The sequence below is a fragment of the Panthera pardus genome, unplaced genomic scaffold (genome assembly GCF_024362965.1).
Source record: "Panthera pardus isolate Hobbes unplaced genomic scaffold, ASM2436296v1 HiC_scaffold_17, whole genome shotgun sequence".
NCBI lineage: Eukaryota > Metazoa > Chordata > Mammalia > Carnivora > Felidae > Panthera > Panthera pardus.
The window spans coordinates 146,628,289-146,870,756 of NW_026526732.1; the positions used below are offsets into that span (position 1 = coordinate 146,628,289).

Sequence of the window (242,468 nt, forward strand, 5' to 3'; positions counted from 1 at the left end):
TCCCTCATCTGTAAAAGGGAGACAATAATAATACCTACGTCATGTGATCATGGTTGTAAGGACTGCATAAGATAATTCTTATAAATCACCTAGCACATGGTTAGGCATGCAGTAAATGGTGAACAATGTTTGCATTGTCAGTAATAAGAATCACTTCTAAAAACCCAGCTCTCTTGAATTCCACACACATCCGGGAATCCTTCCAGGCCTCTTCAGGGTCACACAAGGGATGAGCTCTGGAACTCAGAGTCATTTCCCCTCTCCCTTCCAATAAGAGGCTTCAGCCCCACTTTGCAGCCATCAGTGGCTGCTGACTCTTCTATCTACTAGGCACCTTTCGGAAGCCACAATTCTTATTCCCTTCACATACCTAGGGGCCCTGAAAGGCGGAGTAGAAGCTGAATCCCAGAGATGTACTTGTCTCTGCACTCTGACCCGTACTTCCAGCTCAGAGAGGGCTGATCTGTTGATAGATGCCTCTCTGGGGAGGGTCATACAACTATGGCTTTATCCCCTACCTTTTCTTTCTGAACTGAGACCTCACTGCCATAAAGTAGATTCAGAAGGCGAAAACTTGATCTTTCTATTTGGAAACAACAGCAGGACATAGGGCACCAGCTTTAGAAGCTCACACCAGGTCTTCCAGGTGGTATAAACATAGCTATGGCTGAGAACTCATGACCATGGCTGGTGAGAAAGGGAGATCCTCCTGAGGACTTCACCCAATCTTTAGCCCACTCTACCCTGCAAGCGAAATCAACTGAGAGGCGACCTAGCTGCTTCTTTGCAAGGCCTGGAAATAGGTCTTTGCCACCCAGCCTGGGCAACCCTAGGACCTCAGGTGCCCATTTGGCACCTTCAGGATAGCAGCATACCTCATCCATTTTTGTCTGGCTGGGTGGGGAGAAAATGATTCTTCGTTAGTTCTGCCGTGATTGTCTTGCCTCCCTCACGGTAGACAGAGGGTTCACTGCTGGGAACAGAAAAGACCAAAACTCCAAGGTCTGGGGGACAAGTTCTTTTTCTGAAACTCTTTATTAATCTAGGGCAGTTGCATCAACAGGTCATGGTAGCAGGAAGAAGCCTGTTCAAGCACAATCAACAAGGCAGAACAGGTTTGGCAGGGTGGTTTCGAGTAACTCTTTACTGAAAAGGAGCAATTACTCATTCTTGAAATGTCTTCTCTTAGATGTATTTTCTCTTTGAGCCCATTTTATTAGCACGGGAAGCTTTCAGCCAGACTCTAGGGGTGCCAAGTCGGAAAGCTGGAAATAGAAACATAAGTGGCTTTTTTGTTGCTTAATACTTTCGTAGGAGCTGAGCTCATGGTTTGGAATGGTGTGCACAAGCACGAGTGTATGCACACGCGCGGACACGTCATTCTGCCATTCTGCTGCCCCAGGGCATGGTGTCTGGAGTGACTGGCTGTCACTGGAGAAAAGGGAAACACGTTTATTAAGCTCCAGTTCGTGTTGGCACTAGACAGTGTGCTTTCATTATGTTATCTGATGGGATTTGATTTTGAGGGGTTTTTTAACTGATGAGGAAACTGAGACCCAAAGAGGTGACACAATCTGAACAAAATCGCATAGTTAATACACGGCAAAGACAGGAGCCCAAATTATCAGATTCCAGAGCTTACATTCTTTCCATTGAACACACTGCCTGTATATATGAGACTTTTGAAATCTTGGCCTGAGTGTAACCTGCTCCCTGTAACTCTCTCACTGCAGTTGATGAGCCTGAGTTTTTCAAATAAGTAAGCACCAATGAGTAGCAAGGCGTTCCACATACAAGGGACAGCTCCATGAGAAGTTAAATCTCATTGTATGCAATTTATTCTTCAATAAACGTGACTTTAAAAAAAATGTTGGGTATAGGGACGCCTGGGTGGCTTAGTTGGTTAAACATCCAACTCTCGGTTTCAGCTCAGGTCATGATCTGACGATTTCATGAATTCAAGCCCCACATTGGGCTCCATGCTGACAGTGTGGAACCTGCTTAGGATTCTCTCTCTCCTTCTCTCTCTGCCCTTCCCCCACTCACGCTGTTTCTGTCTCTCTCATAATAAATACATAAACTTTAAAAGAAGAAAAAAGATGTTGGGTATAAAATGCACCTAGAAAACAATAATAAAATGATCATCAACTCAATTAAAAAGTACAAACGAGGGGCACCTGGCTGGCTCAATGAGTAGAGCATGTGACTCTTGATCATGGGGTCATGAGTGCAAAGCCCACATGGGGCATAGAACTCACTTGAAAAGTGATAACAATAAAATATAAATCTTTAAAAACATACAACTGAAAAGGAAATATAGATGTCCATTAAAGATCTGAAAGGATACTCATCCTCACTTATAATATTATCAAGCCAAACTAAAAGTCACTGAGATTTATTTATTGCTTATTGGATTGGTAAAGATCCAAAAGATTGATAACATGTAGGTTAGCCATAAGTGTGGGAAAATAGGGGCTTTCATACATTACCGGCATTGGGATAATTCCTATTAAGGGCAATTTGGTCACGTCTATCAAAACTCCATGTGTATATACCCTTTGACTCAGCAACTTTACTTCTACGAATTTATTTTACAGTCACAGTTGCAGGTATGCAAAATGATGTACATACGAGGTTTTTCACTGAAGCAATGCTTGAAAGAAAGAGCAAAAACCTGAAAAGTTAAATGTCCGTCAATAAAGGCCTGGATGAATAAATCAGCACGGGAAGCTTTCAGCCAGACTCTTAGGGGTGCCAAGTTGGAAAGCTGGAAATGGAAACATTAAGTGGCTTTTGTGTGGCTTAATACTTTAGTAGGAGCTGAGCTCGTGGCTTGGAACGGTGTGCACAAGCACGAGCGTACGGACACGCACGTGCACGTCATTCTGCCATTCTGCTGCCCCATCCGTGCAATGGAATACTATGCAGGCGTAGAAAAGAATGAAAAATACTTTTATGTACTGATATGGAAAACACTCCAACGCATATCACTGATCGAAAAAAGCAAGATGAGAGACGCCTGGGTGGCTTAGTTCATTAAGCGTCCCCCTTCAGCTCAAGTCATGATCTCGACCTGCATGTGGGGCCTGCCTGGGATTCTCTCTCTCCCACTCTCTCTGCCCCTCCCCCACTCACGATTTTTCTCTCTCTCAAAAATAAATGAACTTAAAAAAAGAGAAAAGCAAGAGGCAGAACAATGTACACAGTAGATACCATTTATATAACAAAGAAGGGAGATACTCCATATGTATAATATCTTATAAATGCTTCCAAAATCTCTTAAAGGATACACAAGAAAACCAATAACAGGGGTTATCTGTTGTGGAAGGTAAAGATGGGAGGGATATATTTCACTGTGTACCTTTTCAAAATTTTGATGTTTACACTTCATGAGTTTTTAAAATTATGGTTGCCTTTAAAGTAAGGAAAGAAAAGAAAAACACTGAGGCACTGGGGCATACCACATGAGCTGGCTGCACTGTGGGACCGTGTCCCCAATCTATGCTCTACAGCCTGCCTTCTTGAACAGATGGACTCTTCGTTGAATGACTCAAATACCATGCAGCCTCCTAAACTGACACCCTTGAACCCACTCCCCCCAAATCCTTGTGATCGTGGGAAGGAGTGCGGCGGCTTTGTTAGGTGTTCTCAGATTGCAAGTGATTCACCCTGGTTGATGACTCTAATCTAAGCTCCATCGACAACATGTGAGGCTTATTCCACTTGAAAAAGCGACTTTTAGTCCCGAGATTTTAGTCCTAAGAACCCAACGCTCTCGTTCCTTATCTCTTAGATGTCCTTTAAAATGTTTCATTTGCTCACCAGAAAAAGTCTGTTTGGCTCTTGGCCTTCTGAGTTTAAAGGAGAAAAATTTGCTGGGGCGCCTGGGTGGCTCAGTCGGTTAGACGTCTGGGGGCACCTGGGTGGCTCAGTCAGTTAAGCGTCTGACTTCGGCTCAGGTCATGATCTCACAGTTTGTGAGTTCAAGCCCCGCGTCACACTCTGCTGTCAGCTTGCTCAGAGCCTGGAGTCGGCTTCAGATTCTGTCTCCCTTTCTCTCTGCCCCTCCCCCGCCCACACTCTGTCTCTTTCAAAAATAAATAAACATTAAAAAAATTATAAAAAATAAAAAAATAAACGTCTGACTTAGGCTCAGGTCATGATCTCCAGCTTCCTAAGTTTGAGCTCCGCATCAGACTCTGCACTGACAGCTCAGAGCCTGGAGCCTGCTTTGGATTCTGTGTCTCCTTCTCTCTCTATGTCCTTCCCCTACTTGTGCTCTGTCTCTCTCCCTTTCTCTCTCAAAAGTAAATATTTTAAAAAGTCTTTTTAAAGATTAAAAAAAGAGGAAGAAAAATTTGTTCATTTGATTCCAGCATTAATGTAAAGTACTTGAGATCCACAACCTGGAGGCAGGAAAACATTTCTTTGGATATAGAAAGCAAATAGCCACTTAAAAGTTTGACAAATTAGGGATGCCTAGGTGGCTCATTCGGTTAACCATCGAACTCTTGGTCAGCTCAGGTCATGGTCTCAGGGTTCATGAGTTCGAGCCCCACATTGGGCTCTGTGCTAACGAGGTGCAGAGCCCGCTTAGGATTCTCTCTCTCTCTCTCTCTCTCTCTCTCTCTCTCTCTCTCTCTCTCTCTCTCCTCTCTCTCCCCCCCCCCGCCCCTCTCCCAATTGTGCTCTAAATCTTTCTCTCTCTCTCAAAAAAATAAACTTTTAAAAAATTTAAAAAAATAAAAGTTTGATAAATTAGCTTTGTCAGAATTGAAAACTTCTGCTAATGACAAGACATAGTTAAGAAAACGAATAGGAGGGGCATCTGGGTGGCTAGGTCAGTTAAGTGTCTGACTTCAGCTCAGGTCATGATCTCATGGTTGTGAGTTTGAGCCCCACATCGGGCTCTGCAATGGAAGTGTGGAGCCTGCTTGGGATTCTGCCTCTCTCCTCTCTCTCTGCCCCTCCCCTCGAGCTTTCTCTCTCTCTCTCCAAATAAATAATAAAAACTTAAACAAAAGAATAGGAAAGGGACGCCTGGGTGCTCAGTCAGTTGAGCATTCGACTCTTGATTTTGGCTCAGGTCATGATCCTAGGGTCTTGGGATTGGGATTCTCTCTCTCTCTCTCTCTGTCCCTCTGTCCCTCTCACCCACTCGCACTTGTTCTCTCACTGAAATTTAAAAAAACTGGCGCCACCTGGGTGGCTCAGTCAGTTGAGTGTCAGACTTTGGCTCGGTCATGATCTCATGTTGTGGGTTTGAGCCCCATGTCCAGCTTTGCACTGACAATGTGGAGCCTGCTTCGGATCCTTTGTCTCCCTCTCTCTCTGCCCCTCCTCCCCTCACACTCTCTCCCTCTCAAAAATGCATAAACATTAAAAAATTAAGTTAAATTAAATTTAAAAAAGAAAATGGAATGGAAAACCATAGACTGAAACAATATATATTCATGAAACATTTATTTCACAAATGACTTGCACCCAAAATGTATTTTTAAAGACCAATAAGAAAATGACCTCAAAATATTTAATGAGCAAAAGACTTGGGCATTCACAAAAGAAAATATACAAAAGACCAATGAACCCATGAAAAAGTGCTCAAAAGTGTTATGCATTAGGGAAATGTACAAATTATAATCACAGTGAGATACCATCCCAAACTCACTATAATGGCTAAAATTAAAAAGACTGAAAATACCAAATGTTGGCAAAAGTGGATTAACTAGGATACTCCTCTGTTGCTAGCAGGAGTGAAAAATGGTACAACTGCTTTGGGAAAATGTTTGGCAGCTTCCTATAAAGTTAAATACCCGATGACTCAAGAATTTCACTCCTGAGCAATTACTTCAAGCTAAATGAACAGTATGTCTTTGCAAAGACTTGTACAAAAATGTTCAAAGATGTTATTTTCCATAATAACCTCAGGCTGGAAACAACCCAAATGGGCATCCCAGAATGGTTAAACAGATTTGTACAATAGAAAATTAGTCAACGGTAAAGAGGAACAAACTACAGATATACACAGCAGTGTGAATGAACTTTGTAGATACAAACGTTATGTGGAACCAAGAATGCCAGACATAAAAGAGTTCAGTGTTTTCAATTATATAAGGACCTAGAACAGGTAAATCTAATTTATGGTGGAATAAAATGAAAAAATTGGTTGCATCTGGGGGTGTCAAATTGCTGAGGCAATGAAAATGGTGAAAATATTCTATATTTTGGTAGGGATGTGAGTCTCATCAATGAAGGCATTTGTCAAAAGTCATCAAATTATGCCTTAAAAGGTGTGCATCTCGGGACACCTGGGTGGCTTAGTCAGTTAATCGTCCAACTTGGTTTGGCTCAGGTTATGATTTCATGGTCATGAGACTGAGTCCTGAGTTGGGCTCCACACTTGGCTTGGAGCTTGCTTGGGATTCTTTCTCTCTTTCTCTCTGCCTTCTACCCCTGGCTTGTGTTCTCTTTCTCTCTCTCTCTCTCTCTCTCTGTCTCTCTCTCTCTGTCTCTCTCTCTCAAAATAAATAAACTTAAAAAATTTAATACTTATTTTTGAGAGAGGGGGGAGGGAGGGACAGAGAGAGAGAAGGAGACACAGAATCTGAAGCGGGCTCCAGGCTCTGAACTGTCAGCACAGAGCCCAACACAGTGCTCGAACCCACGAACCACAAGATCTTGACCTGAGCCGAAGTTGGACACTCAAAACCAACTGAGTCATCCAGGTGCCCATAAATAAGAAAACTTTTTAAAAAATGTGTGAATCTCACTATCCATCCTCCTTCCCCCCAAATCTGTAAATAAATATTGACCTATACTTGGTAGATTAGGCTTGAGTAGATGAGAAAATACACTGAAGGTAATGGCAGCCAATTTTCTCACAGTTCAAAAAAGGGAATTACAAAAAGAGGGAATATGCCATGTGATGTTGGATTAGAATTAGAGGTATCAGTAGGAACTTGTGGTTTTACACAGATTTCCTGGCTTTGTCCACTGAGAGAGCCTAGAGAAGCAATGACATACCACTGACAATGGGCATCTTGGTTTCTAAATGCCATTCTCCAAAAAGGGGAACCAGGGTTTCTTGGAGAACAGATTTGGCAAAGAAAGAATGAGATGAACCTGAAATCTCTTCTTGTGCCAGAAAGTAGGAAAGTAAGTGCTCAACGAACACTGGGGTTATATCAAAAGAACACAGGAGCCAGCCTGAAGGGGCTCCCGGTGGCCAAATCTGGGATGATCTGAGCATCAAAAATAAATAATGATGTTACCGGATTATAACCTATGGAATCAAATAAGAATCCACAAGTCTATTCTGATATAAATTTAAAAAATGAGTAAGTAATGGAAAATAAAGAGATCTTCCTGAAGAACAGAATCCTATCTGCTAATATAGAAGGAATGACAGAGTTAGAAAATCATCATGGATATGGAAACTTGAGGGTTAATGTGTGATAAGGAAAATTCTCAAAGTATCTCTTCCCAAATTACTTTTTAGCTATCTAGGGGAAAATAATAAGTTTACAGTGGAGAGTTCTGGCAGCCTCCACCACAACCAAGTGATCAAAATAAACATTATTAATATTGGAACAGACCAACATCATGTACCTCCTGCAATCATATTATATTCCTGTCAAAATGCATAATCTGAATTCAAGGTTGAGGGAACATCAGCCAAACAAAAAATGAGTGATGTTCTGCAAATAAAAGGCTCTACTTTTCAAAAATGTCAAGGTCAAGAAAGACAAAGTAAGGCTGAGGAGTTGTTTCAGGTTAGAGGAAACTAAACATTCAAGACAACCGAATAAATGCAAAGTATAATTCTGAACTGGAGATTCAATTGAGAACCAAAATAGGCATAATGGATACTATCTGGGCAAATATTTTTAATATAGGACTGTATTAGTTTCCTATGACTGCTGTCACAAGTTACCACAAATTTGGTACATTATAATAAGGCACATTTATTATCTGACAGTTCTGAAGACCAGAAATCTGAAATCAGTTTCACTGGGCTGAAATCAAGGTGTTGGCAGTTGTGTTCCCTTGGTAGGGGTAAAGCATACAATGTCCCCAACTTACTTTTGAATAAATCACAAATGGGGCAAGATATAAACAATTAAGGAATCTGGGTGAAAGGTGTACAGGAGCTCCACAATTTGAACTATTTTTGGAACTCATCTGTAAGTTTGATTATGTTAAAAAAATTTTTTTAAATGCTTATTTTTGAAGGAGAGAGAGAGACAGAGTGTGAGCAGGGGAGGAGAAGAGAGAGTGGGAGACACAGAATCTGAAGCAGGCTCCAGGCTCTGAGCTGTCAGCACAGAATCTAACGCGGGGCTCAAACCCACCGAGCGGTGAGATCATGACCTGGGCCGAAGTCAGATGCTTAACTGACTGAGCCACCCAGGCACCCCTGATTACGTTATAATTTAATGGTACCAATAGAATAACTAGTAGGGATCACAGAAGCAGGGCTATAAGACTAAAGTTTCATGACAGTTCTAAGGTCACTGGGATAGATTCCTAATCAGAGGCAGGAAAATGGGTTCGATACTTCCTTGCATTTGTATGATGTTTGTTTTTTAAATTATTTCACAGCAAGGCCTGATTTGATCTTTGTAATAACCTTGTGGGATTAGAAGGGCAGGTATATTTTTTAAATGTTTATTTTGAGAGAGAGAGAGAATGTGAGACAGAGAGAGAGAGAGAGAGAGAGAGAGAGAGAGAGAGAGAATTGCAAACAGACTCCATGCTCACTGTAGAGCCCAACACAGGGCTTCATCTCACAACCATGAGATCATGACCTGAGCCAAAATAGATGCTCAACCGACCGAGCCACCCAGGTGCTCCAGAAGAGCGGATATCCTATTCCCAATGGACAAATGAAAAACTGAGTCACTTAAGATCCACATGAGGTTAGTGGCAGACTTAGAAATGAGAGTAACTCCTGACATGCTGTGCTAATTGTAAGAAAGTGGTTAAGAGTGGCTGAAGTCAGACAGACCTGCACTCAAATCCTGGCTACAACTTTTCCAGTTGTCTTACTGAAGGTAGGCAGGTTATGCAAATCAAACCTGAAATGTCAGCAGCTTGGCACAACCAATCTAATGTTTTTTTATTGTTCCCATTACAGTGAAACGTAGGCCAGTTGGTTCCCTTGATGAGGCTCTCCTCCAGGCAGTTATTCAGGGATCTAGGCTCTGTCTTTGGGAGGGAGGATGGGGTGAGGTAGTCCTTGGCTTCCAGCTGTGTGGATAAGGAAGAGAAAGTAGAAGTGTGGGTGGGATGTTTTAAACTGGGAAATGGGACATATCACATCTACATTCGATTGACCAGAATTCAATCCATTAAATGCATGGAGATCTGGAAAATGTCGTCTTTCTGTGTGGCCAAAAGGAACATAAAACAGTTGGGTAAATACCCAGCTTTGGCTCTGTCATGCTGGCTATGTAAACTCCAGTAATTTAAAACAACAACAACAGATGAAAATCTTAAACAAAACAAAACCAAAAACCTGAACAATTTATTTAAACTCTTTCTAGATTTTCTCCTTCATCAAATGAAGGCAGTAAGACTACATAGGGTTGTTGCATTAAATGAAGCACCTAGGGGCCCCTGGGTGGCTCAGTTGGTTAAGAGTCTCTTGGTTTCGGCTCATCATGATCTCATGGTCCATGAGTTCTAGCCCTGCCTCGGAGCCTGCTTGGGATTCTCTCTCTCTCTCTCTCTCTCTCTCTCTCTCTCTCTCTCTCTCTCCCTCTCTCTCTCTCTCTCTCTCTCCCTCAAAATAAATAAACTTTATTTAAATTTTTTTTTAATATTTACTTATTTTTGAGAGAGAGAGAGAGAGAGAGAGAGAGAGAGAGAGAGAGACAGTGTGAGCAGGGGAGGGCCAGAGAGAGGGAGACACAGAATCCGAAGCAGACTCCAGGCCCTGAGCTGTCAGCACAGAGCCCGATGTGGGGCTCGAACTCACGAACCGCGAGATCATGACCCAAGCCGAAGTCGGACGCTTAACCGACTGAGCCACCCAGGCGCCCCTTAAATAAACTTTAAATGAAGCACCTAATGCACATGGTATGTAAAACACAGCGCCTCCTCACACGTGGTAAACCACAAATGCTTGTCATTGGTATTCTAAAACTTCTCATGTCTGTTACACTCCTAGTTACATTAATTCCCTGGCTGGGGGTGGGTTATTCATGCCAAACCTTTCCATGTGCTGCCCATTTGTACCTTGTTCTCTGCCTACAGTGTAATGGAGATTAGTCTCCCCAAAAAGAAAGATCAAGGCCTTGGAGTAGGGCCCACATGGCAGGACATAAGGTGAAAAGCAGTGGGTTACAGAGTGTCATTTTGCAAAATTTACCGTCATGGAGATGCATGGGGGGCATTGCAGGCACCCCTGAACCCCCTGGGGTTGCTGACATGGCCCTTCTGTTCTAAACAACAGGTGTGGACAAACTTCCAACAAAGCTGGCTAAGGAGTCTATTCTCAACTCAGGAATTGAGAGGGAAAAGAAGGAGTGGTATCCAGGAGAGGTCAGATGTTACATCTGTTGGGAGTTGACAACTTTCCCCACACTCAGTGCCACAGTAGTTTAAGGTGGCCCAACTAATGCCATCTAAAGAGACCTAACTAAGGACACTCTGGGCTTCCTGGTGACCTAAGAACAGAACGCTGGAATTCATGAACAGGAGCAGGAGCCTTTCTTTTCTCCCAGATGGAAATGTCCTTTTCATTCTGGAAATGGGCACCTAGGGCCGGAATTTGAGACCTGCAGCTTACATAGACCCTACTCCATTTTCTACACACAGCGAAACCAGAATTTGGCCCACCACAGAGGGTGGTTTAACCTACCACCAATCTTCCAGAGTTGAGAAGTTTGGCAAATTTGGTACACAGTGTAATTCATAGTGGTATAGCCAAAGTATTCCTCTCTTGGATTAGATGACCCACATTTGAGAACACAGTAAAGTAAAAACTCAAGACTCCAGATCAAAATCTGAATCCACTGGGGCTTAGTCGGTTGAGCGTCGTACTTTGGCTCAGGTCATGATCTCGCAGTTTGCGGGTTCAAGCCCCTCATTGGGGCTCTATGCTGACAGCTCAGAACCTGGAGCCTGCTTTGGATTCTGTGTCTCCCTCTCTCTCTGCCCTTCCCTCACTCGCTTTTTCTCTTTCTCTCAAAAATAAATAAACATTAAAAAATATATAAAGAAAAATGAATCTACTTGAAACAAATAGCAACTTTCACTGAAGCCTTAACTCAAACATGCAACTTTTGGTCATTCTTTCTTTATTTTTTTAATTTTTTTTTTAACGTTTATTTATTTTTGAGACAGAGAGAGACAGAGCATGAACGGGGGAGGGTCAGAGAGAGGGAGACACAGAATCTGAAACAGGCTCCAGGCTCTGAGCTGTCAGCACAGAGCCCGACGCGGGGCTTGAACCCACAGACTGCGAGATCATGACCTGAGCCGAAGTCGGCCGCTTAACCGACTGAGCCACCCAGGCGCCCCAACTTTTGGTCATTCTTATGAGAAGCCCTCCCAACATCGCTAGTGGTTAATTGCAAACCTTGAACTTCTTTATTGCTCAAATCAACATGAGGGGGTTCAGAACTCCTCTCGTGGCGCCTGGGTGGCTCAGTTGGTTGGGCTTCTGACTTCGGCTCAGGCATGATCTCACAGCTTGTGAGTTTGAGCCCCATGTCGGGCTCTGTGCTGACAGCTCAGAGCCTGGAGCCTGCTTTGGATTCTGTGTCTCCCTCTCTCTCTCTGCCCCTCCCCCACTTGTGCTCTGTCCCTCTCAAAAATAAGATAAACATTAAAAAAATAAAAAAAAAAAAGAGAACTCCTCTCATCTCCATGTAAGACCAAAGTCCAGACAGCCTTCCCCCGAGATCAATGTGAGGCCCTGCTTAATTGTGCTGTGTTTGCTGACTGAACTAACTCCCTGACCTCTGGGACTCTGGACCTGTCTCTACGGTCCTGTTTTGTTTCTCCCTTACCTTATTTATTTTGAGTTTTATTTATTTTTTTAAATTGAGAGAGAGATTGGGAGAGAGAGTGCAAGCGGGAGAGGGGCAGAGGGAGATAGAATCTTAAGCAGGCTCCACACTCAGTGAGGAGCCCCACAAGGGGCTTGATCCTGTGACCCTGGGATCATGACCTGAGCCAAAATTGAGAGTCGGACACTCAACTGGCTAAGCCACCCAGGCCTCCCACCCTTTTACTTTAGTGATCTTGGTGGACTTGATTCCTTTCTGCCAGTATGTGCCAGATCCTGGGAAGTCTTGCTTTCCTACCACTTATCAAAGGTGGCTCCAGAATTTCTGTCATGGGGTTCTTAAAAGGGACAGGCTGTTTGGAAGGTGATTAGGCATGTCTCTCTTGTTGTGCATTTCCAGGGGTATCCCTTACCCGGTATTTCACATAAATGATACCCCTTAGAGCTATGGGACTTAAGGGCTCTGAATTTCAGGAGTTAGGAAGCTGAATTTCCCTAGTACGTTTTCTACTTAAACTGCCTGTTTATTTGGAGTGTCTTGATGAGTAGGGAGGCTAAAGCTACTCTCAAGCCACCTCTCAGTGGCTACCCACTGAGTAGCTACCCCCGTTACCCACCCATGACCGGAGGTGAAAATAAATGTGGAGAAAATTTGAAATCAAAGGTTGTGGAGTCTGCGGTTACCTCCGGCGCCTTCTGAAGGGTCAAGAAGCTACACGAAGTGAGCCTAAAATGAAAACTAGAGGAGGAAAGAAAAAAAGAGAAAAAATTTTCCAGAGGCAATTCTACATATATAAGCTCTTAATTCCTCTCTGCTGGTTCCAGGAATGATGGCTCATGAAACCATGGTGGTTAAAACGCTTTTCAGGGTACCTGTGTGGCTCAGTGGATTAAGCGTCTGACTCTTAATTTCAGCCCAGGTCATGATCTCCCTGTTCATGGGTTCGAGCCCCACGTTGGGCTCCACGTTGCCTGGGATTCTCTCCCTGACCCTCCCCCGCTCTCTCACTCTCTCTCAAAAATAAAAATAAGATTAAATAAATAAAAGGCTTTTCTGAAGAGGAAAGTAGTGTGGGGTCATGATTCAGGTGACTCAAGTTCACATTCCAAGTCCTGCAGCTTCAGTTCTTTAATTCTGTGAAATCTGCTTCTCTTTCCCAGTCAGTCTCTTGCTGTAAAATGGGATCAGTGACCCAGACCACCTCACAGGTTTCTGTGAGGCTCAAATAAGATAATGATATGAGAGTGTACAAAGGGATTTGGTTTGCTACGAATTTTAAGTTTCAGTTTATCTAAAATTTCTGACCTTCTTGGAATTTCCTCAAAAAATTTTAGGGAACCTGACAATCATTTCAAATGCAACTTGTTTTTGTAAACTCCCCTTCTTCCTCCCACATATTTCTGTCTAGAGTATCTGTAAAGTCCCCTTTTATTTTTTTAAAAAATATTTTTGATGCTTATTTTTCACACACACACACACACACACACACACACACACACACACACACAATGTGAGTGGGGGAGGGGCAGAAAGAGAGGGAGACACAGTCTGAAGCAGGCTCCAGGCTCTGAGCTGTCAGCACAGAACCCAACGCGGGGCTCAAACCCACCAACTGATAAGTCGGAAGCTTAACCAACTGAGCCACCCAGGAACCCCTAAAGTCCCCTTTAATAATGCAAGTGCCCTGGGGCACCTGGGTGGCTCAGTCGGTTGAGCATCCGACTTCGGCTCAGGTCATGGTCTCACACCTCATGAGTTGGAGCCCCGCTTCGGGCTCAGAGCCTGGAGCCTGCTTCAGATTCTGTGTCTCCCTCTCTCTCTGCCCCTAACCCACTCGCATTCTGTCTCTGTCTCTCTCAAAAATAAAAATAAACATTAAAAAAATTAAAAAATAATAAATAAAGATAAAATAATGCAAGTGCCCTGGGGGAAAGTCATGGCTGACACTCTTTCAGGTAACACCTTCTTTGTCCATGAATGCTTCAGCTCTGAGCAGGAATGAGATGTGGGCTGGGCCTTTGGGAAGGAAGGAAAGACCACAGCTTGGCAAAGAAACTCAGAGACCTGATAGCAGATGGCAGAAAACAAATTTACTTTGTCTCCTAATTCTGCTGAGGGGAAAACCCAGGCACGGCTACCTGTCATTTGGTAATGTGTGCCGATGCCTATCCAAAGGGGGGCGAATCATTTGTGTTCCTCTCTGTGATAACTGTATACCTTTGTAAATGTGTAAGTATAAATTATATTTAACCCCACCCCTTAACTGACAAATGATAAATGGCTGGATTAGAGTTGGGATCTGAGGTTCACCTGGAATCTGGGGTTTCAGCACTGTATCAGCCTTCATTTCAGTTCACCCACGAGAAGTAGAATAGGACAGGACTAGGAAAATAGTGAATTTTCTCGGGAGAAAAGCTTAGATTTGTCCTTTTGTACTGTGAAGGGAACCTGGCCATTTTTTTATGAGCTGCGTTTTTCAAACTCTGAATTTTTAGTCTTAATATTTATCATCCAAACACCAAATAAGCAGCTTTCCTCTTGCTGCTCTGACACCTTTTAATAAAACTTTTTTTTTTAATCTGCATTTTTTTAAGTTTATTTTTTTTAGTTTGAGGGGTTGGAGAGGGGCAGAGAAAGAGGGAGAGAGAGAGAATCCCAAACAGGCTCTGCACTGTCAGCACAGGGCCTGACATGGGGGTCCATCTCACAGACGGTGAGATAATGACCTGAGCCGAAATCTAGAGTCAGAGGCCAACTGAGCCACCCAGGCACCCCATTTTTAATAACATTTTAAAAAATTAAGGTATAATGAGGGGCGTCTGGGTGGCTTAGTCGGTTAAGCATCTGACTTCAGCTCAGGTCATGATCTCATAGTTCGTGAGTTTGAGCCCTGTATTGGGCTCTGTGCTGACAGCTCAGAGCTTGGAGCCTGCTTTGGATTCTGTGTCTCCCTCTCTCTCTGCCCCTCCCCTGCTTGAGCTCTGTTTCTCTCTCTCTCGGTCTCTCAAAAAATAAACATTAAATTTAAAAAAAAAATATTAACATATAATGATAACCAGTAAAGTGTGAAAATATTAAGCTTGATGAAGTTTTACCCATGTATATACCTGTGTAACACCAGATCACGTTACATTGAATGTTTCCAGCACCTTAGAAGGCTCTCATGGTTCCACCCAGTCAACAGCCTTGTTCTTCCTCCCCATCTTCCCAGAACCAACAATCCAGCCTCTATCAGCAGAAGTTAGTTTTGCCCATCTTATCAATACAATGAGACAGAATATGCGGCACGTATGTTCTTTCAACATTATGTCTGGGCAATTCATCCCTGTTGTTGCATATAGCAGGAGTTCGTGTTTGTACGCAGCATCCCGTTCTGCGGATAGATCACAATGCCAACGGTTCATTGGCATTGCACGTATCCAGTTTTTAGTGACTATGGATTGTAGTGCTGTGGGCATCCTTATGTTTCTGATAGTGGACATAAGCCTTCTCTTCCCTTAGATACATCTCTAGGAGAGAAATTGTTGGATTGGATGGTAAGCATGGGTTTAATTTCAATAGGTAAAGACGAACAGTTTTTCAAAAGTAGTTGTACCAGTTTATTCCCACCACAACTGTATGAGAGTTCTAGTTGTTCCTCAACCTTGCCAATACTCAGTATTTCCATTTTAAATAATTCGTGTCATTCTAATGAGCATGTATCTCATTTGTGGGTTTTAATTTGCAACCAGTGTCTTAAAAGGTACATAGGCTCATTGGGAATTTTGGATGTTCTCTTTTTTGAGTTTAAGAGCCTGTTTAAGTCCCTTACCCATTTTTTTTCCTTTGAAAATTTTTTATTTTAGAGAGAAAGAGCACATGTGCATGAGCAGGGGAGGGAAGAGAGAGAGAGAATCCCAAGCAGGCTCTTTGCTGTCAGTGCGGAGCCTGAGTTGGGGCTCAATCCCAAAACCCTGGGATCATGACCTGAGCTGAAATCAAGAGTTGGACGCTCAACCAACTGAGCCACCGAGGCACCCCAAGTCTCTTACCCATTTAACAATTGGGTTGTCTATCTTTTACTTAGTTATTTGTAGAAGTTTTTATAATATATATTTTGTATTTGAGTCCATTGTTGGATGCATGCATTATGAATATACTTTTTCAGTCTGTGACTCACCTTTTCACTCTCTTAATGGTGTTTTTCATAATTTTAACATAGTTCATTTTATCAATTACTTATTTTATGCTTGGTACTTTTTGTGTCCTATTTAAGAATCTTTTGCCTACTCTTGCTTTTTTTTTTTTTTTTTTAATTTTTTCTAGTGAGAGAGCACAAGCCAGGGAGAGGGGCAGAGGGAGATAGAGAGAATCTTAAGCAGGCTCCACGCTCAGAATGGAGCCCGACGTGGGGCTTGATCCCATGACCCCAGGATGATGACCTGAGCCAAAGTTAGTTAGATGCTTAACGGACTGCGCCATTCAGGCACTTCTCTCGCTTTTTCTTTTCTTTCTTTTTTTTTTTAAAACTTTATTTATTTATTTATTTATTTATTTATTTATTTATTTATTTATTTTGAGAGAGAGAGAACCAATGGGAACAGAGGCAGAGGATCCAAAGTGGGCTCTGTGCTGACAGCAGAGATGCAGGGCTCGAATTCATGAACCATGAGATCATGACCTGAGCTGAAGTCTAACACTTAACTGACTGAGCCACCCAGGCACCCCGCCTCTCACTTTTTAAAAACTAGACAATTATTCTTGTCAAAAGTAAATTGTAAACCTATTAGGGCAGATAGATTTTCACAAAGAAGAAAAGTAATCACCTATAATGATACCATCCAGCGAAATCTCTGCTAACATTTCAGTATATGTTTTAGTATTTATAAATGTTTATGCATATGGTTTTTGTTTTCTAAAAAAGTAGGATTATGTTGTATATACTTTTTAGCTAACCTTTTAAAACATATTTTATATAAATATCAATAAATATTCATACTCATCACTTATTGATTGTATAATAATTCATCATATGGAGATGCTAGGAGTATCATTTTTAAGTAGTTAAGTTCACATAGTAATTAATATGTGAACAAGCAATATCAGTAACACTAAACGGAACTGTCTTAAGGACTGAGAATCCTTTGGAGAAATCTATGAAGGCAATGATATCCAGTGTCAGAAATTTAGACTCAGTTCTGCTACTAGCTCCATGGCCATGGGAAAGTCACTTAACATCTCTCTACCCTGGAATTCTCCATGACATTCTCAAAATCAGAACATATTCTGTAAGGTTTTCTCAAACTCTGAATGTCTGAGGATTTACCCATCACAGACACGGTTGCTATGTGTCTTCCCCTCCTCTAGTATTTTGACTGACTCACTTGTCCAAATGATCTGTTAGGTCAGAGTAAACAAAAACCTTTGGGAACCGTGTGGCAAGGTAATCATGTCCTTGCAGCAGAATGAGTGTAGGGGATATCCATCACAGCTTTGCCTAAAATCAGCTGCGGGTGTGTGACCCCAAGGGACTTCCCTGGAGAGAGGAGCTAAGAAATGAAACTTTGCTTTTTATCAGAAAAAAGGTGGCTTAGAGAGTTAAGGACTTTCAGGGGGGAAATCACTGTTATGTTTAACTCTCAAAAATTGGGGAGAAAGAACCCTAATTTAAAAAAGACACCATAAAAGGTAAAAGCATAAAGACCTTATATTAAGACAGTTGAGCAGAGGAAATGCTATCGGGTGGATTACACTTGGAAATATCTCCTTGAATTGCTGGAATGACAGTTACGAATCTGATTTGGAGAGGGAAGGTCAGAAAACGGAATTTTGGTTAGTGTTTATTTGTTCACCATACCACTGTGGACCGCTCATCTCTCTGAGCCTGTGTCCTCATCTGCGAAATGAGGAAATGATAATATCTCGTAAGGTTGTCATGATGATTAGGGGACATAAGTGGTTTGACACAAGTAAAGCCCTTTAGCCACTCTTAGTACATGGCAAGTATAATTTCTTTTCTTTTGCAATTTTTAAAAATTGAGGTAAAATTCACAATCCATAAAAGTCACCATTTTAAAGTGTATAATTCAGGGGTATTCACTTTCGAATGCCCTCTCTCTGTAAAGAGAGATTTCCTACTATTCTTACTTTCTGATGTTATACTCTAATAAACTTTTGCCTGCTGCTCAAAAAAAAAAATAAAGTGTACAATTCAGTGGTTTTTCATATATTCACAAGGTTGTGCAACCACTACCAGTATCTAATTCCAGAACTTTCCCATCACCTCAAAAAGAAACCCTGTCCCCATTAGCAGTCACTCGCCATTACCCCTTCCCCACAACCTCTGGTAACCAGTAATCTCTGACGATTTACCTATTCTGGACATTTCATATAAATGGAATCTACAGTATGTGCTCTTTTGTGATTGGCTTTCATTAGCATAAAACATTCAATATTATTGCTATTGTTTTGTTTTCCCATTTCCTGTGACTTAAATAACATGAGAAGCAAATGGCATAATGGATATGGAACCTCTTTGTAAAGAAGAAATTGCTCTGGAAATCTAAGGATTGACTTATCCATTTAGGTATTCACTCTTGTGTGGGAATGGAGAGATGGCCACAGGGACTTCCTAGAGGGAAAATAAAATCATAAAGTTCAGAGATATGACAGAACTAAAAATATCTTCTGTTATCCAAAAATAAATTACCCACTTGAAAAATGCTCGGCTAACTTTCCTCCTAAAGCTTTTTGCTTGCTCAGTTAAGTTCTCTTTGCTGTGAGGCTGGCCACCACCAGTCCAACTCATCAAACTCCCCAAGCCTTTGAGCCATGCTATGCCTGGATGTGGAACATGGAGGCAGGGCTGTGGAGGATCTTAGGAGGAGGCTGTTGGCCATTTCCCACAGGCCAGCTGTCCATAATGGTCTCTGAACCACCCCACAGTGTTGGCGGAAAAGATCTGGAAGCAGATATTACATTTGATTTCTAATCTCTTCTTAATTGTGCTCTTGTGTAATCTAGCAGAAGCTTGGAGCCCACTTTTATTTTATTTGTGTAGATTATAACTCATTTGGGAACTTGCCCATTCAAATGGTCCTGCCCAAATGCAGATAGTAATTTAGTGACATTCAAAACTCTCAGGATCATTAGCTCAGACTCCAAATAAAAAATTTCTTCACTCATAGAATTAATTATTCTGCTTTGCATTGTCTCTCAGAGGATTTCTTGAAGACTTGAGGCCTCCAAAGAGGCTTCTCAGAGTTTATTGTCGGACTTATCCTCCTCATCCCAAGTCACAGATGACTTGGCCTTTACCGTAGCATCACCACAGTCTGCTAATGTTGGATGGTCTGTAGGTCTAGGTAGGGCTCGCTGGCTTTTGTCACGTGGTATGGTGGGAAATTGAAGTATTTCCTACCAACAGCAGAAGAAGGTGAGGAAAGACTGTCGAAATGTCTCTTTAGTGACCTGTGTGATGCCACAGGGTTTCACCTCCCTGTTTGTCCTGCCTCCCTCTTATCTGATAAAAAAAAATTTTTTTTTGAGGGGCTCCTGGCTGGCTCAGTTGGTACAGCTTGTGACTCTTGGTCTCAGGTTTGTGAGTTCAAGCCCCATTTTGGGGATAGAGTTTATTTTTTAAAAACTAAAATTTAAAAAATTTAAAAATTAAAAAAAAATTGAAGTGTTTCAAGAGGCAGTAGGGTGTGGTTGTTAAGAGATCAGACTCTGAGGCCAGTTTGCCTTCAAATACCAGGATCACCACTTACCAATACTATGACATTGGGCAAGTTTTCTCATCTGTAAAATGGAGGTACTCAGAGTAACTACCTTATAGGGTTGTTGAAATGATTACATTAATTAATACAAGCAAAGAACCCAACAGCGCCTATGACATAATAAGACTGTGTTTTCTGCTTATAAACATATACATCTATACATATAAAGAATAATATAATAAATATCCAAATCCTTACATGCAAATTCTAACATTATGATATATTTACTTTAGATATTTTTCAAAAAATTTTTTTAAGATTTTATTTTTAAGTAATCTCTATACCCAACATGGGACTGAAATCTACAACCCCAAGATCAAAAGTCTCACACTCTAACAACTGAGTCAGGCAGGTGCCCCTAGATACGTTTAAAGATATAAAATATTACATAAAGAGGGACGCCTGGGTGGCTCATTTAGTTAAGTGTCTGACTTTGGCTCAGGTGATGGTCTCACAGTTCATGAGCTTGAGCCCCACATCGGGCTCTCTGCTATCAGTTCGGTGGTCGCTTTGGATCCTCTGCCCCCCTATCTCTCTGTCCCTCCCTCCATCTCAAAATAAATAAATAAACTTAAAAAATTACGGAAATAATTACACACACATGCACATGTATACCTCCCCTATTACATTTCCTTCTTTTTCTTTCTTGAGATAACCATCCTCCTGAAATTATTATTTATTATTTACATATTTTTTAAGTTTATTCATTTATTCATTCATTCATTTTTAAGTAATCTCTACACCCATTGTGGTGCTCAAATTCACCACCCCAAGATCAAGAGTCACATTCCCTTTCAACTGAGTCAGTTAGGTGCCCCCACTTATTATTTTTAAAAGCTGATATATATAATTCCATAAAAATTGTATTCTAGTTTTACCTGTTTTTAAACCTTATAAAGGGGCGCCTGGGTGGCTCAGTCGGTTGAGCGTCCGACTTCAGCTCAGGTCACGATCTCATGGTTGGTGAGTTCGGGTCCCGCGTCAGGCTCTGGGCTGATGGCTCAGAGCCTGGAGCCTGCTTCCGATTCTGTGTCTCCCTCTCTCTCTGCCCCTCCCCCATTCATGCTCTGTCTCTCTCTGTCTCAAAAATAAATAAACATTAAAAAAAAAAAAACCTTATAAAAATTGCACCAGGGGTGCCTGGATGGGTCAGTCAGTTAAGCACCCAACTTCGGTTCAGGTCATGGTTTCCGGGTTCATGAATTAGAGCCCCACATAGGGCTCTGTGCTGACAGCTCAGAGCCTGGAGCCCGCTTTGGATTCTGTGCCCCCCTCCCCCCCCCCGTCTCTCACTCACTCATGCTCTTTCTCTCAAAAATAAATAAACATGAAAAAATTTTTTAATTGCATTATATTGTACAAATCCTTCCACCACTATTTTTCTCCTTCAACTTCATGGTTTTGAGATTTACCCATGTTGCACGTGTAGCTACTTCAGTCATTTTAATTGCTGTAGGTGTTTTGTTTCATGATTATATCACAATTGATTTATCCATGTCCCTGTTGACAGACATTTAGATTGCTTCCAATATTTTGCTCTTATAAGCATTGTTGCAATGAACATTCTTGTGTCTGTCTCCTTGTCACACATTTTCTAGGGCATCAACCTAGACGTGGACTTGCTGGGATGTAAGGAAAACTGCCTCTTCAGCTTTCCTAGGCATTACCAAATAATGGCTGTGCTGAGTGGTTGTCCTGATTTTCACTTTCCTGGTAGAGAACAAGCAGTTGTCTGACTCCACACCCTCAGCAATACTAATTAAGCTTGCCAGTTTCTTCATCTATCAAAGGGAAATCAATATCCATGGTTATGCTTCTTAAAGGTCTTCTGTAAATGAAGGGAATATCTTGTAGGATGTCATTGCCAATTCACTACGTGTTGGGCATCATAGTAAGTGCTTTATATACACTCTCCTACTTAGGTCTCTTACTGTCTCTAGGAGGTAGAATAGAAGATTTAGAAGGAGTAATTCATTCTTCCAACATCACATGGCTCATAGCTGACAGGGCTGGAATTTGAACTCAAGTGTGTCAGGCTTCAATTATAATTACCCCAATGCTGAGCTCATGCACAGTCTTTAGGAATGGCATTAAATCAACTCTTGGTGGTGGTGTTGAATTTCTGGTAGAATGCCTTCCAAGAATGAACAATCTGGAGAGATAATATGGTTGGCTACTGTTTGGGGGTTTATTTTTTCCAATTTTAAGTGGTATGTATTATGAATCATACAAGACTTTAATATAAATCATAGAAGGTTTTCGTGTGTATTGAAGGGGGAAATGTCACCCACAAACCCATGACCACACTTGACATAATATTGTCATTGTTCACTCTCTAGTTGATTTTTAGTGAGTGCTTTTTTTTTAAAGGAGGGTTTGTAGCCACTTTGGAGCTTGAAGTGACGACAACACCATGGATGACAAGTTACCCATAATGAGCCATTTCTAAATGCCAGACATTTATGCTATTTATGCTAAGTTTTGCACATATGTTAATTCCTGTCTTTTTTTTTTAAATTGAAATGCAATTCAAGTACCAGCAAATCCACCCTTTTAAAGTGTACAATTCTATCTTTTTAGATGAGGAACTAAGAACTGAAATATTCTTTTCTGTACGTGAAAGTTACAGAGGTTCAATGTCAGTTTAAAGCCTGATGCTTTGTTAATATGGGAGAAGGGAAAGTGGGTGGCGGATATAGCTAAAACAAGATTGGCCCTAAGTTGATAATATTGACACCAGGTGATGTATATATGGCAGTTTATTGTTGTGTCCAGTTTTTTAATATTTAAATTTTATTTATGTATTTATTTATATTTTAAAGTTTATTTTTTTTTTAATTTATTTTGAGAGAGAGAGAGAGAGAGAACAAGTTGGGGAGGGGCAGAAAGAGAGGGAGACAGAATCCCAAGCAGGTTCATCATGACCTGAACCAAAGTCAAGAGTCAGAAGCTTAACTGACTGAGCCACCAGGCACCCTTATTTATTTTTAATTTTTTAAGTTTATTTAAATCCAAGTTAGTTAACATATAGTGTAATAATGATTTCGGGAGTAGAATTCAATGATTCATCACTTATATTTAACACCCAGTGCTCATCCCAACAAGTGCACTCCTTAATGCCCATCACCCACTTATTCCATCTCCTCACCCAACACCCCTCAGGCAACCCTCAGTTTCTTCTCTGTATTTAAGAGTCTCCTAAGGTTTGCTTCCTTCTTTCTTTTTATCTTATTTTTCCTTCCCTTCCAGTATGTTCATCTGTTTTGTTTCTTAAATTCCACATAGGAGTGAAATCATATGATATTTATCTTTCTCTTATTTCACTTAACATGATACACTCTAGTTCCATCCACATTGTTGCAAATGGCAATATTTCATTCTTTTTGATTGCTAAGTAATATTCCATTGTATATATATACCACATCTTCTTTAACTATTTGTCAGTCGATGGACATTTGGGCTCTTTCCATAATTTGGCTATTGTTGATAGTGCTGCTAGAAACATTGGGGTGCATGTGCTCCTTCAAATCAGCATTTTTGTATCCTTTGGATAAATACCTAGTAGTGAAATTTCTGGGTCATAGGGTAGATTGGTTTTTAATTTTTTGAGAAGGGTTCATACTGTTTTCTAGAGTGGCTTGTACCATTTTCCATTCCCACCAGCAGTGCAAGAGGGTTCCCCTTTCCTTGCATCCTCACCAACACGTTGTTTCTTGTGTTGTTAATTTTAGCCATTATGACAGATGTGAGGTGGTATCTCATTGTGGTTTTGATTTGTATTTCACTAATGAGTGATGATGAGTATCTTTTCATGTGTCTATTAGCGATCTGGATGTCTTCTTTGGAAAAGTGTCTGTTCATGTCTTTTGCCCATTTCTTCACTGGATTATTTGTTTTTTGGGAGTTGAGTTTGACAAGTTCTTTATAGATTTTGGATACTCACCCTTTACCCATTTGTAAATATCTTCTCCCATTCCATTGGTTGCCTTTTAGTTTTGTTGATTGTTTCCTTCGTTGTGCAGAAGATTTTTATCTTGATGAGGTTCCAATAGTTCACTTTTGCTTGTTTCCCTTGCCTCCAGCGACATGTCTAGTAAGAAGTTGCTGCAGCTGAGGTCAAAGAGGTTGTTGCCTGTTTTCTTCCCTAGGATTTTGATGGTTTCCTGTCTTACATTTAGGTCTTTCACCTATTTTGAGTTTATTTTTATGTATGGTGTAAGAAAGTGGTCCAAGTTCAGTCTTCTGCATGTTGCTGTCCAGTTCTCCTGGGTCTACTTTTTTATATGTTTAAATTTTTCCATAATAAGAAGTAAAAAATGTTTTTTAAAGAAGTCTAGCATTATGCTTAATGAGAGATCTTTGTGTATTATATTTAGGTATTGAATGAATTTGGGTCTTTGATGTGAAAATCAACACAATACACTAACTTTATAAAACATAGTTTACAAACATTTCTATGTTTTATCTCATAACTACTCTCTGAGGTGGACAGTGTACGTGTTCCCATCTCCATTTCAGAGAAAAGAAAAGTGAGGTTCAAAGAGGTAGATCTGGGACTTTAACCCAATCTTCTCACATGGAATTCAGTGGTCTACTACCTTTTATTTGAAATGAATATAGCCTGCAGGGCACCTGGGGAGCTCCATCACCTAAGCATTGGACTCCTGATTTCAACTCAGGTCTTGATCTTATGGTCATGAGATAGGTCCTGGGGTGTGAGATTGGGCCCTGTGCCAGGCTCTGTGCTGGGCATGGAGCCTGCTTAAAATTCTCTTCCTAGGGGTACCTTGGTGGCTCAGTTGGTTAAGCGTGTGACTCTTGGTTTTGGCTCAGGTCATGATCTTGAGGTTCATGAGATCAAGCCCCGAGTCTGGCTCTCCAATGAGCGCATAGAGCCTGCTTGAGATTCTCTCTCTCTCTCTCTCTCTCTCTCTCTCAAAATAAATAAACTAAAAAAAAAAAAAAAAAGATTCTCTCTTCTTCTGTCCCTCCCCCCACACACATACACTCTCTCACACAGTTTCTCCCCCACTCCCCCTCCCCAAAATGAAATGAATACAGCCTTATTACTTTTTGCACATTAAGAATAATGTATCTTATTTTGGGGCACCCAGGCAGCTTGGTTGAGCATCCAATTCTTGATTTTGGCTCTGGTTGTGATCCCAGGGTTGTGGGATCAAGCCCCCCATCAGGCTCCATGCTGAGTGTGAAACCTGCTTAAGATTCTCCCTCCCTCTCTCTCTCTCTCTCTCTCCCTCTGCCTCTCTCCCCAGCTCCTGGTCTCTCTATAAAATAAGGTAAAATAAAACTTATTTGAAAACAATTTAGAAAAGTTACAAAGAAGAAAAATGTAATTACTCTTAACATTTTGTTTCTTATCTGCCAAATTTTTAAATTTTGTATAAAAATGAAATGTGATGAAATTTTCAAAATCTTTTTCTCTTGAACAATAAGGTATTGTAAACATGTTTCCATGTCAATAAATATTAATCTGGATTTATTATATGATGCTACCATAACTTTTTAAACTAGTCTTTTGTTGGACATTTAGTTGGTTTCTAATATTTCACTATTATGAACAATGGCAAAATAAACATTCTTGTACATGTTTCTCAGCTCACTTATTAAATTATTTTCATAAGATACCTGACTAGGAGCGGAAAATCTGGGTCAAACCATTTGTAAGGATTTTGGTACATATTGCAACCAATCTCACAAAGGTTGCAGTGGATTTACATTCTCAACCATCCAGTGTTTTTGGGGGGGTTTATTTCTTCACTGATTCATAGTTGCTTTTCTTGCAACAGATGTAATTCAAATGTACCAGTGAGAATACAGTTCAATTTTTGAAGGTATAATCAGGTTGAATTACTGAGCAAACTATCAATGAACAATTAACTGTTTAAAGTAACAATGTTCAAGTTTTAGTGTACCTAAGAATCACCCGGTGATTCCTGGGCTCCATCCCAGTCACAATGACTCAGGATCTAGGTTCCTGGGACCCAGGAATGGACATTTTTAAGAGTCTCCCTCCCCTCCGAGTGACTCTGATACAAGTAGTGCAGGAAATTACACACAGAATCACTGGCTTAAGAATACACGCAGGGGAGGGGCGCCTGGGTGGCTCAGTCAGTTGAGCATCCAACTTGGGCTCAGGTCATGATCTCATGGTTCATGTGTTCAAGCCCCACAGCTGGCTCACCGCTGTCAGCGTGTTGCCTGCTTCAGATCCTCTGTTCCCCCCTCTCCCTGCCCCTCCTGTGCTCATGCTCTCTCTCTCTTTCTAAAAAAAAAAAAAAAAAGCAATAAAAAACAAATAATAATAATAAGCATTAAAAAAGAATACACACAGGGGAAGGTTGGGAGTTTGTTGGTTATGGACTTTATTACCTTTTGGTCATATGAGGTCTGGTAAGAAATGAAATCTTTACTTTCTCAATCTCTCTCTCTCTCTCTCACACACACACACGCACACACATACACACACATCATGCTGTTGCAGAGAAAGCAAACATTTTGCTTTGGCTGCCATGATCAGTCACAAACATTTATTTATATAGAGATTATTATTCTTTAGGGATTTCAGTTTTGTTGTATTTTGCTCTTTTCCAAGCAAGCACCTCTGACGTTCCTAACCAACTAAGCACCTGAAATTTCATTTAATTTCCTCTTTTCTGTAGAAACTGAGATTGTCTTGAAAGTGGTCTCTGAGGTCTGCAAGAAGTGGGCAGAAGATAGACTGAAGGAGGCCAGAAAATTCTATTGCCTCTGAAAATTCTAAGCCCTTGAGATGCTCTCACCCTGGAGTTACTACCACGGCCCTTTGAAACTCAAATTAGCTTTTGAGGCGTTTAACTTTCCAGGAATTGCTCACCTTTGCTCAGCTTCAGGAAACAGCTTTTATTTTTCTCCTTGGAAGTTTATTTTGAACACAAGGTTTCTTTCTCATGGAACCCTTCAGCTCTTGCATGTGTGGTGGCGTGGCTGGCGCTTCACACATGTGGCCCTCTTGTAAGCTGAGGGGAGGGCTGTGGCCCTGAGGTCTCACCCCTACCCAGATGCCTGCGGCGGGCCGACTGTTGAGGACCCTACTGTCTAGGGCTACCGTCTGGCCGCTCAAGGAGGCAACACCTACAGGCACCTATGGCTGAGCAGGGGCTCATCACTTCAGGGTCAAGTCCATGAAGACAATTTATTCACCTGATAAGTAGAAAATCCCAGGGGGCGCCTGAGTGGCTCAGCTGGTTAAGCGTCTGACTTCAGCTCAGGTCATGATCTCATGGTCCGTGGGTTCGAGCCCTGCGTCGGGCTCTGTGCTGACAGCTCAGGGCCTGGAGCCTGTTTCGGATTCTGTGTCTCCCTATCACTCTGACCCTCCCCTGTTCGTGCTCTGCCTCTTTCTGTCACAAAAATAAATAAACATTAAAAAAAATTAAAGGGGCGCCTGGGTGGCTCAGTCGGTTAAGCGGCCAACTTTGGCTCAGGTCACGATCTCGCGGTCCGTGAGTTCGAGCCCCGCATCAGGCTCTGTGCTGACAGCTCAGAGCCTGGAGCCTGTTTCAGATTCTGTCTCCCTCTCTCTCTGCCCCTCCCCTGTTCGTGCTCTGTCTCTCTCTGTCTCAAAAATAAATAAATGTTAAAAAAAAATTAAAAAGAAAAAAGAAAATCTCTGCTAGTGTGAAAGTAACAAATAAGTGTCTTTCATTCTCTTCTTTTAAGTGGCAAATAGAGTCATTCATTCACTGACAGTCACTTATTACTTATGCCAAATGTTTATCGTTACCACATGCTGTACACTGGCATGGAAACAAAATCAGAGGGTCAGTTTTAAAGAAAAAAACTTTATGAGGTGCCTGGGGGGGTTCAGTCCATTAAGCATCTGACTTGGGCTCAGGTCATGATCTCACAGTTCTTGAGCTCAAGCCTCGCGTCGGGCTCTGTGCTGACAGCTCAGAGCCTGGAGCCTGCTTCGAATTCTGTGTCTCCCTCTCTCTCTGCCCCTCCCCTCCTCACACTCTGCCTCTCTGTCTTGCTCTCTCTCAAAAATAAACATTAAAAAGAATATTTAAAAAAGGAAAAAAAGCTTTATTGAGGTATAATTTACATACAATAAAATTCACCCATTGAAAGTGTACCATTTGATGACTTTTGACAAATGGATACACTCCTGTAAACATCACCACAAATAAAATATAGAACAATTCCATCAATCCAACCCAAAAAGTCCCTTCGTGCCACTTCCCAGTCAGTTCCTCACCATCCATGCAAATTTCCCTGCAGCCCTAGGCCTCATTGGTCACCTTCTAATGCTATAGCTTACTTTTGCCTAATGAACTTCATAGAAGTGAGATATGCAGTTTGTATTCCTTTGTGTCTGGCCTGTTTTGCTCAATACGATATTTTCAAGATTCATCCATGTTGTACGATCAACAGTTCTGCTTTTGATTGCTGAGTAGTATTCCATTGTATAGATATAACAGAATTTGTTTAGCTATTTTCCTGCTTATAAACATATTTAGGTTGTTTACATTATTTGAGTACTAGAAATCAAGCCGCTATCAATCTAGTTTCTACAAACAATTATATTAAAGAGTGGGGGTGGAGGATTGTTAAGACTTAAAGGGCTTTGAAAGGCGTATCCCCAAATGTAATGTGTGGAGCTCTTTGGATCCACACTGTATTGGAAAAAAATATCTTAGAGACAATTTAAGAAAACTGAATATGAAATAAGTATTAGATAATATTAAAAAATTCCTATTAATTCTATTAATTATGATAATAGTATTGTGGTTTTTCATTCTTTCTTCACAGTCCCTGTCCGTTAAAGACACAGTATCCAGAAGTATTTACAGGTGGAATCATATGGTGTCTGGGACTTGCTTTCAAATACTACAGCGTGCGTGTGCATGCACACGCACATACACATACACACACACGTACATACTCACAGGAAAAAGGTGAAAATAGCATGGCAAAATGTTGATCATTGTTGAAGTTAGATCTTGGGTGAATGGGGGTTGAGTGCACCATTCTCTCTAGTGTATGTTGAAAATTTTCCATAATAGAAAGGTTTTTTTTTTTTTTAAGTTTATTTTGAGAGGGATCCAGAGAGCAAGACAGGGGCAGAGGAGAGAGAGGGATAGAGAGAATCCCAAACAGGCGCCATACTGTCAGTGCAGAGCCCGATGTGGGGCTTGAACTCACTAACCGTGAGATCACGACCTGAGCTGAAATCGAGTCAGACGCTTATAACGACTGAGCCACCCAGGGGCCCCAGACCTGGATTTTGAAAAAGGGGTCCTATAGCTTCTCAGAGCTTCAGTTCCCTAATCTTTAAGTGGGGGCTAACAATTTATTACAACGATAAAAAATTGGAAGTAGTCTCAGAGTCCATCAGTAGGAGACCGGTCAAGTAAAATACATTCCTAAATACGAATACTCTATAGCCATTAAAAATGATGTATCTGTATATTTGTTGATGTGGAAAGCTGTTTTCAACATACTATGAATGAAAAAAGCAGGCTAGAGAGGCAACTGTGGTAAGAGATCATTGAGGCAAATTATACAAGTGGACAGTTATATGAAAGATATATTTACTAAAATATTAATAATGGTTATCTCTGGGTAGTGAGATTTAGGGTGTTTTTAAAATTTTTCTTTATAATTTTCTATATTGCTTAATTTTATTTGCAATAAGCATGTATGAGTCTCTGCAAAATAATGAAGCTACTAAAAATAAACTAATACAACCTGTTTTTCTTGAGAATGACATGAGAGTGGATGGATATGTTGAGAAATTATAAAGCGTTATTACATAAATTGAAGATATTAGGATTAATGTTAGTATTTATTACCCCAATCTTTTCTGGCAGTATCCTAGAAATTTTCAAAGAAACACAGTAAGAGAAAGTAATGACAGCTCCATAGACACACAACCAGCCTGACCATGGTGAAAAGGTAAACTCCTTAGAAGTGAAAGAAATCTGGAGTAAAGTGGAGGGCACAGGTTTCTTTCAGAGCCTTGGGCTTAAGTCCTGGCTGTCTCAATATCTGTGTCTCCTTGGATGCATTATTTAAACTCTCACTCTCTATTTCTTTATCTGCAAAAGGGGAAGAATAATAATAACACTGATCTCATTTGGCTATGAGAATTAAATGAGTCTAAGTACTAAAGTACTGGACATTTGGGGGCGCCTGGGTGGCTCAGTCAGTTGAGCATCCAACTTAGGCTCAGGTCATGATCTCGCAGTTTGTGAGTTCAAGCCCTGCGTCAGGCTCTGTGCTGACAGCTCAGAGCCTGGAGCCTGCTTCTGATTCTGTGTCTCCCTCTCTCTCTCTGCCTCTCCCCCGCTCATGCTCTGTCTCTCTCTGTCTCAAAAATAAAGATAAACATTAAAAAAAATTTAAAGTACTGGACATTTGGCATATTGTAGAGTTGCATTACATTTTTGTTCCCCTCTTCCCCTTTTTCTTTCTTACCACTAGTGTGGATGCAGATGGCAAGATGCTTTACATATTGTGAACCCACTGGAGAAAGAGTAATTATAGTAAAACCAAAGGGGTTGTGAAGTGTTTGTAGTTTTGTGGGTTTTTTTTTTGTTTTGTTTTTTTTACATGAGGAAGAGATAAGGAGTTGGCATTTACTTAGATGATGTTTTGACTCTGGTAAGCTGAAGCGGTCAAGAAAAGAAGGAAGAAGGAAGGAGAAGAAGAAGAAGAAGAAGAAGAAGAAGAAGAAGAAGAAGAAGAAGGAGGAGGAGGAGGAGGAGGAGGAGGAGGAGGAGGAGGAGGAGAGGGGAGGTGGAGAAGAAGGAGGAGGAGGACAAGGAGAAAAGAATGGACTACTTCTGGATGTATCTAGGTTGAGAGACGGGGGGACAGGAGATCAAGACAATCAGGTTTTCTTTTGCATTGTCCCATTCACCACAGTAGGAAAAAAGACCCAGGACATCAGATGCTCTGTCCTGAAGAAAAGATAGTGTAATAGGTTGGTGCCTCCTGTTTTTTTTTTTTGTTTGTTTTGTTTTGTTTTGTTTTGTCTCTCGAGTAGGGAAATAGGGTAGAGGAGGTGGAAAAACCCCAAATGTGCGGGATCTGGTTCTTTCCTATCATGCTCCAGGTGGATGTTCAGAGCAGAGGTACTGCTCACTGTAGTAGGCTGCTCTTGAACCTCACCCATTCACTTCCCAGAGAAAATTCCCCCTCAAGTACACCTTAGATTTTAATTTTATTCCCATTACCTGGATTCACTTCTAGGTATATTTCTGTGATCAGAACAAACAGGAGGCAGTAAAAAGGAGCCTGGGTCTTGTAGCTGTTAAAGACTCCCAAATGCACATAAAAGAATGGAGTTGTATCCTTATCTTACAACATATATGAAAAATAACTCAAAATGGATTAAAGACCTAAATGTAAAACCCAAACTATAAAAGTCCTAGAAGAAAACACAGGGAAAAAACTTCATGACTTTGGACTTGGCAATGATTTTTTGGATCTGACACCAAAAACACAGGCAACAAGAACAAAAATAGACAAATAAGACTACATCAAACTTAAAACTTTTGTGCATCACAAAGAGATAAATATTGTATGATTCCACTTATATGAAGTATCTAAAATAGTCAAATTCATAGAAGGGTGCCTGGATGGCTCAGTCGGTTGAGTGTCTGACTCTTGGTTTCCACTCAGGTCATGATCTCATGGTTTGTGGGTTCAAGTCCTGCATCAGGCTCTGTGCTAACAGCTCAGAACCTGGAGCCTACTTCAGATTCTGTCTTCCTCTCTCTTTGCCCCTCCCCCGCTTATGCTCTGTCTTTCTCAAAAATAAACATAAAAAAATTTTTTTAATCAAATAAAATAGTCAAAATCATAGAAACAGAAAGTAGAAATGTGGGTGCCAGGAGCTGGGGGGAGAGGGAAAGGGGAGTTGTTGTTTAATGGGTACAGAGTTTCAGTTTTATAAGATGAAAAACTTCTAGAGATTCGCTACACAACAATGTGAATATGCTTAACACTACCAAACTGTACACTTAAAAATAGTTAAGACAGTGGAGTGCCTAGGTGACTCAGTCAGTTGAGTGTCTGACTCTTGATTTTGGCTCAGGTCAATATCTCATGGTTTGTGAGATTGAGCCCTGTGTCAGTGTGGAGCCTGCTTGGGATTTTTTCTATCCCTCTCTGCCCCTCTCACGTGATCTCTCTCTCTCAAAATAAATAAACATTTAAAAATAGTTAAGATGGTGAATTTTGTTATGTATTTTTAAAATCACAATTAAGGGGCGCCTGGGTGGCTCAGTCGGTTAAGCGTCCGACTTCGGCTCAGGTTGTGATCTCGCGGTCCGTGGGTTCGAGCCCCGCGTTGGGCTCTGTGCGGACAGCTCAGAGCCTGGAGCCTGTTTCAGATTCTGTGTCTCCCTCTTTCTCTGACCTCCCCTGTTCATGCTCTCTCTCTCTGTCTCAAAAATAAATAAATGTAAAAAAAACTTTTTTTAAAATCACAATTAAAAGAATAAACAGACATCTAAATGACTTTGGTGTAATGTGTCCCCTCACTAGCCTGTTCCTCAAACCTTGTGGAAAATCATCAGGGCCTGGATAAGGTCTCCTAGAAGGCTTCTTTGGGCATCTCAGCTCACCCTTTCACTCCTCCCTCCTCCCAAGTCCTACTCACCCTGTCTACTGCTCATTTGGCACTTGAACACATGTTGCTTTGTACTGTTAGCTACCTTTATATAGTTATTTGTAGAAACGCATGTCCTTGTATCTCCCCCATTGTTATGTTATACTTCAATATTTAACATTTACAAGCACTTATGCCCACCTCATTTGAGCTTCCAACCCTGGAGAATAAGCACAGAATGGAAGTTTGGCTTATGGGTATGTTTATGTGAATACTAATTGTAGCTGTAGGTTAAATTCCAAAAAGTTTTTCTTTTGTTTGACATATTCTTTTGCTTCACTTCAGTGATCTTTTTGCAACGTTCCCTATATTGAAATGAATAAACTGAGGTCTACAGAGAAGCTTAGTCATTTGTCCATGGTCACATAGCACAAGGATGAAGGCTCTCTTTCTGGGCCACTGTCCCTAACTCAGCCTTGCTGATAGTAAGTCAGCAGACATTTGCTTGCTCAACTGGGTAGCTCATTGGACTGTTAGCTGCTGCCTAGGTTTTGCAGCTTACAAAGTTTAAGACAGCTAACATGGGGAAAAGAATGTCAAAAACTGAAATGAATTCATGTTTGATAAGCCCCCAGGTCACCCAATTTTCGTTTCTTCAAAACGAAGGGTCTCTTAATGTTGTATGACATGATTATTTTATTAAAAATCCTAAAATACAGATAAAAATGTAAAAACATCCATTATTCCCCACACTCAGATTGTCATCATCAACACCTTGAAGTATATCCTTCTAGACATCTCCTGCACTTATTCATGCATCTGTTAGAAATTAGAGCATAGGTAATACTGTTTTCTCATAGCTTTTTATCATTTAAGAATACACTGTAGGGGCACCTGGGTGGCTCAGTCGGTTAAGCGTTGACTCTTGATTTTGGTTCAGGTAGTGATCTTATGGTTGGTGGGTTTGAGCCCCTTGTTGGGCTCGCTCTGTGCTGACAGCTCTCTCCCTCCCTCTCTCTCTGCCCCTTCCCTGCTTGTGTTCTCTCTCTCTCTCTCTCTCAAAATAAAAAACTTAAAAAAAAAGGGACATATTGTAAACATCTTTGTATGTTAGCAGAGATAATAGGTCCGTCAATTAAAGAATCAAGTTGATCTATTTCTTTAAATATAAAAAAAGGATAAAAAGAATTAAAATGATCAATTCTCTATTAATATTTCCAATCTTTTGCTATATAGTTAGGTTTATACAATATGCTAATTTTACATCCTGTTTTTTTCACTTAACATAGGCAAGTTTTATTCTAAAAATTCTTCAAATACACACTTGTTAAAACTTTGGAAAATACAGAAAACTGTAGAAAGAAAAACAGAAATCCCCTGCAATTTTCCTGTGTGATATAATGCTATAATATTTTGATATATTTCTTTCCAGTTGTTTACTCTGCTTATTTTGTTATTTAGTGTGCTTACTTTAATGAGTTATAGCTATAGTCTAAAAAACAGGATTATACTGTATTTACGATTTTGATGCAGCTTTTAAAAATCGACACTAACATCAGGATTTTTTTATATCATTAAGCATTCCTCAAAAATGTGTTTTCAAAGGAGGTATATAAAATTCTACCTTACCAACATAACTTTAAAATGTTATTCAAAAATTTTATCTTTTTATTAATAATTTTTTTTGATGTTTATTTATTTTTGAGAGAGAGAGAGAGAGAGAGAGAGCAGGAGAGGGTCACAGAGAGAGAGAGAGGGAGACACAGAATCTGAAGCAGGCTCCAGGCTCTGAACTATCAGCACAGAGCCTGATACAGGGCTCGAACTCACAAACAGTGAGATCAGACCTGAGCCGAAGTCGGACACTCAACCAACTGAGCCACCCAGGAGCCCCCAAAATTTTACCTTTTTAAAATGATTACATGCTTAGTGTAAAAACTCAACTAATACAGAAATTTAACATTAAAAGTGAATGTTTCCCATAAATTGGGTTGCTAGATTTAGCAAATAAAAATACAAGATACCCAGTTAATATTTGTGACCACTTACATTAAAAAAATTGTTACTGGGGTGTCTGGGTGGCTCAGTCGGTTAACAGTCTGACTCTTCGTTTTGGCTCAGGTCATAGTCTTGTGGTTGGTGGGTTTGAGCCCCACGGCAGATTGTCAGTGTAGAGTCTGCTTGGGATTCTCTCACTCCCTCTCTGGCTGCCCCTCCCCTGCTTCCTCTCTCTCTCTCTCTCTCAAAATAAATAAACATTTTTTAAAAATGTTGTTTACCTGAAATCAAGTCTAACTGGTTATCCGGTTTTTATGTGGCAACCCTACCATAACCCCACCTTCCTTAACCATTGGTATATATTCCCCCAGATATTTTGCTATGCATATATTCCAAGCACATACATAAACATATACACTTACTATACTTTTTATATAGATACAAAAGAGATCATGGTATATATACTGTTTAATAATTTGTTTTTTTAAAAAAACTCAATCTTCTGTATCTTGTCATGTTAATTCATATAGGCCTATTTCATTGTTTAAACGGTGGTGTAATATTCTATAGCATAAATATAGGCAAAGCCTTATGGTTGGTCATTCAGATTGTTCCCAATTTTTCAGCATTACCAAAAATTCTGTAGTGATCATCCTACATATATCTTTGGTCATCCTTTTTAGTTATCTGTATGATACCTAAGATGCAAGGTGCACATTTAAAATTTAATGGCCTTTACCAAAACACCCTCCTGAAAGGTTTTTACGAATCTGTAATCCTATCAACATTGTATGAAATTGTGTTTTTCTTCACATCTTGTAGAATACTGGCTATGATCAATCTTTGCCAAATTGACAGATAAAAATGATATTGCACTTTTGTTTTAATTTGCATTTCTTGATTATTCATGGTATTCAAAATATTCTCATACATTTACAGGCCATTTATATAATTTTTCTTGTCAATTGCCCATTCATGTCCTTTACCAATTTTTCCTTTAGATTGTTTTTTCCTTGGTTATCCTAATAGCTGTTTGTTTGTTTACTTATTTATTATTTATTTTTAAAATTTTTATTTATTTTTTATTTTTTTTTAACGTTTATTTATTTTTGAGACAGAGAGAGAGACAGAGTATGAACGGGGGAGGGGCAGAGAGAGAGGGAGACACAGAATCAGAAGCAGGCTCCAGGCTCTGGGCCATCAGCCCAGAGCCCGATGCGGGGCTCGAACTCACGGACCGTGAGATCGTGACCTGAGCTGAAGTCGGCCGCTTAACCGACTGAGCCACCCAGGCGCACCTATTTTTAAAATTTTTTAAGAGAGAGAGAGAGCATGAGCAGGGGAGAGAGGCAGAGGGAGAGAGAGCGAATCTTAAATAGGCTTCATGCTCAGCACAGGGCCCAGCACGGGGTTCGATCCCATGACCCTGGGATCATGACCTGTGCTGAAATCAAGAGTTGGATGCTCAACTGATTGCACCACCCAGGCGACCCAAGAGCTGTTTATTTATTAAATGATGATATTAGTACTCTGTCCTGTGTATTATAAATATTGTCCTTGAATTATCCTTTTGTCTTTTGATTATGCTCATGGTATTTTTTATTTTTATTTTTTAACTTTTGAAACAAAGAAGTTTTAAATAAAAAAAATTTTTTTTTAATGTTAACTTATTTTTGAGAGAGAGACACACACAGTGCAAGTGGGGGAGGCACAGAAAGAAAAGACACAGAATCCGAAGCAGGCTCCAGGCTCTGAGCTGTCAGCACAGAGCCCAACGCGGGGCTGGAACCCATGAGATGTGAGATCATGACCTGAGCTGAAGTCAGCCGCTTAACCAACTGAGCCACCTAGGTGCCCCTTAGATTTTTTATACAGGCAAAACTATAGATCTTTTCTTTGATATTATGATTGGAGATTTCTTCTTCTAAGATTATTGAAATATTCATTCAGGTTTCTTTCTAATTCTTTACTTTTTTGGTCATAGATTCATGTAAAAGTATATTGGTGAAAAGAATGAATCCACTCCTGCCCACATATATTTTTTCAACAATTCCCCTATTGGTGGACATTTGGGTTATTCCACCTTTTTACTATCATATGTATTATAGTACTTCTAACAAAAAGCTTTTTTATAAACTTAAGATTTGGGGGCTATTGTATATGAACATTATTAAGGTTACTCACATTAATTCATCTGAATTCACATCCACTCACTTTTAGGAAAAATTACATCAATTTATATTCCCAGAAGCAGTGCTGTTTGAGAGCACCTGTTTCTCCATATTCTTGCAACTAAAGCTATTATAAATGTTTTTGAAGCTTTGACAATCTGATTAGGCAAAATGTTGTTGTTTTTGAGAGACAGCACACAAGCATGCAGAGTTGGGGAGGGGCAGAGGGAGAGAGGGAGAGAGAGAATCTTAAGCAGGTTCCAAGCCCAGTGCAGAGCCGGAGGTGGGCTCATGATCGTGAGATCATGACCGTGGGATCCTGAGCTGAAACCAAGAGACAGATGTGTAACTGACTGAGCCACCCAAGCGCCCCTACCTTATTGCTGTTTTAATCCATTTCTTTAATATGGGTGGCATAATACATCTTTTAATATGTCTATCTGCCATTTGTATTTCTTCTTTTGTGAATTGCCTTTTTGTGTCATTTTTTTTCAATTGGAATTTTCATTATTTGTTTTAAATTCATTTTTTTTAGTAATCTCTACACCCAGTGTGGGGCTTGAACTCATGACCCTGAGATCAAGAGTCACACGCTCTCCCAACTGAGCCAGCTAGGCGCCCTTAAGTTTTCACTGTTTTTAAGAGTAGGACGTGCATCCCTATCTAGAAATCAAACATTGTATTCACATGATTTTCTTAATTTTTTAAAATAACTTGACTTTTTTTTTACTTCATCTAAGAGATAATGTATTTTGAATGGAATCTGGAGATTCTTTTTTTTTTTTTTTCAACGTTTTTTATTTATTTTTGGGACAGAGAGAGACAGAGCATGAACGGGGGAGGGGCAGAGAGAGAAGGAGACACAGAATCGGAAACAGGCTCCAGGCTCTGAGCCATCAGCCCAGAGCCTGACGCGGGGCTCGAACTCACGGACCGCGAGATCGTGACCTGGCTGAAGTCGGACGCTTAACCGACTGCGCCACCCAGGCGCCCCGGAATCTGGAGATTCTAACGGAATCTAAGAGAAGCTGAATAACCAGGACTCAAAGTAATAGGAACTTCTCTCTCCTAAGCCTTCAGGTCTCTCATCTTTGTTTCTCTCTGCCTTGTGGCTCTCTTTCTGCAGATGGGCATTATTTTGTTTTCAAGGGTGCCCCACAAAGATAGTCTCTTTTCTGTATTTCTATCACTGACTTTCAAGTAAACAGCCCAGGCCTGTTCCACAAACTCATTGAGTTCAGTTCCAAATTCCTGAGAGAGAGAGAGAGAGAGAGAGAGAGAGAGAGAGAGAGAGAGAATCTGATTGGCTGATCCTAGGTTGAGCATATCCCTTTTGTCCAATCAAATGGAGGCTAAAGGAAAGGGCAATATAGGATACATATGGCTGCTGGAGGCCACATAGAGGGTCATTAATAGTTGGCAGAAAAGAGATCATCACAGTTTGGATATATACCCAAAAGGTTTCTACTACAAGTTGCTATTATCATATAATGTAGCATAACATCTATTTGGACTCTGTCTGTTCCTTGCATCGGTTATGCTGTGGCATAATCTTAGTACTAGCCGGGCTTGGCAATTCTGAATCTTAGGGACTTAGAGGTTTGGAACCAATCAAGGCTGCCCTGGTGAGATGAATCACTTTTCTCCCAGACTTTTAACTTCTAAAGATTGAATGGCTTAACTCCTTTAAGAAATTTTAAACTGAACTAGTCTGGGGATCTGGGGTTAATTTAAATTTCTTATATGTGATCACCAGCCCAAGAAATTCAGAAAGAAACTGGCTGGTTGTATGATATCCCAGGCAGCGGCATCTCTGGGCAAAGTACCTGACATAGTTCTGAGATAATACCTAGAAGCCCTTTTGGAATACTGCCATCAATCAGCTTTTTGTCCTTAGGGTGGTGTTCAGCAATTTGTTCTTTTGTCTCTCAACTAGTCCTTCTGCATGTCCTCTTTCCAACAAAATAAAACAAAGCTGCAGAGCCATTATAGCAGAACCATGCATGTTAATAATCCCCCAGATTCAAGTGGAGATTCACATTTCTGTGAGTATCCTGACGGGTAACACCTCATTTTCTCCATTTAATATCTCATCCCGCAAAAGAACAATTCAATGGAAGGTGGAGCGGCTGGTTCTTCCTTCACACCTAATGTGCCAGCCACCTTGGTCAGTGTTTTTGCATAGTGGTTAGGGATGGGTCAGTCTTCTATTGTGTGTGACTGTCCCAAGATTTGCAGAAGATTATCATCCTCAGTCCTCAGGGAATTAATGGCCAGGGTACCACATCCAATCTCATGAGAACCCCAAATGTCCCCACAATGTTCAGAATTCACTTTAGGAGTAGTTATACTCTTTTGAGATAACTTCTGTCATAAACTGAAGTTCTGGGCCACTTGGGTCTCTTATTTGCAAGGATCTCTTTGCATTATGTGGGCTGTTTATGAGTGAGTCAAGACTTTAATACTACATGGTGTTGGCCAAGAGTTGTTAGTTTATCTTGGGTCAGCATTCTTTTTTTTTTTTTTTAATTTTTTTTTTTTTTTAACATTTATTCATTTTTGAGACAGAGAGACACAGAGCATGAACAGGGGAGGAGCAGAGAGAGAGGGAGACAAAGAATCTGAAACAGGCTCCAGGCTCTGAGCTGTCAGCACAGAGCCCGACACGGGGCTCGAACTCACGGACCGTGAGATCATGACCTGAGCCGAAGTCGGACGCTTAACCGACCGAGCCACCCAGGCGCCCCTCTTGGGTCAGCATTCTAATGGAGTTGTCAGGTTTATAACAAAATAACATTTTCTTCTTTTGGGTCCTAGGTCAACACAACATTAATCCATGGATATTGCAAGTTAAGACACTTAGTTTTAGTTAATAGAGTAATATCAATTTCTGATTATTTTGTATGTAAGGCCAAACTGAACTCAAAGTATAAAAGGAATTGTAGTAGGATATAGTGGGTACAGTGCTAGACTGGGAGTTTGAACACCCCTTACTGGTTGTGTAATCTTGGGTAAATCAGTTCCCCCCTCTTGGTTTCAGTTTCTTCATCTGTAAAATGGGGGAGGTTGGGCTAGGCAGTCTTAGATTTCTTTCAGTTCTAATACTGGGATTTTTATAATCTGTGTTCCCATTCCACCATCCATAAGATTGGGACAATATGTGTTCACCCCTGAAATAGAATTTTCCTCAATATTAGTAACATATTCCAATATTGTGGTCACCCAAAAATTAGGCCTTGGCAATGATTTAAGTTCTGCTCAGGTCTTAGAGGCCTAAGAACAGTTTCTTATAAAAAAAGTTCAGAACTATTATATGAGTTTGTAAGTATTCTAACTATCTGCTGTTAAAGTTATCTCCCATAGTATATCACTGGAGAAGGGTGGTCCCTTAGTAGGAAAAGAGAAAGGGCATATATTTCATATTGTAATAGAGAACAAGGAAGGGAAATGAAGTAGAAGGGGAGTCAGGTAAAGAAATATCCTGGGCTACTTGTATCATTGTTTATTTCCAGAGTCGTCTTATGTTTATGGCCACAATACTAGTTATCACTTCTTGAAGTGTTTTTTATGGAACAGGCGCTGTGTTGAGTTTACATTTTTTATCTCATTTAATTCCTACAGCAGTCCTATCTGGGCAGGCACTATGATTATCAATAACTGGCAGAATGAGAATCCTAAATGTGTGTGATCCAGAACCCAGGCTTTTAAAGATATTTTATTTTACTAACAGAAAGAGAATACTGTCCCTTTGTAAAACCTCCTAGCAACCCAGACACTACGGTTCACTTATTCTAGTGCTGTGTTGTTGAAATTGTTATGGAAAACATAACCCATTAGGAAACTGAAAGCTGGTTTTTAGTTTGGCTGCTCTGTATTTTTGGACAAGACATATAAGCTTTCCGGATCTCACTTTCCTTATTAGTAAAGCAGGGAGCTACTTGAAGGCAGAAGACCATTTCTTCCTCATCTTTTCCTCTTTGGATGTGGCGGTGTTGAACAAATAGGAATGCAAGGGGGTAGACAAAATGGTCCCTACGCTGCCTTTCTCATTCTTTGATCTCGAAATGGGGCCTTCACCAGGCAGGTGTACCAAATTTACAGCAGTATTTTGCTTCCTATTTTAAAAACAGAACAAGGCATGCCAAATCCTCGTGACTTACTTAACCTTTGTTTTGAGAGGGCTGGTCTTGACAGAGTGGGTGGGAGGATATGTATGTTGCTGTCTGGACTTCTGATTGATGTTTGTGTCGAGGCCTCCTTAACTTCCGAGACTTGACATTGCTGTTGCATAACAGAAACGGCACTAACAAATTGTAGTAACCATCGCCGAGGATGGCTGGTAACCAAGCGTTCACGGCACTTACCGACCCGGAAAAACAGCTCTTAAAACTTGTGCAATCAAGCCCTTCCAGGACAAGGGGCAAAGCCCTGGCCGAGAGGACTGCGTCCTGCCTGCACTTTGGTACTCGACCTTGCCATGGTCTCTTCTCCCGAACTTGTTTTCTCACCTGCAAAATGGTGGAGTTGCGGTGGACCAAGATCCCGGAGCTTCTCCCCAAACCCCGGACTTTAACTCCTCCCCTTGAAAGTGGGGGCGGAGAGAGGAGAAGGTCAGGCCAGGAGTCACCCTCAGCCGCCGAGCGGTCCCTTTCCTCTTTGCCACTCCCCGCCCCCTCGCTCCACCTCGGTGAGGTCACGCGGGAGACGTCACGAGGTTGTGACGCCACTGAGGGGCGGGACTCCGGGAGAGGAAGGGGCGGGGCCCAGGCGGGCGGCGCTTGCGCAGTGGGCGCGGCGCGGGAGGAGGCGGAGGCGGCAGAGAAGCGAGAGGCGGCGGCGGCGCAGGCGGCGGCGCTGGGGGGGGTGGGAGGGGGGGGGAGCGAGAGAGTGAGTGAGTGGCTGAGTGAGTTTATCCCTATGAGGCGGTGAGAGGCCCGGGGCCTACCTTAAAGGAGCGGGGTCGCGGCGCCAGCTAGCAGCGAGCCCCCTCCCGGTCCCCGGGCCCGGCGGCGCGGCGGCGGCGGCGGCGGCTCGGTTGTGAGGAGGCGGGGAAGCGGGTGTCCGGCCCCAGCCATGGAGGGCATGGACGTGGACCTAGACCCTGAGCTGATGCAGAAGTTCAGCTGCTTGGGCACCACCGACAAGGACGTGCTCATCTCTGAGTTCCAGCGACTGCTCGGCTTCCAGCTCAACCCGGCCGGCTGCGCCTTCTTCCTGGATATGACCAACTGGTGAGCCGGCCCCATCGCGCCAGCACTGGGGCCCGCGGGGAAGGGAAGGGACACCCGAGCCCAGCGGCAGGGCGGGCCGGGCGGGCGGGCGCTGAGGGGCACCCTCTTCCCGGGGCGTGGAGGGAGAGTGGGGGAGCCTTAGGGACATGGGAGAAATTTGGGGGCTGAGCAAGAGTAGAGAGGACGTACTAGGGGAGTGGGGGGCCACGGAGTGCAGGAGGGGCGGAAGGGAGACTGGGGAGGGCTTCCCGAGGTTCTGCGGAGAATTAGGGGCCGAAGAACATGAGAAGAGGAGAAAGACTTGAGTATCGAGACCATAGGGGTGGACCTGTGAGCAGGAGGGCTGTGGTGTTGGTGAAGAGTACACAGCACAGGAAATCTGAATTTGGGGAGTGGGGGGAAAGCCTGGGGTATGGAGTTAGGGTCGAGGAAGACAGGGATGAGAGGAAACTCCGGGAGAGAATTAGGTGTTCTGGAAGAACGTGGGGCACTGGAGAGACTTGGGAGTTAGGAGATGAGAACAGATACTATGCGCGCGCGCGTGTGTGTTGTGTTTCTTCATTCGAAGACAGGGAAAAAGGAAACATATTTTGGGGAAGGACAAGTGAGTACGGTAAGAGAGCTGACTTTCCGAACAGTTGTGCCAGGGAGGAGTGGGATCTGCTAGTAGATCTAACGGAGGACCGGGAGTGCTTGGGGGCAGGGTCTGGGAAAGCCTTAGGAAAAGTGGAGGAAAGGAGATTATCTTGGAGGAGGGAACTTTCTGGGAGAACTGGAGCCCTGGACTCCAGAATGCCAGAATGGAGAGGGGCTTATCTGAAATAAGACTGGGTTGTTTGGGAAAATGGAGAACTTGGCTTAGGAAAACTAGGAACCAAATCTTTTGGCTTGGAGTCTCCTTGTAGAATTGGGGCAGAAGACCATGGCGCTTAGACCAAAAGGAGTGTTTCTTGGCTTTGGATGTAGCCCTCGCTATTTTTGATAAGCAAGGCTTTCTCCTTGTTCTCTGAGGAGGGGTTGTTGAATTCACTCACTTAGGGTGAGTGGTAAAGTACAGACCATTAGACTTCTTCTGAAAAGATTTCAGGTGAAACAACTCATTTTTCTTTGGTCGGAAAGCCATGGGATGAGTGCCCTTTGCTCTCTGTGTTTGGGCATTCAGTCCCCTGACATGTGGAATCTTGTTTCTCTTGGCATCACTTATACAACCAGCTTCCCCTTTATTCCATGTCCACTGAATGCCTCAGGCAATGCCAGAAAAAAGAGGCTGTAAGCTTAGTCTTTATCCCATTTCTCATCTAGTCCTGTCTGGAATGGTGCTCGTCTTACTTGTAGCTATGGTCACACCAAAGATGATGTGTGAATTTTTTTTCTGTGTAGCATCATTGGTGGGTCTTACTATTTTATCTTTAAACTTGATTGTTACAGCAAGAGTGGGATTGAATTGCTAGATGTTTAGAAAACTTTTTGAGGCATTGAATGCGAGAGATAGTCTTTATAATTAAAGAAGCATTTATGATCCCCACTTACATCTTTTTACATCTGGGAAGAGAGGGACTACAGCCTGCAGTAGTTTTCTGAACACCAACTTACGGTGTTTAAATAGTCCTTGATAGGGGTTATTGAAAACACTGAGAACAGGTATTACCCTAGTGAAATTTAGAAGTAAAGCTATATCTTGACGAGGGTTGTTCTCTTGCCTGCCAGCTTCCCACCCCCAGCTCTTTTTCTTCCTTGTTTACACTAGTTCAGCATAGGAAACTTGGCATATTGTTGCTGCCAGTTTGGTAGGGGAGGATCATTATTTCTCCCCACCCCCTTGTGAGTCGTACCATTTAAACCCTGCCCTAATAAGTTTTTAGTTCTTTAGAGTCAGTATTTATTAGTATAATTATTGTGGCTACAAAACCAGTGTAATGAATTTTATGTGTTTGAGGTGTGTGTGTTTAACATCTAAGATTGTTTTTAGGTTTTGTGAAAGGTGAGGCCCAGTGTGGGTAAGAAAAAAATAACTTAAAAATTATAGTTGCGTTATAAAAATTTTATTTGAATTTTTTATAAAAAATTATTAAGCTCAATGGCACAGAGTAGCATGTATTCTAATGATGTAGCATCTCTGTATGAAACAAGGTGTGATACATTTCTGAGCAAAGTAGTGAGCCATTAAAAGATGTATTCAGGTTTTTTCTTCTTTTTTTAATTTTTTAATGTTTATTTATTTTTGAGAGAGAGATTGAGAGAGTATGAGCGGGTGAGGGTGAAGAGAGAGTGAGACCCAGAATCTGGAGCAGGCTCCAGGCTCTGGGCTGTCAGCACAGAGCCCAATGCAGGGCTCAATCCCACGGACTGAGAGATCATGACCTGAGCTGTGGTCTGACGCCCAACCAACTTAGCCACCCAGGCGCCCCAGATGTATTCAGGTTTTAAAGCAGTTAGAAGTTAGTAGCTTCTTAGGAATGCAGGCAATTAAGTGGTAACTCAGCTTTAAGCCACCTTATTTTCTGGTTGTAAAAGTCATATTCTTTGTCTTTGATTATAAAATGAAAAATTTTTTGTGAATTGAAGGAAGTAAAGCTTACTATTCTTTTCTTTCTATTGAAAACAGTTAGCCCCAGTATTATATTTCGATTTCTATTTTGACCTGGTTAAGTTCATTAGATTTTTGTTTTAAACAAATGCTCATCTTGATTAATACAATCTAGTTAAAATAAATATAGTCATGCATGTGTACTTGGTCAAAACATTTGTCTGTGTTGTTTAAGAAATATGTGGTCTAGAAATGTATTGTTTTTAAATGTCATTTAATGTCTAACTTTGTTGAGATGGTCCTATAATATAGGTTGGCAAAATCTCTCAAATTGCTGTGATTAACCTGTTGAATTTGAGATGATTAACTTTACTGTGACTTCTTAAGTGCCTCCTATTGGTTGTAATAAATAACCACCATTCGGTTGTTTGATGACTGCTAGAAAATACTATGGTAAATTAAAAATCATTATTTTAAAACGAAGGCCATGAGTTTTCTAAAATGAAACTCAAGTTGGAAAGACTTTGCTTTTATTTTCAAAAGTAAGTATTAGCTTTTTAAGAAGCTGTCAAAAAAACTAAGTTGAATGTTTTGGCCTTGTCAATTATCTACCCTATAAACTATTTTTTTCCCCTAGTCTTTAGTTCATTGTGCATTTTGTAGATATTTCTAATTTTTAATTTGGAATGAAGTATTGTTTCAGCTTAAGCTTTTTTTTTTTTTTTAATTTTTTTTTTTTTTAACATTTGTTTATTTTTGAGACAGAGAGAGAGCATGAGCAGGGGAGGGGCAGAGAGAGAGGGAGACACAGAATCCGAAACAGGCTCCAGGCTCTGAGCTGTCAGCACAGAGCCCGATGCGGGGCTCGAACTCACAGACCGCGAGATCATGACCTGAGCCGAAGTCGACGCCCAACCGACTGAGCCACCCAGGCACCCCCAGCTTAAGCTTTTTGTAGTGTTTATACCTGAGTTGGCAGCCATGCTCCTGGGATACTTAATAAAAGTAGCCAATATTCAGTTCCTCAGTAAGTACAGAAAGTGAATAAGTGGTGTGATTAAAAAAAAAAAAAACCCAGTATGCTAAGCCAACTGAAATGATTTGTAGATTAGTATAACTTTCTATAGGTGGAATGTCTTGCAGAGACACTATTGGACAGTGAGTATAGAACCTGGAATTCTAAAACTGGAAGTTGGCTTAAGAGATTCTCCAGTTCATTCCAGTTTTTCCTGAAGAATTGCATATAATCCTTCCAAGACAGTTTATTTTTGCATCCCTGAGGGCAGAGATTTGCATGGTACCTTATTATAGTGTTTAATTACTTTTCTAGTTAGAATTATGTCAAAACTAAATCTCTCTTACTTACTACAGTTTAAACTTTTTCATTGCTTATGCCCTCCTTGGAGATGGAGACTGTCTAATAAACACCTTCCTTAAGAGGTCAGAAAGTTTCTGTTAATTGAAATCACTAAAATTTTTTCACTATTTATAATTTAAACACATTCAACTTAATGGTTTCTCATCCTTTAATGTAGTCTAATACACTTATCTTTTTTCCAGGGGAAACCGACATGATTCATAGGAGAATTTACATATGATTTTTAGAAAATTTAACATAAAACATATACCATTTTAACCAATTTTAAGCGTACAGTTTAGTGTTATGTAAGATTTCAAATTCTCTTCTGGTCCTCAAAATCATTTGTCTCTTATGTTTTTAAAGTGAGTTTTGTTCTTTAGCATTTGTGACGAGGCAAGTAACACTTCTAGATTTTATTTTTTAACACTTCTAGATTTTTAGAGGGCATTAACTTAGGAGTCAGTATTGGCCTTATTTCTCAGTTATAAGTATAAATAATAGTTGACTAGCATATAGACACTGTTGATTACTTATTTGGCTGGCCCTTTGCAGTTGTGGTGTTGCAACATTCTAGATTACCTCTTGGTGTCTTCAGGAAGTAATATACATTTTTTGGAACATTACATGTGCCCACAGTGGATGGAACAGATGTGTTCTAGAAAAGCAACTTGGAAAAACATTTTTGTACACTCATGTCCTGCTGACTTTGTCAGCATTGTCAGAGGCACCCCACTGGATAAAATAAAGGTATAACTGATGAAGTGAAATCAGGATCTAGATGTAAAAATCAGTTGTACCTTGTATTTCATAGTACCTCCCCTGCCTGGTCTTAATCCATTTTTTCAGTCACCTGCATGGTAAATGAGTTTCTGATCCACTCTCTAGTTTATGTGTATGAGTCTAGGAAAAGCCTGGCAGCCAGACTTTTGTAACATAAATCATGATATTAGTACTGGGTTCCTTGAAAAAAATGTGTGCCAAGCAGCAGTTTTAGGAAGAGGGTAGGGAAGGATTGCATAACACTCAGTGATAGAGTGTTGTACAGTCTGTAACATTTTTAAGAAGGTTGAGAGTTCTTTGGATATTCTTCTCCACTTTTTTTCTATCTTTTTTGAGTGGCACATAGAAGTTTTGGACTCTGGGTATAAAAAAAAAGTTTATAAATAGAGTATTTAGATTCATTTTAGTTTTAAAAGGAGCACAGTAAAAAGTATGTTATTGTCCTGCAGGAAGTCTTTACAAACAGTATTGCTGTGGGCCTTGTATTTCTGATCACAGATGAAGTGAAAACTAATCTCCATTATAGCTAGGATGGGTGGAGATGGTTTCTTCACCATTTCTTATCTTCCCACTCCTTCCACACAAAATTTGTGTAGCACATAACACCAAAAACTATCAACCAGACAGTATTTAAATAAATGTATTTTGAATAGCAGATAGTGTAATACAGAAGCAGAAAACAGCCTGTATTATACTTTGTGTTCTGATAGGAAAAGAACATGCCTGAAATGATGAGAGAAAAGTTTTGGAATAATGAGGAAACATTCATATGTCAGTACTGAATTAGCTGAATTTCAGAACAGGTAGAAATGGACTGAGTCAAGTAGAAGGAATGATTCACAAAGATGGAATGACTGCTGTGGGCAGGTTGCTTTCTTAGAAGTTTTGAAATGATTAGGCGATTTGAACTGATGAGAAAGTAGTGTAATACAGTTAGAGGATGTTTCCTAAGTGAAACCAGGAAGGAGCAAGTGGAGCAGAACCATCTAGAATATTGGCTTGGCTATAATGCGGTTAATGGGATCAGGAGTAACAAGACATGGAGCTTATTTTTATTTTTGGCTTGGAATATTGCTGATTTTTAAAAAATTGAGGTGAAATCGACATGAAGTTAAACCATGAGAAAATGAACAATTCAGTGGCATTTAGTGTATTCCTAGTGTTGTACAACTACCATATATATCGAGCTGAAACATTTTCATCACCCCAAAAGGAAACCCTACACCCGTTAAGCAGTTGTTCCTCATTCCCTGGACACCCAAGCCCTGGCAACCACCCAGGTCCATTTTCACCCTTTGCCTTTGACAACTACCAATCTGAATTCTTTTCCTATGGATGTACCTATTCTGAATATTTCATATAAATGGAGTCATACAATATTCGCGTCCATTTGTGTCTAGTGTCTTTCAGGCTTCATCCATGTTGTATAGCATGTGTCAATACTATGGTTGAATAATGTTTCAACAAAGTATGTGTATACCACAATTTATCCATTTGCCTCTTGATGGACATTTAAGCCATTTCCAACTTCTGGCTATTGTGAATAGTGCTGCTATGAAAATATGTGTACATGTATTTGTTTGAATACCTGTTTTTACTTCTTTTGGTTATATACCTAGGAGTTGAATGTGTAACTTTTTCAGGAACCACCAAACTGTTTTCCACAGCGGCTGGATTATTTTATAATCCTCCTAGCAATGAACAAGGGTCTGTCCCAGTTTCTCCATACTTTGCCAACCACTTGTTATTTTCATTTTTTTAATTACAGCCATTCTTATGGGTATGAAGTGGTACCTCACTGTGATTTTGATTTGTGTTTCTCCCATCCAAGTACTAACCAGGCCCGACCCTGCTTAGCTTCCGAGATCAGACGAGGTCGGGCGCATTCAGGGTGGTATGGCCGTAGACTGATTTGTGTTTCTCTAATTACTAATGATATTGAATGTCTTTTTCTATGCTTCTTGGTCAGTGCATACTTTCCTGGAGAAGTGTTTATTCAAGTCCTTTGACTTTTTTTTTAGTTGGATTGTCTTTTTTGTTCAGTTGTAAGAGTTATATATTCTGGATACTAGACCCTTATCAGATATGTAATTTGCAAACATTATTCTCCATTCTGTAGGTTGTCTTTTTATTTTTTTTGATAATGTTCTTCAGTGCACAGGTTTTTATTTTGATCAGGCCCAGCTTATCTAATTTTTTGTTGTTGCTTGTGCTTTTGGCGTTATATCTAATAATCCAAGGTCGTGAAGATTTACCTGTATGTTTTCTTCTAAGAGTTTTATGGTTTCACTTCTTAAACTTAGGTCACTGATCCATTTTGAGTTAATTTTTGCATATGGTGTGAGGTAGGAGTCCAACTTAATCCTGTGGAGCTTAGTTTTGATCATGTCACATGCTCTGGGACTGGCTTCTCATTGACTGCATTAAATATATCCTTTACTTGTATTAAATACATATTTTCTTCAGAACACCCCTAAAAATTGGGCCAGGAAAGTGTGCAAGGTTTCCTAATGGGGGAAAATATTAGGGGTGTTCTATTAGGAACCAAAATTAAATGTGTATCAATTAATTTATTTATTTTTGAGAGAGAGATAGAGCATAAGCAGGGGAGGAGCAGAGAGAGAGAGAGAGAGAGAGAGAGAGAGAGAGAGAGAGAGAGAATACCAAGCAGGTTCTGCACTGTCAGCACAGAGCCCAACACAGGGCTTGATCCACGAACCAGAAGATCATGACCTGAACTCAAATCAAGAGTCAGATGCCTAACCGACTGAGCTACCCAGGTGCCCCTAATTGTGTATTTACAAGATCAGTTTATCCTTTTCCCCATCTTACCAGCCATTCTCTCTGATTTGTCCCTGTTAATAGCTCCATTGGTCTCCTAGACATTAGGCTTGAACTGAGTTCTATCCAATGCCCTCTCTTTCCTGGACACCTCAAATCACTTGCCAAACCCTGTTCGTTTCCACTCTACAGTGCACTTTCCAACTCTTGTTTTCCATTCCCTGCACCACTACCCTAACAGGAATACTCTCCAAATTGTTTCTCTACATCTGGCTCTCTTCCTTCCAATCCATTTTGTGGACATACCACTACCAGACCAATCTTTCTAAATCACAGCTTTGATCTGGACCATTTTTTTTTGGTCAGAAACCTTTAATAATGCCCTTGTTATGTACCACATAAAGAACAGGGCTTTAGCTTGACATTCAGGGCCTTCCAAAGATTGGTCCTGGTTTATCTGCCTCTACCTTTCCTGCATACCTTTATGCTGGATATCTTGCTTCTCTCTGCTCCATTCAAGCTGGTCTGCTGCTCATTTCCCGCATATAGTTTTGCTTTCCCAATTTTAAACTTTTTTCTTCTGCCTGGAATGTTGTTCTTCCCTTTCTTATGCCTCATGAAATCCTTTTGTTTTTTTGAAATTGGGACACTAATTGTTCGTAGTAGTGCTGTCTTCTCTGAACATTGCTTTTTTGATAATATTGATCACATACGATATATACCCTGGAGAGGAAGATATACCCTAACAGCCTTTGGTTCTCCCTAAACATCGGATTCAGTAAGGTGTGAGAGTAGATGGACTAAAGACTTCATATTTAAGGAGACTTTGTGGTCCAGTACTGTTAGAAGAAACAAGTCCTATAATCTAAGCTCTTTTTCAGGCTTTTTTGTAGATTCAGTTTGCCATGAGATGTAAATGTTGTCAATATATGTGCCATGAAAGAAATTAAAATTTAAGTTAACGGCAAGAATATTGTTTCTGGAAGCAATTTGAGCCCTCTAAAGGTTGGCCCCATCTTGGGGTGCCTTGGGGCTCAGTTGGTTAAGTGTCGGATTTTGGCTCAGGTCATGATCTTGCAGTTTGTGAGTTCAAGCCCCGTTTCGGCTCTGTGCTGACAGCTTGAAGCCTGGAGCCTGCTTCGACTCTGTGTCTCCCCGTCTCTCTGCCCCTCCCCCACTCTCTGTCTCTTTGTCTCTCAAAAATAAATAAGCATGAAAACAATTTCAAGTAATTTTAAAACACTGTATGGACCACATGAAGCTCATCTATAGGTAGGATGTGTTCCTTGGACCACTAATTTGCAACCTCTGGACTAAAAGTGAGAAGCAAAAATCTGTTCTTCTTTCCAGATGTAGCCACTACTATCTATTTTTCTGTACCTTTTAGAAAATTTCCATGCCTGTAGAATTTTGTATGTGTATGTATACTTACAGAATTTTCTGTGTGTGTGTGTGTGTGTGTGTATTTTTTAAACAGCAGTGGTATTGCAATTTGAATAATTGTTCTTCCTATCCAGAGTAGTGGGTAACACAGCCCTTGTACTGAAGTAGTTGTCAAGATATTTGGATAGGATGATCAAATAAATCTATATTTTACTAAATAATAGCGTAGTGGTAGATTTTATCTCTTCAGATTTGATCTCTTCAAGTACAGTAGAATTCTTTCACTGTATTGAGCAACCAACTCTCATCCAGTAATTACATGTAATTATTAAAACTTGTTTTGCTGTATTAAGAGCAAAATGTGTTAAGTAAACTAGTGAATCCATCTGAATTTGCTTATGAGATATTTTCAGAGAACACATTTTATAAGGTTTTTTTAAAATTTATTTATTTTGAGAGAGAAAGATAGAGAAAGGGAGAGAGAGAATCCCAAGCAGGCTCCACACTAATGGTGTGGAGCCTGATGCGGGGCTTGAACTCCTGGAACTCTGAGATCATGACCTGAGCCGAAATCAAGAGTTGGATGCTTAACTGACTAAACGCAAGGGACCCAAAACACAAGACTGAAACTGAAGAGGTTTAACTCTTATGGAATTACCTTGTGCAGATGAAACTGATACATTTTTCACTTGTAAGGGTTATTGATTTTGTGAGTGGTTTTCTCATGATTAGCCAGAGTTAATGTATGTCTTTGGAGAGGAGCAGTTAATTCCAAATATGGAACTCAGCCCCACTGAATTGACTATGTACTGGATTTTAAAAGACTCACTTTAAAAAATGAACAGTTGTGTTTTCTTATGTGTGAACCATGGCTCTATGAAGTATTTCCAAGGGTTCACACTTGAATTATTGTGCTTGAGGTCAGTGATTCACAACCTATTATGGATCAACAGCCTACTACTTGATTGATTGAATGATACACAGTGTGCTTCTAAAATGCTTTCTGGTCAGGATTTACTTTCTGAAGTAAATTTTGCTTTTTAACTAAAAAAAAAACTTTGATAACGGACTTTGGGACAGTAGAAATCATTGGCTGAGGGATGAGGTTTTGCATACAGCTATATAACTGGGAACCAACTGTGTTTAAAATTTTTTTAAATTTAAAAATAATAACTTTTATTATGATATAAAATTTTATTATGACTTAAATCATTGCAGATAAGCTAGAAAGTGCCAGTAAGCAAAAAGAAGACAAAAGCAAGCCATACTCACAGGAGCCAGAGATAAACAATTTTAACCCTTTCATCTGTATTTTTCTAGTACATACTTGCATGTGTTTGTGTGCGTACCTGTGTTTGCTTTATGAAAGTGGAGTATTTGCTATATTCCATGTACTGTTTCAAGTGATTACTACATAATTTAATGCTCACAATTATTTCAGGAAATAAATACAGTTATTCTTACTTTACAGAAAAGGAAAAGAGGCTCAGTAAGGTTAAGTAACTTAGTAAAGTTACATGGGTAATAAGTGGTAGAAATAGAATTCAGATGTAAGTAGTCTCGGACTAGAGTCTGTGCTCCTGATTGCTGTGTATACACTTGGTGGGTTTCTAGGGCTGCCATAACAAATTACCACAAACCGGATGGCTTAAAACAAAAAGTTATTCTCTTACAGTTCTGGAGGCTAGAAGTTGAAATCAAAGCATCAGCAGGGCTCTGCTCGCTCTGAAGGTTCCTAGAGAAGAATCCTCCCTTAACTCTTTTTAGCTCTTGATGGCTCCCTTCTTTTGGCATTTCTTGGTGTTCCTTGGCTTGTACTACGTCACTCCAACCTCTGCCTCAATAGTCACAGGGCCTTCTTCCTTGTGCCTCCAGATTTCCCCCTCCCCAGATTTCCCCAATCCCCAGTCAGTTGGATTTAGGGTCCAACCTGATCTGACCTCATCTGAACTAATTGCATCTGCAAAGACTATTTCCAAATCAGATTGCATTCTGAGGTTCTGGGTAGATGTGAATTTTGGTGGATACTCTTAAACCACTACAAACACAATTTGTAATCTTTCACTGAAAAATCTCTTACGATTATTCATTTTTAATAAATATGATTCTATACTTTTAAAGGCTTCATGGTATTAAGTGTATATAAAATAACAATAATCCTTTTTTGTTGGATATCAAGGTTATTTTTATTTTTTTGTCACTGTAAACTCAGTATTGAAATTCTTGTAGGTAAATCTTTGCTTGCATCCTTAATTGTTTCCTTAGAGTTTTTTCATAGAATTAGATTGCTGGGCTAAAGATAAACGTGGTTTTTAATGCTCTTAATATTTAATTGCTAAATTGTCTCCCTCATAAAGGTCAGACTAATTTATATTTCTGCCAGCTACTGTGTGAGTAGCTGTTCCTTTAATACCTCATCAGTGCAGCATATTACAATTAAAAATGTTTTTCTTTTGTCAGTTTGGTAGATAAAAAGTGTGATCTTGTTTTAATTTGTATTTTGTCATTTCTGAGGAGTATTATGTCCTAAATGTCCACTGTATTTATGAATTAGCTGAACATGCCCTTTGTCCATTTTTTTAATAAGGAAGTTTGCCTTTTTGGAAAGTGGAGTTTTTTTTCCTGACTGTAAAAGTAGTGATACTGAATACAAAAAATCAGCCAGTTCAGAAATATTGAAGGAAGACATATTGCTTTATAGCCTGCTTTTTCACTAAACGTAGATATCTTTCCATGTCTGTTTTTCATGGCTGCTAGTGTTCCATTACTTGGGTATTCTGTACTTTAGTTGAGAAGCCATTTATTGGTTTTTGTTGTTTTTTGCTATTAGAAACATCTTTTCATATTTGCCTGATTATTTTCTTTTCTCTTAGTATTTTAAAAAACTGTGACATATAGCCCATGTATTTATTTTGGAGAAATTCTTAGAAGTGGAATTGCCAGGTCAAAGGTATGGCCTTTTGAAGGTTCATGAACATTGCCAGATTGCCTCCATGAAGGATGTAACAATTGATAATACAAACAGTTTAGGCATTAGAAAACTTGGTTTCTGGAATGTCGATTTTTAATTTTTGCTGAATAGATTTATCTGATAGATAAATGTTTGTTATTCTAGTTTGCATTTCTTTGCTGGTGAAATCTTAAGTTTTATGTGTGTGTGCTGGCTATTTTTTTATAGGCCTTTTTATTTAAAAAAAAAAAAAAGGTTCTAATGAACCCTGTGTATCCATCATCTTGATTTTAGTCATTAATTTTTTTTTTTTTGTCTTTTTTTTTCCCCTCACTAAAGAACAGTATTTTTAAAGCAGATTTCAGCTATGTGGTGGCTACTTGTTTTGGTGTTTAAAATGTAACAACTTTATTGAAATACAATTTACACATCCTAAAATTCACCTATCTTAAGTGTACAAATTCAGTGAGTTTTGTAAATTTATAGATTTGTATAACCATCATCACAAGCCAGTTTTAGAACATTTCTGTCACTCCAGTAAGATTTATGGCAGTTTGAGGGGCATCTGGGTGGCTCAGTTGGTTAAGCGTTCGACTTCGGCCCAGTCATGATCTCACAGTTTGTGAGTTTGAGCCCTGTGTCAGGCTCTGTGCTGACAGCTCAGAGCCTGGAGCCTGCTTCAGCTTCTGTGTCTCCCTCCCTCTCTCTCTCTCTCTCTCTCTCTCTCTCTCTCTCTCTCTGCCCCTCCCCCATTTGCACCTGGTGTCTCTCTCTGTCAAAAATACAACATTGAAAAAGTATATCAAAGAAATAATTAAAAAAAAAAAAGATTTATGCCCATTTGTGGTCAGTCATCCCCAGTGCCAGGCAACCACCATTCTGACTTCTGTCTCTCTGAATTTGCCTTTTCTGTATATTTCATGTAAATGTAAACATGAAGTATGTGGCCTTTGTGACTGGCTTCTTTTCTTTATTAGCATAATGTTTTCAAGGTTTATCCACATTGCAGCATGGATCATTGATGGAAGTTCATTCTGTTTTATTTTACTGCTGAATATTCTACAGACATTGAAAAATAATCATTGTTATTAAAAAATCATTATTCAAACAGTACCAGAGATTTTTCAGTGAAAGGTAAGTCTTTTTTTGATTCTAGATTTTGTGTCTCTTCCCAGAGACAGTACCTATTACTGATTGGTCTCTTGTGTACCTTTCCAGATGTTATTCTACATAGCTTTAATACCTGTAAAGGTCCTTGCTGTTTGGTATCTTTGTCATTTTTTTAATATATTTTTGAGAGAGGGAGAATCCCAGGCAGTCTCTGCACTGTCAGTGCAGAGCCTGATATGGGGCTCAATCTCACGAACCATGAAATCGTGACTTGAACTGAAATCAGGAGTCGGACACTTAACTGATTGAGCCACCCAGACACACTTGCATCTTTGTCATTTTAAAAATTGATATTTGTAAGTTAGATTTTGCACATGTTTTTCCAGTTTCCTGTTTGTGTTTTAACTTCTTAAAAATTTTATTTAGATATGTACTTATAAAATGGATATGTGTTTCTTATGAAAAGTTTAGATAGTACATAGATCGCTGTGTTTCCCTCCCTCAACTCACTCTGCAAAAGTAGCCATTAGTCTATTTTTTCAGAGACACTGTGTACCTTTGTAGGCCTGTATTTGATCAGAGAGTCCATATGTATGCTAGTAAGTTATTACTATACTTTCCTCCATTCTACATGCAGATTTAAATCCCTCCTCTTAGTTTTTTTTTTTTTTCCTGAAAAAGAACTGTCTTCTACATAGATACTTAAAATTTTGTCAGTGAACGTAGTTCCTGATAGATGTCTTTAGATCTTAAATGTTAGGTCTTTTTGGGAAGTTTTTTCCTCCACAGCGCCTTAAAACAAACTTTGATATATTGTTAAGTACGGACTTTAGGCCAGGTCATTTCAGATCCATCATCTACTTCAGTTGTCAAGAGTTTTTCTGAAAGCATGATCTGTAGGTGTACCATCTCTTGTAGAGGTCTTCTCTCCTCCCTTACACTTGAAAACTTGTGTGTGCGCATACACACACACACACAGAACCTAGGTATATGTATTATATATAGTATATATACGTTAGCTTATTTAACTTCACAGTATACTGTGGACATCATTTTTTTTAATGGGTGCATGGTATTTATTCATTGTGGCTGACTATATTTAATTTAAATATTTCCTTAGTGATGGACAGCTAGTTTCCAGGTAGTATTTGCTTTTATAAAGCTGCTCTGGTACAGGTATCTTTGTATACTTGTGGGTACAGTTTTAGAAGTGGAATTGGTGGGGCTGGGTGTATGGGCAGTTTAAATTTTGATAGGTAACATCAAATTGACTCCAAAAATATTGTAACAATTTTCATTTTTACTGTCCCTGCACAAGAGTCCTTGGCTTTTTAAAAAAAAAATTTTTTTTGAAGGTTTATTTATTATTGAGAGACAGAGAAACGGAGTGAGCATGGGAGGGGCAGAGAGAGGGAGAGACACAGAATCTGAAACAGGCTCCAGGCTCTGAGCTGTCAGTCCAGAGCCTGATGTGGGGCTCAAACTCACAAACCGCAAGATCATGTCCTGAGCTGAAGTTGGACACTTAACCGACTGAGCCACCCAGGCGCCCCAAGAGTCCTTGTTTTGCCACACTTTTATCAACCAGGAATGATCTTTGTCTTTACATTGTTGCTGGTTGACAGGTTAAAATGTATTCATTTTAATTTGTATTGCTTTAATTATGAATGAGGTAGGACATCTTTCCATATCTTTATTGGCTATTTGTATTTTCCCCCAGCTTTATTGAGGCCATTTGTACTTTTCTGTGACTTATTTGTGTTTTCTTCTCTGTCTCAACTGGAGTGTTATTCTTTCTCTCATTAACTTGAGTTGTTTATATATTAAGGAAATGGACTTCTTATTAAATACTTGCCTTTCCTCCAGTTTCTTTTAACTTGGCTTATAACGTTTTGTTTTGTTTTGTTTTTTTTAACTCTGTGGCGCTTTCTTTGTGAATTTTTATGAAATTGAATCCAGCAATCTTTTCTTTTTTCATTTCTGCTTTTGGTTTCATGTTTATAAATCTTTTCCCCACATAATTGTTACATAATTATTATTTACCTCTGTTTTCTTTATGATTGCATAATTTACATAAATCTTTTATATAGTTAAAATGTATTTGGCAGTGTTTTGGGAGGTCCATATCCTAACATGTTTTGCAAATGATTAGTTGGTTTCCATTTTTTTGAGAAATTCATATTTCCTCCCAAAGATTGAAATGCTACCTTTATCATGTATCAAATGTTTATACACACACACACACACACACACACACACACACACACACTTGGGCTTGTTTTTGCACTTTTTCCTCTGTTTATGTCCAGTTTTCTAGGGTTGAATAAGAGTTTTAAGGTTTGCTTAAAATATTTTTAAAGGCAAGTACATCTTCTTGTAATTTTTCAGTTTTTCCAAGTTATAAATGCACATAGTTTCCAAGAGTAAAGTAAATTTCTACAGGCTTGTTAAAAGAACCAGGAATTCTAGACCCCCTTTTCCTTCTTTCAGTTCCCAGAAGCAATCTTTTTCAATTCTTTCAACTGATTTTGAGATTTTTGCCTCTCTATTGATTTTTTTTTCTTCTGTTTTAACTATAATCTGTTTATTTCCCACAGGGAGATGAGGATTTCATTCTTTGATAGCCAGTGTGGTGGTAAAGAGCAAAGTTCAGAGTTTCTGCTATGTACTGTCTGTGTGACTTTGGCAAGTTATTACCCTCTCTGTGCCTTGGTTTCCTCATATATAAAGACAATATCCTTTTTTATCTGAAGATTAATTAATTAACATGTGTAAAGATTTAGAGCTGTGCCCTGGCACATGGTAATTGTTAGTTTCACTTACCCTGTCTCCCATTCTCCCATTTTAAGTGTTTGTAATTTAGAGAAGTCCGTTTTCAGCGTCTATGTTGTTTTAACTGTTTAAATGCTTACTGACACTCGAGCTATTAGTATACTTAGATTCATTTTCCCTTTCTGTACAATCTTTTGCTGCCCCAAGGGTAATAATTGTGTAGGCTTTTGGTTTGTTCAGTCTCTCAGATATTTTTTTCCTAAGTCATTCTCAAAGTCCTTACCAACCATGAATCTCTTCTTCATAGGTTCAGACGGTGTTGTATCAGTTTAACCTTTTTGAAGAACTTTCTTCCAGAGCATTTGACCTACTCTAATCTGGACTGGTTGAGCTCTGAGTGTGCTGCACAGCTCTTATTCTGGGTACCCTGGGGATTTCTTTCACACTCCTCCTACTCCCCACCCGTTGTTGGAAACCTTGTTTCCTGGACCCCATTTTTTTAAACTTCCTGAGAGTGCAGAGGAGATAAAATTTGAGACTTTTGTATTCTGAAACTATATTTTACTCTGATGCTTAGTTGATATCCAGGTTTGCTTAGGTAACAGTTTTAAGGTTGGAAATATTTTTTTCTCAGAATTTTGAAGGCACTGCTCTTTTGTCTTCTTTTTTTCCGTGGAAATGTTGAAATGTGATGCTGTTCTGATACTTTGTTCTTTGTATGAATCCTGTCTTTTCCCTCTCTGGAAGCTTTTGGTAACTTTGCTGTGTGTCCCTGGTGTTCTCAAGTTTGATGGGGATACATTTCAACATGTATTTTCATACCTTGTGCTCAGCTTTAGAGAGCCCTTTCAGTCCGGAAACTGTCTTCTTTTTCTTGGGAGATTTCTTAAGTTAATCCTTTGATTTCTTTCCCTTCATTTTCTGTGTTCTCTTTTCTTAGGTCTCCTATTTTTCAGATAGTGGATCTTCCGGTCTGGTCCTCTGTCTTTTCTCTTTTCATCTTTTGACTCTTTTTTTTTTGCTCTGTTTGGTGGGAGATCTTCAAGTTGCCATTTTTGTTTGCTTACTTTTTAGTCTTTTTCTTTCATATTCAATGCTTTACCTTAAGTATTTGGTTGTTCTTGGCTGTCTACTCCTATTTAAAAGTAGGACACAGAAAGTGGATTGGAAGCTGTGGACCTGATTGTAGTTTTTAAGTGAAAGCTTTAAAAAGCCCCACCCATTTCCTCCAGGGTGGGGCATTCACCAGGCTACGTGTGCAGTGTTTAGACAGATCTAACGGTTGGGTTTAGGCAAATGCATAACCTCTCCTGTTTTTATCCATATCTTCACCTTCACTTGTAGGGTACCCGGTGCTGTTAATTCCTGAACCTTTTGGGAATCCTCATTTTAAGTCGGGTTGCTTCTCTACTTTTCCCCACTGCTGGCTGAGGAGGATTCAGCTTTCTCAGGTTGGCTAAGTCATTTACCACTTGTTTGTCTACCTTCCAGAGCATCAAATGTTGCTTCTTCACTTGTTCACTTTGTCCTCATGAATTTATGACTTTTCTCCCCATTTGTCTCAGTTTGTTCGGGCCGCTATAACAAAAGCAACCACCATAGACTGTGTGGTTTATAAACACCAAACATTTATTTCTCACAAGATCTAGAGGCTGGGAAATCACAGATCAGGGTGCCAGTAGATTTGGTATCTGGTGAGGGTCTGATCCTGGTTCACAGATGGCTGACTTCTCATTGTAACCCCACGAAGTTGAGGGGTGAGGGAGCTCTCTAGGGTGTCTTTTATAAGGACACTAATCCCATTCTTAAGGGCTCCACCCTCATGACCTAATTATCTCTAAAAGCTCTACCTTGTAACACCATCACATTGGGAGTTAGGTTTCAACATGTGAATATTTGAGGGCACAAACATTCATTCAATCTATAGCATCATACCTGTATTTTATTTTATTTTAGCTTTTTTAATGTTTATTTTAGAGAGAGAGAAAGCAAGCAAGCAAGCCAGCCAACCAGTCGGGAAGGGGCAGAGAGAGAGACACACAGAATCCGAAGCAGGCTTCAGGCTCTGAGCTGTCAGCACGGAGCCTGATGCAGGGCTCAAACTTGTGAACTGCAAAGTCATGACCTGAGCCAAAGTCAGATGCTCAACTGGCTGAGCCACCCAGGAGTCCCTGCCTTTATTTTATTTCTTTTAATGTTTACTTATTTATTTTGAAAGAGAGCAAGCAAGCAGGGGAGGGGGCAGAGAGAGGAAGAGAGAGAGAATCCCAAGCAGGCTTTGCACTGTCAGTGTGGAGCCCAATGAGGGACTTGAACCCACGAACGGTGAGATTATGACCTGAGCAGAAACAAAGAAGTCGGGAAGCTAAATCGACCAAGCCATCCACACACCCTGCATACCTGTATTTTAGGAGGGATTTTGGGGGAGAGTTGACGCGAGTGCATGCAATTTTTCATTGGAAACTGAAAGGAAACATTGGATTTGTCTCTAAAATTTTCTGTTTTGCCTTTTCATTTTTATTATGATTTATATGATTGGGATGTGATATAAAATTTCAACATGCCAATTGAATAATTGATCAGGTTGTAATGATGTTACATATATAGATAGCTTTTCTTTGGTGAAATGGAACTGTTTTACCTGAAGGATCAAGAACAAATTATAAATCGTTATCATTGGCTATGAGCTTATAGTTGGCTTTTATTTCCTTTTTTATACTTTCATTTCCTTTTTATACTTTAATTCTTGATCTTTTTCTCTTTAATTCCTAAATTTTCTACAATAAATAAATGTAATTAGGAAAAAATAACACCTAAGTTGAGAAAAGTTGTTAATCAAATCCTTGTATAAAAATTGGCTCTAGATCCCAGTGTTCTTTACCTCCTTTAGGTAATCTGCAGTTAACGAACACTAAATTTGGGGTGTGCGTGTGTTTTGCGGAGTTCATTCTGATCTCGCAACTTTTTATTTTGAGGAATTGAAAGACTAGCACAATGAATACCTATATAATCGCCATTTTACCACATTTGTTTTATTTTTAAGTACCTTTACTGAAGTACAGTTTACACAGCATAAATTATCCCAGTTGAAGTGGATACTTGAATGATTGTTAGTAAGCTTACAGAATTGAGGAACCATCACTAGAATCCAGTTGTATAATATTTCATCATACAGTAAAATTTCTTCTGCCTGTTTACTGTTAATCCCCATTACCATGCCCCAATATCAGGCAACCACTGATCTTTTTTCTGTCTTTAAACAGTTGTCTTTTCTCCACCTTTAATATCAGTAGAATCATCTAATAGGTGGTGTTTTGTATCTGGCTTTTTTTACTTAGCATATTGTTTGTGAAGCATTCATGTTTTTTAATTTTTATATATTTTTAAGAATATTTATTTTGAGAGAGTGAGCATGCAAGAGCAGGGGAGGGGCAGAGAGAGAGAGAGAATCCCAAGCAGGCTCTGCACTGCCATCACAGAGCCTCACACAGGGCTTGAACTCACAACTGTGAGATCATGACCTGAGCCGAAATCAAGAGATGGTGGCTTAAACTGAGCCACCCAGGTGCCCCATATGTTTTAATTTCTTTTGAGTAGATACTTAGAAATTAATTCCTTTTATTTTTTTAAATTTTTTGTTTTTAAAGTTTATTTTTGAAAGAGAAAGAGAGAGAGACAGCATGACGGGAGGAGCAGAGAGAGAGGGAGACACAGAACTTGAAGCAGACTCCAGGCACCAAGCTGTCAGCATAAAATCTGACATGGGGCTCGAACTCAGAAACTGTGAGATCATGACCTGAGCTGACTGAGCCACCCAGGCACCCCAACTTTTTTTTTTTTTTTAAAGGTTTATTTATTTTCGGAGAGAGAGAGGGAGAGAGAGAGAGCACACGCAGGGGAGCGGCAGAGGGAGACAGGGAAAGAATCCTATGCAGGTTCCATGCTGCCAGTGCAGAGTCCTGTGGCTTGAACTCAATAACAGTGAGATCATGACATGAGACAGAATCAAGAGTCAGATGCTTAACTGACTGAGCCCACCCAATCCTTAGATTGCTATTTTGTATTTAACTTTTTTACGAGTAACTACCATTTTATATTTAATTCTTTTCCAAAGCAACTACCACTTACATTCCCACCAGCAATATATAAGAATACTCTGTCTAGATTTATATATTTTTTGTTTAACCATTTGAGATAAATTGCAGAGAGGTTGGCATTTCAGCCCTTAGCCCTTCAGTAAAGATCTTCTAAGAACAGTGGTCTCATCCTGTATTACTGTAATATTATTGTCACTCTCTAGGAATTTAGCATGGAAACAATAGTATTATCCAATATACATTCCGTATTTAGATTTTCCTATTTGTTCACAAAATGTTTTTTATAACTTTTTTTTAAATCCAGGATCTTCTCATACATCTCATGCTATATTTGGTTGTCATGTCTCTTTACTTGCCTTCAATCTAGAGCAAGTTTCACTCACCTTTGTCATTTGGATGTTTTATGACATTGACATTTTTTGAGTCCAGCCCATTTGTCCACTAGTATGTCCTATATTGTTGATTAGTCTGATTGTTTCCTCACAGGTTCAGGTTAAACATTTTTTTGTTAGAGAGAATACATGGATGATCCTATGTCTTCTCTTGCATCACATCAGGAGGTAAATGTTGTAGTTTGTCCCATTATTATGCTAAATTTGAATATTTGCTTAAGATAGCATCTACCTCTTTTTTTCCTTTGTAATTAGTAAGTAATCTGTGAAAGACTGAGTGTATCCTTTTCCCCAGCAGTCTTTCTCCCAACTGTATTAGTATCCACTGATGATCCTTGCCCTGAGTCATTTATTGCTTGAGTGGGTTGCAAAAAGGTAATTTTCTAATTTTGTTGTTCCTTCTTCATTTATTGGCAAGTCTTTTGTAAAGTTACTGTTGATATTTAAGTGGAACTTACCAATTCGATCATGAAGGATTTTATGGGGAATGAAGATTTTTGGTTGGTTATTTATTTATTTGTTTAGTTTTAGAGAGAGAGCATGCATGAGTGGCGGAGAGGAGCAAAAGGGGAGAGAGAGAGAGAGAGAGAGAGAGAGAGAGAGAGAGAGAGAGAGAGAGAGAGGGAGGTTGAGAGACAGAGAGAGAGAATGAGAATCTGAAGTAGGCTCCATGCTCGGCTTGGAGCCTAATGCGGGGCTTACTCCCACAACCTTGGGATCATGACCTGAACTGAAATCAAGAGTTCTATGCTCAGGGTGCATGAGTAGCTCAGTTGGTTAAGCGTCTGACTTCGGCCCATGATCTCTCAGTTTGTGAGTTGAGTTTGACCTCGTGTTGGGCTCTGTGCTGACAGAGCCTGGAGCCTGCTTCAGATTCTGTCTCCCTCTTTATCTGTCCCTCCCACTCATGCTCGCTCTGTCTCTCTCTCTCTCTCTCTCTCTCTTTCAAAAATGAATAAATGTTGAAAAAAAAAAAAAAAGTTGAATGCTCAACCAACTGAGCCACCCAGGCACCCCTATGCTTATTTTTTAGCGTATCCTAATAGTGTGGAAGTAAGTGTATTTATTTGCCTTACCCTCAGCCACAGAGGATCCCAAGAAAAGTACTGAAGAGAGAGATCTCCTTGACTTTTGTGAAGCCTGAAATATATAAGCTCCTTTGCTGTGTTTCCATTATTTTGGGATGTTTGCTGCTCTTCTCTCTTTGAGAGACCACTCTTTTTAAGGAAGAATTAGCAAAAGCTATAGAACATTTTTTTCCTCAATTTTTAGTTTTTCTTTGTAAACCAAATTGGATAGTTTTTTTTCCTGTTTTCTTTTGGATGGATTTGTGATTTTTTGGTAGTAATCTAACTGGTGGTAAGTATGCAGTGTCATGTAAGTAGCTATTTTTTAAAAAATCCTCTTCTTCTGTAATGTATAAAAATGCCATAGTTGGATGAGCTATCTAGACTATTTGTCATCTGTAGCTAGTTGCCGAGAACATGAAAACATTAAAGAGTATGTGAGATTGTTTGCAAGTGTCATAGAACTTTTAAAGGAAATAGTTTTTAAATGTTGTCTTCCTTGTTTTTTCTCAGTGGTTACCAAAAATGGCAGCAATCTCTGACATATTTATACTGTCATTTTATTAGTGTGTAAAAAAGGGGGGAGGGGCTTGTTCCTCTCAGGTTTGTGAGCTATCATAAAATCTGCATTTATTGTATTTCACCAAGTTTCATCTAATTTAGTTTAGTCTCCTAGCTGTAAGTATGTAGCTTTTTAAAGGTACCTATCTCATGTACCAGAGAGTAGCCAAATATAACCATAGAGTATTTGGAGATGGGTTGGCTGAAGAATGAGTAGAGTTGGCATTAATGCCATGTGGCATTATTTGGTAGTGATGATAAATCGCATTGGCTTTATCATATTACATAGAACTTGGTCAAGGTTTATTTACCTTTTTGTTAAGGGAGAAAATAAGATTGAAAACATAAGGGTTTTAGATTCACTCTTAGACGTGTACCATAGTACACATTTTTGGAGATGAGGTATACTGAGGTTTACTTTTTATTATCTCCAAAGATGGTGTGGTTGGCATTGTTCTTTAGGGGAGGTGAAACTGAAGAGGCTTTGAAGCAGGCCTCTGTAGCATGCCATCAAGAAATTGCAAAGGTAAGACACTTAGACAGGTATAGAGCATTTTAATCAAAGGTGTAGAGTATTTCTTTTCAAAGCTCATGCATTCTTCTCTGTATGCGGAAACATTTGAGAATGGAGTATTTGTTTATAGTTTAGCTTTTAGGCACTTTGTCCTTTTTTAAAAAACAACCCCCCCCCCCCCCGAAGTTTCTAGTGTTAGCTCTCTGACTAGGCAGCAGGATAAGATGCATTTGACCATTGCTGGCTTATTGTAAGTTTTCTGTTAGGTAAACATACTTTTGAAAACCATAATTATAGATTTACCTGATCATTTCGTAACTGCTACTTAAAATTATGTCCCAAAGAAAGTTTCATGAACAACAATAAACCACAGATGTTTTGTTTATGAAGATAGCTTTTTGTCTGAATCACGTTTTCGGTTCGTCATTCTGGGACTTTTTGGGTATCATACGTTTCATGTCTCCTCTGGGCCGTTCTAGTTAGTATTTTAAAAAATTTCAGTTGGCACTGAACCTAGTGATTGTTTACTTTTTAGGAAATATTCATGACTGTTAAGTTGGGAGTAAGAAAAATGGGAGTTATTTCTAAATATGCATCTTTAATGGGTAATTGGGTTCTTAAAAGTGGAGTTATGATGAAGGAAATGACTCAGCACTTTTTAAATTGTGATCCTTCTTTAGTCTGCTTCATATTCATAGTTTTTTTTTCCTTTTGTGATGAATATTTTCAAATATATAGCAAAATAGAATATAACAAATAGACATTCATAGTTTTTTGCTGCTGTAGTAAATTACCACAAACAGTGGTTTTAAAAAAACCACCAATTTATTATTTTATAATTATGGAATTCAGAAGTCCCAATGGGTCTTACTGGGCTAAAATAAAGGTGTTATCAGGGCTGTGCTCTTGCTAAAAGAATCCCTTTTATTGTGTTTTCTTGCTTCCAGGGGCTACGTGCATTCCTTGGCTTATGGCCTAATTTTTCCATCTTCAAAGTCACTGAGTCCTCCTGTTGCTATCTCCTTGGTTCTCTCTTCCAGTTCCCTCAGACCACTCTTAAAGAAGTGATCACATTGAGTTCCCTGGTATAATCCAGGATAATTTCCCCATTTTAGGTCAGCTGATTAGCAGCCTTAATTCATGTACCCTAATGTTTACATGTTACGGAGAGTAGGACATTATGGGGTTGATGAAAATGTTCTAAAACATGGTGATGGTTTTACAATTCAGTGACTTTACTAAAAACTCATTGTAAACTTGAAATGGGTGAATTTTATGCTATGTAAACTATATTTCAATAAAGTTTCTTTGGTAAACTTTTAGATGCTCTTTTTTGCTTTTAGAAGTCCAAATTTCTTAATGAAACATATTGGTCCCATCCTGATTAAATTTTTTAAAAGTTGTGGTAAAGTACATATAACCTGAAAGATGCCATATTAATCATTTTCACATGTACAGTTCAGTTGTGGGAAGCATGTTGTACAACCAACGTTCAGAACTTTTTCGTCTTGCAAAACTGAAACTCTACCCATTAAACAGTAACTCTCCATTTCCCCCTTCCCTCTGCCCCTTTTAGTCATCCTTCCACTTTCTGTGTCTATGAATTTGATTACTTTCATATAGGTGGAACAATTGTGACAGCTTATTTCATTTAGTATAACGTCTTCAAAGTTTAGCTATGATTTTCCTTTATTTTGTTTAAAGTTTTATTTAAGTAATCTCTACATGCAACACGGGGCTAGAACCCACAATCCCCACAATCAGGAGTCGCATGCTTTTCTGACTCAGCCAGTCAGGCACCCCAGATTTTCCTTTTTTTTTTTTTTTTTAAATGTTTATTTTTGAGAGACAGAAAGACAGAGCGTGAGCAGGGGAGGGGCAGAGAGAGAAGGAGACACAGAATCTGAAGCAGGCTCCAGGCTCTGAGCTGTCAGCACAGAGCCTGACTACGGGCTCGAACTCCTAACTGTGAGATCATGACCTGAGCTGAAGTTGGATGCTTAACCAGCTGAGCCACCCAGGCGCTCCCAGGTTTTCTTTTTAAAACTGAATAATATTTTAGGGTGCCTGGGTGGCTCAGCTGGCCAAGCATCTGACTCTTGATTTCGGCTCAGGTCATGATCTCAGGGTTTGTGAGTTTAAGCCCTGCATCAGGCTCTGTTTTGTCAGAGCAGAGCCTGCTTGGGATTCTCTTTCTCCCTCTCTCTCTGCCTGCCTCCCCCCTCTCCATCTCTCTCAAAATAAATAAACTTAAAAAACAAACAAAAAAAAAAGACTGAATAATATTCCATTGTATGTGTATACCATTTTATTCATCTGCTCACCTGTTGATGGAGACTTGCTTTCCTCCACTTTTTGGCTGTTACGAATAATGCTCTAAACATTGATGTGCAGTTATCTCTTTGAGATTCTGCTTTCAGTTCTTTGGGGGATATACCCCAAAGTGGGATTCCTGGATCTGAGTTAAGTTTTAATTTACCTTTCCAGCTCCTCTTCTGCCTCTTATAATAGACTTTGCACCACATGTACAGACTCTATCCCTGGAACTCACTATGTAATTTTGGATTAATCTAGACCTATTATGTTGTAGGTAACAGAATCACTCCATTTTTATTTTTTAATTTTATTTACTTATTAAAATTTTTTTTGAGTTTATTTTGAGAGAGAGAGAGAGAGAGAGAGGATGCCAGTGTGTGAATGGGGGAGAGACAGAGAGAAGAGGGAGAGAGAGGATCCTAAGCAGGCTGTATGCTAACAGCATAGTGCCTAACATGGGGCTCGATCCCATCACCCATGAGATAATGACCTGAGCTGAAATCAAGAGTCAGATGTTTAACTGACTGAGCTACCCAGGCTCCCCTGTTTATTTATTTTTAGAGAGAGAGAGTGCAAGCAGGGGAAAGGGGCAGAGGGAGAGAAAGAGAATCACATTCAGTGCAGAGCCTAACGTGGGGCTCAGTCCCACAAACCTGGGATCATGACCTGAGCCCAAATCAGGAGTTGGGCGCTCAACCAACTGAGCCACCCAGGCACTCCCAAACTCACTTCAAACTGGATAATGCTAAAGGTGTGTATGTTGGAGTCGGGGGAGGTATCTTAAAGATGTTGCTATGTTACACAGAACCCAAAGACCTGAATATGTTTGGGCTTCAGGAAAAACTGGACTTTAAAATAACTCAGGTTTCTGGCACTTGGGTGGCTCAGTTGGTCAAGCATCTGACTTCGGCTCAGGTCATGATCTCATGGTTGGTGAGTTTGAGCCCTCCCATTGCGCTCTCAGCTGTCAGGGCAGAGCCTGCTTGGGATCCTCTGTCTCCCTCTCTCTCTGTCCCTCCCCTGCTCATGTGCACATTCTCTTCCCCTCTCTCTTTCAAAAATAAGTAAATATTAACAATTTTTTTAATATTTCTGGTTTCTTTGTATGTTCTATGTAGGTGTTTGCAGTGGTCTTCTATCTCTGCTGAATGGAACTGTGACTGTCCAAAGCTCCCAAATATGTAGTTTATAGTTCATATACTATGGGAAAAACTTTCACTTCTAAATTCTGGGGTGCCCCCACCGTCACTTAACTGTGGAATGACCTCGCTGTGTCCTGAGGAATCCTATGTGGAAATGAGAGCATTGTCTCAACAAGTAACAACTACAAATGCTGTCATATCTCTCCCCAATGGGATATGATTCTAGCCAGGTCCAGCTATCATACTTTGACTTATTGTTAAAGGTGCCCCATCCCACCAGCTGAAGGCCTCAGGATGATAGCCGTGCTTTCCTTGTTTTGTTCTTGATTGGTCCAGATAAACATTTGCATGATCCTGCAGCCTGTAGGCTAAATGATAGTTTTTTTCTTTTATTGTTATCCTTCCTCTACCCTCTCTAATATAATCCCATCATGAGAGGAAAAGCAGATAAAAAGGAGAAAGGAAAAATACTATATTTTGGTTACAGTTTATTCCATTTATTAGGCACCTTCTATGTGCCGGGCACTATTCTCAGCTGGGGGTTATAAGCAGAAAGAATACAGAGCATGTGCTATCTTCTACAGGACAGGAGCAGTAAAATACAATCAACAAGTCTCGTGGTCACCTGTTAACTCATTTCACTGTTAGAAGATTGAAGGCTTTAGCCTGGCTTGCCCCCAAAAGATTTACCATGTCTGATATTACTCAGGACCATCCTTGAGAGGAGCACAGGGGACAGGATGGGAGATAGTTCTTTTTATGAGGGCTGTGCTGCTTTAGCTTTCTCCTTCCAATAAGATGCCACTTTTTGGACCTAGGGTTTGACTAGGAGTGTAATAATTACAGCCTCCTAGAGTGCCTGGGTGGCTCAGTTGGTTGAGCATCCAACTCTTGGTTTTGGCTCAGGTCGTGATTTCATGGTTTGTGAGTTTGAGCCCCACGTAGGGCTCTGCACTGCCTGTGTGGAGCCTGCTTGGGATTCCCTCTCTCTCCCTCTGCTGCACGCTCTTTCTCTCAAAAATAACTCACGCTTAAAGAATTACAGCCTCCTGATGATGGCACTCTTTTCAAACTTCAGTTCACTGCTTATCCATTGCATGTTGGTGCATTCCCTTTGAAACCCAACCCCAGTAATATTTAGGCTTTTTAGTCTCTAAGATTGCTGAAGAGAATACCTGGGACCAGGTTAATTCTCTTTAGTTTTGCTTATCTTCCTGGCTTAAAGGTCTCTACCTCAGGGCAGGTGGAAAATTCTGGATTTAGAGCTTTCTCAAACCTCTGTGGAATGTTATCCCCATAAATTTACTCCCTCCCCAGCCTTATTTCTGTCAGATATACTTTATAATGAGGGGAGGGAATGGCAGTTTGGGGGAACCCTATGCAAAGGTTTTGAAAGGGATTATCTACATCCTATTCATCAGGGTCTCCCTGTTTCTTAGTGGCACAAAGAATTCACTTGGTGAATTTCAGCAGAGTAATTATCTGATCAATAGAGGTTTCGGATCCATGGCTTTAGGGCAGAAAGGCCTTTGCTTAATCATTATATTCTTGTCTTATTTGTCATATCTCCCCTCTAGGAGACTGGATTGGACAGGATGGTGTTTTGCAGATTAGATTGTTTTGTAGAACCTTACTGAAGTTAGCATAGTCTTCTGTGGGCAATTTCTTTTTGTCGCCCAAAGCTCCTAAAGCATCATGTAGCTTTGGAGTGCATAAGGAGTGTAACCAACTGCTTTGCCACACACAAGGACTGCTGGCTTCTCAGCCCGAGGTGGGAGAGGCCTCTTCATTTTGTCACACACTTAGGGTTTGTTCCTTTTGCAATACCTCAGTCTTGTATCAGTTAGGACTTTTTAGAAGTGGTGAACAGAACTTTGTCACACTAGCCTGAGTGAAAATGAGAATAATGAGGATACTGGGAGGATATCTTAGAACGTAAGAAATTCATTTGGGCTTCAAAAACAACCAGAACCAGGGACTTGAACGTTGTCAGTCCTCTCTTTTTCTGGCTGCTTGTGAGTTTGTGGTCTTTTTTCTCTGAAGACTGCTTTTCTGTGTCTTTTAGTCCCATGGGCAAAACATGGCACTAAAAAGTTCCCAGTACAGGGAGAGATTGCCATCTCTTTCAGCTCCAGTCCCAAAGTTCTCGGGGAAGCGTTCAGATAGATTCAGCTTTGGGTCAGGCATTCATTCCTGGACTATCAGTTGTGGCTTAGAGCAGACTGATTTATTAATATGTTATGTTCTTATTTTATATGTGCTCTCCTGTGGACAAGGACAGCAATCCCAGAGAGAAGAAGCAGCTCTTCTTCATCTGTGGGCCTTTGCACGCACTCTCCCTCTAGTTAACTGCTCCTTCATTCCTCTAGGTGGTTAACAAGTCCATCAGTTTTGATATTATCTTGTTAATGAAGCTTTCCCTCAGTTACTAAGTTTGAATTAGGTGTTTCCTCCTCTGTACTTTCATATTCCTTGGTTGTTTCTTCTCTGACATTTATCACATTGAGTTGTGATTATCTGTTCCCAAATCTTTCTTAATAGATTTTACATTCCTTTGTAGCAGACTTTGTCTTATTTATTTTTATGCTTACAGTACCTATAGTCGTGAATGAGTTAAAACTTAAAAAAAAAAATGAGTAAATGTTGTATACTTACTGATTGGCAAAGAATGAAAAACTTTGTGCTTATAATATACTTTGACAGATTCTAAGATAAATACTGTTGGTTCCTTTAGTCCTAGAAACTGTTTGGTGGGATTAGGAGATATCATTTAGGGTGATCGTGAGCATACGGATATACCACACTTGAGGTATGGTGAGGTGCCACGCGTGTCTCAACTTGCTCTCCCACTTAACCCAAATCTGAGCTTCACCATTGATTGGACTTGACATGTAAAGTGTCACCAAGAGTCACCAAGAGCTAGGGTCTTAAATAGCGAAGGATCCTATCCATACCCAAGATTTGTCTGGCTTGTTTTTTTCCCTCGAAAATAGTTGATCTTCTTCAACATGCAATGCTGGGGCAGCTGGATAACCACAGGCAAAAGAATGAAGTTAGACCCCTGCCTTACTCCTTATACAAAAATTAAATAAAATGGGGCACCTGGGTGGCTCAGTCGGTTGAGTGTCCGATTTTGGTTCAGGTTATGATCTCGCGGTTGACGAGTTCATGCCTCGCGTGGGGCTCTGTGCAGACAGCTCAGATCCTGGAGCCTGCTTCGGATTCTGTGTCTCCCTCTCTCTCTGCCCCTACCTCTCTCATGCTCTCTCTCTCTTTCTCTGTCTCAAAAATAAATAAACATTAAAAAAATTAAATAAAACAGATAAATGGCCTAAATATAAAAGCTAAAACAATCACACTATTACAAGAAACATAGGGATAAATCAGCATGACATTGGATTTGGCAATCGTTTCTTAGATTTGACATCAAAAGCATGAGCAGCAAAAGAAAAACTAGATAAATTGGACTTTGTCAAAATTAAAGCTTCTGTGTATCTAAGGACATTATTAAAAAAGAGAAAAACCAGCTTATTTGTAAGTTGTCTATCTGATAAGGGTCTACTGTCCAGAATATATAAAGAACTCTTACAACTCATCAATAGGAAGATAAACGGCTCAGTCAAAAAATGAACAAAGGATTTCTCTGAAGAGGATATACAGATGGCCAACAAGTAAATAAGATGTTTATGGTCATTGGTCATTAAGGAAGTGCAAATCAAAACCACAGTCAGATATTACTTCACATCTAGTAGGAGGCTATAATTGGAAAAAAAAAGTGTTGGCGAGGATTTGGAGAAATAGGAACACTTGTACATTGCTGGTGCAAATGTAAAATGGTTCTGCTATGGAAAACAGTTTGGTGACTCTTCAAAAAGTTAAGCATGGGGTGCCTGTGTGGCTCAGTTGGTTGAGTGCCTGGTTCAGGTCATAGTCTCAAGGTTTGTGGGATCCATCCTCCCATCGGGCTCTGCACTGAGCATGGAGTCTGTTTGGGATTCTCTCTCCCTCTCCTCTGCCTCTCCCCCTCCCCTCCCAACACAAAAACAAAAAACAAAAAAAATACACACAAAAGTTAAACATAGGGGTGCCTAGGTGGCTCAGTTGGTTAAGCGGCCAACTTCAGTCAGGTCATGATCTCATGGTTGGTGGGTTCGAGTCCCACATCAGGTTTTGTGCTAGCAGCTCAGAGCTTGGAGCCTGCTTCAGATTCTGCATCTCCCTCTCTCTCTGCCCTCCCCCTGCTCATGTTTTCTCTCTCTCTCTCTGTCTCAAAAATAAATGAACATTAAAAAATTTTTTTAAAAGTTAAGCATGGAATTACCATATGACTTAACAGTTTTACTCTTAGGTGTGTATCTAGAGAAATGAACCCATATGCTCACACAGACAGTTGTATGTGAATGTTTGCGGCAGCATTACTCATAATAATCAACAAGTAGAAATAGCCCAAATGCCCATTAACAGATGAATGGGTAAACAAAATGTGGTTGTATACATTTCATGGAATATTATTCAGCCATAGAAAGGAATGAAATACTGATCAACATACTACAATTTGGGATGAATCTTGAAAGTATAACACTAAGTGAAAGAAGCCAGACACACAAAGTCACATATTATATGATTCCTTTCATATAAGTTATCCAGAATAGGCAGATTCGTGAGAGAGATTAGTAGTTGCCAGGGAATAGGGGGAAGGAGGAATCAGTAATGATTACTTAATGGGTGTTCTTACTGGGTATGAGGTGATGAAAAAGTTTTGAAACTAGAGGTAGTGGTTGCACAACATTGTAAATACACTAAATAACACTAAAGTATATACTTTAGTTAATTGTATGTTATTTGAATCTCACCTCAATTTTTTTTAAAAAGAGAAAATAGTTGATCATGACATATTATCTAAAGGCACTTAGAAACTAAACTTCTGTAATGCCAGTGTTGAATTTGCAGTGTCTTTAGAATCTTTTTTTTTTTTTTTAAACTAACAAGCTAATTTTATTATCTCCGATGACAAGAATTACCCAATGTAAGTTGGCTCTGGGGTTGCCAGATTTAATTTAGTGGTTTATATCATCAAGCACACAACAATTATTTCCCTCTTCCTGATTGATCATCCTTAACATATCAACCTCATCCCCATCCCAGTAGGTCTCCTCATGTTTCCAAGATGAATTCTACTTACTGAATTTTCTTGATATCTTCCAGTGGCAGGAAAAAGGGTTCCTTCTCTCTTTTTTTTCATTTGCCTTTTTATTAACTTTTCAAACCTACAGAAAAATTTAAAGAATTGTAGTGTTTACCCTTATACTTACCACCTAGATTCAGCAGTGGTAAACATTTTTGTCATACTCTGTTTTCTCTATATAAACATCTTCTGAATCATTTGAAAGTTGTAGGCGTCACAACCCTTCATCCTTAAATATTTCATCATGCTTCTCCTAAAAATAGGCATTTAAAAATTTTTTTTTTAACTTTTATTTTTGATAGAGACAGAGCATGAATGAGGGAGGAGCAGAGAGAGAGGGGGACACAGAACCCAAGGCAAGCTCCAGGCTCTGAACTGTCAGCATAGAGCCCAATGTAGGGCTTGAACCCATGACCTGTGCATGACCTGAGCCGAAGTCGGACGCTTAACCGACTGAGCCACCCAGGTACCCCTAAAAATAGGTATTCTTTCAAGTAACCACATACTGAGATACAAAAATAATTTACAAAAATTTTTACTAATAAGAAATATCTAATCTGTGTTTAAGTTTCCCTAGTTGTCTCCAAATGTGTCTTTTATAACCCTTTTTTTGTGTTTTTAATAAATCAGAATCCAATCAAGGACCTCAAAGACCGTGTATTCCTTTTGGTTGTTATATCTCTTTAAATCTAGAACAGTGCCACCACCTTGCCTTTTCATGGCAGAATGCTTGGTTTTTACTTTCTATTTGGAAAAGGTATAACTGCTGATGGTAGGTAGAAAGATCAATTCTAGGGGCGCGTGAGTGGCTCAGTTGGGCATCCAACTTCGGCTCAGGTCATGATCTCACTGCTCGTGAGTTCAAGCTCCGCATCGGGCTCTGTGCTGACAGCTCAAAGCCTGGAGCCTGCTTCGGGTTCTGTGTCTCCCTTTCTCTCAGCCCCTCCCCTGCACGTGCTCTGTGTCTCTCTCAAAAATAAATAACAACAACAAAAAGGATAAATTCTAAAAAGTAATAAAAATAATGGATCAATAGATAGCCAGGAAAAGAGGAGAGAAGAAACAATCTTGGACTTGCTAAGGCTCTAAGAAGTGGGTAAATGTTGGTGTGAACTTGCTCCTCTTAATGAAATGTTCACAAGTTCTTTTTTTTTTCTCACTGTGTTCACATACTAAATAGTGTCATCCGCAAGTTAACTTTTAGGTTTGAAAATATGGAGTCTTCTTTAGCCCACTCCTGTTCCCTACCTGCAGTCATCTTTTTGGTTTAATGAATTTTTAGTTTCTTCACAGTAGTCACAAGTACTTACTTATTGACTCTTCTGGTCTCCGTGTTTAATTCCCACTGAGTTGACATTGGAAAGCCCTAGTAAGACCCTTACCTATTTTATTGATCCCTTTTCTAGTCAGATTTTTCAATCATTCAGAGATAATTGCAGTCACACTCGTGGGCTTGTGGCCTTAGTAGCAGTATCATTGGCATTGCAAAGGTGAGAGAAACTTCTTGTGGTTTGGAATAAGTATTGCTTACAGTCCAAAGATGCTACTGTTTGTGCTTAACTGGATTAGTTCATTATTCTGATTTCCCATTTGTGCCCAAAATTTGGGTAGTTTTCTTTTTCTCTTAAATAATTTGGATCTTTTTAAGTTTTTTGTTCAGAGAATGGAAAGAAAAGATACCTAATTTTATTTTCCTGGGAATCTGAGCTAATACTTAGACTTTTGATACTCCCTCTTGAATTCTGATTTCCTGAATTTCTTAACTCTTTTCTACCTCCATATTTTTGGATGATGTTCCTGACTATATATTCAGCACATAGATGAATTTTCTTCATAATATCAGTAATCTGACCTATGTATGTATATACATTGTACGAAAATAAATGTTCTGTGTTTGTGAATTTTTGCAAGGTTAGATACTTGACCATTTTCAGTGGTTCAATTTAAGGGAAGGTTACAACTAATTTGTTTATAGAATTTGTGATGGTAATTATTATGTTCTTAAGATCAGGTGTTCAGGGGCACCTGGGTGGCTCAGTCGGTTAGGTGTCTGACTTCGGCTCAGGTCATGATCTCACGGTTTGTGAGTTCAAGCCCCACATCAGCCTCCATGCTGATAGTGTGGAGCTTGCTTGGGATTCTCTCTTTTCCCTGCCCCTTCTGCTCGCTTGCTCACTCTAAATAAATAAAATAAAATAAATAAAATATTATTTTTTCACATATATATAAAAGAAAACAAAGTGTTCAGAGTGTTACTAGGTAATTGGAAAGTTCTGGATAAGTTAAAAGTTTTATGCCTTTGAATAAATTCTCCTAATAATTGACGGTCTAGCCTGGGGCAAATTATTTACCTGTCAGTGCATTAAGGCCTCCTCTATAAAATTAATGTTTGGCAATATTGCTTCTGAGTTACAAAACTGCATTTCATGAGAGAACACTTATCAACATCACCAAATTCTTCTACACTGAATCAGGTTAACCTGATTATCAGAATAGTTGAAGCTGTTGTGCACCAAGCCCATTTTTTATTCAAGTAGGAAAAGCTGCCTTGGGCTGATAGCCTCAGTATGAGAGGCAGTTGGTGTTACCCTTTTTGAATGTCCCTGGTTTGCTGCAGTCTGCTGGACTATAGGCTTTGTAAAGGTAGGGGCCTTGCCTGTCTTGCTAGCTGTTTTATCCCTAGTCTCAGGTTGAGTGCTTAGCACATGAATAAATGCTCATTATTAAATGTTGGTTGAACACCAACCCTAAGGCATTTACACACATTGTCTCATGCAGTCTGCACAGCCAGCCCTATAATGCCAACTTGGTAATATAAAATATAAGTCAGCCTTTTGATACAAAAAACTCAGTTTTGTAGATGAGTAAATGGACATAGATGCATAGCCCCTTGTTCAAAGACCCACAGCCAGGTGTAGGAGCTGCCTCCAAACAAAGCCAATGTAAAATTTTACCATTTTAACCATTTTTCAGTGTACAGTTCTGTGGCATTAAGTTTATTCACAGCCATCACCATCATCTTGGCCTGTGCCCTTTTCCCCGTTGGTACACTGCCTTCCTTTGTTCTTCAGGGTGCTTTTGGTTTAATCTGAAATCATGTTAAAACTTCTTCGAGTGCAAACAGTGAAGGAACCTGGAAGCTTAAACTTTCAGACTAGGCTGAATACAGAGTCTGTGTTCTCCCTTTTCCCATTTCCTCAGCCAACTCTATTTCACGTAGAATTTCTTGTTGGCTAATAATAGCTGAGTATGTTGATTTGAACGGGAATACATGCTATCATATCTACTTGTTCTCACATTGAATTGGAGCTGTTTGGTCTATTTCTGCCGTTGCTTGGTCCAGTCAGGCAGTGATCTAAGTGGTCCAAGTGGGAGAAACTGTGTACCCACATTTTGAACTGTGTACCTGCCATATGGGTTAGAGCACCACTGGGCTAAAGTCCACTCTTGGCCTTGTACTTGGGAAGTTAATTTGCTTTGTCATCCTCTACTCCTGCTTCCTGCCAGGAGTCCAGTTTAGTACTTTCATTTTCACTTTGGGATTTAAAAGTGTTTCTTAATCTTTCTCTGGCTGAATTATGTATATAATACAGGTACAAAGGAATGGTTTTGTTGACTTAGCTGTGGGATGAGTTGGTCTGTGTGAAACAAGATTTGAGTTAGGGGGACAGATTTGCGTAAGGTAGTTGAACTTATTCATGTTTCTGCTGCAGTGGTCTTGAAGTCCTTTCTGATATCAGGCAGAGCCAAGTGGTGAAATATGACACATGCTGGGGATGAGAATTGGCAATTGTCCTGAGTGCACAAATAGTTTCTTCCCTCCCAAGCATATTTTACAGCCAAGTGAACAGAAAACAATTCAGCAGGCTACTTGCTGGAGTTCTGTGGCAGAAAAATCATCTTTATAAAAGGGTGGACACATAGCTTTTACACAGAGTTTTCAGAAGAACAAAATGCAAACTAGGCTTATTTTCCTTTTCCTCATTTTATCCCTGATTCCTAAGTGTAAGACTGATTCCAGATACACTCCTAAGGCCTGTTTGTGGGTGGTAGAGGCTGGGCGTCCCCAAGTTTGACCAGTCACGTATTACTCATTTTGGATCACAGTCAGCTAGCGAAGGAAGTTGCTGAGAAGACTAAAGTCCAAGCCTTCCTATTGAATAGTCAAGCAAACAGTTTGGCCCCTGGCCCAGCTCTGCTGCATGTATATTTTATCTAGTACACACACAACAGGCAGGCAGTTGGTGGTGGTGTAATTCCAGTCAATACGACTAATACGACAGGCCACCAATGCATGAGACTTGACCTGAGGCAGCTGCTCTAAATATAGACCTCCTTTCTGGCAGCTGCAAACACCTGGAGGAGCAGGCAGGCCCCCAGCAGAAAAGTATTTGCTGTTAATAGTATGTCTGTTGAACAGTTGTATACTCTCAGAGCTTATTTCATGCTATGTTTATGTATAATTAAAAACAACCCACTGGATCCATTGGCTTATGTTTGGGTTATGTTTAGAAAAATGCAATTTGTGTTGTTGTCTACTGTGGGGACTGGAGATGATGTCACTAGTTTAAGTAAGACCTTAAGAGGAGCGGTTAATGTAATTACTAACAATTTCTTTGATCTTTCTAATGAATACAGCTTGCTCAAACCCCTTAGTGGCCTTTGGTTTCTGGCATGGATGAACACGCTGTCAATCATGTGTTTCTGTTCAATTAGGGACTCTGGTTTGTATGCTTGGTAGTTCCTTCTGACATAAGGGGGTTTATGAGTAATTAAAAAGAACACCAACATTTACAAAATGGTGCTTCCAAAACAGAAACTACAAAAGCTTATAAAAACATGTAAGAGATACTTAACCTTTCTAGTAATAAGATAAAACCATCTTAAAATAAGAAACATCAATGTTTTAATTTTTTATTTATTTTTAAAATATTTATGTTGAGAGAGAGAGAAAGCGCGTGTGCACTAACTGTTGAGGGGCAGAGCAAAAGGTAGAGAGAATCCCAAGCAGGCTCCACACTCAGCACAGAGCCTGACACATGGCTGGATCCCATGACCAGGTCATGACCTGAGCTGATATCAAGAGTCAGGTGCTTAACTGACTGAGCCACCCAGGCACCCCAAGAGAAAACCATTTTAAGGCCTTACTGAGATCTTCCCTTTTACCTGTCAGATTGACACAGATCTAAAATTTTGGAGGAACACTGTTGATGAACAAATGAGGGAATATACACTCATACATTCTTGGTGGGAGCATTCATTAAGTGTACAGCTTTATTGAGGGAAGTTTAGATACATCTATTAAAACCACAAATCCATGCTCTTTGACCTAGCAGTATCCCTTATAGGAATTTATCCTACAGATGCATTTGCATATACATATATATATAATATATATATAATATATATATTATATATATATATATTGCATATATATATATAAACGATATGTGCTTAAGCTTATTTATGGAAGAATTAAAGATTGGAAACAAACTCATAAGTGGACTCGTTACATAAGTAATGATGTATCTGTACATTGGATACAGCTATAAAAAACAATATTCACTGTGTACTGATAGAGGAATGTCTTCATGGGAATAAAGGGAATAAAGCAAAGGACAATGTATAATATATCACTAATTGTGTAAAAGGGGAAGAAGAAAGAATATCATTTGCTTGTATATGCATAAGGAAGTTCTGGAAGGGTATTTAAGAAAGTGATATGAACAATTATGGGTATGTGTGTATAGGAAAGAAGAGATAAGATGGCTAGTTTTCACTGTACAAAACTTTCTGAACCATCTGCATGTACTGCCTTTTCAAAAAATTAAGTACTTGGAATGTTTTTTAAAATCGAGCTTTTTTGAATTCCAGGCACATTTATAGAGGAGCTCTCTTTTTCTTTACCCGTACTTGCTATCCTTGTGGGTAAAAGAGAGATTTCTTCATATTGTTGTTGATGATGCTGATGTTTCTTACTTTTTATGTGGGCACCTTGGGAGAAAAGTGTTGCACAGGTTTGTTAGTCCTGGGTTTTTCCCTGTTGTTCCTCAGCCAGAATCGGTGGCTCTGAAGATTTATATACCAAGAGCCTTCGGTTTGATAACAAGTCCTGAGAAGTAAGCATTTTCCATTTGTTTGACAATCAGGATAATATACTCTGGACAGGACTAAAGTCTTTTGTCTTTTCTTTTTGTTTGTAGGAACCTACAAGCAGCAATTGGCGCCTATTATGACTTTGAGAGCCCAAACATCAGTGTGCCCTCTATGTCGTTTGTTGAAGATGTCACCATAGGAGAAGGGGAGTCGATACCTCCAGATACTCAATTTATAAAAACGTGGCGGATCCAGAATTCTGGTAAATGGATAACAGGCAATTCTTCATTGCCCAGTTTTTTTGTTTTGTTTTGTTTTGTAGTTAAAAGAATTAGGGAAATGTTTTAGCTTCAGGAATGTGCTTTGGTAATTCTGAGCTTTTTCATATACATGATACAGTACTTTTTTATGCTGGTGTGATGACCAAACATCAGTGAAATGTCCCCTGCTTTAGATCAGGAAAAATAATTTAGATCTTTCATCCTTTTTTTTTTTTCCTTTCAATTTAAGTGTTGATGCCTCTAAACAATTCAATATTCATTTGATACCAGGAGCTAGGCCTGTGTGTAGTGGTGGTATTATCTTCACCTGTACAGTTCTACTCCATCATTTTAATTCTGCTCTAATTAATCTTCCAGTTCTTTCCAGCAGACTAGAGGAGGTACATCCTTGAATAGAACAAGGTAGTTAGAAAGAGCTGTGAGCATCTGCTCTTTTGAAAGCTCATTTCTTTATAACCATAAGGATGATTCTTTATGAAATTTCCTTGAGGTATCTCTCTACAACATTAATACCACTTTGAAAATAGGGTAAGAAATGTGGGGATTTGTTCAGAATGGGAAAGATGAAAAGATTGAGAAGTTTTTTTTTAAAGCATTGTTTTGATGTACTGCTGACTTTAAGGAAAATTAAAAATAAGTTAACAATAGTTCTTTGAAAATGGTATCTGGTAACAGTTAATTATCTTTTACTTGTTATTATAATGACTTTTTAAATTTGAATGGGTTTAGTATTGCTAGTTTCGTCCAGTAACAATGCTGCTGACTGGATGAGGATGCTTTAACTTCCTTGTTGCTAAGGACTGAACAGGGAAATTCTGAGAGATGGAAAACTAAGCAAAAGGCATATTTAGCTAAAAATCTGTGGGTGTGGGGGAACCCTATCTAGCAAGGTGTGATGTGAGCTGATTCAACTCTTGGGACTCAAACCTGTAAAAGTGACCTTTTATTGACTGTTTACTTTTCAGTTCTTTAGACTTTAATTTTTTTATGATGGGAAAAAACTGACTACACTAGCCTTTTATATATAATGTACCAAATTGTGATTCTTAGTTTTTCTGGCTTATTTAGAAGTAACTCTCCCTTGGATGGAGGTTCAGTATGCCACTGAGGAAATGCATATAGTCTGGATTGACCCAGTGTTGTAGATGATAGGGGACATTCGTGGCTTTATAAAATTTTTAGTAGCTTCTTCTCCCTTTTGGTTACAATGGTGTGGGGCATCGTTAGTTTGAGAAGCACATGGTAATATGGAAAAATAGCCATGTTTTCTATTTTTTTTGAAATTCTTTTTTTTTTTAAAGGTCGTTTATTTTTGCCTAATTTCTTTCCCTTTTGAGAGGGTCTGATTTCTTTCTCACTTTTCTTAATGTTGTGGGCTTTTAAAAATATAACAGCCTCTTTAGTTCAGCTTCTGTTCATCATATTTCTGCTCTGAATTACTAAAACCTGCTGTGTTGCTGGTCAAAACTCCTTTTGAAACTTATACATGAATAGGTTTTATTTCATGAAAAAATTTAATCTAAGACCTCTTTTATTTGTACTGAAAACACTGAAAACAGTCAGGCTTTCCGTGAGTTCTTCATTGCGTTTTTAAATATTGAAAGTTCTTAGAGTACTGTTGAAATATTTAAAATACTGTTTGGTTGCAGAAACCATTTTGTATTTCAGAAAGGCTCTTGATACATCCACTCACTCACTAGACAGTTCCTTGAGTTAATGGGAGATTGGGAGAGATTGATCTAAAATGGCTAGAATGTCAAATCAGAGCCCCAAAGAGCCTGCCTTTCATCTTGACTTGGAGAGAACCTGTACTGGTGGGCCTGGCTGCATTTTTCTGCCTACTTTTGTGTAGTATCTCCAGTTTAAAGTGGCCTCTGGGTCTGCAGTCTTTCTTCCTGTGAAAGGACATTTTTTGCCTGAACACCTCTTGAAAAGTTGGACAGCAGTTGGCTGGAGATTTTACCCTTCAGGTTACTTTAAACATGTAGATTTTTGTATCCTTCTGGAAATTGTTCAGTTGTAAAATAGTATTGTATCTGTACACTAAATGCTTTCCATTTGATTAAGGAGAAACTGGCGTCCCATAACTAAGGAATCGGTATGTTATTAAAGAGTAAGAGGGAAAACATGCACGTGTACTGGTTCTTTAGCATCATTCTAATCTGGCCTGAGTTCTTTCTGGAAATAGAGTAACGCAGAAGAAGGGCAGGACTTAGCTATTTCTCCTCTGACTCTTTTCCTCTCATTCATAACCTTCTCTAAGAGATAAGTGCTCACTGAAATAGTTTCACAAATAATTTTCATGGTATCTTTCTGCTGTTATGTTTTAGGCATGCCAAGCATTCAAATATACAACAGGTGAGATTGATAGGAACTGCATATAGCTGTCCCAACAGTTTCCCCAAAGAAGATGGACATCACACATTGTTTAAAATTCAACTTTTAATACTGTTTAAATCCTTGGTTTCAGACCGTAGAAAAACAGAAGCGAGACATTTAATGACAGACGCAGAATCCCAGGATCCAAACCTTTGGCACTATATAAGTACTAGAAGCTTGGGAAACTCAATCAGGAAATATTACCATTAAAATGGAAAGTAAAAATTTGAAACTGCCCTCCATGGTGAAAGTAGATAATTTTCCTTACCAACACTTACAGCTTCCCAGTACAACTGGGATGTATACAGCCATGCTTTATTGTCCAACTGTAGTGAATGTTAAGCTGAGCATGTTATGGTAAACTCTGGTGTTCGTGGACTTTGGTGAAGTAGTTGAGATTGTGATGTGAGAAAGTGGCTTCAGAGTCAACTTTATTTTTTGTGAACACAGAACAAGGGTTAAGAAAAGTCCTTGAGAGAGAACAACTGTTTTATCCATTTTTCTTTTGACTCCTTGAAATATTTAATTTCTACCTTTCTCTTCAGTATGACTATAGAGAAGGTAATTCTGCTTCATCCATTCAGCAAATAGTGACAAGATCAATGAAAGTCCCTTTTTGCATGTAGCTTAACTTGAAATGTAATCTCCAAGCTTATGGGGGTTAAAAAGAATAGAGGAGCTTCACTGAGGTTTTTTTACTTCCTCATTGCTCTTTGGATGTTCCTTACTGTCTCCAAACTATTTCTATAATCACTTATACCTAGTAAGCCCAGGCTTTCTGGAACTGATAAGACTTTTATCTCATTTTTGCCATGTTCTCTATCATCTCAAAATTGCCATATTGCAGAATTTTTTTGTTTCGTATTTACTTTTTATTTGTTTGAATAAAATTATACTCCACAATAACTGGAGAATCACAGCCTTGATCCTATACGTGCTTATGGTACTTGGGAAGTTATAAAACACAAATTAGTCTTTCTTTTCTTCTAGATGTATCTATCCCCCATTAAGCCATTTTGTAACTGAGACTTAATTTGAAACCCTGTTGTATTATATTTCTCAAATCCAGATTTTAGGTATGCTGGTAGTCGATACAGGTCACCAGTATTTCTCTTTCCTCTGTATTAAGAACCGGTATCTTTGATCTCTTTAGAGTTTACCTATCCTAACAGGCTGTAAAACTGTATGTTGTGGTTGTGAACTCTCAGAAGGGAAATGATTGGTTCTTCACTTATAGCAGATTAACACTTTGGAGTTGATGGTGGATAACTCATCCAGTTTTTTCTTCTACATGCCTCTAGGTAACACATTACTAGAGTATTTGGTATACTAAAAAAGATGAGGACTGTAACTGTATAGTTTGTTGATCATTTACGGTTTACCAGCGAACTCAGTTCCTCTGGAGTATGGCAGCACTCCCTATTTCGTGTAGCTGACAGATCTGACTGACTGGGTTGTTTGTGGTTGTCTGCTCAGGACAGCCCAGTATGTCCCACATCCAGACAGTCTTGTTTTCCTTATTTTCTTAGACATTCAAAAACAGATACATTCTCGGGTTTTCATACAAATAGATGTTGTCTTGTTTCAGGTGTGTGTGTATATGGGTGTGTGTTTGAAAGAAAAATTGTGAATTTGACCCTAAAACAGTAGTGTAATTTTCCTCTTGATCTTGGTCTTTAGAGAGACTGACATTTTCCAAGGTGCTTCATGCCAGCTGCTTCTATTCTCGACCTAAGACAAATATGCTTTTGCCAAGGCCATAGGCCCCAGAAATGAAAAACAGAATTTGCATGTATTGCCAGGGTATCATCTACAGCCTTTCCACCGGCAGCACCTGCCCTTTGTGGTGTTAACTTGGGAGGGCACTTTGCCGGCAGGTGTGTTTTTTAGGAGTGTGTGACAAAACATAGCGCCCGTTGCTTCATCTGCTACCCCTTAAGACCCAGGAACCACGGAGTGTGCTATTCATTATGGGGCTGAGGTCTCAGCAGTGGAGCTGTAGTTGCTTTTTTCTCTGGTTCCCTTTTCGATCGTGAGTCATCAGGTATATCAAAACCAGTCTGGCACTTTGAGAACTAGGTACTAAGGCATGCTAGAATACTCTTAGAAGAGAAATTTCAAGCGTGCTTTGTCCTGAGAGTCTGGCCATATCTATCTTTTCACAGTGGTATATTTTTATAATGAATGTATATATCCCCCCAAAAGATATATAGAGGTTTCTGTCTACAGCAAAAAAAGGAGTATATTGGAGAAACTTCACAGGAAAGATAACCTCTAGTCACTGTGTGGCCCTATGACTTGTCAGAACAAAGTATATGGATTTCTCATTTTGAACTCGTTTTCATGAAAACAGGTACACAGGAAGAGGTACGCAAATAAGATCTTTGTCACTTCCAAAGGAGGAAAGATATTCCAGCTAATGCCTTTTCTCTGTATTGCCATTCCTATCCTTTATACAAGTATGTCTGGCTGCTGTCATCCCCCCTGAGACCACAGTTCATTGTGTTATTAACGAGGGGAGTTACCTGTTCCTATTTTCCCCACTACTATTAGATTCTGAAAAAGAAACTTTCACTTGACTCCTCTGTCTTGTATTTGCAGAGTCTCTTGAACCTTGGTCTTTTCATAGTTACGGACGCCAGAAGAAAAGTCATACATCAGGGGAAATGTTTTCAAATGAAAATAATACAGAAATTATTCCTCATGTGTTTCATCCTCTTGCCTTGATAGAAAAAGTAGGGACAATCAGATGTATGTATTTTTACTTTGAATGTCAGCTTAAAAAGTTCAAGTGAAAATGGGCATGTGTTACCTCTTAGTAAAGAAAGCAGGCCTCCGAAGATGTGGGCCTGTGCTTCATTTCCATGGCTCTTTGTGGACATCATTCTTAGGTTCTATGGATTCAGTGTGACGTATGGCCTTCCCTGGGGTCCCCTGAAACACATCTTCTTGAGGAACTGCCTTGCTTTGGTCATATGTCCTTTATCTTAGGGATAGACTGTTGGTCAGAGGTTGTTAACTCTGATAATCCTTCTGATCAGTCTTGTGACATTATCTAGCTCAAGGATATGTGGCTAGGTTCACGTATGTGTGAAAGACCGAGAAAGAGGCCTCTTCTACAGTTGTGTAATGAACTGCACCCGGCATAGGACCACTAATTGCCTAACATTTTTTTCTTTTGCTTGAACTCAGGGGCAGAGGCCTGGCCTCCAGGGGTTTGTCTTAAATATGTCGGGGGAGACCAATTTGGACATGTGAACATGGTGATGGTGAGATCGCTAGAGCCCCAAGAGATTGCAGATGTCAGCGTCCAGATGTGCAGCCCCAGCAGAGCAGGAATGTATCAGGGACAGTGGCGGATGTGCACTGCTACAGGACTCTACTATGGAGGTGAGTATGTCCTTGTGCAGCCCAGGGTGAAGGAATTAAGGTAATATCTTCCAGCATTCCCAGTGTTGCTCACAGAGCCTGTCAAATTACATAACAAGGCATGGCCTCTTTTAAACAGTCACCCCATGCAGGTAAATGACTTGAATTTAATGACTAATTGATTCAGTCTAGTGCTCTCCCTGTTACACTAGGAAGTTAAAATTTAGCAAAGTGCATGAGATATATATATATCTTGCATTCTAAACAGTGATTTAGTAGTGCTGCTCTTTTTCTTATATAATCTAGTAGGTGCTGTAAGAATACTGAAGGCAGTCCTTGCTCTCAGAGTCTCTAGATAGAAGTCATGTGAAAAGAGGTAATGCACAAAATGTGCACTCTTCTCCCAACCTGAGGCCCTGTCGACACCTCTCACTCCTTCTCGTTATTGCCATACTTTTTGAGCAGAGTGAGCTACACTGTCTCTTCCCTTTTTCATCTGTTCTTCAGCCTAGTCTGTTCTTTACCCGCTCCAGTGAAATGAAATCAGACTACCCAGTTTACAAATCCAATAGGCACGTAGTCTTCGCACTAACTGACCCTCTGTCGTTGGGCACCGTACTCCAAATGTTTTTTGAATTGTGGACCTTCCTAGACTCACATGATATCAGTCTTGTTTCTCCTCCCCTGAATGATCTTTCTCTGTCTCTGTCTAGTCTCATCTTTGCCCTGAGATTCCTAGATTCTGAGCTGGGTCCTGTTCCTGCTCAGTTACCTCATCCATCCACACGGGTTCAGCTGTCAGCAGTACAGCTTACATGGCGATGTTCAGATTCATATCTGTGGCTGCAGACTCTTTTTGGAGCTCCAAACCTGTGTTTGAACTGCTTATGGACAGAACACTTGGACATCCTGTAGGTTTCCGAATCTTAATATTCCTAGGCAAAACTTACATTCTTCTCCTCAGCACCCCACTGAGGTGATCAGGCAGGATCGTTGGGGTCTTTTGTTCTGTCTTACTGTCCTTCATTACAAATCAGTTCCTATTGGTTCCACTATGTCCTGTGTCCTGGTAATCCAAAGAAAAATAAATGGTAAATAGTTACTGCCCTCAGGGAGTTCCTAAGTGGACTCAAGGCCAGTTGGATCTTTGGAGTGTGTTCAGGGGGTCCTGGAATCAGTGTTCTTCTATGTGTTTTTGCAGCCAGTGGAAACTTTATATATTTTTATAGCCTCAAGAAATTTTAATGTTAGAAAGGGTGTCTCATAGTGCTTATGTGACATCATTCTTTGCCTAGAACCTTCATGCCTACTGTAATGGAGCCAACTCCCTTGGCATGGGGCTTAAAGCTCCTCACGATCTGGCCTCGTTTTCACTTTCATCTTCGGTCTCCTCTTCACTCCCCCACAGCCAGCCCCCAAAGACGCCACATGCTTTCACTTCTCCCTGCTCTTGCTCATGTTCCTATGGCCAGAAATCCCTTTTTTCTTCTTTCCATTAAACTTCTGCTCATCCTTGGGGCCCTGATGAAGTCACCATTGCTTCTTCCCCCTTCCTGCCTTGCTCACTCTCCCCACTGCTCCATGGAAATCCATCCCTCCTTTTTTCATTAATATTATGCACAGGCTTGGTTATACTTATTAACATATTGTATTTTAGGTGTTTCTTTTTTTTTAAGTTTATTTTTTTATTTTGGGAGAGAGAGAGCGAGAGAGCGAGAGAGAGAGAGAGCACAAGCAGGGGAGGGGCAGAGATAGAGGAATAGAGAGAGAATTCCAGGCAGAGAATTCTGACAGTGCAGAGCCTGATGTGGGTCTCGAGCTTATGAACTGCAAGGTCATGACCTGAGCCGAAATCCATTGGTTTAACAGACTGAGCCACCCAGGTGCCCTTAGGTGTTTGTTTACTTACCCTTTTCTCCTACTAGACCGTGAATTATTTGTTGGATAACAAATGAATATGCAATCATATATTAGAATGCAGAAACTATTTGTCCCTTTCCTTCTGGACTCTCTTTTCAGGCCACTTCTAAAAACCTTTGTACCTGCACAGTTGGAAATACAGTTGACCCTTGAACAACGTGGGGGGTTAAGTGTGCTGACACCCCCACACAGTCGAAAATCCACGTGTAATCTTTGGCTTCCCCAAAACTTTACTAATAACTTTGTTGACCAGAAGCCTTACTGATAACATTAAAACATTAAGTCGATTAACACATATTTTGTAGTTATATGTGTTATATACTGTATTCTTACAGTAAAGTAAGCTAGAGAAAAGATGTCATTCAGAAAATTGGGAGAGAAAATACATTTACAGTAATAAAAATAAGTATATATATGTGTGTGTATGTCTATATCTATATCTATATCTATATCTATATCTATATCTATATCTATATCTATATCTATATCTATATCTATATCTATATCTATAAAGAAATCCACATATAAGCGGACCCACACAGTTCAAATTTGTGTTTTTCAAGGGTTGACTGATTTCTCCCACTGCTGAGCTCCCATTGCATTTTTTTTTCCATTGCATTTTCTCTTTACCTCTCGCTCCCTTACCTCTCTTTGGCACTTTACCTCTTTCTACCCAGTTAATTTGATGAATGTCTCATATCACCTTTAAAACTTAAGGTGATATATGTCTTAATTTATCTTTGTAACTTCGAAAAGCTGAGCCCAATGCAGGCGGAGTGGAGTGGAGATTTTTTTTTAAATGAATGTCAGTGTTTTTAAGGGAGGGGTGTGACTGCATACGTGACTTAAAAAAAAAAAATCCCTTTGATCCAAAGATACTGCTTCTTACTGTTCTCTGGTGTTCGAGAATTCTGTGTGTGTGTGTGTGTGTGTGTGTCTGTGTGTGTTTTATTGTTAAGATAAAAATAATTATCTCTATGTGGGACATTAAAATTTATACTTGTAACATTCCTCTCAAATTCTAGAAGTTGGTAGAGTATTAATATACTAGCTTTGGAGACAGTAAAGAATTTAAAGCTTTTCTTGGTCATATAATCTGTGAGTTGTTTCTTAGGACTTTGTGAAATCTAATATCTTCAAGAGATCTTAATAATTTATCTGGTTCCATGATTTTCAAAGCATTTTTTTAAATCAGTAGAATGCTTTCCTTTACAAATAAGCATATATGAATGCCCTCTCAAAAAAAGGGGAAATATAAAAGTGAAACTGGTTTTAAGGCACCTGGGTGGCTCAGTCGGTTAAGTGTCTGACTTTGGCTCAGGTCATGATCTCACAGTTCCTGAGTTCAAGCCCTAATGTTGGGTTTGCTGCTGTCAGCGCGGAGCACACTTCGGTTCCTCTGTCTCCCTCTCTCTCTGCCCCTGCCCCACTCTCATGTGCTCTGTCTCTTTCAAAAATAAATAAACATTAAAAAAAAAAATGAAACTGCTTTTGTTAAATTGGGAGCCTCCTTAACCACTGCTTTGTGGAGTAGTCTGCAAACAATTCATCTTCTCTAGTAAAGAATTTAATTCCATTGTACAAACTACCACATTTCATTGAATCCAGATTACTGTTGATTATAACACATTCTGATAGCAGAGATGGTAAATTACTGGCAGAATGTGAATATAATATACATAAAACCACAACTATGCACATTAAAAAAAAATAAACTGCCTTGTTAACCATGATGGGCTCTTCTCATTTTTTCCGTTCACTCTTAGTTTGTGCACGCTTAGTTTGCAAACTCATAGAGTGTATTATAGTGGTAAGAGTTTGGAAAGTAAGCCTAGGTTGCCTGTGCACAAACTTGGACAAGTTAGGTAACTATTCAATAGCGTTTCATCTTTCTGTTTTAATAACAAAGCTTTTGTTTTTGGTGGGTGATCTCTTCTATAGTCTTTAGATGGTCTTCTCTAGAAAGAATCCATTCTCTTTATTTTTATAATAACATGTTTCAGTTCATTTCTCTTCCTCAAAAAGGCTTTTTGCCATATTTAATAATTTATAAAGTGGACCCCCTTCCCCCATTTTAGATTCGTTGTACTCTCTCAGAGTCAAGAGAGGTGTTCTTGGCATGTTGTGTGGACAGTTCTTCCCTATGTGGGGCATGTTTATATGACCGTTGGCCCTCTCTCACTAAATACCTTAGCTTTGCATATTCATCTTTACCAGCGACCTTCTTCAACCACACATGTTTCTAACTCCCTTGGTTGATTACCACTAAGTATCTGATTCCTGGCAGATTTATTTTCAAGCTCAAACATTTTCTTTTACTTTCTTTTTACAGCCTTTTGCTTCTTAGATAAAAGCAACCTGTTATCTAATACCTGCTATATGTTAGGCATCGTATTGGGCTCTATACATATAAATCACCTTATAAGGGAAGTATGAGCTACATTTTATGATGAGGAAACTGAAGACCAGATATAATTATTAATAATTTGTCTAGGGTTCAGTGAAAGTTATAAATTATAGTTATAAATTAAGAAAAGTAGTTTTACGATCTTTGCTAATGAATTTGGCTCTCACTACTACATAGGGTTTGTGAAGAAACTTTGGCCCAGGGTGTTGATACTTGTCCGGGTTTAGGCAGGATGGGGTTTATAGTCGCCACATCTTCTCCACATTTCCAGAGTGAGTTGGGAATGAAGGCAGGGTTAATATTGGTGGGGAAACTCTTAGGTAGTTGGGTAAATATCAGTTTATCAGTTGCCCAAGAAGTTCCTGCCTGCTAGGAGACGCACAGTTCTTATAGGACACTTGACTCTGGGGAGGCAGTAAGCAACATGAGGGGTTGTCACCATTTTAGTCTTGATACCAACAGTAACATGTTTCTCTCCTCCTAATCAAGTGCCCTCTTCCAAAATTCCACAGGAGAGATTTATCCCTGCACTGTGATGGTTCCTTCTAAATCAGAGGTGTTCTAGTTGTGAAGTAAGCTAAGGTGAAGTACTGGTCTGGTCATCACATGCCGATGAAGATTTCTCCCACTTGAAGTGGCTCCTCTTGTTAAATAGTTCACATGGGTCCCTGGGGACATTGTACGTGTACATTAAATACTTATACATAATTCATTTAGTTTCTCAGAGGTTAGGAATGGAACGTCCCTTATTAAGCTGCTAAATCATAATAGGTCCCATGTAATTAGGAAACGTATTGGGTGCTAAATATAAATATAAATATATAAATATATTATATATACATATAATTTTTTTAATGTTTATTTTTTGAGGGAGAGACAGAAAATGAGCAGTAGAAGGGCAGAGAGAATGGGAGACACAGAATCCAAAGCCAGCTCCAGGTTCTGAGCTGACAGAACAGAGCACAGAGCCTGACACAGGCCTCAAACTGACAGATCGTGAGATCATGACCTGAGCTGAAGTCAGATGCTTAACCGACTGAGCCACCCAGGCCCCCCTTGGGTGCTCTATATAAACCACACTGTTTATTTCCTAAAACCTTGCTAAGTTCTTCTTCCACCTTCCCCTATTATGGAATGTCCTTCCTAGCCAGGTGATGCAGGATTGTCCCTCTTCATTCTTCTCCTATATTTTAACTGATCGTTGTTATATCAAGGAAGCTCTGATTTTATACAGTCAAGATTCCACACTTGTGTCTTCTATGTAGATGCTGTTCTTCTTGGCGTTTCTGCCAGTTCTCTTGCCCTCTTCCATATTGAACCCACCTTTCTTTCTCTTTCTCTTTCTCTTTCTCTTTCTCTTTCTCTTTCTCTTTCTCTTTCTCTTTCTCTTTCTCTTTTTCTTTTTCTTTTTCTTCTTCCTTTTCTTTTTCTTTTTTTTTTTTAATGAAGAATAATTAGCATAATCGGTATTGTTTTAGTTTCAGGTATACAACATAGTGATTTCATATTTATATACAGTTGCCACACATTTATGTACCGTTATTTCTTTGTATCTGTGGGTCTCTTTTGTTCGTTAAATTGTTTTGTTTTTTAGATTCCACGTATAAATGAAATCATATGATACTTGTCTTTGACTTATTTCACTTAACACAGTACCCTCTAGGTCCATCCATGTTATCACAAATGGCAAGATTTCATTCTTATGGCTGAGTAATATTCATTGTATGTATATACCACATCTCCTTTATCCATTCATCTGTTGATCAACATTTAGGTTGCTTGCATATCTTGACTATTGTAAATAAGGCTGTGATGAAACATAGGGGTGTGTATGTCTTTTCAAATTAGTGTTTTCATTTAAAAAAATTGTTTTATGAATACCTGCTGGTTGTATGGTAGTTCTATGTTTAATTTTTTTTTAATTAAAAGAACATTTTTTTTAAACATTTATTTATTATTGAGAGACAGAGAGGCACAGAGCATGAGCAGGGGAGGGGCCGAGAGACGGGGAGACACAGAATCCGAAGCAGGCTCCAGGCTCTGAGCTGTCAGCACAGAGCCCGACGCGGGGCTCGAACTCACAAACTGTAAGATCATGACCTGAGCCGAAGTCGGACGCTCAACTGATGGAGCCACCCACGCGCCCCTGTTTAATTTTTTGAAGAAACTCCATACTGTTTGCCATAGGGGCTGCATCAGTATATACCGGCAGTGTATAAGGGTTCCTTTTTCTCCACATCCTCATCAAAACTTGATATTTCTGGGGGCACCTGGCTGGCTCAGTTAGTAAAGCATGTGACTCTTGATCTTGGGATTGTGAGTTCAAGCCCTGGATTGGGTGTGGAGCCTACTTTAAAAAACAAAACAAAAACTTGATATTTCTTGTCTTTTTGATAACAGCCATTCCTACAGGTGTGGATGGTATTATATTATGGTTTTATTTGCATTTTCCTGGTGGTTGGTGATCTTGAGCATCTTGGCATGTGTCCGTTGGCCATCTGGATGTCTTCTTTGGAAAAATGTCTATTTAGGTGACTTGACTTTTAGAACCTCCCTTTTTTGTATCTTGGACTCAAAAGGTTGCCTCATTTGCTTCTAGAAGATCCTCAATAAGGCACTGTTTCAGTTCTGATCTCTAGAATTCTGCACTATCAAAAATATGAGGGGCGCTTGGGTGGCTCAGTCAGTTAAGTGTCCATCTCTTGATTTCGGCTCAGGTCATGATCTCATGGTTTGTGAGAATGAGCCCCATGTGGGGCTCTGTGCTTACAGCACAGAGCCTGCTTGGGATTCTCGGTCTCCCTCTCTCTCTGTGCCCCTCCCCCGCAGTCTTTCTCTCCATCAGTCTCTCTCTGTCTCTCTCTCACATAAATGTTAAAAAAAATTTTTTAAAGAAATAAGAGCAGCCCTTGAAAACAACAGATTTCTTTTTTGATAAAGAAATGCTAGCCTAAGCTGAATGTGACTTGTATGGGAAATGTTTTTATTTTTAGAAAGGACATTTCAAAATGTAAATGAGATCTGAAATCCTTAAATATCTTTATGTTTAAGGTTTATATTAAGTCTATAAGGTGATGTGCTATTTCAGCTTCAGAGAAGGAAGCCTGCTGTTGGTAGTGGTGCCTCACCAGATGGAGTAATTATTTGTGTCTAGGTAGTTCTACATGCGTTGACGGCAATGTGAAATGGCTGTACTGTTCAGATTAACTTCTAAAATGCACATATGTGGGTCATGAAACTCTATGGAACATAGAAAATCAAGAAATAGGATGAAACAGTGATCAATCCATAAAAGATAGTAAATAAAATATTTGCATGTCCAAGTATGAAGCATCAAATGTAACTACTTTGAAATTCAACTGCGAGTCGTTTTAATATGTGCTGTTATTGCTAACAAGTTGCTTCATAATTAGTTTTATTTTTTCTCAGTAGGCCTAATATGTACATGTAAGGATTTGATAGAAGGGCAAAAATATAATTTGAAAGCAGCATCTTTTTTTCTTATGGTAGGTAAAGCCCTTTTGTTAAAGAAACTTCTCTGACCTGGAATGTCAGTTTCTAAGGATTGTAAATATGGGGATTGACAGTTCCTTAAAAATGTTTTTAACCAGGGGCACCTGGGTGGCTCAGTCAGTTAATCGTACCATTCTTGATTTTGGCTCATGTTGTGTTCTCGCAGTTGATGAGATCTAGCCCTGCATCAGGCTCCATGCTGACAGCATCAAGCCTGCTTGGGAATCTGTCTCTCCCTCTCTCTGCCCCTCCCCCACTCTCTCTCTCTTTGAGACACACACACACACACACACACACACACTCACTCTCTCTCTCTCTCTCTCTCTCTCTCTCAGATAAGTAAACATTTACAAAAATGTTTTTAAGCAAATCTGATTCTTCATTGAAATATTAATATACTTTTTGATAAAAAGAAAAGTAGTTATAAAGTAACCTTTATATTGATATAAAATACTTAAAATTTTTAAAGATTAAACAGTTAAGCATAATTTGCTTTTAAAAATATGCTTATGTAATCCTTTTTTGTGTGTATGCACTGGTAAGGGCTATAGCTGAGGCTGGAGCTAGTTAAAAAGTGTTTAGTTAACTTAGTATATAGCCCTATCATAATAAAACACTTAAAAACTGTGCCTCTCTGATTATTAGGTGACAGCAATTTTTATATGATTAAGGGGAGGGGTAGAGCCATTACATTAAATGAACACATTTGATTGTATGATTTTGATTTCAGAAATAATAAAAGTGAGGAAAAAAAGAACAATGGAGGAGATATAGTACATTTCTCCTTCACAAAAAAAATGTTTACATATATGCTGAAATTGTTTCACATGAGAAATTCTTAAAATTGTACTAAATTGTTGTGTGATGGAAATTGTTAGTAAGTGCCATTGTATATACTTCCATCTGAATCAGGCCAGATCATACCTCTTATGAAAGTAAGGAAGCAAGCATAATTGCCTTCCACTCAAATCATGGTGAATACTTAATTTGTCAGTATGTGCTGTAAACCTGCTGAAAATTGTGTGGTTATTTTTTAACAGAATGATGATTAGTGTCTAAAATGATCAGTGTATTTGTTTCTTAAGCTTTACCTGAGATCTTAGTTTTTCACATGTGGTTTATATTCTTTATTACTGCTCAGAATGTAGCCATTACTTTATTTTTAGAAACTTCCCATTAGTCTTGTAATTAAAGGTGGAAATCTGTGAGGAGGATGGCTCCTTATTGAAAAGAAAATTGCATTCTGTTCCTGTAATGATGCTTTGACACTGGCCACAAAATACTCGAATGGGTTTTTCCTTGAAATGGCAAAGATATTTATCACTTAGAAATTAGTTCATTCTATAATCTTTATCTTGAAAAAAATACTTTTTTTAAAAGCTCTCTTATTTTTCTCCTTTTACGTTTAAAAAGCTTAGGCTTCCCTTTATTTCCAAAGAGAATGTCAGTATTGGACATTTGGGCTCTAGAAAGGAATGCTGTGTGAGCCTGTTAACCTCTGGATTTTGCTTTGTAGTGATCAGTGTCCTTCCACTTCCCTCTTGTTTTCTAAAAGTTTTTGCTTATACTTTGTTTTGAGATGATCTTGAGAGCAATTGAATTCTAGAGTGGGTTAGGCTGTGGTTTAGTAGCCACTTCAAAGTCATTTTTCCTTTTCAGTTTTAGTTTCTTTTTTATGTTTAGAAATCAGAAGTGGTTAAGAAAGCAGATCCTACTTCTGACCTAAGTCTTATTTGAGGACTTTAAAAAATGTTTAATAATATGTTAGTATAGCCAAAATATGATCATTTCAGTACTAGGCTTTAGCCACATTTCAGGTAATCAGTAGCTACATGTGGCCTCATTGTTCAGCACAACTCTATAAACTCTAATATGTTGTATTATTTCTTCTTTAAGAAATTATATAGAATTGGTGGTGGTCTTCTTTTAAGGAATTTGCCAGTGAAACCATCTGAGCCTGGAGGGTTCTTTTTTGGAAAATTTTGGATTACTAATTTGGTATTTTCATAGTTATAAATCTGTTCAGGTTATCTATTTCAGTGTGACTTTGGGTAATTTCAAGAAATTGGTCCTTTTTACTAAATTGTGAAATTTTTGTATGTAGAGTTGTTTGTAGTACCCTTTGTTATTTAAAAAAAAAAAAAATTTTAATGTTTATTTTTGAGAGACACAGAGAGAGAGAGAGAGAGAGACAGACAGACAGAGCGTGAGTGGGGGAGGGGAGAGAGAGAGGGAGACAGAATCCGAAACAGGCTCCCAGGCTCTAAGCTGTCAGCACAGAGCCCGATGTGGGGCTCAAACTGGGCAGACCTCGAGATCATGACCTGAGCCAAAGTCGCGCTTAACGGACTGAGCCACCCAGGCACCCCTGTAGTACCCGTTGTTATTATAATGCCTTCTGGGTCCATAGTGATAATCTCTTCTCTCACTCTTGATGTTTTATGTTTTCTCTCCTTTTTTCTTGATAGATTTCTTAATTTATTGGTCTTTCAGAGAACCAGCTTTTGGTTTCATTGATTTTTCTGTTTTTCTGTTTTCAGTTACATGGATGTCTGCTCTTATTTTTATTTGTTCCTTCTGCTTGATTTGGGTTTATTAATAGTTGTTTTTCCAGTTTCTTAAGATGGAAGCTAAGGTTGACTTGAGACCTTTCTTTTGTAATGTAGGTGTTTAATGTTATTTTCTTAGCCCGTTCAGGTGGCTGTAACAAACTATTAGAGATTAGGTGCTGGGACACCTGGGTGGTTCAGTCGGTTGAGCATCCAACTCATGATACTGGGTCAGGTTGTGATCTCGTGGTCTTGGGATTGAGCCCTGCTCTGAGCATGGAGCCCTGCTCTCTCTCCATCTCTCTCTCCCCTTTCTTGCTTGCGCACCCCTCTCGAAATAAATGAACATTTAAAAAATTAAAAAAAAAAAAGATTAGGTGGCTTGTAGACAACAGAAATTTGTTTCCCACAGTTCTATAGGGTGAGAAGTCTAAGATCAAAACTCCAGCAGATTGGTATCTGATGAGAGACTGCTTCCTAGTTCATAGTTCTTGTGTGCTCTCAACATAGCAGAAGGGGTAAGGGAGCTCTCTGGGGTGTGTGGTTTTTTTGGGGTTTTTTTGGTTTTTTTAAGGCAGTAATCACATTCTTGAGACCTCATGACTTAATCACTTCTCTAAGGCCTCACCTCCAAATACAGTCATATTGGGGATTAGGTTTCAACATAAAAATTTGGGGGCTGGGGCACAAACACTTAGTTTATAGCAACTGTAATTCCCCTCTAAGCACTATTTTTAGCTACATAGCACAAATTTTGAAATACTGTATTTTTAGTTTCACTCAGTTGAAAATATTTTCTGATTTCCCTTGAGCCTTTGTCTTTGACCCATGGATTATATAGAAGTGTGTTAAATTTCCAAGTGTTTGGTGATTTTTATGTTATCTTGTTTTGTTTTTTTTAATGTTTATTTTTGAGAGAGACAGACTGCAAGTGGGGGAGGGACAGAGAGAGAGGGAGACAGAATCCGAAGCAGGCTCCAGGCTCTGAGCTGTCATGTCAGCACAGAGCCTGAAGCGGAGCTCGAACCCATGAGCCATAAGATCATGACCTGAGTTGAAGTCGGACGCTTAACCAACTGAGCCACCCAGGTGCCCCTCTGTTATCTTGTTTAATCATTTCTAGTTTCATTCCATTATGGTCAGAGAACACAGTTTATATGATTTCAGATCTTTTAAATTTGTTAAGATGTTTTTGATCCAGGAGATACTATTTTGCTGGTGAATATTTCATGTGTGCTTCAAAAGAATGTCTATTTTGCTTTGTTGGGTGGAGTATTGTATAAATGTCAGATCCAGTTGGTTGGTGATGTTTAATTCCTCTATGTCTTTATTATTTGCTTGTTTCTTTGGTCTGCTAGTTCTGTCTGTTACTGAAAAAGAAGTGTTGAAGTCTCCAACTACAGCTTTGGGTTTGTCTGTTTCTTCTTCCGGTTCTGTCAGTGTTTGGTCCATGTATTCTGAAGCTCAGTTGTTAGGTGCATACATATTTGAGATTATGTCTTCTAGGTGAATCACCCATTTGTTACTGTGTAATGTCCCCCCCCTTTTCCTGGTAATTTTCTTTATTCTGAAGTCTACTTTGTCTGATATTAATACAGCCACTCTTCCTTTCTTTGATTACTGTTTGCATGATATATCTTTTTCCAGCCTTTTACTTTCAACCTAACTATGTCTTTGTATTTGGAGTTTCTTGGAGATGGCATATAGTTGGGCCATTTTCCCCCCAACCTGATAATCTCTGTCTTCTAACTGGTACGTTTAGACTATGCAAATTTAATGTAATTATTTATGTATTTGAATTTAAACTATTTTATTTGTTTTCTATTTGTTCTCTTATTTGAGGGACTTGGGAGTCCGTTACAGTGCTAAACTTATTAGTTATTTGTGACTAAATTCTTTTAAAAGTGTATTTGTCCTGACAATAAAAGAAATATAAAACATAGAAAATAGAAAAAATATGAAGAACAAAGCAAAACATTTACTGTTCTATATGAACACTGTTAATGTATGTGTCCAAATATTAAAAACAAAAATTTTTATTTTTCAAATTTGACCTTGTGTTACATATAGTTGTATAATCTACTTTTTTCCTACTCACTAATATTTTAGGATCTTTTCCCCTGTTATTAAATACTTTCAGAAACTTAGTAGTTGAATACCATTCCATTGGATTACTATAACCAAAATATTATAGATAATTTTTTTATTGGGGTAAATTTTTTTTTTAATATTTATTTATTTTTGAGAGAGACAGAGACAGAATGCGAGTGGGTTGGGGCAGAGAGAGAGGGAGACACAGAATCTGAAGCAGGCTCCAGGCTCCAAGCTGTCAACACAGAGCCCGACACGGGGCTCAAACTCATGAGCTGTGTGAGATCATGACCTGAGCCGAAGTCAGACGCTCAACTGACTGAGCCACCCAGGTGCCCCATTATTGGGGTAAAATTTTAAAGTGTACAATTATGTGGCGTTTAGTACATTCACAGTATTGTGCAATCGTCATCTATTTAATTCCAACACATTTTTATCACCCCAAAAGGAAACCCCATACCCATTACAGTTATTCCCTATTGTTGTAGCCTCTGGCAACCACTAATGTGCTTTCTGTCTCTATGGATTGGTCATTAATTCTTAGAGATTGGGCAAAGTGTATAAATAGTGATCAACTAATAAATGTATTAGACAGCCATCTGAAAAATAGAATCTGGGCTGCTTGCTAAGAATGAACAAATAATAACTTACTTGGCTCACAAATTCATTTTTTTTTTTAAGTAAAATAGGGCAATAGAGTAGTAGGATGAGCTCTGAAGTCATACCATCTGTAGTTCAATAGTAATTAGCAATGTGACCTTTAGGAAATTATTTAATCTTTTAGTGACTCTAGTTTTTTAATCTACAAGGAAAACATTACCCTACATCATAGTGTTTTGAGGGGATTAGAAGAGTTAATGCACATAAAAACTTGTAGAACAGCATGTCATGATAAGCTCTGATTAAATGTTAGATGCTATTATTTTAGCATTTTTATTATTAAAAGATGAGACTATATTGTGAAACCTTGTGTAGTAATCATTCCTCAGCTGTTAACCTGTTGTGTATTAACTTCTTAGTAAAGTTTCCGTAAAGCTTTTGTCACCTCATATATCCCAATGATCTGGGTTTTTTAGAGTCCTAGTGGGATCTTGAGGGTAGAGTCAAATATTCTAAGTCCTAAAACCAGAAAGGTGTTGAACATTTGTGTGGAGTACCCAAGGCAAAAGAACATTCAGCTTAATGTGAAGAAAGTCCTAAAATCTATAATCTAAGCTTCCACCTTACGAAACTAGAAAATGAAAAGGAAATTAAATCCAAAGTAAGCAGAAGAAGAGAAATAATAAAAATTAGAGCAAGAATCAATGAAATTGCAAACAAAATCAATAGAGAAAATCAGCAAAACCAAAAGCTGGTTCTTAGAAAAGATCAGTTAAATCAGTAAGCCTCTAGACAGGCTAACTAAGAACAAAAGGGAGAAGACCCAATTTACTAAAATAAGAAATGAAAGAAGGGACATTACTACAGATCCCATGGACACTGACAGAATAGTAAAGGCATATTATGAGCAACTCTGTGCCTAGATATAATGGACCAGTTCCTTGAAAGATACAGTCTGCCAAAGCTTACACAGGAAGAAATAGGAAACGTGAATAGGCCTTTATCTATTAAAGAAATTAAATCAGTAACCTTACAAAACAGAAAACACCAGGCTCAGGTGAGTTTACTGATTAATTCTACTAAACACTTATGAAAGAAATTATACTACTTCTCTAGAATCTCTTCCAGAAGATAGAAGCAGTCTCATTCTATGAGACTAACATTATTCTTTTTTTTTTAATTTTTTTTTTTAACGTTTATTTATTTTTGGGACAGAGAGAGACAGAGCATGAACGGGGGAGGGGCAGAGAGAGAGGGAGACACAGAACTGGAAGCAGGCTCCAGGCTCTGAGCCATCAGCCCAGAGCCCGACGCGGGGCTCGAACTCACGGACCGCGAGATCGTGACCTTGAGCTGAAGTCGGACGCTTAACCGACTGAGCCACCCAGGCGCCCCGAGACTAACATTATTCTAATACCAAAACCAAAGCTATTACGAGAAGAGAAAACCACAGACCATTAATTATCTCTCATGAACATAGATGCTAATATTCTTAACAAAATAATAGCAAACTCAATCCAAATATATAAGAATAATTATACATACCATCGCCAAGAGGACTTTATACCAGATATACAAGACTGGTTCGCCATTTAAAAATCATTTGGGGCACCTGGGTAGCTCAGTCGGTTGAGCATCTGACTTCTGCTCAAGTCATGATCACACAGTTCATGTGTTCAAGCCCCACATTGGGCTCTGTGCTGACAGCTCGAAGCCTGGAGCCTGCTTCGGATTCTGTGTCTCCCTCTCTCTCTGCCCCTCCCCTGTTCGCACTCTGTCTCCCTTTCAAGAATAAATAAACATTAAAAAAATTTTCTTTTCTTTTTTTTTTTTTCAATATATGAAGTTTATTGTCAAATTGGTTTCCATACAACACCCAGTGCTCATCCCAAAAGGTGCCATCCTCTTTTTTAGTATATGTGCTGCCGAAGCGAGCACGAAAAGGTGCCATCCTCAATACCCATCACCCACGCTCCCCTCCCTCCCACTCCCCATCAGTCCTCAGTTTGTTCTCAGTTTTTAAGAGTCTCTTATGCTTTGGCTCTCTTCCACTCTAACCTCTTTTTTTTTTTTTTTTCCTTCCCCTCCCCCATAGGTTTCTGTTAAGTTTCTCAGGATCCACATAAGAGTGAAACCATATGGTATCTGTCTTTCTCTGTATGGCTTATTTCACTTAGCATAACACTCTCCAGTTCCATCCATGTTGCTACAAAGGGCCATATTTCATTCTTTCTCATTGCCACGTAGTACTCCATTGTGTATACAAACCACAATTTAAAAAAAAAAATTTTTTTTTAAATCAGTAAATGAAATCCATTACCTCAGTAGGCTAAGATGAAAAATCACATGTTCTTATCAATAGATGCAGGGAAACCATTTGTCAAAATTCATGATTAAGCTGAGGAGAACTAGGAATAGAGGGGGATTTACTTGATAAAGAGCATGTACAAAAATCCTTCAGCTAACATTATAATGGTGAGAAATTAGAAACGTCTCCTCTAAGATCAGAAATAAGGCAAGAAAAAGACCACTGCTTTTCAGCATCATACTGGAAGTTCTAGGTAACACAGTAAGGCAATTAAAGGAAATAAGGTATATAGATTGGGAAGAAAGAGATGAAACTGTACTTTTTTGCAGATGACATGATGATGTAGATAATCTGAAAAAAAAAAAGTGACAAAAACTCCTGGAACTAATAAGCAGTGATAACAAGGTTGTAAGATACAAAGTTAATATGTAAAAGTCAATGACTGTCCTATATACTAGCAGTGAATAGCTTGATTGTGAAATTAAAGGAGCACCTAGACGCTCAGTTGGTTGAGCGTCTTGACTTCAACTCAGGTCATGATCTGTCTCACAGTTTGGTTTGTGAGTTCTGCCCCTGCTTTGGAGCCCACTTTGGATCCTCTGCCTCCCTCTCTTTCTGCCCCTTCCCTGCTCGCTTGGTCTCTCTCTCTCTCTCTCTCTCTCTCTCAAAAATAAAAACATTAAAAAAAATTGAAAACACATTACTGTTTATGTTAGCATCCTCCCAAAATGAAATACCTAAGTATAAATCTATCACAGTATGAACAAGATTAATATGAGGAAAACAGCACAGCCTTGATAAAATAAATTGAAGAACTAAGTAGAGAGGTTTTCTATGTTCACGGATAGGAAGACAATATCGTCAAAATGTAATTTCTTCCCAGCTGATCTGTAGATTCAACACATTCCCGATTAGAGTTCCAGCAAGTTTTTGTGTGGATATCAACCAATTAATTCTAAATTTTATACGAAGATGCAAAAGACCCAGAATAGCCACTTCATATGGGAGAAAGACAAAGCTGGACAAATGACACTCCCTGACTTTAAGACTTAGTATATAAAGCTACAGTAATTAAGACCATGTGGTATTGGTGAAAGAAAAAACAAATAGATCAATAGAACAGAATAGAGAGTCTGGAAAAGGACACAAATACAGTCGGCTGATCTTTGACAAAGAAGCGAAGACAATACACTGGAGAAAAGATAGTCTTTCCAACAGATGGTACTGGATCAACTAGATACCTAAATGCAAAGAAATGAATCCAGACACAGACCTTACATTCTTTGAAAAAGTTAACTCACAATGAATCATAAACCTAAATGTAAAATAGACATAGCACCAAAGAAGATATACAGATAGATGAAAAGATGTTCATTATCATGTCATTAGAGAATTGCAAGTTAAATTAAAACAGGTTACCACTATCCACCTATTAGAATGCCCCAAATCCACAACATTGACACCACCAAGTGCTGGAGAGGATGTGGGGCCACAGGAACTCTCATTTATTGTGGGTGGGAATGCAAAATCGTACAGTCACTTCAGACAGTTTGGCAGTATCTCACAAAACTAAATACTTTTGCTGTGTTTATAATTGTTTTATTCATAATTGCAAAAACAGGGAAGCAACCAAGATGTATAGCAGTAGGTAAATGGGCACATAAACTATGATACATCAAGATAATGGAATAATTCCCAGCACTAAAAAGAAATGAGCATTCAATCCATGAAAAGGCATGGAAGAACCTTAAGTGCATGTATCTAAGTGAAAGAAGCCGATCTGAGAAAGCTACATTCTGTATGATTCTTATGTGACATTCTGGAGAAGGCAAAACTGGAGACAGTAAAAAGATCAGTGATTGTCAGGGGTTGGGGGCAGGAGGAATGAATAAGGCAGAACACAGGATTTTTAGGGCAGTGAAATTATTTTGTATGATACCAGAGTGGTGGATACACATCATTCATTTATCAGAACCCATAGAAGGGTGCCTGGGTGGCTCAGTCAGTTAAGCATCCGACTTCGGCTCAGATCATGATCTCACAGTTGAGTTCCAGCCCCAAGTCAGGCTCTGCTGACAGCTTCGAGCCTGGAGCCTGCTTCATACTGTGTCTTCCTCTCTCTCTGCCCCTTACCCACTTGCACTCTGTCTCTCTCTCAAAAATAAACAAACATTAAAAAACAAACAAACATAGAATGTACAACACCCAAGAGTGAACCCAATATAAACTATGGATTTGGGTCATAATGATGTGTCTGTGTGGGTTCATTGATTATAACAAATATATCACTTTGGTGTGGGATGTTGATAGTGGAGGAGGTTGTACATGTGTGGAGGCAGAATATACATGTATCTTCTCAGTTTTGCTGGGAACCTAAAAACTCCTCTAGAAATAAAGTCTTAAAAGATAAAAAAGTCTACTAAAAATGCTTCTCTTCAATTATAAACATTAGAAAATAACTTTCTAGGGCAGTACGGGTGGCTCAGTCAGTTGAGCATCTGACTTCAGCTCGGGTCATTATCTCATGGTTTGTGGGTTTGAGCCCCACGTCAGCTCTGTGCTGACAGCTCAGAGCCTGGATCCTGCGTCAGATTCTGTGTCTCCCTCCCTCTGCCCCTCCCCCATTCACACTCTGTCTCTCTTTCTCTCTCTCTCAAAAATAAACATTATTTTAAAAACAAGAAAAGAAAATAACTTTTTAGGCCAAGTGGTCTAGAAGGGCTTTCCCCAATCTGCAATATTTTAACTAAATAGATTCAGATTGGTAACAAGGGAGAAGGTACTGCATTTTCAGACTGCAATAAATAACATAAACTCTGGTGGAGTGTGACTTGTGCAAGTGGCATGAGTGAGGGTGCTGTGTGGGAAGAACTGGGAGATGGATTGGAGGTCATAGTGCTCTGAGGAATGTTTACACCACTAGTCACCGGGAAGAGAGATGGGTAGCAGACTCTCATAGTCCAGACTAAGAGGCCTGTGAGGGGCATCTGTGTATTCCGTGCACCTCAGATGTGAGGGAGTGGTGAGATTGACTTTCTCTGGTAGGATTGAGAAGTTGAGATGGCCATGAGTGAGCCCTGTGATCCTGTGTGTGTGGATGTTGCTAGACCCACTTCAGTTTAGGATGAGTACTCATTCATTTCTGCAAAGCTCTGTGCCCAGATTCGAGCCAGGCAGATAATTTGGTCTAGTAAGAGCCTGCAGTGGAAATGGAGAGGAAAGGGTACTTGTGCAAGTTGTGTAAGACCAAAGAAATGAAGAAAAGGAAAAATGGGTTAGGGGGAGAATGAAGAAACATTTAGGAGGTTCTGCTTTGTCACTGCCTTTGACTCTGACTTCTCAGTGAATGTGATGTCTGTAATGTAATTCTTTTTGGAGAGAATGTTGAGGGGGAGGGTGTTGTTTTGCTAGTTCTTGCATTGGTCTGGCTTGGATGGTGATGTTGACTTGCAGCAGTTTCTCTGAAGCCAGAAAACAAAGCCTGTCCTCTTTTAGGAGGAGGGGGAAGGGACAGCAGAGTTAATGTAGTGCATTACCAGATCTCTAGGACAGAAAAGCTTTCACCAGGAGTAACTAATTACCATCCGAAATGCTCTTTTATACTTTCTGGCCATAATTATGTTGAAGACAAGGCTTAAATTTCTAAAAAAGGCAAATGGGACCCCTGTCTTGTTGATATGCTTTTAAGTATTCAAAACATACATAGTAGCTTTGTAGAAAGGTAGCACAGTCCTAAGTTAAACTTCACCTTAGAAGTATGTGTACCGAGAGGAGCAGTCTTTTTTATTTTTAATTTTAAGATGTGTAAGTTTGAGTTCGGTAAATCAGTTGATAGTCTAAAATTTTTCTTTCTGGTTGTTGAACTAAATTCTTGGAGGTACTTCTGCTCAAATATTCTATTTTAACTTCTCCTTTGATGAAAATACTGTTGATACCAGCAAATACCAAGTGTGTCCCAAACAAACTGGTTGAGAAATTCAGCAGTAGTAGTGGAAAAAAACAAAACAAAACAAAACAAACAGCCATCTTTCTACCTGTTTGCATATAGAATGGGTAATATTTAAATATTAAGTCCTTCTATCCAAGTTTTTCTTTATGTGGGCTCTATGCCCAGCATGAGCCCAGTGCAGGGCTTGAACTTACAACCCTGAGATCAAGACCTGAGCTGGGATCAAGAGTCAGATGCTTAACCGATTGAGCCACCCAGTCACCCCTCCAATGTTTTATTTAAGTGCTTTTCGACATAACTGCCAAAATGATTGTGAAGATGTCAGTTTAATCTGTATATTATGCCATTTGCAAAAGTTTGGCTATTAATGTGCTCATAGCTATAGTTTGAATTCTCTGCAGTATTTTTAAACATAATTGTACTTTAAAATTTACTATTTATTTATTTATTTATTAATCTCTACATCCAATGTGGGGCTTGAACTCACAACCGCAGGATCGAGAGTCACATGCTCTACTGACTGGGCCAGCCAGGCACCCCTACTTTAAAATTGAAATTAGGGGTACCTGGGTGGCTCAGTCAGTTAAGTGCCCGACTTTTAATTTCAGCTTGGGTCAATGATCTCATGGTTTGTGGGATCGAACCCCACATCGGGCTCTGTGCTGGCAGCTCGGAGACTGCCTGGGATTTTCTCTGCCCCTCCCCTGGGCTTTTGCATGCTCTCAAGATAAATAAGCATTTTAAAAATAATAATAAAATTTAAATATTTTAAGTTGCTTCAATGTACTTGCAACCTACATTAATTTTCTGTAGTTGTGCTGTTACCCACTCAGATTATGCTTTATAAGTAGGCTATAGAAATGTAAATAGTGAGGATGTTAATATTTACATATTTTCTGTCAGAAATAGTTGTCTCCATAAGTATTATCTGTTTCCTGATTGGTGGAACACTCAAAACTGACTAGCGGTGGGAGTGCTGCATGGTGTTATAGATAAGCACTAGATTAGGATTAAAAAGAGCTGACTTCTGTTTCTGTTTTTGATTCTGCCACATAATATATTCATGATTGACCTTGAGCAACTAACTTAAAGTTACTGGGCCTCAGGGTATTTTTTGTTGGTTGGTTGGTTTTAATTGTGGTGAGATACACATAACAAAATTTACCACCTTAACCATGTTTAAGTATACAGTTCAGTGACATTAAGTACTTATTACACAACCATGGTTACCACTTATCTCCAGAATTCTTTTTATCTTGCAAAACTGAAACTCTGTACCCACTAAATAATAACTTCTCATTTCTCTCTCTCTCCAGCCCTTGACGTCACCACTGTTCTGTCTCTACGAATTTGACTCTTCTGGTACCTCATATAAGTGGTATCATACAGTATTACAATATTTGTCTTTTGTGATTGGCTTATTTCACTTAGCATAATGTCCTGATGGTTCATCCAAGTTGTAGCATGTATCAGAATTTCTTTCCTTTTTAAGGTTGAGTAGTAATCAGTTGTATGTATATACCACACTTTTAGGTCTATTCATGCATCACTGGACACTTGGATTGCTTCCACCTTTTGATATTATGAATAATGCTGCTATGAACGTGGATATAGAAATATTTCTTTGAGAGCCTCCTTTTAGTTCTTTTGGGTATACACTTACAAGTGGAATTGCTGGACCATATGGCAGTTGTATTTTTAATTTTTTGAAGAACCGCCATGCTGTTTTCCATAGTGGCTGCACCATTTTGCACTCCCACCAACAGTGCACCAGGGTTTCAGTTTCTCCACGTCCTTGCCAACACTTGTTATTTTATTTTCTGTTTTTTGATAGTAGCCATCCTAATGTGTGTAAGGTGTTATGAGTTTTGATGTGCATTTCCCTAATGATAAGTGGTGTTGAGCGTCTTTTCATGTGCTTGTTGGCTATTCAGTTTATCTTTTAAAGTTATTTTTTAAATCAGGTTTTGGGTTTTTTTTAGGTAGGAGTTCTTTATATATTCTGGGTATTAACCCTTATCAGATACATGATTTGCAGATTCTTTGTGGGTTATCTTTTCACTCTGTTAATTTTGTCTTTTGATGCACAGAGTTTTTTTTTTTTTTTTTTTTTTTTGAGAGAGAGAGAGAGACACAGAGCACGAGTGGGGGAGGGGCAGAGAGAGGGGGAGACACAGAATCCAAAGCTGGCTCCAGGCTCTGAGCTGCCAGCACAGAGCCCAACGAGATGAGATTGTGACCTAAGCGGAGGTCGGATGCTTAACCAACTGAACCACCCAGGCACCCCTGATGCATGAAAGTTTTAATTTTGATGTAGTCCAGTTTATTTTTTCTTCGGTTGCCTGTGCTTTTTGTGTCATATCCGAGAAATCATTTCCAAATCCAGTGTCATGAAGCTTTCCCTCTATATTTTCCTCTTTTTTTTTTTTACCCCTCTATATTTTCTTCTAAGAGTTTTATACTTTAAGCTGTTATGTTTAGGTCTTTGATCCATTTTTTTATTTTATTTTTTTAATGTTGATTTATTTTTGAGAGAGAGAGAGAGACAGAGTGCAAGTGGGGAAGGGGCAGAGAGACAGGAAGACAGGGCTGTCAGCCCAAACCCTGACGCGGGGCTCAAACCCATGAACTGTGAGATCATGACCTGAGCCAAAGTCGGACCCTTAACTGACTGAGCCACCCAGGCACCCCAGATCCATTTTTTTAAAGTTGTATTAAGTAATCTCTGTGTCCATGGGGCTCAAATTTACGACCCCAAGATCAAGAGTCACATCCTCCTCTGACCGAGCCAGCTGGGCACTCCGGTCTTTGATCTGTTGTGAGGTAATTCTTGTACCTATGTAGTGTGAAAGTAAGGTTCCATCTTTATTCTTTTGTATATGATATTCAGTTTGAATATGATATGATATGATATTTAACAACGCTTGTTGAAAAGACTGTCCCTTCCCTTTAAAAAATTTTTTTTAACATTTTAATTTTATTTTTGAGAGTGAGAGAGACAGAGTGTGAGCTGGAGAGAGGCAGAGAGAGAGGCAGACACAGAATTCGAAGCAGGCTCCAGGCTCTGAGCTGTCAGCACAGAGCCTGATGCAGGGCTCAAGCCAATGAACTGTGATACCATGACCTGAGTCGAATTCGGACGCCCAACTGACTGAGCCACCCAGGCGCCCTGTCCTTTCCCTTTTGAATGGCCATGCCAGCCTTGTCAGAAATCATTTGGCCATATATGGGAGGGTTTGCTTCTGAACTCTCTCTCTTTTCTTCTGTTGATCTGTACATCTTTTTACCAGTACCACACTATTTTGATTACTGTAGTATTTTCGTAAGTTTTAAAATCAGGAAGTGTGAGACTTCCAATGTCATTCTTTTTCTTTTTTTTAAAAAAAATTTTTTTTTTTTAACGTTTATTTATTTTTGAGACAGAGAGAGACAGAGCATGAACAGGGGAGGGGCAGAGAGAGAGGGAGACACAGAATCTGAAGCAGGCTCCAGGCTCTGAGCTGTCAGCACAGAGCCTGACGCGGGGCTTGAACTCACAGACCGCGAGATCGTGACCTGAGCCGAAGTCGGCCGCTTAACCGACTGAGCCACCCAGGCGCCCCAATGTCATTCTTTTTCAAAATTGTTTTGGTTTTTGAAAATTGTTATGTTTTTAGTGATGCCGAGAGCGATGAAAGGGTTCAAGTAGTGACTGCCTGATCCCTCCATTGCGGAGGTCCTCCTTCTCAAGCAACCTTTAGCCAAATGGCTTTCATTCATTGATGATTATTGCCTAAGTCATTTCATCAGGGGTTACAAAGTGATTATTTCTTCCACCCACATTATTAGCTGGAGTAGTTCTGGGATAAAAAGAAAAGTTTTCTTCATCAACAGTGATATCTTGCAGTTCAGTTTTACAGTCAGGCTAGACTCAGTGCTTGATTCTTTACCTTTACTTGCCAATTTTTAGAGGAAGGAGTTGGTGCTCTAGTTGCTTTCAGTGAAACTAATGAATGAGGAGGAAAAGTTAAAGGTTAAATACCCTTTTTATAGGTATCATAAACTCTTAGATTTTATATATGAAACCTGTTTTAGTTCATTGCAGTTAGGGATCCAGGAATCTGTTTTTTTCACACATAGCCCTCATGTTCTTGATGTAGGTGGTCTGCAGAGCAGTCTGCTATAAAGTAATATGCTTGATTGAAAACTGGCTACTATTTTGTGGTGTTGTCTTCCATACCACAGGTGGTGTTCACTGACAAGTTAATGCCCAGTCTTATCAAAGTAGTTGATTTTTAAGTTACAACATTAAATGTTAACTTGCCCAAGTAAGGAGGCCTTTTCTGCTTTTTGTTTACCGTCATTGTCATAGTCCTCTAACTAGACATAGCCAGTCATCAGACATTACTCTTAACATTGACTAACTTCCAACATGGCAACACCGTAAACATATTTTGTTTGTTTTTTTAATGCTACTTAAGTGGTGCTACTTAAATTGTGCATAGATAATTTGCTATTTATTGTGCACCTATCCTATGCCAATCACCATCCTACAGAATTGATCTCCAGTCCTTACTGTGTTTCCCTTTGACCTAGGTTGTTTGTTTTTGTTTTCTTTTTGTTGTTGTTGTTTGGCTGTTTTTTTTTTTTTTCTTCATTATCTAAGACATTTCTACTATTTCTAAGTCACAATTTAGGAATATTTAGAGAAGTTTCCCATTACTGCCTCCTTCAGCCAGTCCCTTCCTCCCCCTAAGATACTCATTTTTATTTATTTATGGTTTATCTGTTCAGTGTTGTTTGTTTTGCAAATACTAGCCAACACATAGAAATTTGACCCTTTTCTTACACAAAAGTATCATAACTAAAGATACTGATCTGCATCTTACTTTTTTCCCCCCACTTAATAATATATTCCAGAGATCACTCTAGAAATCCTCATTTCTTTTTATGACTGTGGAGTATCCCCTCTGGTAGAATGTCATCATTTTTACAGCCAGTCACTATTGATGGACATTCAAGTTTTTAAAAAATTCTTGCTGTTACATATAATGCTATTATTTTCCTCCTCCAGTTTCTTCCCCATTTCACTGCTCTCCTTCATAGAAAAATTCCTTGGAAAATTTTGTATCAGTAATGGCTGTCTCCACCTCCTGATTTCTAGACTCTTGAATTCTTTCCATCAGGCTTCTGTCCACACCACTTCACTGAAACTCCTCTTTCCAAAACACCAGTGACCTGCATGATGCTATATTCCCTGCTTTGTTCTCACTTCTCAACTTACTTGAATTATTAGTTGCACTGGACCCAATTGATGACTCTGTCCTCCTTGAAACATTTGTGACTAGGCTTCTACTTCTGTGTTTTCTTTGTTCTTTTTTTATTTTTTGTTTTTTTAATAAGATAAGAAAGTAAGAATAATAGGAAAGCTGTCTTTACAGAGAGGGGACATTTGAAAGCGAACGCCCCTATTCTTTTTTTTTAATGTTTATTTATGTTTGAGAGAGCACAAGTGGTGGGGGGGGCAGAGTGAGAGGCAGACCGAGGATCCGAAGTGGGCTCCAAAGTGGGCTCCGTGCTGACAGCAGCAAGCCCGATGTGGGACTTGAACTCACGAACCGACCACGAGATCATGACCTGATGGATGCTCAGCTGACTGAGCCACCCAGGTGTCCCTGTGTTTTCTTTATTCTTGAGGCTGTTCCTTCTGTCTTTTTTCCCACCGTCTTACCATTGAATGAATGCATTCCTCTTGCCTATAGTGTCAGCTGGTGGCTGGGCCAGCTGAGCCCACTTCAGGGGAGGGCTGTCTGTACCAGAAGGGAAATAGGAAGGGCTGGAGTCTCTGCGTCTATAAGTTGAAGCCAAGAGGGGGAAGAGATGAAGGCTTCTGGTTTCAAAGGTCACCTGAAACAAGCCTGTAGTCTGACACAACCAGATTTATTGATGCTAATATGGTGAGGGCAGGCATTTCAGGAGAACTCTGGAATGCCACACAACAAGAGGGAGGAGGGAAGCAGCCTTTGTAAGGTTTGGGTTCTTGCTGAAGGATTCTGAGAAAGCTCTAAGGGAAATGGGGATCAATTTGGGATTGGCAGCTATTTCTGAGGCAGGATTAGAAGGGGGGATTAATTAGGGTTTGAATGCTATCTTGAGGCAGGGGCAGTTTAACATTTGGGTATCCTCAGTAATAGATGCTATAACAGAATGGGTCTGGGGGCATCATTGGTAAGAAAGCAATAGGCACTCGGGGGTTGTTAACGTTATTTTATAGGGGCTGCCTGACCTTGGGAGAAATAATGTTTCCTGTTAACTTTGCACCTGCCTCTATCTATAAGTAAGTGTACTTCAAGCCCAGTTCATGGTAGGGCTATTTTTTTTTTCATTTTTCATTCTGAGCTGATTTCCATCTTTTATCTCAGATATATTTTTACTCTTTCAGTTCCATGGCACTGATTTACTGGATTTGGGAAGTACAGATTTTTGTTTCCTATGACTGAAGCAAGTAGTTAAGTAATTAAATGATCACTGTAGTCTCCCACCCCACCCCCAAATTAAGGTGAGAGCTCATAATTGGTAAATAGGGCATGATTTGGGAAAATTGTGAAGTAGGAATAGTTTCTTTGTTGCTGTTTCAGCTTTTCTTTCCAAGCCCCTCTCCCTGTTATACAGGGCCCCAGGAACCCTTCTCATCTCATCTCATCTCATCCAGGCTTTCGCTGCTCTTTCTTAGGCCCTTTCCTCTCCCCTTTTTGAACTTGTGCCTATTGGTTGATTTGATAATGATGTTGATTTGATAATGACCTTAATATATTAAGGTAGTTTAATATATTCCTTGGAGGGGCATTTGCATTTTAAAAGGAAATTCCTAAGAATAATACCGAAACCAAGGTACAAGGTTCTAATGCTTTTGTGGCAAGATGGGGTGGGGAATGAGGATGGGTAGGGAACAGGGTTTGAGTAGAGGCTATCCTTCAGCAGTCACTCTGAGCAGCTGATGAACTGGAGCCTGGTCAGCCTTCTTCCCCCTTAGATGCTGCGATAGGTGGTGTGTTGGTAAACATAGCAAAAGTATATGGGCACGTGTCATGGGAACAAGGCTCTGTGTGGAGTAAATAAGGTGGAGATGTAGATCGGAAGTTGAGACTGGGAAGTTGAGACAAGGACAACTGGAAGTGCCTCTTTTTCACAGTGGTACACAAACACTTGGTAGTTCCTAGAGACAGACACAAGTATGTTGAGACTTGCTCATAACACTGACCTTTGAATTGCTTACTGTCTAGCAATGTTTCGGTCCATAGACTACCAGTGCTCAAACTCTCTCCTTTCAAGCCTCTGTCATGGAAGCTGGGCAGTACATATCCAGCCCTCCTACAGAGATGAAATGTGAACCCATAGCTTTAGCCCAGCAGTTTGATTAGAGCCTCTTTACTTCTCCAGATCCAAGTTGTTTCTTAATCCTCAGGGGAAATGTGATGTTCCTCTTGCACTTTAAGGTGCATTGAGCTTTAGGATTTGAATTCACGACGTCCAAACCTAGATATGACCTCCATGGTAGTCTTCGATGTACACACTGACTAAAGCCAGGCTGTGTCTCCTGGTGTTGTGGCATTCTTGTTTCACGACTCTTGGGGACAAGTCTAAGGCATTTGCTCTAGGTGTCAGAAGCCTACAAGATTTCAGTCCTAGACACAGTTTGAACCCTTTTGAGGTGTCTTTGTAAACTTAATATGTAAAAGTTGTGCTTTGTCAAGTCTCCTGGCCTTTTCCCTGGGGATGTCCAGACCAAGTGGGACATATTGATATGGCAGATTATTGCTTTCTGTAAGTGACTTCTGTCACAGAAGCAAGCTCTGGATGTCGTTGGGCAGCTTCAGCCCAATATGCACATCCAGATGATGGCTTATTTGTATAGTTGTTGCTGTTCCCTCTGTTCGAAGACTGTTAACTGGTCCTTACTGGTGTACCGAGAAGGGGTTGCACAGAAGAAGAGAGACATCACACTGCATGGAAGAGTGAACTCATGTGTCTAGTTGAATGGACGACTCGTTAGAAGGAAGACCTCAACATTGGCACATTACTATTAACTAAATTCCAGACTTTATTTAGATTTTTGAAAAAAATGTGGAACACTTCACGAATTCTCATGTCATCTTTGCACAGCGGCCACATTAATCTTCGCTGTATCGTTCCAATTTTAATATATGCACTGCCAAAGTGAGCACAGACTTTAGTTTTTACCAGTTTTTCCACTCATGACCTCCAGAATCCGTCCTAGGATACCACATTACATGTAGTTGTCTTGTCTTTCAGTCTTCTCTGATCCCTGACAGTTTCTCAGTCTTTTCCATATTTTTCATGACCCATGATAGTTTAGAGGAATACTGGCAATTACCTTTTATAATGTCCCCCAGTTTGAGCTTTTATGATGTTTTCCTCAATTTAGACTGATGTTACAGGTTTGGGGAACAATGCTGCAGAGGTGAAGTGCCCTCCCAGGGGGCACCTGATGTTTCCATAACATCACTAGTGATTAAAATTGGTCACTTGATTAAATTGTTTGGTTGCCAGTTTATCTGTTGTAAAAGTTACTGTTTTTTTCATTCCCTACTCTGTTCTTTGGAAGCAAATCACTGAGTCTAGTCCATACTCAAAATGGGTTGGGAGATATATGGAATTAAACTCCCATCTCTTAGAAGGAGGAGTATCTGCGTATATTATTTGGAGTTCTTTAAGAAGGCTTCTCACCTAGCACAGAGCCCAACGCAGGGCTTGAACTCTCGATCCTCAGATCAAGACCTGATCTGAGATCAAGAGTTGGAGCTGAGATCAAGAGTTGTAAGTGAGCCAAGTACCCCTTATTTAGAGTTCTTATGTAAAGAAATTTGACTCTTCTCATCAATTTATTTAATCATTTGTTTATATCACTAAGAACTCATGTGTATTTTTTTTATACTTTGAGTTATAATCCAGTACTATGTTATTTATCTTGTTGCCTGAATTATTCCAGCTTTGGCCAGAGGGAGGTCTTTTAGGTGACTCCTGCATCCCTTTGACATACTCTTACCCTTTTGGTTTTTTTTGAACACTTACTTACTTTCTGATACTACAAATATAGTCCAGGCTCATCTTATATTTTCCGTGACTTAGCCCTAGAATCAGCCATTTTTCTGAGGACCCTTGTTCTTTTTATTGGAAAATGGAGTTCAGAAACCACTGGCCACTGGGAATGTTTAATGCTGCTTGGCTGTCATTACTTCTAGGCCTTCTCAGCAGGCAGAGCTGGGTAGCATGTGTATACATACTAATCTCTGAATATAGACATATCTATCATTGTTTCTGTGTTTCTTCATCTGCATATATATCAAGATAAACATGAGTTTATATTGATGTCTTGGACTTTAGTACCACAGAGTTCATTTTAGAATATTTTCTTTTCTTGCTCATCTATAATATCCTTCTTCAACAATGAGGAACCTTGCTCCCACCATTTCACTGTTCATCCCCAGTACACATGTACCCATGCTGTACCTGTCTTATAACCCATATCCCCACAAGAAACAAATTTACCAGTTTGAATATTGTACTGATTTTTAGCAATTCTATTTTGGTGGACAAATTGTAGATGTTTATTTATGTTTATTATAATGTGATTTGATCTGTGATGCTAACTTTTAGATATGTTTTTAACATATCCACCATAATCTGAGATGTCTTTGTATATCACCATGGTTCATTAAGATTATGGAGTTGGGCTTCAAGTAAAATATTTCCCTTTTACTCTGCATTTCTAATCTAAACTTAAGAAATAAAAAGTTCATGTTCTCTCTTCAGTAATTTATCATACATTTCTACAAAAGGAAGTTTATACTTATTAAAGTTATATACTTGCTGAAGGTTTTATATGTAAAAGGGACGAATTGAATGAAACAATATTTACAGTACCATCTAGTTCCAAAGTCCTGGTTCAGGTGCTTTTTGAAAACCACCTTAAGGCAACACATTCTAAAATCAGTTTCTCCATTTGCTCTTAAGCCCTGAATGTGTAGGCTTGGCACTTGGTTCTACTTTATTGGCTACTTTTCTAGGACATCCTAGAATGTTGGCCCGTTCTTATTATTGGTGCCAAAGATCATATATGTTTGTGGGTAAAGATACTTTTTCCTGGGAAATAAGACTGACTTAACTATAGCTTTAGTTCCCTGGATTCTTGGGTTCTCAAGTTCCTGTTGAGGAAAATAAATATGAGCTATACCAGTTACTCTGAGTTGAGCGTTCTCAGTCACCATGTAAGTTGGCTTTTAACTTGAAATCTGATCTTGGGCCCATCACTTCTACCTCCAGACCTCAGATCCTTTATCAAGAAAGTGCAGCTGTTCCATTAGATGACCCCTAAGATTTCTTACAGCTATGATTTTATCATCACAAGTAGTAAAATAACGTGGCTGGCAGTTCTTATCTCAGTAATTAAGGCATCTGGCAAGAACTGGAAATGGTAACCCTCTCTGAAACAAGCTTATTGGGTCCATTTCTGTCACTGTTTTTATTTGTTTGATTAACACACACACACACACACACACACACACACACACACACACACACCATGATTGGAATGGACACATTCTGAAATGTGAAGGCTAGTGGTAGTACCTACATGGCTGAGATTGAACCATGTAGAAGGCATACATTTAGAAGATCAGAACTGAAGTGTTCATTGTTGGCGTTTATAAACCAGTGGTTTCTTAAATGACCTTCTCTTTACAGCTACTGTGTTTAGCCTGTGAACAGTACAGAAGAATAGCCAAGGTGAAGAGAGTGCAGTGGCTTACATGTGACATGGCTCTATGAGTTATATGAAAGAAGTTTTAGCTCTTAAAGCCAGGGAGGAAAATGTCATTAGCCTCATATACTGATAACAGTCTTCAGAAGACTATCCTTTCCCATAAGCAAAGTGAAGGAAGCACATGACCTGTAGCTGAGTATGTAAAACATTATGTACTTACAAAAGGATTTTGGAAAACAGAGGGATGAAAGAGAAGAAGTAAGAATTAATATGCTGTAAGACAGGGCATATCTGTTTAGGGAAAACAAACAATAGAGTGAAGAAATGTTGCCTTTGGTTAGAAAGCTAGGAGAGGAAAGCATGGAATGAATCTCCCTCAGGTACCTGCCGTTGAATTGTTCTTTAAGGCCTACATCATGTTGGTTTATGAGATTGACTTCGAGTTTTGAATGAAAGTTCTCTGACCCACTATTCCTGGCACTGTCCCAGATTTCTGAGTGAAGTGGCATGCTGAATATCCTGGCTTACAATGTTAATTAACAGGTTGAACTTTTATGGTACTAGTTTACATGAGGATTCACCTTTGCCTTAATGAAAAGTGTCTGGAATGGATTCCCATTCCTAACATGCTAGCACAGCTAGTGGCTGCAAAGAATTGCTAGTTCCAGAAGTGAACAGCAGGTGTCACTGCATCTCCACTTACTAGGGTTCTGGCTCCTAGCTGTTCGCTTGCAACCAAGTTTTTAACAGAGCTCCCAAACCACTGAACACAAATTGAGTATTTATGGCCGTCCTCAGATACAGAACCCAAATTGAAAATTGAGAATAAGCACAGCCCAAGAGGGTTTCCCTCAATCTCCTCACTATACTTTTTAGTGTTTTTCCCCCCTAGGCTTAATATTATCTGTATTTCTGTTTAGGTAACCGATGAATTTTATTAGCCTTTTCTTATCAATCATTCAGCAGTTATTTAAGAGCCTTGGACAGATTTTCATATTTTTTTCAGCTGGGTTCCCACTTCTTGGCCTTCCTGCAGCTTGCTTTTTAAAAGCCTTCCAGCAGGAAAGTTGATGTCACTGTTCTCTAAATTGAGGTGCCAGACATCAAAGGAAACAGCCTCTTTCTTTATTCTTCTATTTGAACCCTTAGCTTTGGCAGTTGAGGAAATAACTGAATTATGACCAAAAGTCCTGTGGTGCATCTTCTAAAACAAATCTCTTATGGTTTCAATGTAGATGGTGGGGTGTCCCTCTATTATAACAAAGGCAAAGTTGGTGTTGAATTGGATTATTTTAGAAAGTCTGGGACATACTAAATTTTTGGTATCCTTTGATCACATAGGTTGTTAGGAGAAAAAACACCCTAGGTGATATTTGTTTTAATAGTCAGGGTTAGTGCTGGTTTACACTTATGTCCTGGTGTCATTATTAATAGCTTCCCCCTTTATTCTCAGTTGTCCTAGTTCAGACAATATGTAGTCACTCTAAATTGCTAGAGGTAGGGAGGGGACAGTTGATAGGTTGCTTATTATAGTAATTATAAGCATTTTTTGGCTCAAGAATTATGCCTGCCCTGAGTTTTCTAAGTTATATACATTCAAAATAAAGCAAGAACCACAAAGAGATTATAATTCTGGGAAAATAGCTTTTGGGTTTCTACCTAAAGATCATTGTTCTCTGGAGCAGTGATTTCCAAATGTGGCTGTGCATCAGAATCAGCTGGTAACCTTTTCACAAATAGTTTCATGGGTCTTATGATAGACCTCTACTGAATGTGTACTGGAGTTTGAACTTGACATTACCAAAAATGTAGAAATTCATGCAGTGCAAATGCACTGCACTACTTTGTCAGCAAGCTTTTAAAATTAGCTCTTTATGCTTTGGGTGATGGTTGGGGTTTTTGGTGGTGGCTGCTGTGGGCCTTGAGGGTATGCCTGTCATTGATGTGAGTTGCCTTTTTGTTTCAGATGTCATCTGGGTGATTCTCAGTGTGGAGGTGGGTGGACTTTTAGGAGTAACGCAGCAGCTGTCATCTTTTGAAACGGAGTTCAACACACAGCCGCATCGCAAGGTAGAAGGAAACTTCAACCCGTTTGCCTCTCCCCAAAAGAACCGACAATCAGATGAAAACAACTTAAAAGACCCTGGGGGTTCCGAGTTCGACTCGATCAGCAAAAACACATGGGCTCCTGCTCCTGACCAAACCGAGCAAGATGAGAATAGACTCTCACAGAACTCTGTAAATCTGTCCCCCAGCAGTCACGCAAACAACTTATCAGTAGTGACTTACAGTAAGGTAGGTGCCCTCGGAGAAGAGGAGAAGGGGTAGGTGGTGGGCCTTGGGATTTGTGATACCCCTTCATGGCAAACCTAGAAGCCTAGAATGTTCTTTAAGACTGCTTAGCTTTCCTGCCAACAGCAAGAATACAAAAACCTACCCCTTCTCCCCTCCCCCCCCCCCCCCCATCTTCATGTCCTGTGGATGTTACTTTATCCACATTTGTAATTTACTACTGTCTCTCTGCTCTGGTTTGGGTGTTGAAAGAACACACTTTTTTTACCTTTAGCATTAAAAAAAAAAAGAAAGTCAAAATATCACCAGCCGTCCTTGTGGTATAAATGTATGCTAAACCTAGAACAACAAAATACCTTTGGAATTTCCTCCTACTTTGTTGTTTTGGGGGTTTTAGGGTTTTTTTGTTTTTTGTTGTTTTGTTTGTTTTTTGTTTTGGGTGGGGCTTTTGTTTTTTCCAAGGAAAAAAGACAAACTCAATTATTTATCCTAAATATTGTTGTTGGCTTTCTCTTCATTTACCTTGTTTGTATGTCTTCTTATCGATGTATTTTCAGTCTGTTATGGCCCATCTACCTCCTCACCCACAACCAAGAGTGGTCCAAGTGATAGTTTGACTTTTTATGTGTGGGGCAGTGAGAGAATTGATTGTTAAGTTCACCATGATGTTAAATATTCTGATTGTTCTGAGACACTTTTCTGGGTGTTTGATTTCTTGGTCTGTTTCTCTCCATGCTAGCTGATTAACCCGTGTCTTCCACACTCTGCTAAGGTGATGATGGTTCTTGGTTGTTGGTTTTGGTTGGCTGAATAAAGCCCTGATGCTAAGAGCTCACTGTTGGAGGTGTTTGGTATGGCAGGGCCTGTGAGCATTCCTGCGCATTCTTCTCTGATTAATAATAATGCTGTGTAATAGGCCCAGCATCCCACCTATATGATCATATAACTGGTAAGTCTGCCCTTGCTTCATGTTGGCATTTACCCTCAAGTTTTTAAAATAAAATTGATATTTATTTGAGAGATAAATTGCTTGTCTGTTGTAAGAATGGTATTTTTCTGGCTAATGCTTTATATATGGTCCAGATCAAGAGACAAATTAAAAAGAAACCTAGAGATTTGAATCCTTTTTTCCCCCCCACAGTCTAGTAAGAGACTTCGTTCAGTAGTGATGTAACAAAGGATTGATTTTTTTGGTTGTTTAGATGGTTGTTCTAAAAGATTCTGCGGAATCATGGTAGTTGTACAGGCTATAAGAGAAGTTAATTGGCAAGACAGAAAATTGCCTGTATTTGAGGAAAGACTTCATGTCAAAACACTATAATAAAAGGTTTTCCTCCAAGCTCCTATTTCTCCAGATTTTTCTTCCTTAAATTTAATCATCCAGAGTATGACTGCTCAAGGTGCTTAAGTGAGCCAAGCCCTTAGGGAAGCTTACCCTGTTAGAACTGGAACTTGCAGTTGAGTTTAATAGGAAGATGAGAGTTGGAGGAGGCAACACCAGTTGTTCAAGTACTTTATATAATGGAAGCCCCCTCACCCAACTGTGAGCTGCCTGGCTCAGTAGTCACTGTGGTCTTAGGAGAGGGCTGGTGTTCTTGGCCAGGGCACTGCAACTCATCTTCGTAAGTTGTGAACCTGTCAGTTGCTTGCAGCTCCTGTAGGGAGCCCCTTTAGGGACTGATGCCTTTTGGCCAATTCTGTGGTCATTGCCCTGGCCTGGGGTGTGGGAGCTGGGGAGAGATTGACTGGGGGGTCAGAATGGATTACCTACAAGCCTTAATTGAGGTCCTACCATGTTACTTTTTTTTTTTTTTTTTTTTTGGAAGGGCTGGGCTAGGTGACGCTATTGAGATTTCCTGAGGTTGGTGAATTCATGGTATGTTACCTAATTTTGTATTTTTTCTTTTTGTCATGAACTCTGTAGGATCATTTAGAAGTAGTATTTGCAAGAACCTCAGAGAAAAGGTTCTCATTGGAGATGATATTCAAGGAGACTGTTGGCTGTAATACATTGAGAATATGGCACTTAGGTGCCAAAGAGAAATTGGAGCCTCCCTTGTTTCTTAATTTAAGCAGAATCTTACTCAGAATGCACTTAGGTGAACATCTGGCAAGTTCTCTAAAAGCATTTCTGGCTAAAGTTGAGTCAGCTCCACCTCTTAAGACTTCTTAGGAACAAGGGTAGTGGTATAAACAGTCATCAGTAAATATTTATTAACACATCTGTGTACTGTTTAGATCAGTGTATGTTGTTCAGTAGGAGACTTGAATAAATGAAGTTACCCCTTCCAACTAGTAGCTTACAGTACAGTAGGGGAGATGAAACATGTACACAGCAATTAGAGAACAGTTCAGTCAAGATGAAGTATGGACTGAGAATAACAGTCAAAGTGTGTTTTGTAATTTGTGTGTATGACTGTGGATTAGAGTTAGGGCAGAGAGGAAGAAGAGATTGGGTTGATGGAAAAGGGTTTCAAAGGATAGATTTGGAAGGATAGACAGGAAAGAGAGTGGAGGTACAGTTTAAGTGCTGAGGGCAGAATGAGTAAGATGTGTGGTCAGGAGATGTGGATGATGGACAACGAGAGAAGGGTTCAGTCATTTGCAGTGCTTTCATTTGAGGAGCAGTGGATGAAATAATTATAAATGACTTTGAAAAGATTTGGGACTGTACTTAAATGGATATCTTAAAGCAGAGCTTATTCATAATTCTAAACATTCATGTTTGGCTTGAGAATATAGATTTATTTATTATAAAATTTAAAAAGTTATTTTAATGTTTTTATTTTTGAGAGAGAGAGAGAGGGAGCGCGCGCAAGTGTGAGCGCGTGCACGAATGGGGAGGAGCGGAGAGAGAGGGAGACAGAGTCAAAGCAGGCTCCGGGCTCTGAGCTGTCAGCACAGATCTCGATGTGGGGCTACAACTCGTGAACCACGAGATCATGACCTGAACTGAAGTCAGACACTTAACCTGCTGAGCCACCAAGACACCCCTAGATTTATTTATTTTTAAAGGCAGGCATGCTCTAGTATGTTCGAGGGTATACTTGAAGGGTATACTTGACACAGTGATGAGATCAGTTATATACCAGAATTACTTTTTAGCTGTTCATATGTGCCAGATGTGTTGCCAAGTACTTTACACGTATCCTCTCATTTTTTGACAAGAAAACAAAAGCTCAAAGGGACCTAGTTACTTGCCCAATATTACATAGCTATTGAGAGGCAGAGCTGGGATTCAAATCCAAGGTGCCACATTACTAAAACTCATTATTAGTAGGTGAACCTGGGCTCTCCCTAGATCCTCCTTTTGGGCTGGAGGCTATGTTGAGTGAAAGCATTTACTGAACTGATGATCAATATCATGAAGGAGTAAAAAGAAAGCAGAGTTGAAATAAGATAAGTGGCTCTAATGTAAACTGGAGAGTGCCTGTTTGGAGAGTTCCCTTGTTTGTTGAATCTTTAAAAAAAATTTTTTTTTAACGTTTATTTATTTTTGAGACAGAGAGAGACAGAGCATGAACAGGGGAGGAGCAGAGAGAGAGGGAGACACAGAATCTGAAACAGGCTCCAGGCTCTGAGCTGTCAGCACAGAGCCCGACGCGGGGCTCGAACTCACAGACCGTGAGATCATGACCTGAGCCGAAGTCGGACACTTAACCGACTGAGCCACCCAGGCACCCCTGTTGAATCTTTAAAGTAGTGACTTCTTTTCCTGGTTGATAAAAATAAGAACTATTCTTACAACTCTTGGGGTACATAAACCGTGTGGTGTTTATAATAATTAGCACCCTTTTATTTATAAATGAATGGAAAGGATGAAAGAGACCCTTGGGGCTCTAGAGTTGGGACATGTGTTTTCAGTTCATCCCAGGGTGTCGTCTTCATTGGATGGGTAGGAGGAATACCTTATGCCCTGGTGTCTGGGATCAGGGTTGGCAATAGATTTGACTTATTCTAAAGAAATTCCCTGCCTGCCATTAAGCCCATGACCGTGGTTGTAGTAGACACATATAATTCCCTGCTGCTTCCATAGTTACAGTTTAACTTGCTAAGGTTGGTAGGATGAAATAAAAAGATTGCTTCATGCACCTGCTCCATGAGGGCTGCGTGGATATGTCAACATAATGGCACGTATGTCAGTGCCAGGAACTGGGCATCTCTGGAACCCTTCCCCAGCTGCACTTGAATAGCCATAAGCTCTCTGGACTCAGTACTCCGTGTCTCGGGGGAAACTCTGGGTGGGAATGCCTGCTCTAGCTCCATGCCACAATCCTGGCCCCTCCCTGCATGAGAGCTGTCAGAGGGAGTCAGGAAAGTAAGTATATGCTGACCTACAAAAGATTCATAAATCTGACTCCTCGCTTTTGTTAGAAATTATTGGCTGGCCTCGTTGTCAGCTCAGTTGTGGTTGACCTGTGCCATATGAACAGTCAGATCAAGTATTGGTGAAGAGTAGGGCTATTTTAATGAACCTTTCTATGTGATTAGCTCAAGAGCCTCTGAGGACAGAGTCGCAGTAGGATAGGTACTCACTCTGTTGACTCCAGGCCAGTCTCACCATGAATTCCAGCTCTCTGACTCCTCTCTAGAGGCCAGGATAGCTTCTGTTTGGACAGTGTGAGAATAGTAAAAAAAAAAAACCAAAACAAACCAATTTATAGAAGTCCAGAAGGAAAAGATAAGTCCTGTTAAAATTAGATGCTTCGTTTTCTTATTTGCCAGTAATTTTTTTAATGTCTAAATGTTTTCTAAGAAGGCCTTACAGAGGGAAAAAAGACACCAGCCAAACAATCTGATTCAGGACAGATGGGAATAAAAATGTGGCTGTCAAAAACCAAGAGGCTGCTGTTCTTGAGGAAGGCCAAATGCTTCACTTCCTTTCTCTAAAAAAAAAAAAAAAAAAAAAAAAGGAAAGAAAACAAAAGGGTAATAATTTACACTGGGGGAACTGAAAAGAATCCCAGATTCATTTATTTTGTTACATGGCCTATGGATTTTATTTTGTGTTTGCTCTTACTTTAAAAAAAAAAAATCTTTGGAGCTGGTATATGTCATATACTCCTCCTTTAAACTGGATTACAGTCTGAGGCACTGTTATTACTTCCGCCAAATGCTGGTTCAGAAGGAGAAACTTGTTATTATCTTCGTGGGGAGGTTCATCGTGCTCCTCCAGCGTCAGCCACTGCCGAGTGCCATCTGCCCTGCCTGCCCACACTCCCACCTGCTTCTCTTCCTATCTCTGTCTGACTGCCACCCGTTAGTACGTTTTGGATCTGGAGCTAGAGCAGGAGTCAGTCTGCTTTTATTACATCAGAAGTCAACTCTCTCCTAACCTGCTGCTTTCTGTGTTGACAAAGGCATAGAGGAATTATTTTCTCTCTGTTTAGGTGAGAGTTCAGAAATCATACTAGAGGTTACTGGGGGAGGTTTGGGAAAAGCAAATCTTTTGCTCTGTAGGCCTGAGGATATAATGGCAGATGGATCTTCCTGTCTACTTTGAAGTAGCTAATTGGTTTCGCATAATAATAAGGGATGGGCTTGGGGTGACATAATGGAATTGGGTTCAACATTTGCCCAGTTCAGAGGGCACTGGATTTGACTGGAAGGCAGGTAGGTGGTGTCCACAGCTGTGCTGCTTGGTTGTGTGAGGTGATAGCAGGCCGTGTAACCTTCCCACTGCCACGAAACTTGAATTTTCGTTCTCACAGACCCTTTCATGAAAGGTTTAAAGATGGTTCAAAGCGAAGCTAGAAGGAAAACTTGGGTCACTTGATATTTTTTCCAGCTGTGTTTTCCTCTGGCAAGGGACAGGTAACAAAGGCACACGACAGCCAGGCAGAGGCTGATCAGAAAGCAGTAATTAGAGCTATGAAACTACCATTTATTGAGTACTTATTATGTGCCAGGCACTGCACTGAGAACTTTTTAAATTTAATTTTTATTGTGAAAACTATCAGTGTGTACATAGTTTAAGGAGCCAAGTAGTTCTACAAAGCTTATTACAGAAACACCAGTCACCTCTCTTCCCCCCAGTATTTGTTCCTCAGAGGCAGCAGGCTCAGTGTTTGATATGCATTATTTCATTTGGTGCACACAACAGTACCATGGTGCAGGCGCTGCTATTTCCCTAACTTTACAGTTGCTGAGACTTGAGGTACACAGGTTCCATGACTTGCCCAAGGGTCAGGCAGCTAGGAAATGGTAAAACTAGGATATGAACAAAAGCAATTGTTTTTTACTCCTGAGCCTGCTTTCTTAACAGTGTACTGCATTGATTCCCAATCACAAATAGTGTTCCAGTACATATTATTAGCCGAGCTAACAGCTGTGAGCTAGGGAGAGAATGCTTTCTATAACATATTGCTGCCTTTCAAATGAGGATCAAGCCAATTATTGACTATTACATGACTTCTCTACTACTAAACCACCTCCCCTCACAAACTACAGAAACCAGCCTTTCTCTTTAGCTTCCCAAGGGAAAAGATTGCCTAGAACCTCCATAGTTAGTTGGGTTTAGATTTTTGTTGACATTGAAATTTCCATTAAGTCACTCTTGTAACAGCAACACCTATACCTCTTGCGGCCTCAAGAGGCCAAAAGATACAGTCTCTGAAATTTTACTTTTCTGGAACAAATTTAAAATCTCTCTTTGAACATGTTTAGTGTTTTAGACCTAGAACATACTTAGGGGCTATCTTATTCCCTTTAAAGGCAGATTCTATTTCTGCAAAAACTATCTAGAGAAAGAATATTTTCGGCAAAGAGACAGTCAGTACAAACCCTGAAGTAGAAGTTTACCTTGTTTGTTTAAAGAACAGAGTGAAGGAGGAGAGTAGAGAAAGGTGAAATCAGAGGATGGAAACCAGATCATGGAGGGCTTTATGGACCCTTCTGTAAAGCTTTGGGCTTTCTGCTCTGAGGGACAAAGGAAACCATTAAAGGGCTTTGAGCAGAGAGGTGATAAATAAAACCCCTGCTTTGGAAAGTGGATGTAAGAGAGAATGGAGTAAAGATGTAAAAAGTAAAAGAAGTAAAGAGTAAAAAACCAGGGGTTTTGGTCTGAGCCACTAAAGGGATGGAATTGCCATCAATGGAGAAGGAAAAGACTGTGGTAGAGGTGGGGAGAGGTCAGGAGTTCCATTTTTGGCACATTGGCAATTTCTTTAGATATCCAAATGGAGATGTCAGGTGGGCTGTTGTATATCTGAGTTGCGTCTAGAGTTTAGTAGAGAGGTCTGGGTGGAGATACAAATTTGGCAATTGTGACATATAGATTATATCTCTAATGCTCTGAGACTGGCTGCAGCCCACTAAGTGATGAGTGTAGAGCAGGGTTTCTCATCAAAGTAGTAAGACCATTGAATTTTAGACCAGAGAAGTCTTGAAGATAAGTGGGAAATGGGGGATGTCTAATGCATTGTAAGATGTCTAGCAGCATTCCTGGCCTTCGCCCAGTACATGCCAGTAGTACCTCCCCACCCCCAAGTTTCACAACCAAAAATATCTCCAGGCATTGTCAACTGTCCTCTGGACAGAGAGATGACAAAATCGCCCTACTTGTGAACCACTGGTATAGATAGAGAAGAGGTTCACAGACTGAACTGGGCCCAATACTGTCCATGTAACATGTAAACTTTGTGTTATCCAAAACACATTTACTGCGCGTATTCTTAATTCATAACAGTCTTGTGACTTCTGTAGTTACACTCTTCATTTGACAAAATAATGAAGAAGTTGTAAGTGACTTGCTGACATTCATATAGAAAATTGGGGGTAGACCATGGGCTGGAACCCAGGGACCCAGTTTGAGTCTAATGTTCTTCTAGACCATACTGTGATGAGGTTTGCTGGCAGAAGCAAAGTCTGTTGGTTCTCTGAAGGTAGTTTGTTTTTTTTTTTAATGTTTATTTTTGAGAGAGAGAGAGACAGAGAAAGAGAGTCAAAGTATGAGCAGGGAAGAGGCAGAGAGAGAGGGAGACATAGAATCTGAAGCAGGTTTCAGGCTCTGAGCTGTCAGCACAGAGCCCGATGTGGGGCTTGAACCCACAAACCATGAGATCATGAGCTGAGCCAAAGTTGGACGCTTTACCAACTGAGCCACCCAGGCGCCCCTCTCTGAAGGTAGTTTATACCCTTAGTGTCAGGTTGTAGAGACTTCCTCATTCATCTTTAGGAGCTCCAAAAGAATTTGTGACCAGGGAGGAAGCAATGCAGAACAGAGGAACCTGTCCTTGTTGGCTGGCCGTTTAGTACATTCTGTACCAGAAGGGGATTGTCAGGAAACTCTGGTTTAATGATATTACCATGACTCTCTTTTGAAAACCCAGAGGAGCCAGGAAAGTCCTCCCAGCCTTGCTGGTGTTTGCGTTGGCATGGGTCATGTGTGCGTTTTAAAAATAAATTAAGCAAACACCATGAGCCTTAGAAAATGTCTTTTGTTGTTTGTAACATTACTATCCGACTGAGAATAAAAAGTATCTCCAAGAACTCTCCCTTTTGTACCTCAACAGCTTCAAAGCCGTTCAACTCCAATTTGTTTGCTTTGGGGCTCTGAGCATTGTTTTAGACTGGTCTGATGCCGGGCAGTCTTGTAGCTGAAACACAGCCAGTGTTCCCAGGATTGCCAGAATATTTTATTTTGGTTGTAAGGGTGCATTTTCTTTCCTATATTCTGAGTTTAGCATTTTCGTTTCTGATGGAAGTTCTCAAGGTAGGACTAGTGAAATTCACAAGTGTGAGAATCTGTCTCCTGGTATAGATGCTTAAGTTTTGAATGTCTTGTTCTCAGTTAAGTCCGCTGTAGCTGTGTTCTAACAGGGCTGGTGTTGAATGTGAGGTGAAGAGCTACTGGGCCTCGGGGAAAATGTGTGCTTCCTTAGAGCTCAACTGAAAGCAAGACCTCTTACAAAGCTGTGGATGTTCGCTTTCAAGGCTTGAGGGTCTTGGGCTTTTTGCTGTGATTTCATTACCCAATAGCCAATTAAAATTGTTTGCTTTCCACAGAGATAGTTTTGATATGATGTAGTTAATAAGTGAGGCCTTCTAGGTGCTAATCCTTAGCTTCAAAGAATTTACTGTCTGATTACATACATGTGACTAGCTCATAGGAAAGAACAGCCAGTAAAGAGTGTATTGAGTTCCAGTTGACTTTTGAGTAAGTGTACAAATGTACTTGGAGGAAAGAGAAAGCAGGGAGGTTTAGAGTAGCCAGGAAAGTGATCCCTTGGTAGATGATAGGCTCAAACTGAATCGGAGGGAAGAGGAACCACATGCAGGAAGGCCCAGAGGCATCCACAGGCAGGGTGTGTTCATGGGACACTGGCCAGCCTGGCTGTGGAGTAAGGTGTGCTTAAAGAAGGTGGGGCGAATTTTGGAGGAAGACCTTTGAAAGCCAAGCAAAGGAGAGTCAATGTTTAATGTGAAAGGAAGCATAGTAACAGCAATACTCTGTTATGAAAAGATGAAAGCAAATATAGCTGAATGAGACCAAGGAGAGACCATTTATTCTCCTTCCTCAATCAGCCAGACATTGCAGGACAGGGGGTGATGCTGTGAACTAATTGTAAGAGAGATGGGAGAAAGGGAAGGCTAATTGACAAAAGGTTACAGGAGCTTGGATGGGAATTCTGAGAGGAAATGGGACCAACAGCCTCACCCAGTGCTTAGCAGGACCCCGACAGTGCAGCCAACCCGAGTGATGACAGGGCTAGGAACTTGGATAAGCTTCTCTCCTTTTGGGTATCCTCCCCAGTGAGACCCTTATCAGTTCTTTCTTCCTTTTTAGGAATCTCCTCTACTCTAGGAGATGGCCATGAGAGAGCTCTGTCTACCAGCTTACCACCTGGATTCTAGCACCCTTGCTATTACTTGGGATTTGGGAGCTAGAATTCCAAGCTGCAAATAACTTTTTCTGAAGTCTTTACTGAAAGGGGAGATCAAACCCAGCCAGTATCCTTCATCTCCTGTAGAACTTTAAATAATATGTTTTCATTCACAATTATGTTTGAGTTTTATTCTTTATGGTGATTTTCTTCATTTGCCATGAAGTAGGTCAAGGCTCTGGGAGTTGCCTTTGGCCATGGGGAGCTTTAGATGGACGGGAGGAAGAATGCAAGGAGGGCGGAGAGATGGATGATGAAGGGAGGAAGAATGAGGGCTGCATGATGAAGCATTGGATGAATGGGTAGAGGGAGGATGGATGGATAGATGAGGAGGTCCCCAGCATGGCTATAAAAGTCAGTTAAGAGCAGCAGAAAAACTGTGCCACAGAGGTAAGTATAAAAATGGTTTTACAGGGCTTTTTTAAAAAATAAATTTGTCACACTTACAACTGAATCAAGCTTTGCAGCAGTTTTGGTACAGTGAGAAGACTATGAACTGAGCCTGCCCCATGATCAGCCCTCGTGCATAAAAATAGGTTTCTTTTCTTTTTAAAGTTTGTTTATTTGAGAGAGAAAGAGTACAGGTAGGGAGGGGCAGAGGGAGAGAGAGAATCTGAGAGAGAGAATCCCAAGCAGGCTTCACGCTGAGGTGGAGCCCAACTTGGGGCTCAGTCTCACGAACCTGGGATCATGCCCTGAGCTGAAATCAAGAGTTGGACACTTAACTGACTGAGCCATGCCCTGGTTTATTTGCTTTTCTTTGGCTGATTCTCCTACTCGTGCTCAGCCAGTCCATCAAACGTGTCTTTGAAATTTTGAGGACTGTCCCACGAAAGTGGCTTGAACACCAGTGTTAAAGCTTCTGCAGAAGTTCCTGTCCTGCTAACTTGGCACTCCTATACCACTAGGAAGACTCGTTAAGCTACTGGCAGCCATTGAGAGAAGGGTCCTTGTTTGAATACTCTTGAGAGTCCTCATTGCCCTTCCTATTACTCCAATAGAGACTATTTCTTTTAATGTTTGTTTGCTTATTATTTATTTACTTATTTGAGAGAGAGGCAGAGAGAGAATCTCAAGCAAGTTCCATGCTTAGCACAGAGCCCAACATGGAGCTCTATCTCACAATCCTGAGATCATGACCTGAGCCGAAATGACAAGAGCCGGATGCACCCCAACTTTATTTTATTTCTAATTAATGAAGAGACTAACAGGTTTAATCAGGGCTTGGTCAGTCTCTGGCCCTTACCAGCGAAGCAGCCCTGTGCACAGGACCTCACCACACCATGTTTACAATGCAGGATCAGGACAGAACTTAGTACTAAACCCTGTATTCTTCTATGTTTGCATTCAGTATACTTAGTGATACAAGAGGAACACTAGGTAGACGCAGCGCTGACCAGGTTTGGCCCAGGAAATGAGGAGGAGGAGGAGGAGGGCCCTCGTGGTATTATCTGATGCTGCCATCAGTATACTCTGGGAGAGCATGTTATTTCACAGCCTTGCAGCATACGTCCTGTCTTTTTATTAACCTGTGTGAACCTTTTCATTTATTTAAATCACAAATTTAAAGAAGCAAAATAAAGACAGGAAGTGAAAGTCTCCATGTTGTGGTGCTTTATCTAAACAACTAGCTTTCAAAGAGTAAAAGCATAACCCAGAAAGCCCTTATAAGACATCCTCGTTTCATTAGACATTTCAGCTCCCTTTATCCGCCCCCCCCACCCCCCCGGAGTGTTAAGAAACAGATGGCTCGCCAGTGTGGAGTGGTTCACCGTTCTTTCACTCATTCGTTTTACTGATATTTGAGTTTTGCCATATGTAAGGCATAACGAATTGGCAGAAACAGTTTCTACTCTCTTCAAGGGCATCTTGCTCTCATATCCCTGCACTTACTATACTGTTGAAAATTGATGAAGAAACTCTTAAAAAATATTCTAGCTGAAACAGTACCAGTATTCTGTCTTTCTGGTACTCTGACATACAGTTAATGTTTTCCCTCAGTGACAACTTTTAGTACTCTTTTTTGGAAAAGTTATTCTGATTTCTCTCTAATTTTAGGAGAACTTTTGCAGGTGCACACCCACATAGGATCAGTGATAACCAGATTGCTGGCTAGGAGTGACTCTGCTGATAAACTATTGTGAAAAACAAATCAGAGAGATAGTACTTTTAGGTTTGCTTGAAAACAAGATCACAAGTACTGGATCTTTTTAGGAGATTGTGGTGAATGGGACTGAGCCTCTGTTTCATGTCTGTAAATGTTGTCTTTTACAAATATGTTAAAATATGTTAGAAAATTAGCCAAATAATGGCTCTCCATTGTTTTTTCATCGTGGAAGTGCAGTTCCAGACCTAGCCCAGCTACTGTGATGATTCGGCTGGCTTGAGGCCAAGGTCTTCTTCCCGACCCCAGCAGAGAGGCACCTCTCTGTCTTAGCTGGCGGGGTGGCACTTCTGTGCTTTGAGAGGGCTTGCCTGGCCTGTAGCCAAGTAGAACTTAGGTCCCAGGGCTCATAGGTACTGCAGCTGTTCGGTGAAAAGCTTAAGGAAGGCTGAAGCACACAGGCAACACCTCAGTCCTTATGGACCTAAAGGCCGTCTCTCCTTTGCCAGAACCACTTTCTTGTCCCCTAGCAGACGTAGCCTTTGAAAGCGTTGAGGACTGTGCAAGTTAGGTGGGCCCTGGGGAGCTGGCCTTTAGACCTGGAGTCAGATGCAGGACTTCTCTTCAGATTTGATTATTCATAGCTTCTGTTAGCATAGATAAATCCAGCCTTGCTGCTAGTCCCTACGTGGTGAGAGAAGGGTAGCCTTCTGCATCAGACTCCTCTGAGTTTTGCTGTCATGCCGATAGCCTCACTTTTCTCTTAGTCCATTCAATTCAGGGCTCTCTGGTAATTACCATCTGATGCGCCTATCCCTGTTTTCCTTATTCGTAGAGGCACAACTGTTCTAGGAGAGGTGTCAGCTGATGTCAAGTTAGTTAAAATATTTGGCATTTGCTTTTCCAATGGTTAGAGGCTGAAGAGTTGCTAGGCCCCAGAAGAGAATGAACATATAACTCTGTTGCCAACCCCTGCTTTTAGGCTGGGGTAGGAGACATTAGCCACCAGGACCTGTTACACTGGGTCCTGGAACTCCAGTGCAACCTGAAATGTGGATGGGCCTCCCGTTTCGAATATACCTCCATCCCACTGTTAGGAAAGGCACTTCCTGCTTGGCCTCCTGCCATAGGGCGCCCTGGACACGCTGTTCTTGGAATCTCTGCCAGGCTTTTCCTCCACAACTGGTATTGCATTGCCTGTGTTCTGTGATCCATTTGTGACACCTATAATCCTGCATGTGGGGAGTCTAGATGATAAAATCGTTTTGAAATAGAGTTGGCTTCCTCTCCCTTCCTTGAAGGGATGGTAGTTAATTTGGCAGGGTGTGGGGTGAGTGAGAATAGAGTTTGTTCCTCAAGCCACCTTTCTGCACCAATTAAAACATCAACAACTTCCAATATGCCATTCTCTGGGTGAAAGGGAATTAGATAGCATTTTTTTCCCCCAAAAGGCATGGAACCTCAGCTATTAGGTAGAAGGTCAACAAGTTCATGATCTAAGCTAGTTACACACAACACTGGATGTCACTCAGGACACTCAGGTGGAACTCTGAAGATGCCCATTATGTCTTTGTCCCTCTCCCTGCCTTTATGTCTTTTACAGGACCCATTTATTTACCTGTAAAATGGGAATGTGCTGCAGTTCTTGGCAAAGGCACGAACTCCCTTCCCTAAAGCACTCTACACAAGTCACAAGGCTAGTAGTACCTGCTTTAGAAAGGCCCATGTGAAGTGGGTGGAGCTTTGGTCTGGAAGACAGTTACATTTAGGGAAAAATACTTCATAGACAACAAATGCTGTTCGTTTTTCAGGTTTTCATTTCTCTGTGCATTTTTTCCTGCACAGAGACCTTTGAGCATTGTATTAGTTCTACAGCTTATGGGGATCTAGGGCTTTATTGCTTTCCTTGGGTTGTTCCAGATGAATAAATGCTGGAAAGTACTGAGCACAGCTTGTTTTAAGCTTCCATACTTTCTACATCTGGTGTGTGTGACCTCCAACCAGGCCCTGTAGAATGGAGTCCGAGAGCCCTTCGCTCCCCCAACCCACCCTTCCTTGTTAATCAGGTGGTACCATGGCCGCTGAGATAGTTACAGCGTCAGCTTGCCTGCTGGAGGTGTGGTTGGCTTGAGGGGTGGCAGACATGTGGCCATTTTAAACACCTTTTTTTTAAAAACAAAAAATGTTTATTTTGAGAGAGAGAGACAGAACATGAGTAGCGGAGGGCCAAAGAGAGAGGGAGACACAGCAGGCTCCAGGCTGCTAGCTGTTAGCACATAGCCCAGTGCAGGGCTAGAACTCACAAACTGTGAGATCATGACCGGAGCTGAAGTTGACCGACTGAGCCACCCAGGTGCCCCGACATGTGGCCATTTTCAACACCACTGCTCTTACCAGTTCTGTGCCCTTGATTCGGTTACCTCTCTGAGTCTGGCTCGTCTTAGTGGATCTTTGTGAGAACTACAGAGAATATGTTACAGTGCCACAGCAGCACCTGGCATGGGATTGATGCTCAATCCGTGTTGGCCTGCCTGCCTCCAAATCACCTTGTCAGGATTTTTGGTTCAGTGATGCCAGCCACCAAGCAACTAGACACACACTTCTGGTCTTTTGAGGCTTTATGTGTGTGAGGGGAAAAAAGCAGAAGCAATTTTAGTACCTTCCACTGAGAACACTATAGAAACTTTAATCTCATGTTCCCTATTCTTGGCAGCTTTGACCTCTGGCCTAAGCATGACCAAAGGGCATTCTTTCCATTCTTTCATGGAGTCCTGTTTTTCAGCCTCCTAAGTCAGGTGCTGTGTTGACTCCTAGAACTTTAAATTCTGGGAAGATTTAGAGAGGAACCTGATGAGATCCTGTGAGGGGAAGGGACCTTACTCAAGGTCAGTTGATGAGGTGGTGCAAAGCTGGGAGTAGAACCCAGATCCCTTTCTCCCAGTTCTGCATGACCTATACCCCACTGTAGTGGAAACAGGGAGGGTGTTACATCTCTAGCCTAACCACCTCCAGAGAGCCCAGGCCTAAGCAACTGTTTTAAAAATTGGTTTTGGAAGAGCCAGTAGTCTTGTGACTTAGGGGTATCTGACACCTCAGGCAGTAGTCTGGGAAATACCTGTCCTCTTTTAGCTACTAAGTCACCAAGAGTTTACTGGGGACCTGTTGGGCTAAGGAGCTGGAAGCGAACAAAACAAAGTCACACTGAAAAGGATTCTAATCGCTGGCCACCCTGCAGCCAAGCACTGTTTTCCCTCCACAAAGAAATGTGTTATTTGGGGGTGGGGGGTGCCTGGGTGGCACAGTCAGTTAAGCATCCAACTCCTGATTTTGGCTCAGGTCATGATCTCACGTTTTGTGAGTTCAAGCCCCACGTCAGGCTCTGCACTGATGGCATGGAGCCTGCTCGGGATTCTCTCTCCTTCTCTCTCTGCCCCTGCCCTGCTCATGCACTCTCTCTCAAAATTAAAAAAAAATGTTTTTTTAAAATGTCATTTTTTAAAAAAGACAACCAAATTCTGACTGCCCACATCCCATCAAGCTAATAGAAAATTTGATATTCATCACTTTTATGCCTTCTCACCCCGAATTTTGTCTAGATTCAGGATTCTTAACATAGTTGTCAAGCATTAGGAAATACCCTCTGGTCATTTGTCATGGTTATGGCAGAGGCACCTGCTCTTGGTATCCATTTGGTCCCTTTGGTCCAACGGCCCTGCTGCTTCTAGGCTACTTTGAGGAGTAGGACCCTAGTGAGGCTGTCACCAGTTAACTTTTGCCCTCCTAGGTCTTGGCATTGACTGGTCTTTCCAGGGAGCACGCTCCAGGAGGAGGGTGGGAAGGTGGAGGGAGGCACAGGTCGTTCTCCGGCAAGTTCATGCAGTTGCTTTTGGTGTTAGCATATCTTAGTGTCTCATTCTTAACATGAGGGGAAAATGAGACATGAAATGAAGCCTTTTCCACCCGGTCAAGCAGCACAAAAAATACCCTTGGGAATTGAGAAGAAACCCTTATCGTGTGGCAAGGGGAGAGGCAACGTGGGGAGAACAGAAATTGGACTTGGGTTAGAACCTTGTCTCTGCCTTTTACTACCCCTGTGACTTTGAACATGTCTTTTAGTCTCTGCAGTCAATGGGCATAGTTAAATGAGCATACTGACACTCACCTGGCTTTCAGGGTGAGGCTTAGAGACAATGTATGCAAAGGTCCTCATACCATGTCTGTTATCTATAGATAACAGACAGTTGCCATTTCTGCTACAGTATTGTTGTTACTATAAGGGTCATTAGCCAGAAGTCTCCTACATCTGAAGTTAAGGTGCAGAAACCAGCATACAGAGATCTTTAGCAGAGAGGTGGAGACATTGTCCACAGGGGAGGAAGGCTTTGTGAACTGGGTGGAGGAAAGTTGGCACTGATTGATCTAGAAGCTGAAAAATGAGGATTACCCCCCTAGCCTCTCCTCTCTTTGGATGGTGTGATAGAGTGAGAACACTTAGCAACTTGAAATGCTGATGTTTGGCCTCTGAGGTTTTGCGTGGCAAGGAAAACCCACAGGCTTTGTCTGTGCCTTGGGGTTTTCTTCTGGCTCACGGGGAACCAGGGATTCTTTTACTTGTTTTGATTGTCTAATTGTACCTTCTCTGTTTACCATCACTGACTATGTTCACTCTCTTCCAGGGGCTCCACGGGCCTTACCCCTTCGGCCAGTCTTAAACGGGTGTCGGCAAGAAGAAAAATTAACAAAAGACAGAAGGCCTGACTTTGGATGGGGGGGAGGGCAAGGGGTTCCTCTGGATTGCAGACCACATCGCATGGACCCCTGGCTTGACACCCCCCCATCCTGGAAGAAGAGGAAGAAGCAGAACAGACTAGTTTTGAGTAAACTCAGTGCGCATGTGTGAGTGCTGAACCGCAGGAATGGTGTTGAGGCTACTAAGAAGAAATCCATGCAGCCACCTTGGGTTTTGTTTAATAGGTGTCAGTCTAACAAGTCATTAGGTCACTCGGGAAGGAAAAAATTTTTTAATGGGGGAAAAAAAGCCATCTTTTTAAACAAAAATTATTTTGCCTACAGACAGGTTGTAGTTTTGAGCACATGTTCATTTTTTGCCCTCTTGCCCCACTTTTGTTTTTAGATAAGGGATAACATGCCCTTTATAGATTAGCTGCTTGCTCTGGAAGCGATTCAGGTTCAAAGCTGGTGTGGCATGTGTGGGGACTCTTCGGGTCAGTGCTACAGGAGGACATCTCCTGGGCCACATGACTCCAGAGGTTTCTGACCCCATTCGTTTTTAATGGCATCAGCCAATGAGTTCTCACCCTTTTCCTCTTCTTTTCTCTTTAATCTTCTGTTGATTTACACCTTTAACATTTGTATTTGTCAACCCCTATGGCTTGTTACCATCAGAACCTCTCTGAAGACCAAACTTCCCTGTGTGGCCAGCAGAGGAAGCCTTGAGGACAGATCTGGGGTAACATGGGAATTTCTGAGCCCAAAAGGTGTCCTTCTGCACACAGTTAACATCAATTGCTTTTCCTCCATGTTTCTCTTGGCAGAGAGAATTGCCATCACACTTAATGCTCTTTTGGATTCTTCATACACAGTGGCTCCCCGTTCACTCTGGGAACAGTGCCTCTGTGCTGTATGTATGTGTGTGCCACATGCACACACATATTGGGTGTTGGTGCAGCTCACCAGCAAGTGTGCAGCAGGCGGGTGGAAAGGTGTCCAGGCTTCTCTGTTGTCACACAACTCCCTTCCCTGTGTTTCCCTTCCATTGTCCTTTGTGGTATTTTCATAGCCTGTTAGTGGAGGCTGAGCTGTTAAGGTATGAAAATACAGCCCCAAGTGGGGAATTGGCCATGGGGAAGGGCCACAGTTACTGACTGTATGATTTTAGAGATCGCATTTTGATGAAACGAGAGCACCACCACCACCCTCCCTCCCCCAAGCTGGATGCTTGGTTATTGGGAAGTGGTGGGTGAGGGGCAGCCCAGCCAGAGCAGAGGCTAATTGGCTGGCTGCTCACTTGGGCATGTGACCCCACTAGCATCCTATGGATTCCAAGCAGGTTGAGATGTGGATCTCTCCATGGGAAGCTTGAACCAGGCTAGAACAGCTGTCTGCCAAAGATACAAGAATATGCAAGTCCCTCTTCTCTTTCCTTCTCATCCTCTCCTTCCCTTGAGTCTTGGTTGGTTTGATAGCCGGGGATATGGATCTAGGGTGTGATTGTAGGGTCACCTGCTTGTTACCACACCCCCACCGACACCAGGGGTGTGAGACAAGCAGGGAGACCAGGTGATGAGTGGCTGCAAGGGGTCATATAGCCTGGGTGTGGGTGAGGGTCTGCCTGCCCGTCTGTCTCTGTCTGTCTGGGTATCTCAGTTCCAAAAATGTGTGTTGTTTGTTCCTCCTCATCCTCTTCTGAGACTGTTGTTTTTTAAAGCTTGATTGTGGGAGAAAAGCTTGTATGAAATTTCCCCCTTCACCTCCCCACCTCCCAAAAAATAAAAGGCAGGATAAACTTTGGTCCACGGGAGAAGTGCTGGGGGAGGGTGGAGCCAACTCGCTGAGAAGGGCAGTGCAGCTGGGTCTGGGGCTAGACTAATAGGGCTCACACTGTAGCACCCGTTTGCAGTGCGCATGAGTTCTCCATTCTGGAGCAGAGCAGAGCAGAGGAGGGGGGTGGTCCCTGCTGGTGCTCAGGCCATCACTGGCCCAAGCCAGGGGCTCACGATGCCTTTTTGTCTGAGGGGCCTGTTAGGCCCAGATCGCCACTACTGTTGGTGCCAACCTCCTGGGACACTGCCACCCTGGAGCCCACACATGACCAACCGTTCTGCTGGTTTGATAACCAGGAAAACAGCACATTTCCAGCTGCTCCTGGCAGGATTGTGGGAGGCTTTACATCACCTGGTTTCCTGGCTTTCTCATCTGCCCTACACCAGGTGCCCCTTCCCCATTTCCCAGGGGAGCTACCTGCCTTTAGTCAGCAGGAGCTTTAATACGTCACCAGTAGCGGGTCTGGCCCTGCAGAGGCATCCTGCTTCTCTCCTTGCTTGTAGGCAAGGTGACTTTCCCAAGCATGTTGACTTCCCTCCCAAGAACAAACCATTTCTGTACACATCCTTGGAGAGGTGAGCTGCTTACAGAGGGCCAGAGCAAGCACAAACCATAGAGTAGGGGTAGAGGGAGTCCATGGCTCCGCCAGGACCAGGAGGGTATCAATACCATTCGTTCTGCCTCCTCTCACTGGTTTGAGTTCTGAGCAGTGCCTAGAGCCCCCCTCCTCCCCCCTGCCTAGAGTGGTAGTAGGGGTGACCCTCTCAGCCCCAGTAGGCTCTGCTCCTCTGGTACTCTTCTGCAAAAGGCAGCCTGCCTTCTAGGCAGGACCACCAATGTCTGGCACCCATGAGATGAGGCAGACAGCATCCTTAGGGGCCTGAGCCCAGTGAGGGAGGCAGAAGGCTCAGACCTGGAAGAACCTATTGTGTGCATGGAGTGAGGTGTGTGTGGATGTGTGTACGCGTGCATGCCTTTTTTTTTTTCTTTTTGCCATGGGGACAGTTGAATTCGGGGTATTTTTCTACAAGAAACAGCCTTCTCTCCCCCAGTTAGGATAGGCTGTAACCTTAAGCTCATCATAGAACCTCACCAAGACAGCTAGTGTGGCTTGAGGGTGGCCAGGATGGGATCCCCAAATTCAGTCGGAGCCCCAGCAGGAGAGGATGGTGGGGTCGCCAGGGCTCAGAAGTGCAAGCTGATTCCCCACCCTACACCCTGCCTTGCCTTTCCTTCATTTCCCTGGATGAATGCTGGAGCAGCAGTGGCTGCCTCTCCACCTGGACAGTGGTGTGTAGCAAGCAAGCTCGGTGGGTGTTTGTGGTGGGGCCTCATGGTGCCTGGGAGGAGACGAAGATGGGGAGGCTTTTCCTTACTGTATAAATGAATATTTGTATGATTAAATTAACACACACACCAAAAAAAAAAAAAATACTATTTTCATGTGTGTCAGTGAGTTTTATTGTACCTTCAGGCACCCTGTGTACCAGCTTGCCCCCACAGTGACTCCAATGTGCACTTTTTGGTCTCTGGGTCTTCCTTTTGCAAATGGGAAAACCGAGACCCTGAGGTTCATTGTGTTTGGGAAATTAGTCCCGGGGTTATAATTAGATCTGCTGCCCTTCCTGGCTCAATGATCAAAAAGGTGGGGAAACAATTTCCGGTGGCCCTTAGGTCCACAGGGTACTGTGCATCTATTGAACACATCTATTGTGCATCTGTTCCCCGCACGTAAGAAGAGCCAGCCAAGTTAGTGTCGATCAGCCAGCAGGCATTGTTTGGGCATTTACTGCGTGTCAGGTCCAGAGCACAGGAGTGCGAATAGCACAGGGAGAAGGTACAGCATCACGGGCATCTTTCCTCCTGCAAAGAAAGAGTTGAGTTGAGGAGTCCTCCTCCTCAGTCCCAGCTGGGCCCCTGGCATCCTGGATTTAGATAGAAGAGGGAACGCATCTTCCCTTACATGTTTTCCGTGGTCGTTGGGTGTAGTTCTTGGATGCACTAGGCGCTCCTTCTGACATAAAATGGATTAGGTAAATTTTTGTCGACTGGCCTGGGAACCTGAGTCAGGTAGGGACCATATTCTAGGCAATTGGCAAACAAATTAGAACCTACCCGTGTACTTCTGTGAGATAGGCTTGAGACCTTGGCCAGGAGATGGGGAGGTGGGTTACATGGTGGTCAGATCACATGAAAAAAACTTAATTGGCATGATGGCAGGTGGCTTCACTGGATCCATCTCTTCATGTGTAAAGCACTTGTAAGAGCTCAGAACTCAAGTCACATGATCACCCCTGTGTTGAAGAGAAAGTGGGATCAGAGACAAAGGGAGTTGGCTTGGGTGGCTCAGACCCGTGGCCTCAGCTCCCAGATGCTGGCATTAGTTTCACCTAATTGCAGACCCTAATTGGGCCTTAACCCTGGCTGGCAAAGCTATGTGTTCTAAATGATGGTGGCCCTGGGTGCCACCTAGAGTGCAGGAGGGGATGCCCTGGCCATCTCCCTGTAGACGGTTCATTGAGGGAACCACAATCTGTAGCCACAGATTCATGAGACATGAAGGCACAGCATAAGAACTGGTCTCTGCCCCAAGGGCCTAAATGCAAGACTGGTTTCTCTGTTTAGCCTGATAACAGAGCCCAGGGTGTGGGAGACTGGCCCAGAGACCCCTGTGGTGAGCTGCCCTTACCCCAGCCCCCACCCAGCACTGTGACAGCACACCAGCACCCTGCTTCCTTCCAGGTGCCCTGGGCTATTTGTTCTCTGCAGGAGAGGCGCCCCCACCCTGTCACCTGGGTCTTCTGGCAGCTCAGACCCCTCCCAGGCCTTCTTCAGCACCCCTACCACTGGACACTTATTTGCTTGGCAGAATCTGTTTGTCTTTGGGGCTGTAACCTGTCAAGAAGTCACCAGGCCCTGGGAGAGGGGAGCAGGTTTGATGGCAGCTCCTGGATCAAGCCATTCCCACGGGGGCTAGGTGACAGGGAGGGGGCTCTCTTGCCTTGGTGGGTGGCGTTGGGGAGGCAGTGCAGTGGCTGAGGCCCAGCCCTCCTGGCAGAGCAAACAGATCCTGAAGCCACTTCCCTGCCCCAGCTCAGGTTGTACCTGGGTGCCTCCCACCCTGTTCTCTAGAAGGCCTCTCCCTCACCTGCTCACCTGCTTGCTGTGACCCGGCCACTTTCCCTGACACCACCTGGTGTCCAGCCCTGGCTGGTGGCCAAGAAGAACAGGCACCCAGGGCACTCATGGGAGTGGAGCAGGGAGCAGGCGAGGCTGCCTTGAGACGGGAGAGTGTGTTTGAGTTTGGGAGTCAAGGTGTCCAGAGAATGGTTTCTGACAAGCTAGCATGACCGACGGGTCTCAGTTGCCTCCTCTAAAAAATGCACATGGACGTGTTTAAAAACCAGGGCTGAGATGGAGCTCCTGGGTTTTGGCAGGGTCGGGGGCAGTTAATATCCTTTTTAGCCCAACTAAGTCTGCAATGCTGTGATCTGGGGCAGTGCTTCTCAAACTTGTATGTGTTAGAATACAATTTCTGATTTAGTAAATCTTGGGGAAGAAGGCAAGGTTCTGCGTGTCTAACAGGCTCCCAGGCAAGCAGATGCTTTTGGTCCTGGGACTGCACTTTGCATGGGAACAGTGGAGGATGGCCTGAAGGGGTGCAAGCCCCCCCATCTGCTGGGTCTGTGGGACCGAGCCAGATCTAGCCAGGGCTGTGTTGGCCAGGCCCACTAGAATTTGAGGGAGTCGAACAGTAATACTCAGTAGCTAGAACAGTAATATTCAAAATGTGAGTAGTTTCCCAGGGTTTATCCTAGGCTGTGATTTCTGCCTTAAGCGTTACTTCCAGCATATTGCTTTTCTGTCACAAGCAGCAGATGTCTGAGTGTCCGCTGCCACTATGCTTATATCAGTTGACTGCTGTTGACCAGCCCCTGTTAAACTATTTCCGTGAATTACCCTCATTCAGTCCTCACAACCACGAGACAGTCGAGGGCAGGCCGGTGTGGTGCTCGGTGTGTGAACAGGTAACTCCTTGATGTCACGGCTCGTGACAATGGAAGTGCAGGTACCGTGGAGCTTAGTCCAGGGCCGCCCGGGAGGAAGCGGCACTTCAGCTGAACCTGCAGAGATGGGAAGGGGATGGAGGAAGCCACCTGCGGGAAGGTGGGAGAGGGGCTGGTGCACCGAGACCCACAAAGGAGGTCCGCACCTGTACGAGGACCGTCCTGTGCTCCTATTTCTGTCTGTGTCTGGAGGGGAAGAGGTAGAATGGCCATCCCAGTTACTGTTCGGGAGAGTTCTGCTGCCCTTGCCCCTTCTCAGTTCATGGACTCACTCTTTTATTGAGCATTACTTATGTGCCAAGCACTGTTCTAGGTGCTGGAGATAGAGCAGTGACCGAAAGAGACAAAAATCCCTGTGCTCATAGAGCTGACATCCTAGTCAGGGTGTCAGACAAGTAACAAAGATGTAGTATGTCAAGAGATGGCAGGTGCTGTGGAGAGAAAGCAAAGGATAGGGAGCGCTGGTGAGGGAGGGGATTGCTACTGTGTACGGGACGGCCAGAGGAGCCTTCGCTGACGTGCATGAAGTACACCTTATGGATATGTGGTGTAGGCAGAACAGCAGATGCAAAGGCCCTGGGGTGGGAATGTGGGCTGTTGCAGGGTGAACAAGAATAGTAAGAAATGAAGTCAGAGCAGGGGCGGGGAGTGGGGGGGAAGCAGTCAAGTCATGTGGGGCCTTCAGGTGATTGAAACGGCTCTGACTTTCACTCTGGGCGAGACAGACAGGAGCCATTGAAGGGTTGTGAGCACAGAGAGGGACACATCTGACATCCTTTAAAAGATTTCTCTGGCTGCTGTGTCGAGACTACACTGTAGGTTACGAGGGCAGAAGCCGGGAGCCCCAGTGTTGACTGGGTGCTGTCAGTGGGGTGGTAAGAAGTGACTAGGTCCTCGGAACACTTTGAAAGTTGAGCCAATGGGGCAGCTGGGTGGCTCGGTTGAGTCGGTTGAGTGCACAAGTTCAGCTCAGGTCATGATCTCATGGTTCGTGAGTTCAAGCCCCATACCAGGCTTGCTGCTGTCAGTGTGGAGCCCGCTTCGGATCCTCTGTCTTCCTCTCTCTCTGCCCCTCCCCAGCTCATGCTCTCTCGCAAAAATGAATAAACATTAAAAAAGGAAGAAAGTTGAGCCACCGGTATTTGCCGATGGGTAAGACGCCCCGTGTGAGGAGAGGGACGATGCGGGAGATGGGAGGCCTGAACAGCTGGGACCTCTCTAGTGGCTGGAGTGCTGCTCCCTAAGACAGATAGGACTGCATGATCCTCGTGGGTAGGATCGGGAGTCCGGTCCAGACCTGTTCAGTGTGACATGCCTGTTGGCATCTGTGGGAGGTGCTGGGCAGCCCCGGACATGCAAGTCTCCGGTCCCCCGGGGAGGTGGGAGCAGGAGACAGCGTGGGAGTCGTCAACCAGAGGGCGGAATTTAAATCCACAGGACCAAAGGAGATCTCCATGGAAGCAGTGCCCCCAGGTGTGACCTCATCTGCCAGCCGTGCTCTCTCAAAGCCTGCTCCTTGCTCCAGCTCCCTTGTGATGATCTCTGACCAAGAAGACTCTTCCTTGGACTCAGAGCTTTGATGACTGCAGTTGACCTCTCCTGGCAATCCCTCTCCTGTCCCTGTCCCTAGACTCTTCTGTCCCAGCCCTCTCTGCAGCTCATTCCTGCAGATGGATATACAGTGCACGAGGGCTAGATGCTGTCCAGGCCAGGGGTGGCTCCACCCAGGAGCCAGGTGGCAGGGGCATGGAGAAGTGAAGCCAGGGCCCTGGTAGGTTGTAACTTAGTTCCTGTGGTCATGTCCTCCCAAAGACAGCCTAGGGCCCTGGAGCCAAGTTCTAGGAATTCTTCCTGCTGGGCTGTGGGAGAGGGAAGTCTGAGAGAAGAAGGCTGTGTCTGAGCGGGGGGCCCCCAGCCCTGGTCAAACAACCAAGACTGCCAAGAGGTCTGAAAGGCTGGGCTGTCACTGCATGGGGCCTCTAAGCAGCTGAGAGCCCTCCCCCTCCCTCCCCCCCAATACAGTTAGAGGGCAGTGGGGCAGCAAGGGCCTGGGAGGGTTTGCAGCTGAGCTATGAGGAACGCCTTCTCAGGGGGATGTGTGGAGAGCAAGAGCCATCCCTTGGGGGTGCCGGGAGCATGGCCACCCCGAGCTGCTGCTGGGTGGGCCTGAGGCCGGCAGAGGGCGCCATGTGGCCCAGGCCCTGTCCAGAAAGGAGGGACACTGCCCTGGCCTGGCTCTGCCTGCCAAGTATATTTTCCAGATACCCACTCCTCCAGGGCGTGTTGCCCCTGCTCTCCACTCCAGGTAGGGGAGCTTGAGTTTGAATCTAGGCCCTGCTGCTTTTCCATGGTGTGACTGGTCAGGTTATGCGCCCAGAACCTCAGGACAGTTCCAGAGGTCTCATGAGAATTAAAACCCATCATAAAAGTTTAGCACCGTATACCTGGCACATGGTAAGTGTCCAATATGAGGTGAGCTGTTGTTCCATTTTTGTGACCTGCTAGATGTGGGAGGCCCAGGCTCCTGAGGGTCTGGGACTGGGACACTGGGCATATGGGAGGCAGAGTCCAAAAAAAAATCCATAGCCTGTTCAGGAGTCTCCCCCTGCACCACAGCCTTTATTTCGAGCAAATCCTTGTGGGTATTTCTTGGTCTGGGTTTGGAGTTGGCTTGCAGGAAAGGACCATTCTAGAAAGAAGTCTAGGAGATCCTAATTCCCTCTAAGAAGAGGCTCTCAGGGCAGAGGCCGTGTCAGTCGTGCGGGCAGTAGGCTCCTAACACACGTGTGCTGAGTGGAGAAATGTGTAGGAGAGGTGGCTTTGTGTGGCCTGATTTCTGGAGGCAGACACTGCCCAGCCCAGCTCAGACCCCAGACAGCAGGATTCCTGGAGGGAGGGGGCATCACAGGTGCGCCTGAGGTTGAGAATGACAGCCTGACAGCCTGAAACCTATGCCTGGGAACTGGTTTGGCCACTGTGGTTTACCACTTCCGAGGGTGGAGCAGTGGAGGTGATACGTTTGCTTCCAGGTGCCCTCAAGGGCCCATATCAGAACCAGGGCCAGGGATGGAGTCCAGGCCACAAGTGGGCACCACAAGGGCATTGCACCCCATCCTCATGGCAGGTGCTGGGGTCAAAGAGTGCAGAAATCCTCTGAACATCTCCAGCCCTTGCTTCTGTGCTGCTTCCTTCACTTCTCTCCTCCCACACATCCTGGCTTCCGGTTAGTTGAGCACACTTTAACCGGAAGCCATGGGGGTGAAGGCTCGGGGTTGGGGGCAGTTGTTACCGAGATAGGTCAGGAGGGCAGTTGTGTATGTATCGTGCCTCTCCCAGGCCCCCCGCCACCCCGATGTGGGTCATCCAGGGCTGATGAAGACACACGTCCCTGTGGGGAGACAGGACGTACGAGATGGGAGAAGTGAACACCAGTGGCCACTGGCTCAGCTAAGTCCTGTGAGGGGACCCATAGTAAATATGCCCTCCGGGAGGGTCTGGGAGAGCCAGGCATCTCCCCAGCAGCCTGGGGTTGGGGACAGTGACCCTTCCAGAGCATCCCCAAACACGAAACCAGGAAGAGCCTTAGAAACCAGAGAAGGCACTGCCTTCCCCGGAGTCCCACAGCCAGTGTGGGTCACTCCCAGTCCAGGCTGTCTCCAGGACACCTGAGCCAGCAGGGAGAGCCACAGTCCCCAGGGGAGAGAAAGAATCAGTGGCTGGGAAACAAGAACCGACTCCAGCTGGCCCCGATCCCCAAGCCGTGCAGCCAAGTGTCTGGTGAGGCCCAGTCGTGGTGGTTGGGCTCCAGGGGAGGCAGCCTTGGCTCTCAGGACTCTTTTGCATGGAGTGAAGAGGAATTTGCATCTTTGCGAAGTTACAGCTACGGGAAGAGAAGGGGGCCTGGGAGCCCTTGGCCAGGCCTTCGGTCTCCCGCCTCCCCGTGTGTGGGGTGGGAACGGGGAGCAGGCCCTGGGCCAGCCAGCCCCCACCTTATGTGTGGTGCGAGCCGCGTCCCAGTCCCCCTGGCTCAGTATTTGGGGTCCGAGGAACAGAGCCCCTCCACACCTGCACGTGCACGGGCACGTTCACAAGCGTGTTCACACCGCACATGTGCACCCACCTACTGACACAGGTGCGTGCTCATTACCTTAGTTCATACCCAGGGACACCGCCACACCCTTAGGATCATGTAGTCTCACACCACCACGTGCCCGCAAAAAGTTCACACCCTATGCATACATTCATACTTAATAATAGCTGGGGTGTTTGGAGTTGTTTTTTTTTTTTACTAGTTTTTGCTGTAACTCAAGTGTAGTTGAAATTTTTCTGTTTCAGCCTCACTGCAAATGCTGTTATTGTTGCATACTTTACGTACATAAAGGAACACAAAACGTACGGGTTCAGCTTGATGAACTCTTTCCTAGAAACACCCTGCGTCACCATCACCCACGTCAAGGTCTAGAACATGTCCAGTGCCCCAGCAGGCTCCCATGTGTGCCCTCCCAGTCGACAGCCCACACAAGAAGAACCAATATTCGGCTACGGTAGGCACCATTATTATTCCCATTTAAGAGGTGAGAAAACTGAGGCTCAGGCCCACAGTCACACACAAAGGTGTGGCCTAGATGAAGCTCTGTGACTCCAGACTACAACACTGCACAAATACCCAGCAATGTGCACGTGCGCACCCTCACGTTCATAGAGGGCCATGACTACAAAAGAGGTGGAAAGGCCTGTTTTTTTTTTCCATGAAGAAAGCAGCAGACACAATTTAAGCTTTGTTTTCAATCTGCCGTTAAAAGGGCACGTCTTGGCTCCGGAGGATCAGCTAGCTCCGGTGCGCTCAGGGGCTACAGCTCCCGCCCTGGGGCCGACTGCATCCACTGGGAAGAGGCAGCCACTCGAGTGTTTTCGTCGTGCTCTCCATGTGTGGAAGTGCTATGGGTGAGGCTTGGCATCCTTCTTTTATTCATTCTGTTAAGAAATAAATATGGAGCACTGGGCGCCTGGGTGGCTCAGTTGGTTGAGCGACCGACTTCAGTTCAGGTCACGATCTCATGGTTTGTGAGTTCGAGCCCCGCGTCGGGCTCTGTGCTGACAGCTCGGAGCCTGGAGCCTGTTTCAGATTCTGTGTCTCCCTCTCTCTGACCCTCCCCCGCTCATGCTCTGTCTCAGAAATAAATAAAAACATTAAAAAGAAAGAAAGAAAGAAAGAAAGAAAGAAAGAAAGAAAGAAAGAAAGAAAAAGAAATATGTAGCGCTTACCTACCTTGGGCTCAGCCCTGTCCTAGGTGTTGATGAAAAGTGAAGCAGACAAAAAATTACCCTGCATCATGGAGCCAAAATAGTGAAATATGTGGTGTATTGGATGATGAGAAGGGATTTGGAGAAACAGAGAGGTTAGGAAAGGAAAGGCGAAGTACAACTTTAAACAGGAGGTCAGGGAGGCCCCCACCGAGAAGGTGATGTGTGAAGACCAGGTGTGAAGCGGCTGAGGGAGTGATCACTGTGATGTCCGGGAAAAGAGCATTCCAGAAAAGGTGAACAGCCAAGAAAGGGGAAAAGGTTGTATTTTTGAGCCAGTTGTGGCTTCTGTGAAATGGAGATTCTGGCATTTCACCTTGCCCCACTGTTAGGCCTGTGTGACTTTGACGGAAGCAATCCTCATCTCTGGGCTCTGTCTCTTCACCCACATGATTCGAGGCTTAGACAATGAGCTGCCGTGTCCACCTGAGCACGCTGCCCTCAAGGGCCTGCCCTAACCAGCAGAGGAGCATCTGTGGTCACCCCCAGGTCTGGTCACCGGGCCTAGCAGAATCCCACAGCAGTGCCTCTGGCCTAGCCGCCCTCACTCCTGGGCTGGCCACAGCCTCAGTCCATGGTCCTGACCCCTCTGGATGTAGTGGGCAGGACTGCCATAAGGGAGACCCTGGCATAGTTCCTGGATATGAGAGCATTTTCTAATATTGGCTCTGTGTATTTGGGAGAATGGGTGGTGTTACTGGAGATTTCTATGTGCCTTGGATATCATATGTTTATCTGCAGATTTATTGGTGGGGGGAACAGTGGATGAGAACTGAGTTCAGGGTCCCTTCAGACTCTATTCTCCCTGGACACTCCCAGGCATGGCCCATCTCTACAGGTACTCTCTCCTGGGTACCCCCTGATCGCCTCCTGGTATTGGCTCCACACCCAATGAATTGGCTTCGTCCCCTTTGCTTCTCAAAGGCCTCCTTAAGGGAAGTGGTCACCCAAGACCATCTAGACAAAGGGGATGGCAAAGAAGAAGATATTGACAGACCCTCCTGATTCATTTAGGAATTACATTAAGCTGCAAGTAACATAGTCCTGAAAGACAGTGGCTTAAGCAAGATAGGGAGTTATTTTCTCTCATATGTGAAGTCTGAAGGCAATTACAGGGCTGGCTTTCATCCTCAAGGCCTCTTCATGGTCACAATGTAGCCACCCCAGCTCCAGCCATCACATCCCAGTTCCAGGCAGAAAGGAGGAAAGACTGAATCAGTTCTCTTTCTAAGGAACTGTCCTGGAATCCCTCCATAACAACTTCATGTATATCCCATCAGTTAGAACTTGGTTAACTATTCCTTCTGTCTGCAAAGAATGCTGGCGTTACTTTACCCAGGGAAATTGGGGTTCTGTTAGTAAGAAAGGAGAGAATGGATATTGGGGAGGCAACTAGCACTCTCTTCTGTATGCATGCCCTGCACTCTTCCATCTGTGCCATGGTGATCCCTCCACCTGTGGGGCCCTCTGTCCTCACCCCCACCCTTCTGTTCTCTGGTAAGGAGACCACAGCACACTTTCTGAACCTGTTGGGGTTTCCAGTAACAGAAACCCCCCAGGGTTGCTCAAGTGAAAGGGGGGGGTGGTGGAGTTACTTGTAAGAACACAGAACACCAACCTATGATGTCCCTCAGAGGGGCAGTGCGGGGCCTCCCCACTCCCCTGCTCAGCAAGGACCAGAACTGGAGACAGCAGTGGACAAGCCCGATCCGATCCCTGCCTCCAAGGAGCTGACATCCTGATGGGGAGAGACAGCATCACACAGACCAAGACCTAAAGAAGGTCTTTTCAGCCTCCTCTATGTACCAAGAAGATAAACCAGAGAAAGGTGGTAGGTAGACAGTGATTAACCAGGTGGTCAAGGAACACCAGGCACACAGTTGGCACTCAATAAATGTACATGAATAGGGGCACCTGGGTAGCTCAGGCAGTTGAGTGTCTGACCCTTGATCTCGGCTCAGGTCATGATCTTGCGCTTCATGAGTTTAAGCACCACGTCAGGCTTTTGCTGATAGAGTGGAGCCTGCTTGGGATTCTGTGTCTCCCTCTCTCTGCCACTTCCCCGCCCGCACGCTCGCTCTCTCTCAAAATAAATAAGTAAACTTAAAAAAAAAAATTTGTGTGAATAAGTGTGTGTGATACATGTGTGTAGCCCCCAGGAAAGTGGCCCAGAACCCAAAGGCTGTAGACCCTTGAGAGGCAGGTGATAGAACACAGCTCCAGAGGGAAGGCCCCAGGGCAGATGTCAAGTGTGAGGGTCCTCAGCCCAGGGGCTGGCCCAAGCCCGGAGAAGCGACAGAAAGAAAACTCACAAGGAGGTGTGGGGAGGGGCTCCTGCATCAATACCGAAGCTGTTCAGAGGAGCTGCCCAGCAAATGCTGAGGGTCCAAGACTGGTCTGAGTGGATCCCCTAGGCGGTCCTCTCTGGTGGGTTGGGTCCCATGTGTGTGGTTGAATGGTGGACACGTGATGAAGGAGACAGGGCCTCCCTCCCCTCAGATCCTACATCTCCAGGCAGACCCTCCTGGCCTCTCACTGGACCTGGAAGGGAGCCAGCCCTACGCCCAAACCAGCCATATGAGAGAAGTCACTTTCACCACCAAGGGCAGGGACCCTAAGCCCTGAGCACATGTCTCCGTGGAGAAAGCTGCCTCGGGGTGCTAGGCAAGGAGTAAGAATGGGCTGGTGCCCCAAATCGTCTCTTTCTGCAGGTCCTGCTGCCAGAGACCTTGTCTCTCACCCTAATGTCTCTGAGGCCTTAGGAAGATCAAAACTCTTCCCCTAGGAGCTAGGGAGTGATACAGCTTACGGTGTCAATGTTACCGAGTAATAATACCTTATGTGTCTACATGATGCTTTTTCTCATGCAGGGTCTTCCTGGGGCCTCCCATGGACCCTCTGTAGACAATGTCGTCTGCCCACCATCTCACACAGGAGAAGACAGGCTCAGAGACAAGGGATAAAGTTGCTCAGATTCCCCCAGAGGGAAAGCAGCAATGGCTGACGAGAGGGCACATCTGAATCCTGCAGTCAAGGGTCTCAGATGCCAGGTGAGGACTTCACCCCGTGGCAGCAGTGTGAGCACTGTGGGTCTGTCAGCTATAAAGCTCCACGATTAAAAAGCACCCCCACATCCATCCCTGGGACCACTGTCCTTTCATCCTTCTGACAGTGTTCCCAAATACCATCTCGGCTGTTTCTCCCATTGATCGACCCAGAAGGCATATATTCTCCCCATTTTACAGTACAGGAAACTGATCCCTAAGGAGGTAGAGACCCTTGCCCAAGGTTTCAGAGCATCTGGACCAGGTCTTCTGGTTCCAGGCTTGCCATTGGTGCCCAACGCCTGTGTGGCAGTGCTGGGAGGCGGGTATGAAGGTAGGACATGAGCTCAGATGTCATTCATACCTGGCCAGGTGTCACCTTGGTCAGTTCACTGATCTGCTGGGCCTCAGTGTCCCCACGCATGAAATGGGACTAGTTTCCGCTTCACAGAATCTTTGTCAGACTACGCTGGGTTCATGCTCACCAGGGGACTCCACCCTCCTCTCCGGGCCAGGCAACAGCTGGGGGGCAGCTCCCCACTGTGCCCAATGCCCCCTTCCCCGCCATGGCCCTGTGCCAGCTAGGCCCGCCCAGGCCACATCTTCCAGATGGCACCATAAAGCAGTCCCCAAGCCTGGGCCACCCGAGGAACAAACAGTCCCTCCCTGGCCCCTCCCAGGACCCACACCCCACTGGAACCGTCATCAGCACGTTCCCTCCCAGGATGCCTTATGCCTGGGGCTGAGGCTATGGTCTGTCCTTTATGGGAAGGGGGAGGGAAGCCAACTGGGGAGACTGAGGCCAGGGCAGGGACCTGTGAAAACTGGGCTCAGGACACCTGAGACTGCCCCTCCTCTTTCCCTTCCTCTCTCCTCTCCTCTCTGTTCTCTGCCCTTCCTCCCCTTTGTCAAGACAGGCAAATTGACCCACTTCCCATCAGCTGTTGTGACCTTGGGCAAGGCCAAAAGTTGATGAGCTCTAAATGTGTCCCTCTGTGAAATGGCCCCCTTCCTGGGCTGGCTGTGGAATCTGAAAGATGCTGGCCTCCCAGCTGCCTAGCCCCTCCTGTGGCCTACTGATGTGGCAGAGGGCAGGGAGAAGGGGAGAGGAGGAGGGGTGATCCTTCCCCACGTGGGCTGGGAAAGGAAGCCTGGAGCCCTGAGGTTCAGGGCCCACAGCCCCTCCTCCTGGATCCCCAGAAACTCATCCCTTTAGCTGATACCCCCCATCCTGTGTGACTCAGAGGGCCCTGCTGGAAAGAGCTCAGGCCTCAGTTTTCCCATCTGTGCAATGGAAGTGTTGAGGTGGGTGTGGGGATAGGGAGGTGGACTGGGTAAAGGGCCTGGCACCTATGAGACGGAGACCCAGTATCTCGAAAGGATCAAACACCCTTGCCAGAAGACCTGTGCCTCCACCCGGACCCACCCCTTTCCAACACCTCGATCACCAGGACTCGGGCTTCCTTCTCGGAAACTTTGATCTGCCTCCCGCCTCAGCTTCTCTCGGGCACGGAGAGTCTGTCCTGTACAGTTAAATTGGTCATTACAGATTGTGTGCCCACTATCGCTTTCCTTTGTTTCGCGTGTTGGGAGGGAGTCGGGCATAGTGGTTTTCGGGCCAAACTGCCAGGTTTAAGTCCTCACTCAGCGTCTGCCAGCTCTGCTCCCTGGGAGGTAATGTCACCTCTCCTCTGCCTCGGTTCCCTCCTCTGCAAAAGGGAGTTGATAATGGTGCCCACCTCCTAGGGCCGATGTGTGGCTTAAACTGTTAAACTGTGTTAACGTGCTGAGAATTTCGAGGGTCTGTGCATGGTCTTGTTGTTAGTCTTGTCCAGTTAGTGAGAATGGGGCCTCCCCGAGGGCAGCGCTCACCCTCCATGGAGGCCCCCAGGGAAGCTCCCAGATGCAGCAATGCAGAAGGACAGTAATTGCAACTCCCCATGAGGCACGCAGCCAGCCCTCGAATGTGGAAAGGCTGACCCATGGGGCGATGGTGCTGGAGCAGCCCCCGCCATCCTGGCTGAGGCCTGAGCAGCCTCAGGCGGAGTGAGAGGCACCCCCGTCCTGAAACCTGCCTCCCCCAGGTCTGTGGCTGGAGGACAAGCCAGTCCCAGTCTCCACTAGGCCAGGTGACCACCTAAGCTGGGAGGAGAGGCAGGGGCATGGGGATTTAGGCTCCTCATTCTTACCCACTTAATTTCTCTGGGTCTCAGTTTCTTCATCTGTAAGCTGGAGATGCAGGTTTCCTCCCAAGGGTGTGTGGAGATGAAATGAAACAACATATGTAAAGAGCCTGCCCAATCAATGTGACAGCGTTGGGGATGGCGATGGAGAATAAATTCAGTGAGGGGAAGATGGGGAGTCTTGTGACAGACTGTCTAATCCAGCCTCTTGGCTTTCAGAAGACCAGAGAGAGAAAGGAACTTGTGGAGGTTGCACAGCAAGTCAGAGGCACAGCTGGGTCTGAGGACTGGGTCTGAGGGCTGGGTCCCAGCCCTTGGCCCACCCACCTTGGGGCTGTGAAGAGAGTCTCCAGCCTCAGCCTCCCTCCAGCCCCCAGACTTCCCACCCACCCCTGCCTCAGGCTCTGAGATTCATGGTTAGGCAGGCCCTGGCTCTAATCAGCTACGCTACTGCTCAGCTACGGGCAGCTCACCTCGTCCCTACCCTGCCTCAGCTTGTTCACCTCTGAAATGGGATTCAGAAGAGAAGCCCACACAGGGTTGTTAGGAGGACCCAGCGGTGACCCAGGGCCCCCTTTACAGCACTGACTACGCGTTCTCTGAGTTAGCGAGGGCCGCACTGAGACCACGGGGAAGGGCACGTAAGTCATCTGTCCCCCCCTACTCCGCTCACACGTGAGGAGCTCCGAGCACAGCACCCCCTCGGGGAGTAGAGCATGTGTGTGTTCCCTCCCCTTCCTTGCACCCTCTCTAAGTCCTAGCCCCTGCCGCCCCCTCCACAATGCCAGGCCAGCCTCCCAGGTGCCCCTTCCTGCTCCTGGAGTCCTTCCTGTTCACACAGGGCTGCTCTCAGCTCCCCGGGGGCGAGGCTCCAGGCCCGGCACGCAGCTGGGGCTGAATGCAGAAGGAGTGACAGACTGCGTGAGCAAGGACAGCAGGGTGACGGCTTCTGAGTGACACCTGAGATGCCCGTTGATCCCTGCTTCCTGCAGCTGCTGCCAACCACGTCCCAGACTGGGCGCGGGGATGCTGGCTTCCCCGACGTGACGCAGGAGTGGCGTCAGGCGGCAGAAGGGGGCAAGGGTCATCAGCAAGGGGTAGGGCAGATCGCGAGCCACCGGGCCGCTGGGTCCAGTGAAGGGTGCACGCGGTGAGAGGTGTCCAAAGGTGGAGGGAGGGTCTGGTCAGAACGACCTTCCTGGGACTGACGGTGACCCCTGGTCCAGCCCGGCCCCTGTACAGGCAGGACCGAGTGGTGATCAGCTTGTGCTTGGCTGCGTTTGCACCCTACTGTTTCTTACCTGCTGTGTGTCCTGGCAAGTGAGTTAACTCCTCTGGGCTTCGTTTCCTCATCTGCAAATGGAGGCTATGATACCTACCCCATAGGATTATTGTGAGAATGGATGGCATTTTGTAGAAAAGGCATTTGTTCACAGTGCCTAGATCATTGAAAGCATTCAGGAAGTGCAAATAGCAATGTTATTATTATATTTATCAGTATAAATGCACAGAGACCATGAGACTGAGTTGAAGCCACACGGCAGGCAGACGCCAAGGAGAGACTGGAGACTCCTACTTAGTATCTGTAGCAAGAGACAGCAAAGCATGGGATTATGCATGAGGCACTAGAGCCGGGCTGCCTGGGCTCAAAGATCTGCTCTGCCACTCAAGCTGTTGATTCCAGGCAACCTTCTTAACCTCTCTCTACCTCAGTTTCTCCATCTGTAAAGTGGGGATATGATAGTGCACCTGTCTCATAAGGGTGTTGGAAGGATTCAGGAGTTAATATGTGTAAAGGGCATGGGGCGCCTGGGTGGCTCAGTCGGTTGAGCATCCGAGTTCATTTCAGGTCATGATCTCACAGCTCGTGAGTTCGAGCCCTGCGTCAGGCTCTGTGCTGACAGCTCAGAGCCTGGAGCCTGCTTCTGATTCTGTGTCCCCCTCTCTCTTTGCTCCTCCCCTGCTCACACTCTGTTGCTCTCTCTCCCTCAAAAATAAACGTTTAAAAAAATTCTTTTAAATATGTGTAAAGGGCATGGAAGAATGTCTGGTACCAGAGCAAACACTCTATAAGCTGAGCAGTTAGAGTGCTGTGTGATGTTGAGCAAGTCCCTCTCCTCTCTGGGCCTCTGCTGCATCCCTGTAAAATGAATCATTAGACTAGTTCAGCTGGAGGCTCCTTCTAGCTCTGAGATCATAGTTCTGGGGAGTGGAGGCATGCTATGTTCACATAATGCCCTCTCCCTTCTTCTTTTTTTTTTTTTTTTAATTTTTTAAGGTCTATTCATTTTTCAGAGACAGAGAAAGATAAAGCATGAGTGGAGAAGGGGCACAGAGAGAAGGAGACACAGAATATGAAGCAGGCTGCAGGGTCTGAACTGTCAGCACAGAGCCCGACGTGGGGCCCAAACTCACCGACCATGAGACCACGACCTGAGCTGAAGTCAGACACTTAACAGACTGAGCCACCCAGGCACCCCATGCCCTCTCCCTTCTTACCGTCCTTGCACACCTGAGGACAAGACCCCTCCCCGGCTTCTGTTCTCTCTCCCTGTCTCCTTTCCCCTCCTCCAGGATGGGAGCCAAAGGAGAGAGGTGGCCTTAGTGGTGAAGGAAGCGGGGAGGCAGTCACAGCGTTGCGATGGTGGGAAGGAGAGGGATAGATTCCTTTCCTCCAACCCTCTGTCCTGTTTCTGCTCACTGGTATCCCAGGGATGGGCCCAGCCCCCGCTCATCTCCTGCGGGGTTGGGGACCTCAGAGGCAGGCCTAGCTTGCCCCTCGGTGAGGAGAGGGGATCCTCAAAGAAGAAGCCCCTCCTTGGCTTGGCAGAGCTGGGTAGGACCCGCCTGAGAATGAAGACAGCAGAGGCCAATGAGTCAAGAATGAGTCAAGCCCTGACCTACCGTGTGACCGTGGGCAGCCCTCGTATTCTCTCTGAGGCTGTCTTGAGTTCTGAGCACAGGGTAGACAATGTCTCAGCCCCTCCTGGAGCTGGTGACACAGAGGTTACAACCCAAGGAGGTAAGAGCTCAATGTCCCCCGCCCTCAGAAGCCCCACACAGGTGGTCTTGTATTGCCCAGCTCTCCTACAGCCCTCCCTGCTTGGCAGAGCTTAAGTCACTGCAGGGGAAGGGTGAGAGCAGCTAGAAACCCCAGACGAGGGTGGGGTGAGAGTAGCTGGAAACCCCAGACGAGGAAACATATCCTATTCTCTGTCACCCCTTCCCTGACCTTCCTTCCCACACGCCTGTGGCCATTGTTGTCCAGACCAATTAGGTCTCACATGGGAACCAAGAGGAGGGAACCCAGCCCTGCACCCTCCCGACACCCTCTGGCCTCCCCAGGGACATTCCCAGGTCTACTTCAGCCAAGCCCTCATTCCCCTCTACTTCCTGGTTGATAGCCCCAGCCCTAATAAATTCATTCCATCCATCCATCCATCCATCCATCCATCCAACCATCCATCCCTTTACTCCATGCACAGCTGTTTTCCAGGCACTGCACTGGAGTCCAAGTGCATATAGGACAAAGCCCTGTCTCTATGGAACCCTAGTCCAGTGCAGGAGACAGACCAAGGACAATTTGCTAAGGTGGGATATTGTCATCTCAGGGTCCCAAGAATGGCAGGATCGGGGAATGCTTCTCAGAGGAGATGATGCTCACGGATTCTGAAGACCAAGTACGAGTGCATATAGCAAGTTGGGAAGCAAGAGCCACTGTCAGCCCCACAAGGGCAAGACCTCTGTTTTGTTCGCCGCTGTGTCCCCAGCGTCTAGAACAGTGTGACGCGAGCTGATGCTCAGCAAATGTAAGAAAGAGCAAATGTTTAGGGAGGGCTTCCGGCAGCTCCTAGAGCAGGACCTGCACGTGTGGTTGCAAATTGGACAACTGGGGCAGGTCCAACCGAGCCTCCCAGGCCCCACAAAATGGCCCCAGGAATTGGCTCTGCCAATTCCTCCGAGGGCCGTGGAGAGCCATGGGAGGATGGTAAGTGGAGGAGTGACAGCCCTCACCGCAGCCTCCCTTCCCTTCCCTTCCCTTCCCTTCCCTTCCCTTCCCTTCCCTTCCCTTCCCTTCCCTTCCCCTGACTCTGATCCAGCGTGTGTTCCTGCAGCTCCCCTTTCCTTCATCCAACAAGTTGATGTCTGCGGATTTGTGGAAGTAAGCACATATCAGGCACTTACCACGAGCCAGATGTTTTGCCGTGAGCTGGAGGTGAATCAGGCCGTCCTGCCAGCAATTACCCTTGATCTAGGGTGAGGACTCTTAATCCGGAGTTCATGGAGAGGTTTCAGGGGGTCTGTGAGCCCTTGGAATTGGGGTGTGTGTGTGTGTGTGTGTGTGAGAGAGAGAGAGAGAGAGAGAGGCGGGAAGAAGGGAGAGAGAGTTCAGAGGTGGGGAGTCCACAGCTTTTAGTAGGTTCTCAAGAGTGACCACTTCCCCATATAGGTCAAGACCCACACGTGTGAGGCAGAAAGTTCCTGCCCCTGACATTGCATCTAGACACTTGTAAAAAAGCTCAGGCCCCAGAACTTCCCAATCTTAGCCTAGCCTCAGCTCTGCCAAACCCTCCCCAACCCTAAGTCAGGGGCTGGCCATTCCTGGCAGCAGGCGAGGGCCACCAAGCCCTTCCTGGCTGGTGGTGCCGCTGCCCAGCTGGGCTGTCCCGCCCACCGCCCAGGCCCCTGGAGCAACCTCAGCCGTACTATTTTTAGGAGGTTTCTGGGAACACCGTGGCTGTCACTGTATCTGGGAAGTCACCACGGGAGAGGGAGCAGACTCAGGCAGTAGGATCTGAAGGTCAGATCCACACAAGCAAAGGGGCCCAGGGGCTCCCTGAGTGAGGCAGCCGGCAGAGGGGCTGAGTCCCGCCTTGCCCACCTCCACCCCTCCCACTCCCTCCTCTCAGAAATGCTCCCTGTTTCTTTTTAATACCCCTTTCCCTCTTCGTTCACGTGCTTAATTTCTTTCATCTGTTCTTGGGCTCCACCAAGAAAGAGGATAGGAGAAAGCGTAGGAGCGACAAGCTCTTGGGTCATTGAGCTCGGCTAAGGGGAGCACTGGGGCCCCAACAGGGCCAGAGGAGGCCCATAAGGCAGGGAGCCCTGGACTAGGCAGGCTGCTCCTCACAGCTCCCCCAGGTGGAAGAGGGCGCCCTGCAGGGGGGCAGAGCTGACTGGTGGCTGGAATCCCCTCAACCGAGCTACCCAACCTGGTAGGGGCAGGTCTTCCCGGAGCCCAGAAGGGGAAGTCAACCTGAAGAACATACCCAGTGCATCTCCAGCATCACCCAGTGGAGAGGGTGCCCTAAACCCTCAATTGTGCCTCAGTTTCCTCATCTGTAAAACAGGGACAATTCAGAGCTAAACTATAGGACCGATGTGAGAAATGAGTAAGTTAATACATGTAGCATTGCTGGTGATAACCTTGATCCTGGATGGGCAGTGCGTTCACCGTGTTCAATATATTATTAAAAATTAAGAGAGGACCATACATGCACAGTGAGTGGGTGTCATAAACCCAGGATCGTGGTGAGTCCGACTAACATGGGTCCTTAAGAAAAGCTTCTGAAGTACTTGGCACATGCAGAGTGTTCCCTAAACTCTGGCCATGGTCTCGTTGAGTGACCCAGAAGTCCCCACAAGGGAGATCCCACTGGCCTCTCCTTGGCTCCTTTTCTTTGCTCTCTATGACACCCCTTTGAAGAAGGAACCCTTGTTCCCCTTTTACTGAGCGGAGATGCAGGCCGAGAGGGCAAGTGCTTTGCCCAAGGTCACGCAGCGAGAATGCAGCAGAGCTGAAATTTGAACTTGGTCTTGAGACTCGGCGCTCTTTCCCAGCAGCCTGGCTTCTTCGGCTCAATGGAAACGGCACCCTGAGGGTCTGTGATGCCCCACAACCCCACGACCCAAGGAGAAGGCCCACCCAACAGCCTGCTAGCCTGAGCCGCCTGCAGCCTCCATTCTGTCACCTGTCTCCTCAAAGCCCATGGGCACAAGTCTGCCCATCCCGGCCCCGTGACCCCACGTGCTATGTGCCCGCAGAGGCAGCCGCTGCTCCCTCCCCCCTTCCAGGCCACTCGCCCCTTTGCTGGAGAGCAAGTGTGTGTTGGGAGTGAGAGGGTAGAGGGCAGAAAGGAGCCTCTCCTAGAGGACCCTTAAGGTCCGGCAACTGGTAGACATTACATCCAGAGAAGGACAGAATACGTGGGTGGGTGAGGGAGCAGGAGGACCATGATTCTGGGCAGGGGGGCAAGACTCTCACCCTCAGAGAAGATCTGGAAGGTCCCTTGGCTGCAAAAGGCAGAGTCAAATGGCCACAAGCATCTGCCCTCCAGGCTTAGCCCACTCCCCAGAGCTGCCCAGCAATGGCCATACTGTCCTGCCCAGGGCCCTGGTGGTGCCCCCAGTGAGGGGCAGCTGGAATGGTGGGAAGTGTCCTGACTGGGCTCTAACTCCTATTGGGCTCTGCTGCTGTTGTGCTGTGTGACCTTGGGCACTTCACTGCCCTCTCTGAACCACAGTAAAAAAGGAGTCTGTAGGACTGGCTGATCTCTATTCTCCTCCTGGCTCTGCCGTCTGTGTTTGTGATTCTAACCCCATAGACAGGGAGCAAAGGAGAATCCTTTGGATCTTGATTCAAACATTGCCCTTTCAGGCGGGCCTTCCCTAGACCTGTCAGTCTCCTCACACACACACACCTAAAACTGCCCAACACACCCTGTGTTTTTGCTTATTTTTGCCCCATAGCAGCAGTTATCACCTCTAACACACTCTATGTCCTACTTATTTGTGTTTATTTATCATCTGTCCTCAGCACGCCAACGTCAGCCCCGTAGGAGAGTGACATTGGTCAGTCTGCACGGCTGCGCCCCAGTGCCTGGCTGTAGTAGGTGCTCAATAAACATTTGCTGAGGGTGTGACTGGAGGCATGGGTTGCCGAGGAAACCGGTCAGGGACCGGAGGAGAAGGAGGAGAAGGAGGAGGAGGCCGTACATGCCCCCCAGGCATCGAGTAGGAACCACCGGCTGAGGCTGATTCGTCTGCAGGAAGGGACGAAGGCGCTGGGTCCTGCAGGCTCGGTGCAGGGGGCGTGCGTCTGGGAGGGCCGTGCAGCGCCTCCGGCAATCTTGTGTGTGCACTAGGAGGGCCCCTCGGTGTCTGAGGACCGGGTCCTCCTTCCAGCCCGTGTCCCCCCGCACGGTCTCCGGGCAGAGGCCAGGCCGGGAGGAAGGCGGCCTTCCGCAGCCGGACACAAAGGCATAACAGCCGGCCCTGGGCAAGCTCGTGCCCCGATAAGGTGGGTAAATTTCAAAGGGGCTAATGGGGAAGGGGGTGGGCAGGGCTGCTGATAGCAGGGCCGGGGTGCTGCCAGCGGCCTCCCCCTGCACCTCACGGCCGGCGGCCCAGCCCCACAGCCGGCCCGAGAGCAGAACAGTTTCCGATTGTGCTCTTATCTGGGCCTGCGGTTTTGTAAGGCCCCGCTGGCTCTGCGCTAATGGGGGGAAAGGCGCTCCAGGTGTGGGCGGTGACGCGGCCCCTCCATCCCCACCCCCCGCGGTGGCGGGCCGGGGGTGCACCTGGCACTCTGGCCGGAGGGACCGGCTGACGACTGACGCAAGGCACCCGAGCAGCAAGGGGGGCCCCCCCGCAGGGGCCAAGAGCCAGGCTTTGCTTCAGAGCCAGGCCCCAGGCCTCACCACGTAGGCTGCTTCCCTCTCTGTGCCTCAGTTTCCTCACTCAGGTTAAAATGGGCATGCTAATGATAGGGGTGCTACCTCAAAGGGCTGTTAAGGCGATGAAATAAATTAATGCTGTAAAGCAATTGACATGGCACCTGGCTCACAGTAAGTGAGTCCCAGTAAGTGAGGCGCTTGGCAGAGAGGACCCAGGAGATGAGAAGGGGCCGGGGCTTCGAGGTGCTGAAGTCTGGCTCCATCCACACTGCTTTCCTGGCCTCCTCTCCCTCCGCTGCCTTCTCTTTCCACCGCAGCCACACTGCCCTCTCCCTGTTCCACAAGCCCACAGGGCACAAGCCCACCTCAGGGCCTTTGCTCAAGCTTTGGTGCCTGGAATGCCTACAGATAACCACGGCACTCATGCCTTCATCTCCTTCATGTTTTTGCTCGAATCCCGCCTTCTCAAGGGGATCTGCCCTGATCACTGAATTTCATGCTGCTTCCCTCAACCCACCCGGCGCTCCTGACATCCTTGGTCCTATTTTTCATGGCACTCGTCACCTCCTGGCACACCATATCATTTACTCATTTATTACTTTTACTGTTGGCTCTGTCTTTCCCCTCTGGAGTGTGAACCCAGGGAAACCCACTGCTGTAGCCCAGTGAACCATGCCTAGCCCACTGTGGGCCCGCAGTAGGCCACATATTTGTGGAATAAATGGATCAGTGTGGCAGAGACCAGGCCGAGATTGAGGGTGTGCCTTGGGATACCACCCTGCTCTGCCATCACAGGTGCCTGGAACCAGTAGAGAGGATGTGTGTGTGTGTGTGTGTGTGTGTGTGTGTCCTGTCTGCCCCCAGACAGGCTTGCAAGCTTGTTCCTCAGGCTTGGAGGCCACCTCTGGCAAGAGCTCATTCTGGCTTAGTTCACAGGGAAGGCCTGGGGACCCTGAGGGCCATGCTAGGGCCCTGGGCGGGGGTGAGGCCTCCTCAGATGGCGTCCTAGGTGTAAATCGATGATGGGCGGGGGGTGAAGCCGCAGGGAAGGGGGTGGTATACAACTAGGCATTTGACACAGAGAAGACTTGCCTATCTACTCAGCTCCCCGCTTAGGGGCTTGGGGTCTCCTTCTGAGGGGTCAGTCTGAAAACAAGCAGGAGATGGCGTTAGTGAGGAAGGCCAGGGTCTGGGGAACAAGTCCCAAGCTGGGAAGGCCTTCGGCTCCTCCAACGGAGAGGGTAACGCGCTGTAGCTGACTGAGTTTAATAGGGGTTTGTGAAAGCCGTAATCCCACAGATGGCTAGACTGTGGAGGGAGGGGTGCTGGGGGTCATCTGAAGGCAGACACACACCAAGTGGCTGTGGTGACTATTTCTGGCCATCCTGCCCCCGGGCCTGGCATAGAGTAGGTGCTTGAGAAATGCATGCTGGTCTGAACAGAGCAACATGTCATGGCTCAGGGGCGCCCAAGGGCCACCCCTGGACCCAAGTGGCACCCTAGGTGCTCCAGTCGGTAGAAATGCCAGCTGGCATGTGTGTGGCCCCTGAAGACACAGCGCCACCCGTAGGCTAGTCCTGGTCTCCTTGTCCACCATTTGGCTGCAGCATCGTGTCCTGGAAAGACACCAACAGACCCCGCCTGAATCCTGCCTCAGCCACTTCCTAGCCTCGACTTTGGGGAAGTTTAAGAAGGTTCTGTTCTTCATCTGTGAACCCCACAGGTGCTGGACTCATGACAATTAGAGGACGGGGCGCCTGGGTGGCTCAGCTGGTGAAGCGTCTGACTCCTGATTTCAGCTCAGGTCATGATGTCATGATTCGTGAGTTCGAGTCCCACATCGGGCTCTGCACTCACAGTGTGGAGCCTGCTTGGGATTCTCTCTCTCTCTCTCTCTCTCTCTCTCTCTCTGCCCTTTCCCTGCTCCTTCTCTCTCTCTCTCTCTCTCTCTCAAAAATAAGTAAACATTGGGGCACCTGGGTGCCTGGGTGGCTCAGTCGGTTAAGCGTCCAACTTCAGTTCAGGTCACGATCTCATGGTCCGTGAGTTCGAGCCCCGCGTCAGGCTCTGGGCTGATGGCTCGGAGCCTGGAGCCTGCTTCCGATTCTGTGTCTCCCTCTCTCTCTGCCCCTCCCCTGCTCCTTCTCTCTCTCTCTCTCTCTCTCTCAAAAATAAGTAAACATTAAAAAAAAAAAAAAGTTCCTAAACTGATTTATAAATCCTTTGTCTAAAATAAAAAAAAAAAAGATTAGAGGAGATAGCCCATGCCCCACAGGAACACCCGTTGGGGGCTGGATCCGTATCCCAGCCCTGTTGTGTGCCCTTGGGCCTGTTCCCACTCTCCGAGACTCTCTGGTCTTGGGGTCTCCTGTGCCATGAAGGCTGCATGGTGTCTGGGGTCCCACAGACCAGGCTTCCCGCCCATCCTGCCCCTATGGTCCCATCTGGGTGACCAGCCCCTGGCTCCTCACACCTCAGCCGGGGTGTCCCCCGAGCTATTCCCACCTTCTCAGAGCTGGAGCCTGGGACAGAGAGCAGGGCCCTGTGTCCACTGGGCAGGGCAGCCCCATCTCTCTGTGGCTGGCACGAAGCCCAGCCCTGTCCCTTCCATCACCCTGAGGCTGTAGCTCCTAGGAGGACCCAGGTGGAGCATGGAGAAACAGAGCAACGGGGGACAGAAAGAAAGCTAGGGAGGCCGCGATCTGACCCACTGACACACCAAGACCGCCTGCCCTTTCCAAAGTACCTCCAACTGCCGTTGTCAGTTGACGTTCACTCATCGGAGCGCCCTACCCCCAAGGTCAGCAGGGCAAGCATTTTGTCCACTCCACAGAGGAGCTGAAGGAGGCCCAGAGGGGGCCTGAGCTGCCTCACTGTCACTCCACTAGTACATGGGCCCCATCCCCATCTGGCGCTCTCACTCTTGGATGGGTGAGCGGCGGGCAGGAGCACCCTGGGGAGGGGGTCAGGCCACCGGCACCAGAACTCATAACCTGTGTGCTGGCTCCCGTGCTGCCCCAGCCCCGGGGTCCCCTGCCCTAGACGAATTTGCATCTTGGGGAGAAAAGGACCACTGGGAGACATTAGAGCACGAAGAACTGGGAAATGGGGGGGGGGCGGTCTCTAAGGGCCGGAGGGGACACGAAAAAGCTTTCTGGAGGACACAGCTCTTGAGATGCAGCTTGAAGGATGGGGGGGTAATCCCAAGTAGAAGAGAGTCAACTCAAATCCGTTTGAACAATAGACAAAGGACGTTACTGGGCTCTTCTCCTGGGCTGGTGCAGCCCACTCTCCCTGGGGCTGGGGCTCAGAAACCCCAGGCGAGAGAGAACATGCTACCTCAGTGGGCCAGGGAAGAGTCCCAGGGTGAAGTGACATCAGGCCAACGCAGGTGATGTGCCCGGCCCCAGGTCTGGAGGATGCCCACAACAGATGGGTAGTGTGTGGATGGAGGGAGAGAAAGAGGGGGCACATTTCACCTGATGGGAGCTGGCCAGGGGAGGGTTGAGGAGACCAGCCTGGGCGGGGGTGGGGAGGGAACTGTGGGCAGGAGGTCTAGCGGACCCAGTGACCCATGCTGGAGACCTGGGACTTGACCCTCCCCTGAGGGGACAAGGGTAGTAACAGGGTCCTATCAGGCACAGGGGAATCAAGGAAACTCCAGATTTGAGTTTGAATCTGCTTCCCAGCCATGACCTTGGGCAAGACCATTTTAAACATTCCAGCCTCAATTTCTTCACCTGAAAAATGGGCATAGTAATATCTACCTGGAGAGGTTGCGGTGGGGAGTCAGAGGGCACGTGTCAAACAGGTGGCACGTGGTTGGTGGCCAGCAAGGCATCGGGACAGGGTGTCTGGGCTCCGAGAACACTTTCACCAACATTGCCTCCCTCCTCCCAGCAGCTCTGAGAGTTCCCTGGGGATGGAGAGAGGGGACTTTCAGCAGGCTTCAGACACTCGGCCGAAGTCATGGAACTGGAAGGTGACAGAACTGGGTTGTGTATTTGGGCCAAACCCTGAGCTGATGCCGTAACATTACACTGGGTGGATCGAGGTGTTGAGGTGGGGTGTGTCGCCCAGAGTCCCTTCATGGGTTAAGGACAGTTTCTAATCGGCCCTCCCTTCCCCTGGAATGCAACAGAGTGTCCTGGGTGGGTACCACACCTGCCTTGAGCCCACCACTGATGTCACTCCAAACAGCTCTCAGCACCTTAGCCCCATGTGAGCCCCAGCTGAGTGGATGGCAAGTCCTCTCCTTGCTCCCTCTTGGAGCTTCCCAGCTTCCAGAAGCACCCACTCTAGGCTTGGGCAGATAGAACCACTGTCCACACTCAGCACGGCTTAGCCCGGTCCATCCATTCACGCCCACCCATCCCTGGAGAGATCTATGGAGTGCTCCCCAGCACCAAGGACAAGGCGATTCCCAGCATTCAAAGGGCAACATTCCCAAGGCCAAGGTTTTTTGTGTACATAAAAAACTCTGGCTGCAAGAGTGCTCTGTCTCCATCTGCCTGTCTATCTTCTGGTCTGCCTCAGCTAGGATCAGACTTTGAGCATTAAAGACAACACTTAGCAAAAGCGGAAGGTCTGTTTCTCTCATCAAATTCCTGAGACAGGCAGTCCAGAGCCAGTATGGAGGTTTTGTGCAGTCCTCGGAGACCTGGGCTCCTTCCAGCTCACTGATCCAGCATCTTGTCCTCATGGTCCAAGATGGCAATCAGAATTCCAGCCGTCACGGTTGCATTCCAGGAAGCAGGATGAAGGAAGGATAAAGAAGAAGGGGGCAAATGGTACATGCCAGTTTACCTTTAAGAAATATCATTAGGGCCGCCTGGGTGGCTCAGTCAATTAAACATCTGACTCTTGACTTTAGCCCAGATTGTCATCTCACAGTTGGTGGGATCATGCCCTGCATCAGGCTGTGTGCTGACAACACAGAGCCTACTTGGGATTCTCTCTCTCCCCCTCCCTCTGCCCCTCCCCTGCTCACGCACTCTCTCAAAATAAATAAACCTTCAAAAATAAGAAATTGCCATTTTTCAAAAAAAGAAAGAAATATTCTTAGAAATTGACACATAACACTTCCACTTGGTCACAGAGTCAGGTAGCCAAGCTCCCAGCCAAAAATTAGAGGCTTGTTTACTAAGGAAATAGGGAGAGCAGACATGGGGGCGGGGGTGGGGGGGGAGTGACTATCTCTGACACCCCATCCACCGAATAAGCATTTGTTGGGTGCTCCTTGTACCTACCCTGTTATAGTGCTTATAATATGGGGAATAGCTTATCTTGCGAGTGTGGAACAGTGCCTGTCACATAGCAGGTGCTCACTGAGCAGCGGCCGCTGTTCTGGGTGTGTCAGAGCACTGACATAAGCATGGGTTCTGTGAGACTGGAGGGGAAGGCTGCCTGCCAGGCAGGGGAGTGGGTTACGGAAAGGCTTTCTAGAGGAGGACCTGCGGGGACGTATCGACCCCTGGGGGCTGGGATGGTCGACTGTGGCCATTTTAGGACTTCGTATTCTCTCCCCCGACCTCCATCCCATCCGATTTCCACTTTGCTGGCGAATCACTGTAGAAACTCATCCTTACCAAGGCGCCAGTGGTGATAACAGCCAGGTGCAGGGCTCTCCGGGGTGAAAAGTCCAACCATGTTATGTTGGAGAATTTGGGCATCGGTTAAGGTGCGTTCAGGCCCTGGGGTTTCCTAGAAGCCCTAGAATACTCTCACTGTGGGCAGTCACACAGGTCCTCTTGAGATTAGAAAACAACGATGAACGTTGTCTAAAATGCCCTCATCTGACAGAATGGGGGTAGCTGTGCTTGGTGCCCTTCTAAGGTGATCCAGAGAAAGGAAGCGCCAGCCCCCTGCCCTCCGGCGACATACTTCAAGCCATCTGGCATAATGGGGCAAGACCTTTGAGCTCAACCTTGCAGTCCTCCTGGGACTCATGCAGGGGGAAGAGCCAGGCATGGGCACCTCATCGTCTCCATCCTACAGGGGCTGTCAGAGAACAAGCTGCTACTGGCCGGTCCCCACTCTGGGCTGGGAAAGTGAGCTCCCGATCATCCTTGAACACCACTGCATGATGGGCCTGCACAGGCCACGTGGGGCACAGAGAGCATGGGTCCCACATATGGTGAGAGGGCCCACAAGCCTCAGGTCCTTTTCCACGGGGTTCTCTGAAGTTCCTTCCATCCCCGGCCTGGAGAGCCAGACAGCACCTCCTCCAGGAAGCCCTCTCTGACTTGCCTTGCTGGGTGCTTCCACGGCCCTCCACTGGGGGCATGGGTGGCTCTGAATTTCCACTGAGCTTGCTTGTCTGTTCCCCAATCTTGGCTGCTCCCTCTTAGTGTCCTGTCCCACATTGCTCTAGATGTATTCCTTGTATCTTACACATACTATAAGCTCAGTGGCTACGCATCAACTAATGAACATGAGTGAGTAAGTGAATGCATAAGTGAATGAACGAATGAATGAATGAGCAGGTTTTCTAGCTACCAGAATATGGATCCCCCATCAAGGAGAGGGAGGCCTGCAAGGGTTAACCAGGAGTCCGCCTGTGGTCTGAGGTAAGCAGGGAGCATATTTGTTCAGGTAAATAAGGAAGGATTACTTATAATGGGAAATCAGGCCTGGCCAACTCTTCATCTCACGGCTGCTTGCCTTCCTCCCAGCACATTCCTGCACTCTGCCCGTGTCCACACTGCCCTGCAGATCTGGAACCCCAGCCCACCACGGCCTCCATGTAAGCCCCTCAGGCTAGGTCTTGCCACCGTGCGGGCAGGTGGCCCCGGGCTGGGAGCGAAGGGCTCCCTTACAGGGCACACAGCCCTGAGATCTCAGAGGGCCACCCCTCGAGGGTGGCCAGGCCCCCAGCGGCCCACGCGAGTATCACCTCTGCCCCCAGCCCTTCTGGCCCCTGGTCCCACTGCCCCCCCAGATGCCTGGCTGAGACCCAGCGGTGGCCCGCGCTGCCCACGCCTTCTCCTGGCCCCCAAGGTTGGCTCCACGGTGGACGGCTCCCTGGGCACCAGGCAGACAACGGGTAAGTCTGGTGGGAAGGCAGAGTGCTTTGCCATGGGGGCTTCCCCCTCCCAGCTGTGCGGAGCGGGTGACAGAGGGCAGGAGTTGGAGGCATGGTACCCGGGTCCAGAACTGATCTCCCAGGCATTGCTGGCCTGTGATCTGGGTCCTTCACCCTCAGAATCCCCTGATCCTCCTTATGCTGCCCGTCTGCCCCCCTGCCCCGGGCTGACCCCAGAGCCCGGGTGAGCCCTTGGCCTGGTGAGAGGCCCAGGATGGCCCCCGTCTGGGCTCCACCTGGAGCCCAGCCCGTACAGCCTGAAGGGAGGCAGCCTTGCAGGTGCAGAGCCTTGGTCCCCGAGACACGGCCAGTTCTGCTTGGCTGGCGAAACACAGACGACCTTTCTGCCGCTGCCAGCCACAGCTGCTCTGCCAAGAGAAGGGTCCGCCTGGGGACAGGCCATGGTGGGCAGGGGCTGGCCGAAGCCTGGAGGCTCAGGGCCGGGCTCTGGGTCGGAGCAGGAGGGACAGGCCCAGAGCCCGGGGTTTGGGCGGTGGTGGGCCAGAACCCAGATGGGCTGGGGAGCTGCGGAGCGAACTAACAGGGCTCGAGTACCCAGGGAGGCAGAACGCGGGTCTGGGCGTTCTGGGCCTGCGGGCCCCGGTCTGGGCACACTAGGAGAAAAAAGGGACGTCCTTGGGGACGCTCATGTCTAAGATTTGCCAGATGTCTGCTGTGGGGAGAGAGGGAAGTGATGGTGGAGAGGACAAGGTAGAAAGCCAGAGGGTCTGGATGTCTGGGGACTCCCCTGGAGGCTGGACCAGGTGTGCACGTGTGTGCGTGTGTGCGTGTGTGTGTGTGCATGTTGGGAGTGGGCAGTCCCATGGAGCCGGCCCCGGATCCCCTCACCCACCCAGCAGCCCATACCCAGGCCACAGGCCTCCAGTGGCCCATTCCCTATATGACAGTAACGGCCTTTCTCCTTCTCCTTAGTCAAGTCTAGGACTCGGCCTCATTTCCTGCTTCACAGCAACCCCCAGTAAAAGGCCGCATCTCCCCAGCACCAGCTGCTCGGCTGAGTAACAAAACAAACAGGCATCGGGCTTCCCCAGGCCCGAGGTGGCGAGGTGGCGGTTGGGATGGGCAGGAGACTCCCCAGCACACAGGGCCCCCCACCGCCCCCCACCGACACGACCCAGCCCAGCTGGGGGTGGGGCTAGAGCCAAAGACTCCCAGCTTGAAGTTTCACCCCGCCCCCCAAACTCACAGAAATTTGGGGAGAGGGAGCATCCTCAGGGCTCTTGGGGAGGTTGAGGTGCGGAGGAGATGCTCTCTGAGGGTGGGGAGCCACCCTCCCCTTTGAGAAATGAAAAAGGAGCTATGAGGACACCTAGAGCCGAAAACTCTGTCTCTACTGGACTCGTTTCTTGTGAGTTAGCAATTATAAAACACCCACGGTAAAATGCGACGCCATTTGATTTTCCCAAGGACCCTCTGAATTGCATGGAGCTTCTCTGTCCACCAAGCCTGAGGGAAGAGGGCGGGCACTCAGCAGGTGTTCCGTTGATCAGAAATAAGTAGAAAAAAGAGGAGAACCCACTTTCTACCACTGAGGTCATTGCAGATACAAAGTTCATACCCTTGAAACAATTAGGGCCCCATTTTGTGCTTAAACAGCTTGGTGCGGCTTGAGTGTAACCTGGGGAAGTCAGTTCAGACTGACCTGGGGACAAAGACACTTTGGGTGGAGGGCAGGAAAGGGTGGGTTCAGGCCCCCTGTGTGACCTCGGGCAAGTCACTTTTCCTCCCTGCCCTTGTAGCTCCTTGTCTGTGTAATGAGAAGGTTAGACAAGGTGGCCTCCTCTGTTAAAGGAGGCTTCATGGAAGGGACAATCTGGAGCTGGATTTTGCAGGCTGTATAGGAGTTGGTGGAGGCAGCCTGGCTGGATTTGCCAGCTTTCTAAGATGTGTGCTTTCCCAGGCTTGTGCCCCAGGCTCGGGTCAGCAGAGGTGGGTGGCTCTAGCTCTGGCTCCTCCTAGAGGCCAGGGAGGGGTGAGTGAGGCCAGCAGCTGCCCCGGGCTGGACTAGAGAGCAGGATGACCTCAGGTAAGGCTCAGGCCTCCCTCGCCACCAACCTCAACTCTTCCCCAGCCTCCACCCACCATCACCACCTGCTTCTTCCTCTGTTCCCCTCATTCCTCACCCCATCACCTTTCCCTCCCCTCTTCTCCAGCCCCGTCCCCTCACCTGCTCCCCGGTGCCACCTTCCTGAATGTCCCACCCATTTCAATTCGCAAGAAATTTCCATCCACCTTCCCTCAATCTTCATAAGCCTTAAGGCATGCTCTTGACAGCCCATTTAACAGACAGGATCACTGAATCTCTGAGGAAGCCAAGTCACTTATCCCAGTCCCAGAGCTAGAGAGCAGGGAGGTGAGGCTCCATCCTGGTCTGGGACCCTCCCCTTGCCCCCTCCCCGCCCCCATCCCATTCTTCACCCCGCCCTGCTCCCCTAGCCAAGGGAGCAGCCTGTCAGGTAGAACAACTCTTCCCAAAGCAAACTTTGCACAAGGCGAGTTGCCCTGGGCTCTTCCTGACATTTAATGCTGGGCTCCTTCCCCTGCCTCGTTTGCATGCTCCTGGCTCAGGAGGTGCCCCCTGCCAGATTCTCCTCTCCTACCTTTCAGCAGCTGGGGCGGGGCCTCCAGACCCAGGGAAAGTGAGCCTCCTCATCCCTCCGGACTGACTGATGGACTGACCGCTCCTCCCCTGCCAGGGACCTGTGTGACTCTGCTGGGGACCAGATAGACAGGCCCCCATTCAGGACCTTAGAAAAGGACAATGAGGCCTCTCTGGCACCACCAGAGTTGAGAAGCCCTCCCTTTTCCCTCCAGCTCTGGGATTCAGGAGAGGGGCCTGGGGGTGGCTGCCCAGCCAGGGTCTCAGCACCCAGGACTAGTGACATTGGTGGGGACCTAAGTGTCTCTGCTCTTGGGCAGCAAGTTCTTCCCGCCTCTGACTCCCACAACCCCCTCCACAGGGCTCTAGGACAGAAGGGCGATGTGTCTCCGCTAACATTTCACAGATGGGGGTGTGGGCCCCAGTAACTCCCTAGGAACCCATCCCCGCCCATCTGAACCTCTTTTTTTTTTATTTAAAAAAAAATTTTTTTTAACGTTTATTTATTTTTGAGACAGAGAGAGACAGAGCATGAACGGGGGAGGGGCAGAGAGAGAGGGAGACACAGAATCCGAAGCAGGCTCCAGGCTCTGAGCCATCAGCCCAGAGCCCGACGTGGGGCTCGAACTCACGGACCATGAGATCGTGACCTGAGCTGAAGTCGGACGCTTAACCGACTGAGCCACCCAGGCGCCCCTCTAAACCTCTTTTGAAGCAATTTCTGTTCTTAGCCTCTCAGGACAGTTCATTCTGGACTTCTGTCATTTTGTGCAATGTTGGAGTGCCTTCGCTTTGTCCTGAAACCCCAGGGTGTGCTCCCCAGCCCTGTGATTGGGTCTCAGGGCGCATTTTCTCCCTCAGCCCTGTCAAGACTTTATAGATTCACCAACCCTGGTTTATGGAGTGCTGTGCCTGGCCTGGGGGAGGCCGCCAAGACACGTGAGGCTAGAGACGGGGGTGGGAGGGGGGGTAACAAATGTGCGCACCCGCCTCTGGGAGATCGCAAAGCCTGGCCAAACCCCAGAGATGCAGGTGTCTTTGAGTCCCTGTGTCACCGATGAGGAGGCAGAGGCCAAGAGGACGGGCCAAGGTGCCACAGGCAGGAGCCGGGGGAAGCCACGTGTTCTCACACCCTCAGGGACCCGGCTGCCCAGCGGGGCCAGTAGCTCGGGGAACAAGATGCCCATGAAACATTGAAGCCTGCATCCTGGAGCAGGTGCTGGGAGGGGTGGTATGGGGCCGAGGTGCTGGAGGAGCGCGGGGAAGAGTGGCGATCTGTGGGGTCCTGGGGAGACTGTGCCAGAGGGAGGCGGGGCAGCCCAGTTGGCGCTGCTTGAGCGAAGGTGAAATATGCATGGCCAAGGGAGAGCAAAGGAGCTCGATGGGGTACTGAGACCAGGCCTGTCTCAACAAGGGCTGAATGAAGACGTGAGCCGCAGTTTCTGAAAGTCAGGCAAGACTTGAACTTGATATGGCTGGAAATCGGGGCTGTGGCCTGACCACCCCAGCATCACTGGCTCTAAGCCCTGGATTTGTCCCGGCTGGGGTCTTGGCTGCCTGCATGAAGTGGAGAGGGGACGCTGCTGGGGTTGGGAGTCCGTCTGATGCGCCATATGTGAGGCCAGAGGCAGCCTGGCAGAGCCCCTGCTTGGGCAGAAGGCTGGGCTGGGTTTTTCAGAGGCTCTGGACACCAACCAACTCCAGGGGAGGGAGGCAGGGAGGAGACACAGCCACACCCCTTATTCTGCCCAAATGTCCACCCTGAATCACGTTTCTACTTGCCGGGGGAGCCCCTAGAGTCCGGCTGTTTCTCCACCATCCTGCTTCCAAGTCAGGCTCAGGGGCAAGATGGGGGCCATGGGATCATAGAATCCAGACAGCGTCTGGGCTAGAAAACACAGAAAAGGACACTGGGGCCTGGAGGGGACCAGGGGCTGCCCAGGGCCCCACATACAGCGCGAACAGAGCAGGACAGGGTCTCACATCTCCAGGGGTTGAGGGCTCCAATTCTTCCCAGGCCACGCCTCCCCACCCCCTGCCTTTGGAGCAAACTCAAATACAGGGGAGAGCTTGAGGCTGAGGTGGGTTTCTGCACCTCCAGGCTGCAGGCGTCCGCGCCACCCAGAGCTCCGCTGTGGGGCATTTGCAGGGGCTGGGTCAGCGGGAGGCCTAAGCAAAGGTGAAAGGGGTGGGCAGCAGGGGAACCCTAGAGGCTGGGAGGTGCTGAGTCACAGCACTGTGTGAAAAGAGGGAAGTGCTCCGTCTTGAGTTCTGGTCCCTGCTCAGTCACCACAGACACTTCCCTGGTCGCGGTCACGGCACCCGTGTCTGTCAGGTGGGAGTAATAGTGGCTGCCCCCTGGGTTGGCTGCGCGAACCCAAGGAAGCAGTTTATTTAGCTGGCCTTCACCTTGTCCCGGACAGTGTCACAAACAGTGTCAGGAAGGCTGAATGCGTGGACGCCAGTGGTACCCATGCAGCGGGAGCAAATGGGAGACGGAGCTGGTACAAACGTGCCTTTGGGCTCCTGGCTGCCCGAGGCAACTGCGGGGAAAGCAGACTAGACCAGACTCCTTGATGTTCCCTTGAACCTATTTGCTCCTGCCACCTGGCCCTGTGTCCCAACTCCCTACCCAGCTTCTGATTCCTATAGCCTCGCTGCTCCCCAACCTCCGCCAGTTTCCACACACACCTCCAGGCTCAAGCTGAACCTCCCAGAGAACAGGGCTCCTGAAAAGTTAGGCCAGGGGCCTGCCCGGGTCTGGGATCTGACGAGGTGGGAGAAAGCCAGGAGACCTAGAAGAAACCTACCTCCCCTGTTCTCATGCTGAGCCCAAGATAGACAAGTCCTCCCCCAGTCACCCCTGAGGGACCCACCTCCTTACTCTCTGTCCTTGGGGTCGCCAGGGGCAGCAGGTGCCTGGGGATGACCACAATGGGGTGCTTGAGGAAGGCCAGAGCTGCCTGGAGGTAGCCAGCCTGGGACACCTTCCTGGGTAAGAAGGCAAATCTGTCGGGTGGAGAGAGGTGGCACTCTGGACAGGGAAGGGTGGTCAGTAAGGAGGAGGCTGGGTCCTTTTATTGGGTCCAGCTCGTTTGAAGAACAGTTTTAAAGGGCAAAGGGAGCTGAGGTTCCATGGAGGGCGGGAGCGACTGAGGAGAAGTAAGGGGGCAGGAGGAGGGGTGGAAGAATGAGAAAGTAGCGGGGAGAGGCTGGGTCCAGAGGCGGGCAGGGTTGGGCACTGGCCTCAGTCTCCCTGCATCCTGGGGAGGCCAAGCTTCTCTCCAAGGTGCTGACCAGCTAACTGGGGGGCAGGCCCGTGTGGCCCCTACCCACTCTGCATGGCCCCTGGCCAGGCCCTAGTCACACCCCCACAGTCCCCTGACCCTGACAGATTGAAGGAGGCCCTTGCTTGGAGGGAGAGAGAGGCTGACAGCCAGGACAGTGGGCCACAGTGAGGAAGCCCCAGAAGGTCTGCCCCAGCTGGTGGAGAAAGGCCAACACAGAGCTCAGTGGCAGGTTCTGTCACCCCCGCCCTCCCCCCCACTCTCCCCTGGTGCTCTTGTCTTGGTGCTGGGGTCTGCAGCCAGGGTCCTGGGCTCTGGGCAGCCTGAGGCTGGGTCTCACGATGGAGGTAGGGGCCCGAGAACATTTATCCCACCTGCAATCCCCCCGGGGGTGCGATCTGGGAGCCTGGACTGAGCAGGATGTGGGAGACAGGCTCCAAGCCCATAAGTGCCCAGAGCCTGCCTAAAGACCTCCCTGGTAACTCCATTTCCCTGAGGCTGTGGCCTCTGGAGATATCAGGCGATCTTCTGCCGGTGCCAGGTCGGGGTGGCAGTGAGAACCCGGGAGGCCGGGCAGTGGCATGAAACGGCTGCTATAAATCTCCAACTCTGGGTCCCTCTGCCCTCTCTCCTTGATCTGCCTTCCTGAGGGAGTGGGAGGTGCTGAGAGAAGGGCCCCTGAGGTGGCTAATCCCTCTGGCCGCAGCCCCGCGGTCCCACTGGTCTGGCCCTAGATCTGGGCCTTGGCCTCCACCAGCTGTTACCAAATTTTCTTTGTTTGGAGTCTGAGCCAGAGCCTCTGGAGCAGGAGGGAGCCAGGACATGCTGAGCCTTAATCCAGACATGTGGTTTAATCCAGAAAAGATCAACTCGAGGTTTGGGAGCTGGAGGCATCGCTCAGGAGACGGGCAGCATCTCGGACCCAGCCTACATAGGCCAGTGGGAGGGCTGGGCCAGCCTTCACAGGGACCCGGGCTTGGCAAACATGGGGCTTATCCCAGGACCCTGTGCCTATGGAGCAGGAGCCTGAGGGTCAGCGGGCCCCAGGTTTGGTCCTCGCTCTGCCATGACTGTGGGCACGTCCCTGCCACTCTGTGAGCCTCATTTTCCCCAGTGCACATGTGTCTTCATGGGCGAACAATCACCTGTGGATATAATCACGGTTGAACTGCACAGCACAGGTGGGAAGAGCTGGGAAGTCAGCTGTTGAGGAGGGCTTCCTGGGAGAGGAGGGGGCTTTGGGCTGAACTGTGATGAGAGGGAAGTGGCATCTTGGGCAGGGGGATGGCAACACAAAATAGCCATGTTGTGCCCACAGCACTGGGGCCAGGGGAGAAATGCCATTGTCATTAGAGCCCGGATAAATGTCGATCGATCCCTGGTTTTGGTCCAGACCCTGCCACTGACCAGCGAATGAATCCCTTCCCCATGTGTGATCTACAAAACTTTCATATAACATATAGTCCCTTCCAACTCTGATAATCTGGGCTGGGTAGGAGGTGAGCTGAGACATGGGCACCAGCCATTGGGATTGCATGAGGGTGGCAATGGGGAGCCATGGGAGGTTCTTGAGCACAGGGGTGCCTGATGAAGGAGCATCGAAGGGAGATGAGCTTGACAGTGGCGTGGAGTGAGCAGTCAGGAGGTGGGAATGGACTTTGGAGGATCAAGTTGCCCAATCAGGAGGTGGGCAGGACCCTGGGAAAACGGACTGGCCAGCCTCAGAGGGAATGTGGCACAACGAGCACAGCCTTTGCGTGTCCAGCTGGGGACTTCTGGCAAGCTGTATTAAGACCTCTGTGCCCCCCTGTCCACATCTATAAAATAGGGCTCCTGAGCCCACGTCCCCTGGGGCTGTGGGTAGTAAAGGAGTGACAGGCGTGAATGCTCTGGGCCTGGGGAAGTGCTCACTGAGCAGTTCTCTCTTCCAGCCAGAGTCTGGCCCCAGAGCCAGACGCCAGAGTTGCAGGCTGGACACTAAAATCCCCGGCTCCCTGACCAGTAAACCAAGGTCCCCCCGGATCTGGGCTGCGGGGGTCAGAGCACTCCCCACCACCTCCCCACCTGTGGACAGTCAGATCTTTCCTCCCACCGCACGATTATTATTTTTCACCAGGGAGGTGTTGGGAGCTGGGACCGAGCCTTGGTTGAGAGCAGGTTCCCTGGCATTTAGGAGCAAGGTGAGGGGGAGCTGAAATGCAGGGTGGGGCGGAGGCGGGAACTCGCCCGGACCAGGAGTCAGAAGACCTGGATCCAAGTCACTTATCTCTGCGCCTTCACTTGCCCATCCACAAAATGGGAATGAGTATAAGGCCTGGTTGCCGCTCTCTGAGGAAGGACAGATGCAACGGGTGCTCGCTCAGTGAGTCAGGGATGTGTCATCACATCCCGGCCCAGCAAATGCTGCCACCTGCCCCACCCGTTCATCCTCACTGACCCCTCATGCCACTGTGCCCCAAAACAGCAGCTGCCTCCCACCCCACCTGTGGCTGCAGCCACGCAAGCAGGAGCGCCACGAGGGAAGCAAGTTCTTCTGCTTCTCGGAAAAGCTTTCTGTCTCCCTGGCACATGGCCCAGGGTGCTGGCAGAGACTGTCCTAACGTGGCAGGCACGGGAGCCCTGGGGACGTGGATGGGGCGGGAGGCAGGAAGGGGCGACGAGGTGGGGGGCTGAGAGGGGCTCTCCAGGGGTGGGGCCTCCTAGGGGGTAGGGCGTGGGCATAGGCCAGGGTGGGGACCCGGGAGCAGAGGGGGCTGTTGGCACGGCCTGGGTAAATAATGCTGGGCCCACAGCACACATGTGTGTTTGCACAGAAGGCCTTGAAATGATTCCAGGCCTGCCCTCTGCCCCCCGCAGCCCCACCCCACCCTGACCTTTCCTTCCTTGTCACTTAAAGGAGCTCTTGAAAGGGAGAGTCGAAATCAAAGGGAACACCCTTCTCTCTTGCTGGCATTCTCTCCGCCACAGGAAGTGGCACAGCTGCCATGTTAAAGTTGGGACAGTTGGGCACTGCACAAGGGAGGGGACGAGACGGAGCTGGAATTCCACTCGGGCCCCATTCACCAAACTCTGCTTTCCAGAGAGAACGCTGTTTTCTGAGATATGTGAAGGTGTGGAATGGGCTAGCTGCAGGCCTAGAGAAGCCAGAAGGATCTTCCCAGCTGGGTTCTTTCCCTGCGCCCCCTCCAGGGAGGGGTAAATGCCGCTGCACATCGAGGCTAACCGGGCAGCCAGGTCAGTCCCATGCGAGGAGCCACGATGGGCCGGGGAGCCCCCCACTGTCCCGGTGTGGCACAGTACGTGTCACCAGTAGAGTCTACCGGTCCTTTGATTAATGCCTCTTCCTCTCACTGGCCCGACGCCTTTCAAGCGGCAATTCTCAAACGTGAGCTTGTGTCAGAATCACCCAAAAGCGGGGCACCTGGGTGGCTCAGTCGGTTGGGTGGCCGACTTCGGCTCAGGTCACGATCTTGCGGTCCGTGGGTTCGAGCCCCGCGTCGGTCTCTGTGCTGACCGCTCGGAGCCTGGAACCTGTTTCAGATTCTGTGTCTCTCTCTCTCTGACCCTCCCCCGTTCATGCTCTGTCTCTGTCTCAAAAATAAATAAACTTTAAAAAAAATAATAAAAAAAAAATCACCCAAAAGCTGAAACACACTGCCGGGCTTTCCCGGGGCTTCTGACTCGGTCGCTCTGCGGTTGGCCTGAGAATCTGCATTTTTTGCCACGTTCCCAGGTGGCGCCGATGCTGCTGGCCCAGGCACCACGTCGTGAGGAACACGTGGGCCCACCTGAACTTGCCCTTAACGGGTTCGTCTGCTCCTTTCCTTCCTGCTGACTTTCATTAGGAGCGTGTACTTGTTGATAATCTTCCACCTCTGTCCTGAGTCGTGCTGGAGTCCCGGGCCCACAAATCACAGAAATAGCCCAGAAACCCTGGGGTTTTGGTACCTGTACATCTCCTGAGGCCCCCGCCTCACCCGATCCTCCTACTCCAATAGGGGCTGCAGAGCAAAAGGGCCCTCGGCAAAGCAGGGCCTGCATGACCGCTGTGGAAAGAGGCCTCCAGCTCCTGTTTTGAGGCCAAGTGGTAGCCCCCTGGGGGGCCTCGGGGCGGCAGGAAGAGTGGGTGTCTGAGTTTCTGGGGGCCTCCGTCGTTCCCCAGAGCATGCTCCTCCTCCCCTCTCTCCCCCTCCCCACACCCTTCCCCTGCAGGTGGGCACGGCCTCCTCAGGGCACACTCCTCCAGGGCGAGGGGAAAGGAGAGGGCGCTGGGAGCTGGGAGGGGCAGGGGGCAGTACCTTTGGGGAGGAAGAGGTGGAAGACTGGGTACGAGGAACCCAGTCCTGAGCCAGTGTGGCGCCACTCAGTGACTGCCTCAGCAGTGTCAATTTGTTCACCTCCCCCAAATGGTGGTGGGGGGGAAGAGGGCCCGCCTCCCTGACTTGTGAGTGGCTTCTACCCCGCCACTCCCCTCACCTGCTCCTCGCTCCTTCAACCGCCAGGTGAAGGTGATGGTGACCTTCTCCCTTCCCCACCGTCTTTAGGAGAAGAATAAAAGAAAACAAGCTTTGCTCCACAAAGACAGATTTGGATTAGCTCTCAAAAGGAACTTCCTCCACAGGACGGTGGACGGGGGATCTGGGCATGGGCTGGCCTGGGGCCAGAGGCCCGGACACTAAAGTTTACTTGTCCAGGCCTCAGTGTGCTCATCTACCAAATGGGGCTACTCATGCCTTCCGTTGTGAGGCTTGAATGAGGTCGAGGACCTCAGAAGGGTGTTGTAAGCACACCGCGTGGGTAAAGATTTGCTTTCAGCCAACCTGGCTTTCTTGGGGAGTGAGGGAGCTGTTTACACCTCACTTTCTTTCCCAGCCAGGAGCCTATCTGCCCAGCCCTGTCCTAACTGCCCAATGACCCGGAAGCCCCAACTCTCTCCCTGGCCCAGTGGGCCCCTCATCCCCATAACCAGCTTAGTGGCCCCCACGGGGATGGGGAAGCAGCCAGACCCTGATTGGCCTTCCTCTCTTATTTGTGCAGACACAGCCACCAGCCCAAGCAACGGCGGCATGGGCAGTGCCAGCCCGGGCCTGAGCAGCGTGGCCCCCGGCCGCCTCCTGCTGCCCCCCGACGCTGTGTTGCGCACGGGCGTGGAAAAGGCGGCCGCGGGGGCGGTGGGGCCCGAGAGACGGGACTGGAGCCCCAGCCCGCCTGCCACGCCTGACCAGGGCCTGTCTGCCTTCTACCTCTCCTACTTTGACATGCTGTACCCTGAGGATGGCAACTGGGCCACCAAGGGCCCCGGGGCCAGCTCTCGGGAGGAGCCACCTGAGGAGCCCGAGCAGTGCCCTGTCATCGACAGCCAAGCCCCCGGGGGCAGCCTGGACTTGGCACCGGGGAGTCTGACCCTGGAGGAGCACTCGCTGGAGCAGGTGCAGTCCATGGTGGTGGGCGAGGTGCTTAAGGACATTGAGACAGCCTGTAAGCTGCTCAACATCACTGCAGGTGAGCCTTTCCGCACGTCCCCCTCCGTAAGGCGGGCCGCAAGCAGGGCTGAGGTCGCTGGGGGTGTGGGGGGCCGCGCAAGGTGCACTCTGGCCACCCCTGGCCCGGCCTCGGCAACACCAGGCATGCTGGGGATTCTGCACATACAGTCAGCCCACGGCACACAGCAGCTGTGAGCCTGGGAAGGTTCCTACCCTCTCTGCCCCAACTGCTGGAGGCAATGCAATCAAGCTCTACACCATCTGACCCTCTACCCACCCCCCCAGAGGCGTCTCCATGCTCGCCTCATCTACTCTGCTCCAGCCACACCTGTTTTTTGCTGTGCCCACGACCCTCACGCCTCAGGACCTTTGCATCTCTCAATCCAAAACGCTCTTCCCCCAAAGAGTTCCTTGGCTCACCCCGTGCCTCCTTCAGATCTTGACTCAAATGGCACTGTCTTGATGAGGCTTTCCCTGCCCCCACTGTTGATGTTACTGTCCACACCGCCAACTCTTACTCCTCCTACCTGCTTTATTTCTCTCATCGCATGGACGGTCTGATGCCCTGCATATTTTATTTATCCATTTTATTTGCTCTCTGTCTCCCCCACTGGAATGTACACACCCCAAGGGCAGGGATTTTCATTTGTCTGGTTCCCTGCTATATCCCCAGTTTCTAGGATGGCGCCTCGCTCATAATAGATGTTCAATAAACAGTAACTTCTGAATATGGCAGGCTGTGTTCTAGCGCTGGGGAATAGAGTGGGGAACACAACACAAAAGCCCCTTTATCCACTGAGCGGACATTACAGTGAGGGAAACGGATCGTAGATAACTAGATAAATGTGTGTCACTGGTCCGGTGGTGATGAGGGCTCTGATGAGGAGGGGGCATTAGAAGTCCAGGCACACGTGTGTGCCTGGAAGGTGCGGTTGTGGGGCCGATGCTGTGAGCTGAGGGGCTGCGGGGTCTCCAGCCTCCTGTTCCTACATCGTCTCTCCAGCTTTGGGCAGGCCTGACCCATCTCCTGGGTCCCCGGATCCCGGCATTTGAGCATCCCACTCTCGTGCTGCTGTCACACAAAAAGTCTTCAGGCGTCCCTCAGGCCCGGCCCCCGCCCCCAACCATCCCTGCAGGTGCCCCATGCCCGTCCTGCCCCTGGAGGTTTCCCCGTTCTGCTTCCTCTCCCACACCGGGCTGGGGAGGGGCCTACCCTCTGAACAATGGAGACAGAAACAAATTGCTTTGACCCTGGGAAGGCAAATGGGTTTATGAAGTGGGGGCAGCCCAGCCTGCAGGTCATCCAGCTAGGGCACCAGCTTAGGCCACAGTGTTCTCTTGGAGGCCCCATTGTGACTGTGCCACCAGCCCAGCCTCCACCCACAGGCCCCGCCAGCCTCACCCCAGAGCAGCTCCCCGGGGAACCTAGCCAGTGACTCTCTTCCTAGCCTCTGCGGCCTGGAGAGCCGCATCATGACCGCCCGGTGCCCTGCCATTTATTCGTTCAGTGCTCGTGCACTGAGCAGCTAGTACGTACCCGGCCCTTTGTTAGCTGTTGGACAAGAGGCTGCAACTCTCTGTGCCTCAGTTTCCTCATCTGTAAAATACAGTGGAGATTAGGATTCGGGTTGCAGGACTAATTCCTGGTTGGGTTTTTTCCCTGGTTCCTTGAAGGGTTTGGGAAAGGCAAGAGGCAGCTGAGAGAGAAGCTCAGGTGTCTCTGGTTTAATGTCACCGCCCCCTCCGGGGAGGGGGCTTCCTGAAAGGCCTTCTGAAGGGACCGGAGGGGTCGGGGGGGACCCGAGGTCTGGGTGAGGTGGGGGGTGCAGAGGCCCCAGGCTACCCTGCCCTGAGCCAAGTTTGTTTTTAAGACCCCGGCTCCTCTGCCTCACTCCCCTCTCTTCTTGGGTGCCCCCTCCACAGGGCCCCTCAAGGCCCTCTCTGGCCTGGACTGTTCTCACCCCAGGAGCACACAATCCGGGCCACAAGCTTCCAGTTCCCACGGGCGCCCCACCAGAGCAGAGCCAGCCACATTCGGGGCGGTGGCCTCAAGTAGCCCGTGGAACTGAGGGAGTGTCTCTTGTCCAGACCCCGTGGACTGGAGCCCTGGCAACGTGCAGAAGTGGCTCCTGTGGACAGAGCACCAGTACCGGCTGCCCCCCGTGGGCAAGGCCTTCCAGGAGCTGGGGGGCAAGGAGCTGTGCGCCATGTCGGAGGAGCAGTTCCGCCAGCGCTCACCTCTGGGTGGGGACGTGCTGCACGCCCACCTGGACATCTGGAAATCAGGTGGGACGCGGCATGGGTGAGAGAGGTGCCTCCCGAGCTCCGAGCCAGGGACCCTGAGGGGGGCGCTAGGCTGGGACTCCCGCCAGGGCCGCTCTCTGCTGGCGAAGCAGCTGGTCGGTCCCAGTCCGGACTCTGTTCTAAATCTCAGCCCCACTTGCTGCTGCCTCCCCAGATCCTGGGCCGACTCACCAGCCCTGACCCACTCCCAGTCCTGGGCAAACCCACAGCACTTAGGGCCAGAGCGTGTGGGAAGTTAAAAGGTAGGAGTCGGACTGTGAGAGCGCGGGGGACCGTGGGGACCACGAAGTCCTCCTTTGTCCTTTTGAAATTGTGTTTGTCTGTTCTGTGTTTTCCATTAAAGGAGTAATGAGGTAATCAGTGTGCGTGAGTTCTCAAAAGACCATAATGGAAATAGTACCGTGAAAAGGAATTTCCCCCCTCGCTCCTGACCCCCTGCCTTCCAGTCCCCCTGCCTAGAGGCAACCACCGTTACTGGTTTCTTGGGTACGTGCTGGAGGGAGTCTCCACACACGACGAGCAAACATGCACGTGTGGTTTTCACCCTTTTGTAACATGGATCGTGCCAGAGTATCACACTGTTCCACTCTTGGTTTATCTTGGACCTGGCTCCCCAACAGCATCTCTACAGCTGCCCTCTTTCTAATGGCTGCGTGCCAACCCCTTAGTGTTTAAATCACCTCGCATCCCACTGCGTGCCCTGCACGGAGCTGCATGCTTTGGGGGAGGCAGTGCTTGCCCCACGAGTTGAGGCCCCTGCCCTTAGGGGTCTGGGATCAATAAAGGCATGGGACCCACTCATATGTATGACCAGTAGAGACCGGTGTCCTGCCCCCGCCCAGGAGCTGGCAAGTGCCTGGCTAGAGAGCCAGGTGGTGATGGGGGCAGAAGCTGGCTGCCTCCATCCACGCCGCTTGGCCTCAGTCCCACCCGAACACCCTCTTCTGCCCTCTGGGTCTGCCCTGGGTCTCAACCTTCTCTCCTTGCCCCGCAGCGGCCTGGATGAAAGAGAGGACTTCTCCTGGGGCGATCCACTACTGCGGTGAGCCAGGGCCAGCAGGGAGGGGCCAGGGCTCTGGGGTGCAGGGTCGAGGGGTGGCGCCCCACTCACCGCCCCCCTCCCTGGCTGCCCAGCTTCCACCAGCGAGGACAGCTGGACCGACAGCGAGGTGGACTCCTCCTGCTCCGGGCAGCCCATCCACCTGTGGCAGTTCCTCAAGGAGCTGCTGCTCAAGCCCCACAGCTACGGCCGCTTCATCCGGTGGCTCAACAAGGAGAAGGGTGAGCCGGGCTCCCCACGCGAGCCGCGAGGGGATCGGGCCTCACTGACGCTGGCGGGAGCCTGCCGGCCTCCTGCCAGGTGCCAGGCACAGGGATGGCTGGGGGTTGGGGGCTGGGGGGGGGGAGCCGCCCCCCGCTTTTGCCCCGAATGCCGGACACGCTGCCGTCACTGGAGCGTCAGGATCTGCGTGCAGCTTGTGTCTCCTGACCAAGCTCTGTCCTATACAGGACCCCCAGCTCCACACGGGGCCGGGGACATGCTAGGGACTTAATACTCTGCCGAGAACTGGACACAGTCTTCCCCTTCAAAACATCATAGCTTCCCCCCATCGTTGGGGGGCCTGGGCGGCTCAGTCGGTTAAGCGTCCGACTGCGGCTCAGGTCGTGATCTCATGGTCCGCGAGTCCGAGCCCCGCGTCGGGCTCTGTGCCGACAGCTCAGAGCCTGGAGCCTGCTTCTGATTCTGTGTCTCCCTCTCTCTCTGACCCTCCCCCGTTCATGCTCTGTCTCTCTCTGTCTCAAAAATAAATAAACATTAAAAAAAATTTTAAAAAAACAACATCATAGCTGCCTCAGGGAGACTAATGTGCCCGGTGAGAAATACCACGTGGGCCTCATAGGCAGTATTAGATTTCCAAGAGGCCACATTAAAAAAAAAAAAAGGTAACAGGTGAACTTTTCTTTTAAAGTTTATTGTGAGAGAGACAGAGAGAGTGCAAGTAGGGGAGGGGCAGAGAGAGAGAGAGAGAGAGAGAGAGAGAGAGAGAGAGAGAGAGAGAGAGAATCTCAAGCAGGCTCCATGCTGTCAGCACAGAACCCACATGGGGCTCGAACTCATGAAACCGTGAGATCGTGACCTGAGCCCAAATCAAGAGTCAGATGCTTAACCAACTGAGTCACTCAGGTGCCCCTTAACAGGTGAATTTAATTTTAATAAGCTTTTATTTAATCTAATATTACAGATTATTAAAATTTCAACACATAATATAAAAATTACTAATGAGACATTTTTACTAAGTCTTCAAACACTGGTGAGTATTTTACAGTACATCTCAATTCGGACTAGCCACATTTCAAGTATTCAAGGGCCACATACGGCTAGTGGCTACCTCACTGGACAGTGCAGGACTAGATGGTGTGTGTATGTATGTTGGAAAAGACTCAGAGCCAAGAAACCCAGGTTCTAGACCCCATCCTGCCATTAGTAGCTATGGGTATTGGGACCTCAGTCTTCTTATCTGTAAAATGGACAGGATTCATTCCTCCAACAAACCTTCACTGAGTACATCCTCTGGTTCCACACCGGCCCAGCCAACATTTACAGAGAATAAGTGTCCCTTTGGTGCAGGGAGGATTCAGCTGCACCCCGTCCTTGAGGGACCTGCAGGTTATAGGAGAACCAGCAGTGAAATGAGCTGGGGTACAGAGCGTGCCGGGGCTGCGACAGGGCGGTGGGGGCAGCTGTGCCTTGTTCAGGAGGACTTCCCGGGAGTGGTGACTTGGGCTGAGTGTGAAGGACAAATAGGGGCTAGAGGGGGTGGAGAGAATTTCCTGCACAAGGCACGGTAACCCTCGTGTCTATTTGAGACTTAACGCGAGCCCGGTCCTCAGGAAGACGGTTCCATGATAGACTTCTAGGGAGAGGAGATCAGGGAGGGCAAAGTGGTCTGGGAAGGCTCCCTGGAAGGGGTGTGCTGGCTTGGGTTTTGCCAGGAGGGTTTAGAATGAGAACTGGGATTGTTAACAATGTCATAGTTCCTCCCAAGGGGCACTTCTGTCAGACTCCGCTGTAAGCACTTTCTGTCGCCACTCAACAAACGGTAGTCATTACAACCCCCTCCACCCACACGGTAAAGGGGCCTCAAACAGCTTCTCGAGGTAGAATATGGCAGAGACAGGCTTCAAACCTGAGGCAGCCTGTCTCCAAATCCACTCTTTTCCCCACCTGCTCTGAATTAATCCTACCAGAAAGGGCCGTGTTGGCTTCGGTGTCTGAGGATGGCAAAGAGGTCTTTCAGGCTTGGGAGCTGCTGGTCAAAGTGGTGGGGGCAGGGGCGGAAGTGGGGATGACCTTGACAAATGAGCCGTAGGCACAGCTCAGAGCCCCACAGGGCTTCTGCGCAGGGTGTGCAAACCCCACAGTAGGAGCAGAGGCTGGCAGGGGCCAGGCCCTCGGGGCCCCACATAACCCGCTAAAGTATGCAGGCTCACCCTGCACTCAGCAGGTTTGTGACCCCATAATATCATTTATCACTTACTGGGGCACAAATTTCTTTAACCCTCGCTGCCACCTTGGGAGTAGATAGCATGCCCCCCCACGCCCCCAGCCTGGCCCTCACCCCCCACCGCCGACACTGACCTGCTGGTTTTGGTCTTTCTCCCTCCTGGCACACCCCCCGCCTTGCACCGCTGGCTCTCTCTGGGCCCACCTGCTCCCCCAGGCATCTTCAAAATTGAGGACTCCGCTCAGGTGGCCCGGCTGTGGGGCATCCGCAAGAACCGGCCGGCCATGAACTACGACAAGCTGAGCCGTTCTATCCGCCAGTATTACAAGAAGGGCATCATCCGGAAGCCAGACATCTCCCAACGCCTCGTCTACCAGTTCGTGCACCCCATCTGAGGGCTGCAGGCCAGGCCTTAGGCCTGAAACTCGCCCTCGCCAGACCTCCCTCCTGCCCACCCCTGCCTCTGCCGGACCCTGAGCTGAGGGAGACTGCAATCTCCTGGCGTCGGAGTCTAAGGTCCTGGAGGGGACGGCCCTCTGCTTCCAGGGGCGTAAATGAGCTCTCCGGGCCCGGGGGACCCCTGGGTGGGAGTGCTTCCTCCTCGGGCCTGACTGCTCACATGCCCAGTTCCCTGGAAGATGGAAGGAGACAGGGCTGTCCTCAGTGTTCATGGCTCCCTGGGGAAGGCCATCCCTCCACCCCAGCCTTCTGACCCCAGAATTTCCAGAGCAGAGCCGACAGAATGACAGTGACTTAGCCAAGGCCACTAGCAGTCCAGTGCTCCCTGCTGCCCCATCCTGCACCATGCTTGGCGTGATGCTAGGAGACGTCTGTGCCCCCGAGTCGGGAAGCCTGGGGTGCTCCTGGGAACGGATAATAAAGATACTAGAGAACTACCGTGGCCCCAGTGTCTGTGCAGCAAGTGAGTGGCACAGCCCCAAGGCCACCACTGCTCAAAGTGGTTGTGGTCACAGTGGCCTTGGGGTGGTCACAGGGGGCTTCCTGGGGGAGGTGGCATTGAGCGGAGTCTAAACGGAAAAGGGTAATTAATTGGTAGAGGCCGTGGGAGAGAGGCAGTGAGCCTTCAAGGCCTGGGAGGGGCTAGAAACACCCTCATCTCCTCCCACCCACATGGGGGCCCATAGGAAGGAGCAAGGCTGGGGCTGAAGAGGGTCTACCTACTTAGGCGGGGGGAGACGGTGGCGTCCTCCACGGCCTCTTGCTGTGCTGTAGATCGGGGGCTTTCTGCCTTAAGTGGCCAGGGTGCTAACCCTCTTGCGAGGGGCCCCTGAGCCCTGGTCTCTGCTTGGCCAACCAGAATGGCTCTGGGATGGGGCAGCAGGGGTGAGGAGAGAGTGGGCACTTCAGCCCCCACTATGAGACCCTGGCTCGACAGCAAACGGGTAGAAGAGAGGTTGACTTGTTTGTGGTGTCTCTCTTGGAGGGTCCCGGACCTCTGCCATGCCCTCTGCCGAACACCCCACGGGATGGGGATAGGTAGGGCTCAGGAGGTCTGTATGTGTGCTGGGTGGGGGAGAGGGGGGAACTACCACCCACTCTCCTGGGGGCATCAACTGTCTCAGCTTCCTCACATTTGCTCAACAGTGACCTGGGGGCCGATTGTGTGCTAGGTATTTCTACCGCTTTTTTGTCATGAACCCTCCCAACAAAACTGTGAGGTAGGCGTGACTCCCCTATTCTGTGGACCATGAAACTAAGGCTCAGAGCAGTTAAGCAACTTACTCGGAGCCACACAGCCAGCCAGCGGCAGAACCAGGAGCTGGACCCACAAGGACAGTGCGCTCTCTGCCCCTCCGTGTCTCCTGCTTTGTGGCTGGTTGGCACCTTTGGCCACCATAACCCGTAGGTTCTGATGACAGGCTTCCAGGAGACAGGACTGGGAGCCTGTCAGTGCTGCCCAGGCCACTGGGGGTTAAATGCTGCCCTATTCTGCTGCCTTCTGCCCTCAGCAATTTTATTGTCTCCAGAAGAAAGTTTACTTCTGCCAGTGAGCAAACACCACCTTGGCATCTGTCAGTTGGGACTGGACTGGCAGGAGGAGGGGGCCCTGCCCCAGGCCTGTGCCTCGGCCGTCTGCCTCCTCCCAGGGAGGGGGCTGCCTGGGACCCTGGCCAGAAGTCAGCTCAGCTCTGCTGAACTGGTTTTTTCTCCAGCCTTCTTGACCTGCCCCCAGCCGAGTCCCTGGAGCCACCTGCTTGCAGGTTCCCAGCTCGACCCGAACCTGGAGCGGCTTGGGGTCTTGGGCTGGGGCTGGGAGGGAGGAAAGGAAGGGGAATTAGGGGCTAGGAGTGGGGCGCAGGAACTACTCCAGAAAGGAGAGCTGTGGGGGGCTGAGGCAGGTCCCCGCTGTGTGGGTCTGCCACAGTGCACACATCCCCTTGGCAGACACACACCCATCCGGTGACACTTTGTGTGCTAACAGCAAACTTCAGAGTCCTCTTCTTCCTCCTCTGCACACCTGTCCGGCAGAACTCCCTCCAGCCTGCTATTCCCTGACCCTGCTCCCGGGACTCTGCCTGCAGTGCTCCCCACAGCTGCATGGAAGAACCTGCACAAAAGGCAACCTCTTGTCTTTACTTGAAGGCTCTTCTGTTTGGCTAAAACCAGGGGCTTGTCACTGGAGGTGGATCTGGGGGAGAAAGGACACAAGGTGGAGACTAGATCACCCGCCACCTTGACCTTTTCTCCCTGTCCAGAGGCCAAGGGGCAGGGGAGGCGGGGGGGCTGCAGTATATTTGCCTTGAATAATGGGTTTGTGTCAGGGCCCTGCCAGGCTGCCGGGCCCAGAGGGGCCTCAGAGAGACATCCGACCTGACTGGGTGAAGCCAAGGCCGGGGTGCGGGTGAGGATGTGGCGAACTGGCTGCAGAACTCCAGCCCTGGCTCAGAGGGGACCTAGCTGGGGGTGGGGAGGCTGGAGCAGGGCTTGGGCAGGGTGTGGGCCCGGCAGGGCACAGCCAAGGGTCCAGAGCCTCGGTCCTGCCCACTCCCTCGAGCGATCCTCCAGGAGGAGCCCTCCCAGGGGTCCCACACAGAAATGCTGTCAGAGGACAGGCAGGACACAGAAAAACATGGCATGACCTGGTATCACACCACAGAGAGCCTGGGACTGTGAACAACCAGGAACCCCAGGCCTCGGCAGTCACTTTTACAATTTTGACTTTAAAAAATGGGGCGCCTGGGTGGCTCAGCCGGTTGTCTGACTTCGGCTCAGGTCATGATCTCACAGTTCGTGAGTTCAAGCCCCGCGTCGGGCTCCATACTGACAGCTCGGAGCCTGGAGCCTGCTTCAGAGTCTGTGTCTCCCTCTCTTTCTGCCCCTCCCCTGCTCATGCTCTGTCTCTCTCTGTCTCTCAAAAATAATAAATAAATAAAAATTTAAAACCTGGGGGCACCTGGGTAGCTCAGTCAGTTAAGCATCCGGCTCTTGATTTCTGCTCAGGTCACAATCTCATGGTTCGTGGCACTGGGCCCCATGACTCTGATAGCACAGAGTCTGCTTGGAATTCTCTCCCCGTCTGTCTCCCTCCCCTATTCATGTGTGCTCTCCCAAAATAAAAAACGTAAAAAAAAATCCAAACCTATTTAGAGGTCAAACCTTGAACTTGAGTTTGGGACCCCAAGTATCCCAATGCTCTTGGTCAGTGCTCATCACCAGGCACCCAGAACAGTAGGGTCACACCATCTGTCACCCTCCCTGTGCAGCAGGGCCTGGGGCCCCGGAAGGTTAAGAGACCAGCCGCCAGCCCACTGGTGGTCAGCCAGGACAGCACGCAGCATGCTGGGCACCATCCCCCCTGACAGACGTCCCTGCCACAGAGAACTCTCAGCTCGAGAGACACACAAGACTCAAGAGGACCACATCCAGCCAGGTTGACACAGTTCTGGATTTTATCCACAGTCGTACAATCACAACTGATATATATATATTTGTATTTATATACCTTTAAATTACACAATCATGTACAAAACAGGTGCATTGCTGAGACCACAGCACTTCTCGGAGTTTCACAAGTGTCGGACTAATGGAGTCAGGAAGCCTAGGGCAGCAGATGGCGGGCGGCAGGGCAGCCCTGGTCCCTTGCAGAGCCGGGCTGCAGAACGGTGGTTAACTGGGGACAAAACACATTAGTCGCCGAGCCCCACAGGGCGGGCCCGTGCAGCATTGAGGGTGTGGGTAGGGGGCTACAGGAGGTGGTGGGCGCGGCGAGGGGCGCGGCCCCCCACGCTCGGTGGTGAGTGCCCTGACACCAGCACTGACAGGCGGGGCCAGGCCCCTAGAGCTCGGGGGAGGAGGGGGGGACCGCCAGGTAGGAGACCCTCTGTCTCCGGGGTCCTGAGGAGCCTGGGGACCGAGGGAGACTGGTCCCAAACTGGGCCGTGGAGGTGGTTGCTCAGAAAGGATGGGATTTCAAGTCCCTGCCCCGGGGGTGGGCAGCTGGAGTGCTGAAGGGGACACGTCTGGGGTCCAGGCAGGACCACAGACCCTCCCCAGGTGCTAGAAAGCCACTGGCACAGAGAGGGGGAGCCCAGGCCCCAAGGCGCAGATGTGCCAGTTTCCTGCCTTCCAAGGGTGGTGAGGGGCAGAGGCCTCAACCCCAACTCCCCCACCTGGAGGAGAGACCCAAGAGGGTTTTGTTCTGGAACTGGGAGGGTGGAGGGCTTCCAAAATCTTGCTTCAGGCTCCGAGGGAGCCTAGGGCACATCTCAGGCTGCAGCGGATGCCCAGAGAGCAGTGACAGGAAATGGGGTGCTGGGGGTGGGGAGTCTGCCTGTCCCTGGGGGTGCCATCATCCCCCCCCCCCCTCCAACTCCCCTGGCCCAGTTCAGGCCCCTGCCAGAGTCTCCCAGGATCTCTGCACTGTGAACAAGGGTCAGGGCCTGGAGGATGGGGTCCATGACCTAATAGTAGACTGTCGGGGGAAGAAGCAGGGAGCAAAAGAGGACTGAGGGGTGCCAGAGGGGCTGGGTATCCCACTGTCTTTACCTGGAGGCCGGGAGGGAGGACGGCGGGGGGCGGGGGGCAGGTGCTATGGAAGGGGGTGGGTGTCTGCAGCGCTGAGGCCCAGAAGCAGGGCTCTGCCGGCGCTACCGGAAGTCCCAAGGCCTCACCCTTGAGGCTCCCAAGAGATCCTTCTTCCAGCCGTGTCCTCCCACCTCGAGGTTTTGTCCTGCCCTGGTCTATTTCTCCGAGCCTCCCAGGGGCCCCCACATATGGGAGAGGCTGGTACCTGGTACTAGTATTTAGTAACCCAACACAGCTTTCCTTCACCAAACACAGGAAACTCTCCGACTCTGGGCAAGCCTTTTGCCTCCCCCCACCCCCAATGTCCTTTAACTGCTACCCAGGCTTAGACATAAGGAGGGGCTGCCAGCAGGGGGATGCCGCTCCAAGGGCAAGGGCGGCTCCAAGGGCAGGGGCTGATTGAGGAGGAGGAGACAAGGAAGAAAGGGTGACTGTCCTGCCCCTGAGGGCCCGGGCCCCTCCCTCCTGCCAAACCCCTGTCTTTCCCATTGGCTGCAGTGTCCCTGATGGTGCCAGGCTGGAAGCTCCCTCAGACACCGCCCCCCCTCCCCCCCAGTCGTCTTCCCAGACAGGCGAGAGAGGGGAAGGGCAGGATGGGAGGCCACAAGGCTTAGTCTCCTGCAGGCTGGCCGAGCCTAGTGCAACTAGGGCTTCAGATGGACATGGAGGGAGGAAGGTGGGTGGGCAAGGTGCCCCCTCCCCCCCCCCCCCCCCCCCCCCCCCGCCCCTAGGAAATGGGAGGAGGCTGCTACAGTTGCCGGCTTTGCCCCGGGCTTTGAGGCCCCTCCCCCTGCCTGAAGACTCATGAGATGGAGGCAGGGTCTCCGCAGGTGACCAAGAGGTATGGCCCTGAGGAAGAGCCTGAGCCCAAAAGGCCAACAGCTGGAAAGAAGGACCCCAGCAGGGTCTTGGTCCCTCAGCTGAGCCTCACCCCAGTGACACTGTCATCAACTCCAGCTCACCCCTGGTCATGTCTGGGGGAGTCCAGGGATCCCGGGAAGCATCTAGGGGAGAAGAGAATGACGGTTCCTCCTCCAGCCCCACCAGTCATTAGGGGCGAGGCCAGGAGAAGAAGGGCACTCCCCCGGGGCAAAGTGGAAGACTAAAGACTGGGAGGCCCCCCCTTCTCTGGGGTCTGGAGGGGAGGCCTTTGAGAGTAGGGTGGTGGAGAGAGGGGGAGCATCGTGAGGCAGAAGGAAGAGGTCAGAAAACCGAGCCCAGAGAAGAGGAGGGGGACGGGTGCTGGCAGCCTGGGGGTGCGGGTGGGGAGTGGGGGTGAGGGGTGTAGTCTGGGGAAGTGAGGCAGGAGAGAAGGGTCCGGGAGACATCCCTCAGGGCTCAGGAGACTCTTTGGTGGGATCTGAAGAGCAATGTTGGAACGTCTCTGTTGGGCTAAGTACTAGGACCCTCGCCTACCCTGGGGCCATCACCCCAAGTCCCCACCACCGCCCTGGCCTCCAGGCAGCCCTGCAAATGCTTCTGTCTCTGTATTTTTTGTTTTGTTCTGTTTTGACTTTTAAAAAAATAAAAGCTTGATCGGAAAATATGTCTGGAACTCTATGGCGAGGGAAGAGGGACAAGAGAGAGAAGGGAGGGGAGGTGGCGGGGTGAGGAGTGAGGGGAGGTGTGAAGGGGAGCAGGGCAGCTAGATGGCCTCCACGTAGTTGGCGGGATAGAGGCCCAGCTGCCCACTGTCCAGACCGCCCGCGGCACCATCCCTGCTCGTCCTCCTCGCCCAGCTTGGTGAGCTCATCTCCTAGGAAGGGGACACAGAGGAGCTCATTGACGGGGGTGGGGTGGGGGGGGGGGGATGGGGACGCTTAGAGAGAGTTTAGGTAAGCCCTCCAATACTATTATTCTAGGCCCACCCCAATGCCTTCCCATGACTGCCCCAAGCTCACTCTGAAGATCAGCCCCAAGCCACACTCCCACACCCAAACACCTAACCTGGTGCTGCCCCCAGCCAAACAGCTAATCTGGGTCTCGGTCCAGCCTCCCAAGCCCAGGCCCCGCCTCTGGCTCCCTTTTTCTAATCCTGTCACTTCTCCAGGCAGCCCCAGCCCTCAGGCCCCCGCCCCCACCCTATTCTCAAGTCCCGACTCCACCCCCTGGCACCTGGTTGCCGCTCTCAGGCCCTGCCCTTGCACCCCTAATTCGAGTCTTAGCCCAGGGGCCAGGACCACCCTCCAGGTTTGGCCCCCGCCCACGCACAAGGCCCCGCCCCCAGCCGCGTTCCCAGCAAATCCGGGCGTCTCCTGCCTTCACGCCCCACCCCCACCCAGCCCAGCCCAGCCCACCATACCAGCCTTGAAGCTGAGCTCATCCTGCTCCTGGCCGTCGTAGTCATAGAGTGCCCGCACACGCACTCCCTTGGCGTCGTCCTCGAAGGGGTTGGAGCCCCCATTGGCCTCATTGCCCCCAAATGGGTTCCCGCTCTCGTCGTCCAGACCATTCGGTTGCATAAGGCTGGCCCCTGTCGTAGCTGCTAACGCTGAAACACAGCGAGGGGACCCAGCATGAACTGCCCCCCTCCTCCAATCTGAGCCCTGGCCCCAAATTTCACGAAGACTGGAACAAGGATGGGCCTGGTAAGAGGGGCTCCCGGGCCAGTGACCCTCACTGACAGCTCTTTGGACAAATGTGAGGCAGGACTATTAGCATTATTACTCAGACCTTGAGTGAGGGGGTGCTGAAGGGGACCCCTGAGAACATCTGACCCATCATCTTAGAGGGGCACTAGTGGTTAATGAGCTTGACCTCTTGGACATCATATCCTGGCTCTGAGGCTTACTAACTAGCTATGTGACCTTGGGCAAGTCATTTAATCTCTCTGGGTTTCAGTTTCTCCATCGGCAAAATGGGACTCTAAACACTTCTCAGAGTGTTGGGAGGCTTCAGTGGGTTAATATATGGCAACATGCTTACAACAGTGCCTGGCACACAGTAGGTGCTCTCAAAGGATGACCCACCACTACCTTTGAGAGGACCACGGGGTTGCCGTGATTTAGATCATTCCTGGTCTTCTGAGGTAAAACTCATGTGCCCCAGTTTGTGGGCCCCCTCTGGCCCCCAGGAAGCTCCCCAGGAGGCACTCACCTGCCACGGTCCCCAGCCTGGGATGTGGACTCCACCACTCCAGTGGCATTGGTCAGCGTCACCCCCTCTGCCTTCTTGGGCTGCTTTTCTTTCTTGGTGGCGGTGTGAGGGAGGTCTGGGTTCCACTCCTGGTGGGCACCAGGGGAGCAGTGAGGCAGGGGGGCTGCCCCCTGAGGTCCCTTCCAGCCTTCTCTGTCTTCCCTTCCCCATCCCCCACACCTCCTCACCTCAAACTGGGGCCAGTTCATGGGCATGCCGGGGCCGCTGGTGCTGCGGAACCATCTGAGGTCATCCTGGGCGTCAGCCCCTCCGAATAGCCTGCTCCAGCTCCCGGTACACGTGGACATAGCTGTGCACAGGGGAGATCAGGAGTTGGGGGCCAAGGTGCACCGTGGCCCCTTCTCATCCTCGGCGAGGGCCAGAGGGAGCCCATTCAGGGGACCAGGGTGCTGGCATGCCCCCCCAGCTAGGGCTAGGAAATCAGCTGGGAGCAATCTCCTTGTGGTCAGCTCCAGCAGGCACCCTCCCCTATCGTCACCTTAGCCACAAATCCATCCATCCAAGCGCATTTCTCTAGTGCCTAATCTGTGTTGGCTTGCACCCAGGCGGCCACTGTATTTGGCACCCTCTTCCTCCTTGGCCCCTGCGGCTCTGCCCACCCCTTCCTGTTCCAATAACATGGGGCCCAGGATGCCCGGCACACCATTTCTCCCCTCTGCGGTGGGTGCCTGTGCCCACCGCGCTGCCACGCCCAGCTACCTGCTATTCTCGGCAAGGTTGAGGTGACGTTTGATGTCCAGCAGCACCTCCTTGAGGAAGACCAGCCGCTTTTCCTCAAACTGCTGGCACTGTTCAAACACCTGCTCCATGCTCTCCATGTACTGGGGTGTGGTCTTGCCCACGTCGTCCAGCACCTTCTCATACTTCTCCTGCATCTACAGACCCCAGGGCAAAGGAAGGGTGAGAGCCAGGCCTGCAGCTCCCGGCCACCCCCGACTCCACCCCTCGGACCCCAGCCCGCCGGCACCTTCTGTACATCCTGCTTGCACTTGTCCACTTTGTCCTGCAGCTTCTTCTGCTGCTCGGCTGCGTGACCGACTGCTACCGTCTTGCTATTCATCTCCCGGGTCATGGCCAGCTTTTCCTCTTTGCAGGCCAGATGGTAAGCCTTCTTTGCTGCATCCAGCTGTGGGGACGGGGGAGGGGAGGTACAGCTCCTGCTTGTAAGCAGGAACCAATGTGGTCGCTCATCAAGCCCTCCCACCTGCCGGGAGCAGTGGACACACGTTCCTAAGAGGCAGGAGGGGTGCGGGCCCTAGCTCCAGGTATGGGAGCAGTGCCCACCCATGCGTGGATGTATCCCCACCTGGCACTGCCTGCTGCCCCTACAGGACGCCCTCCCTTTGGGGCACTGAGGTGCCCGCCCCACCTGTGGATATTTCTTCCTACCGAGGCTGTGGGGCTCCCAGCGGGCGGTGCACTGCCCGCCCCATCTGTAGAGTCTCTCCCTCTGATCAGATCGTCCCTCTGAGCTCAGCTGCCCACCCTTGACCCTTCTGCAGCAGCCACCCACTGGGCACCTCCTTCATCTTCTTGGCCCAGGGCTTCTGGGCCTTGCGGAAGCCGTCCTCAGCCTCCTTGGTCTCCTTGAAGCCGCCCATGATCTGCTTGTGATAGGCATCCTTCTGCCAGTTCTTGACTTTCTCCAGGTCCTCGTTCAGCAGGTTGTTCTTCACTTCCTGGTGCAGTTCGCTCACCTTGTCCGCCTCCGTCATGATGGCACCCCAGGCCCCGCTCCAGGCTGCCATACTGTGGGCCTGAGGAAATGGTCATGGGGTCACGAGGCCCTCATCGTCCCCTGCCCAGGCGGCCTCCTTCATGCCTCTTTTCTCTGACGCTTTCCCCATACCACGCCATGGGCGCAGAAATGCCCTCCTCTGCCCTCTTTATAGTTTTTCCTGTCCTTCAGGGCCCAACTACCTCCTCTGGGAAGCCTTCTCTGACTGCTCTATTCTCACAGACTTCGGTCTGCAGCCCTCACAGAATTCTTCTTATAGCACCTACCTCTGTGCCTACTCCCTATCTTCTCCTGTCAGCCCGTGAGTCCCATGGGGGCAGCCTGCACCCCGTGAGTTCTCACAAGCCCAGCACAGCACCAGGCACACAGTAGGTGCTTCAGGAATGTTGACTGTTACAACTGAAGAACCAGCTGGTGACAGATGCCAAGAGGCCACCGGGACCAGTCATGCCAGTCATTTGTTCCTCTGTGTATTGGGGATCAGCTCTGTGCCAGGCACTGTGCTGGGCAGTGTGGGCTCAGCCCCTGCCCTCATGGGGTTTAGAGACTCGTGGAAGAGAAAAAAAATGTTAACAAATACATGTAAACCCCAAGCTGAAATTGTTCTAGATTGAAGGAATTGAGAGCCAGGACAACTAAAATGCGGTAATGTGATTCTGGATTGGCTCCCAGACCAGCACAAACAAATTTGCATATGGGTGATATTAAATGTCCCCGAATTTGATAGTTGAACTATGGTTATGTAAGCAAATGTTCTTACTCTTGGGAGATACGTGAAGGATTTAGAGTAAAGTGGCATGCGTCCCACTTACATGATTCAGAACACATATGCACAACGGAAAGAGGAACTGGGAAAACAAATGTAGTAAAATTTTAACTGGCGAATCTGGTTGAAGACTAGAGTTCTCTCTACTATTCTTGCAACTTTTCCCTAAGTTAAAATTATTTTGAAATAAAAAGGTTGTTTTGTTTTGTTCTGTTTAATCCAACCTAAAATTGTACAAAGTCGTGTTGAACAGGGACAGGGAAGACCTGGCTTGGTTTGGGAGGGTCAGAGTGCAGTGTGGGGACGGTGCCTCCAAAGGGCCCGTGGCCCGGGGGGTGCAAGTGCATCCGGGTGGCTGGGCGCTCCCAGAACCCGGGCCTGTGGGGAGCCCGTTAGGGCCTGGGCGAGGCGCACGGGGTGGGCATGGGGGCACCTTTCTCGATGAGCTGGCGCCAGCGCTTGGCCCAGTCGGTGAGCTGCTGCGCGTACGCCTTCTCGATCTTGGCGCGCTCCTGCACGCAGTTCATCAGGTCGTTGCACAGGCGGTGTCCGTCATCGATGCGCTTCACCGTCCGCTTGTAGTTCCCCACCTGGCGGCCAAGGAGCGAGCACGACTCCCGCGGGCTCCCCGCCTCCCCGCCCCGCCCGCCCAGGACACCGCGTCCTGCAGGGGGCGCCCGCCACGGCCACCTTCCCACCTTCGCCGCCTGGCCGCCCCGCGGGAACGCACTGGGGGCTCCCCACCCTCTCATTTTCGGGGACCCCAACACCCTGCATCATACCCGACACTCCCTCACCCCACTCTAAATATAATTTCCTCGCTGCCACAAAGTGCGGGATTTTGATCATTTGGACCCAGACTAGAATGAATTATTCATCTTGTTCTTGTGAGCTCAATGTATCATATTTATAGAGTCGTGTAAGTGTTGAGTTGAGCTGCAGCTTCTTGACATAATATTATGTTTTGTAGACATCTCATTAAACACTTATTAATTTAGGTTTGGCAGTTCTCACTCTGGGTTTTGGAAGCCAATCGAAACATTTTATTTCTTGGTCTCAAATAGTTTGGGAGGCTCCTGAAACGCCGGCTCTAGTCTTGCCTCCACGTCTTTGTTGCTGGGGGGCTTCGGGAACGCATGCCACAGGGTAAGGGCAGGGGGCAGCTGTAAAAGCCTGTGTAAGCTGTAGAGCTCTGTACCTGCCTTCGTGAAGCGTCAGGCCTCTGAGCGAGGCCCCCAGAGCAGACGGTCAGGGAGGGGGCCTGTTCCACATCATGAAACGCTATAGGATCTCTCCGGGTGCAGGTGTGGGGCAGAGGGGCTCTGGGCTTGGTGGGCAGTAGCCTTACCCCCACTTCATGGCTACAGCCGGCCCACTGAACACCAAGGGCTTTGGAGGGACCCGAGGGGCTGGGGAGCAAGCCCTGAGGTTGTGGGTGGGTGGGAGCCTGGGCCGCCACAAGGCCAGGCTGTCTGGTCCCCAGGACCTGGGGAGCATCAAAGCCTCACCTCCCAGAAGCTGTCAGTGGTCTCCTCCGGAGCTAGCGAGGCCTCGTCGTAGGAGCCGGACATGGTGCAGCCGAGGGGAGGGGGACAGGTGGGAGTGCAGCGGTGGTCAGCAGGCTGGGCTGTTCATAGCGCTGGGAGGGCAGGAGAGAGATCCCTGCAGAGGGGCGAAGCGCCCCACGGGCCCCATTCTAGGCCTGGGCCCCCCAACTTGCTGTGAGGATGAGGGCTCCACAGGCTTGAGCCTTGCACTGGGATAGGGACTTCCTGCCCGGGGACTGGCTCACCGTCCCTAGGGTAACCCCAAGAGTCACCTTGTGGCACCCCTCGTGCGCACACACCCCCCCCACCTCTCCTCCACGAGCCCTCCACTCCATATCCTCGCCCTCCCTCTCCCCCAAATCCATCCTCCAGCTCCAGTGTGGCACCTCTTCTCAAAAGCCTGCCCCCACCACCAGAACCAAGGCACGCACAACTGTTTTCGTGCTCCTGGAGTCGGTGCTTTTTAAAAGTTAGAGCCCCCCAATTACATATTTGCTTTATATAAACCTGCAGTTTGCCTCATAGACACACATGGCTGCTCAAAGCCAGCAATGAGGCTAGTCTTTAGGCATGTCTGCACCCCCTCCCCAGGGCCTGGCACCCTGTAGGGCCCACTTGAGGCTCAATGAACCCCAGCTGGCTTCTCGATCTGCCCACGTTGGCATTGCCCCCACCCTGATCCACCCAAACCCTTGCACCAGGCCAAATAGCAACCCCCAAGCTCTCCCACCCAGCAGAGTCCCTGGTCTCAGCCCCTAGAACCTCCCCAAATCCCTTACCCGGAGCCCGGGCCTAAGTGCCCCGGGAAGCTGGCAACACAGCTTCCTCCCATCTCTGGTCCAGGCTGGGGCCCTGTAAATCGCTCTTTTGGCTGCCCTGATGCCCAGCTTCAAAAGCCTCCATTAGCCACTTACATGTCTCCTTACGAGTCCCAGACATGTGGCTTTCCGCCCTACAGGTCAGACCACTGTGATCTGTGTGAGCATCGGAGCGGCTACGTGTGGCCTGGATCTGTCGGCAGGCATCACGGCTGTCCAATCTAGGCCGTGTGGCTGCCCCAGGGCTGGGGACGCTGCCCGATTCCCATCCCCCATCCAGGCCTCACTGCCACCCCCACGCAAGAACAGCTCAGTAGTCAGGAGACAGAGCCCAGAGGGCCAGGCACCTGGTCTTCAAAGGGGCAGTGAGGCCTGTCAGCCTCAGACAGGGGATGCCCGGGGGATGCCTCCCTGTCTCTGCACTGCAGTCTCAGGGACCCTGCCCAATGAGGATCCTGGGGAGGGCCGGCCTCTGGAAAATCCAGTCCAACCTGGGGGCTCAGGGGATGCCCAGCCCTTATAGCAGCTGACCTTCAGGCCCGGGGCAGATGGGACCAACACGCGAGGATCCTTGGTCAAGGATGTCCCTCCCCTCTCTGGCCTCAGTCTCCCTATCTGTCCAGGGCCCTGTTCCCCAGTGCTGCCTCCTCCTTGCTCCCCCTAAGCACTAAGGAGATTTTGTTCCTTTCCCCTTAGCAAAACCTCAAACTTCCCCACAAATTTGTGCATGGTGGGGGCGGGTAGGAGGAAAGGTGCTTAGAATTCATCAAGGGACAAAGAAACGTGTCTGAATTTTTTTTCCTTCTGAATTGGGCACTGTTCAGTTACAAAGCAGTACTCCCTTCACGAAGAGCACTGCATGTAGACATGGGAAAGCAAAAGGCAGGGATATTTAATGAAGGACTCTCAGCCAGGTTAGGTAAGTATCCCTGGGGCCAGAGCCCCACCTAGAACCCGTAAAGTCATACAGAACTATGCTCTTCGGGATCCAGATAAAGCACAGCCATCGGCAGGGCGGCGGTGGGAGCAGGGGGTGAGGGTGCAGGCATGTCTGCATGAGAGTCCACCCCAGGAAGTGGGGAGGTGACTTGATTAGCCTTGACTAGGAGATGGGGGGGGTGTGACAGCGTCTCCTCTCCCCACTCCAGAGGCACACCCTCCCTCACCCCGCAATGCTGCTCCCAGGAAGTCACCTTCCAGCCAGCGGGGCAAACTGATGACGCCTAATTTCATGTGCTGCAGCCCTACTTGTAAAAGCCAAAGGCTGGACACATCCCAGATGCTCGTCCAGGGGACTGCGTAAGTAAATGATGGTGCAGGCGTGCCAGGGAACCCTTCCCAAGCTGTGGCACTGCAACAAACCAAGAAGGGTGCAGAACAGTGAGCCTGCAGATGCTTCCATTTGTATAGGAGGAAATACATATGCAAGGAACACTTCTGGAAAGCTGGTAGTGGTGGCTGCCTTCGGGGAACTGGGTGGCTGGGGGACATGATGGGAAGGAGATTTTTTCAGTCGGTCCTTTATGCCTTTTAAATTTTGCCTCGTGTGCATAAATTGCACTTTTTTTTAAAAAAAAACCTTCCGGCCCCTGTCGAGGAGGAGAGCTGAGGGATCTGAAAGCCAGGACCCAGAGGGCGCTGGAAATACAGAGCAAGGGGACAGTACAGCTAAGACCCGGTGTGTCAGGCTAGACGGGAATACACAATGGTGGAGACCAATCTCCACTTTGTCCAGACCCTGGGGGGAGCGGGGAGGACTTGCTGGGGTCCCTCCCTCAGTGCAGGCAAGTCACGGGTCTCCGGGGTCCCAGCTGAGGTGGCACATATAACAGAAATAGCTCTAGCCTTGGGGTCCCTGCTCTGTCACCAAACTGCTGTGTGACCCTAGGCAATTCACGTGACTTTGTTGGGCCTGCTGGGAAATGAGGATAATATCAGTAGCTGCCATCACTGAAAACGGTGCATCTCCTCGAGTCAGGAAGCCGGTGTGGCCGGCATCTGTTGTGCCCGTGGGCAAGCGCGATACGCTCTTAGAAGTACCCACCAAATGGGCACGATGCCCATCTGACTTTTCTCCCCAGTGGCTGTAAAGCTATCATGGCCCTGCAAGCCCTTTATCATTGATAATAATAACTGGCATTTATGGAGCACATACTTGGTGCCAAGGACCATTCATGTGTCTTAACTCGTCAAATCCTGCCAGCAACCCTAGACGGCAGGTGCTACTATGGCCCCCACGTTTCAGAGAGAGCCCAGAGGCTGGGACGGAGCTGAAAGAGCTTGTCGACTCTCATTACTGATTTGTCACCATTGCTGGATAGGGGGCGGTAGTCCCACGGGGAGGGAGGGAGGCTGCTGTTGTAGAGCCAGGGAAGGGGCCGGGTCTTTCTCGCCCACAAAGATGGTGTAGCCCTCAGCATGCTGAACAGGGGGCACGGCCTCTGCTCCAGCCCTACCACTTACCAGGGGGATCTCAGTCGAGTCCTGTCACGAGGTCTGTTTTTCTAATTCGCATGATGGGAAAACAATACTCGAGTCTCATGTGACACTCAAGTGATAAAAGGGTAGTAAGCGCTTATTGAAACATATAGACCGTTATGGAAGTGTGAAGTTTTCATGTTGGCCTTGACCTTTCCTCTAGGGAGAGAGGAGCCCCAGGGAGAAAGGGGTCCCTCCTCAGGCCCCAGCTGCCTTTAAAAGACCCTGGAGGGTGGGGGCCTCGGTCATGTTCTGTCTGCCCCTGGCTTGAATAAGGGACAGAGGAATTAAGAGCATAAGCCCAGAGAGGGGCAGGCCTGCTGTGGCCCAAAGGCGGCATGTGGATTCCTACACTGCGAGTTACTAACAGTCACAGGCCTTGAAGTCACCCTAGCCCTTTTCACTTCCGACCACCAGCCAACCCATCAGCAGATCCTCTGCTCTCAGCCACCCTGGTCCCACCCTCATCACTGTCCCCAGTGGCCTCTTCACTGGCCTTCCTGCCTCTGACTTTGTGTCCCTCACCTCCGCTCCCACTCCAGTCTGTTCCCTGCTAGAGCAGCCGGGGGGACGCTGCTAATACCTAGGTCAGATCCCAATACTGCCCTTCTCAGAATCCTCTTGTGACTCCCCATTTCCTCCAAGTAAAAGTCTAATTCCTTCCCAGGAGGCCCTGCAACTCCTCCTGCTCCATCAACCTCCTTGCTGTTCTAACCCCAGGGCCTTTGCACTTGCTAGGAATGCCACCCCCCCCCCCCCCCCCACACACACAGATTTCCAGGTCTGCTCAAATGTCATGACCTTCCCTTATCTAACTTGACACTCTTTCCCACCCTCCAGCATTCTCCTCTCTTTCCTCTCTTTATTGTTCTTTCTCCACAGCACATGTTACCATATGCCAGGCTCCCCACATTACAGCATTCATCATATTTGTGTCTTCTTCTCTCACTGTAACATCAGCTTGCTAAGATCAGTGGTTTTTGCCTGTCTGGTTCTCTGCTGTATTTCCAGCATCCAGAGCAGTGCCTGACACATAGTTAAGTGCACAGTATGTTTCTGTCGAATGAATGAAAGCACATTCTATTCATTCCTTAAATGGCAGAAACACTGAATTCTGTACCTCAGAGCCAAACATAGTCCCCTGCATACAGTAGGTGCTCAGTATATGTTGATAATGATGGTGACACAACCAAAAGCCAGACTCACAACAGGAGGGCTCCCAGATCCCACCTGTCCTCTGTTCCAGGCCCTGTGCTTCTCCTGGTATCCCCTTCCTGTCCTCTAGGCCAACCCTCAGGGTCCAATTCCAGAGTCTCTTCCTCCCTGATCCCCTATGACGATTCTGCCCTCAGGGTGGTGCACTCCCTCCTCAGGGAGCCACAGTCCACAGACAGAAGAGGCTGTTCCAGGGGCGCTCAGTCAGTTAGTTAAGCATCCGACTTCGGCTCAGGTCATGATCTCAGGGCTTGTGAGTTCGAACCCCGCATCAGGCTCTGTGCTGACAGCTCAGAGCCTGGAGCTTCTTCAGATTCTGTGTCTTTCTCTCACTCTCTGCCCCTCCCCCACTCATACTCTGTCTCTCAAAAATAAATAAACATTAAAAAAATTTTTTTTAAAAAGAAGAGGCTCTTCCATTATCCCTCTCTTCACTCTCCCTGTATATCAATAATGACACCATTATTGAGTACCTGCTATGTGCCAGCCTCTTCGTGCACTGTATCCCCCCAGCCCCCATCCTCACCACAGCCCACGGAGATGGGCAGTGACTCCCCTGCCTTCTCTGAGACTCGGAGAGGTGAAATGACCTGTCCAAGGTCTCATAGCAGGGAGGACAGAGTCAGATCCAGACCCGGGGATGAGTCCTTCCCCTGCCCTCCCCGCCTCCACCACCAGCTGTCCCGGGGCAGAGCAGCACTCCGTGGGTGTCACCCTGGCCCCCCCCCCCCCCCCCCCCCCCCCCCCCCCCCCCGGCCTAAGACATTCTCCCAAGGGAGCGGCTCAGCTCAAACCTGGGCGGGGCCATGGGAAGCCAGAGCCGCCTCCCCCTCACCCAGGGTGGGTCTCAGGCCCCACGAGCCAGCGAACATTCCCGGCCGAAGCCCCGTTCCTCACGTTAGCCCGAGATAGACGGGCTCACCGTGCCTGACCTGGGGCCACGCCGGGACTCTTGCCAGCCTCTCCTGGGGCTTCAGCTGCAGCAGGAGGGCTCAGGGTCAGCTGTATCGTGCTGTCCTTCTCCTCCTCCTCCCTGTGATGCGTACCCCCTTCCTCACTCCAGTTTCTGCCGCTTGGCTCACACCTTCCCTCCTGCCCTGGGGTGCAGCTGTCCTATCGCTCATCACTCCCCAAACCAAAATAACCCTGCTTCCCCCAAGGGCCAACTCAGCCCCACCCCCTCCAAGAAGCCTTCCCTGAATACCCCAGCCCTCACCTATCTCACCCCTACACCCTGGTGCAGTTCTTGGTCATACCCTGCCAGGAAGCGCACCTTGCTTGCGTAGAGGAAATCCTGCTATATTAGCACGGTGGTTGAGAGCGCTGCCTGTGGGGCCAGACAGAACAACCGAGTTCAAAACCCGGCTTTGCCACTTGCTGGCTGTGCGACCTCGGTAACTTGCTTACCCGCTCTGTGCCTCAGTTTCCCCATCGGCAAAATGAAGGTGATGATACCAGCTACCCCATGGGGTTATTGTGCAAGAAGCATTATTGTCACAGGTATTACTGCCTATGCTTCTTCCAAAGCAGGAGACCCTCAGCTCCCTGGATGACTTCGCACCCCCTTCTCCTCTCTGTGGGCTAACACCCCCGTAGACCTTTCCTGAAGACTGACTTGTGTCCCCACCAAATCCAAATGTTAATATTTTACCCTCCTCCCCAACGTGACTGTGTTTAGAGATAGGGTTTTGAGGAGGTGATTAAGGTTAAATAATGTCATAACAGTGGGATCCCGATCTAATAAGATTGGTGTCCTTATAAGAAGAAAAGAGAGATCCGCTTTCTCCCTACATGCCCGCACTGAGGAGAGTCCATGGGGGGACACTGCGAGAAGGCAGCCAGCTGCAAACCAGGAAGAAAGGCTCACCAGGAACCCAATAGGCCAGTACCTTGACCTTGGACTTCTGGCCTCTGGAACTATGAGAAATAGATACCCATTGTTTAAGCTCCGCCCCCCCCCCGCCACCCCCCAACCAGTCTATGGTATTTTGTTATGGCAACCTGAGCTAAGACATCCTTCCAAGACCCTTCTGTGACTCACCTGGGACCCCCAGGTCTCCAGGTGACCTGTGAAAAGGAGACCCCAGGCCTGGCTTCCTCTTGCTTTCTCTTTGGGTGTAAAATCCTGCCCCCCCCCCCCAACTTCCATCTCCTCTATGGTAAGGTGGTAGGGAGGAAAGAAGAGGCTGGAAGCACAAAGCAGGAAACCAGAGGAGACAGAGCTTGGGTCTCAATTGAGGCTGGAGGGCCCCAGAGAGACCCAGGGCAGAGGGACCAGGTAGGCTCGTCCTAGCCAGAAAATGGTTAAATCCAACAGGCCACGGTGGCTGGCCTCTCTTCCCCTCCTCCCTCGACTCCAACCTTTGGCCTTTACCCTCTCTACCCTCTCCTTCTTCCTCCAGCCCCAGACCCCCTCTCTCTCCTCCAGAAACTCATCCCTAAAGGCAGTCGCCACCGTGCACCACACCCCCTGCCCCGCTCCAGGCAAAGAGGAGGAAGCATCTCATTCGGCCTGTCCATCTCCAGGGAGCCTCTAGGACTGTTCCAGTGCTGGTGTCACGCAGCAGGCTCCACAGGGAGGTGTCTCCTTGCTCGCTAGGTGGTGACAACAGTTAAGAGAAAAGTTAGGCAGAGTATGAGGGGGCAGGAGCAGCCCTCAAGCGATGGTGGGGTGGTGTGGGGGAGGGGAGATGGTGTATACACGCCCCAGCCCTCCACCCTCCCCGTGGGCTAAGCCTAGGGTGGGTCCTCCAGTGGCTCCAGAGGTCCCCAGTGGGATTGAGCCCTAGTTATCCACAGTGAGAACTGGCTCCCTGTCTCGCCTACACATTCGCAGTCTTTCCAAAGACCACCTCTCAAATGAGCCTCTCTCATGGTATCCTTATCTCAGGGTCAGCTTCCTGGGGAGCCCAAACGGAAACCCCACAGGTGAGGAGGCAGGAGCTAAGGCTGCTGATGAGCAGGCCCCTGCCCTCGCTGTTCTGGGTACCTCTCTCTCCTTGAGACCGGTCATCCCACACTCGGCTCCTCTGAGAGGGTCGGTCCTGTCCTGAGCCTTCTGCATCCGTGGCCTCCCAGAGGGCAGGGCCAGGTGTCGATGGCCTGGGGGAAGGGACAGCTCCTTCCAGGCCTCACCAGTCCCCCTGTTCTGGCTGGGATGGACGCCGGCCCAGCTGTAGAAGGTAAGGCAGGACAGATGCCTGTCCCAGGCCCTGGTGGGGAGGGAGGGTCTCTAGCTCCCCCCAAAGGAGAGAGATGAGCAGAAGGGGTGGTGGGGTTCAGAGCACCTGGGAGCAGACTGAGACAGTATATCCGGGTTACTTGGCTGCTGGCTCCAGGGGAGATGTACATTCCCCACCTTGTCTGGCCTTCTCACTCCCAGGCCCTTCACCCCAAAGCAGAAGCCCCCTGTGCCTAGCATTCAGCAGGTGCAACTAATGTTTGCAGAAATGAATGAGCCATGTCAGCTTCTTGGTGAGTATTCCCCACCCCGTCACAGGCCCAAGGATCCCTTCTCGGCCCCTGCACGAGCTACTCTGACCCCCAGGGGCCCAGGGAAATGGGGAGCCCCATAATGTGGTCCCAGCAAAGGACCCGGCCAAGCTCTCAGGGTGTGCTGGGGAAGGAGGCGGACCCAGGGTCACACACACGAGTCCCCTGCCCTTCTCAGGCTAGGATCTCTTCCCCATGGCATCCGAGGCCCTTCAGCTCTATCCCAGGGCAAACCTGGACCGGGTGCCACTCACCCACTGCACTGGCGCAGGCCCTGCCCTGTCCTTTCAGTGCCCAGATGTTAGAGTGCGGCCCAGGTCCTCCCTGGGCCCCAGCCCCGCCCCCTCCTGAGCACCGGGCAGAGGTTCCTCCGCAGTGCCCGAGCTCCCCAGCAGCAGCTGAGTCTGTCCCCAGGAGCAATGCAGCAGAGGGACAGAGTGGGGGGGAGGGAGAGCCACAGGCACCCCCACCCGATCCCCCAACATGGAGACCCTGGGCTTGCTGAGGATGGCACAAGGGTCCCTTGGGAGATCTAGCGAGCTAGGTCTGCAGGGAGAACAAGGAAGGAAAAGGCCCGAGCTTGGGGGAGAAGGAGAAACATGCCTCTTGTCTGAGCAGGGGGCTCTGAGCCCAACGCCTGAGATCATCTGGGGCCGGCACAGAGGCAGCTGGTGTGGAGGGTGGGATGTGGGTACGCTGTTCCCAAATGGCCAGGGCCTAGCAGTGCCCTGAGTGGGGCCAGAGGGCATTCTTATCTCTCTAGCCTCAGCCTGGGGAGGGGGGAGCACTGTGGGTCCCCGGAAGCTCCAGCCCCCCTCAGCCCACTTCCCCCAGAGAGGGGAACATTTCTACAGTCTGGACCTGTGGCGGTGGTGGAGAGAGGGACAGAGGGGCAGAGAAGGAAGGCGGCAGTGGGGACGGTCCTCCTGTTGAGGAGGATCCTGATTCTGAAGAGGGCCTCCCAGGATCCAGGCTGCTCCCACCCAGGTCCACTGGCTCTGCCTGTATGCCTCCTGCCAGGTGCGGCTGGTAGGAAGGCAGGGGCAGCTGGGGGTGGGGTGGGGGGGCACTCTCCATGCAGCCTCTTCCAGCTGTCCCCATCGGGGATGCCTACCTGGGCCTGTCTGGGCACCAAGCCAGGGGCAGGTAGGAGCTCACTGCCCCCGCTGGGCCAGGCCAGGGCCGGAGGGGCTGGCTGTCCTCCTCCTTCTCCGTGGTGGCGGGCAGGGAGGGGGCCTGGTGCCCGGGCTGGGGGCTCTGTCCTCTCGGGTTCCCTCCACCGCTGGCTCAGGAAGGCAGCAGAGCCAGAACTGCAGAAGCCAGCTCCCCGCCCCCCATCGCTGCCTCCTCCCCTCCCTCCTCCCGACCCGCCTCCTTCTCCAGCCACCCACCTCCTTCTGCTCGTTTCTATGGCAACCAGGCAATGCCGCACAGCCTCCCTCCCTCCCAGACACCAGGGGACGCCCGCCTTCCACGCTTGCTTCTTCGAGAGGACATCAACCCGGGCGGGGAGCACACACTTCACCTTGGAGATGCCAGTGAGCACAGGGGCTCTCCAGGCCACCCTTGACTGTGTGGGGGACCCTGTTCCAGCCCCTCTCCTCTCTTTCTCCCCAAGACCCTCCCTCCCAACATCCCTTCGAGACACTGCAAGCGGCACCTGCCCTTGCCCTTGCCTCAGGTCCTTAAACTTCACTGCCTGCTGCTCTGTAAACATTTGTTTACTTGATCATTTATTCTCACCCAGTCATCCCTCGCAATTTTATTCTGAGCCTTTTCTGGGTCAGGCCGAGTATGAGATGCTTGTCTACAGTCTCATCCTCTGAGAATCCATACCCATTTTACAGATGGGAAACTGAGGCCCACGGTAGTAAAACAACCTGTCTGAGCATCTAAGGCTCCTGGGCTGGTTATTGGCAGTGAGGCCTTGTGATTCCAACTCCCACGGGCCACAGCTATCACCCACCCCTCAGAGCAAACAGCGAGGCTCGCGCTACACGCATGCTCCGATGTGTGTCTACGCAAATGAGCACCCCAACAACACACTTATAAATACAAACTCCCATTACATGTATTTGCCTACATGCATCTCCACAAGTCTGTGCATCTACCTGTATGTGCAGAGGGCACAGACACGGTAAGAGTAATGCCAGCATTTACACATCTTTAGGACACATGTATGCACATCTACATGGATCCGGAACATGCAACACATAAACGCTTTCTACACAAAAGCAACAGATGCATACACGAGCCCCTAGCCCCATGGGAGGGGATTGGTGACACAAGCATGTGTCCCAACCAGGAGACTGAACCAGAATCAACTTCTAGGAGAGGACCTTTCTGCTCTGCACTTGCCCTCTAGAGATCAGACACTAATCTGCCCACCTTGTCTCAGCCCTGCTGCAGGAGGGGCCTGGGGTGGGGGTAGACATAGGACCCACCCTCCGGCGACCCCCTCCCTCATAAAGTCCCCTGCCTGATCCACACTAAATCCCACCTAGAGGCCCCTCTGCCTAGGAGGCTCACAGATATCCCCACCCATCCCCCAGCCAGGTCCTGGGACTTGGGAATTATGACAGATCCAGTAAAATGGGCCCTTCCTCCTCAGAGGGGATTCCAGGCTCAGAGAACCCTGTCAGCCCCCCAGGAGGGACGGCATCTGGTGGAGGCGAGGTGAGGACATCAAGTGGGGACTGGGGCCCAGGACGCACAGCGTGCCCCCATGGGATGCACTGTCTCCAGCCCAGCACCACCTCAGAAGGACCCTGGCAAGGATCAGTGCAGCCCCGGTGCCCCAGGGTGCTTCTCAGGGACCCCACGCAGCCCAGAGAAGGCAGATGCAATCAGAAAGACCCAGAAGCCAACCAAAAATCAAGCAAAAAACTGTTAACAATAACAACAATAGTAATAGCCTCTTCCACATTTCATCCCACGCAAGATCCCTTCAGTGATGAGACTGACGCCAGCTAAACCAAGGCTATGAGCTATATGGCACATCCAGATATCAGAGCTGTCAACTGCGAAGGGGGAAATCATCCTGGGAACAGATGAAATAGGGAATCTCCTTCATTCAGCAGATACTTACTAGGCACCCACCGTGTACCAGGGATCGTTCTAGGTGCCGGGACACAGCCGTGGGCAAAACAGAGTCCCTGCCCTCGAGGGTACGGAGCTCGTGGATGTGCTAACTCCTGCTCTCCTGCAGCGCCTCTGGCTGTCACAGCAGCCCTGCAGGTGAGGGCGCAGAACTGATGAGGAAACAGAGGCTTTAGAGGCTGAGCAGTCTGCCCAAGCCAGTAACAGAGCCAGTAAATCCCTGGGCTGGGATTCGAACCCACTGCTTTGCCAAGCTTTTTCCAACGCTCGGCATTGGTTCCATTAAGATCTGATTAGGACACATGGCAACAGCGACCCATTTTCTGGAAGTTTCATAACCAAGTATGCTTCTCGTCCTTAGATCAAAGGCAGGACAGGGTCACTATATGCATTTGAAGGGCCAGTCAAGAAGCACGAGTGAAGACCTCTCCCCCTCCCCCAAATCACCTCAGAGGGGACTTCCAGCCTGACCATCCTTGAGCGAGAAGCCTGACACTTGTCCACAGGCCTGGAGGTCCTCAGCAGAGGGTCAAGTCAAGGCCCGGGCCAGAGGGTGGGGATGCCTGGCACCTGAGAGCTGGGGCTCCCTGGAGACAGTGGGGAGACCTCAGCTGAGGGCGAGGAGGGATTGAGTTCCCAGGCATTGTAAGCAGAGCCCCCTGCCCACCTGCCAGTCCCCCAGCCCCGGATCATCTTTCTCCTAAAGAGCCAGCTCCATCCCAGGTTTCCAAAGATAGCTGCCCCCCACCTCCACCCCTCCTGAGCCTGATCCAGCCCACCTACTGCCTGGCAGACTCCGAGTTCTGCCCTCCCATGTTCATACAGGCTCTGTGGGAGGAGCTGACCCCTGTCACCCCCTCTGTGCCCAGCCTACAGAGCACCCACTCCCACTGTCAGCCTGATCTAGTCTCCTCTGCTACTGAGAGGGCCCCCAAGCCACCAGTGTGCAGCCCTGTAGTCTCCCACCTGCAGGTCTCAGGCGGGCTCAGGGACACCCCCGCACCACACAACACACACACACACACACCATGCCTGTCCTCAGCCCTATTCCTGGACCTTAACCAGGTTCCAGTCCCACAGGCGGACCAGTCAATATAGGAGGAGGGGGCCTCGGGCAACCCAGGAGAAGCTGACCCCTTCTGTCACTACCTCCTCGTCCAACCCAGAAAACATTCACTACCCCCCCTTCCCAGCCCAGCACAGTTATCCTACAGTTCCCCAGTGCCAGGGCCAATGCAATCAGGGTTCATTAGCTGCTGCTTTGCATCTCATTTGCATAATGTTCTCACGACTGTCCAAATGCCAGAATCCTCCCCAAACCCCTGCCCATGACAGGCAGGGCTGGCCAGCTCAGAAAATTCCACCAGGGTCTGTGTAGGGGGCTAAACTGTAGGGATGGGGAAAGAGCAAACGGAGACAACTTCAAGTCTCAGACGCAGAAAGGCATCGAGAGGAAAAGCAGGAGATATGTACCGAGCACCTCCTAAGTCCAGGCACCACGCACAGTGCTTCACTTGTTTTTCACAATGAGCCATTTTACAGATGTGGAAACGGAGGCTCAGAGCTATGAAGCCCTGGCTATTCGACACCTGAATCCCAGGACCAGCAGCTTGGGCATCACCTGGGAGCTGGGAGGAAAATGCAGAATCTCAGGTCCCACCCCAGACCTCCTGAATCAGGATCTGCATTGTCACGAGATCCCAGGAGACTAGAGTGGGGGAAGGACGAGTTAAGGGACTTGCTCTCCCATCTGAGCTGAGGCGTGTCTGAACAAATCCCAAAATAGTTCCCGAGTACCTACTATGCCCAGCACTGCTCTAGGGAGCGGGACCCAGGAGGTAACCGGACAACATCCCTAACCTCCTGGACATTTCACGCCAAAGCGGGAGACACGCAACAAAGAAACAACAGCAGTTCAAGTGGTGATCAGTGCTGTCAAGAAAAATAATGTGGGGGCACCTGGGTGGCTCAGTCGGTCAAGCGTCCGACTTCGGCTCAGGTCGTGATCTCACGGTTCATGAGTTCGAGCCCCGCGTCGGGCTCGGTGCTGACAGCTCAGAGCCTGGAGCCTGCTTCAGATTCTGTGTCTCCCTCTCTCTCTGCCTCTCCCCTGCTCACACTCTGTCTCTCTCAAAAATAAATAAATGGTAAAAAAAAAATTTTTTTTTAAGAGAAGAAAAATAATGTGGGGTAAAGACAGAGGATCAATGGGGGGACATTTTAGAATCCCTCTTTGAAGAGATGGCATTTGAACAGACACTTAAATAAAGGGGGAAGGGGAGGTGATGATTTGCAGGAACAGTGCTTTTGGGCAGAGGGAAGAGCAAGGGCAAAAGCGGGAGTCACCTAGGCACGCTGAAGGCACCCCCAAACTGAATGATGTTTTGATGGATGAACGGGTGGGTAGACAGAGGAATGGCAGGTAGAGAGAGGCAGTAAATAAGGTCGGAACAAAGAAGAAGCAGGCAGGGGCTAGATCCTACAGGGCCTTGTAGGACATGGGAAGGATTCTACTATCTTATTCTAAAGATGAAGAGAAGCCATTGGTTTTAAGATTTTATTTTTAAGTAATCTCTACACCCAACATGAGGCTCAAACCCACAACCCCAAGGTCAAGAGTCACACACACGCTCCACCAACTGAGCCAGCCAGACGCCCCGAAGCCATTGGTATTTTTGAGCGAGGGGGAGAAGGGATCCAATTTATGTTTTCAAAAGATCGCTGTGACTTGTATATGGAAAAGTAGAAGGAGGCAAGGGCTGAAGAAGCAGACCAGTTAAGAGGCTTTTGAAATATTTATTCCCAACAGAAGTGAGTGCTGTGGTCGCTAAAACACATGTCCAAGAATATCTGTTCATCACAGCAAATTGTCTTCAAAGCACCTTTGTTCATAATAGCTCCAAACTGGAAGCAATGCGAATACCATCTACAGAAGGATTGGTAAGCCAACTGTGTGGTTTACTGCATACAGGAGAGGTAGGTCTGCTTTTTCGTGGCTATACAGGATTCCCTGCAGCAAATTCCACACTGGGGCTTGTTCACACAGCCAAACCCTATACAACAATGAAAACTAGCTGACTATCCACAACCACATGGATAACCTCAAGACACCATGTTGAGCAAGAGAAGCCAACCTTAAAAAGATTTAGGTAGTGGATTCTGTTTATATGAAGTTCAAGAGCAGGTAAATGTTGGGGCACCTGGGTGGCTCAGTCAGTTAAGTGTCCGACTCTTGATTTTGGCTCGGGTCATGATTGCACGGTCATGAGATCAAGCCCTGGATCAGGCTCCATGCTGAGCGTGGAGCCTGCTCAATATTCCCACCCCCTCTCTCTCCCTGCCCCTCCCGTGCTCGTGCTTGCTCTCTCTGAAAGAAAGAAAGAAAGAAAGAAAGAAAGAAAGAAAGAAAGAAAGAAAGAGAAAGAAAAGGAAAGAAAGAAAGAAAGAAAGAAGGAAAGAAAGAAAGAAAGAAAGAGAAAGAAAGAAAACAGGTAAATCTTGACTTCTGATTCCTGGGCAAGATGGAGTAGATATACTTCTCCCTGTTCCTCTTGGAAAGAACAGCTAATGTCCTGGACATTATATATAAAACAAACCTACAAAGACTCTAAAAAGGGAGAGAAGAAGGCGGACTGACTAGGGATCTCAGGGCTCAAGGAACAACACAGCAGTGAGTTCTCTGGGTTTTCTTTTTGCCCAAAATATCTCAGATTTGGAGCTGGAGAAATCAGCAACCCAGAAATACCAATGACTGTGGACAAAAACATCCCCAAGAAAAGCCTCTCCTCCCTATTGGAAGGACTAGGAAAGGTACAGTCTGGCAAATCAAAACCTTTAAAACAATAAATGCCCTGCTCTAGCCAAACACCATGGAAAAAAACTGCAGCCCCATCCCCTCTGCATGGGCAGAGACCAAGTGGGGAGCTGTGCCTGGGTGTAACCAGGGGCCCATTCCCCCTCCACCAGGTGGTTACAGAGAACAGGTGGGGAGCTGGAACTTCCATCCCCACCCAGTGGTATCAAGGTACCCCACCCTCTCCACACTGGGTGGGGACCTAGGAGGCCCAGGAGGACTGTCACCATCCCTAGAAGTAACAGGTCAATAGAGACAACATGGGGAGAAGTAATGAGCTACCTTTGCCTTCCCAGGCAGGGAGGTATCAGTTGAGGTCTGTCTGGTGGGAAGCCAGAACTCCCATCCCTGCTCGGAAGTGAGGAAGCAGCCTTCTCCGATGAGCTGTCAGCACAGAGCCTGACGCAGGGCTCGAACTCACGAACAGTGAGCTCATGACCTGGGCCAAAGTCGGACGCGTAACCGACTGAGCTAGCCAGGCACTCCAGGGAAGCTGAGCTTCTACCCTGACCTGGCATCCGCAGGAGCAGTCCCAGAGGAGACCTGCTAAGGCAGAAGATTTGAATAAGAGCCAGTGTCTCATAACAATACTCCAAAGTCCAGAATACAATAGAAAAATCATTTGTCGTACCAAGAGCCAGAAAAATCTCAATCAGCGGGAGAAGAGGCAACCAACATAGGCCAACAGCAAGATGGCACAGACACTGGAATTATCTGACAAGGAAATTAAAGCTGCAGTCTCAAAAGTGCGTCAACAAGCAATTAGGAACACCCTGGAAACAAATGAGGAATAGAAAGCCTTGGCAAAGAAATAGAACATACAAAGAAGAGTCAAACTGAAAATTTAGGACCAAAAGGTCATTGGATGGACTCAACAGCAGAGTGGAGACAGAGAGGAAAGAATCTGTGAACTTGAAGATAAAACAATAGAAATTACCCAATCTGCATTACAGAGAAAGGATGTATTTTTTAAAAAATGGGCAGGGCACCTGGGTGGCTCAGTCGGTTGAGCATCAGACTCTTGATTTCGGCTTAGGTCATGATCTCACAATTTGTGGGTTCAAGCCCCACATCAGCGCAGAGCCTGCTTGGAATTCTTTCTCCTTCTCTCTCTGCCCCTACCCCACTCATGCTCTCTCTCTTTCTCAAAATAAATACATAAACTTAAAAAAAATAAAAATAAAAAAATAAATGAGGACATCTGGGTGGCTCAGTTGGTTAAGCATCCAACTCTTGGTTTCAGCTCAGGTCATGATCTCACAGTTCGTGGGTTCAAGCCCTGCATTGGGCTCCACATTAAGCATGGAGCCGACGTGGGATTCTCTCTCTCCCTCTCTCTCTGCACCTGCTCCACTCACACTTGCTCTCTCCAACCCCTCCCAAAATAAAAAAAAAAAAAAAAAAAAAAAAAGAACAGAGCCTCAGGGCCCTCTGGGTCCCCAACAGAAGAGCCAACATTCATATTGTTCGAGTCCCAAGAGGAGAGGAGAAAGGATGTGGGGCTGAAAAGTGTTCAGAGAAATGGCTAAAGAAACACCCCTCCTCCCCAAGAATCTATGGAGTCTGTACCACAAGGGGCACCACAAGGAAAAGGAGAAGGAGAGGAGCGAAGGGATTTGTATGAAGTCACACAGCTCATGGTGATTTGAATCAGGCCCTTTCCCCTTCCAGGGGTTCTCGGGCTTTAGGAAGCCCAAGAACCATCTGGAGTTTTGGATAAAATGGAGAGTCTGGCCATGGCCCACAGAGATTCTGATCCAGCAGGGGGTTTCAGTTGTCTGTGGCTGCACAACAAAGCTCCCCAGAATTCAGTGACGTAAAGCCACTATGATTTATTATATTTGGCCATTCTGGGGGGTGGCTGGGTTCCGAGACAGCTTCTCCATTCACATGACTGGCCCTCGGCTGAGTCGGCTGGGCTAGCTGGCCTGCCACTCCCGGTCCCTCTCCCTCTCTTTCCCCCCAGGCTGTGGTCTCTCCGGCAGGGTACCTTAGACCTACTTACATGGACTCAGGGCTCAGGGCTCCAAGAGCAAACATTCCAAAAGGACAAATTCCAACGTGTAACTTGTCTTTCAAGTTATCTTATCTATCAAGCCTCTGCTTCCCTCATGCTGGCCAACGTCTCATTGCCCAGAGCAGGTCACATAGCAAGTGCAGAGTCAATGGTCAATGGCGGGGGAGAGTGCTACACCAGGATGTGCACAGCAGGAGGTGGGGTTCACGGTGACGGCAGGGAGCACCAGTGTGCCAGACCGCCACAGCAAGGTCAGCAGTGGGGCCCCCAAATTTGCATTTTTCGTGACCTTCTTTCCAGGTAGCTCCCCGCTGTGATGGGGGCACAGGCATTCCAGTGACTGCTTTGCAAGAACTGGTCCAATCCTATGCCTACCCCTATTCTAGAACTCCAAGATCAAAGAGGTTTTTAAACCTCCATGTCTTCCAATCACTGATCAAAGGGAATGTCACAGACACATTCACTGTCTCGGGGGTGCAGACAGCCCAGGGCAGACACACACACACACACACACACACACTGGGTCACAAGAACCCTGTTCAGACATCAGCTTCTCCAAAAAGCGTGGGACCCTGGCTTTTAGTCCTGACTCAGCCCCATTCCAGCCAGGTGGCCCTACACAGGTCACTCCCTCTCTGGGTGTTGATTTGCCTTTCTCAAAGTGAGGGGGGTGGACCAGATTAACTATCTCTAACCTAAGTGCCACTGGGGGGCCATTTACATATTTCTTCACCCAATTCCACGTTTGGAAAGATTTTTGTCTACCAAACAAACTGCATGAGCTAAGAAATATTTTATCTCATTTTTGAGAGAGAGCACACGCAGGGGAGAGGCAGAGGGATAGCGAGAATCTTAAGCAGGCTCCACAGTCAGCGTGGACCCCAGCGCAGGGCTCGATCCCATAACCCTGGGGTCACGACCCGAGCTGAAATCAAGAGTCAACGGACTCAACTCAACTGACTGTGCCACCCAGGTGCCCCAGAAGTTTTGTTTGTTTTTTTAAACTAGACAACAAATCACTTGTTACTCAATTAATTACCTGATAGAGTTTCTGATCGGCATGGCATTACCAACATTTCTACGCTGAACTGATAAAATCCCCACCAAAAGCAAAGCACTCGGAGGTCCCGGATGGACTGGACTGCCTCAGTTTGGGAAATGCCCATTGTGGGTACAGTTTTGGTAATATTCAAAAGAGCCGAGCTCCTCTCTGGAATCTCGGAGGCCTCCAGCTGAAATGGACTGCACAGGGCATCCTCTAAGCCAGAGCCCATCTCGTTCTAAGCAGTCTGGGTGCTGAGCGCCTCTCGAGGTCCAGCGCAAGCCAGCACCCTGCCAAGCACCCTGGGAAAAATGCAGGGTGTCTAAGGATGTCCATTATAGAAGCCATTAGTGCCATTTGACTAAATTTAAGTTCAATAGCATTAAATAAAGCTGGAAATTCAATTCCTGAAAAAATTAAAAAAAAAAATCAACTCCTCAGTTGCACTAGCCCTATTTCATGCGCTCCACAGCCACCCATGGCTGCCATACGAGACAGTGCAGATACAGAACATTCCCATCATTGCAGAAAATCCAAGCCCGACAGGGTCGGAAGGTGTCAACAAAGATACAGACGCAGGGGCGCCTGGCTGGCTCAGTCGGTGCAGCAGGACACTCTTGATCTCGGGGTTGTGAGTTCGATCCCCACACTGGGTGGAGAGATTACTTGAAAGTAAAATCTAAAACACACACACACACACACACACACACACACACACACACACACACACACACAAATGCAGACATGTCCAACGTTACACATTTGATGGGGCCCCAAAGGAGAGCTTTCACACATCAAATTCTGGCCGTTCCACTGCTCATGTAAATGATGGAGCCACACTTCTTGGACAAAATTAGTTAATTAAAAAAGGGCTCCGGGGCGCCTGGGTGGCTCAGTGGGTTAAGCGTCCGTCCGACTTCAGCTCAGGTCACGATCTCGTGGTCCGTGAGTTCGAGCCCCGCGTCGGGCTCTGGGCTGATGGCTCAGAGCCTGGAGCCTGCTTCCGATTCTGTGTCTCCCTCTCTCTCTGCCCTTCCCCTGTTCATGCTCTGTCTCTCTCTGTCTCAAAAATAAATAAAACGTTAAAAAAAATTAAAAAAAAAATGGCTCCAAAACAGTGCAAAAATCATGCTCAGGGATGCATCCAACCATTTTCTAAAAGATTTTAAATCCCGAGCCTGCTTCGGATTCTGGGTCTCCCTCTCTCTCTGCCCCTCCCCCACTCATACTCTGTCTCCCTCTTTCAAAAAAATAAACATTAAAAAAAATCATGTACTGTTTAAAGAAGGATAATTAAGGTCCTGGTAAAACTGCATGACCAATAATATCTGGAGTAAGCCACCAAGTGTGAGCCCTACGCGTAACCCATCCCCTAGGACTCCCCCCACCCTCAGAGAGGAGAGAGCCAGGGGCCTTCGCTCATCCTGACAAATAGAAACCTCCTTGACCCTGCAAGCCCTATGGGGCTATTTCTAAAGGCCTGCTCTGCAAGGGGACAGTGGGAAAGGTGGTGGGCCGTCTGATTTATCGTGAAAGTAATTTTTAGGAGCAGACACTGTTGGTTGTCCAACCGATAGCCGGTAGCCAGTCCTCCTTCGCCCTTGCTGACAAGGGTCCCCACTGGATTACAAAGGACTCAAAAGAGAGGCTGAATGGGCTAAGGCAGGGTTTCTCAACTTCAGCATTACTGACATTTGGGGCTGGTAATTCTCTGCAGGGCTGTCCTGTGCATTATATGAGGTTCGACAGCATCCCTGGCTTCTACCCACTAGATGCCAGTAGCACCCCCACTCCTAGTTATAATAACCCAAAACTCTGCAGACATTGTCAAATGCCTCCTGGGGGGGGGGGGGGCGCAAAAATCATCCCAGGATGAGAACTACAGGACTAACGCACAAACTCTAATCCAGTGGTTCTCAAACTTGAACATGTATCAGGATCACCTAAAGGACTTGATATGATAAAACACAGATTGCTGGGCCTCTTGTATTTCCATCGAGTGTCCAGGTGATGCTTATCCTCCTGGTCCAGGGACCCTACTTTGAGAACCACTGGTTTAAGTCATTTGTGGCACTCCTGTTCCCCCAGCCAATCAGCCCAGAGAGAAAGAGCTTCCAGGAAAGTATTCTTTGTCGATGATAAGAGGCACTTGAGAAGAAACAGTCGCTTGTCTTCTTGGACATTGTGGGATCTGCATGAGGTGTCTGGAGCTGTGGCAGCCATTCTGTGCTCCCGGGAGGAGCTAGTTTGAGGGCCAAACCTACCCCCTAAGGATGGAAAGCTTGTTCCTGGAGGTGGTTGTGTCACAGAACTAATGCTGGAGCTGTCTTCAGGGGATCCTGGTGAGCAAAATAGCAAGTTTTTCTTTTAATTTAAGCAACTAGTTCCTGAACTTTTCTTTTAATGTTTATTTTATTTTATTTTATTTTATTTTATTTTATTTTTTTTTTTTAATTTTTTTTTTCAACATTTATTTATTTTGGGGACAGAGAGAGACAGAGCATGAACAGGGGAGGGGCAGAGAGAGAGGGAGACACAGAATCGGAAACAGGCTCCAGGCTCTGAGCCATCAGCCCAGAGCCTGACGCGGGGCTCGAACTCACGGACCGCGAGATCGTGACCTGGCTGAAGTGGGACGCCCAACCGACTGCGCCACCCAGGCGCCCCAATGTTTATTTTATTTTTGAGAGAGAGCACGAGAGTGTGCCCACAAGCCCTTGCACGGGGGAGGGGCAGAGAGAGAGAGAGACAGAGGGTCTGAAGTGGGCTCCGTGCTGACAGTAGAGAGCCCAATGCGGGGCTCGAACTCACAAACCGTGAGATCATGATCCAAACCAAAGTCAGACGCCTAACCAACTGAGCCACCCAGGCACCCCAGTAGCTCCCAGACTTTACTGCCCATTAGAATACGTGGGAAGCTTTAAAATTCACCCCACATCAATTAAGTCAGAACCTCTAAATGTATGATCCAAGAATCGGTATTTTTTAAGTTTCCCCAGGTGTTTCAATGTGTAGCCAAGTTTTCGAACCCTTGCTACCGCAAGTGTGGTTTACAAACCATCAACATCAGCATTACCTGAGAGCCTGTCAGAAATGGAGACTCTCGGGTCCCACGGCACACTCTTCAGAAGCAACTGTTTAAGCCATTTTGAGTTGGTTTTTCTTTTCTTTTTTTTTTAAAGTTTACTTCTTTATTTTGAGAGAGAGAGTGAGCAAGCGTGGGTGGGGGAGGGGCAGAGAGAGGGCCAGAGAGAGAATCCCAAGCAGGCTCTGCACTGTCCGTGCAGAACCCGACGTGGGGCTCAAACCCATGAACCGCAAGATCATGACCTGAGCCCAAATCAAGAGTCGGACGCTTAACCAGCTGAGCCACCCAGGCGCCCCAAGTTGGTTTTTCTGTTATTGGCATCCCAACTGTTACCATCTACAGGGCTAACACGCCTGAAGACAGGATCCACATATTTAAATCACAGTGAAATCATTCTTTCAAGAGAGACCCTAACAGTCTTCCCAACACTGCGGAACACTGGCCATGTCTCGTAAGTTGACCACGCCCGTACCTACAACTTAGAAATTCCACTTAGTGGCATAGGCTCTTGAAAAAAACTTACATATGCTCAAGAAAAGAAACACAAAAATGTCCTTGGCCATCGTTACATCAGAAAAGGAAGAAAACCTAAATGTCCATAGTCCGGGAAATTGATAAATTATGGTATAATCATATTACCATGACATTAGCTAACATTTATTGGACAGATATTGCCTTAAATGCTTTACATGAATTCCCTTGTTTAAACTCAGAGCTTTCCTCTAAGGCAGGCATTATTATTATCCCCATTTTACAGATGAGGAAACTGAGATACACAGCAGTAACTTGCCCAAGTTACCCCACAAAACTCACCGAGCTAGGGGGGATTTGAAACCAACTAGTCCGGCCCTAGAACTGACCTCCTAATCCTTACAGCAGCCTGCCTCACGGGAAACAAATCTTCCCTGACCCCATGACCTTTCTACACAGACGTCCCCATTCTTTCCACATACACACTCATGTCGATCAAAGCATCTGTAAGATTTAACTGTAACTATCACTTTCATGCCAATTTGCTGGCCCCGTTAGAGTGTTTTTCAATCCAGATGCACAGAAGAATTGCCTGGAACACTTTTTTTTTTTTTTAATCGTGGTGAAATACACATAACATAAAGTTTACCATTGCACCCATTTGTAAGTATGCAATTAAGTATATTTGCATTGCTGGGCAACCATCACTACATACAATCTACCTCTAGAACTTTTTCATCATCCCAAACTGAAACTGCGTCCCCATTCATAAACTCTCCGTGCCCCCTCTTCGACCAGCCCCTGGTAATTAGCATTCTACTTTCGGGACCTCTGAATTTGCCTAATCTAGGAATCTCATTTTAAGTGGAGTCACACAATATATATATTTTTTATGTTTATGTTTGGGAGAGAGAAAGAGAGAGAGAGAGCAGGGGAGGGACAGAGAGGGGGAAGACAGAGAATCTGAAGCGGGCTCGGCACTGACAGCACAGAGCCCGATGTGGGGCTCAAGCCCACGAACCGCGAGATCATGACCTGAACCGAACTCAGACGCTTAACCAACTGAGCCACCCGGGCACCCCAGTATGCGTTCTTTTGTGTCTGGTTTCTTTCACTCAGCATGTTTTCAAGGCTCATCCATGTTGAAGCATGTGTCAGAATTTCCTTCCTTTTTTAAAGCCGAATAATATTCGACTGTCATGCGTATGCCACATTTTCCTGATGCAGTCACCCACCACGGGACATTGGGTTGTTTTCACCTTTGGGCCATTGAGAGCAACGCAGCTATGAACGTTGTGTTTCAGTATCCGTTCGAGTTCCCGCTTTCACTTCTTTTGGGTAGATACTTAGAAGTAGAATTATCATATTCTATGTTTAACTTTTTTGAAGAAATGCCAAACAGTTTTCTACAGCAGCTGTACCATTTTACATTCCCATCAGCAATGCAGAAGGGTTGCAATTTCTCTACATCCTCACTTGCTACTTTCTGGGTTTTTGTTTTTGTTTTTTTTTCAATAATAGCCATCCTAATGGTATCTCATTGTAGTTTTCATTTGCATTTCCCTAATGATTAATGAGGTTGAACATCTTTTCAAGTACCTATTAGCCACCTGCATTTCATCTTTGAAGAAATATCGAGCCCTTTGCTTGTTTTTTTTATTTTTATTTTTATTTTTATTTTAAATTTTATTCCGTAGGCTCCACGCTCACAGTGGAGCCCAACTCTGGGCTTGAACTCACAACCCTGACATCAAAACCTGAGCTGAGATCCAGAGTCTGAAGCTTAACTGAGCCACCCAAGCACCCCCACTTTGCTTATTTTTTGACCAGGTTCTTGGTTCTTTGTTTTGAGTTGGAGGTGGTTGGTTTTTTTTTTTAACTTTTATTTATTTATTTATTTATTTATTAACGTTTATTTATTTTTGAGACAGAGAGAGACAGCATGAACAAGGGAGGGGCAGAGAGAGAGGGAGACACAGAATCTGAAACAGGCTTCAGGCTCTGAGCGGTCAGCACAGAGCCCGACACGGGGCTCAAACTCACGGACCGCGAGATCATGACCTGAGCCGAAGTCGGATGCTTAATCGACCAAGCCACCCAGGTGCCCCTTTTTTTAACTTATAAAACAATATTTATTTTCAGAGAAAGAGAGAGAGCACAAGTGGAGGAGGGGCAGAGAGGGAGACTAAGAATCCCAAGCAGGCTCCACACTGTCAGCATAGAACCCAATTCTGGGCTCAATCTCATGAACCATGAGATCATGACCGGAGCTGAAATCAAGAGTCGGACACTTAACTGACTGAGCCACCCAGGCACCCCTAGTTGTAGGAGCTCTTTATATATTTCGAATATTAATCCCATATCAGATACATAATTTGCAAGTATTTTCTTCCATTCTGTATGTTTTCTTTTCACTTTCTTGATAGTATCCTTTGATGCACAAAAGTCTTAAATTCTGATCAAGTACAATTTACTTAAATTTTTTGTTGTTGTTGCCTGTGCTTTTGGTACATTTCCAAGAAATCATTGCCAAATTCGCTGACATGAAGACTCCCCCTGCCTCATGCTTGCTTCTAAGAGTTTTAGCTCTTAACACTTAGGTCATTGATCTGTTTGAGTGAGTTTTTGTATATGATATGAGGCAAGGGTTGAACTTCATTCTTTTGCATGTGGATATCCAATTTTCTTACCTAGGACACTTAAAAAATTCCTCAAGGCCAGGCTGCACCCCTCTCTATGCACCACTCTCCATGGGTGGGGGGGCAAGCATCAGTGAGAACAAAGCCTCTCAGGTGGTTCCCAAACACATCCTGGGCTGAGAACCGCTGTCTTACTGCCCTGAAATCTCAGTCCCAGGCCATCTTGTATCACTCTCGGCCCAGTTTCTAGCACAGGTGTGGCCCACGGAGGTATTCAATGGGGTTCATGCCAGGCATCGGGGGACCGCGGGAGATTCTGGCCCTGGAACTTTTCAAACACATGGTTCTCCGGCACCTTCCACGCTATGCCAGGAGCATCTAAGGAGATAAGTGAGAACCGGCCATGGGTCAGCTCCAGGGAAACGTGGGTAGACTCAGGAGAGACCACAGAGCTAGATGGTAACAAGGCACCAGGCAGTGTGGGCCAGGATGTCCACACCACAGAACCAGAAGTCTGGCTGCTGGGGAGGGCTGCCTGGGGGCAGGGCTGGGGTACAGTCTGGAGGGCCAGAGAAGAAGAGGAGTTCATAGGAGGGGGAGCTCCAGCAGAGGCATATAGGCGAGCACACCTGGAGCGAATGGGGAAGGCTTGCTGGAGAAGCTTCCCAAGAAGAACAGAAGTAATTGTACGAGCAGCTGACATCTGCTGGGGGCCCCGTCTGCCCGTGCTTTCCATTGCTACGTTTCCTCATCTTTAACCTGGGGATAGCAGCAGCACTTGGCTCACTGGGCAGCTGGGAGGATCACGTGACTTGGGACAGATAAAGCCCCTGGAACCATGCTTGACACAGCAGCAGTGGTCAATAACGCCAACTAGATATGTCATCAATACTATCTCCTTTGATCTCAACAGCAACCCTAAGAGATGTACACTATTATCTCTATTTTTTCAAAGAGGAAACTGGGGCACAGAGAGGTAAAGTCAGCGGCCCAACAGCACACAGCAGGAAGGAGCCAGGATTGAAACTCTATTCTGTCCGACTCCAAAGCCGTGCACGAATCTTCCACAGAACCTGGGGGCAAATGCTGGATCCCTACAACCCAGACCTGGAAAGGGCCTTCCAAAACCATTGTGTCTCCTTCGCTTTGTAGAGAAAGACAGCCAGAGAAGGTTGGTGACAGTGCGTAAGCCCCATAGCGCGTCAGGCTGAGGGGCATCTGGGGCTGAGCCTTCCAGATGGACAGGACAGATCACCACGTTGGCCTCAGTCTCCCTGTGAGTCAGTAAGCACCGAGTGCCCCAAACTGCAGCCAGCTCAACTAAGAGTGCAGTAGGGAGCCAGGGCGTCTTCCTGGAGGAGGGGGCAGAGAGAGCAGTTAGGGAGCCAGGGCATCTTCCTGGAGGAGGGGGCAGAGCAGTTAGAGAGCCAGGGCATCTTCCTGGAAGAGGGGGCAGAGCAGTAGGGAGCCAGGACGTCTTCCTGAAGGTGGGGACAGAGCAGTTAGGGAGCCAGGGCATCTTCCTGGAGGAGGGGGCAGAGCAGTTAGGGAGCCAGGGCGTCTTCCTGGAGGAGGGGGCAGAGCAGTAGGGAGCCAGGGCGTCTTCCTGAAGGTGGGGCCAGAACAGCTCTGCACTGGGAGCTCACCCGCCTGCCTCCCACCCCAGGCTGGCAGAGGTCGCCCCGGAGGCTCCCAGGCCCCCTCCCCCTCAGCTTGGGCCTGCAACCCAGAGACCCCCTAACAGGCCCCCCACGCAGCCACCTACCCACCCGCGCTGGGGAGGAAGTCAGGCAATTATAGATGACCTTTGCAAAGGAGCAGAACGTAACGTGGACTCCATTTGCCTGTGCAATCTTTATAATTACCACAGCAATTATTCCCACTGAGCCATTGTGACCAGGCTTCAGCGCAGGTGCTGGGCCCCCCAACATGCCCTGGCTCCTGCCTCCCCCTCTCCCAGGCTGCCTTTTGTCCCTGTGGCATAATCTGCCGCATCTCCACTCCCCAGCTGCAACCACAGGGGTGGGCTGCAGATGGCTGGCTCCATCCCCATTGCAGAGATGAGGAGACAGAGGCTCATCCTCACTGAGGACGAGTGGCCCGTAAGCAGCTGAGTTCTGGCGGGAGCTAGCCCTGAACATGCCATCTGGACCCCATTTTCTTCCCCCACTCAACAGTTTCCTGGGTGAGACAGAAGGACCCTCTGAGCAGTTCTCCTCTAGAAACAGAGGAGAAATGGAATCACGAGTTGCACCCATGGTATAATTTAGGGAAGTCGTTTCTAAACCTGGATGGGTAATGAGATCTCTTTCAAAGAAAATGCACATTACTGGTTTCCACTCTGGAGATTCTGGAGTCTATTAATCTGGGGTAAAACCCAAGTGTTCCTGGCTTGTTTTATTTTTTAAAGTTCTCTCGTATGATTTCAATAATAATCCCAAGCTTGGGAAATGTTAGGGGGTGCAGGAAAGAATTCCTGAGTATCTTCTGTTCTTTCCCTCACCGTCAACTTTTCTAACAACCAACAGCTCCTTCTCTTTCACGTCTAACTAACCCCTGGAAGAGTTAAGGGAAGAGATGTGAGTCATTCACACTTTAGTATAAATAAGTTTACTCAGCCAGCTTTCTGCCGAATGTCTAGCTGAGACTCTGCCTGTTTGGGGCAAGAGGAGGATGGGAATTAGGAGTGTTGAGGAAAGAGAAGACAGCAGGAAGAGGGAGGAGACAGAGATGTTCCCCAGAGACATATCAAGAGTAACAGGCTTTGAAATGAGCCAAATGGCTTGATGAGTGTGTCTCACAACGGGAAAACCAGAGAGAGGCTTGAACTTGTAGTAACTGACGCTCAGGCAAGATTCCAGGCAGTAACTAACCAGTGTCTGCCTGAGCTCCATGGGGGACGCCAGGCACATCATAAAGACCGTTCTATACAGCCCACAGCTGGGGCGGGGTCTAACTTCTCACAGCTCAAAGTGTGGTCCACGGGCCAGAAGCATTGGCATCACCTGAGAGTTTGTGAGAAATGCAGAATCTTGGGCCCATCAGACCTCCTGACCCTGAATCTTTTAACAAAGTTCCCAGGAGACTCCAGAGCACATCAAGGTTGGAGAAGCTCTGGTCCAATTAGCACTTAGCCCCGGAGACCCTTGGGAATTACCTGCTTCTAAGAGAACATTAATGGGCAACAGGCAGGAGGACCTCATAAAACAAGCAGGGGGAATGCAGAACTGGGCAGAAGGGGTTAAACTCCACTAATGAGCTGGCTCTGAGCTGCTGTCTAAAGGAAGGGGGGTGGGCATAGGCCAATAAGATGCAGAAGTTAAGTTGGGGTCCTTGACTTGGGATCCATCACTGAGGTCATGGCTCACTTTGCCACTAACTGGAGGGCTGTGGTGAGTCCCAAAGGAGCTCAGATGAAAAGGCATTTTGGAAACTGTGAAACGCTAAACAGAGTGAGTCACTGTCGCTGCGTCCTGGTGTCCTCAGGAGACCCCACAAAAGCCCGGCTTACCTGTTTCCTTTCCATCACCCAAAATGGTGAAAGCTGATCTCAGGCTACAAGAAATTGGACAAACCAAAGTCTCATGAGGATGTCATTTATTTTCTGATAATGTTTTAATGCATCTGCCAGGATTTGAAGAAGGGAATGGATACCAGGTACAGCAGGTGGGGGTGGTCCAAGGCTCCCCAAATCTCACATCCACCTACCTGCCAGGGAGCAGCGGCCTCCCACCCTGACTGCACATAAGAATCAGTGCTGTCCGGGGGCACCTGGGTGGCTCAGTCAGTTACGTGTCTGACTTCGGCTCAGGTCATGATCTCACCGTTTGTGAGTTCAAGCCCCGCGACGGGCTCAGTGCTGACAGGGCAGAGCCTGGAGCCTGCTTCAGATTCTGTATCTCTCTCTCTCTGCCCCTCCCTTGCTTGTGCTCTGTCTCTCTCTCTCAAAAATAAACAAACATTTAAAAATAATCTTTAGATGGGAATGCAAACTGATGCAGCCACTCTGGAAAACAGTATGGAGGTTCCTCAAAAAACTAAAAATAGAACTACCCTATGACCCAGCAATTTCACCACTAGGCATTTATCCACGGGATACAGGTGTGCTGTTTGGAAGGGACACATGCACCTCCATGTTTACAGCAGCACTTTCAACAATAGGCAAAGTATGGAAAGAGCCCAAATGTCCATCGACGGATGAATGGATAAAGAAGATATGGTGTGTATATAAGTATATATATATTTGGGGCGCCTGCGTGGCTCAGTCGGTTAAGCGGCCGACTTCGGCTCAGGTCATGATCTCGCGGTCCGTGAGTTCGAGCCCCGCATCGGGCTCTGTGCTGACAGCTCAGAGCCTGGAGCCTGTTTCAGATTCTGTGTCTCCCTCCCTCTGACCCTCCCCCATTCATGCTCTGTCTCTCTCTGTCTCAAAAATAAATAAACGTTAAAAAAAATTTTTTTTAAAAAGTGTATATATATATATATATATATATACACACATACATATTGGAGTATTACTCGGCAATCAAAAAGAATGAAATCTTGCCATTTGCAACTACGTGGATGGAACTGGAGGGTATTATGCTAAGTGAAATTAGTCAGTCAGGGAAAGACAAATATCATGACTTCACTGATATGAGGAATTTAAGGTACAAAACAGGTGAACATAAGGGAAAGGAAGAAAAAATAATATAAAAACAGGGAGGGGGACAAAAACATAAGAGACTCTTAAATATGGAGAACAAACAGGGTTATTAGAGGGGTTGTGGGAGGGGGGTATGGGCTAAATGGGTAAGGGGCACTAAGGAATCTACTCCTGAAATCATTGTTGCACTATATGCTAACTAACTTGCATGTAAATTAAAAAAATAAATAAAGGGGCACCTGGGTGGCTCAGTCGGTTGAGCGTCCGACTTCGCCTCAGGTCATGATCTCGCGTTTCATGAGTTCGAGCCCCACATCGGGCTCTGTACTGACAGCTCAGAGCCTGGAGCCTACTTCGGATTCTGTGTCTCCCTCTCTCTGCCCCCTCCCCTGCTTGTGCTCTGTCTCAAAAATAAATAAACATGAAAAAAAAAACTATTAGTCTCTATTTAAAAAATAACATAAATAAATAAATAAATAAATAAGTAAATAAAAATGAAAAAAACAATCTTTAGAAAAGAAAAAAGAATCCGTGCTGTCTGGACCACCACAATGGCTAAAATTAAAGGACAGACGATATCAAGTGTTGGCAAGGACGCAGAGCAACCAGAACTGGCAAATGCAGCTGGTGGGGGTCGAAAATGGCCACTTTGGGAAACTGTTTGCCAGTGCCCTCCGCAGTTCACCACATCGCGTGCCTCAGACCAACGCTTCCGCTTTTGGGTACCCAGGCAACAGTGATGAGCGCACGCGGCCACCAAAGACACGTGCGTGAATACCCATGGGGGTGGTACTCACATTAGCCCCAAACCACCCCATGTCCACCAACAGCGGAAAGACTAAATAAATTGTGCTACCCTGCCCAGAGCCCTGCTTCAGGACAAAGGTCCCCTCCCCTGCTGCGGGGAGTATTTATTGCTGAACTCCCAGTCCCTCCCCAAGAACTGCCCTCCACCTACAGACCCTTCCCGGCGGGCACTCACAGCCAATAACGAACTGGTTGCCACCAGGCCTGGATCCCTCGCCTGAATGCAGGACACCTGTGACATGCCACCACAGCCTCAGAGCCCTCCCCCCCCCCCCACCCCCCCCCCCCCCCGCCGGGGATCAAGGGAGGCCTGAGTTCAGCCTCTCCCTCTCTGCCCAGTCCCGCGTCCCTCTTACCAGGGGGTGTTCCTGAGAATACTTCCCAGTGACCGTCCACAGATCATTTTGGTCTGTTTCCCCAGAACCTCAGCCTGGCCAGTGGGTGCCAACAGTGGTTCTAGGAAGCAGCCCCTGAACGCGGGGGTGGGGAGCTGGGTCCCCACCGGTGGCTGGCAGTGAGGACCAGGGCTGGGCAGGCAGAGAGCTGGCAGCAATGAAGCTGCTCACAGTTTCCCGGGCTGGCAGTGGAAGGGAGCACGCTGCCGGGGCAATACCTCTGGAGTGTGAGAGGCTGGGGGAGCAGTAATTCATTATAAAGCCCACGGAACGGGGCGGCTGTTCCTGGGGGCTCTCGTGCCCTGGAGAAAGACAGTGAAGAGCTGAGAGCGAGTAATCACTAATTCAAGGCCCAGGGTGAAAGCCGAGGGCCTCCTTAGCTGCATATAAATTCTCCCCCGCAGCTGGAGGGGAGGGACTAGCTGAGGAATAGAGATACAGCTTAATTATAAGGGGAGCAGAATGTCAGAGAAGGTTGAATTCTCAACCCACGATGAGTCTGTGGCACCAAGGTCAGGCCTGGCTTGGGAAACAGCAGGACTTGGACGTGAGCCCTCAGGGCCTTCACGCTGAGGACCACCCTGCGGATCCCCCCTCAGATCTGCCCCCAAACCCTCCGGCCACCAGACCGGTGACTGGAGAAGGCACACCTCAGCCCGGCTGCAGGACGGAGCCACCACGCCCGGGAGGAAGCCAGGAGAGCACGCGGGGTGCCATCTGAGGGCTGGATCAAGGGGTGAGGTGGGCCACGGGGCTGGATAAGGGAGAGCGAATCCCACATATAAGGGTTACGGGGAGAAGGCAACGGCCACGGTGTTGAGAATCAGAAAGGCCGGGGCAGCCGTGTCAGAGGGCGGAAGAGGGGGCCAAAGCCTGAGGCAAGTGGGCACGTTCGGTGGACACGCCAGTCAGGCCAGAAAACCACCAGGTGTCTACCTCCTGCAGGACTGACGGGCCCTCGCTTTGCCAAGGCCATAAGGAAAGCGGTGCTGGGAGGGGTCCCGGCAGCCTGACAAGCTCAGGGCTGAGTGTCCTCTGGAGACCCGACTACAGCTGTTGTTACGGGACTAGGCGCCCCGACAGCGATGAGATGATAGGATCCCCAGATAAAAGGCCAGGGGGCAGTGCGGGGTCGTCAACAGTGAGGCGGGTGCGGTCACCACAACCGCCAGCAAGGTCGGAGCGGCAGCGGGGACAGTCTGGCCCGGAGAGCTTTGGAAGTGGCTCATGGTGGCCCCAGGGCCAGGCTGCCCGGGCAGCCAACAAGGACGCTGCCCCTTCTATACAATCAAAAGAAACCAAGGCCTGAAGATCAACAGAAGTCGTGATCCTCTGCCCAATTTCCAGACCCGAGCAAGGTTTCGGATCCAAGTGACGGAAGCAGAGACCAGGTCCCCAGGAGGACGGGCCCGGTAACCCCAGACCAAATGTATGTGGTGCTAATTTTACCAATCCCTCCCCAGAGGGACTTACGCAGTCATTTATTCGGCTAAGCAGCCGTAGAGAAGGAGGAACACCCAGGCCTTTCAAGGACTGTTAGATACAGGGTCCAGATAGATATAGGTCCCAGGGACCCAAACAGTCATCATGGCCCCCTGTTCAGGGGGAACATATGGAGGCCGGATGACAAATGCATTCCCACCCAGTGTCACTCCGTATGACCTTGGGGCGGTCACCTCCCCCGTCTGGGCCCTGCTGTCCACGCTGCAGGTGAAGGGCCGTACAGGCCACGAGGCTGGAAGAGCAGGGTGTAGACTCACATCCCGGTGTCCACCCCTGGAGGAAGGCCCTTGGAGTCCACCAGGCCCCGCTCAAATCTCAAGTCACCCTTGGGCCCGTGTTCTCATTTCTCATTTTCTGCAAAAGCGCGGATGGTGGCACCTACTTCACACAGCGGCTGTGAGAACCGCCACGGAGACCAATGTTTCATAACACCTACCGCTTCCTCACTCCCAGCTGACGCCTGTGCTGTCGTCGGGAGGAAATGGGAGCGAGCAGTCTGCAGGCAGCGCCCCCGCACTCGCTCAGCCCCCACCCCACCCAGCCCAGGCTCTGCCTCCCTCGCACCGGGCCCCAGCCCCTGCCCTCCTGGCTCTCCAGCTGCAATGATCCCCCCCTACCGTGGGCTCAGGGTTTCCCTCCATACAGAATCTCTCCCATAAAGGGGGGAACAAGGTGCTGTTTCTCTCATTTAAAAAAAAAGGGCGGAGGCACCTGGGTGGCTCAGTCAGTTGAGCGTCCGACTTCGGCTCAGGTCATGATCTCAATGGTTCATGGGTTCGAGCCCCGCGTCGGGCTCTGTGCTGACAGCTCAGAGCCTGGAACCTGCTTCGGATTCTGTGTCTCCCTCTCTCTTTATCCCTCCCCCACTTGTGCTCTGTCTCTCTCTCTCAAAAAGAAATACAACATCAAAAAAAATTACAAAAAATAAAACAATAAAACAAAAAAAGTTCCCCCCAGAGCTGCACACCATCCTCAATGTCTGCCCTGTGAGCCTGCTCCTTTGGGTCACGGAGGACGCTCCTGGGAAGGCCGTCTGGACGCCCCTTTGCCACTCCTTCCCCAACCCTCCAGTCAGGCTCTGGCCTTCACTGGCCATCACTGGCTCCCACAGTGCCAGAGCCCCAGCCCCCCCCCAAACCCCCTCCCACAGCCACATGACTGCCACCCCATGAGCCCTCACATCTGTGGCCGTCCTGCTTCTGACATCACACTCCTACTTCAATCTTTCCTTGGCTCTCCGACTTCTATGTGCCCTCACACCCAGGACTCAGCCCTGCGGCCTCTTCTCTTCCTTGGGTGCACCCATTCTCCAAGTGATCTCTTCCAGGCCCGTGGCTTTAAATGTCCCCCTCTTATATTTCTAGCCCCAACTCTGGCACTGAACTCCAGTCTCATATATCCAGCCACCTCCTCAACATCCTATTTGGATATCTAACAGGTTGACCTGTCCCCAATGAAACTCTTTTTTTTTTTTTAATTTTTTTTAGAGAGAGAGCATGCACAAGCAGGGAAGGCAGCAGAGGGGGAGAGACAGAGAGAGAGAGAGAGACAGAGAGAGACAGAGAGAGAGAGAGAGAGAGAGAGAATCCCAAGCAGGCTCCATGCTCGGTGTGGAGCCCAATGCAGGGCTTGATCCCAGGACTCTACGACCATGACCTGAGCCAAAATCAAGAGTCAGACACTCAGCGGCCTGAGCCACAGGCACCACCCCAATGGAACTATTGATTGCTCTGGGACCAGCTCCAAGCCTGGCCATCTCCATCCCAGAAAATGACACCACTGTTCGCCCAAATGCTCAAACCAACGATGTAGATTCCTCTCCTCGTCTCACCCCCACATCCCACTGCCTCTCCCTTCAAAACATATGCAGAACCCAGCTACTCAGAGCCCCCTCTGCCACAGACGGTGTGTCAGCACCATCACCTCTTGCCTGCAGGACTGTGTGGCCCCCTCACAGGTCCCCCTTCCACCTCTGCTCCCTACCATCTGTTTGCCAGATGCTTCTCCTTTTAAATCACAAATATAACTTTGACATGTCACACCCCTGCTGAAGCCCTCCAGTGACTCACCGTCTCCCTGAGAAAGATCCCAGGGCTTGCCCCGCCTGCAGGTGGAACATACAGGACCCCAACCTGTTTGCTGACCCTCACCCCCGGCCACTCCCCCGGCCCCTTCTCCCCTCCAGGCACTTTGTCTTTTCTGTGTCCCTCACACACATCAGGCTCTTTCCTGCTCCAGGGCCTTTGAATGTGCCACTCCCCCGTGCTGGGATGCTCTTCCCCTGGTGTGTCCACAGGCCCAGTTCCCTGCCTTGTCAGGCCTCTAATTCATGTCTCCGACCTCCAACCCATCTAAAACAGCCAGCCCAGCCCTGTCACTCCCTGGTCCCTTACTTCCGTTTTATTTTTCCTTTGTAACACTCATCACTCCCCGATGTTACTTTCTTAATTAACAGACTTTCTTTTTAGAACAGTTTTAGGTTCACAGCAAAACTGAGTAGAAAATACAGAGGATTCCCACATACCCCACTTACCCCTGCCTCCAGTTTCTCCTGCCATCAACATCCCATCAATGTGCCACATTTGTTAAATCAATGGACCAACACTGACACATCAATACCAAGCATGGTCCATAGATTACACGAGCATTCACGCTTGGCATTGTACATTCTAGAGATGTTGACAAACGTATAATGACGTGTGCCCACCACTACAGAATCGTTTCATTGCCCTGAAAGTCACCTATTCATTCACCCATCCACCCCTCTCACCCTCCCTCCCTTTCCCCAAAGCCTTGGCAACCAATCATGGTCTTTTAATGGTCTCTGTGAGCTCTGCCTTTTCCAGAATGTCATATAATTGGAGTCCTAAAGTATGTAGCCTTTTCTGACTGGCTTCTCTCACTTATTAATGTCTTTCAGGTTCCTCCATGCCTTTCATGGGCTTGATAGCTCACTTCTTTTCAGTCCTGATTAGTATTCCATTGTCTGGGCATATCAGCTTATTTCCACATTCACCTCTTATAGGACATCTTGGTTACTTCTAAGTTTTGACAAGTGTCATTCAAAATAAACAATAGGTTGGGGCGGCTGGGTGGCTCAGCCAGTTAAGCATCTGACTTTGGCTCAGGTCATGATTTCATGGTTCGTGGGTTCCAGCCCTGTGTTAGGCTCTGTGCTGACAGCTCAGAGCCTGGAGCCTGTTTCGGATTCTGTGTCTCCCTCTGTCTCTGCCCTTCCCCCATCCACACTCTGTCTCTCTCTCCTTCAAAAATAAACAAACATTAAAAAAAAAAAAATAGTAGGTTAAAGGCACGGATGAGTCCTGCGTAAAGGAGACTCTTTACCTCGGGTGTACCTGGTTTTTCCCAAATTTGACCATTGACAATGCATCCAATGCATTGTGCAATGCAACCATCCACCCCCTGGGGCCACAGGAACTCATCCCAGGAGGACAAGCTTCTCCTGGAAGGAAGAGAGGCTGAGAGCAATAAAGCAGAGCTGGGGGGCACTGAAGTAAAGGGAATGCTTGAGGCTGGGAGGTTTGGGGGATGTGGCCGGGCAGGGACTCCAAGAGCAGTAATAGGAACTAAACTGGGGACCTGACTCTGGTGCCCCACAGCCGCACAGCAGCTGGGGGCCCCCAGGCAGCCACCTCCCCTCTCTGCCTCTCAGTATCCCTGAGAAATGAAGGGATCGGGCAAGGCTGGTCCTTATAGCCCAAGGCCCTACTGCCCAAAGCTTCTGAGGCTATGGGTGGGTTCTTTGGTGGGTTTCTAGAATTCATAAAGCATAAAGCCTCTAACACCCAGACTGAGACTCTAATGGCCATTCCTCATTAAATGGACCGGCAGAGAAAAGACAACTCACAGAAATGGGAAAAACATGTTGGCAAATCATATATCTGCTATGTGTCTAGTATCTAGAATATATCAAGAACTCTAAAACTCATCAATGAAAAAACAAAGTACCCAATGACAAAATGGGAAAGGATATGAGAAGACCTCTCCCCAAAGAAGATATACAAAAGGCCAATGAGCACATGAAAAGATGCTCAATATCAATAATCATTAGGAAAATGCCCATCGAGACCTCAATAAGATGCCACTTCACACCCGCTAGGGTGGCCATGACCAAAAAGACGGATGATAAAAAGCGCTGGTGAGGATGAGGAGGAACTGGAACTTTCACACACTGCTGGTGGAAACGTAAACCGACACAGTCTGAGAAACGGCCTGGTAGTTTCCTCAGAAACTTAAAGGTCGATTTATCGTGTGACCCCGGGTATATATCCAAGAAAAACGAAAGCATATGTCCACACAAAAACTTATACGTAAATGCTCACAGAAGCATTACTCATTACAACCAAAAGTCCATTACAACCAAAAGCCATTACAACTCAAATGTCCATTAACGCACCAACGGATTGATGGATTAAAGTCCGTTAATTTATCAATAAAACGTGTGTATCCACGCGATGGAATATTACTCAGTCATAAGAAGGAATGAAGCAGCTCTGTACTATGACGCGGGTGACCCTGAACCACATTACGCTACATGAAAGCAGCCAATCAGAAAAGTCTTGTAGCGGTCCACTTACCAGGGGCGCCTGGGTGGCTCAGTTGGTTGAGCGTCTGACTTTGGCACAGGTCATGATCTCACAGTTCGTGAGCTCTGGGGGCTCTGTCAACCTGTCAGCACAGAGCCTGCTTTGGATCCTCTGTCCCTCTCTCTCTGCCCCTCCCCTGCTTATACTCTGCTCTCTCAAAACATAAATAAAAATATAAAAAAAAAAAAAAAAACAAAGGAGTCCACTTACTGGATATCCAAGAAAATTAAGTTTATAGGGACAGGGAGGAGACTGGTGGCTGCCAGGAGCTTGAGGGAGGGGAACTGAGGAGTAATTGGCTCGAGGGTATGGGGTTCCTTTCTGGAGTGATGGAAATGTTCTGGAATTAGATAGTGGTGACGTGGCACAACTTTGTGAATGTGCTAAAAGCCACGGGATTATACATTTTAAAAGGGATAAAATTGTATAGATATAGAATTATATCTCAATTTAAAAAATATATATCTATACCCCACAGCTCTTCAAAGAAATGGCTGATTGCAGCTCTGCGGAGACTAGAACATCTTCATTGCAGAAAGCAAGGACACTTGTAAACACAGTGTGTTTTGTGTGAAAAGGATGCCAGAGGCATCCCACAGGCCAAAGATGGGACAACTTAGGCATTATGCTGAGACTGTGTCTTCCTCTCTTTCTGTGTCTTCCTCTCTTTCTGCCCCTTCCCTGCTTGCACTCTCTCTCTCTCTCTTTTTCAAGAGTGAACAAACATTAAAAAAAGAAAAAAAAAAAAAAAAAGAAGAATGCTCCGAGTGGCATTTTTCACCATAGCCACATATCGGAAACAACCCGGATGCGTGTAAACACTAGCCTGGAGAATTAAATCACGGTCTGTTCACATATTGGAACACTATACAACAAAGAAAAATGAAATAATTACTACTACAAAGAACACTCTAGATGCACGGTAAAAAGAAAATGCTAATTGAAAAAAAGCAGCCATGAAAGGATAATAGTTCCGTTAATTAAAATTCACTTTTGTTATTTTTAATTTTTTAACGTTTATTTATTTTTGAGAGAGACTACAAGTGGGGGAGGGGCAGAGAGAGAGGGAGACAGAAGATCCAAAGTGCGCTTCCCGCTGACAGCAGATAACCCGATGCAGGGCTTGAACTCACGAACCGTGAGACCATGACCTGAGCCAAAATCAAGAGTTGAACACTTAACCAACTGAGCCATCCAGATGCCCCTCCGTTAATTAAAATTCAAAGAGAGACATCACTATTTGGTTTTGGATGCATACTTACATGGTAAAAACAAAAACCAAGCAGCTAGTAACACTAACTATTTAGAACGGTGGTCCTTCTGGGAGAGGGGCCCAGTGGGGGACAAGGGTGCGAGGGGGGGTCTCTTAGAACTATAGCAATTTTTTTTGACCTACATGGTAGTGACAAGGATGTTGGCTTTGTATTAAATTTTTTTTTAATCTTTATTTATTTTTGAGAGAGAGAGACAGCATGTGAGCAGGGGAGGAGCAGAGAGAGAGGGAGACACAGAATCTGAAGCAGGCTCCAGGTTCCGAGCTGTCAGCACAGAGCCCGACGCGGGGCTCGAACCCACGAACCATGAGATCATGACCTGAGCCGAAGTCAAACACTCAACCAACTGAGCCACCCAGGCGCCCCGGCTTTGTATTGATCTGTTAAAATGTATAACCTATTTTATACACTTTTATATTTTAAAATGGGAAAAATACTCACTGGTCTCCTTTGGAGGTTGCCAGAATACGAACTCGTTGACTTTATAACTGATCAACAAAGGGAAAGAATCAAGCCTTTATCCTGCTAAACACACTATATTTCAGAAGAACGAAATAAACGAAGAGGCAAAGTTCTTTACAGAAGTCTAGCTTATGCAAACAAAATGATCAAATTAGAAAATCACCATCTGGTGAGGAGGAAAATGTGACAGAAATCAGACGTTAACTTGCAGTAAAGGTGGGGTGGCCACGGCTCTGGGGGCTCTCACCTCCCCTGCACCCCTCCAGCTGCTGTGGGGGGCACCTCACCTGCCTGCAGACCATAGCTCTCCAGCCATGCAGGCCATGCTGGGAGCAGAGAAACGGCTCCACTGGCTACACCAACTGGGTGACAGGCTAATTTGCATGTGCTTTGCATGCTATTTCATGTCCAGAATTTGCACAAATATGCCTGGAGCTCTGCCAAGGGGGCCACAGGCCCCTCCTTGGCGCAGCCCTGGGAGGGAGCCTCTAGGCCTGAGGCTTGGGACAGAGCCTGGCCTCTAGTGCCCAGCTCAGCTGAACAATGTTTCAGAGCGGCTTGGGGATGGGGTAGAAAAAGGGTCCTAGGGGGAGCAGGGGTCTCAAGGATCTGGAGCTGAGGCAGGTTGGGGCACCCACCCCCATCTTACTGCCTCACAGACCCGCATCACCAAGGCAACGTGGGGGGCTCTCCACCCTTAACATCCCTCAGGCATTGACTCAGTTTCTCCCTATTGGGCTCGCCTTGACCCTGTGTGGGGCGGTGGTAAGGCGTAAAGAAGCCTGCTGTGATTTGTCGCCCCACCCCCAGTCCTGTCCAGGGGCACCCAGGCCAAGCCAGCTTTGCAGCTTACCAGGCCAGCTGGTATGAGGGGGAGGGGCCCCCAATGCCCAGGCCAGCTGGGACTGGCCCAAGGGCCCACCCGGCCAGTCGGGACGGTGACAAAGGGGCTGGGAGGCAATGCAGGGCAGATGCAGGAACCCTAGGCCCTGTAGGGTCAGGGAGACCTCCCATCAGAAGTGCCCGTCTGGGGCCCGGCCAAGTGGGGCAGGTGAGATGGCAGCTGGTCACCCAACACTTGGGGAGCAGGCAAGGGGAACAGCCTGGTGTCCGATGGAGCTCCTGATAGAGGTGACACCAGATATCCCGCTGTGGGTGGAGCTGGGGGAGGGGAGGTGGGAGTGAGAGTCGCGTTCAGACCCTGTTGGAGTCCCAGCTCTATCACGCATTCACTAGGGACCCTGGCCCGAAGCCTGAAGCCCCTCTGCAGCCTCAGCTTGCCCATCTGAAATGGGTGCTGTGACCCTGCGGTATGTGAATGCACACGAAGAGCCTAGCACAGTGCCCAGCACACAGGAAGTGCTCAACGGGCACCGCGTGTTGTCCATGTTGTCATTGCAGAGGCTGGGGCTCAGGGCTCCTCGGGGGTCACCAGGGTGCGGACAACAGGAGAGGGGGTTCTCGTCACTGAATGGCCAGGAGCCGGTTCAGTAGGGCACACGGCACTGGATACCTGCTCGCTGAACGAAAGTGTGAGAGGACAACTAGGAACCAGCAGCCACTAAGACGTTAACCAGCCAGTCAGAGGGTCCCCTGGAACAATCTGAGCTCCAATCCCAGGTCTGTCCCATCTTGACTGTGCCACCCCAGGCAAGTCATTCCACGATCCCACCCCCAGGACCTCGACTTCCTCATCTATCAAACAGGAATAATGGTCACTAATAGATCCCTCCCTCACAGCTGATGGCTGGACTGGGAGCAGCAAATGGGTATGAAAACAGAGGAGGTGTGCACGATGCCCTAGACCGCTGTCCCCCTTCGGGGAGTTGCCGGGGCTTCTGGGTGAGCCGCCTCCTCACCCGAGATGCCCAAGAGGTCATGCCCTCCCCCGGGGACCAGCGATGACTGCCCGGTAAGGGGGTACACAGTGGCCTGGCTCCTTGCTTGCCTCAAGGCAGGACGACCCCACCCCTGGCACTTGCTGCACCCCTCTCGAGCACTCTGCAGGCTCCCTCCCACCCTTCTGTGAGCTGCCTGCAATAAATCACTTGCCCAGGAATCCCTGTCTCCAATTATGCTTCCCTATGCTTCCCGCATCTGACCTAGGACAGGAAGTATTTTGTAAACTCTGAAGCATTCTTTTATTTTCCAGGAAATGCTGAAAAGAGAGGAGCTGACCAAGAATCATGTAAGGGGAAGAAGAGGTCTGCTCTGCGGGCAGTCATGCTGCCCTGCCCTCATGAGCTCCCAGGGAGGCAGGGGAGACAGACAGGAAACCAACAACATTGTAACATCAGGGATGGGTAAGTGCTATGAAGGAAACTAAAGCAGGGGGCAGAGGGTGGAGAACAATGGCAGCTACTTTAGGTTAGATGCTCTGGGAAGGCCTCTCTGAGGAGGTGATGAGGGCAGAGATGTGAAACATCAGAAGCCATGCTGACCTCTGCAGCCAGGCACAGGGAACAGCAGTGCAAAGGCCCTGAGGCAGGAGGATATCTGATACATCCAAAACCGGCAGGGAGCCCAGTGAGGTAGGAGTGAGTGGCATGAGATGAGGTCAGCAGTACTGAGCAGCAAGCCATGCAGGGCCTTGTAGACTGTTATAGGACTTTTTATAGGACTTTGGGTTTTATTCCAAATAAGAGGGAGTCATTGAAGTTTTGAGCAGAGGAGGGACATGATCTGACTGAGGTTTTGAAAGGGTCTCTTTGGCTGCTAGGGCAAGGAGAGAGGCAAGGGAGACCAGGCAGAGGCTGCTGCAATAATCCGGGAAAGCCACAGTGGCGGTTCAGAAGGGAGGGCGGCAATGGACAACACGGTTAGAAGTGGTCAGACTCTGGGCGTCATGAAGGTAGAGTCAGGAGGGCTTACTGAACAGAGCATGAAGGGGAGTCAGAAGACAGATAAATCCAACTACCCAATTTACAGAGGGGACAGAGGAACATGTTAATCCACACCACGGAGATACAACCAACAAAATCCGGCTGCGGGAAATTCCAGGGGACAAATAACCTGGTTTCTCCTATAGATAAATTGCCAAGGATGAAGGAAAAGATGGAGAGGGAACCTATGGACTAAAAGAGACTGAGACAGGGGTGCCTGGATGGCCCAGCTGGCCAAGCATCTGACTCTTGATTTCGGCTCAGGTCATGATCTCACGGTTCATGAGTTTGAGCCCTACATTGGGCTCTGTGCTCACAGTGCAGAACCTGCTTGAGATTCTCTCTCTCTCGTTCTCTCTCTGCCCCTCCCCGACTCTCTCTCTAAACAATAAATAAACATTTTTTAAAAGGGGAAAAAAAGAGACTAACACATCAACCAATAACAATATGTAAATCTTATTTGGATCTTGAGTCAAATAAGCCATAAAAAGAAAAAGAAAGAAAGAAAGAAAGAAAGAAAGAAAGAAAGAAAGAAAGAAAGAAAGAAAAAGAAAGAAGAAAGAAAGAAAGGAAGGAAGGAAGGAAGGAAGGAAGGAAGGGAAAGAAAGAAGAAAGAAAGAAAGAAAGAAAGAAAGAAAGAAAGAAAGAAAGAAAGAAAGAAAAAGAAAGGAAGAAAGAAGGAAAGAAAGAAAGAAAGAAAGAAAGAAAGAAAGAAAGAAAGGAAGGAAGAAAGAAAGGAAGGAAGAAAGAAAGAAAGAAAGGTCAGCAATAACTGGAAACATGAATACTCAATGGATATGTGACAATATAAAGGAAAGGAAAGTTTCTTCTTAGGTATAATAATGGTACTGTGCTTATGTTGGGAAAAGTCTTTATCACATAGAGATACATCTTGGTATATTTGTAATGAACTGATGCCTTGGAGTGATCCCACCCAGTTTGAATTACTAGGGGAAAAGAAGAATAGGGGGCAGAAATGAAACAAGACTGGCCATGAATTGATAGGAGTCGTAGCTGAGCAACGGGTACATGGTGGTTCGGGATACTATTCTCTCTACTTTTGTAAATGCTTATATTTTCCCTAATAAAAAGTTCAAAATGTAAAGAACAGAAGAGGAAACTGAGTCCCAAGGCAAAGTGTTGAATGGCCCAAGGCCCCTGCATGAGTCAGTATAAGGGCCAGGACCTCACCCTGTCGCGCCCCCCCCCCCCGCCCCTGCCCCCAGCCCATGCTCCTGCCCTCCCTCAGCTGTCTCTCTTCTCCAGTGGTTGGTCAAGGTTGGACTGAGGCAGGCCAAGGGCAGGGTGGGTGGCCCTGGGAGGGCCCGGGTGGGACAGAAGGGAGCTGAGGGGCTCTGGGCCACCTGTCCCAGAAAGTCCAATGAGGCCAATGGCTTCAAATATTTGGCATATTCCCCAGCAGCCTCATTTCCCACTTCCTCCCTCAGGTTCCTACACTGATTTCCTCCCCAGAGCCCCCTACAACCCACCTCTGCAGCCTATGCACCTTTGTCCCTGCTGTCACTTTGCCTGGAAGGCACCTTCCACCTCTACCATCGTTTTCCTTCCGGATCTACCTCCCGCAGAAGACCTTCCATGGTCTTCGGGAGCATGCCTCTTCTTCACTCCCTAACGACAGGTGCCATGGCATAGAGGTCAAGAGCAGAGGCTCTAGATCCAGACCGCATGGGTGTGAATCCTGCCTCAGCTGCTTACTCGCAGTGTGACCTCAGGCAAGTCACTTAACTTCAGTTTCCACATCTGTAAAATGGGTATAACCTTGTAAGGAAACTAAATGAGTTAAAAAATACGATTAAGAAAATAGTGCCTGGCACATGTCAGTGGACCTCAGGCCCCCTTGGGCCCCCTGGCACTGCTGTCCAGGGCCTGCCTCCCTCCTTCGTCTCCCTCACAGGAGACCTCAGTACCACGCACACGGTGGGTGCCCAACACCACTTTCACGGAGACTTGGCTTCTGCAATGCTTCTGCCTTCCTGACACCCAGACTTCCCTTAGCCCCTTGCCCATCCCACCAGGTTGCATCCACCCCAGGAAGGCAAGGAAGGAAAGGAGAAAGAGGGGTCCCAGGAGGCCAGGAGAAACTGGTCCCATGAGGGGCCCAGTTCAAAACCAGCCACAAACAAAAATTTAAACCCAAGTGGCAGCATCCGACTCAAACGCCGTCAAACTAAGGGGAAAGCAATTTAAACGCTCATTTTTTAAGATTTCTAAGAAAAACCCCAGATATCATCAAGTATAATTTTAATTATGTTTTTATGAGTAATGACATTTGCTGTCAGAAAAGGCAAACAGCACGGCATGGCTGAAACGAAAAGGAAACATTCCCCATCTTGCTTGGCACTGAGCCTCCTAATACCTGCCCCCAGAGGTAAGCTCCGATAACGACGGGGTACACAGCCTTCCAGACATTTCTGTGCAGTGTGGACACAGAGGTACACATGTATATATTTTTTTAACGGACTCATACTAAATATGCTATTCTACAAAGTCACTTGCCTCAACCTGCCATACCTGCTGACCATCTGTTCTTTCTGGTCCGCATCTCCAAGCCTCTAAAACAGTGGCTGGCACACAGGAGACACTCAGTGGAGACTCACTGACCAAATGGAGGAACTGAACAGCTGCCTAAAATCACACGGGCCGGAGAGGTCCTAACTACACCACCGGCCCTCCTGATGTGGCTCTGCCACACTGACCGTCTCCACCCAGCTGTCTTTGCACCCCACTAGGAGGGCACCTGGGGGAGAAACTGCCAGATCAAAGCTTTGATTACTATGGCCCACCTATTCTCCCCGGCTGAGGTGAGACTTCCGGTTTCCCACACTCTCTGCCACCTAAGAGCTTTATTATGATGAGGACTTTGATTTCTCGAATGCATTAACATTATTATAGTGACGCCACCCTTGACCATCGAATCTCCTTTTGTGCCTCCTGAATAAATGAGAGCACGGCCCGTGTTTCTGAGCGGCACCAGAGAACCAAACTCCACAAATGAGGAGTTATTCTCTCGGCAGTAAACAAACAGTTTACGGGCACAAAATTCGAAACCGTCTCGTTGATTTCGAAAAGAGGGATACTTTAATTTCCTTTTAACTGTCAGCTTCAAACAAGTAGCGATTGAGCCCTTCCACAGTACAAAAGAAGAGAAAATTAGGACCCCCCCACACTTCACCTCTCTTTCTCTTTACCCCTCTCCATTCCCTGTGTAGGGTAGTCAGATGTAGCAACTAAAAATGCAGGACACCTACTTAAATTTGACTTCCAGATAAACAACAAATAAAATTCCTAGTGCAAGTGCATTCCATGCAATATTTAGGGCACGCTTGTACTAAACAAATTTGTGGTTTCTCTGAAGGTCAAATGTAACTGGGCATCCTGGATTTACTTTATCCAGTAAGCCTACTGCAGCACCCCCTGCCCCAGCATTTTAACATGAAGTGATTTTTAAACTTTATTTATTTTATTTTTTTAATGTTTATTTATTTACTTGGGGACAGCAGGGGAGAGGCAGAGAGAGAGGGAATCCCAAGCAGGACCCTGTCAGCGCAGAGCCCGGCAGGGGGCTCGATCTCATGAACTGTGAGATCATGACCTCAGCTGAAATCAAGAGTTGCAGCAAACTGACTGAGCCACCCAAGCGCCCCAATATCAAGTGACTTTTAAAGAGTACCTGAGGCCTCCTCTGCCCTCCCAGCCATCAGGCAGCCCACTGGCCCTGTCACCCAAGAGGTCTAGGGAGGCACCCCTCCACCACGCCCACAGGCATACTCCCCACCTCTCCCTCCCCCCCCCAGCCAGATGGCCCCACCAACCTCCTTGGCGTTGGAGTCCCACCCCCTCAGAGCCAGGTTCCTGCTGGTCTTCTCCCCTTGTAGATTCCTTCCCCCCCATTCCTTTCTGGTGGTAAACTCTGTCTCTGGTCCCAGCTGCCGGGGAGGGGGGGGGGGGCGGTGATGCCAGCACGTGACCCTTGGCTAGCAGCCCCTCTTTGCTGCTGCTGCTGCTGCTGCTGCTGCAGAACCACCTGCCTAAGGGCAAGCCCAGGGCCCCACCCAGAGCCTAATGGGTGCTGAGGTCTAGCTGCCTGATGGTCAAGTTCTGCTCGAAAGGGCTGCTCTAGCTCCAGAGTTCATGGTGGGTCCCTGAGGTTGTCTGTGGCCGCCTGCATCAGAGCTCCACTTCTCCCTCCACCCCATCCTGCCTGCTTCCTTCCCTGGTGTCTACGGGCAAGGCTCAACCCCCCCCCCCCCCCCGCCACCTACACACTGATTCCCCTCACTTTCTACCCAGCCTGTCCTCAGTCCCCATCTCCCCCCACCCCTGCCCCAGTCTGCTGCCCCCCTGGCTGGAAACCAACCACAAAGTGCCTACATCAGGTGGGTCTGATGCTGGCTAATGGAGTTTGCTTGGCTTTCCAGTACATTCTACATTTTCCACAATAAACACATATTATTTTGGGAATAAGAAAATAAAAGCTTTTTTTTTTTTAATTTAAGAAAAATGTAAAACCAAACCAAGCACCCCTCCTCCACCTGGCACACCCACTCCTTCCCCACCACCCCCCAACCTGCTCCCTCATCCTGTTTCCCGGGGGGAGGCTTCCCCCAAATGGGTGAACTCCCCCACCCCAAGTGCTCTCCCCTGTCCCACCAGGTCCACAGGCCCTTTCACCTCTCCAGTGAAGGCTTTCTACCACCAGCTTATCCCTGCTGTGGGGCTATATGCAAATTTATGAGTGGTTTCCTCAACTCCTGTGGGGGAGAAGAAAAATGCTGTATGTGTCCCGAGGTTGGTGACATGAGGGGCCACACTCACTCATTCCCTAAGGGAGCTAGGGCTATCTGGTGCCAGGCACTGGGGACACTGGGAACAGGACACAGACCCTGCCCTTGGACTTCACGGCCTTTGGGGTGGGAGAAGGCGGGGCAACAACCAAATGCCCCAGAGGGTGCTATGGGGGAGGGGGGCGCTGAGCAGCAGGCCCAGGTAGAGAAACTTCCGGGAGGAACAGAAGTCTCAGCCACCCCAGGGTGAGAAGAAATGTGTAGGGAAGAGGAGGGAGAGTGTTCTAGTGGGGGGAGGGGGGGGGAGGGGGGGAACAGCCTGTGCACAGGCCTGCAGGTGAGAGAAGCATGACTTATTTGAGGAACTGAGAGCAGTTCAGAGCAGCTGGAGGGCAGAGGGAGGGTGAAAAGAAAGAGGAAACAGGCTTGGGGAGGGCAACAGTGCCAGTTTTAGGAGATTGCCCTTTGTCCTAAGGACAATGGAGAGCCATTGAAGGACGCAGAGCAGGGTCAGCTGTGCATCCTACAAAGGTGACCCTCCTGCTGCTTGAGATTGGTTAGTATTCTCAGCAGCCGCAACCCCCAGTCACACTTAATCTTGCACCTCCCACCCACAGCGCCTGAACTTTAGCCACTGAGGACCTGAAACCTGCATCTCCATGGAGACAGCAAGCCCCCAGCAGCCAGCTTCACAGCCCTCTTGCTCTTGCAGTAGAGAATACAGGTTAAGAGCATGGACTCTGGAGCCAAAGTTCAAATCCGAGCTCCTCCACTTTCAGACTGTGTGACCTTGGACAGATCACTTCTCTGTGCCTCAGTCTCCCCTTTTGTAAAATGGGGATAATAGCGTCCCTACTTCATTGGGCTTTTGTGAGAATTGAATGAGTTAATAGTTGGAATAGGACCTGGCACATGACGAATGCTGTGTGCTGGTAGTTTCTACTGTTATTACTGCACCCTCTTCTCGAGACCCCCCCCCCCAGGGCCAACCCCTTCCAGGCACTAACACATCCCCCTCTCGCCTCTCCCTACCCCTGAAGCACCCCTCCATGCTTCCTTACCCTCTCCATTACTAGGAGCCAAGACAGCCAGGGAGGGGGAGCCTTGGGGTTCTAGAACAATCACTCTCTGACCTGCGTCTGGGCCCTCACCCCAGCTCCCTGGAGCCCAGTGGAGAGAGCACTGGACTTGGAGCCAGGAACTGAGTGCCATCCCTGGCTCTGCTGCTGACCTTCTCTGGGCCTCAGTCTCCCCCTCTGTAAGGCCAGGACAAGAACATCTTGCAGATGTCTTGGCTGTCAAAGGAGCAACAAGGGCCAGAAAGAAACTCTGCACATGTCCATATCCGTCATAGACCTCAGAACCCCTGGCCTCTTCTTCTGGCCTGGGTTTCCTCCTCCACATGATGGAATCAGGAGATTTTCTCTGAGCTCGCCACGAGGACCCCAGAAGCTGAAGATGGCCTGGCTTGGGACTTCCCAAACTCCCTGAAGCTGACCAAGCTGACCAGAACTTTCCCAAAGGCTGAGACAGAGACAGAGACAGAGACAGAGACCCCTGGTCTGAGCTGAGCATCCCAGGAAGAAAATGCCAACCCAGGGGCCTGAGGGAAGCCAGACTTCCACCAGGCCTTCTACCAAGCCTAGATTAGACCAGGGCACTCAAACCAGGGGCCCAAAAAGACCCTCTGAAGCCATCGGGACTGTGACGTTTATCTCCAAATGTCATCACTATCCATCAGCCGCAGGACCAGAAAGGGCCTAAATGGGACTGTCTGATTTTGGTGGCTCTTAGTCCTGGGGGATGGAAGGAAAGCCCCAGAGGAGGCTCACTCCCCAGCTTCAGGTTGCCAGCTATTTCCCATAGTCCACATTCATTCATGCACTCATTCTACAAACGTTTACTTGGTGCCAGGCTCTGGTCAGGTTCAGGGTCAATGGCAGAAGTGAATGGAACAGATTCCTACCCTGAAGGCACCTCTGGTCCAGAGGGCGACAGACAAGACATAAATAACTAAACCACAAGGCAGACTAGGTTGAAGAATGCAGGGCAGGAGGCAAGGATCTCACCTGGGGTATCACGAAGCTTCCTGGAGGGGGTGGTTTGTGAGTAGTGATTTGCATGTGATGGGAAGGTCAGGTGGGCCTTTGGAAGGCATAGAACTTCCAAAATCATTGACGGTTCTGTTTGCACCCCGGCTGTGCCAGAGCCAGGGCAATGTAGGTTATTTATGGTTGTGCCCAGAGAAAAGCGGCCACATGTGTCAC

General features: G+C 46.6%; 3 protein-coding genes, 1 long non-coding RNA gene and 1 other non-coding gene across 6 annotated transcripts; 2 read left to right on the forward strand and 3 right to left on the reverse strand.

The window, feature by feature from the left end:
- Nucleotides 1–1,005: 1,005 nt before the first annotated feature.
- LOC128777745 (uncharacterized) lies at nt 1,006–41,356 on the reverse strand. Its single transcript, XR_008423097.1, has 2 exons — nt 41,071–41,356; nt 1,006–1,265 (listed from the first exon to the last, which is right to left on the reverse strand). It is a non-coding gene; the product is annotated as an uncharacterized LOC128777745 (long non-coding RNA).
- Nucleotides 41,357–41,446: 90 nt separating this feature from the next.
- Nucleotides 41,447–135,765, forward strand: ILRUN (inflammation and lipid regulator with UBA-like and NBR1-like domains). Of its 2 annotated transcripts, XM_019456819.2 has the most exons (5): nt 41,453–41,793; nt 78,934–79,088; nt 84,679–84,876; nt 116,921–117,249; nt 133,911–135,765. In XM_019456819.2, the coding sequence occupies exons 1-5, from the start codon at nt 41,636–41,638 to the stop codon at nt 133,944–133,946; spliced, it is 876 nt and encodes a 291-aa protein (XP_019312364.1). In that variant the 5' UTR covers nt 41,453–41,635; the 3' UTR covers nt 133,947–135,765. The 2 variants fall into 2 exon arrangements, with proteins under 2 accessions (XP_019312366.1, XP_019312364.1); XM_019456821.2 differs by lacking the exon at nt 84,679–84,876 and having other exon boundaries at nt 41,447–41,793.
- Nucleotides 112,290–112,392, reverse strand: LOC128777857 (U6 spliceosomal RNA). Its single transcript, XR_008423174.1, has one exon. It is a non-coding gene; the product is annotated as a U6 spliceosomal RNA (small nuclear RNA).
- A 28,937-nt stretch (nt 135,766–164,702) lies between the features above and the next one.
- Nucleotides 164,703–183,252, forward strand: SPDEF (SAM pointed domain containing ETS transcription factor). Its single transcript, XM_019456818.2, has 6 exons — nt 164,703–165,117; nt 176,101–176,565; nt 178,635–178,832; nt 179,845–179,892; nt 179,985–180,131; nt 182,573–183,252. The coding sequence occupies exons 2-6, from the start codon at nt 176,130–176,132 to the stop codon at nt 182,749–182,751; spliced, it is 1,008 nt and encodes a 335-aa protein (XP_019312363.2). The 5' UTR covers nt 164,703–165,117; nt 176,101–176,129; the 3' UTR covers nt 182,752–183,252.
- A 4,889-nt stretch (nt 183,253–188,141) lies between these two features.
- PACSIN1 (protein kinase C and casein kinase substrate in neurons 1) lies at nt 188,142–194,677 on the reverse strand. The gene is given in 13 exon segments (XM_019456814.2): nt 188,142–189,101; nt 189,103–189,158; nt 189,705–189,846; nt 189,848–189,893; nt 190,499–190,626; nt 190,726–190,806; nt 190,808–190,847; nt 191,258–191,433; nt 191,526–191,684; nt 192,079–192,288; nt 192,290–192,315; nt 193,496–193,652; nt 194,571–194,677. Coding segments are annotated over 13 exon segments (1,338 nt in total). The 5' UTR covers nt 194,634–194,677; the 3' UTR covers nt 188,142–189,047.
- Nucleotides 194,678–242,468: the final 47,791 nt, after the last annotated feature.

Excerpts from the sequence above, each read along its gene's own strand:
- SPDEF (XM_019456818.2), top strand. The coding sequence starts at position 176,130 with ATGGGCAGTGCCAGCCCGGGCCTGAGCAGCGTGGCCCCCGGCCGCCTC. Across the intron at positions 176,566-178,634 it reads GCTGCTCAACATCACTGCAG|ACCCCGTGGACTGGAGCCCT; the intron begins GTGAGCCTTTCC and ends TCTCTTGTCCAG. Across the intron at positions 178,833-179,844 it reads CCTGGACATCTGGAAATCAG|CGGCCTGGATGAAAGAGAGG; the intron begins GTGGGACGCGGC and ends CTTGCCCCGCAG.
- ILRUN (XM_019456819.2), top strand. The coding sequence starts at position 41,636 with ATGGAGGGCATGGACGTGGACCTAGACCCTGAGCTGATGCAGAAGTTC. Across the intron at positions 41,794-78,933 it reads TTCCTGGATATGACCAACTG|GAACCTACAAGCAGCAATTG; the intron begins GTGAGCCGGCCC and ends TTTTGTTTGTAG. Across the intron at positions 84,877-116,920 it reads TACAGGACTCTACTATGGAG|ATGTCATCTGGGTGATTCTC; the intron begins GTGAGTATGTCC and ends TTTTTGTTTCAG.